This window comes from Orussus abietinus, unplaced genomic scaffold (assembly GCF_000612105.2).
Source record: "Orussus abietinus isolate OABI.00-Male unplaced genomic scaffold, Oabi_2.0 scaffold40, whole genome shotgun sequence".
NCBI lineage: Eukaryota > Metazoa > Arthropoda > Insecta > Hymenoptera > Orussidae > Orussus > Orussus abietinus.
Genome location: NW_019394244.1, coordinates 698,489 through 948,106, shown reverse-complemented (window position 1 = coordinate 948,106; position 249,618 = coordinate 698,489). Strand labels below are relative to the sequence as shown.

The following is a 249,618-nucleotide window of genomic DNA, read 5'->3' as shown; positions in this document are numbered from 1 at the left end:
TTTGTAATAAATGTTCTAATAAATGTACAGAATAATTTTGTAATAAATGTTCTAATAAATGTACAGAATAATTTTGCAATAAATGTTCTAATAAATGTACACCATGACCGGCACAGATTTATAACCATATTTCCTTGGTACTACTTAAAGAAATATTTCTACGATGAGAATTCTTTTCCTCGGTACGGGATCCAGAGACGATCGGACAGGTGAGATCGAGCATGGATCCCGAGTGGCCGTCAGGTGTTCATCCGGATTCAAATTTATTCCGGGTAGACAAAAGTGCGAGTTATAAATATGTAGAACGACCTGGGGCGTCTATTCGGCGGGTGTCATCGAGTACTTAACGATTGACTGCCAATCGACCGGTTAAGGTGAAGTGAAACACGTCGATTAACTTGATCGACGTCGATAAAGAAGATTTTCCTAAATGCCTACGTTGTCGACGTTGGTTTTTATATTGAGAGCTGGGTCGAATTATATTGGGTATTGTACCAAATGGCATACTCCACCTGTTATTTTCCTACAATAATTATAAAGACAATATTATAACACATATACATATGTGCCCATAATTATGAAAGTGGTCTAAGTCATATATTTTTTGTTTCGAAATTACATTGAATTAATTTCGTTAGAAATAATATGGCGTGAAATAACTGATATTCATTTTTTTTTTTTCATTTTGACTTAGACCACTTTCATAATTATGGGCACATATAAACAAAGTACTCGCATTCCCACAAGTGTGAATTTTTTAAAATAGACCTTAGCTCGCGTTCGCCACCGAAGAAAGAGAAATTATTCCTTTGAAATAATATGGCGTGAAATAACTGATAAACTCATTTTTTTTTTCATTTCGACTTAGACCACTTTCATAATTATGGGCACATATAAACAAAGCACTCGCATTCCGACAAATGGGAATTTTTTAAAATAGACCTTAGCTCGCGTTCGCCACCGAAGAAAGAGAAATTATTCCTTTGAAATAATATGGCGTGAAATAACTGATAAACTCATTTTTTTTTTCATTTCGACTTAGACCACTTTCATAATTATGGGCATATATAAACAAAGCACTCGCATTCCCACAAGTGGGAATTTTTTAAAATAGACCTTAACTCGTGTTCGCCACCGAAGAAAGAGAAATTATCCGTTGACTTTCGATTTTACGACTCGAAAAATATTTCTACCCGAGCCCGCCTCGTAAACCGCAAGCAAAGAGACGACCATTGTTGACAAGCAAACGATTCTAAACAAATCCCCGGTGAGGCAATTAATCGTCCTCGTAAATCTCGCAAGAACGTACTGTAAATTATTTCCCCGAGTTAAGAATCGAGCGAGGTCGATGAAACATCGATTATTTAAATGCCACGCATGCATCGCCCGACATTGTAACGCCCCGTGTTAATGTTTAAAAAGAAATGTTTCTTTCAGGGAATATGAAAATGTTCCTTCCATGTTTTCGTAAAAAAACACGCGTTAATGTACGAGACTCGGAAAGTGCGTAATAAGGGGTACTCGAACGTGTGTAATTATGACAAAGGCGAATTATTATGGCGAAAGATCAATGCTCCGAATTTTTGGAAGCATTCCGGGCATTGACTCGACGACCGTCCGGCATGTTTTGGAAATTCAATGTTTCGATCACTCGATATTTCTCCGAGTCAGCATTAACTTCGTTATCGGGATCGCATTGTTTGTTGATCGGCTTAGCAGAAACAAAAACATTTCGCAAACTGGGACGAGGAAACGACCTTAATAATATTCTACTTTACCGACGTTAGCAGAGATTTTAACATTTTTATAATATGCTCGAGGAACATTAACATTTAATCTCCATATAACTTTAACCCACTAGGGGAAATGCTCCGAAAGACAAAAATATTTATTTTACAATATAATATTTATTTTATTCTCATTAAATGTGTTAAAGTCCGAGTGAAATCTGTACCTTGGGAAGTTGGATTAATTCAAAGACGTAGATGGAGTGGGAAGTCGAACGGACCACCCTCGGGAGGTCCAGGGGAAACTGCTCCTCGGCACCAGGGGAAGGTCCGACCGCGTCGACGCACCCCCGTCGATGTCGCGCCGCCGTCTGCAGCCGGGGTAGCCGGAACGCGAGGCGCCGCGCGAACGAGAGAAGGCGGACGAAAGAACGACCGGCCTGGTCCGCTCGCACGCACCGACTGACGCGCGGATCCGCGGCGCGTATCGCGGGGACGCACGGCCCCCTCCCCACCCTCCCCAGCGCGGCTGTAGATCCTTCGTCCCTATTGGTCGAACGCCCTCTGCCGGTAGATCGACCCTAGGGAATTCTAGAATTACGATAATGAATTTTAACATGCGAGAATTTTAATATTTGAAATATTAACATGCTTTAAATACATGGTAGGTTTGAAAATACGAATGCGATATTTTTTCAAATACGGAAACAACGAACGCCCTCTGCCGGTAGATCGACCCTAGGGAATTCTGGAATAACGATAATGAATTTTAATATGCGAGAATTTTGATATTTGAAATATTAACATGCTTTAAATACATGGTAGGTTTGAAAATACGAATGCGATATTTTTTCAAATACGGAAACAACGAACGCCCTCTGCTGGGAGATTGACCCTAGGGAATTCTAGAATAACGATAATCAAGTTTAACATGCAAGTTCTTAATATTTGAAATATTATTTGAAAATACAAATGCGACATTTTCCTAAACACGAAAACAAAGATGAATCTAGTAACAACGAACGCCTTCTGCTGGTAGATCGACCCTAGGGAATTCTAGAATAACGATAATCAAGTTTAACATGCGAGTTCTTAATATTTGAAATATTACCATGCTCTGAAAATACGAATGCGACATTTTCTCAAACACGGAAACAAAGATAAATCTCGTAACAACATTGCAATATGTTCAATGTCGCGTTAAATAAATGATAAACAATTGGAAATAGCTTGCAGCCTCGACAGTTGGAATTTATAATTAGTGATTTTTGTTAGATCATTTCGTAATTCATATCAGAGTTACAGAGATCGATTGTAGATATTTCAGTTTCCATGGGAACGGCGTCATCTAGCGGCGGCGCTTAGAAACTCATCCTCACTTGAAAAGACCCAAACCAGGTTACTCGACAGGTATCTACGTTACCTTTCTGATAACCTAACTGTTACATAAATTAGGTGTTGTCGTCACAACCGATAAGAAAACAGGTGCTATGAATTTCCTCTTTATTATCTAAGCTTTCTGTGGTTCTTTACACGATCCCATCTTTACCCGGAAACAGGATTTTCCACGAAAAATATCTCCTGCACCTGTATTTGCATCCTGTGATAACACCCGCAGATGCACCTACATTTGATAACGAGTATAAAAAAACCTATCGGTGTCTTTGTTCCTCTCTGCGGGAAATGAAGAGTACTCGATTCTCTTGGTAACTCTAACCAAGAGGTAACAAAAATGATAATTGTGGTTCAGGTACAAGTTACCTCTAGGTGACATAGATAAATAGATGATATTCTTATCAGAGTAAAAAAAGACCCAGATAAAGAAATGGATGCTGATGAGGAGAACGTATTCTTTATTCGAGGAGATTGCTTCGTAACACTTTTAACAGAGACTCTATGGGGTAAGCGTTGCCACATGAAAAACAATGTACAATGTTGATAATCGATGGCTACCTATGTATTATCTTTATGTATTATCTAGGCACCGCTCGTCCTCTTCTTCGCCTTCTAGAGTCCTAAAACTGCGTTAAACTAAATCCCCTACGGGTTTATTTGAATCTTTCTCTCTCTACCCTATGTATATGTCCGTATATATTTACTCTATGTACGTGCCGACCTCGTTACAATTTTTGCTTTTGACATCGGACGATCCTACGCGTATGTACAAGTATGTACAATAAGCGTACGGAGTTTCTCGTGCTGGAAGACAACCCTGTCGAGTGTCCCGATTTGCAACCTTTAGCACGAGACATTTTTGCATCTCTGCAAAAAAAGGAGTATAACATTGGTACACTATGCAAAATAGGTTTCGAAAGTTCCGACTCGTTCTGGACAATCTCCATTGACACGATGAAACGGAGATATGAAAATTATCAATTAAAGTGCCATTGTGACAAAATTGTTAGATCGAGATCTGCGCAATTTTATTACAATAACAATTTTGTTAGACAACAAAGCATAAAAATTCCCTAACATCCTTCTAGATAACCCTTGCAAATCACACAATGAAACGGAGATATGAAAATTATTATTTGAAGCGCGATTGTGACCAAATCGTTAGATCGAGATCTGCGCAATTTTATTACAATAACAATTTTGTTAGACAACAAAGCATAAAAACTCCCCGACATCTTTCTAGATAACTCTTGCAAATCACACAATGAAACGGAGATATGAAAATTATCAATTAAAGCGCGATTGTGACCAAATCGTTAGATCGAGATCTGCGCAATTTTATTACAATAACAATTTTGTTAGACAACAAAGTATAAAAAGTCCCCGACACCTTCTAGATAACCCTTGCAAATCACACAATGAAACGGAGATATGAAATTTATCAATTAAAGCGCGATTGTGACCAAATCGTTAGATCGAGATCTGCGCTTCGACGTGGCCCATAAGAAAAAAAAAATTAACAATTTTGTTAGACAACAAAGCATAAAGACTCCCCAACATCCTTCTAGATAACCCGTCAGGAAAGACCCCTTCACCATTTAACCCTTGCAAATCACACAATGAAATTGAGATATGAAATTTATCAATTAAAGCGCGATTGTGACCAAATCAGATCGAGATCCGCGCTTCAAAATGGCCCGTAACGAAGAAAAATGAACAATTTTGTTAGACAACAAAGCATAAAGACTCCCTAACATCCTTCTAGGTAACCCGTCAGAAAGACTCCTTCAGCATCTAACCCTTGCAAATCCTGGGTGAAGTCCTTCCAAGATTAATCCTCGCTTGCAAGCAGAGTAAGAAAAGCGACCGGCTATGATTATCGGGGAAGGGTAGCTTCCTTTTTCTTTAGAAATATAAAAAATGCTCTCCCTGAACCACGAGCTTTGAGTTCGCCGAGCTTCTCGAGGCGTCCTTCCGGAGCTTAAATTAAAGCTCTAAAGCGATCCACGGGCAGGATAATATCGGCGGCCCTCGGATTTGAATATCTTTTGAAGAGAACCTAGCCGAATCCATTAATAGTCCGTGAAAGATGGGACCATGGACCACCCTAGCCTACCCTCCACCCTCTGGTCTCGTTCTACCTCGAGGACGTTGTTGTCCCTCGGTTTGCCTCTTGTCATCTCTCTCGTAGCTAGTATCGATTCATCGTGCTCAAGTGGAGTCAGATTAAGCGTAAAACTTATGCGCGGTGGATAGATGAAAGAGGCTGGGCCCTGCGCCTCCACCAACGGAGCTGATGGTGTCGGTTGGGCGCTCACCCTGGCCTTTTCCCTTGTCCAGACTTTGACCATACATCGACGCACATCTTTCACAGCTTCCGAGGCTTCATTCAACAGACACCCAACAGTCTAGAACACATACACACGACACAACTTGCCACGGTGATCAGACATCCACACCGCGACGTCTTCTGGCCAAGGATCCGATTCTAGAGTTCATAAGGATTTTTTTTCCCACACAAGTAGAGCCGCAAAAAGAATTTTCCATTGTTGCGAAGACGCGTCATTAGTTGATTGGAAACTGTCAATTTCGCAGTCGTCGAGTTTCCGATTCTAGAGTTCATAAGGATTTTTTTCCCACACAAGTGGAGCCGCAAAAAGAATTTTGCATTGTTGCGAAGACGCGTCATTGGTTTATTTGAAACTGTCAATTTCGCAGTCGTTGAGTTTCCAATTCTAGAATTCATATGAATTTTTTTCCCACACAAGTGGAGCCGCAAAAAGAATTTACCATTGTTGCGAAGACGCGTCATTGGTTGATTTGAAACTGTCAATTTCGCAGCCATCAAATTTCCACGTCTTTTGGTCAAGGATCCGATTCTAGAGTTCATACGAATTTTTTTCCCACACAAGTGGAGCCGCAAAAAGAATTTTGCATTGTTGCGAAGACGCGTCATTGGTTGATTTGAAACTGTCAATTTCGCAGTCGTCGAGTTTCCGATTCTAGAGTTCATACGAATTTTTTTCCCACACAAGTGGAGCCGCAAAAAAAATTTTGCATTGTTGCGAAGACGCGTCATTGGTTGATTTGAATGCCAAAATTAGGGCAATCATTGAGTTCGATCAGGAAACTCGGCAGAGTTTAGTATACTCCATACAGATACGTTTGTACTCCACGGAATTCTAAAATGATATCTGATTAGTAATTTTTTAATCACGTTCCCTAATCAACGGTGTGGATGCTATCATCCTAAATCATTATACCGATTCCATTCGTCCATTTCACTTTGTGCCTTTCGTGGTGAGCACCACGTTGGTAGCGGCTCTACTGATAACAATGTACACTTAAGGCTATTGCAAACATCGCTTATTGCTCTCTAGATCTACCCGCTAATTTTAAGGTGAAGTGAGACACGTCGCGATATTCGAAAATCTGTCACATCCGAATCGACTGATTTTTTTTATAGAAGCTTCACTTCACCTTAAGTTCTTTGGCGAAGCTTCCCTAAACCTTTACACTTAGTCGCCGAGATAACTCGGTCAGTAATTATTATCTCGATACTCTGTTGGTCTCCTACCGCTACGTGTGTGTTCTATTAGGTCGCGGAATAAGTAATGACGTTTTTAACACCTAACGTAACGTGTAAAATGACGGCATTACTTTTGCATCGACCTAATACTTTGCTCTGCGGTCGATGCATTCGATGCGCGCAAATATGTGTATATATAAATTAGCAAATATTCACACATATACACTATTTACACTCGGTTGGGTCCCACACAGTACCAGCATGCTGTTTTATGTACAAGGATAATGCAATCTACCAAGCGTTGGTATTGTATACCGCAGCGCTCCGATTAAGGGGGTATTCGTTTATTTCCGGGAACAAAGAATTGATTTTTCCCATTCTACATTTGATATTGACTCTTTTTCCTCTTTTCCGAAATTTCGGGAATCGTGATCAAGATACTTGACTAGGCGCGACAGAAACGACCATCAAAATTGTCTGATTAAATTACTTTTCAATGAAAATGTGAAACCGTCCGACGAATTTATCAACAAGTTATAATACTTTTGTTATCTACAGAAAAATCATTTGGGACACCTTTTTTAGGACTCTCGAAGACGAACACCCCCTCAACAGTGAAAAACATTTGGCCTGAACAGCACGATCGAATAAATTATTGTCCGGTCTCGCCATAGATTCATCGCGCAAGTCGAACAATGTGTTAATGGAGGCCCAAAAAGAGTACTCGAGTCGAAGTCTTCTTCGTCATCAGTGTATAGCCAGTGGAACATGACAGCGCCATCATCAGCTTACGTCATGTGCAGATCCCCTTTGAGAATCCTGGTGAAGGTCTTCTTGAACTGCTGATTAGCAAGCGCGTAGCAAAAAGGGTTCATAGGACTATTGGCGTAGCAAAGAAAGTACGAGAACATGTAAATATGTCCATTGATGCACGGTGGGTTAGCGCAAAACCCCTCAACGAGAGCAAGGATATGATAAGGAGTCCAGCAGGCAACAAAGGCACCCAGGATGAAGGAAATGGTGCGAAAAGCCTTGCGGGCCCTGTTCTCGGTCTTGGACTTCTGCCTGCCCATGGTTGGATCCTTCCTCTGGGTCTTGGCCTTCAGCCGTTTCCCGATAGACTTGACAAAGTCCCTCCTAGATCCGCCCTCCACATCGGCATCCTTCTTCTTGGACTGTCTCTTCGTGTCGCCACTGGTGGTTCCCGAGATGGTTGGCACAGCGCTGCTGGAAGATGAGTTCTGCGGCGGAACATTAGGCTTTGGTTGATCGGAGAAGCTGTTGGAGGACTCCACAGGAGTGGCAGCGACGACTGTGGTCACTGGCTGGACCTTAGGGTCTTCGACCTTCAGCAGAGTGACTTCGGTGTTCACTTTGCTGACAGTGGGTGAGGTCTGCGAGGCGGCGTGGGTCTGATGGGTGATGAACACACGGGGTGGATGAGTTTGGCTGGACGCGTTGATCATGGCTGGAAGCTGGCTTTGTGGCGGAAGGGTGGTCCCAGCTTGCTGGGCAGTCGCTCTGATGAGTGCGGCTTGGAGCAGGCTGGTGTTGGTCGCGGACGTCGCGACGTTCCCTAGGATAGGCGACGACGGAGCCGTGGAGAGAGGGTTGGCGAGGCTGCAGGAGAAGGAGGATGGAGGACTTTCGTAGGACGGGCTGGGGACGATCACGGAGCTCTCGTCCATGTACCGCAGATCGGCACCATCCAGGCCGGTTAGAATGTCGTAAGTGGCTTGGCCATGGGCAGACACCACCAGGGATTTGGGTCTATCGGTGGAGGAGGACGTGGAGGGGCTCTCGGATATCGGCGGACTGCTCTGGAACTGAGAGGGAGGCGGGATGATGTTCTGCTGGCCACTGGACTGGGAACTCGCGGTTGGGCACTTGCCTTGCCCAGAAGGAGTCGCCTCGGTGGTTTTGGAATCTGCGTCGTTAGACTTCAGGGATTGTTCCGGGGTCAAGGTACTGCTGGACCTGTCCGGCTCCACGGGATTGTCGGTGTCCAGGAGACTTTGCTCCTGAATCTTGGGCAGTGCTTGGGCCTTCGTGGACGCGACGACCTCGCTCGTTGGGGTGGTGGGTGAGATCTTCTTCACCGGGAGATTCATCGCCACCTTCACGGGGGTGATGCCGTTGATCCTTCCGTTGGTGGTGAAAACCTGCAGAGCTCCGGACTGGGCCACTAGCCCAGCAAGCGAGGACCTCTTCCTGATGCTGCTGGCTTGCTGAGTCGGAGCAACCGTGCTGTCCTCGTCGGAGTCGAACGCTGGACTGCTGGACCTCTCCGACTTCTCTGTCTCCGCTGTTGTCCCCGTGGTCTGCTTTCCTCCGGTGTCTCCGGTTTGGTTGGAGCCGGAACTTCCCTTCGACGACTTCTGCCCGGAAGCGGATTCGCCGCTGGTGCCTCCGTCATTCGCTGGCGGCTGTAGGTTGGCGCTCCCTGATGTGGTCGTTGTTACCTTGGGCTTGTCCTGGCTTAGCAAGGTACTCTGGGTTTTAGAGATGCCAATGCCAGCGGCGCGACCAGCCATGCCGGACATCGCGCCTGCGCTTAGCGCCACCATGGACTGCATCTTCCTCTGTTTGGCTTCGCTTTTCTTCTGCATATCGTACGCCGTTTTATAGATGCCGCCGTACAGGATGAACAGGACGATCAGCGTCGTCCAGTAGTATCCGATGATCAGGGCAGTGTTGAATACTGGCTCCTTCAGAAACTGAACAGCGCACTGACCAGGGGCCAGGTCTCTGTACCCCACGAAGTGCTCCCAGCCGAAGATGCTGATGAAGAACAGCAGAGCGGGGATGATCCACGTGATGGTCACCATGTAGATCACTCGGTTCTTCGTCCGCCAGCTCCGGTACTTTGCGGCAATCTTGACCGAGCAAAAACGGTCCACCGTGATCAGCAGCACCGTGTATTGAGACACCAAGCAGACCGTGTAGTCCACGGAGAGCCAGAGGTCGCAGAGCAGGGCTCCCAGATCCCAATACCCCATCAGCACGTAAACCGTGTAGAACGGCATCGATACCGTACCTGCAAACGACGAGCGTCATGATTAACAATAAATACCCTGTTTCCGGTCGATCCATCTACCGCATTTTCTCGAATAACCCAACATCGGTTACCTATGAGCATGTCGGTCGCAGCCAGAGAGGCGATGAAGTAATTACTCGGCTGTCGGATGGTCCTGTCAACAATGAAAGCCAGCAGCACCAGGATGTTCCCCCCGACCGTCAGGACTATACAGATCGCCAGCCCCAATGCGATCAGGACGGTCTGCCATAACTCGAACGGCGGCAAAACCGGCTGCAGCGCCTCCTCTAGATCCAGAAAAAGAAAATCAAGACTTCGGCAACTTGTCGAGACCAATTATTGGCGTTCGCGTAACGATGGACTTTTCCGATAAATCGATGCCGTGCTGATAATTCCCTGCTCAGCTCCACCTGGAACATCTCACTCCACCACCCCGGACTCATCGATAGCGATCGAATCCTTCCTCTTCGCAGGATCTGGCGCCTTTTTCTAGAGGCCGGAAGAAAAAGGGTGGCGGAAATTGTCCGACATTACGAACCCTGGATCGTAGGAGAGGTGACGTTAACGGAAGCGGAGGCGTTGGTGGCGTTCGTGGGGAACCAATCGGGGATGAGCTCGGCGTACTCTCCGCTGCTCCAGCGGGGGTCATTCGAGTCCGGCCAGGTGCCGTTCAGCTGGGTGCACTCCGCCGTCAGGACCTGGTTGTACACGAACCGACACAGCCTCTCCCTCTGCTTCTGCAATTTCCTGATAAACGGAAGAGGACCCTCGTTACTGGTCGTGCCGAAGCTTCCCGTTTGCCAGGGGCCCAATAAAACGCCGACGACTAAGTATCTCGCGCCCTTTTTTTTCCCCTCGGCTTCCTCCAAGACGGAAATAACTACGACCCAGTTGGAAATGTTTGCAGTTCGCTTCCGTCCTTCGCGAACTACCGGGATGGCGGGGAACTTCCCTTTCGTCCATCGCCACACACCACCACCCACTTCGCGCAGACCGACCGGAGAAGGGCCCACGAAGGTGGGTCGAGGAGCACCAGGAAATTAAATGGTTTAAGATTGAAATCCCATCCCAGATCCAAAGTTTGGAGGTCCAGCTATACTCGCTCCAACATCCAGAACCCTGTAAGAGTGAATAATCCGACAGGGTACTGGTTTTTGCAGATGCTTGGTGGGGTCGCAGGGAGAGTACTCTCCAGGAGTTAGAGAACAGCGTCAAAGGAGTTCTTTTGGGTGGAGTTGCCAAACCCCATGGCTGAATGGCACTGCTGCCAGGTCGGCGAGATAGTTAACGAAGCCGGCCGAGATTCGAGAGTCCCAGCAACAGACGTCATCGTCCGGTCGCCATTAGGGCGAGTCCGGTCTGGGGGCAAAATGGAAAGGAAAAAGAAACGACGACCACGTCCCGAGCGACACACGGCCTCGCCTGCTGTAGCTCGGCAAGAGTCAAAGGCTGAATGCCCCGGGTGCACAATGAGCTTGAAATAAGCATGAATGGAGCCGCATCCAAGGCCCCCCTCGGCATCCCCGCCGACGGCCAAGGAATGGCGGAATGCGCCTTAAAGAGGGCGAACTGCTTTTTAAATAATTCACCCTCTCGATCAGCCCAAGCTAGGGTCGTTGAATGTTCCTGGAGGAACTCCGCTGGATAAACACGCTCTGCATGCCCCGGGAGGGTGGACTGGATTGCACCTTGGGTTCCATCAAGACCCATGGGGAGGATATCCACGTGGAGCATCCCTATGGTGGATGCCTTGAACACTTCTCTGGGGGTGTTGGATCCTCGATCGAAATTTCCACCCAACTCTGATCCTTTAATTGGAGTCCTTCGGTAGGTTTCAAGGGAACAGAGACATAGATGGGAACTCCTAGAAGGATCGACCTGATGTCGCAGCGGTGATGTGGGGACTTGGTTGATGTCGCTGTCAGGGATGTCCCAATATCGACGTTCGTGTCTCCAGCTCCCTAGGCCACCTCATATCCACCCATGCATTGTGAACATTCGGAAGTGCAGCCAGCGTGCACCTTGGGTTCCATCAAGACCCATGGGGAGGATATCCACGTGGAGCATCCCTATGGTGGATCCCTTGAACACTTCTCTGGGGGTGTTGGATCCTCGATCGAAATTTCCACCCAACTCTGATCCTTTAATTGGAGTCCTTCGGTAGGTTTCAAGGGAACAGAGACATAGATAGGAACTCCTAGAAGGATCGACCTGATGTCGCAGCGGGGATGTGGGGACTTGGTTGATGTCGCTGTCAGGACTGTTCCAATATCGACGTTCGTGTCTCCAGCTCCCGAGGCCACTTCATATCCACCCATGCATTGTGAACATTCGGAAGTGCAACCAGCGTGCACCTTGGGTTCCATCAAGACCCATGGGGAGGATATCCACGTGGAGCATCCCTATGGTGGATGCCTTGAACACTTCTCTGGGGGTGTTGGATCCTCGATCGAAATTTCCACCCAACTCTGATCCTTTAATTGGAGTCCTTCGGTAGGTTTCAAGGGAACAGAGACATAGATAGGAACTCCTAGAAGGATCGACCTGATGTCGCAGCGGTGATGTGGGGACTTGGTTGATGTCGCTATCAGGACTGTTCCAATATCGACGTTCGTGTCTCCAGCTCCCGAGGCCACCTCATATCCACCCATGCATTGTGAACATTCGGAAGTGCAGCCAGGGACTTCTGCAACTTCCTGGGACTCTTTCGAAAGGAGTCGCGCCGATAGCAATGGCCGAGGAAGCGAAACGAATAAAGAATAGCGAGATGGGACCCATTGTCTCGGAGTTCTCGGGGGTAAATACTCGCCCTCGTTACGCGGCCTTAAAGCTGCTCTGGCGAAACTCTCGTTCGCGGGAGGAAAGTCTCTCTAGGAGCCTAATGGCCGGAAAATCGACGTGTTCTCCAATTCCGCCGAATTGGGGAGCACTTGGAGCGGTTTCCGCGAGGTGCATCAGCAAATAGCAGGTGCATCCCTTCGTTTGGGTACCAGATCTTAACCCCAGTTCGTGTATTACTAACAATGAGTCTAAGAGAGAAGAAATGAAGGTTCTTGGATTTAGAGAGCCTTCGAAGATAGAGACGTTTTTTGGACCATCTGCATCTATTGCGATGTCGATGGCCACCAGACATAGAACTTTATACTTGGACCTTGGAGGACCATCGTCGAAGAATGGCGTTATCACGTGGGGGAATAAAAAGCTATAACCGGAGGAATGGAGGGATGCAAATAGGGCTAGAGACTGCGAGAAGAATCCCAATGGAAGCTGCAACAAGTACCTCGGCACGGTTCCAACATTCGCCAATTTTTCTCGAGGGACTAAACTGTTGCACCCCGCGCCGCCATTTCAGGATAGTTGGCGAAAATAATTACCCTGGTGGGCATAAAAAAAAAAAGGGATACGCCATGAGAAACCCATCTAGAAAGAGACATGCAGAATGCAAAGTCTGATGCCGATGTCGCGGCCCGCTGAGTTTCGCCGGATTTTTTCGGCTCCTGCCTTTCCGGCTTCTTTGAAAGGTTTTTGTTTTCATTTCTGACCCCGTTGCGGTATAGAAATTTCAAAAGCCGGAAAACCAGGCGGTAGATCCGTCGTACAAAACGCGTAACCCACTGCTGGGGGCAGATATCGGGCCTCTTCTATTCCGAATCTGCCTAAAATCTGCGGATCTCCTCCAGTGGCGGTCCAGATACATGGAAGAGAGGATGTTCCCTCCGGGAGATGTTTGGAATATCACGACTGCTTCCCATCACAGAAATGTGTCGTGATAAGCCATTTCATGGAGTCTCACCCAATCGCAACGAGTCCATCCCCGAAGCTGAAGAAAAATCGACGTTACTAGGCGATGACCTCCTATCGTAAGAGTTCCTAGACCTGTACGTAGGATTATGGCGAGGGATGAAGAGCTTACGACTACGATGGGACGTCTCGTCGTCCCCAAAGACGAGGAAATTCCCCCCGCGGCCCCTCAGGGTGGCTTCTTCTCGACATCGGTCTTTGAGAGCCGAAGGAGAGAACTGCGGCTAAAAAGCGGAGCACCAGCAAAAAGAGCCACACGGTGCAGTGAGCATCCACCCGGATGACACCCAGACGGATCTTCGCGGTTGCACATCGTAGACCTTTCGCGTCGCACAATGGACTGCATCCTCTGTTGCACCCTTATCGACTTGCCACTCCTAGAGGAGCATCCCACCCTTTAAAGACACGCGAAAGCTCTCTGGACCTTCATCGGCCGTGACTTCTAGTAACGAGCAGTCCAAACACTCTCCGAAGTCTCGTTTCGCCATCACCTTTGGTCATCTTCTGGGGATATCACTGGAGATTATGTCGAATCGATCATCCAAGGATGTGTCCATCTGTCCTGGAACCCTCGCACGTGGGAGAAAGATGCACCCTGCATTTTATTCCGCATAATATTCCGCTCTTATCGGGAGTGCAATCGAGAGTTGGCATCGAGGGCATATTGATTTCCCGAGGAGGAGTCCTGGAAGGCATCTCCCGGTGGAAGCAATCAAGCGAAACATTGGAGACACCCAGCATCCCCTGGACCACCTCTGGGCGAGATTTCCAGATTTCGAGATTTCCACCGAATCGCGACAATCTCTGCGGACCTGGGTGGATCTGAATCTCGCGGAAGATCCGGAGGTCGGAAGCCGCAGGGCACGAGGCGACCCGAAGAATGAGTGGTCCAGATGAGGCTGAGGAAAAAGGAGATCATTCCCTGGGACCAGTCCGAGGGGTTTCCCTTTGCTCGATCTAACTCTCATCAGGACAGCCTCGGCCTACTCTGGAAAAACTTTGAGAAGAGCCGTTATCATCGCGAGATATGACCTGGAAGACTTGGAAGATCTGCCGGGAGTTCTCCCAAAACGGTGGCTGGAACGATAGCGAGAAATCCCAGGAATTTTTGCCCTATCAAAGTTGAAGCGATTAGATGATATCAGCTGTCGATGGGATCGGACCAGGATAGATTGACCAGCAACAATAAACAAGATATCGAAACAACCTAAAAGAACCTACAAAGATGTCCACCCTCGTTCGGCATGGACATTTCCTAATTGCAAAACGCACCCTTCAAACTCTGTTATCATGCTTCCCCATGTGAACAGAAAGAATCTCCTTTTCCTAGAGTCGTCTCATGATAAGGTTGGCTTGGAATGGGTTAACCCACAACAGGAGATCCCAGGAGGAGCCGAAGAAGTCACCCTCCGGAAGTCGCGTCCCCAACGAATCGAGTCTACACTCGGTGTGGGGTCGTTCCCGAAACATTCGCGATAGCAACACACCTCGACGTGGATGCTGCGACCAGGAGGGGGGAAATCTCCATCGCCCTCGGGAATTGAGCGAACCCATTTAATAACCGTGCTAGCCTCCAGCCTGGAGGGCGACATTGAATCCGCTCCACCGGATTCCACCCTAACCACCGACCGGTGTCGCCGCTTCCGACATCGGCGAACGACCTCGGCCAAGATTCCCCAGATGCTGAGAACCATGTTCGATCATTGGCAGGAATTAAGATAGAAATTCTGGGGTACCTATCGCTAGGTAGCCATCGGTCATAGATCTTGGTGGACGTTCTGGTGCCGATCAGCACTTATTTTAACCAGCAGCACCATGTTCGATCAGTAGCAGGAATTAAGATAGAAATTCTGGGGTACCTATCGCTAGGTAGCCATCGGTCATAGATCTTGGTGGACGTTCTGGTGCCGATCAGCACTTATTTTAACCAGCAGCACCATGTTCGATCAGTGGCAGGAATTAAGATAGAAATTCTGGGGCCATCAAGATCTTGGTGATCGTTCTGGTGCCGATCAGCACTTATTTTAACCAACAGCACCTTCCAGCAGAACCATGTTCGATCATTGGCAGGAATTAAGATAGAAATTCTGGGGTACCTATCGCTAGGTAACCATCGGTCATAGATCTTGGTGGACGTTCTGGTGCCAATCAGCACTTATTTTAACCAGCAGCACCATGTTCGATCAGTAGCAGGAATTAAGATAGAAATTCTGGGGTACCTATCGCTAGGTAGCCATCGGTCATAGATCTTGGTGATCGGTGCCAATCAGCACTTATTTTAACCAGCAGCACCATGTTCGATCAGTAGCAGGAATTAAGATAGAAATTCTGGGGTACCTATCGCTAGGTAGCCATCGGTCATAGATCTTGGTGATCGTTCTGGTGCTGATCAGCACTTATTTTAACCAGCAGCACCTTCCAGCAGAACCATGTTCGATCAGTGGCAGGAATTAAGATAGAAATTCTAGGGTACCAAACTCTAGTTAACCATCGGTCATAGATCCTGGTGATCCTTCTGGTGCCGATCAGCACTTATTTTAAGCAGCAGCACCTTCCAGCAGAACCATGTTCGATCATTGGCAGGAATTAAGATAGAAATTCTAGGGTACCAAACGCTAGTTAACCATCGGTCATAGATCTTGGTGATCCTTCTGGTGCCGATCAGCACTTATTTTAGCCAGCAGCACCATGTTCGATCAGTGACAGGAATTAAGATAGAAATTCTGGGGTACCAAACGCTAGTTAACCATCGGTCATAGATCCTGGTGACCGTTCTGGTGCCGATCAGCACTTATTTTAGCCAGCAGCGCCATGTTCGATCAGTGACAGGAATTAAGATAGAAATTCTGGGGTACCAAACGCTAGTTAACCATCGGTCATAGATCCTGGTGACCGTTCTGGTGCCGATCAGCACTTATTTTAACCAGCACCCACCTCGGCCAATTTTCAGGGATCGATCCCATCAACCTACTCGTGTACCCAGGGTGTTTGTAGGTTAGGTTCCAGTCGAACTCTCGACTGGATCGGAGATCGATGGCATCGCGTTCGCCACGCTAGTTCGAGTTGACTGAAATTGGTTCATGGTCACCTCTTGTACCCAAGCCACGTGGTTTCCACTTCGGCTTGGAACTCTTTCCTTCCTCGGTTCCCATAGCCGCCCCCTGGGCTGTTAGTTGGTAATGACTGGATATTAAAGTTCTTATCAGTACCCTATTATCCCGGTAATGAGGCCTCTTTGTTTATCGAGCTTGAACGGCGACAAGTCCCTCGGCAGGGGTCCGGGACTAGACTTAACAGTTTGGAGGTTAAGGGGGTGTGAAACCGGAGTCAAAGGTATCAATCGTTCATAAATGTAATTTTTCTCCAAACTGGGTGTACCGAATCGTTTCATAGTTCTCCCTTCTCGAGATGCAATCCGGGGCTCTCGGCGACGTCCCTGCGTCAGCTTCTACAAAGCTGGGGAATAAAAACAATTTTCCCTCTTTCTTCCCTCCCGTTTCTCTCTTCCCAGCCCAGTTGCACCGATCTGTTCATCCTGCTTCACGAGGGGACATTTAGATATCCAGGCTAATCCCCAGGAAGCCTGGTGACGTGAAGTGGCGTCGAAGAGGTCTCGTTCATGAAACAACTTGAATGTGGAGGCTATAAACCTGTGTAAGTGACATTTCATGGGCACAGAGACCTCCCTTATACCCCTTAAATTCAAGTTACAAAGTTTGAAACGATTCGGTTCGTCCAATTCGGAGTAAAGTTACATTTATGAACGATTGACACCTCGGATGCCACTTTCGCATCCCCTTAAAGATCTTGGCTCCTCTGCCACGTCTATTAGCAAGAAGTGGTCGACGCGATCTCTCGTCTGCGAGACAAGAACGAGTCCCTAGGATTCTCTCTCTGGTAACTTCTGGTGATATATTAAATTTCACACAATCGCCCGTTGCGGCCGGCAATTCTCTACGACGACCTGAAAGCCAACCAACCGTGTCTCCATGAGGGAGAAAACCAATAAGCAGGATACGGTGCACCTCGCTCGGTGATTAACTTCATGACGCCGAGTGCGAGGAGAGTTTCGCTGTTAACTTCCTGCCGGAAGTGTCAACTTCTCCTTCAAATTATCAGGATTTCTGGAAGGTCTTCGCATCGATGCTTCGACGTTAGTTCGATGGTACGAAGTTCTTCGTCTGATTACTCTAAATGTTTTATCGCACTCATGCGTAATGCATTTTTTAAGGACTCGAAAAGACGCGGTTGCGTTTCAAGCAAGATCATTAGCGTACTTTGTTATATTGTTTCTTTCGTATGTTGCATTTTCGAAATTCTTGAAGAGACCTCCAATTTTGTACGACACTCATGTAATGCATTTTCATGTAATGCATTCAACGTAATGCATTTCTGAAGGATTAGAAAAGACGCGGTTGCGTTTCAAGCAAGATCATGAGCATACTTTGTTATTTTGATTCTTTCGTATGTTGCATTTTCAAAATTCTTGAAGAGACCTCCAATTTTTTATGACACTCATGCGTAATGCATTTTTGAAGGACTCGAAAAGACGCGGTTGCGTTTCGAGCAAGATCATCAGCATACTTTGTTATATTGATTCTTTCGTATGTAGCATTTTTTAAGGACTCGAAAAGACGCGGTTGCGTTTCAAGCAAGATCATGAGCATACTTTGTTATATTGATTCTTTCGTATGTTGCATTCTCAAAATTCTTGAAGAGACCTCCAATTTTTACGACACTCATGCGTAATGCATTTTTCAAGGATTCGAAAAAAACGCGGTTGCGTTTCAAGCAAGATCATGAGCATACTTTGTTATATTGTTTCTCTCGTATGTTGCATTTTCGAAATTCTTGAAGAGACCTCCAATTTTTTGAAACCTTCGGATCGATTCGAAACAAAAGACAGTTCCTTTTCTAACCTCATTTTAATATCCATTCTATTCCTGAGTTTCGTAGAGGCGGATCGTTGACAGCTCAAAAAGTGTCCCGGGGGGTCAGGAGTATTTGTAACTGCTGATATCAGGAAATTAACATCGATTCTTACGTCCCTCATGATATAAGCCGACTAATGGGCTCAAGAATAGCCAATGGAAACGTTGATGATGGCCCGGAACTCGATCGGTGACAAGCAGGTCTAGCTATCATAATTTAAGGGGGTAAATACACCCTTAAGGTTTCATGAAAGGGTCATTCTGCATAAATCAAAATACATACATATACAAATAAAATGACAGGTGGTTGACAATGTTGCGATTCAAACATCTCGAAACGTCACACGGTATCAACGTTATCAAAAAATGACAGTTGGTTGGCAATGTTGCGATTCAAACATCTCGAAACGTCACACGGTATCAACGTTATCAAAAAATGACAGTTGGTTGACAATGTTGCGATTCAAACATCTCGAAACGTCACACGGTATCAACGTTATCAAAAAATTACTGGTGATTAACAATGTTGCGATTCAAACATCTCGAAACGTCACACGGTATCAACGTTATCAAAAAAATGACAGTTGGTTGACAATGTTGCGATTCAAACATCTCGAAACGTCACACGGTATCAACGTTATCAAAAAATGACAGGTGGTTGACAATGTTGCGATTCAAACATCTCGAAACGTCACACGGTATCAACGTTATCAAAAAATGACTGGTGATTAACAATGTTGCGATTCAAACATCTCGTTCGAAGATGCGCACAGAACCTACCAAACATCGAAACGTCACACGGTATCAACGTTATCAAAATATCAAAGGGAGATGCCGAGAAGACAAGATGGCGGACCAACGTCAGATAAGGGTTGGTTGTAATCAGAAGTCCATGGCGGGAGTTTCCCGACGCTCGTGTACTCCAGTTCTACATACGTACTTGTATACATTCCACGTACACTCGCACGATGCGTACAAAGATGTCGAGTAATTGACCTATGTGCAAGAGCGTCGCGTACAATGGCACCCGAGCGTACAGGTGCACACGTGACAAGGGTGCAGAATGCACCTGTACAGAATGCAGGAATTCGCGTGCGGCCTCGGATCGAAGGAGGGTCCTTGAAGAAGAAGGACGAGGATTCGAAAGGCAGCGAAACAGCCATTTCGATCGAAGGCCCGCCATTGTTGATCATTGTTGATAGACTTGGCCTTTGCGATCAAACCAGACACGTATGTCATGTACTTAGAGGGTTGTTAAAATTGCAACTGCAAGGAGTTACAAGGAGAAACCTGTCATATTCCCGGATTAAATTGTTGCACCTGAGGTTGAAGCCCACTTCCGGTCCCGGTTTTTTTTTTAAACAAACCCAGGGCGGAAATTCCAAATTAAATTTAAATATTCCTCCCTCGAAGGGGAATTGTTCCATTTGATAATGAGGCTTTCTGGAATTTCTCACGGATGAATTTCTGCCCTCCAATGCTTATCATTCTGGGAAATATTTTTCAGAAGTGGAGTTCCCCTCCAGGGGGCGAAAAAGATTTCTTAATTAACAGGTGAAGTAGGTAATCTAATTTAAAGTTAGGCAATCTAATTGCGAGTCGGGCACTAATATAATCGAAATAGATCTAAAATTCTTGCTAATTTTTGCGACGTGGGAAATTTCATCCATCAGGCCTCGTGGAAACTCGATAAAAATCGAGGGAAAAGTGTCTCACCTGAGCGATTTTAATTCCAGGATCGGAAACAGGGAAATTGAGGTAACTTCTCCGCGGTCCATCGTGAAAATTTCGAGAAAATGCCGAAAGGCCATGTTTAACCTCTCGCATTCAGGAGTTTCGACCTCGCAACTTCGAAATGAACTTTGAATCCTCCGCGAAGAGACTCTCCGGACTTTCGGTCCCTTTCTGCCCTGAAATTGCTATGCGGAACATCGCTCGACCAACATCGCTCCCTTCGGCTCCAATTCCGCAGACTAGACCTTAACTCTAGACACATGCGATTCGAGATACCCTACCGATGTTGCTTCCACATTGCAGCTGCATGTGCAACATCTTCGGCTGCATGTTAAGGTGAAGTGAAACCCCCTTCAAATCAGTCGATTAGAATACAACGCTTTTTTTAAGGGTATTAGACCTTTGACACATCACTCCTGATCATCTAAGAATTGTCCTGACACATTCAAAATTTGGATTTTTTTTTTATTTTTAACTCAGCCCAGACCAGAACCAAAATGGCGTCGAGCTCTGATATTTCGAACAATATACAATTATCGAAGGCTCTGATATGAGAATCGAAAGGGTCAGGACAATTTTACGACAATTTAGAACACTCTGGTAATCGATAAACTCGCATTTGAACAGGATAAGGGCAAAAAAAGTGTTAGGAAAATCTTCTTTATCGACGTCGATCAAGTTCCTCGACGTGTTTCACTTCACCTTAAGATCGAATGACACCCTTATAGCAGAATAGCGTATTTAAAGGCGACGTGAAAATGGCGTCAAAGAGATGTTCATGAAATCCCTTTTTCATACAGAAAACGAAATTTGAGCAGCGATCCGTCAATGAGAGTGTCTTCGGATTTAATGGAGAGGCTGGGGATGGGGATAAAACCATGGACACTAAATGGACATCGATGGGCCGGTCTTGAGGGTGATTGATCGGAGGAAGATGAACCCTATTGTTGTTAAGGTTTTAGGGGAAAGATTTGGGATTTCCCTTCAACTAGGCCGAAGACAAGGGAGATGAATTACTTTAATTAATATCAGACAGGCTTATGAAAATCGATTTACGAAAATGGCGACTGTTAACCCTTAAAGAAAATTCCCGAAAAAAAATTTCGATGCACGCAGAACGAACCTTTCGTATTACTTTGAGGGGACAGTATCTATTGTACGAAAAGAAGTCTGGAATAAAAGAGATGCAACCGTGGAGGCAGGTTTTCATCCTTCGACCACCCCACCTCTTGGTTCTCCGAGAGCCAGAGGTTTCCCATCTCCAGGCTCGTTGCTTCTGCTCGAAAAGTGAAATTCCCTGGTGGAGGGCTCGGCCACCCTCGAGAACCTTATGCCGACTTGCGGCCGAGTGGGGAATTCCCGCGAATGGCATTCATTTCGCCCAGGGAGTGCCTCGAAAATGCTGGAGTATGGTCCAGGGTGGAGGCGCGCGTACGGAGGTCCTCGAAATGTCCTGCTTTCGTTTGCATTTCAGAAGATCGAGCTTTTCTCAGTTTTCCAGCCTTTTGAAAATCCCACTGTGGGAGGTCTTGCTCCCTGTAGATGTCCCCAACATCCCCCAATCGGAAGGAACCCCTGCTGGAAATATCCTCCCTTAGGGTCCCTACATGTGACTCCTTGTTCCCGGGAGCGAATGCATCCTCGGCGAATGCACTTTCCTCGGATTCCGAGTTCACTGAGTGGCGTTCACCAGACGTTCTCGATGTCCCCGAAGCTGGGGAACTCGATAAACGAACCTCCACTCCTGGCGCACAATCGAGTTTCGTGCATCGCTTCTGCCTCGTGTCGTGACACTCGCACGGCTAAGAAGGTCGGCCATGACGGCCGTGAGACATCGCCTTCCTGAGATCTCGGTCGACGATACGAAACGTCGACTTCTGTCCGACCTTTAAACTCTTCGACTTCTGACGACGCGATGCGTGACTCGTTCTGGTCGACGGAAATTGTGCCCAGATTGTGATCGCTCCTGAAGGATCTTCGCATCTGATCGATCCTGGGACCAGATTTGGAAACTTTTTCCAACTCGGAAAAAGGTTTCACTCCTTCGGAAAATTGATATAGACCTTCTTTAGGACTTGATTTTTCACCTGACACGATTTATCCTGGTGAACGCTAAGGAAAGACATGGTAAGGATGCAATTTCTAATCCAACACAAAGACAGATCGTCGACTTCTGTCCGACCTTTAAGGTGAAGTGAAACACGTCGAGGAACTTGATCAACGTCGATATAGAAAATTTTTCTAAATGCCTACGTTGCCGACGTTCGTTTTTATATTGACAGCTGTATCTAATTATATTGGGTATTGTACCAAATGGCATCTGTGATTTTCAGGTCAATTCAATTTTCACTCCGAGACCTCGCATTACCATCGTTTTAGCAAAGAAGCGCATACAACACTTTTTTTACCTTTATCCCGTTCAAATGCGAGTTTATCGATTACCAGAGTGTTCTAAATTGTCTTAAAATTGTCCTGACCCTTTCGATTCTCATATCGGAGCCTAAAAAATAAAAAAAAAACAAATCCAAATGTTGAAGCAAAGACATGGTAAGGATGCAATTTCTAATCCAACACAAAGACAGATCGGCAGCCTACTTAGAAACCCTAACTAGAAGCTGGATTTAAATGTGCGTCATTTCAATGGATGAATTTTATTTCATCGAGGTCGATTCTATTTCTCAGCGCCTTTCATATCGTCCTAATCAGAGCCGCTCTCAAGGGTGAGGATAAGAGGGAAATAATGGGCGACGGTATTGTAAAAAACCTCGTAGCGCAGCAATTCTTCTTTCGTCGAATTTCAAGCACCGACCTTATCCTTCCATTGTGGAAGCCGCTTATTTTCATGAATGCTTATTATTGGGAAGTAATAATATCGCGGATCCACGCGCACCTCCGATATCGACTTCAGATTTCGGGTTACGAGGCCGGAGATATTTTCTAAAATCCCCCCATGCCATCTTCGATCATTAGCATAGTTTAGCATTATTTTTTTACCATTATGCATATTTCGATTTTTTTTTATCCCCTTTTATAAGTATTCAGAGAAAGTGGGGAGGTGGAAAGCCATTCTCCATGGCAGAGAATAATTGCAATTTCGAAAAAGTATCCATTGTCGACTTTCCGGCCATTACGAGTCGCCTCGATTTCTATTCTTTCCTCCACTTCCGCTTTCTGTTTTCCGCGATAGAGGCAATTTTCCGTGCGGCGGAACTTTACGCATCCCAGCGGCCGAAAAACCGGACGATAAAGCTCCTCTAAACCAATCCGGGCCAAATTGCATCCTTGACCCAGAAAAATCCCGTCCATTCACGGGTGGAGTAGCCTAGGTGACTCCTCAGCCTTTCCAGAATGGGAAGGAAATCGCTTCCGATTCGCAAGGCCTTCAAGAAGGTATCGTCTTTTTCCAAATATCGACATCCACACGGAATGGAGAAACGAGGATCACATCCAAAATGCCGATAAGTCGGAGGAACAAGATCAATGCGACACTCCCATCACGTCCCACTTTGGTCCAATCGAAAGATCAGTCTTCGAGGGATGTATGAATACCCTGATAGAGAGGTTCTGCAACCAGGTACTGGATGATAAAATCTTTCGATTGGATCTTTTAGCGACGAATTAATATCCTGATCGAGATGGAAGCGACCGAGCATGCAGGATATCCGGAACGGATCGGCGCAGCAATGACCAAAGACTCGATCGATGGACGGAAATGAGCGTCGAATTAAGCCCCAATTAATTACCGGGCCGGCAATCGGGCCGCAGGGAGGATGGACCAACTCACCATTGCGTGATGAAGTCGGTGCCGATCGTGAAGACCGGAGTGACGGTCCGGTTCACGTCCGTGCCGTTCAGGCCGCTGTCCGTGCCGTTCAGCTCCATGGCCCAATTCGAACCGGAACCCTCCCCGAGGAAACCAGCTCGTTCAACACCCAGTCATCTGCGAGGCATCCTGGGAACACGAGACAGACCCGTAGAAAAAAGGGTTGTTAGGATACTTCATAGGTTACGCCTAGACTTTGGATGGGTACCACCTACCCATGCTGAGTAGCCCCGGTCTACTTCAACCATTACCGTAATTTCATACGATTCTTCTTCTACTACCACATCGTAGAATGTCCTGGCCAGGTTTTGAATAAAATAAAAGAAAAACTGCGACCTTCCAATGCGGATGTTCGCACCACAACAAGACTTCATCCCGAAAAGTAGCTAAGGACTTTGGGCAACCCAATCCAATTCCACCGATGCTTGGGCATCAAGGATGAGCTCGTTTTACCTGCACTTGTTAGAGTCCTGCTATGATTTATCGTAACCTGGGAACACGAGACACAGACCCGTAGAAAAAAAGGGTTGTTAGGATACTTCATAGGTTACGCCTAGACTTTGGATGGGTACCACCTAGCCATGCCGAGTAGTCCCGGTCTACTCCAACCATTACCGTCATTCCATACGATTCTTCTTGTACTATCACATCGTAGAATGTCCTGGCCAGGCTTTGAATAAAAGTAAAGAAAAACTGCGACCGTCCAATGCGGATCCTTCATCGGGATGGTTGCACCACAACAAGACCATCCCGAGAAGTAACTAGGGACTTTGGGCAACCCAATCCAATTCCACCGATGCTTGGGCATCGAGGATGAGCTCTCGTTTTACCTGCACTTGTTACAGCTCGGTATGATTTATCGTAACCTGGGAACACGAGACAGACCCGTAGAAAAAAGGGTTCTTAGGATACTTCATAGGTTACGCCTAGACTTTGGATGGGTACCACCTACCCATGCTGAGTAGCCCCGGTCTACTTCAACCATTACCGTCATTCCATACGATTCTTCTTGTACTATCACATCGTAGAATGTCCTGGATAGGTTTTGAATAAAATAAAATAAAAACTGCGACCTTCCAATGCGGATGTTTGCACCACAACAATACTTCATCCCGAAAAGTAACTAAGGACTTTGGGCAACCCAATCCAATTCCACCGATGCTTGGGCATCGAGGATGAGCTCGTTTTACCTGCACTTGTTAGAGTCTTGCTATGATTTATTGTACCGCGAGTTGCCACCTTTAGATCGACCAGCACGACGCTAAAAGCTCGACAAAAGCTAATTTATTCCCCGTGTTCCCGAGGGGTTGGGGCCGCCTCTGTTACGCGTTGGAAATGGTAATTCGCGCGGTAACTAACGCCACCACCGGCGTTTCGTATTTATTCACAAACAACCTGCCGACTAATTGTTCTCGCGTGCTTTCTTACAGTTGGCCGGGCTTTCGAGCCGGTACTCGCGTCTTCGGAGCGTTCGACGTCCCCCGGAAGAGAAGGTGGAGGAGAGGTTGGACCTTCCGGGCTGTTCCACTCTGAAAAGCTCACCTGGGGGACGACCTCGAGCTTACTGGCTAATGGGGTCAGGTCAGGGAAACCGGGGAAAGTTTTGAGAGCCGGGATATCACCAGAAAATGGCCTTCCTTATGAGGCTTCTACATGTATCGATGACTCGTTAAGGTTACCGCTGATCATCGCGACATTGTGGACGCGGTTGAATTATTTCCACGGTCTGCCTTTTTGCATCAACCAAGACCAAGAGGATTCTGATGGTGTCTTGGTCTTGGTCTTGGTCTTGGATTTGGATTTTCTTCCAGCTCGTCCCTGGTCCTGCGTCGCCGCTCGGAGGTAGAAGGAACACGAGGAGATCCTTGATCCTTAAAATGCAATCCGAGAGCAAAGCGTTCTATTATCAGACCCGATGCTATCGTTAGACCCGGGTTAGGACGGCTTCTCGACTGCCCATCCTTTTCCTTGTCGTTAAGCGAGCTAAAGTGGCGCGTTTAACGTCTTCGGCTGCGTCTCGAGAGCCCCAAGTAACGACCCAGGCTTTGCTCATCTTTCGCCCTTTTATCTCCTCATTCTTATCTCCATAGGATACAATTATGCCGTCCGGCCAGAACATTTGTGAAAATAGAGAGATTTTCAAGCGCCTCCCATTGCTGGATCATCGCAATTGGGATCGACTAAAGTTTTGCCAAAATCTTGAAATTGACCAACTGCAAAGGACGACATAGAAGTATTGGTCGGAAAATCCTGCCAAGTGTCGGTGTCTGGATTAGGCTTATCTTTTGTCTCGGTATAGAGTCCGTGTCTCATTGCTGGATCATCGCAATTGCGATCGACTAAAGTTTTGTCAAAATCTTCAAATTGACCAACTGCAAAGGACGACATAGAAGTCTTGGTCGGAAAATCCTGCCAAGTGTCGATGTCTGTATTAGGCTTATCATTTGTCTCAGTACAGAAGTGTCGGGTATAGAGTCCGTGTCAGTCTCTCGTTTCGAGCAATCGTCCGATGCACGTATCGATCCCCGCCCTCGTCAGACTCGCGCCTATCGGCAGTGCGCGAGGACAGCTACTTTTTTTTCTTTCCCTCTCCTTTTATTTTTTTTTAACAGTGATTGTAGAGCTTTTGAGCTTGGGTCGCAAAGGGGGAGCCGAGCTCGACATACGTATCGAGCATGGAGATGCGGAACGGGGTACATACAGATAATAAAAAAAAAAAAGAAAAAATGATAAAGCTCCGGTTTGGAGGTCCCTACATCCGGTCTGCAGATGAGAGGAAATGATCCATAGATCTTCGGAAGGGGGTCATTTTCATCAACATTTCCATGGTGCACTTTTGTTACAAGTTAATGAGTGCTTTTTTAATGGGCACTCCGTACGTATGGACACTCGTTGATGGAAAAATCGTGTACAGCGTTATTGGCACCGAGACAATACTGCAATGTCTGTCTTATCGGTACAACGGTGACATGCATAGATGAATGTTCGGCCCCACAAGTGGATAAAGACCGATCAACCACGGCCGTTCATTTTTTATTCCTCCCTACAGTGATTGGTATTGGTTACCGATGCACCAAATGTTAAACATTTTTCCAAGCCGTTCAGAATTTCAAGAGGGATAATTGTAGAAGTTCTGATAGTGGACATGTTACAGTGAAACACCGAAATCTGGAGAATGTCGGTTTTCACCGGTGAATGTTAACATTCACCGGTAAATGTTGACACTCACCGGTGTGTGATTGTCGACACACACTGGAGAGGGTCCGAATGTACAACGATGTAATGAAATATTCGATCTTTCACCGACGTATTTGGTATCTGTTGACATTCACCGGTGAAAGTCGACATTCTCCAATTTCGGTCATTCACGGTAACACACACATATCTATCCAGTCTTATCAACGTCAATCCCTAGGACCTAAAAGTCCAGATCGAACCTTGCGGTTCATTGGGCTGACACCTCGGCTCTTTTTCCGCGTTTTATGTATTTCTTTTTTTTTTATTTTTTTTTTCCCTCCCACGGGGTATTTCTCTCTCGTTCCTTCCTGGTTCCGCCAGTCATTGCTTTGCATTCGCCTCTGGCGATTTTTTCTTCCTGGTAGGCCGATCGATCCCTGCTGGGAAAATGCTTCGACGCTATTGCGTGCGCCTCTTCGGGTTTAAACTCGAAACAAATGTAGCGGAATGGCAGAACCCGGTCAAAAGCTGCCTATTCGGGACAACAGGGACGTGGTGTCGATATCGACTTCCCAGTATATCGATTTGTGATAGACGATCGATTGCGAAACGACGAGCCGATCGGGCCAGTTCGAGTTTTCCAGGATTACTCGGCAGGGCTTGAAGAAAAAGCTCGGCTTACATTTTTTCCAGGACACTTTGCAATTTAAGGTGAAGTGAAACACGTCGAGGAACTTGATCGACGTCGATAAAGAAGATTTTCCTAAATGCCTACGTTGCCGACGTTGGTTTTTATATTTTATATCCATTTTTTCCAGGACACTTTGCAATTTAAGGTGAAGTGAAACACGTCGAGGAACTTGATCGACGTCGATAAAGAAGATTTTCCTAAATGCCTACGTTGTCGACGTTGGTTTTTATATTGACAGCTGGGTCGAATTATATTGGGTATTGTACCAGATGGCATATTCCACCTGTCGTTTTCATACAATTATTATAAAGAAATCCAAGTAAAGCTCCAGAAATCCTCTGGATTCGTGCTTTCTGAGGCCCTAATTGACTGCAGAGGGACCCCCTGCGCCATCTGTGATTTTCAGGTCAATTAAATTTTCGCTCCAAGACCTCGTATGCCTATCGTTTTAGCATAGAAGCGTATACAACACTTTTTTTGCCTTTATCCCGATCAAATGCGAGTTTATCGATTACCAGAGTGTTCTAAATTGTCGTAAAATTGTCCTGACCCTTTCGATTCTCATATCAGAGCCTAAAAAATTAAAAAAAAAACAAATCCAAATTTTGAATGTGTAAGGACAATTCTTAGATGATCAGGAGTGATGTGTCAAAGTTTCGAACATTTTGGTCTAATACCCTTAAAAAAAAGTGTTGTATTCGAATCGACTGATTTGAACGGGGGTTTCACTTCACCTTAAGGAAAAATTACTTACCGCTAACAGCTCGCGTTACAGCCGCGGCATTTCTTTTCGGAAAAGTGAGGCTAGGGAATGCTCGTTAAATCTTTACGGCGTAGTTTGGAAAAATGTTCTCCGCAGTGTTTGCGAGATTTACAGAGATCTAGGTGAAGCAATTTCCTCGTTTAACATTTCGCGCTCTCAGAAGGGGGAATTTCTTCGTTCCGTGATCGAATGGGCGTCTCTTGTAAATTGAGAATTCTCGCTAATTGTTTAATCAATGACTTAGTGTTTAAGTTCGCACAACAGGTGCGAATCCCTTATAAACTGGGGCAGGCGCCGAATAATTTCCAATTCCAAGAAGTTACCTGATTACAAGGTGTGCATGTAATTTAGATCGATTAATTCGCGGCAGGTTTCACTTCTCCTTAAGGTGATGTCAAAGTAGCGCCGAATCGATGCAAACTTTATAATATAAATATGGACCCGACGTTCCTGAAACTTCAATTCCTTAAATTTCTTCCAAGAAGATTTAAAAAATTCTTAATTAAAAATTAAATTTCAAGAGTGTCAGGACCTTCCTTATAGCCTCCACATCCACGTTCTAAAATTAGATACGATTAAAAAAACTCCCGATTTGGAGAAAAGTGTCATTAAGAGACTCGACACGCCACTTTCGTACCGCCTTAACATATTTCATAATCGACGTTCCAATGGAAATATGAAATGAAATTTCACGCGTGTCAGGACCTTCCTTATAGCCTCCACATCCACGTTTTAAAGTTTGAAACGATTAAAAAAACTCCCGATTTGCAGAAAAGTGTCATTAAGACTCGACACGCCACTTCCGTGCCGCCTTAACATATTTCATAATTAATAAATAAAATAAATAAATAATAATCGACGTCCCAATGGAAATACATATCTCGCGAAACTATAAAGAGGCGCATTGCACATCTCGACCGGCTCTGGAAAATCACATTTGCATATCGATTCGGAACGCGAATTGGATTGACATTATGGATCGCGTCCGAAGGCACCGGAAGTGGAGGCAGCACATCGGTTTATTAAAACTCCCGCGCTTCCGTTCGCGTCTCGTCGAAGGCGGAACTTCAATCCGGGGAGATCCGATCGGAAAACTCGTGACGGTTTTTCGGAAATAAAAAACGAATCTCCCAGGAGGAATGCAGCTTTTGCATTCCCAGGATGACGGGATCCGACTCGGATTAGAAGGGACAAATTAATCGGAATGCTCTGGATATGGTGGAGGTTACAAAAATGGAGGCGAGGTAATTCGGTACGCCTAGTTTGGAGAAAAGTTTCATAAATATTCTCACTATTACATACGTATACCCGACACTTTCTATCACCTTAAGGTGAAGTGAAACACGTCGAGGAACTTGATCGACGTCGGTAAAGAAGATCTTCCTAAATGCCTACGTTGTCAACGTTGGTTTTTATATCGACAGCTGGGTCGAATTATATTGTGTATTGTACCAAATGGCATACTCCCCCTGTCGTTTTCGTACAATAATGATAAAGAAACAATTAAATTTTCACTCCGAGACCTCGTATTACCATCGTTTTGGTATACAAGCGCATACAACACTTTTTTTGCCTTTATCCCGTTCAAATGCGAGTTTATCAATTACCAGAGTGTTCTAAATTCTCGTAAAATTGTCCTGACCCTTTCGATTCTCATATCAGAGTCTAAAAAATTAAAAAAAAAAATTCAAATATTGAATGTGTCAGGACAACTCTTAGATGGTCAGGAGTGACGTGTCAAAGTTTCGGACAGTTTGGTCTAATACCCTTAAAAAAAAGTGTTGTATTCGAATCGACTGATTTGAAGGGGGTTTCACTTCACCTTAACGTTCCGTGAGAAACACACGTACCTAAATGTTGCTTTACCGATATTCTTCACCGATAGGGTCTTATTTCGTCTATTTTCGCATCGGTGCGCAGGTAGTTCCAATATGGCGGCCGCAGGCGTCGATTATTAAGCTCGGCACCGCCAGTGGCGCCACCGTCGTTAACGAGGTTAAGTTTGCGGCTCACCGAGAGGGATTCTCGGCCTGTCGAGACGAGGACGACTCCTCCTCCCCCGACGACCGCCCCAATTACAAATAATTCGATGTACAGCGAACGCTTTTTTACTTACTTTGTAAGGGAAGTCGCTTCTTACGGGTTGATTTGATTCCCCGACTGCGGCCGCGAGGCTTAAGGTGAAGTGAAACCCCCTTCAAATCAGTCGATTCGAATACAACACTTTTTTTTAAGGGTATTAGACCGAACTGTCCGATACTTTGGCACATCACTCTTGATCATCTAAGAATTGTCCTGACACATTCAAAATTTGAATTTTTTGAAAAAATGTTTTAACTGTAATCAAATTAGTCGATTGAAATACAAACATTTTTTTTTAGGGTATTAGACCGAACTGTCCGATACTTTGGCACGTCACTACTGATCATCTAAGAATTGTCCTGACACATTCAAAATTTGAATTTTTTGAAAAAATGTTTTAACTGTAATCAAATTAGTCGATTCGAATACAACACTTTTTTTTGAGGGTATTAGACCGAACTGTCCGATACTTTGGCACATCACTCCTGATCATCTAATAATTGTCGTGACACATTCAAAATTTGGATTTTTTGAAAAAATTTTTTAACTCAGTCCAGGCCAGAACCAAAATGGCGTCGAGCTCTCATATTTCGATCGATATACAATTATCGAAGGCTCTGATATGAGAATCGAAAGGGTCAGGGCAATTTTACGACAATTTAGAACACTCTGGTAATCGATAAACTCGCATTTGAACGGGAAAAAGGCAAAAAAAGTGTTGTATGCGTTTCTTTGCTAAAACCATGGCGATGACCGACAAAGGGCGGGAATTTATGAAATTTTCCCACTCGGTATCGCCATCACGTAATTCATTTTCGCCGACGTAGACGTGACGCGCCGTCATCGATACTTTGCAAAGAACAAAAGCCGCCACGATATCGAAGCCACCCTTCCGCGTCTTTTTTAGGGAAATTAATGAGTTTCCTACACGGTGGGGAAAACTTCAGGAAGGACGAAGGATCTTTCCTTGCAAAGCTTCGGCACGAGTACCAAAATTGATAACGATGGACCCTTTGACGAGGTTCCTTAGGCAAACGAAGTCGAAGATCCGTATGACAAAATTATCCGCGGGATCAAATTGGCTCCCTTGTCATGATAAGGGGGAGGATCCTTCCGACCCACGTGGGGTGAAAAAGAGCGGCTCATTTCCTCCCAACACCCGGAAGAACCCTCCAGGACGACGCTCTAAGGATCATCACGGTGTCCTTAGAATCAGCTACTTGTGATCTTCCCACCCGGGGAAGGAAGTTATCAACCCCTGATTTGGATCGCGACTCGCGACCCTTTCAACCCCCGATAAAAGTCGATGTAACCCCATTCACTTTTATAGCCATTGGCCGAATCCTCGTTCCGGCGCGGATTTCAATCAATTACGGGAAATTCAGGAGCTCCAGCCTTGCAGGCCGAAAATTGCGTTTGACCCTTCGATCGGCGCCTCCACCCTAGTTTTCCCTAGTTTTCCGGCCCTCCCTCGTTTTACCCGGGAAATGGAAGCTCTCCTCCCCGAGACAGAGGGTCCGTAATGCGGAAAGTTTATCAGCCATCGGGAACACACCAGAGATCCTGCCCATGTTTATTAAACGAGACATTGTTGATTCTAGTGTGGGGGTGGAAGCTATTTGCGTTTTGTGCACTCTCGGTTTGATGGGGAATTATGCCATTAATGGAGTGCCTGCACTTTTGTGCGTTTCTTCTGGTGGAGGCGAGACGTGGTCTCTATACTTTGCCCTAGGGTTCAGAAAGACCCTCAATTCTTTTTCATCAATTATTTTTAAGCCCCTAAATATGAAGTCTAAAGCGTAAAGTTTATCAGCCATCGGGAACACACTAAAGATCCTGCCCATGTTTATTGAACGAGACATTGTTGATTCTAGTGTGGGGGTGGAAGCTATTTGCGTTTTGTGCACTTTTGTCATATCTTCTGGTGGAGGCGAGACGTGGTCTCTATACTTTGCCGTAGGGATTGGAAAGACCCTCAATTCTTTTTCATAAATTATTTTTAAGCCCCTAAATATGAAGTCTAAAGCGGAAAGTTTATCAGCCATGGGGAACACACTAAAGATCCTGCCCATGTTTATTAAACGAGACATTGTTGATTCTAGTGTGGGGGTGGAAGCTATTTGCGTTTTGTGCACTTTTGTCATATCTTCTGGTGGAGGCGAGACGTGGTGTCTATACTTTGCCCTAGGGATCAGAAAGACCCTCAATTCTTTTTCATAAATTATTTTTAACCGCGCCCCTAAATATGAAGTCCACGAAAAATCCCCATTACAGAGTGGAGGTCCGACTTCATTAACGACCACTTTCCACCTTTCACCTCCACCTGAATATTCGATTCCTAGACGGAGTGTCCTTGAATTCCCGATGTGAAATTCCGCGATTACCATATCTCTACAACCTTCTTCGGGGTTTCTTATCCGGTGGAGTCGCCGAGGTGGTCGGCTCGAGCACTGTACACGTACACACTGTACGTACAATGTACATGCCGGGAATCTAGGCTTAATTAGCATAACGAAGAGGCGCTTCGGCCAATAGGGAGAGGCATATCGGAGTGTTTCTAACCCTTTCGACGTTTCATAAATAGAGAATCATTTTCCTGAACTAAATGTATACACGAGGACATGCCGATCGATACTTATCGATCCGGGGTATGAAAGCACGAAGGACGTGCAAGTAATAATCCCTTATCCTTTCTTTTACAAGGACACCTCGTATTATCGCGACACAATGTGTTCCATGACTCCTGCTATCCCGAAGATACTTCCGACGTTTTGCAAAATTACGAGCGTTGAATCAATTTCCCGATCATGCTTTGATTTACACGAGTGGCCATTAAAATCCCATTAAAATAGAAATCCCCACGGTGATAAGGAATTTCACTTGCGGCGACGAACTTTAATGCTTAAAAATGGGTCAGCAACATTTTTTGTTATATTGATAACAAACAAGCGATTACTTCCCCCGGGCAACATAACCTATAATTCGGTGAGATTTTCCGGAAAATCCTGGAAATCATAACGAGACGTTTCATCGCCAGAATTCCCTAGCGAGGGTTTTCATCCCTCTCTATCGGTGCCCTTATCACCCCCGACGTCATCGAGGAGTCTTTAAATATTCGATCACGCGCATATGAATTTCGGGGTCAGGAAAATCATAAAGGGAAGCTCTTAGCGTGGAAAAAGTGGCGCAAGGAAATTTTTTAAGGAGGGTCCAGAGCCTTCGAGGCGAAATGTCAGGAGACATTTCCCTAAGTTATGAATAAATCTTTCGAGTATCGATTAGAGGCGAGAAAGATCGATAATTCCCACTTTTTTAATATAAATATTGCAAGGGATAAACAAGGGAAATTTTTTAGAGAAAAAGTGTCGAAAGACTTTACCTTACGATCGCAGGAGGAAGGTCGAGCTCGAAGACCAGCACTAGAGACTCCGGTCTGAACTTTCAGTGATCCATGGCTCGGTCCTTCCGTTTCTCCCGAAATAGTGGAATCGGGGGCGATCACTCGACCTGGGGTTTCCAAGAGTCCGCACCAGCGGAGAAAGGAAAGAAGAACCGAAGCCGATGACGGTCCGGGTCCGGTCGGGGACCAGGGCGAAGAATCGCGGACTGAGGAGCACCCTCTTCCCTGTCCGCGATTTCGCGGCGAAGTTCCCCTCGAGTCTCCCCCGGCGAGACATAAAATTAACTGAGGAAGAGAGGAGTTAAGAGATACGAAGAGGAGCCAAGAAGATGACACTCCATGGTCGACTCTAAGAGAGGCGCCAGGACTGCAAAGAAGGGGATGAAGAGGATGGCGAAGTGGTCGACTCTAAAAGAGGGACCAGGAACGCGAAGATAGGGACCACAAGCACAACGTGGCCAACTAAGGACAGGTGCAAGGAACACAACGAAGAGGATTGGGAAGTGGTAGATTCTAAAAGAGGGACCAGGAACGCGAAGATAGGGACCACAAACACAACGTGGCCAACTAAGGACAGGTACAAGGAACACAACGAAGAGGATTGGGAAGTGGTAGATTCTAAAAGAGGGACCAGGAACGCGAAGATAGGGACCACAAGCACAATGTGGCCAACTAAGGATAGGTGCAAGGAACACAACGAAGAGGATTGGGAAGTGGTAGATTCTAAAAGAGGGACCAGGAACGCGAAGATAGGGACCACAAACACAACGTGGCCAACTGAGGACAGGTGCAAGGAACACAACGAAAAGAACCAACGAAGAGGATGGCGAAGTGGTGGACTCTAAAAGAGGCACCAGGAACGCGAAGATAGGGACCACAAACACAACGTGGCCAACTGAGGACAGGTGCAAGGAACACACCGAAAAGAACCAACGAAGAGCTCTAAAAGAGGCACCAGGAACGCGAAGATAGGAACCACAAGCACAACGTGGCCAACTAAGGACAGGTGCAAGGAACACAACGAAAAGAACCAACGAAGAGGATGGCGAAGTGGTCGACTCTAAAAGAGGCACCAGGAACGCGAAGATAGGGACCACAAGCACAACATGGCCAACGACAGGAGCAAGGAACACAACAAAAAGAACCAACCTCAACACAAACTGGTGAGCGGGAATAAAGGAACTGATCCAGGAGACTAAGGATACCGAAGACAAGCACGAAGACGGAAACCAAGAGATACGAAGAGCTCTAAAAGAGGCACCAGGAACGCGAAGACAGGAACCACAAGCACAACGTGGCGAACTAAGGACAGGTGCAAGGAACACAACCAAGAGAAACGAAGAGCTCTCGGGGTGGTACCGACATGGCGTCGTGCTCTCGAGCTCACCGGTCGAATCCCTTGGACACGCGGCGAGGATTGAAGTGACCGCCGAGAGCGTCGCGACGCCTCGCGCCCCGGCGAGGTTCGCGCAGGCGCCGCTCGGCGTCGCGGGGGCGCGCAGTCGGCGTCCCTCTTTCCCAGGACGAGTCCTCCACCCTCGGCGATTAACCCTCGGCCAAGGCTCTCCTAATCTTCCGTGTCTTTGCCCCGCCTAATCATTTCGTTGGGGGGATTTAATTAGGTGTACCTGCGGTCGCCACTTTGGAGTTTTCAGAACGAGTAATTTCTTACCAACTTTACCTGGCGGGAAAACGCAATGACGGTAACGGGGGTGGAATCGACGTCATTGGAAACTCCAGCGGGTGGGTCCAAAATTATCTCGACGATTAAATCCTCTGACGTCGACGTCGACGTCGAGCTCGTCCGCTCGAACGCGACGACCTGCGACCGGAGGCTAGGGGTAGGTCAGGATGGTTTGCACGGAAAGGGTGTATTAATACGTGCACTTACGAGTACGCGGACTAAGTCGCCCCGGGTATAAACCAAGGCCTTCGGGGATCGATGGAACGAATTTCGAAAATACGTTTCCCTGATCCATGCCCATCAGGGCGCAAAGCTTAAGGGCTTCCATACCCCCGGTAATCCTAAAACGAATGAACTTTAGACATTTCTGCGCCTAACTTTAGAAATTTCTCTTTGGCGAAATCATCCCGGAATTAATATTTAATTACCTCCCAGAGAAATACCGGATGCAAGAGTCTCGCCATCTTGGAGACGCTCTTCCCGGACAATGCGGACCGTTTATCAGCAGGCAATTCAGGGGTGAAACGAGCCATTCTGCGGGACTAATCGAGCAGTAATCTCAAGAGGCACTGCCGAGACGGAGTTTCCCGCCGAGGTGGGTATCGTCGGTCAGTCCTCGGGGAGGATGGACCAGCCCTACGACATCGGACTGGAAAGAAAGCGGAGCCGGGAGAAAAGCGACCTCATCACCCTCCACCAATATTTACCCTAGGCGACACAAAGCCGTCGTCGGGTCTCCAAAGAGTCAAGCACGACGACCGTCGCCCTGTGCACCCTAAGGTCTCCTCTCTGACCGCCCTGAGCATCTTCTGGAACTAACGTCGTGAGGAAGCGTCCCGGACAGAGATGCACAAGGAGCATCCAGGTGTAGTGTGGTCCTCGCGCCACACAAAAGTGTCCTTCGGATCGATCGGATCCCTGGAGTCCCCGAAGTCCAGTAATTCGGGATGTGGCCAACCCTGACGACGCCCTGGGCAATGTCTTTTGGGCAATTACGGTACCCTGAGAGCAGTGTCCCGGAGATGGGCGACTGCGGGGCACCACCGAGCTGAGATTCCGGAAACCGCACCGGCTCTTGCGGTTAATTCCGATCGGCTGGTGGTGGGTTCCATTCCGGAACACCGCCTCGGGGACGTTCTTTCCCTCCGTCCCTGAATCGGGACCTCGATCCCACCGAGGACCTCTAATTTCAGGATGATTCCTCCCAAGTAGGACATCAGGGATGAAGTGGGACCACGAGAAGTGTTAGGTCTTCCTGGAGCTGAAATTTCGGATTCCTCCCGGAAGTCCCTTCATTTTCGGATGGGAATTTCGCAACCCCCGAGAGGGCTGACGAAGCGGCGGGCAAATAAAGTACTCGGAGCGTCGCGACGCGCTTACGTTCCAGGAGTGGCTTTCAAACAGGTCGGCTAATGGAATTAGGGAGCTCCGTTGTGGTTGCGCCACGGATGTAGTTCCTGGGCTCCGGCAAAACGTGCAATCGGTCCTATCAGGCGCCCTTCAAAAGAACCGATACCATAGATGATTCCATTGCTGCCTGGAACACCACACAAGTGGTCCAGGTTGAAGCTGACGGACTGCATCTCTAAGTGTGTCTTGTCGAAGTGCATCGTGCACGTGGACTGTAATGGGGTCCCCGTCTCCCTAGAGTCTGGATGTTATCAGCGTCTTTCTCTAAACACTAGGCCAACACTATGGAAGTCCGCCGTTAGAAATGTCCTGGCACCAGCATCTTACATTTCAATGGAAGTTCTTAGACGATTTACAAAGGTTCGGATTTTACTATCTGGCCGCGACATCCGCGTTGTCTTTATTTCAGGGTCTAAATCAATAGACTGCAGGAGGCTATCGGTGGCGAACTCGAGGACGCTGCAGCTCGCAGGGGTATATTGGGATGCAAACTGAATTACCGGAGAGCGGCGTACATGTAATTATTCCCTAACGAGGTTATTAGTAATATTGCAAATAGTGGAAAGGGAGAAAGTTCACGGATGGTCGCGTGGCCGTTCGATGACCAGCACTGCACAATCGATCGATGCAAGTCCACCAATCGCGGTACCATTGTTCATTTCCTGGAGAACCAGGTTCTTGTTGGTCCCAAGCCTGAAACATGGTTTTTGGTCCCTGTTCATCTGGCAGCAACTAGTCGCGAATGCATGTAACAATTGTTCTCGACTTTAGGGATCAAGATCACGGATGGTCGTGTGGCCATTCGATGACCAGCATCGCTACGAGTCCTCCAATCGCGGTACCATTGTTCATTTCCTGGAGAACGAGGTTCCTTTTGGTCCCAAGCCTGAAACATGGTTTTTGGTCCCTGTTCATCTGGCAGCAACCAATCGCGAATGCATGTAACAAGTGTTCTCGATTTTAGGCACCAAGATCACGGATGGTCGCGTGGCCTTTTGATGACCAGCATCGCACAATCGATCGCTGCAAGTCCGCCAATCGCGGTACCATTGTTCATTTCCTGGAGAACGAGGTTTCTTTTGGTCCCAAGCCTCAAACATGGTTTTTGGTCCCTGTTCATCTGGCAGCAACCAATCGCGAATGCATGTAACAAGTGTTCCCGATTTTAGGCACCAAGACGTGTTCCCACGTTTCATGAAAGCCTCCCGAAGGGATGCCTCCGGCCTCCTAAACGCATAACCGCGTTCTTCTCTTTCCTCTCGGAAATTCCCTCTTCCCCAGCATCTGCGAGGCCTCGAGAGGAGCAAAAACTTTTGCATCTCGCATTCTTGGTGGTGGCCGAGTTTCCGCATCCGTTTCAGCGCCATTGTTTGGTGAGTAGGAGGCCCGGACAATTTTCGAAATATCTTTGTATATTTTCCGCCCTGGGAGATCCTCCACGTCCAAGAGATGTCCTTTATGACGTCCTAACAAGGACACCCAACAATTCCCCAAAGGGATGGGCGTTTCGCCAACCCTCAAAAGAACCTGCACTTTTTGGAAGACCAAGGACCAACACCCGACCATCATCTCCAAGGAAGCTAATTACGAGGAACGTCACTTTTCAATAGTTACCGATGCATATTGTTTTTTTTTTCCCTTTCTTTCTTTCGGGGCAAACATCGCGTCTATGACTCGTTTCCTGGTGCCTAGACGAAGTTCGGCCTAGGGGTATAATGGCACAATGAGGTCTCTTCATTATGCAGACCAATCACGGCTAAAGTTCCATCGGGACGTTCGCATCATGGCGGCCCGTCAATTATGCAAGTACTTTGCTTGATAAACCTACGTGCTGTCGTCCGACCGAATTCTGCCTAGATCCGGACTTTGGGTCTGTTCCGGTTTCCAGAAAACCGATTCAGTTCCCACGATAGCGTCGCCAGGAACAATCAATCCTGCAAGGACCAACCGAAATGGGAAGAGTGATGTGCCAAAATGATAGGGCATGGATTTAGACACCCTCTGAAGGAGTACCACACACTAGGCTTTTGGTTCCTGATAACCGAGTCATCTGGTAACGCTTTTATAGGGCGAAAGGATGTTATCGCCATCTTGGAACCTCCTGGGCAAGTGCAGCCGAAAAGGCGACACTGGTGACGGATTCTGCACGAAGTGCAGCAAACACGGGGGCAACCTCATTAAGTCAACCAACTCATTAAATGGCTGTAGGCGCCGCTCGTTAAATCCGTGTAATTATTCATCCCGAGGCCCGGGCCTCATTGTCCCGAGCCACGAAGGACTCCATTGTTTCGGGAATAGGGAAAACGAAGCACAGTTTGCACCGAAGGATCCCTCACTGTCCCTTTGCATCACCGATCGCGGGGCGGCTTGAAAGAGCGTTAAACAGCCTGGACAAAAGGCCGAAAAGCCAACGAGAGGCAAGGGACGCTGACAAGTATCGGGAGAGTCGACGTTTCCCGTCGACGCTGGGTATAGGACCAGCGTGCGAGGACGCTGCTAGAGGTGGAGTGGTTCCCTTCCTTCCCATGTTCTTGCAATTGCGTGTCCTTGTTCCTAGATTACCCTTGATCTGCCTTCTAACCCTGTATCCTCTCTGGAAAAAATCCCACCCACCAGCTCGAGTGGTCAATTCCAAGACGCTAGGTATAGGACCAATGTGTGAGGACGCTGCTAGAGGTGGAGTGGTTCCCTTCCTTCCCATGTTCTCGCAATTGCGTGTCCTTGTTCCTAGATCAGCCTTGATCTGTCTTCTAACCCTGTATCCTCTCTGGAAAAAATCCCACCCACCAGCTCGAGGGGTCAATTCCAAGAGAACAACCGTGGTCGTGATCAATCTCCCCATTAAAACCCTGTCACTTGTCTTGTCTATTGTTTTCTCGGGATAATTTCAAGTCAGGATCTGGATTTCGGATTCTTCCGGTTCCACGACGTTTCTCGTCGACGCTGGATAGAGGAGCAGCGTGTGAGGACGCTGCTAGAGGTGGAGTGGTTCCCTTCCTTCCCATGTTCCTGCAATTGCGTGTCCTTGTTCCTAGATTAGCCTTGATCTGCCTTCTAACCCTGTATCCTCTCTGGAAAAAATCCCACCCACCAGCTCGAGGGATCAATTCCAAGAGAACAATCGTGGTCGTGATCAATCTCCCCATTAAAATCCTGTCACTTGTCTGATCTATTGTTTTCTCGGCATGAGACTTCCTGGATAATTTCAAGCCAGGATCTGGATCGGTCACGCGTGTAATGGGTCTCACCTAGGAGAGGAGAACCAAGGTACAAGTTGACGAAACTCAGGAGTCGATTAATCGATGAGCAGGTTGATTTAGGCCACGATTAGATAACTGCCGACGTCCCTTTCGCGGTAATCAGACTTATCCGAAAATCCCCACGAGGTCCTAGTATCTGGAGAACGTTTCTTCTCGGTACCCTGATAAGAAGAGTACCAAAGGAGGTTCCTGCAAGCCTCTAATATCAAGGTCTATGGAACGTGAGTAAACTGCTGTGCAAACCCTGAAGGCGAGTACACGGGTAGCTTGCCTCAATTACATGCAAATTTCAGCAAGTTACCGAAAACCTCAACACATCCCCGTCAAGGTAGAGATTCGGAGCGGGGCCTGAGAGAATCTACGGTAATTGATCCCTCCACCTGGAATTGCTGGATCCTACGACCTAGACTCTGTCTCCCGACATTTTCGATCAAAGAAGAAATTTAACAATTCCTCCATTAAGATCTTATCCAAATCGGAGCATTTCGGAGAATCTAATCAGGAATTCGTACATTGAGATATCGAAATAGTTTATCGATAAGGTATCGGAGTTAAGGAACGGAAATTATCGCACAGTTCGTGCTATCTTCGGTACTGGACTGCGCGTCGAACAGGTAGCAGGTACATTGTTTAAAAAAATCCAGAAGGTTCATACACTTTTAAACAATTCGGAAGACCTGGTTAGGAGGAAAGTACCCAAAACGAATGATCCCTTAGATGACACTTCAAGTCCATAATCAGTCGTTTCTTACGTTTAACTTTTCCTGGTGTCGTTTCCCATCAACCTGTAGAATGTTTTTTTATCGTCTCCCTGTAATCCAGTTCACTTAAATATTTGTATCTTGATATCAGGACTGATTATTGTCTCCCTCGATCGAAGCGAACCTGTCAGTTGGCTCCCTGTCATTTTACGACCATCATCGTTGGTGGGTTTTTGTAATGAGCATCCAAGAACCATCTCTTTAAGTCCCCAAGATGGATTCCGGGATGCTGCGACTGTTCCTGGTTCTGGTCGGAAGTTCCATCATCGCTGGTCAGGAGGGATCAGGTCCATCCCATTTGTACAGACTTCCGAAGAAGATCGTGCCAGGATCGTACGATCTTCAGATCAAGACTCATCTGGATGTAGGACGCTTCATCTATGACGGAGATGTCGCCATAAATTTGCACGTTATCGAGAAGACCAACGTCGTGATAGTGCACTCGGACGAGCTGATCATCCACGAGAACAAGACCCAAGTGTTCCCGACACCTGGTGGGCCAGGAAAATTGCTGGACATCTATTCTCAAGACTATGACGTGGACAGACACTTCTTCATCGTCACGCTGGACCGGAATCTCGAAATAGGGGAATACACCTTGAAGCTCTCCTTCGCTGGAGAGATCCGAAATGACACCCTTGGGTTCTACCGGAGCCTCTACGAGGTGGAGGGAAAGACCAGGTGAGGTTCAGTTCCGAGATCCTGATAAAGGATCCTATCAGGGTGGTCGAAAGTCCTATCGAACAACCTCCACCCGAGAAACTTGGATTTTCAGAAGAACACTTTGAACGACATACCACCTGTGCATGAATTCCCGTTTGTTTAACATTTTATGAAGTACCGGGTCACTTATTTGTTGCTATTTGTTATACAGATGGGTCTCCCTCACGCAGTTTTCATCAACATTTGCCCGACGAGCTTTCCCTTGCATGGACGAACCGGAGTTGAAGGCGGTATTTCGCATCAGCATCGTCCACCCAAAAAAGATGACAGTGACCAGCAACGGATCACCAGAACGGAAAACAGACATGTTCGTTTGTGCTGATTCTACATATCTTTAATTAGTATCTTTTCAAGAAGGAAAGGGAAGTTTAATATTTTCACTTTTTATTAATATGTATAACCCTTTCATATCACCATAACGTTGTCCAGAAAAAACACGGATTGCGCCTTGACCATCATGAAGGAGACCCCTCTGATGTCGACATACTTGGTGGGTTGGGTGATCCACGACTTCACGCCAAAAGAGATGTCCACCTCCGGAGTGAATCTGACAATCTGGACCAGGAAGTCCGTCAATCAATATGCAAAGTATGCCCTAGAGCAAGCTGCAGAGATCTACGAAATCCTCCAAAGCTGGGTGGAAGCGGAGAACCCCATGAAGAAGTTCGACATGTTCGCCATTCCCGACTTCTACTTCAGTGGGATGGAGAACTGGGGACTGATCAACTTCGCAGAGTCCATCATTCTGGTGGACAGAACCGTCACATCAGCTAAAGATGAACAACATGGACTGACAGTGCTTGCCCATGAACTAGCTCACACTTGGTTTGGAAATCTGGTGACTCCGAAATTCTGGGACGTGGCCTGGTTGAAGGAAGGCTTCTCCACCTACTTTGCATACCTGGTGCTGGACATGGCGAACACAGACTGGAAGATCATGGACATGTTCCCGGTCCTGGAGCTTCAACCGATGCTTCTTCAGGACTCTACCGATCATGCCAGGACTTTGAATGCCGAGGGAATTGGCAGCAGGGAGTCTATCAATCGTGCAATGGATGGCGTGCCATATCGGAAGGGTACCTTATCATCGCCTTGAATTACTCCAGAACAAAAGAAATTTGGGAAGGGGGTAAAGTGGAAATTTCCAAAATGTTCCTTTCTCTAATCACAGGTGCTTCGGTTCTACGAATGCTTTCCTATGCCATCGGGCCTAATGCGTTTACCAGCGGAGTGAGGTCCTACCTGAAGATCATGTAAGTCCTGGGTAATTGACTGATAACATCGATAATATACGTCCATACATCTATAGGAAATCTATATCCCTCATAGACACCAACCATACCGAAGATGGATGTTTGGTTTAGGTACATGCATGTCTATGGTTGATCTACATTCTCCTTCATCTCCCCAGGGCCTACCAAAGCGTTCGTCCTCGGAACCTCTACGTCCACCTGCAGAAAGCAGCGGATGAGGATCGGTACTCTGTCTTATCAAAAAATGTCCGTATCGAAAGCGTGATGGACACCTGGACGAACCAGAAGGGGTACCCCGTGGTGACTGTGTCCAGGAATTACTCAACCTGGGTCGCGAGGGTGTCCCAAGAGCCATTCCATCTGAATCCAGACACACCTTCCGCCAAACAAGACAAATCATCATGGTGGATCCCATTGAGCTACATGACAGAAGACCAGGCAGAGTTCCTCCCAACAAGACCCCGAGATTGGCTACGACCCCAAGACAAGGAGACACTTTTCGGCAACATCGACCCGAAGAAGTGGATCTTGTTCAACATCGACCAGTCAGGGTACTACAGAGTCAACTATGATCACACCAACTGGGGGATGCTGATCAACCAATTGTTGTCCACCAACTACACCCTGGTCCCCTTGACAAGCCGGGCTGCGTTGTTGGACGATGCCTTTAACCTGGCCAGAGCAGGACGATTAGAATACTCTGTACCCTTCAATTTGTCTAAGTACCTCATCCAGGAGGTGGAGTACGAACCTTGGCTGGCTGCGTCGAGGGTTATGAAATTTATTAACCTTATGCTTCATGGACAACCAAAGACTCAGCGGGAATTTCAGGTAGGAGCGGATTTTAGTGTTGGGCAAACGTTGCACCTTGATGATGATGGGTGCGCAAGTTATTCCAGTTTTTTGATACTGTCATCGAGCCAGAACAATTGTTTTAGAAAATGGTCATCGAGTTGCTTTCCCCCGTGTACAAGAACCTGACCTTTGACGTCGCCGAAGCTGAAGAGCGATCCAAAAGACTCCTTCGGGAAGTCATCCTGAGCACTGCTTGCGAGATGGGACATTCTGACTGCCTTAAGAAGTCTGAAGAGGCCTTCCAAAAGTGGATAAAGGACGGCGACAAAGGGTAAGGGCCTTAACGAAGGGGACTTCGACGGGGATCGAAATTTAAGGTCCTTTGAAATTCGATAGGAAATTGCACCCGGATTTGCGAAGTTTCGCCTACTGCGAAGGAGTCAGAGCCGGAAGTAAGAGCAACTGGGAAAATGTCTGGGCAAGATTTCTGAGAGCAGATTTGCAGACCGAACAAGATGTCCTCCTGCGAGCTCTAGGATGCACAAAGGATCCTAAATTGATTGAACGGTGAATTATGAGACTGAGGTATTTAAGGTGAAGTGAAACTCCCTTCGAATCAGTCGATTCGAATACAACACTTTTTTTTAAGGGCATTAGACCAAACTGTCCGAAACTTTGACACATCACTCCTGATCATCTAAGAGTTGTCCTGACACATTCAAAATTTGGATTTTTTTTTCTTTTAATTTTTTAGGCTCTGATATGAGAATCGAAAGGGTCAGGACAATTTTACGAGAATTTAGAACACTCTGGTAATCGATAAACTCGCATTTTAACGGGATAAAGGCAAAAAAAGTGTTGTATGCGCTTCTATGCCAAAACGATGGTAATACGAGGTCTCGGAGGGAAAATTTAATTCACCTGGAAATCACAGATGGCGCAGGGGGTCCCTCTGCAGTCAATTAGGGCCGCAGAAAGCATGAATCCAGAGGATTTCTGGAGTTTTACTTGGATTTCTTTATAATTATTGTAGGAAAACGACAGGTGGAGTACGCCATTTGGTACAATACCCAATATAATTCGATACAGCTGTCAATATAAAAACGAACGTTGGCAGCGTAGGCATTTAGAAAAATCTTCTTTATCGACGTCGATCAAGTTCCTCGACGTGTTTCACTTCACCTTAAGGGGATGTGAAAGTTCTTGTTAGTGACACTTTAATTATTCGCTTTTAAGAACGTACCACGACTTCGACTGATCATTTTCAGGTTTCTCAATTCAGCGGTTTGGGGATTCGAGTTCGCCATTAGGTTGAAACATCGATACAAAATGTTCGAACATGTTCTTGAGGGCCATCCGGAAAATGTCAACCATGTTCTGGACTATGTGGACAAAAATCTGCGGCTCATTCTTGATAAGTAAGTCTTAGATGTGTGATTAAGTATTTTTTAAGTCTTTAAGGTATCGTGGGATTTTTATTTATTATAATTACTATATTATTATAATTACAGCAGAGGAAAAGACTTCTTCGATAAAGTCTTCCTCGCCGTTGGAAAGAGAATCGTCACCCAGGAACAATTGAACAAGGTAATCCTTTACATTTTTTTTACGTTCTGGAAGTTAAACGTTTTACAATTTTTTTATTTAACAGCTGGTGAGATTTTTGGAGAAACACGGATCGGAATATGAAGGATCGGCTTTCGAGGAAGCTACGGAAAATCTCAAATGGATTAAAGAAAACTCGCCAACATTTTCGGCATTGTTCGCCGACACGTCGAACAATACTTCGATGCCATTCTTGGGGATTGGAACATTACTCTCCATGTTTCTTTTCCACGTCTTATCCTATTTCTTCCAATAAAATGACTCGACTCGTGTAATAAATAAATTAAGTGAACATCCCAAAGCCCCTCAGAAAATCCTTTGTTCAGCTATGCTAGGAGACCATTGTATGGGAATTTTCTTCGGGGATAATTAATACATAAAATGTCGCAGAAAAATAAATTGTTAAACCCTTAATCAATTGTTCTCGAGCTCGGTATTTATTCTTTATAAATTAGGCGTTGCGATTTAATGACCGACGGTGTATCTTTACATGCGCGAGGTGTACGTACAAAGAGTTATTATTTCTTTAACAACTTGTTGTTCGTCGGTGGAAAATGTGAGGCCGATAATGAAATCCCGAAGCAGTCGCGTATGATTCGGTCGGTGTCCGATAAGATAGCAATGCGTCCATCGTTAACATTTTGACAAGGCCTGTCTGCGAGTTCCACATATATATTCCGAAAGACACCGGAAATTCGCGGCAAAGTTGAAAAGTGCAGCACAACGTGAACAAAATCCAGTCTTTTGCGGGCAACAACGGTGGATAAACAAAAGGAGACGGAATAAAGATACATAGACGGTCGTAAAGAGACTGAGTTGCAGATTCGCACCAAGAACATTATTCGTAAAGATCCGAACCGGGGATATTAAAAATCCTCCCATCAGCGAAACTTCTCAACAATAAAAAAAATATTAAATTCTGAGCAACAATGGCGAACATCAAGGTGTCCGATAACACAGCAATGCGTCCATCATTAACATTTTGACAAGGCCTGTCTGCGAGTTCCACATATATATTCCGAAAGACACCGGAAATTCGCGGCAAAGTTCAGAAGTGCAGCACAACGTGAACAAAATCCAGTCTTTTGCGGGCAACAACGGTGGATAAACAAAGGGAGACGGAATAAAGATACATAGACGGTCGTAAAGAGACTGAGTTGCAGATTCGCACCAAGAACATCCGGGGATATTAAAAATCCTCCCATCAGCGAAACTTCTCAACAATAAAAAAAATATTAAATTCTGAGCAACAATGGCGGACATCAAGGGCTATAAATCCCTGTTCTTCAGCCTGTTATTAATTTCATTTTGCAGAAACAGTTGCCAAGATTCGAAAAGTGAAAACGACGCGAAGGAACTCGAAGCAAGTTGCGATAGCGTCGATATCGATTATCGACTTTCCAAGGACGTGATTCCCGTGGCTTATAACGTGAAGTTGGTCCCTTATCTTACCGATTTAAACTTCACTTTCGGGGGTGAAGTCACCATCGAAGTTTTCGTGCAAAATCCCGTCGCGACGATCGAACTTCATTCTCATTTATTAAATATTCATGACAATCCGATAGTAACGAATTCCGAGGAGGACTCTCTTCGCGTATCGAAAACGAGTTACAACAATTGCAAACAAACTTACAGTTTGCACTTCCCCACAGCATTGGAGCCGGAAACTTACAGGATTCGATTGAAGTTCGATGGGATCCTTCGAGAAGATCCTTGCGGTTTCTACAGGACATATTACATGAATTCTGGGAGAAAAAGGTGAGAATTTGCATTTTTTATGTCGGCCATTAAATTTGCAACATCTAAAAATATTGAACAAAAAAAAAAACCAACCCTTAAGGGGGGTGAAATGTTTTTTCCCAAATTTCTACTCGCAGAAATCGCTAGCGAAGCCGCGAAGTGCCACGTTAATTAAATATAAAATTAAGCTAGAACCCCAAAAAAAAATTATTAATCAACGTTATCATTTTAGATGGATTGTTGTCACTCAATTCGAGACCGTTTGTGCCCGTCGAGCGTTTCCATGTTTCGATGAGCCTTCTCTCAAAGCGAAATTCAGCATCTGGGTTGCCCATTTAAAAAACCAAACAGCATTGTCCAACATGCCCAGGAAATCGAGTCCATTGTTACCAGAGTAAAGAATGTTTATAAACAATTTTATGTGACAGACCATAGAGGATGTTCAAGAGCTATCACGATTTTTAGTACGTCGATTGGAGATCGAATTTGGAGCATCTTCAGGTCCACCCAAAAGATGTCGAGCTACCTCGTAGCCATTGTTGTCTTCGACTTCAACTACGTTGCAAATTACCGGAGCAACATTACTGTGTGGACATCGGGGGATTTGGAAAGTGCCGGTCATGTCCTCGCCAAATCCCGGAAATACCTTGACTTATTGTCCAACTTTACTGGTATCGATTATTCCGATATCATGCCGAAAATGGATCAAGTTATTGTCCCCAACACGCCGATAAACGGGATGGAGAACTGGGGACTGATTACGTACAGGTTTGATAAAAATTGGAAATAGGGTATGGAGGCTTCAAGTCCTGAATGAGTTCATGAAGTAGGGGTTTTTTAAATTAATCCGAGTGAAAAACGTCACAATGTCAAATAATAGGTTTGATAAAATGTGGAAATAGGGTAAGGAGGCTTCAAGTCTTGAATGAGATCATGAAGTAGGGGTTTTTTAAATTAATCCAAGTGAAAAACTTATTAGGAAACGTCAAAATGTCAAATAATAGGTTTGATAAAATATGGAAATAGGGTATGGAAGCTTCAAGTCCTGAATGAGTTCATGAAGTAGGGGTTTTTTAAATTAATCCGAGTGAAAAACGTCACAATGTCAAATAATAGGTCGAAACATGTCACAATGTCAAATAATAGGTCGAAACATGTCACAATGTCAAATAATAGGTCGAAACAATAATAGTCGAAACATGTCACAATGTCAAATAATAGGTTTGATAAAACGTGGAAATAGGGTATGAAGGCTTCAAGTCCTAAATGAGTTCATGAAGTAGTTTTTTAAATTAATCCGAGTGAAAAACTGATTAGGAAACATGTCACAATGTCAAATTAAGCCCAGCTGAGACCCAGTCAGGATTTAATTTGCCATGCAAAACAATTTTATTTATACTTCCCAAGTTAGCGTGAATACCGCGGTACAATAATTATGCCATTAAAAATTATGGAATATCTTTTAGGGAGCGAAATGTCGAGTTGAAAAGTAGAATGTCGACAAGTCGACAATTGCAGGATGTCAACATGGTGATTTGTCACGAATTGACCCATCAATGGTTTGGGAACTTGGTCGGTCCAGCATGGTGGAAGTACATTTGGTTAAACGAGGGAATCGCTACTTACTTTCAATATTTAATAACATCCTCAGCCGAGACCAGCTGGGGACTTATGGACCACTTTACAATAAACCTTTGCCACAAAGCATTCGAATTCGATCTCTCGACAAAGTCACATCCTTTGAACGTCGACATCGAGAAGCCTTCCAGGACATTCGACCTCTTCGACACAATCACGTATTACAAAGGTGGGTGTCAGGATTGTCAAATAAATATCACAAGTTCATAACATTATATAAACTCGGTCTTGCAATCAATTTTCCGAAGAAAACGCTCTTTCTGGACGGACTGTCCATCCAAGAGATAATGAGGCAATTACCATCGCAGGATAAGCTCGACTAATGTCATTTCAAACGATAAAGGAAGCGCGTAAACGAAAGCTCGAGATTGCAAGGCAAGGCTATCGAAATGCGCCTATTGTCCTGCGAGATACCGGTGGAGTTCTTATCAGCGACGTAATTACGATAATTATTAATTATTTATTGCAGGCGCCTGCACTGTTCGCATGTTGTCTCACATTCTAGGCGAGGAGGTCTTCCAAAATGGCGTAAGAATTTACCTTACGAAGCGGTAAGGCTTTTTAATAACAATTTAGGAAATATATTTCAACATTTGAGTGACTTTTTAGGAAATATGAATCGGCGACCACGGATGATCTGTGGGAAGCTTTTCAAGAAGCATCGGACAGTTCAAATCGAACATTGTTGCAGAAACATTTGAGTATAAAAACTATAATGGACACATGGACCGATCAGAAAGGGTACCCCTTAATCACGGTTATCAGAAACTATACCACGAATACTCAGGAAATTACTCAGGTTCGGTTTAAACTTCAATTGAAATGCTACAACAAATTTCTAAGTGATATAAAGTCCCGTGCAAGATATGAAATACGCGTTCTGATTCTAGGAGCCATTTTTGCTAAAAAGTCCTCACGGCACGGATGTAAAAAATAATTCTAGATGGTGGATTCCCATAAACTTTGTAGCTAAAACCTACTGGTACTTATCAGACACTGCTGCAAGTGACTGGATGAGAAAAGAAGACGACAGTATAATGCTCACAGGATTTAACGCGAAGGATTGGATAATATTTAATATGCAGCAAATGGGTGGGTGATTTTCCACCCCCTTAAGGTGATTTCTTATAACGGATTTTAAATCATGAAGTTTACTTGCAGGTTATTACCGCGTCAATTATGACGATACAAATTGGAAGCTGATAAGTAATCACCTTCGTACCTACATGTACAACACGATTCATGTGTTGAATCGAGCACAGTTAATTGATGATTCCCTCAATTTGGCGAAATATGGATACGTTAATTACTCGATCCCTTTGGAATTGTTGCTCTACTTGCCAAGGGAAAAGGAGAGCATCCCCTGGGAAGCAGCCCTTGCAGGACTCTCTTATTTGAATACCATGCTAAAGGATTCACATATCTATGGGAGGTTCAAGGTACGTTTTATCATCGACGTGCCTTAAAAACAAAGAAATTTTCCTTACAAAAGTGGCAATTTAAACGCTGTCATTTCATCCGAATGAGCATTGTTGAAAGGAGTCATTTTCACGGCATAGAAATTGCAATTTAACGATCACCGATTTAATAATTAAAAAATTAAAAAAAAATAGAAATAAATTGCATTTCATTCGTTGTTAAGAATTACGTGCTGGGAATTGTTACCACTCTAGAGAAGAGTCTGGGGTATGAAGTTTTAAAAACCGACGACCATCTCAGGAAATTGTTGAGAACGGAAGTTCTTTCTTGGGCGTGTATGATGGGCAATAATGTTTGCAAGAAAAAAGCCGAACAGACGTTATTAAAGTATTACGGGGCGAAAGATCCAAATGATTTCATGTAAGTTATCGCTCTTTATCGACCCGTTATCACCTCGCCTAATCCATATTTAAGATCCACGTGAAATACTCGAGGAGTGCCCTCATCGTTAAAGAAAGAGAAATATAACTTTATAACATCTTTTTTATTTAATTTCAGAATATCTCCGGATTTGAAGGTTTGGGCATATTGCGAAGGTATTCGCCATGCTAATAAGTCAGTTTGGTATTTTTTCCTAGACAGGTACTTTGTTACTAAACATCCAAACGAGCAAGATTTGCTCTTATCAGGCTTAGGGTGTATCGAAAATAAACAAATTTTGACGGAGTAAGTTTTCTTTTTTTTTTCCCAATTATCTGAAATTAATTGCAGGGATATTTTCACGCCAGAATACGGGAAATCCATGAAATTATAATATGAAATTAATATTGGGACGCTTTGTGCAAAAGTTGGATTTATATCTGTTAACAGGTTCTTATCACTCCTCGTAACTGGCGGATTAAAAAATCGCTACGAAACCGCGATCTCCGTCTTCGGTTATATTTACAAAAGAAGCAGTAAGAATATAATGATTGTCTTGGATTTTCTTGACGAGAATTACAAGATAGTTGCTCCTTTCTTGGCTGCAGATTCTTGGTCGAAGAATCCGCTTTGCACATTATTGACCAACATCGCCGAGACAATAACCAATGATAAGCAAATTACGAAGGTAACTTAATACTCGATGAGTAAATTCGATATGTATATTAAATAATACGATGTTTGTTAATTATTTTTCCAGTTAAAAAGTTTAATTTCGAGACACGAGAAGCAATTTGGAGCAGAAGCTACATGTGTCACCGAAGCGATAACAATGGCGGAGAAAAATATGAATTGGTTGAAAAAATACGAAAGAGACATCGTATCGTATTTCCAGAAGGAAGATTCTAACTCCGTAGACAAAGACAACGGATCTGCGATAACTCTCGCCAATATTATGCTTATCACATTGTCGATAACAATTGCGGCAGACATTTGATAATCGTTCGTATCATCACCCGAAGTCTAATTCCGAGGAAAGTCTCCTGGTTATTAATAAAAATTGCCTACAGAAAGTCGAATCGTCGTTGTAAATAGTAACAATTACAAGACATGCCACCGATAACCCGATAAATAAATAAACAAATTATCATTACAGACCTATCATTTCCAGTCCTGGTCGCCGCCTCTAAAATTGATAATGCGCAATGATAATAAATGTTCCCCAAGTTTCTGTATTTGAGAATCGATACCACGGCAATTACTCTAATGAAATACCGGAGTTTAAAAAGATTAGAGGCGATTGCGTTATCAGAAAGAAACTTATCGATTCCGAATCAAGAATCGGTGACAATCCGTGAACTACTTCACGAAGAAACTTCTGAAACGAGTTATCACTCAACAATGTTGTCTTTAAAAAATCATATAAATTCTCTTTAGCGAAACAATTCAACATATAGTTCATGTCCATTATCATAACCCTGAGCCCCATATGATAAGACGAGCAGAAATCAGCCTAGGCCTAAAATTCCCAGATATAAAGGAGTTATGGAGTTATCACCGAACAGGGTATCGATTCCCGCAGATAGTAGAACATATCCCTTATCAGAATCCACCTTTCGGGTCCGAAGTTATAAATTCGGCGCAAACCTTCACTGGCCGAGTCATCGCTGGTCACTTAAACAATTCCGCCGAACAAGTGACATAGTTATTTCGATAAGATTAATCGAAAAGAAGGACTTCCACAGATAGGCGTCGCCAGAGAATGGCTTATAAAGGTAGTGATTTATATCGATAACCTTTAATCGGCCATCCAGCGTTCGCCAGGGAGGGCCCAACAATTGGATTTCCACCTGTTAAATCCAGAAGAAGAGGTTGATATAGAACTTCCAAACGAGGAAGACTCCCCAGGTGACCAAGATGCCGATTCTGAAGATTAGCCTCATCCTCGGCATCATCTCCCTATCAGGAGCCATTCCCATCTTCAGAGAGTCGGCATCCAGGATCGAAAAGGAAGAGGATGAGTCCTTCTACCGTCTGCCGGAAGTGGTGGTTCCTATTTCCTACGAGATCAAGCTGACACCGTTCATAGAAGACAAGAACTTCACCTACGATGGGGAGTCCAGCATCCAAATAGAAGTCAAAAAGAAGACCGACATCATAACGCTGCATCAGCTTGATCTGGAGTTCGATGAGGACTCCACAAAAGTGTTGAGGGATGGGAAGGAAGACGCCAAAGTGAAGAAGCACTCCTATGATCCGAAGAGGCAGTTTCTTAATTTGGAGCTGGAGAAGAGTTTGGAACCTGGGGAATATACGCTGGAGCTGAAGTATACAGGGAAGCTAAATGACGAGTTGAATGGATTTTATCGGAGTTCGTATGTCAACGAGAATGGCATAGAGACGTAAGTAATGTCCACGGGGTTGTTGGGATTATTTCTGTAACAAGGAAGGTACCCGAGGTGTCCCCCTCCGATTTTGTTCATTTTTAAGTATGTTATAGAGGACTAAAATCTAAGGGACCCGTGTTTTTTTTTTATCGGCGGATAATCACTTTTAGGGGGTGAAATCAGGCTTCAAGGTTGGCCGTGCAAGGGGGTGAGTTGGCTGTTTCATGTAGAAGCACTCGACCGATTTTCATGAAACAACCGTCAAAATGTAGGGAATGATGAATTATGAAACGTGCATTTGGAATTTTTCGAAAAAATTCATTTTTAAAGGGTGAGCCACCCCTTTGAATACTTCTTTTACCCCTTACGCGAGCAGTAATTCCTCTATCCAAATGAAATTTGGTTAATTTGTAGACTAGAACAATACAAAAAAAAGTTTCATTTGGATAGAACAGTTACTGCTCGCGTAAGGGGTAAAAGAAGTATTCAAAGGGGTGGCTCACCCCTTAAAAAAGAATTTTTAAGGGGTGGCTCACCCCTTAAAAATGAATTTTTTCGAAAAATTCCAAATGCACGTTTCATAATTCTTCATTCCCTACATTTTGACGGTTGTCTCATGAAAATTGGTCGAGTGCTTTTATATGAAACAGCCCACTCACCCCCTTACACGGCCAACCTTGAAGCCTGATTTCACCCTCTAAAAGTGTTCATCCGCCGATAAAAAAAAAAACACGGGTCCCTTAGATTTTAGTCCTCTATAACATATTTAAAAATGAACAAAATCGGAGGGGGACACCTCAGGTACCTTCCTTGTAAGTAGGGAAACGTACTGGCAGGGGCCGAAGGACTAGCTCTAACTTTACCTAAAAGAGCTAATAAAAAGTAGAGAATTTTTTAATCCAATCCCGAAACTTCACAGCTACTTGGCGACCACACACTTCGAGCCAACATCCGCAAGACGAGCATTTCCATGTTGGGACGAACCCGCCCTGAAAGCAACCTTCAACATCTCCATAAGACATAGGAAAGACTACGAGGCCATATCGAACATGCCTAGTTCCGGCCAGGAGGAAATCGAAGGATCAAACGAAGTATGGACGAAGTTTGAGACTACGCCGAGAATGTCCACCTACTTGGTGGCGTTTGTCGTCTCGGACTTCAAGGTCCTTAAAGAAGATCGTTTCGCGGTCTGGACGAAGAAGCAGACATTAAACTCGGCGAAGTTCGCCCTGGATTTCGGGAAGAAATCCCTGGAGGCGTTGGAGAACTTCACGAACATCACATTTGCCATCTCGAAGATGGACCAGGTCGCCGTTCCGCACTTCAGAGCTGGTGCCATGGAAAATTGGGGTCTGGTGACGTACAGGTGAGCTGCGTTCATGAAGCATTCAGACGACGCAATTCATCGACATAGAGTCTTTATATAACAATGACTGCCCGACTTTCAATTGTGCCCATAATTATGAAAGTGGTCTAAGTCAAAATTAAGAAAAAAAATGAGTTTATCAGTTATTTCACGCCACATTATTTCAAAGGAAATTAATTCAATGTAATTTCGAAACAAAAAATATATGACTTAGACCACTTTCATAATTATGGGCACAATTGTCTCATGAGATTTTTCGTTCCAAGGGAAACTTCTCTTTTGTACCACCCGAATATAACGACAACAGCCAGGAAGCACAGCATTGGGTCCGTAATTTCTCACGAATTTGCTCACCAATGGTTTGGCAATCTTGTGAGTCCAAAATGGTGGAAATATCTTTGGCTGAACGAAGGCTTCGCCAACTACTTCCAGTACTTCACGACTGATCAGGTAAAAAAAAGCTGTAAATTGTTAATAATTTCCATCTTCATATCGGCTAGTACATCACGACTGATCAGGTACAAAAAAGCTGTAAATTGTTAATAATTTCCATCTTCATATCGGCTAGTTCATATCAACAATCACAAAACAGTGGAATAAACACAAAATATTGGGTTTTAAACACTTTCAGGTGGAGAAATCTTGGAGGATGATGGACCAACTAGTCGTGAAAAATTTGCAAAATGGCGCCTTTGTCGCCGATGCGGTTTCGACGTCACATCCAATAAATCAACCTGTTGGGAGTCCATCACAGATCTCGAAGATATTCGACGGCATCTCCTATGGGAAAGGTCAGTGGTACCCTAATTGCCAATTTACGCAAAGAAAAACACTTGCAAGTAATTTTAAAATATTTCTTTACAGCCGGATGCGTAATTCGCATGATGTCGCACTTCCTGACGCAAGAAGTCTTCCAGGACGGACTACAGAAGTACCTAAATGCGAAGTGAGTCTATATCGAAGCTTTCATGCTATATGTGCCCATAATCATGAAAGTGGTCTAAGTCAAAATAAACAAAAAAAATGAGTTTATCAGTTATTTCACGCCACATTATTTTAAACTAAATTAATTCAGTGTAATTTCGAAACAAACAATATATGACTTAGACCACTTTCATAATTATGGGCACATATTACCTCACTGATGAACTATTTCATCCATTTGAATGACAGGCAATACGACAGTGCGACTTCGGATGATCTCTTCCGCGCCCTAGACGAGGCGGCGAAGAACAAAGAAATTCTCCCTAAAAGTGTCACGGTAAAAGATATCATGGACACCTGGGTGGAACAAATGGGATATCCTCTGGTCACCGTGACGAGAGACTACAAAACAGGAAAAGTAACCTTCGAGCAGGAACGATTCTTGGTGGATGATCCTCCGAAGGACGATAACCACGATTACAAATGGCGGATCCCTATCAATTATGCTTCACCCGACTCCGAGGAAAGCTTCGATGAAACCTCACCCTCGTTGTGGCTCAACGATGCCAGTATCACGACAAACATTAAAAATTTAAAAGCCGATGATTGGTTTATCGTCAATAAACATCAAACCGGTGAGCGACTCTGCGAAATGCTTCGCGTTAACGCGAGGAAGAGGCTTTTTTTATGAAATATTTTTCCGAACTGGGAAACAAATCGTTTCACACTTTTCAATGTGAATATGGAGGCTATAAGGAAGGTATGGGGCACTCATGAAATGTCAATATTTTTTTTAATTTGTTTATAGGAATTTTTTTATCTTTTATAGTGACGTGGTAAAGGTCGAAACAATTCGTTTTACACTTTTCAATGTGAATATGGAGGCTATAAGGAAGGTATGGGGCACTCATGAAATGTCAATTTTTTTTTTAATTTGTTTATAGGAACTTTTTTATTTTTTATAGTGACGTGGTAAAGTTGGAAACAATTCGGTACACCCAGTTTGAAGAAAAGATTCATGAACGAGCCACTTTCACATCACCTTAATTATCATTTTGTAGAACTTTCGTCGAATTTCATGAAACTAATTCTGTAATTCGAGTTCATACAAGTCGAATTTTTTTTTTCGATAGGATTCTATCGCGTCAACTATGACGTCCAGAACTGGAACTTGATCGTTGACAAACTGAAGTCTAACAATTATGCAACAGTTCCTATCCTCAACAGAGCTCAACTGTTGAACGACGCCGTGAATTTAGCTTTTAATGATCAATTGGATTTCAAAATATTTCTCGATCTCACGGAATATCTCAATCATGAACTCGATTACGTGCCTTGGTACCCAACCTTCAATGGTTTTCAACAATTGAGGCGTTACCTCGTCAACACTGAATCATATGAAGCTTTTAAGGTAAGAAGATGAAGTTAGTTGAGGTGATACGAACCCAGTTTGCAGGAAATTTTTATAAACATTTCGACGTTTCATATACATAGAATTACCCTTTCATATCACCTTAATGCTATTCAACTTTCAACATTATTCGACAAAGACATTTTGCCCGTTTTGTAATGTGTTTGAACAAGGTGTAAATATGAAATTCCTGAAAATAATTAGTCCGTTTTTTTCAGACTCACTTTTTAACGATCTCCGACATGTTGATAGAGTATCTTGAGTACGAGGAACGGGATGATGAAAGCGATTTGATGAAATTCAACAGATTAAGTGTCTTGACATGGGCCTGTCTTTATGGACACGAAGGATGCAGACAACACGCGGAGGAAAAATTGTTAGCTTGGCTGGATTCTGAGGAGAATGTGTAAGTTTATTAAATACATTAAGGTGATATGAAAGCGGCGAAGCAAGAACCAAAAAATGAAATTTCAACCATTCAACAATTCAACGATTCAACAATTTCAGACCTTCTCCAGACATGAAGAGTTTCATTCTATGTGCCGGACTGCACGGAGCGAATGCAACAATCTGGACGAAAACAAAGGAATTTTTATATAAACAGGATACAGAAGATCGGCTGCAATCCTTGAGCGCATTAGGATGTTCGATGAACAAAGAAATATTGACAAACTTTTTGGAACAAGCGTTTGATGAAGAGTCAACCGAATCCGTGGAACACCTCATCGTCAATTCGGTTCTGATCTCGAGCGACATTGGCGTAAATGTTGCTCTGGATTTCTTTATTAAAAACGCGGCAGTCATTGTCGATAAGTACGATTCTTCGTTGATATTAATAGATAATCAGGACGCCAAGATTTAATTATAATATTTGCGATTTCTTTCTTTTTTTCAGGGTAAATGACACCGACAGATTGCGACGGTACTTGACGAACCTTGGAAGTAGGATCACGACCAAGGACCAGTACAATAAGGTTGGTGACATTTCCAGTCCGAACATTTGTTAATGCGATGTTAATCGCAAAATTAAATTTCATCTTACCGTGCAATTTGTTCCTTTTAGTTGGTGAAGTTTGACAAGGATCATGGAGATGGGCTGAACATCACCTCGGGTGCCATTTCGATGGCCAAGGATAATTTGGACTGGAATGAACAATACGAGCCAACAATCCGGGATTGGTTGTTCCAGCGATACCCTCCAAAAGAAGTTGAATTAACAACGGGAGCAACAACGACTTCGGACAATGATGTTTCTACTAGGGACACCGTGGATCCATCAACGTCAACTTCTGATGATGGACCCTCCACTACGGATGCGTCCACCGGATCAACAGCAACCTCTGATGGGCAATCCTCTAGTGATGCGACACTCCCAGGTTCGCAAACGACTTCGGACACTGTTCCATCAACATCCAGTTCTGATGATGGACCCTCGACTACGGATTCGCCCACCGGATCAACAGCAACCTCTGATGGGCAATCCTCTAGTGATGCGACACTCCCAGGTTCGCAAACGACTTCGGACACTGTTCCATCAACATCCAGTTCTGATGATGGACCCTCGACTACGGATTCGCCCACCGGATCAACAGCAACCTCTGATGGGCAATCCTCTAGTGATGCGACACTCCCAGGTTCGCAAACGACTTCGGACACTGTCCCATCAACATCCAGTTCTGATGATGGACCCTCGACTACGGATTCGTCCACCGAACCAACAGTAACCCATGATGGGCTATCTCCAAATACCTCATACCCAGAATCAACGACTTCAAACGACGGTTCCTCCAGCACCGACATTACTAATACAACTTCTGATGATGGGTCCTCGAGTACAGAGCCGACAAGCGAAAACACCACAACATCAGCCGAGATAGAGACAACAACTGAGAAGGGTTCTGGGATTTCTGCATCCTTGACCGCGTGTCTCGCGATAGTCCCATTGTTGTTGTTGGTGATACAGGTTCATTAAAATAAATCATGGATGCATGAGGAGAGGGATATCATATTGCTAATACAACTTCTGATGATGGGTCCTCGAGTTCAGAGCTGACAAGCGAAAACACCACAACATCAGCCGAGATAGAGACAACAACCGAGAAGGGTTCCGGGATTTCTGCATCCTTGCTGCATATTGCTAATACAACTTCTGATGATCTGTCCTCGAGTTCAGAGCTGACAAGCGAAAACACCACAACATGAGCCGAGATAGAGACAACAACTGAGAAGGGTTCCGGGGTTTCTGCATCCTTGGCCACGTGTCTGTGATACAGGTTCATTAAAATAAATCATGGATGTACGAGGAAAGGGATATCAGGTGTTGATAGGTGTATGAAGATCAAGACTTTAATGAAAGGATCTAAAGACAACCATCATCCATTGCTACCGTTGTCGCGGGTTTCAAGGGGATGTGAAAGCAGCATCCGAAGGGTCCATGAAACTTTTCCCCGAACAGGATGTACCGAGTCGTTTTAAAACTTCCATCATTAATATGGAGGCTGTAAAGAAGGTCCCGACACCCATGGAATATCGTTTTTCATTTTAATTTTACAACACCCTTGTTGGATGTCTCAGTCGGACCTGATTCACCAATTGTGTAACACATTTCCGAATGGAACATACAATACATTCTATAAATTCCCTACCATTAAAGTGAACTAACAATTACACAAACTGACGACGTGGTGTCATAGAATTTATTCTCAGATTTATAATAAATGCATACCGATTTATTTTTTAAACATGACATGTACAATTTCACCATTTTTATACGTTTGTCGTATTGACATTGATTTGACGTTTCACATACATAGAACGACCCTTTCATACATCCTTCTGTAAGTTCATCTACCGAAGTCACCTTCATATATCCAAAATTTTTTAAATGAAAGCAATTCGCAAAAGTCTGAACGCTAGTCTGCAGTTTTGGAGAACACAATCGTCTTATCAATAGTTAGAACGCGACAGCAATCGCTTCGAATCGTGGCGAGGCATTTTAGGAAAAGACACGTAGTCCTTATTGCAAATCAATGTTCAATGTTCATTGTTCATTGTTCATTCCACGCGTGTAGATTCCGAGGACAATTCGATGCACGTGTGTGCACGACCGCTGAAAGTCATTATTAATATTTCCGCGATCAGTGCAGCACGTGTGCATCTCATAACTAATAAAGAATTACTTGACATTTTTCCATAGAAACATGGAGGCTATAAAAAGTTTCTCGACACCTATGAAATTAAATTTTTCCAAGATCTAGGGAAAAAAAAAAAAGAAAATGAAGTTTCGTGCGTGTTAAAGACATTATAGCCTCCTTGTTCAAAGACCAGTTCTTTGCAATTTGTTGAATCAGCTTGGAGTTATGAAATCCCGCAATTGACATTATAAGTATGAGTGGACATGAAGAGACATACATTCACAGATTAACCTCCGGAGATAATGACGATTATCGATGAGTAATCGGAAAATCCATTGCGGAAAGTCGGAAATCTGCAGTTAACGAAGGCATGGGTTCTCGCCGGGTGAAATGTCAATGATTAATAAATTTTCTACATGTGATAAGGTTCGAAAGAAAATTTTCGTAGGCTTTCTCGCGTTTCGGGAGAAGCACGCCATTGGTCAACAAGGTGATAAGATAACGGACAGACTTTATAAACGGAGTGTCAAGAGGAAATAAACTTAGGAGCTCGGCTACACTTCTATCTGGCAGGTACGCTTTCTCGTTGGGAATTATTTCTTGATAAAAAACTGAAAATTAATTTAAATCAAGAAATTGAGGAGAGATAAAGTGAACAATCGACATGTGTTAATGTGTGAAATAATTGAAATGTTAAGCGTTAAGGGGAAAAATTGTGATATTTTTAGTGAAAGCGAAGCTTTAAGCTCATCCTGAAAGTTGCAATTCGTTATTAATGTGTGAAATAATTGAAATGTTAAGCGTTAAGGGCAAAAATTGTAATTTTTTTTAGTGAAAGCGAAGCTTTAAGCTCATCCTGAAAGTTGCAATTCGTTATTAATGTGTGAAATAATTGAAATGTTAAGCGTTAAGGGGAAAAATTGTGATATTTTGAGTGAAAGCGAAGCTTCAAGCTCATCCTGAAAGTTGCAATTCGTTATTAATCCCCGTCATGAAATTCAAAATTACATTAAATAAATTAATAAATGTAGCGAAATGAAACGTTCATACACCTACATAGTACAAACTGGATTTAATTTCTGCCCTAGAATGTGTCGACTCCGGGAAATCCTGAAGTTCATCATCCTGACATTGTTCATCTCGGCGGTGACTTCAAAAGCCAGCAACAATGATCCCAGAAATGTTGAAAATTTTTGGGAAAATCAGGCACCGGGATATCAATCATCGATCGAAGACGACGAATATCGTTTGCCGAAGTCAATCGAGCCTCGATCATATGACATTCTCATATCAACAAATCCAAGTGACAAGAACTTCACGGGAAGCGTCACCATCACAGCTGACGTCATCGAGAGCACAAAAAATTTGGTTTTCCACGTCGGTGGATCGCTAAATACCGACAAGTTTCTGGTAAAATCTGGAGAGGAGGTTCTGAAGATCGAATCCACGGCTTATCACGAGTTCACGGATAAGCAGACAATCAATCTGCAGAATTCAGTGTCGAAGGGAACTCGCATCGCAATCAGCACATCTTTTAAGGGGGTCCTTAACGATCAGATGGTGGGCTTCTACAGAAGTTCGTACTTTGAAGCCAGCGGAAAAAGGAAGTAGGTGTTTCTGCGACCATCGATAATCTAATCGGACTCCGATTAGCTTCGGCAATGTCAACGACTCGGGAATAAACTGCGTTAATTAAGCTAACATTTGATTAAAAGAAGGATCAGGCTTAAGGGGATGTGAAAGTGGGGTCTCGTTTATGAAACTTTTCTCTGAACTGGGGTTACAAAAATCGTTTCAAGCTTTAGAATGTGAATATAGAGGATATAAGGGAAGTCTCCACCCTTTCACATCCCCTTAAAGGGAACCACCCTTAGGGCCAAAAGCGAAACATGATCTAATTGCGCTGAAATTTTTAGATATTTAGGTGTTTCTGCGAGCATTGATAATCTAATCGGACTCCGATTAGCTTTGGCAATGTCAACGACTCGAGAATAAACTGCGTTAATTAAGCTAACATTTAATTAACCAAAAGATCTGGCTTAAGGGGATGTGAAAGTGGGGTCTCGTCTACGACTTTTCTCTGAACTGGGGTTACAAAAATCGTTTCAAGCTTTACAATGAGAATATAGAGGATATAAGAGAAGTCTCCACCCTTTCACACCCCCTTAAAGGACATGATCTAATCGGACTCCGATTAGCTTCGGCAATGTCAACGACTGGGGAATAAACTGCGTTAATTAAGCCAAAATAATTAAACAAAAGATCTGGCTTAAGGGGACGTGAAAGTGTGGTCTCGTCTACGAAACTTCTCTCTGAACTAGCGTTACAAAAATCGTTTCAAGCTTTACAGTGTGAATATGAAGGATATAAGGGAAGTCTCCACCCTTTCACACCCCCTTAAAGGGAACCACGATCTAATTGCGCTAAAATTTGTAGATATTTAGCCGCGACACAATTCCAAGGGACATACGCCAGGCATGTTTTTCCATGTTTCGATGAGCCAGCCTTCAAGGCGACTTTCAACATCATCGTCATCAGGCCGGAGAAGTACAAGACCATCGGCAACATGCGACTAGCCGAGACAAAGAAGCTCCCGTAAGTAAAGTTAATTGTGAATGAAATGATTAAATCCCGAATTAAATATGAACTAATGCGACAGGATGAACGGCGAGACTCCAGAAAATGTCCTGACTACCCCTTTCGCTTTCAGTAATGGTCTGTACCAAGACACTTTCCAAAAAACAGTTCCCATGTCGACGTACCTCGTCGCCTTTGTCATCTCGGAGCTGCGATCTATCAGCAACAATGCAGTCGAAGACGAAGTTCGAATCTGGGCCAGACCGGAAGCAATCGCCCAGGCCGAGTTTGCCTTAGAAGTAGCACCGAAAGTAATTCAACAATTATCCAGGACGTTCGGTAACGACGGGAAGCTTGGAAAAACGGATTTGGTGGCGGTGCCAGACTTTAGTGCTGGTGCCATGGAGAATTGGGGTCTCTTGACGTTTCGCGAGATCTATTTGCTGTACGACAGCAAAAGCACATCGGCAAAGGATCAGCAGAAGGTGGCTAGGATAATTTCTCACGAGTGCACGCACTTGTGGTTTGGGAATCTAGTCACTCCGGCATGGTGGGACTTCTTTTGGCTGAGCGAAGCTTTCGCCAGGTACTTCGAGTACGTCGTAACGAACCAGGTAAATCGCGCTTGGATAACTCCACCACACTGATGGCCATAAAAATGAGTGTGAAAAATAGATCGAGCCAAAATGGAAGCTGGATCAGCAATTCCTGGTAGATCTACATCACGTCGCTTTCGCTGATGATGCCCTGGAGACGTCGACCCCGATGTCGAAGAGGACTTCTACTCAACTGGACATAGCTTCTATGTCGAACACCATAAACTATGAGAAGGGGAGCAGCGTCCTCCGCATGGTGCAGCTATTCCTGGGGAATTCGTTCAACGATGCTCTTCGGGACTATCTGAGGTCCAAGTAAGTTGGAACAAGTGCTCTCCTAGTTTGTTGTAGTACACGTGGTCGAGGTAAGCACGGGTACATAGTGAACGAATCATGCTTCAAGCAAGTCCAAGACGAGGACTCTTCCGATTTGAGAAACGAAGACTATTATAATTGAAAGAGATGAATTGCAACGAAATTTCTGCCTTAATCGGGTCCGGTATTCTATTCTCTATTTTATAATATCTACTCTGAACAGGCGATACGACAACGCGAAACCGGAAGACCTCTGGAAGTCGATTCAACGACAGGTGGACTTGTCCGAAATAAAAATCCCAACGACAATTGAAAATATAATGAACACTTGGACTACCCAAGCCGGATACCCCGTGGTCTCTGTTTCCATAAAAAATGGCAAAGCGGAGTTTCGCCAAGAACGATTTTTGCTAAGAAATCTGCAAGAAACTCCGATTAACGACACTTGGTGGGTTCCGATAACTTGGACTACCCAAAAAGAGGTGAATTTTGAAAATACCGAACCAAAATTCTGGCTTGGCGAGAGAAGTGGAAACGTTAAAGTGAATCTTGCAGAGAAGGATTGGATAGTCTTCAATGTATTGGAATCAGGCATGCATACTTAAATTAATTTATAATGCAACTAAATTAATACGTAAGATGTTACTATTTAGATTAATAATCAACGTGTTAATTCGGAATTTCTGATTTTAGGATACTATCGCGTGAATTATGACAATGCTACTTGGCAGAAAATAATCGATACTTTGAACAGCGATCAGTTTGATCGAATTGATCCGATCAATCGAGCGGCTATCATCGACGATCTGTTTAATCTGGCCAGAGCAAATCTTGTCGATTATCGAACTGCTTTTAATGGCCTCCAATATATTCGTAACGAGATGAATTATATTCCATTTAAGGCGGCTCTTACGGCCCTCGAATTTCTCCGACAACGATTCGATGGCCAATCTGAGTACAATGAGTTCAGGGTAAGTGTTTACCGATTTTTAATAATAACCCTTAACCTGAACTTAGGCATTGTCGAAAAAAATCCTCACAATTCAAATCGGTATTTTGTGCCAGAAAATTGTCTTGGTGATGATTGAAAAAACCTACAACAAATTAGGCTTCGAGGATCGCAAGCAGGATGATTGGTTAACAATTTTCTTGAGAAGAGAATTGAACGAGTGGGCGTGTAAACTAGACCACGAAGAATGCATTTCGAGATCTCTGGAATATTTTGAGAAATTCAAAAAGGGCAAAACGAACCCGTAAGTTGCTTTTTCAAAAGTCCAACATAATAAATTAATTCCACAAAGCTGGGCGACGAGTTAAATACATAAATACTATCGTTATTGATATTCGATTAAAGCATATTTGTGCAAAAATTTTCATTATCGTTATTTCAGAATCTCTCCAAATCAGAGAGAGATTGTTTATAAAACGGCGATACGGCTCGGAAAATCGGAAGACTGGGAATTTTTATGGAAAAAATATTTACAAGCCGATTCGGCTGCGGAAAAAATTTCCATTTTGAATTCCCTTGGATGTAGTACGAATCAGACAATAATAAATAAGTACGTGAATTCCACATTAATTAATTCTTTTACACGATATTAAAATCGATGATAACGTTATCTTTGTTTATTAATTATTTCGGAAGGTTTCTCAAATACGTACTTTCCGATTTTGAAGAAAATCGCATTCGGAATCAAGACAAATTTTCATCGTTTATGTCTGTTGTTAAATGCGGAATACGAGGGGCGGAATTTGTTCTTCAGTTTGTAGATCAACATTATGAAAAAATGGTGGCCACGTAAGCATAAAATAATTCCAGACAATAATAAATATAATTTCTTCAAGAATTTTCTTTTCAGTTTCGGGGACACTAGAATGGCCGATCTTTTGTCGAAAACGTCGCAAAGTTTCTCGACGGAAGAGTTAATTAACAAATACGAAGAATTAATAGGATCTCGATTTGAAAATTTCGTCCCAGTGAACACAACGCTAAAACAATCTCTCGAAATCGCGAAATATGATTTTCAGTGGTACAAGAAGAATTCGGCAACAATTAATAAGTGGATCAAGGAGTTCTATAACAATGGTGCGTTTTTATAAATCATACAATTTTTCATATCCGCCGAATAATGGAGAGAGACCAAAATCCCACGTTTTATGGACATAAAGCTGTAGGAATGAATTTTTTTACAGACCCCACATTCACCACGGAATATCGTCTTCCCCTCGACATCATCCCCAAGAAATACCACATAGAAGTGACTCCATACTTCGTGGTCGGCAACTTCACTTTCGACGGATTCGTCAGAATAAACGCCGAAGTGCAGCGAGCAACAAAGACGATAACACTTCATGCAAACGCTATCAATTATTCCAAAGTCAGCGTGATCGTTGATAAGGCCCCTAGGCCGATTAAAAATATTAAGAAGCAACCGAAATACCACTTCTGGGTGATAGAATTAGAGAGCGAACTCCCAAGAGGTACAATTCCAATTTTTAAGGTGATACAAAAGTAGTTTCAAAAAGCTAGAGAAGCTTTCCATCGAACTGAACGTACCGAATCATTTTAAACCGTGAAGTATCATTTTTTATGAAAATTTTTTAAAATCTATAAGCAAATTTAGTCTCCACCTTCATCCCACAAAGTTTGAAGCGATTCAGTGCACCTAACCTCCTAAAACCCCCAGGAACCTCATTGCTGATCGAGATCACTTACAACGGTGTCCTGAACACGGAGATGAACGGCTTTTACAGAAGCTCCTACACGAACAAAAAAGGCAGAAAAGTGTGGCTGGCAAGTACTCACCTAGAGCCATGTTCAGGAAGAAAGTTGTTCCCAAGTTTCGACGAGCCAGCATTAAAGGCGATTTTCATAATCAGCGTGAACAGACCAGCAAACTACGTGGCGATCAGCAACATGCCTTTGGACATGTCCAAGAAATCCGGAGACAGGATCAAAGACACCTTCAAGGAGACTCCATTGATGTCGACCTACCTGGTCGCTATCCACGTTTCAGACTTCAAATCTCAGTCCGACAACACATCGGACACGCTTCTAAGGGTCTGGGCCAGACCCAACGCCATCGATCAGGCTGATTTCTCCCTGGACGCCATGAAAAGACTACTGACCAGGTTCGAAGAGGACTTCCAGCAGAAGTACCATCTGCCGAAGCTGGACATGGCTGCCCTGCCGGACTTTGCGTCCGGCGCCATGGAGAACTGGGGTCTTCTGACTTTCAAGGAGGTCTTCATGTTGGTGGACCAGAAAGACACTTCCATATCGACGAGACAAGCAGCCTTCAACGTCATCAGTCATGAGATTTCCCATCAGTGGTTCGGCAACCTCGTCAGTCCACTTTGGTGGAAGTTCCTGTGGTTGAATGAGGGATTCGCGAGGTACTTCCAGTACTTCGAATCCGCCAAGGTTGGTGAATGAAATCATGCTGGGGAAGGGCCTTTTTAGGTTGTTGGAAACGGCGAAAGAACCCAAAATGAATGTGGTTAACGTTTGGGTGTTGGGTGCTCTTCAGCTGGAGCCATCCTGGAATCTGGAGAATCAGTTCGTGGTGGACCATCTTCAGGTGTCCTTTGGGGTGGATGGAGTCACTTCTACTCATCCCATGAGCAACGATGTCTACAGCCCAACCCAAATCAGAGACATGTTCGATGGCATTTCCTACGCAAAGGCAGCTAGTATTATTCGAATGGTGCAGAAGGTGTTTGGTCCCACCATCTTCGACAGGGCGCTGCAGAATTACCTGAAGACCAAGTGAGTTGATCAGGCCTGAATTAAATATCCAGATCAGTCTGCCCAGAATAGGATGAAGATGTGTGTGTAGCCACATCAGGTCCGTTTACACTTAAACCATTGTTATCCTAGGAAATATGATGTGGCCAAGCCGGAGGACCTCTACAAGGCTTTCCAGGACCAAGTAAATGCCGCGAAATACCCTTTGCCGACCACGGTTAACAAATTTCTTGACTCTTGGACCACCCAGTCTGGGTTCCCTGTCCTGAATGTCACCATCAGCGACGGAGTGGCGTCCCTTTCTCAAGAACGATTTCTTCTGAGAGGAAAAGCCTCCAGCAAGAACACTTGGTGGGTTCCCGTCACTTGGGCGTCGAAGAACAATCCGTCTTTTAACAACACCACCCCACAATTTTGGCTGAACACATTGACAGGCTCTGTCAACATAAGTGCTGGTGGAGACGAGTGGGTGATCTTCAACGTCCAAGAATCCGGTGAGAGGAACAAGTTCATAGCGATTAGGGGAAAATGCTGCACCGTGATTGGAGTACATTTTACCCCTATTGGCTTTAGATTAGCGCAAACAAATCATAGAGTTGCAACAAATTAATTATTACCCAGGGTATTATCGAGTTAACTATGACCCTGAGTCATGGTACAAGATCATCGACGCCCTGGCGATGATGGACGACATCCACGAGGTGAATCGGGCATCTATCATCGATGATCTGCTGAATTTAGGCAGAACTGGATATGTAGATTTCGGAATAGTGTTTTCTGCAACTCGGTACTTGTCAAGGGAGAGCAATTATGTTCCCTGGAGAGCAGCTTTCAATGGGTTTAATCACTTGAACAAGAGATTAGCTGGGACCGAGACATACAAATCGTTCAAAGTAAGTTGGTGACACTTCATCAGCAATGTTGCTGGGTTTAGGTGGAGGCTCAACAAAGTTATCGATTTGTAGGAACATCTCCTGACTTTGATAGAGCCTGTCTACAAAAGTCTTGGGTTCTACGATGTTGATGGGGAAGATTATCAGGACACATTGTTGAGGAGACATGTGCTTCTTTGGGCATGTGATTATGGACATTCGGACTGTCGTTTAGAATCGCAGAAAGCGTTTTCGAAATGGAGACAGAATCCAAAAGAGAGGTAAACACTCAAATGGGACTTTCATATCCTCTAATTAGGTAATAATTATATTTGAAATTGCATTTTCAGAGTACCTGTAAACCAGAGATCTGCGGTTTACTGTTCCGCCATTAGACATGGATCTTCCAGTGATTGGGAATTTTTGTGGAAAAGATATTTGGAAGCTAATGTTGTTTCCGAAAAATTAGTAATATTGGAAGCTTTGGGTTGTACTAAAAATACGACAATACTGCAGAAGTACGTGTTTCATTTTTTCCACCGAAATTTCTACTGAAACCAGGGAATGAGATTTTTTATTAACGAAGAGATAATTACAATTACTTGTCAATTTCAGGTACTTGCGCAGTGCAATTACTTTCGATTCTGAGATTCGTTTGCAAGATAGTCAGAAAGTCTTTTCCTCGGTTTATGACTCGAGCTTGATAGGTGCAAGCTTCTCCCTTGACTTCCTTCAGAAGTACTACAAAGACATGTACAAGTAGTAAGTACTTAAGTAGCGTAAGTAAAATCTCTTTACAAAAGAATAATGTAAAATATTAATTTGCAATCTGCAGCTACGGAGGTTACAAAGAAATTAAAAGTATCCTAAAGGGTATTTCTTCGCGGTTATCTACTAAGGAACTATTAGCCAAGGTAAAAGCACTTTTTATTTATAAAAACACTATCGAAATCTGGCTTTAAGAAAAATCCTGCACCCATGAAACTTCAATTTTTTTTTTAATTTATTTACAGTCATTTAAAAAATTGTTTATAAAAATTGAAATTGCTTCCATATTCACGTTGTAAATTTTGAATTTTCACTTTCATACCCCTTTATTTCTGAAATACCCAACAAGCTCGCGTTAAATTTCAGTTCGAAGCTTTCTCGAAAGCTCATCAGAGCGGCACTCCACTTTCCGAGATCGCAAGTAACATAAACTCGTACTTGACTCGAGCACAATCAGAAATAACATGGTTCGAGACATACTCCCCAAGAATTTACGAATGGCTGGACAAGACATACCCAAGTACATCTTATCGATTGCCAACAGTAATCATACCGACTCATTACGACATATACCTAAACCCAAAATTGCAAGAAGCGAAATTCTCTGGCCTAGTGAAAATATCCGCGAAGGTCCTTCAAAAGACTGTAAGAATTGTCCTGCATGCAAGCAACATCGATATAAAGGACGTCCAGGTGCACAAAAGTGCCGAAACTAAGAACAATGTATTGTCATACAACGTCGACTCGGAGACGAACAAATTGTCTATTTACCTCTCTTCGATTGTGCCAGCTGGTACCAAATTAGAAATTAATATTAAGTACTCTGGGATCCTTGTGGACGATTTTCAAGGATTTTATCTCAGCTCCTACGTGGATGACGATGGGGAGACTCAGTAAGTATATTTTTTTCCTATAACAATTGTTTAAACAGTAATTTCATCGTTACGATATCAAATTGCGGTAATTTATTGAAATTCCAGCTGGATCGGTGCTACCCATTTCCAACCGATATACGCCAGGAAAGTTTTCCCTTGTTTCGACGAGCCCCAATTCAAAGCCAAGTTTACAATTCATATCAGAAGAGAGCCGAAGTACAAAGTGATAAGCAACATGCCGCTCAACAACTCCCAACCGTGAGTACCTAAAAATACTTTTAAACCACTTTAACCAAAGACCATAAAATAAATAATGAGACTCCATAAGTAACAATTTTCTCTAACATGTTTCAGGATTGGAGACCTGATAAGAGACAACTTCCAAGAGACTCCGCTGATGTCCACCTATCTGATAGCGTTTGTAGTCTCAGACTTTGGAGAAAACACCAACAAGTACAATAATTTAACCATCTGGGGACGAAGTGACCTAATTGAATACACGGATTACTCTCTGTCTGTCGGAGAGAAGTCCATAAAATTCCTGGAGGATTTCACTGGAGTGCCCTATGACCTCCCTAAAATGGATTTCGCGGCGATAGCAGATTTCGGTCGGGCCGCCATGGAAAATTGGGGCCTAGTAACATTTGGGTCTGTGTAGAAATCCCAACCATCATTTAAAAAGATAGAACGTCCCCGTGATAGAGAACGGTGATCCGTGCTTCCTCATCACTTCCTTTCCATTTCAGGGAGTTGGCATTGATCTTGAACGACAAGTACACATCAGCCTTCAGAAGAAGATCATCGGGTACTCTCATTTCCCATGAGCTGGTTCACACCTGGTTTGGGAACCTGGTCACCTGTCAATGGTGGGACTACATCTGGTTGAACGAGGGATTTGCGGAATACTTCCAGTGGGTTACATTGAATTCGGTAAGGCGCAATTTAGATCGTATGTCAGGGAATTACTGGAAGGTACTAAAAAGAAGCGTTGACTCTTCCCTAGGTGCAGCCCGACTGGCAGCTTCTTGATCAGTTTGTGGTCTACGATCTGCAAACCGCGTTGGAGTTCGACGTCCCTCCACAGACTGATCCGATGACCACCAGCGGCTCCACGCCTTCTCACGTTAAGGAGAAATTTAGTACAGTGGCTTATGAGAAATGTAAGTAGCAAGACGGGTTTGTCAATTGCTTCCATGGTCAATTGTCAACACAAAATACCCATCTCTACAGCCGCCAGCGTCCTCCGGATGATGCACCACAGTTTCGGGAGCACTGTCTTCGCAAACGCCTTGCACGATTACCTGATAACACATCGATACAACAACACTACACCTGATGATCTCTCATTGGCCCTGCAGATTCAGGTAGACAAGGCGAAAACCAGCTGGAATTTGAAGGTACCCGTAAAAACGATCATGGACAGCTGGACACAACAAGAAGGATACCCGGTAATCAACGCAACATTGAATGGGGGAAGATTATCGCTCACCCAGGTGCGTGGAAATGATCAGCAGCCTCCGAGAGTACCACAGATCATAAGAATCTAATTAGCATCTTGATCACCGGATTTAGGAACGGTTTCTGTACTTTGGGAACTCGTCCCTAGCCAACGCCACTTTCTGGGTCCCTATCACCATCGCCGACAGCAAATCTAGGGACTTCCACGAGACGTCCCCTAGTTTCTGGTTCGGGGAAAGGTTCACCAGCACCAAACTAGCGATCCCGGATGACTGGTTCATCTTAAACGTCCAGGAAGTTGGGTACTACCGAGTCAACTATGACAACAGGACCTGGTGGCGTTTGTTGTCTGTGCTGAAGAGCGACTTCGCGGTCATCCACGAAGTAAACCGAGCTCAGATCATCGACGATCTGCTCAATTTGGCTAGGGCAGACTATGTAAAGTATAATTTGGCTCTGGAGGGTACTAATTACCTGAAGAGCGAGTTTAGTCACTTCCCGTGGAAGGCGTTCTTCAACAACTTCAAGTTCCTCCATCAGCGGTTCCGAGGACGTGATCGGGAAGAGCTTCTCGCGAAGCACGTCTTGGCTTTGGTTGATGAGCCTTTCAGGAAACTTGGATTTGAGGATGAGGATGGAGATAGACATGTCGACATGTTGAATAGACTGTTGATAGCTACCTGGGCTTGCAAATATGGGCACGAGGAGTGCGTTCGCCGATCCCTGGATGTGTTCGCGGCTTTCCGCAAGGACACCTCGAAGATGTGGGTTTCTTCTTTGTCATATGAATTTATTAAGGTGATTCGAAAGAGTCAGCCTGTATATATCTGTGTGACCAAGTCATTTTTTTTACTCATCATGGACTAGAACGAACACGGTGTGGTTCGTGCAGGTTTTCGATGTTTTACTGGGTGATGGGCTTATTTGAGGGGGGTTTCACTTCACCTTAAGCAAGAAGTAATGCTTTAATGTGTCTCGACCCCAGGATTTCACCGAATGTGAGGGAAGTCGTGTATTGCACGGCCATAAAGCATGGAACAACCGAGGATTGGGACTTCCTTTGGGATCAGTACAAGAAATCGAAATTCGTCGCCCATCAATCCGACATTTTAGATGGTCTGGGATGTTCGCAGAATAGGAGCATTCTTTTCGAGTAAGTGTAACTATTGGGTTGATGCATAAGTAGCGTCTTCTTCCACGTTATGTTACGTGTTGAAAGCGCCATTACTTTCCGCAATTATTCGATCCTGCCTGGGTAAGGAATTTTTGGGTAATGGATTTGGGATTTGAATCGCAGGTACTTGAAGAAATCGGTGTCTTCAGACAAAGCCATCCGAAGATTGGATGTCTCGAAAGTATTCTCTGCTGTCTTCAGCTCTGGGGAAGTGGGTACCAACGCGGTTTTGGATTTCTTGATTCATCGGTACCAGGACTTGCGCCAGTAGTAAGTGTTTCGTTTCTTTCCCAAGCGATTCATCAGCTAAAAAAATGATAAAGGGACTCCCTATCAGCGAAACTTCGGCTTTATTTTGAGTCCATTGAAGGCATGCAACTCGTTACGAACTTTTGCACAACCTTCGAGTCTCCGTAATCATCAATCGACATTTCAGTTTCAACAATTGGGACGAGGTTGGGGAATTGTTCGTCTTACTTAGTGAATACCTATCGACTTCCGAACAGTATAATAAGGTACGTGTTTCTCTCGATGTGCCAGATTTACCCCAGATAACAATTACCCTTTCACAGTGCTTCAATGTTCCCGTTTCTAACATCCCTCCCTTTTAATTTACAGCTGCAGACCTTTGCAGAATTAACCGGCGACAACTTACCAGACATGGCACCCGTGTTGGATGTCGTCAGAGAAAAGGCCAAGGAGAACTTGAACTGGTTCAGAATTTATTCTGCGGACATCATCTCGTGGTTGGAAACAACATACAAAGAGGTGTCTCCCACGGACACCAGTGCTGATCTTCATGGTACAATCCCCATCCTCCTAGAGTTATTCCTCGCCGCACTGTTACTTTTAATCTGAGCACCACAACCCATCCAACACCAACAATATCCCAAGAACACGGTACTGTTCCCTCCTCCTTTTCATACAAATGAATACAACTTTATTATCGTACCGCATTGCAACAACTCGGAAAAATAAACTTATGTAAATTAATAAACCATGACCGGCAAGAGCAACGTCCTTCTAGACAGGACGTGGGATCGCATGATGATAGAACATCACGTCCCACGAAGTGTCTAGGAGGACCAACAGGAAATGTCGCGCAGAATCGCTGCAAATCAATCTTGGAAAGAGTTAGCAATCAGAATCCGAGCAACATCCTTCTAGACAGGACGTGGGATCGCATGATGATAGAACATCACGTCCCACGAAGTGTCTAGGAGGACCAACAGGAAATGTCGCGCAGAATCGCTGCAAATCAATCTTGGAAAGAGTTAGCAATCAGAATCCGAGCAACATCCTTCTAGACAGGACGTGGGATCGCATGATGATAGAACATCACGTCCCATGAAGTGTCTAGGAGGACCAACAGGAAATGTCGCGCAGAATCGCTGCAAATCAATCTTGGAAAGAGTTAGCAATCCCAATCCGAGTACAAATCTAAAGAGACATTTGTCTTCAGATGTGTACCCGGCTACAATGACGCAGGAGACCTCAGTTCATCAACACAAGCCACAAACCGGCACGATTCATCACCACCTTCCAACCTCCGGGATCATGCCCGAACACTATACCGCAACCTCCCCTGCCCACGCTTAAACCTCCGATATACATACTATCAACCTTGCGCGCGCGATATTGTATTTACAAGTACATACAAAAAGAGGGCCTTATCGTAACTTCGGAAACAGGTCACTCCACAGGGAAGGAAACGCGACGAGGCTGATAGGCGACGCAAAGTGGACCGACTCTACCCAAGACCCAACGATTTCTCAAGTGGACGATTTCTCCGCCCGAGGAAATTCTCGACCCGTGGCTGATAACGCTGATTACGCCGTGTTCCTCTGCAGCCAGTCCCGGATCGTCACATGGTTCCTCTCCAGCCACCGGATGTTGGCCTCCGCTTGTTCTATGGCTTGTTGTACGGTTCGCGACGCCGACGCCAGCTCGTCCTTGTGCTCGGTGGCGAATTCCAGCAACTGCGGAGCCAAAAGTGTATGTCAAAGCTGTTGTTGAGCCGTCTCTGAACTTTTATGTCTATGTAAGTGTCGTCTTCCATGTCAGTACCACTGCCCAATAAACATGAAATCCTGCAAAGCCCATTTCGTACACAACAGCGTCCAGGGTGGAGATGGAAGAGAAGCCTCAAAGTTGAAAGGACTATTAGACATTGTTGACCAGCTTTGGCCACTCTTTCAAAAACCATCCTTACGCGTTTTGTACCGGTAATGTTCACTTCCATTATTCAAGTGTCCCACAGTGAACAGTCCAAAAGTCGGGGTACTTACGTCTTTCAGTTCGTATTTGGTGTTTATTCTCTTGGTGGAGGACTTGACGATGTGGTTGATGCTCAGAAATGACGTGCCAAAGCTGCAACAGATAAATCGGTGTCAGTGTGACGTCCCCTGGAGCTAAAGCACAGCTTTTATAGTTAACGGAACGCCACGCACTATTCCTTAAGCCGTGACCACTTGTTCCTGAAGTAGTTGAAAGCCAGCGGTTGGCCGATGACGTTGTTGGCGACAGATCCGAAGACTCTGACCACGTCCTGTTTCCTGATCCCAGAGCTCTCGGTGATGGCCCAGTCCAGGTACCGGTGCAGGATCCAAACCTCCTTGGTGCATCCCAGAGCATGGAGCAACAGGTCCTTTTCAGAACCGACGTTGGTCTCCAGATATCGCTGCCAAGCGAACTCCCACTCGGCTTGGCCACCCACTCTGATAGCCGTGCAGTAGACGACGCTCTTCAGATTCGGCGAGATCCTGAAGTCACCCCACAATTGTGAATCTTGCTCCAATTATCCCGCCGTAACGTTGGTACTCACGGGTTGTTCTTGTCAGGATTTGGCGTGTTCCGCCAGTTTAGGAACTGCCTGATGGCATTGTGGACGCAGTCGTCGTGCCCGAAGCTGCAGGCCCAGCTGAGGACGTCGACGCGGGTGAAGACGGTCAGCTGGGAGTCATCGGGACTGTCTATGAAGCCGGTTTGATTGTACACGTTGTCCAGCAACTTCAGGGCGTAGACCTAGAAGGTGGAGATGCACGTATGCGGTACCGTTCCAGAGACCATCCCACCTGGACCATCCCATCTCTCCCAATTCGTACCCTAAACTTGTCGTAACCCTGGGCCTTGATTAGCATGTTGTCCAGGTAGCTCATGGCAGTAAAGGCAGCCTTCCAGGGCAGATATTCCGTCTCATGAGCGAGATAAGATGTCACATCCAAAGCCGTGGCGTAATCCAGTCGACCAGCTCTGGCCAGATTCAACGCATCATCTATCAGCTGGGCTCTGTTGATGGTGGAGATGCTCTTGAAGTTCTCGTTGTTGAGCTGCTTGATTATGAGTTGCCAGTTCATCTGGTCGTAGTTCACTCGGTAGTACCCTGGAAGTTTGTTCGCCGTGATCAGAAGGGGTTATCGGGGAACTTTAAACCCAAGGGAGGTGGAGTTACGGTCGTTACCGGTTTCTTGGACGTTGAAGATCACCCATTCTGTCGGACCAGCGGACAGATTTCTTAGGGTAAGACTCGGCTCCGCTTTCATCCAGTGCGATGGATGGGTGTTATCGAAACTTTTTCGGTTCTCCGAGGTGTAGGTAATTGGAATCCACCAACGAGGTTCCTCGCCCGTTGTAGACATCACCGTTCCATTTCGCAGCATGAACCTTTCCTGAGAAAGGGAATTGCGTAATGAAGTGGACTACCAATCCAAAGCTACTTGGACGCATTGTTTGGTTTAAACATGTCATCTCATTACTTGCGTAAGGGCGGCTTCGCCATTGTTGTAGTCCCTCTTAACGGTGACCACTGGAAACCCAGTCTGGAGGGTCCAAGTGTCCATGATCTGTTTTACGGTGACATCTTGTGATAGGACATTATCCTTGTGTGCCTGAAGCGTCAAAGCGTCCCACAGGTCGTTCTGTTCAGCACTTTGATAGGCTCTAAGAAAAGTACATTGGTGACTGGTACACGTCCTAAAACGTATCTAACAATTGTAAAAAATGCTCATCATCGCCCGACTCACTTGCCATTCAAGTAGTTCGTCAATCCCTGCTTGAAGACGTCGGTGGTTAAAAAATGGTCCATCATCCGAATTATCGAGGCCCCTGCAAACAATCGTACGGATAAGCTTCCTGGACACTTCCTTGAGAAGGAACCAAATTTTTAATCAAGGCAGAAGTACCTTTCCCGTAAGAAATCCTATCGAATATCTCGTTGATCTCATCCGGATGGCCAACTTCAATCGATATCGGATGCGAGGACTCCAAAGCATCCAAGCCGAAGACGTTTTGCACCTCATGGACCACGAACTGCTCGAGGACCCTCCACTGCGGTTCCACCTAAGATGGATACGTCAGCGTTAATGGCAAAAGTTCATTAGGACCGATTTGGTTAATGGGTAGTACCGAGGCGATTCAACTTACGGCATTCATTCCTAGGTACTCCACGTAACTGGCAAACCCTTCGTTCAACCATAAATCCGTCCACCAGCTAGGTGTCACGAGGTTGCCAAACCATTGGTGAGCTAGTTCATGAGCAACAACGGTAGCAACGCGATGCTGGTTGCTGCTGGTGGAGACGCCTTGTTGGTACAACATGGCCGTCTCCCTAGAAATGAATTCCCACTCGTCCCATTAGTTTGCAGAATAAGTTCCCGTCGTTTTAGTCATCCCAGGAACTACTATCTCAGTTTTAACCAGGAACAAACTCTGGCGGCCATTCTAATCGCAACTTCTGACACACTTGATAGGATATTCGTGCTTCACCTGTAGGTGATGAGTCCCCAGTTCTCCATGGCACCAGCAGAGAAGTCGGGAAGAGCGACCATGTCGATCTTGGGCAGAGGGAACTTGATCTTGAAGTACCCCTCGAAGTATTCCAGAATCCTTGGACCGATATCCAAGCTGTATAGTGATTGGTTGATGGCTTCGTTGCGGGCCCAGACACCGAAATTACCGGACTTGGACTTCAACACCTTGAAATCCGAGACGATGAAAGCAACCAAATAGGTGGACATGGGCACTGAGCGCTCGTAATGGTCCCACAAGTAAGTGGGAACTCCTGGTCTGGAAAATACAAGGAAGAGCAACATCAATCTCCGTCCAAACACCCTCTCGGGAGTTTCGTGTAAAAAAAATTAAAATAAAATAAATAAAAATAACCGATACAATTGTAAGAGTTACAAGAACTTGTAACCTCCCTTACACAGGCTTCGGGTCGCCCTTTCTAGGCATGTTGGATATGGAGCTCATGTTCTTGGGCCTGGCGATGCTGATCTGGAACTTAGCCTTCAGGGCAGGCTCGTCGAAGCAGGGGAAGGCCCTCCTTGCATCCGTGGGCTGGAACTGCGTGGTCGCGATCCATCTATGAAGCAAAATTGAAAAGTGTCCTAGAACGATTGATCGCTCGAATGCCACTTTCGCATCCCCTTAATCAGCAACAGAAGCAAGATCTCCCCAGCATGAAAGGAAATTCCCTGCCGGTATCTGACATCGCTCAGAGTGCTCCATCTTCCACCGACCTAGTTTGGTTGCCGACGGTGTAGGAACTTCGATAGAAGCCCTGGAGATAGTCGTTCAAGTAGCCGATGTACTTCATGTGCACCAGGTACTGTCTGCCAGCTTTCAGGGTTTCCGCAGTGCTGATCACGTGGAACTGTCGCAAGGTGTCGTTCCTTTGTTCTTCGACTCGAATCTGCCTGGTCTTGGTGGGAACGCCGCGAACGGTGACCAGCTCCTTGACGTTGGTGAACCCTTCGTCGATCTTCATGTCCAGGGCATGAAGAGTGACGTTCCTGGTGTCCATCGTGACGTTCACCAGGATTTTCACCTGCGGTCAGGGGAGACTATCGGTGAGACTTGACCGTTTTGATTACAAATCGTTACCATCATTCATCCCATTCAACACGTTAAGATGGTCAAGCCCACCTCGGGGAACCTTTCCCACCTCCCAAGGACCTCACCTCGCCATTGAACGTGAAGTTCCCTTCCCATATGAAGGGGACCAGCTTCAGCTCGTAGGAATCAGGGACCACCGACTTGGGCAGCCTGACGTCCAGGTTCTTTTTGTTGGCCTGCCTCGAGGAGAAGGTCCTCGCGGTTCTCATCATAGGGCCGTCATGGAGATCATCATAGGCGGTGATCTTCTTCCCATCGAGGCAGGGGGCAAAATGGTATACCAGGAGACCCGTCGCCACCAGACCCAGGAGAAAAGTGGCGCCCATCAGGAAAGCCCCACAGGGCGAGATCCTGCAGCCTCGCTTGCGACCGAAGGTCGTGGTGTGGTTGTCCATCACTGCCAACACCTCGCGAGATTGGGTCATATCATGTGACAACCTTAACAGAGAAGACCAATGCGACCACTCAATTTCTAGGTGTCGATACAAGTTCCATTCACTTCGTTACGTCGATTCTTCGCGTCGTCCTCGTTTTTAATGCCGGTGGTACATCGCGACATGTCGCAATGTTAACGACCACGGTAATAAAAACGAGGACGAAGGGAACTATTTCTGGAAAACCAGGTATTCCAGGTGGACTCCTTTTCCGCGGGATTTCCTCGCTTCTGGATAAGCGCTCAAAGCGGGTGAAGGTGGAAATAATTAAGAGTAATTTCCACTCCTCGACAAGGAGCGCTCTTCAAGAAAGGAAGACGAAGGGACCCTCGAGAGGCGCATAAGTGGCGCTACGGCGTCGTCGCGAGCTTACACGGCGGACCAATTAAACGGCGCACTTGCAAGCGTAAGCGCGAGAAGCAATTACATCGGTTTAGCGCGAGTACGCGAGGAATTTGCGTGAAAGGAGCTGCGTGCGGAATGCGCGGAAGACCTGGGAAGGTTAGGTTAGGTTAGGTTAGGTTAGGTTAGGTTAGGTTAGGTTAGGTTAGTGTAGGTTAGGTTAGGTTAGGTTAGGGAAGGTGCATTCATCTCCTGGGGAGATCATGAATCCAGAGACGGAGCTCCTTCCTTGGCTTCTTCCATCGCGAAGGAGAATTATCTTAATAAAATTATCGTTCAATATAAATAAAATGATCTCGATTAATCGATCGCTGGTTTCATGTCGCCTTAAAGAACCACCAGTATGAATAAATAAATTAGTAAACAAATGAATCACTAAACAAACATGTCAGAATGTCACACGATGAAGAGGCATTGTTCAAGCATTGTCCCAAGCATTAATCGATATTGTAATAACAGTACGTTGTATAAAAAATTTCTTCATCTTAATAAAATTATCGTTCAATCTAATTAAAATGATCTGGATTAATCGATCGCTGCTTTCATGTCGCCTTAAAGAACCACCAGTATGAATAAATAAATTAGTAAACGAATGAATCACTAAACAAACATGTCAGAATGTCACACGATGAAGAGGCATTTTTCAAGCATTGTCCCAAGCATTATTCGATATTGTAATGACTGTACGTAGTATGTATCAGGACGTACGAATTGTTGTGTAAACAGTGTAAGAGAGCCTTGAGGCGATTCCATGTACTCTATGTACTTGGGATTACTTTCACGTACGGATTTACGGACTTTCCTTCTATCGCCAATTTTAGCAGGCTTTAGCTCCCGGGTGTAATTGTCCGCTGATAAAAATAATTTAGAAAGTAAGGAAACGAGACCGCACGTGTCGAACTCTTCGAGTACTCCGACTCTCAGACTTGGATCCAGGACGCAATTAAAGTCTGAAAGACATCTCTCTTAACTTTCTATCGAGTTCTTCCGAGAGTTTGCGGACTTTTCAAGGCTCGAGGAATTTATTTTCCCCGACGAAGCCACCAGCAATTAATCAATTGATAATCTTTGAGCATTAATAATTTTTTAGCATTTAATGATCAGCAATAAAAATTTCCCGTTTCATATATTTATCTTTTTTCGCAGCCCCGTATTAACGAACAATATATTTCTCGACCCTGTCGATCTTTTTACTTGCACAGCAATGTCATACAAATATGCAATTATCTCCTAAGAAAATCCCCCGCATATTCATGGAGTGACTCACAAGATGAGTCTGATCCAACCAGGGATTAAGAAATCCTGATATTCTAAAGAAGGAGAATGAAACATCAATCTATCCCGAGAAATCTTTCACGAGACTCCTCCCTTTGTATTTCAAAGTTCCCTGGTTTTCCTTATTCGTCTTTTGTTTCTCCAATTTTATCCCGTTCCTTTCCTGCGGTTCACACAATCTTCACCCAACGGAATCACAGATTGGACTCACTTAGACGCACAAGATCAAGGTCGACCCATGAGATCCGGAGGTGGTTAGGTGTGGAGACGACGAGGTGCTCCAAGGAGCGGCGCGTCCACTCCAGGAGACGGCCAGAGCGCGACTGCGAGCGAGGCGCACCTCGCGCCACGCCGTAAGGATTCCCTCCTTCGGCCCGACGCCACTTCCGAGAGGATCTAGGAGGAAAGGACGCAGGTGAGGCCGAGGGCGTCGGCCATCTTCGTTTGCCGGGATTTTGCGGGTCTTGGAGGGATCTAAAGTCCTGGTGAATCTAGAAACGATGTTAATTGATGTGGGATCTAAAAGGATCTAAACTCTCATACGACTTGATGGCGTCGGCCATGTTGGATTGCCGTGTTTTTGCGGGTCTTGAAGGGATCTAAAGTCGTGATGAATATAAATTGATGTGGGATCTAAAAGGATCTAAACTCTCATACGACTTGATGGCGTCGGCCATCTTCGTTTGCCGGGATTTTGCGGGTCTTGGAGGGATCTAAAGTCCTGGTGAATCTAAAAACGATGTCAATTGATGTGGGATCTAAAAGGATCTAAACTCTTGTACGACTTGATGGCGTCGGCCATCTTCGTTTGTCGCATTTAATTGATGTGGGATCTAAATAGGATCTAAACTCTCATACGACTAGATGGCGTCGGCCATCTTCGTTTTCCGCGTTTTTGCGGGTCTTGAAGGGATCTAAAGTCCTGATGAATCTAAAAACGATGTCAATTGACGTGGGATCTAAAAGGATCTAAACTCTCGTACGACTTGATGGCGTCGGCCATCTTCGTTTGTCGCATTTAATTGATGTGGGATCTAAAAGGATCTAAACTCTCATAGGACTTGATGACGTCGGCCATCTTCGTTTTCTGCGTTTTTGTGGGTCTTGAAGGGATCTAAAGTCCTGATGAATCTAAAAACGATGTCAATTGACGTGGGATCTAAAAGGATCTAAACTCTCGTACGACTTAATGGCGTCGGCCATCTTTGTTTTCTGCGTTTTTGCGGGTCTTGAAGGGATCCTAAAGTCCTGATTAATCTAAAAACGATGTTAATTGATGTGGGATCTAAAAGGATCTAAACTCTCAATGCAAGACCAAGACCATGTCTTTGCAATGATTCGAAACTGAACTTCGATCAATTTCTGCCCATTCCTTCGTTACAAAATGCTACACTTTAGACTGCGCACTCAGAAAAGGAATCATTAGAATTGAAGAGTATCCAGATGAACGAGATATCAATCCGAGGCGGTTGATCAGAGAAGACTTGGGATGAATCACGACGCTTCGCGGGGGGTAAGGGTGATTTTAATCAAGCCGCCTCACCCAAATCAATTACCAACTGCGTCGGTGCGTTTATTGGACAGTGACGTATAGGAGTTGGGGATCGCTCGTTGAATTTTAGATAAGGAATTATCCAGGGCGCCAGTTTTACGGATTTGCCGGAATTCTTCGCGGCCTCTGTTACGTGATTGCGATTGCAATCGTCCATTGTCACCTAGGTTGACGCGAGCTCCATTGTCGCGGAATTGTGGGCCCGGTGTTTCATTTAAAACCTGTCCAAACTGAAAGCGAGCAAATACGAGTGGTCACGTTGACGCTAAGTTAAACCCTGTTTATAAATAATGGGAGCTGGTCCAGACGAACGGTTTTTACCACCCATTGTTGCTGCGGATTTTTCATGCCGGTCAACTGGGACCCTTTTTCCATTTTGTCATTTTAATTCCCTATTGCACGGTCGCGATCACTTTTCGATGACACCGTCGACTTGCAACTTGTTACCCTGACGTTATCAGAACTTAGCGGCTGCGATAATTGCCGAGTAATTATTAATATCTTGGCCCGGTCGATTAACCGCCCCAGATTAGGTGCTCGGTACTTGGCTAAGTAACTAAGTACTCGGAAATTACCCGACCAGGAGAAGTTCCCTCCTCGTGGCCGGCATTAAAATATCTAATCATTAATTTCAGCATCCTAAATCAGCTGGAAATTTTTGGAAATCACCAAACCACCAAATTTGAAGGCCGGGTGTCACTTATTACCGAATTACATTGTCGGTGATCAGCGAAATGGCGTAATGGATCCGTTTCACCAGGATTCGGAATATCTTGAGCAATCGACAGGTCGACGTGATTCCGGTTTCGGCGACAGGTGAAATTTTGCCGTATGCAAATTTCGTGTTCAAAACCCCTCTTGGGACTCTGCCAAGGCAGGGTGTCGAATCGAGGTGACCATGAAGAGAAGGCTATTGTCAACGGCTGTTGTCGAAGAATACAAATGCCCGGGACACTGGGCAATGAATTACAGCGTTACGGTTTTCGTAACTCCGGGACGCGGCCTGAATTTTAAAGAAAGTCTCCGAAACGATAAAAATGAGTTAAAGGACAGCGCCGGAGATTGATTGAGGAAGGTCAGCTCGGCGAGAAACTTTAACCAGCGACATAACGCGCGTTACATCGTTTTCAAGTCGTATGAGAGTTTAGATCCTTTTAGATCCCACATCAATTTCCATCGTTTTTAGATTCATCAGGACTTTAGATCCCTTCAAGACCCGCAAAAACACGGCAAACGAAGATGGCCGACGCCATCAAGTTGTTGCATGGTCTTGCAAGACATGGTCTTGCATTTGTTCTTCCCTTTTCTGAATGTGCAGTCTAAAGTGTAGCACTTCGTAACAAAGGAATGGGAAAAAATTGATAAAAGTTCAGTTTAGAATCATTGCAAGACCAAGACTCGACCGAGGAAGACCAAGACATGGTCTTGGTCTTGCAATTGTTCTCCCCTTTTCTGAGTGTGCAGTCTAAAGTGTAGCATTTCGTAACGAAGGAATGGGACAAAATTCATCGAAGTTCAGTTTCAAATCATTGCAAGACCAAGATATGGTCTTGCAGGACCAAGACCAAGACATGGTCTTGCAGGACCAAGACCAAGACATGGTCTTGAATTTGTTCTTTCCTCCCCAAAATGACAAGATGCGCATCCGCCGTCCCGATCGCGATCGCCAGATCCCCGATGGGGGCCGAATCGAAAATCCCGGAGAAGGTAACTCGACGCCGCAGGATGTGTACGGGACAGAAGGTCTTGGGTTACCCCATTGTGGTGTTCCCTTACCGGAACGGGATACCCGGAGCAGGGGGTGCTCCAGGCACTCCGGGGACCAGGAATCCCCGGGACATCCAGCGCACTTAAGCACCTTCGTCCGGGGTAGGGAGCCGAGTTTGGCCGGCGGGAAACTTCCTACGGTTTCTTGTCCGGAAATAGCCTCTCCGGAATTTCCGCGATACCCTAGAAAGGAGACGCCCGAGACGACTATCTCCGGTTCCTGCATATCTTTCGCGAAAGTACCAGAGGAACTTCCCCGCGTGAAGTCCGATCGTCTATGTTCTGAGACCCATCCTATGCCTAAAGAAGTTTGCCAACCGAGTCAATGCTTCTGGCGCATTGTCAATTTTCATCGATTTATTAAAATTAAATGAAAAAAAAATGCCAATATATAGAGACCACCACCATTGCCGATCGAGTCAATGCTTCTGGCGCATTGTCACTTTTCATCGATTTATTAAAATTAAATGAATAAAAAATTCCAATATATGGAGACCACCACCATTGCCGATCGAGTCAATGCTTCTGGCGCAATGTCACTTTTCATCGATTTATTAAAATTAAATGAATAAAAAATTCCAATATATAGAGACCACCACCATTGCCAACCAAGTCAATGCTTATGGCGCATTGTCAATTTTCATCGATTTATTAAAATTAAATGAAAAAAAAATGCCAATATATAGAGACCACCACCATTTTCGATCGAGTCAATGCTTATGGCGTAAGGTCAGTTTTCATCGATTTATTAAAATTAAAAAAAAAAATCCAATATATAGAGACCACCACCATTTTCGATCGAGTCAATGCTTATGGCGTAAGGTCAGTTTTCGCCGACGTAGAGTCGGTTCGGCTCGACAAACCAATCCGGATGTGGTTCTGCCATTATCCACTTGGTTCGGTGCCCTCTCTCGCCTACTTCTGGGCGTTGTGCAGGCTCGTAAACCAAATCGGATAATCGACTAACGAGCCCGCCACGAGGCGGTGCGCGCGACAACGCGACAACCCGCGATAACTCGATCATGCTCGTACGTTAGGGTTCGTCGGGATCCTTATTATTGAAACTCCGGCTTGTCGAAATGCTTTACAGCCCGTTACATGCGAGGCCTCCTGCAAATTAGCCCTCGTGCAAGTAATTTGTCCCGCTGGGCACGCACCGCGCATGCGCGCCGACTAGTTCCGACATGGGAATTGCTTCCTTTTTTATTTTTGTATAACATAAAACATTGAATTATTTTTATATAATATAAAACATTGAATTTTTAGCCATTATTATTTAGTAGTAATGATTTAAGGTGATGGGAAAGGTTTCGCGAGCGATTGAGCTTTCGCACCCCCTTAAACATGTGAATGGTCTCGCGTTATTCTCTGAAAAAGATTGCATTATTTTCTTTGAAGTCTTACGGTAAGATAAGCTCTTATGAGTAATCACGGAATTCCGTTCCGGTATCGATCAATTAATTAGGCAACGAAACAGGAATTTTCTTAACCCGAGCGTGCGGAGCTTTTCCGCCACCTTAACTAGGATCCTAGACAACCTTGATAACCGTGATAACGCGATAATTCCATCGTCGCGTGCAAATGCATGGCCCGATTCAAGCTGCGACTCGGTTGGCAGTAATTTTAGTTATTAAAACTTCGCTCTAAATGTGTCGAACTAATTGGGCCCCTTAATCGGCTCTCTTCAAGGTTAGGGGAACTTGGTCGTCGGATTGTTCATAAGTAAATTTTTTTTCCTGCACTTCAATAGGTCGCAAAGTTTCAAACGATTTCGTATCGACTTAAGGTGAAGTTGAAACACCCTTCAAATCGGTCGATTCGAATACAACACTTTTTTTTAAGGGTATCAGACCAAACTGTCCGAAACTTTGACACGTCACTCCTGATCGTCTAAGAATTGTCCCGACACATACAAAATTTGGATTTTGTAAACAAATTTTTTCATTCAACCCAGACCAAAACCAAAATGGCGTCGAGTTCTTATATTTCGATCGATATACAATTATTAAAGGCTCTGATATGAGAATTTAAAGGGTCAGGACAATTTTACGACAATTTAGAACACTCTGATAATCGATAAATTCACATTTGGACGGGATAAAGGCAAAAAAAGTGTTGTATGCGCTTCTATGCTAAAACGATGGGAATACGAGGTATCGGAGTGAAAATTTAATTGACCTGGAAATCACAGATGGCGCAGGGGGTCCCTCCGCAGTCAATTAGGGCCTCGGAAAGCACGAATCCAGAGGATTTCTGGAGCTTTACTTGGATTTCTTTATAATTATTGTAGGAAAACGACAGGTGGAGTACGCCATTTGGTACAATACCCAATATAATTCGACCCAGCTGTCGATATAAAAACCAACGTCGGCAGCGTAGGCATTTAGAAAGATCTTCTTTATCGACGTCGATCAAGTTCCTCGAGGTGTTTCACTTCGCCTTAAAGTTTGATTCGCTTATCTGGAGGATAGCCATGGTTATTTCCTGAGATGCTGAAAATTGTGCACCGGTACCCTTCCGATAAACCCTGGGAACGAGGTTAACGCGATACGATCGGCTGAAACGACGGCGGATTAATTTCCGCGTTGCCGATCCGCCTTTCCGATACGGCCCGACGCGTTTTAGGTTAAGGCCGGTTCGAATTGAGGGAACATTGGTGGCTAAGAGTTGGGCAACATGGGACATGGACCATGAGGATAATAAAAATGCCCCTGCACTCCTTGATAACGTTAACCGATGAGCGAGGATGAATTTATTGTCCCCGGTTAACTCGGATTTAATTCCCAATCCTTTCGATTCGTCCGTCATTTAAAAGACGCCGAGTTTATGCCTCGTCGTCGCAATAAACATCGCCAGCTTATTGAAACGGTGCTTTTCGCAATGAACCCAACGGGAAGAGCAATTTTAATCCTTTATGCAACATGTCTTCGAATTTTATAGGGCGCAAAGATGGCGGCCAGAATCGAAGATGCGCTCGATGTAAACTTAATCAATTAAACGGCCCTTCTTTTTTATCTATTTCACACTGTTCGAGCTAGGTCCTGAAACTCTTCGTCGTCGATGGCAAGCCTGATAAATAAATAAATTTTTGATAAAAAATCAAATCTGATCCCGTGGTGACGTTTCAAACGATGTAAACTTAATCGATTAAACGCCCCATCTTTTTCTAAAACTTTTCTACATTCCAAACTGTTCGAGCTAGGTCCTGAAACTCTTCGTTCTCGGTGGCAAGCCTGATAAATAAATAAATTTTTGATAAAAAATCAAATCTGATCCCGTGGTGACATTTCATACGATGTAAACCTAATTGATTAAACGCCCCATCTTTCTCTAAAACTTTTCTAAATTCTAAACTGTTCGAGCTAGGTCCTGAAACTCTTCGTCCTCGATGGCAAGCCTGATAAATAAATAAATTTTTGATAACAAAATAAAATCTCCCTCTTCCCGTGGTGACGTTTCAAACGAATCGCTACACCCCGGGTGAAGGTTAAGGTTAAGGTGAAGTGAAACACCCTTCAAATCAGTCGATTCGAATACAACACTTTTTTTTTATGGGAATTAAACCAAACTGTCCGAAACTTTGACACATCACTCCTGATCATCTAAGAATTGTCCTGACACATTAAAAATTTGGATTTCTGGATTTTTTTTTCACTTCACCTTAAGTGTCTTAAAAAAGTCACGCGCGGTCTTTTTCCGTACATCTACTCGTGAGCCATCGAACTTTTGCGTCGCCAACCTTTTTAGCGGGCATTTTTCCCTAACGGGCTCCTCAATGAAGTGTATTTGTTCACAGTGGCCGGATGGGATTCGAGTTTACGATCCATTCGGTCGACGTCGACGGGCTCGGCCTCTTCCGCGAGCGCTTCTTCAATTACGTTCCCCAGGCTCCTCTTCCGCGTTCTCCGCGAGGCCTTAGCATGAAATTAAAGAGAGACCCGTCCGACCGGTCAACTCCACCTTACAGGTTTCTCAAATTCACCGGAGGTTCAATCCCAGGGTGTAAACCCATTTCCCGGCCTTTCTCTACACGCTGAGAAATGAAAAGCAACCGGAGATTCTAATTAAACCGAATCAAGGTGTAAGTATGACACTACTGATTTTGTACTTGAAAATTAAAGACAATTTCAGTGGAATATTATCTGGTTGAATTGTATATATACAATTGTAACTTGTAAATATACAATTGTAACTTGTAAAGAGTACTTTCTACACGCTGAGAAATGAAAAGCAAGCGGAGATTCTAATTAAACCGAATCAAGGTGTAAGTATGACACTACTGATTTTGTACTTGAAAATTAAAGACAATTTCAGTGGAATATTATCTGATTGAATTGTGTATATGTTACGGTGAAACACCGAAATCTGGATAATGTCNCGCCATAAAATACCTCATCAACCTCGGTTGACGTTGAGTTAAAAGATTTTTCGGGCACAACTTTGCTGGATTTTCAAGACCTGGAACCCTGTACTTTTCTTCTTTACTATCAGAAGCTGAAATGTTCATCAAAGAACCGATCCAACCCATGGCAACGCCATAAAATACCTCATCAACCTCGGTTGACGTTGAGTTAAAAGATTTTTCGGGCACAACTTTGCTGGATTTTCAAGACCTGGAACACTGTACTTTTCTTCTTTACTATCAGAAGGTGAAATGTTCATCAAAGAACCGATCCAACCCATGGCAACGCCATAAAAGACCTCATCAACCTCGGTTGATGACTTAAAAGGACTTCGCAACGGATTTCAGAAGCTAAAATGTTCATCAAAAAACCGATCCAACCCATGGCAACGCCATAAAATACCTCATCAACCTCGGTTGATGACTTAAAAGGACTTCGCAACGGATTTCAGAAGCTGAAATGTTCATCAAAGATCCGATCCACCCCATAGCAACGCCATAAGACCTCATCAACCTCGATTGATGACTTAAAAGGACATCGCAACGGATTTCAGAAGGTGAAATGTTCATCAAAGATCCGATCCACCCCATAGCAACGCCTTAAAATACCTCATCAACCTCGGTTGATGACTTAAAAGGACTTCGCAACGGATTTCATACGATCAGTTAAACCAGTCGACGAAGGGGAATTCTGCTGACCCGGCGACTCCACCATCAGCGATTACAGGGACGAGTTTATCTGCGCACGATGCACCGCGACTTCGTAATAATAAATGGAAACGCGTACGGTGACGTCGCCGAGTTGCTGCACTCGGTTATGCACCGCTGGATATTTCGCCACCACTCCTGCAATTCGAGTTCATTGGCACAGGAGTGAGAAGAAGGAATAAAAAAAGAAAAGCTGCCTTACCGGCACGCCGGCGAGCAGCACCGCCTGCAAAAACCCAACGACGCGTTCCTGCAGACTTCCTGGTTCCAGGATCGTGAAATAACGTCCAAAGTGGTCCAGGAAGCCGAAGAGGGAAAGAAGGTCTAACCAATCCACCTAATCCGACTAATTACAACGGCGGAATTAAATTCAAAGAGGTAGGAAGAAAATACCGAATAGGGAACAGCTGATAGAGTCCAAGAGCAAATAATGGAGAATCGAGGAGGTAAGGACTTTTGGTTCCAGGATCGTGAAAAACGTCCAAAGTGGTCCAGGAAGCCGAAGAGGGAAAGAAGATGTAACTAATCCACCTAATCTGACTAATTACAACGGCGGAATTAAATTCAAAGAGGTAGGAAGAAAATACCGAATAGGGAACAGCTGATCGTGAAATAACGTCCAAAATGGTCCAGGAAGTCGAAGAGGGAAAGAAGATGTAACTAATCCACCTAATCCGACTAATTACAACGGCGGAATTAAATTCAAAGAGGTGGGAAGAAAATACCGAATAGGGAACAGCTGATAGAGTCCAAGAGCGAATAATGGAGAATCGGGGAGGTAAATGAACGCTGCGAGGCAGTCACTGATAACAAAAGCGAGATATCGCAACATTTGTCGTTGCCAGCTAGCAAAGTTACAACATTAACATTCACGATGCCGTGACGAGAGTCACGAGAGAGAGAACATGTCGCCATGTTCAGCAATCCGGACTATTTCAAAGTCCGGCGACTTCGTTCGGCTGGATTTTATGGGACTGAAATGATAAGCGGATATCAAATAAGAAGTCGTTAATAAAATCCTGAATCTCTGCGTCTGAGATAGGAGAACATCGATACTGTTTAACGGAACGACTAGTTCCTCGAGAGCTTCGCAAATAATTAATAACAATTCGGGAGAGGAGTGAAATTTATATCTTCGGCAGGAATCATCGCTGAGTGATACTGAAGGTTTGGATTCTAATCCATTTTGGGTCTACTTAATGGTAACGTGGATAGGTGATATGTGCCCATAACTATGAAAGTGGTCTAAGTGAAAATTAAAAAAAAAAAATGAGTTTATCAGTTATTTCACGTCATATTATTTCAAAGGAAATTAATTCAATGTAATTTCGAAAGAAAAAATATATGACTTAGACCACTTTCATAATTATGGGCACATATAAACTCGGGTCTTTGTGCGGAATGCGACAGAGATAATTAATCAATGTAGATTGTTGCTTCCTAGTTATGGTATCTAAGTGATAAGGTCGTGGAACCTTGAGATGGACTGAAGAATTCATTTCTAATTCGGAATGGCGAATTCCCACGTGTCGGAGACCTAAATTGGGTTTGCAAGGTACTTTTCAAGGTAGTGCTCTCAATTGTCGTTAAACATTTCCGCAACTGTTGATAGTAGATATCAGGTAGGAAAAATCCAGAACAGAAATTCGGGTCAGGTTCTTTCGTGATAAGCGATATTTGCAATTCTAGAGGTGCAAACTCTCAGGCCTCGTGTTCCGATTAACTCCATTCGAGAAAATAATTTCTCTAAACGGAGTAAAAGAAATATGTGCCCATAATTATGAAAGTGGTCTAAGTGAAAATTAAAAAAAAAATGAGTTTATCAGTTATTTCACGCCATATTATTTCAAAGGAAATTAATTCAATATAATTTCGAAAGAAAAAATATATGACTTAGACCACTTTCATAATTATGGGCACATATAGTCTTCGCTGCAAAGATTTTAAGATAAAATTTAACTCAATTGTCGTCTTTTTACCCAGACCACGTATTTTGTAATTCGTAATACAACTTCCGTCACGTTCCGCCACCTTTGACTTGCAAAACGGGAATTTTTATCTTTAGGAAACACTCTCATGGCCGAGAAACAAGTGAGTTCCCAGTTTAACAACATATCTTGTACACTACGTGGGAATTCTCGACAGCTCGAACAAACAATAAGGAAACAAATAAAAGTATCGGTGCGTGGCCGCCACGGGCATTAAAAGTGAAACACCTTTTTCCATTAATATTTCGAATTAAATGCCAGTAATTAACCGAGAGAACCATTAACCCTGCTGGAAATTGCCCCAGAGCTAAAACCCAAACATGGATAGTAATTAATTGCAAAAAAAAAAAATAAGCGGTTAATTTTTCCCCGCGCTCCCATTCCTTGGCATAGGAACTCACACACTATCATGTCGCAAGAGGTTTCACAAAAAAAAAAAATAAAAATAAAAAGCAGAAAGAACCCGCTGTGTAACTTCTGACATGACGTCTGATTGCAGAAGGAAACATCGCAAGACGCGGCGGAGTCATCGACGTGATTAGAAGGATAACAATCACCAGAGGCGGCCATCTTGGAATCTATTAAGATCTTAAACAAGAGTCTTAGGATCCAAGGATCCAAGGACCCGAGAAGACTCTCACCGAGGATCTCCTCCAGCGGCGACGTGGCAAGTGTCACGAGAAAGTCTCGACAACTCGGTGGCCTGATTTCCTCCCAGCTTGGAGAATTCCGCCACTTTCCGGTATCTCAGCATTCCGAAGGATATCCTAGGTCGAGGAGCCCTGAGACATCGGCAGGACACTTCGTAGGACCTAGGTGTTCCAAGGGATACCGAAGAAGACACCAACGGGACACTTGGTACCTCAGGATCCCAAGGGACATCAGCGGGAGACTTTCTGGTACCCCAGGATTTCAAGGGACACCCAGGCAGACATCAGGACCCTACTCGGTACCCCAGAATCCCGAAGGACATCCAGCCAAACCCCAGCAGGACGACACGTTGGCGATTCCTACAAGCATAAGTGATTACCCGAGGAGCACCATCATCCGGAGCCGGTATCTCGGCATCCCGAAGGATGTCCTAGGTCGAGGAACCCTGAGACATCGACAGGACACTTCGTAGGACCTAGGTGTTCCAAGGGATACCGAAGAAGACTTCAACGGGACACTATTTGGTACCTCAGGATCCCAAAGACATCAGCAGGAGACTTTCTGGTACCCCAGGATTTCAAGGGACACCCAGGTCATCATCGAGACACCAACGACATCAACGGGACACTATTTGGTACCTCAGGATCCCAAGGGACATCTAAAAGGACATCAGCAGGAGACTTTCTGGTACCCCAGGATTTCAAGGGACACCCAGGCAGACATCAGGACCCTATTCGGTACCCCAGAATCCCGAAGTACATCCAGCCAAACCCCAGCAGGACGACACGTTGGCAATTCCTACAAGCATAAGTGATTCCTCGAGGAGCGCCGTCATCCGGAGCCCGCGGCATCGCCGAACGGTTAATCACCGCGTCGTGCAGCTCGTAAAGTGGAGGTACATTGGCGTAGCCGAACAAGTGAACGGGAATAAAAGGATGTCTAAAAGCAAGGCTATACTGGGTCACCGAGGAAGAAGTTAGACCTGGCGCTTTTGGGACCGCAGAAGCGGCCAGGAGTCGGCTGGGACGACCAAAAGAGCTCTCTTTAGTTTGGACTGGCGCCTCCACTTGTCAAAACGGTTGGCGTTTGATTAAGCAATGACGTGACCAGCGAGAACACGGGGACGCCGATTATTTAGGACCAATCGAGTCCAGAGCCCTGACCGAAAAGCGTCGCGCCGATGTGGATCGCGTCGTTAGCAACGGTGCACGGAAGATGGACAGTCCATTGTGGTTTCGTAAAAAATAGTGTTGTATCGAGCTGTTGTCAACTCCATTCCCCGATGTCTGTTCCATGGGCACTATTTGATCAGTTGGTAAAATTGGAAGCCGAATGTTTAACCGCGTCGTTCTGGCAGAACTCGAAAGTACATACTGTCATCCATTACTAACAGAGGCCCTGAATCTTTGGGTGTCAGTGATAAGTGAATTAGATACCACGATCCCATTCGGCCAATTAAGAGGCTCGTGACTCGAACCCTAACAGCGGCTGTTAGATTTCGTCACTGGCATCACGAGCGCAATTAGACATTTAAAAGATACGGGGTATTTCCTTCTCAATCGAGTGGGGACACTTATCTCGATTAAAAGCGCCTAGGCAATTGCCTAGGACCTATATGGGCCAACATTCAATGTCCAGTGGATTAACCGCTACCGAGTAAAAATCGACTGTCTACTAAAGCTAAGGAAAAGTACCTCAGACACCGATTAAACTTGAAATCCATCATCAGCGACCTAACCGTGGGGTTCCACCAGCGTGAAACATTATTGCGAGGACCATTGGTGTTGGTCGACCAGTGGAAGACAGAATCGAACCAAACTGCGCGACCAGCGAAGGGGAAACGCGATCTAGTCGCGCAAAATTGCAAGGTTGATCCGCAAGATTTGCATATAAGATCAGCCTCAAGTTGGAGGCCAGCTATCTAAGGCATCATAGACTAATTAAGCGGTAAATTCCGCTTCCACCGAAGTACCGAGGCCGTCGATCGGTCCGAAGCATTCGCATCTGGATCGCAGTCAAGAGTAGCAGTGTCCAGTGCTCCATCAGCTTGAGAAGACTCTAAGAGAGGCTCCAGCCCACCTCCCGAGGGTATCAATTCCCAATTCTGGTCCCTATCTGGCTCCAATCGACCGGGACAATGGCAAGCGCGGATCAGGACTTGGAGGAGCTGATGTCCCACCTGGGAGAGTTTGGGAAATACCAGGCCTGGCAGTTCTCCTTGCACATCCTAGGTGCCCTAACGGCAGGACTGCACATGATGTCCCTGACGACGGTGGCAGCAGTGCCTCCCCATCGCTGCATCAGCGACCTGGCCAACGCAACCATCACCTGGAGGGACGGAGCCGCGAGTCTCTCGGACCTGGACGGGACATCCCGGGTGATAGAGCAAACCTGCAGCTACTTGGACCTGGACAACAGGAGCTTGGACTGCGACTCCTGGTCGTACGACAGGACGTATTTCCAGTCCTCCCGGGGTATGGAGTGGAACTTCGTGTGTTCCAGGAGATGGATGGGCGCAGTAGCCCAGGCGACGTACATGTTCGGGGTGTTCGTCGGTGCCGTGACCCTGGGCAGCATGGCAGACAAGTACGGTAGGAAGACCATCTTCTACGCGTCAGCTGTCGGTCAGCTGATCCTAGGAGTAGGAGTCGCCCTGCTGACGGAGTACTACTCCTTCCTGGTGATCCGTTTCCTGTACGGGGTCTTCGGCTCCGCCGGAGCCTACATCACAGGATTCGTCCTGACCATGGAGCTGGTGGGTGCCTCCAGAAGAAGCGCCTGCGGGGTGGCCTTCCAGGCGAGTTTCGCGATGGGCTTCATGCTCGTCGCGGCCTGGGGAGCCTTCGTCGAGGACAGGATGCTCCTCCAGATCATCTACGGTCTGCACAGTGCGCTGCTGATAGGCCACTGGTGGCTGATGGACGAATCCCCCCGTTGGCTCTGGATCCAGGGTCGCGTGAAGGAGGCTACGGAGATCGTCCAGAAGGGGGTGCGGATGAACGGCGACAGCTCCAAGATCGACATAGCCAGGTACGTATCCAGGAACGCGTCTCGCCAGGCCTCCAAGGTGGAGAGAACCTACACCGCAGCTGATCTCTTCAAGACTCCCAACTTGAGGAAGAAGTCCCTGAACGTCTGCTTGAACTGGTTCGCCAATTCCATCGTCTATTACGGCCTCTCCCTGAACACCGGGAACCTGGTGGGCAATCCCTTCCTGATGCTGTTCCTGATCGGCATGGTGGAGCTGCCCAGCTACGTCCTGACGAGTCTGCTGATGGACAGGACCGGGAGGAGGGCTCTGATCAGCTGTTACATGCTGCTGGGGGGATTCTGCTGCATCTGCGCAGCCTCCGTTCCTTCTAGCTTCCCTGGGGCACGTGTTATCACCATCACCGTCGTCATGGTCGGCAAGGCCTGCATCGCCAGTTCCTTCGGCATCATCTACAACTACACCGCGGAGCTCTTCCCTACTGTTTTAAGGAACACAGCTTTAGGAATCGGGTCCATGTGTGCTCGTCTCAGCGGTGCCCTGACCCCGTTGATCATGCTGCTCGATTCGTTTGACCCCAAAGTCCCGGCGACCACCTTCGGCTTCATTGCTCTCGTCTCCGGGTTCCTGTCGCTCTACTTGCCGGAAACCTTGAACCAACCCATGCCGGAAACCTTGGAGGACGGAGAGAGCTTCGGAAAGGGGGACACTTGCTTCAGCAGGAAGAGCAAGAGGGCATATTCCATCACTATGAGACAAGTCGATGACGAGGACTTGAAGAAGGCCGAGAGTCCATGAGGACCCAGATTAGGAAAGTCTTTTAGACCAGCTAGATCGCCCGATGACTTTATACCTAAAAGTGCAATTCCACTGTTCTCCGTTTATTGGGCATCGAGTTCTTCCCAACTCTTCGAGTTTTAACGTCGATAGGAGGAGTCCAGGTACTTAGCCGGAAGAGAATCTATTTTTCCACGTAATGTTTACACGTATTCTAGGACGAGAAGGTGCTCGTCAATTGCAAGTCTAACTCCGGACTTCACCTACAAAAGTTCCTTTTAAGGTTCAAGTTACCTAGCCGAAACTCCAGATCGTCGACAATGAGTTTTCCTAAACGTAAGGTAACAGAATTGTTTACAGATAAAGGTGCTACCTTTCTATTACATGTATGTAACAATGATATGTCTACGATAATGAACCTGTACTTTAAATGTTCGCGTCATCTGAGCTTCCAAAGTGGCGGCAAGTTGTTACATTAATAAAATATGGCGTTGATAAATTAAATACACGGCGTAGTTTCTTCCAAAGATTTCATCGAAAATCGAGACGCGCATTCATGCAAATTCTATTTTTTTTTCATCTTGTACCAATCGCGCGGTAATTTTCTAATTGAACTTAACATGGTACTTCATTCGATGCAACCTTTTTCCCCGGCAAGAAATCGCAATTTGACGCGAAATGTAGCGATCCATCTCGCAGGAGAATTCCGCAAGCTCGAAAGCTTCCGCGGTTCTAAAACAACGCGAACGGTTAATGTTGCAATGTTGACGGTGCAAATAGGGAGGACGGTAATTACTTGTACACGCGTTTGGAGCCGCGCAATTCCGCCATAGCGGGCTCAAATATTGGCCAACGAGCTGGCCTCTGTTTGAGCACAGGTTCAGGTCCGAAACTAACGAAAGCTCCGAGGGCGAAAATCCGAGTTAGAAGACGAAGCAAGAAATTTAAAAGAAAGTTTACGTAGGTCTAGGTACGAAAATGGCGAAAATCCGAGTTAGAAAATGAAGCAGGAAATTTAAAAAAAAGTTTACGTAGGTCTAGGTACGAAAATGGCGAAAATCCGAGTTAGAAAATGAAGCAGGAAATTTAAAAGAAAGTTTACGTAGGTCTAGGTACGAAAATGGCGAAAATCCGAGTTAGAAAACGAAACAGGAAATTTAAAAGAAAGTTTACGTGGGTCTAGGTACGAAAATGGCGAAAATCCGAGTTAGAAGACGAAGCAGGAATACGTAGGTCTAGGTACGAAAATGGCGAAAATCCGAGTTAGAAAATGAAGCAAGAAATTTAGAAGAAAGTTTACGTAGGTCTAGGTACGAAAATGACAAAAGCTTCGATGCCGAAAATGGGGATGAGAATTGACGATGCGAAAGTGCGCACATTAATTGAAATATCGCCGTGAAATATACAATGGTATTCACTTTTAATTAGCGAAGCACTGCGGACCACGTGGGATTTACTCGGGACCACTTAACCTCAAGAAATGGAGATGTTTCCCCTTCGAAGGCTAAACACCGACTGAATCCATTTCGAGTCCACTAGGCGTTCAAAACCCTCAAAATGAGGGGCGCGCGCAACAAGGAAATAATTTCACACCTCTCCCTCTTTCGTTCTATTTTTTTTCTTTTTTTTTCTTACTTTCCCTCCCTCTTTCTCTCTTTCCATGCGTGCAGATCCTAATCCAGGGGTCCACGTGTACGCAGGTGCGTGAAAGTGTGTGTGTAAGCGTGTGCAAACGTGTGCAGACATTTGCAAATTGACACGGGCATTTATATCAGTGCAATACATATATATTTTATATCAAATACCTTCGGGTCTTCCCCTCGATTTTTAATATCCTTCTCGCAAACCTCGAATTCGCCTTAAATCGGCTGAATACTATCAATAATTATCGATCTGCTCACACACCGTGAATATTTGTACTCTCGTAATACAGAATATAAATACGTACGCACGTAAGGACGTTCATTATTCGATGTCTCCCTCATAGAGTTTAGAAAAATGGAGAAAAACGGAACAACAATTAAAAAAAGCCTAAATCCCTAACACTGGTTATTAATTTACAACGCATGTTTATATAACGTATAAATGAAACGTCAAAAAATAAGCGCACGTGTCTGAATGAAATTTCCATAGAAGATGGTGCGAAATTAGAAAATCATTTTTTAACTGTCTTATCAGTGACTTCTTCATTTTTATCAGCTCTATGATATACTTACATCTCGAAGATCCAGAACGACGATCGCCGTATCGATTATTGGAATGAATACATGTTGTGCGTTTTCCTCCGCAATTCACTGCAGTTTTCGAAAAAACCATAACAGCTGAAAAATTGCCCTACAAGTGTATTTACAGTATCCGAATCGGCGGGCAATTCGCAAACCTCCAAAATGCTCGCATAAAAAATATATATTGACACTTAAGTGTCGGCTAAATTGTTGCGGAAGGTCAAGGCTCTTCAGAAGTGGTTCCTCAATCTTCAGCGTCTTCGGCATCGAAGATGGTTTTGAAGCAGAAGGGTTGAAAAGCATACCCCTGGCCCTCGTAGAACTTGCTCATAAACTCCACCCTGAAAAAAGGAAACCATATATTAAAATTATTAAAATCGAAAAAATATATTCTACAGTTGTAATTTCTAGAAGTACCGGTGAGGAGCATTTGTCTTAATGTCCGGCAGTATTTCTCGGTATAAACTGCTATTATTTATAATTAATTAAAGTACCAATGAAGACGAAGCGTGTGTAGGAAGGCGGAGAGTCCCTCCATCATGACAAGGATGGCCAGGGTGAACAAGGCCCATGCCCCGAAGACGAAAAACAGCGTAATGCTGTTTATATAGTTCCCTCCTTGAGCAGACAATCCTTTGTTGAGGACCATGGTCCACAGGACCTCCGATAGCTGGGCGTGGGCCAGTGATAAGGCCCACAGACGGAGATAGGAAGCGGTGTGGGACACCGTGGAAAGTACGTATTCTATGGTGTGGATCCCCTGGTGGATCATGATCTCGCCAAAGCTTTCATGGTCTTCATGGGCCCCATCGTTAATTTCACTCGTGCAAGGTTGGTTCAAGACCTCGAAAGTTTGCAGCTCGATGTCGTGAGTGGCCACCCCATTGGATTGCTGGAAAAAATCCAGCAAATTGGAAAAATCCCCCAAAGACTATCCAGAGCCTTATGGGACGATCCCTTCCAAGCTTCCCAAAGTCAACATCGGTCTAACATCTATTAAGAAAAACTTACCTGAACTTTTCCAGGTGATATCACTTTCGCTGATTGGCACAACTTGAAAATTGGCCTGCCGAACAGCATCACGGGAATGCACAACAAAGCAGCGAACACGAAGACTTGTTGCAACGTTTCCTGCTGGTCGAACATGTACTCGGAACAATGGGCTTGTACCGGTGTGTGTTTGAACAGCACCATGTTGATGAACGTGATCAGCACGGAAGGTGCACACGTGGGTCCATATCTTGGATCTGCAAGGATATATTAAGAATGAATATCATTAAATCAATCGAAATGTAACATTCTGATATAAACCAGAGTGGGATGTCAGCTAGCCTCCAGTCAGACCATCCACCCAACTCTTACCAGTCGACGTAGCATCGTAGATGCTCCACTTGATGAACATCAGCGAGACCATATACGCGAACAACAGGATCAGGAACATGACCTGAGGCAGGAACTCCAAGAGCAAGCTGGAGTACTTTCGGAAGTTCCTGAAAGAACGCAAAAATTGCCACCTGGAGGTCTACGGGGACGAAGGAGCTGATGGACCCGCTTTTCAAGATCTCCCAGGGTGTACTTACACGATATTGACCACGCTAACGCAGACGCCGAAGATCATGTGGACGACCCCGAAGATGATGGACAGCTTCATCTTGTAAGAGTTGAGGAAGATTATTTTATTTTCGGCCACCATCCAGGCGGGGTCCATGCCCAACGGATAGGGACTTTGTGTGTAGTCGTCCGTGCCCGGATCCAACTGGAGATCTGCGTTATTCCTGACCGTGGAGTAGTTGTACCTGATCTTCCAGCTAGATCCGAACACGTTAACCGACTTTGAGAACAGGTCGTTGTAGATGATACCGGTGTAGATGGAAAACAAACCCATGAGGAGGATGATGTACCGCCCGCCGAAGAATATGTTCCAGATCTCGTTATCAGTTTTCTTAGCGGAGAGCTGCTTCTCCCGAATTACCATGAAGGCACCAAAGATGGTCATGATAAGACCTGAAGAGATCAACGCTTAGTTACTAGACTATCCCTAGGTAAGGAGCCTCTAATCGGTGCAATCTGACATGACATGCAATGTCAATAGCTTTGATAGGTATCATTAAACGAACGTCATGGGTTTAAAGAACAATTGCATCGAGAGAGCTGCTCACCATGACCGGCATCGCCGAACATGATGCCGAAGAGAAATGGGAAGGTGATGATGGTGTAGAGTGCCGGATTGGCCTCTCGATAAGAAGCGACTCCGTAGGCGTCTATCAGGTTTTGGAACCCCCTGGTGAATTTGTTAGTCCGATTAAAGGTTGGAGGGTCCTCAGCCGTGTGGATGACGTTAAGGAAGCTCGGGATCGAACTACCGCAGAGACGCTGAAGAGAACAGAGGAGAAAGTTGTAGTTCGCTTGGATGATCGACTCTTGGGAGTCCGCACCGATGCCCCTCTTATAGGGTTAAAAACGCCTCTTATCAATGCTCGTTAAATGGTTAGATGCCTTTTTACGCTAAAAGTGTAAACTGGGTTTAGCGAAATGCCTATTGAAATTGCTGATGGGCACCAACCGATCCTTCCGTAAGGCAGTTCTGGACCACGGCGAGGTCCGCGATCGGGACCCAACATTCCCCGATCAGGCACTTCTTGGAGACGTCCATGTTGAAGAGGTTCATCGTGTAGTAGATCGCCTTCATCTTCCGGACCATGATGCTCCAGTTGGGCAATTCCTTCGCCACGTTGTGAAGGACCCGTTGGCGATGATCCTGCGTCTGGTTCAGAACCTGAAGATGGGGACAGAAAGCTATGATGTGCAATTAAGTCACTTCATCTAAAAGATTTCATGCACGATGCATGATGATGGTGTACGTAAATAAAGGATCGATTTGACTGAAAGATTACCAGGTTCAGATCCTCCAGTCGAGTCCGCACTTCCTTCCCCATTTCTTGTCTCTCGGCGTGGCTGTTTGGGCAGGGATAAAGAGATGCATGGAACCCTGTGCAGACCTTCTTGATCCGACTTTTAAGCTGCTCCCCTTGGAAGAAAGCCACGAAGACCGTCTTGTAGATCTTGTTGCCCTAAGAAAGGATTTTGGGAAACATTAAGGCGATCCAAAAGAGGTCCATTATTCCTGAATATCAATCCTACCGTTGCCGGATCATCGAGTGGCTTCTCAAGTTCCGCCTGTCTAAGGAAAACGTTCCCTCTGGAGATTCTCCACAGCATCCTCTCAAAAGCTGGCACGCGTTCTCTGTTGATGACTCCGGCGACGAATCTGCAAGTGGATGTCAAACATTCGTGCAAAGCTTCTCCAAACCAGGTGTACCGAATAATTAAAAACTTTAATATTATGAATGTTTGACGTTTGGTAACCCCATGAAGTGAGTTTAAGGCAAAGGGAGATGACATACTCTAGTCGTCCACGACCTATCGCACTCGGATTCTGCACTTCCTCGCTGATGAGAGCCCTGGTGATCGAGTCATTGGCCTCTTCCTGTTCAACGGGCATGACAAAAAACATGGCTTGATTAAATGGTGGAACACGCCGCTCGAGATCCCGAATACAAGAACGTCGTCTTCAGGAACGTCCTTTGAATTACTTACGCACCTCCGTGAAGAAGACCTGCGTCTTCTCCAAGACGTGGCGAAGTTCCGTCAATTCCAGATAATTGCTCTTCAAGTTCACGGCATTATGGCTCAGCTCCAGGATGTCGCTTTCGGTCTTCTCTAGATGAGCCTGAATATAAAAAAAAAAAAAAACAAGTGAGTACAAATTAGTATCATCTCATGAGTGTCTTCATGGGTGTCGAGACGGATCAAGAGACAGAGAGAAATGAAGTTCCACGACAATCTGGTAGTTTTCTAGTAACTTTAAGCTGACTTGTTTAACTTTGACTTTCCTAACAGGCTGAAGAAAATTCCAGTTTCATTTTGCCAACTGCATTTTACCTCGAGATTGATAATCTCCCTCGGATTGGGTGCTCGCGGAAGCTCGGTAAGGTTGTCGACGATAGGGACGCCATCTTTCTTCACTTCCGCCTCGATATATCGAAGTTTCCGCTCCAATTCGTCGCATCTTCGCACCTCGTTCACGAATTTCCTGTGGAAGGAGTTGACGTCGCTGTTGAGCTGCAGAAACGGATGAGACGAAGGTTATAAAGTACCTTTCTACATTTTACATCGTGCAGATGTATTTGTCGCGAAACTCTCCCAAGTGGTCTTAAGTGTACCGTACATGCTTAAGTCAATTGTACTCTGGATGATCTTACGAACATGGCCCTAAAGATCAAGTAGGTAGAGTTTCGCACCAAATCCTAGAGTCTGAGAGCTGGGGTGTCAGCTGGGATCGACAAGTACGATGTATTTGTCGCGAAACTCTCCCAAGTGGTTCGTTCACTTTCTTTAAGATGTCCAAGTGGTCTTAAGTGGACCGTACATGCCTAAGTCAATTGTACTCTGGATGATCTTACGAACATGGCCCTAAAGATCAAGTAGGTAGAGTTTCGCGCCAAATCCTAGAGTCTGAGAGCTGGGGTGTCAGCTGGGATCGACAAGTGCGATGTATTTGTCGCGAAACTCTCCCAAGTGTCTTCGCTCACTTTCTTTAAGATGTCCAAGTGGTCTTAAGTGTACCGTACATGCCTAAGTCAATTGTACTCTGGATGATCTTATGAACATGGCCCTAAAGATCAAGTAGGTAGAGTTTCGCACCAAATCCTAGAATCTGAGAGCTGGGATCAACAAGTACGATGACCACTTACGTCTCGGAATTGCACGGTCCCGGTCTCTCCCAGCTCGGAAACGGAAAGGTAGGCAGCTTCCGGTTGGATGAACAGCTGGCATAAAGCCATCTCCTCACTTTTGAACATCGCACCCATCTCGATATCTTACCCTGAAACAAGAGGCGAGTTGAGATAACAAGGTGGAGTTCCACCGGCATCATCAGGATCATCAGGATATCAACACTGCCATCAGCACTATCAGCAACATCTCAACTTTACCATTGTTCTCCTACCCTGACAAAAAGCTCTGACAACTATATTTTCACAGTAAAAATTTGACAGCAACCCGCAAATCAGTGCCATCAGCACCATGTCAACTTTGTCATTGTTCTACCCTGACAAAAAACTCTGACAACTGTATTTTCACAGTAGAAATTTGACAGCAACCCGCAAATCAGTGCCATCAGCACTATCAGCACTATCAGCACCATCTCAACTTTACCATTGTTCTCCTACCCCGACAAAAAACTCTGACAACTATGTTTTCACAGTAAACATTTGACAGCAACCCGCAAATCAGTGCCATCATCACTATCAGGACCATCAGCACCATCAGCACTATCAGGACCATCAGTGCCATCAGCACCATCTCAACTTTACCATTCTTCCCCTCCCCTGACAACTATATCTCCACAGTAAAAATTCCACAGCAACCTGAAGAAACGCCCCAAGAAATGTCCCGATTCTTGGGCCTGGGTTTCTGTCAAGAAGATAGGATTTAATAATCTCGTCGATGGTACTTTTCAGCCAACCTAATAGTTTGGGCAGCTCCGAATGTATTTTCAGCCCCCGCTGCCTTAGTTCTAGGAATGCAGCTCCTAGAATACAACAAAGGTGCACCAGCTCCGCAAACGGGCCGTATAAAAATACCGAAGCCAGCTCCCCTGTGTCGAGTTGGAAGAACTTATCGGCACCTCAAGGCGGCCGCTCAAAGGCTCGTCTGCCTTGAACAATTGCGATAACGAGCATGTACCAACCCGGTAGGATAATCATTAGATTAGTTCGCCTCGAGCCGTCAAAATCGAGATACGACCGTCTACGTATTATCGCCATCAGTCGCCTTGACAAAGCACCAGGTCGTACTGGAATAATTGTTGATGATAACAAGGCGATAAGTAAAAAACTACGAGTACGTACAGAGAGAGCCACGTAAACCGAAACATAAATTAGACCGAGAGAAAAACCAGCTGGACAATTTGGCACCGTTTAAGCAATGTTTCTTAAAGGGACGGGATTTACCGTTCTCCGTGTGACTAGACAATCGTTAAACGAAGGGATGTTGATATGGATTATCAGAGAGGAATTACCGCAGCGAGGAGTGGGACCGTTTCCTCAAAGATACCTTATCAGAGCTTAGGCGTAAACTAAAACTAATTTCGGAGCCTGGACTTCTTATATTGACTCAAGTGTTCCTTCACTGAGGAAAGGAGCAAATATGTAAATCATGGCGGCCTTGCTAGACGGGATAATAGACAGGCAGGCGCCTAAATTCGGAAAAAATACCGCTTCGTAAAACCGGCAATAATAATTCCGGATGCGTGAAATTTGAAAATCTTCACCGAAGGTCTCGCTGACAATGGTAAATAAATTAAATGATATATAGCCGTGATGTAAGACCTCATTTTCCGGTCATAAGCGTTCCCGTCTGCGTATAAAAAATGTTAAGGTGTTACGAAAGCGTCGTTCTATATCTATAGAATGACCCTTTCCTCCCACCTTAATCAGAGCAAAGACTCGTTATCAGTGCCTAAACATGTCTTCGGGTATATCTCTCCAAGAGACGCATATTTACGAGACGTTAGTTTAATCTCTCCACCTGAGGCTCGGCGTGAAAATAGACCGCGGGAGTAAAAATTCCGCAGGCGGAGAATACGCCGCGGAATCGCCAGGGAATTATTGCCCGCGACATTAAGGGGTCGCGTATTTCTAAACACGCCGACATAAACGTTGACGCAGGTCGGAATATGGCACAGGGTATTTATTTATATCGATGTGCGTGCGCCATGTCAGCTGATATACTAATCATCGCTCCGAAGTGCGCTCCTCGAGATTCGTTCATAAATATTTTCATATGCAATCCCAGGACGGCTCGTCACTCGATTAAGACCTTTTTTTAATAACGTTCCAAATAATTCGGTGCGAATATTTTCACGTTTCGACATATACGGAATGAGCCTTTCGTCCTCCCTTAAGGGTTACACCACTTTGACCCACCCAAACATTACCGTTTTTCAAGAATTTTTTTTTTAACAATTAAGACGTTTTTATCCAAATTCAAGTACGGTAAGGTGTTATACTACTATTAAACAATAAAGTGTTTTTTTGTATTTTTTTTATTTAGGAAAATGGCGGCTTGAAAGGCGATTTACCGGAGCGCTGCGAAAATCTATGACCGTGCGGTTCAATGAGCGAAAAAGAATTGCACATGCATTTTGCAATGCAATATGCATTATTCAGAAAATGGCATCGATTCGAAAGGAAAGATACGTACTTTGCCCTAAATTTCGTTAATTAATGTTGCATAAAAAACGGGAATATCAATGCATTGAAAATAAAAAAGGAATCAAGACGATTTATAGAAAATTGGCGGAGCTAGAGTGCCCGCCGATTATAAAAATGCAGTTTTAAGAGAAAAAGTACAAATAAGGCATAAACATTTTTCTTTTGTTTTTTTAAACATTTCAAAGTGGTACAACGCCTTAAGATCCCGAAGTTGGTTGTCCCTATTTTTACACAAAGTGTCCATGACGACCATGACGCACGAGTGGGTACATTCGCGAGTTTCCCCCATGGCCGCCATCTTAGATTTCCCGGTTGCGTAAATGCAATCCCTGATTAGTCGGGTCCTGGGGATGCGGAGGATCTTCCACGAGGGGAAGCACCATGATCAGGTGTTCCTGACACTCCGAGCAAGCTCTGTCGGCTTCTCGGCCGATTAGCCCCGAGCGACTTCGCTGGATAAGTGGACTTCGATAATGGCGCAAAAGAAGTTTAAGGTGATACGAAAGACGCTGAGGGATTTAATCTAGGTCGATGAATTAAAAAATTAAAATTCACCCACACCCTTTTCATTAATAACGTCATATGAATACACGAGTGGTAACATCAGCTGATCCCCCAGGATTAAGGTGAAGTGAAACACGTGGAGGAACTTGATCGACGTCGATAAAGAAGATTTTTCTAAATGCCTACGTTGTCGACGTTGGTTTTTATATTGACAGCTGGGTCGAATTATATTGGATATTGTACCAAATGGCATACTCCACCAGTCGTTTTCGTACGAAATATCGAACGAAATATGAGAGCTCAACATTATTCATCGATCTTAAGGTGAAGTGAAACATCGATGGACCCCTTGCGCCATCTGTGATTTCCAGGTGAATTAAATTTTCACTCCGAGACCTCGTATTACCATCGTTTTGGTATACAAGCGCATACAACACTTTTTTTGCCCTTATCCCGTTAAAATGCGAGTTTATCGATTACCAGAGTGTTCTAAATTGTCACAAAATTGTCCCGACCCTTTCGATTCTCATATCAGAGCCTTTAATAATTGTATATCGATTTATGAATGTGCCAGGACAATTCTTAGACGATCAGGAGTGATGTGTCAAAGGTGTAATACCCTTAAAAAAAAGTGTTGTATTCGAATCTACTGATTTGAAGGATGTTTCACTTCACCTTAAGTGCCGATGGCACGAAGAAATACATCCGTCCCTTCCCGAATATTAATTGCAAAATAATAAAAATATTAATTGCAAATAATAAAAAACATGACAAATGCAAACCTGCCAGTAGTTTAAAAAAACTCAGTCTCCTTCAAAGTCGTCCTTATTTCTTTTCCAAGTTTCGGACCCCACAACGACGGAATGCTAACTGATGGCGCCAAGGAGCTCAAAGAACAATCGGGCCTCCTCCGTCGACGGGAAACCTTCGGAGAGGAAACGAAGAGCTGATGATCTCCCAGCAGGTGGAGGCGCGGACCAATGGGAAGGCTCCTTTCCCGATAGCGATCTGGGACTTGGCTCGAAACTCGAAGAGAAGATCGAAGAGGGGCATATCTTCTGGCAATTAGACACGTAAGATCGGTGTTGAGCACGATAAGGTCTTGATAAGCCTCGCGATAAGGCGCTCCACTGTCATCTAGGCAGTTGGCTGATCGATTAGATCGACTGGACGATCCGGAGGCTTCTGGACATGGATTCCCAAGGTTTCCCGGTGGAATTGAGGTTTCGGAGTGGAATTTTAGTTGACACGGAAATCACAGATGGCGCGAGGAGTTCCTCTGCAGTCAATTAGGGCCTCGGAAATCATCAATCCAGAGGATTTCTGGAGTTTTACTTCGATTTTTTTTTATAATTATTGCGCCAAAAAGACAGGTGGAGTGTGCAGTCAATTAGGGCCTCGGAAATCATGAATTTCAGAGGATTTCTGGAGTTTTACTTCGATTTTTTTTTATAATTATTGCACCAAAAAGACAGGTGGAGTATGCCATTTGTGCCCATAATTATGAAAGTGGTCTAAGTCAAAATGAAAAAAAAAAATGAGTTTATCAGTTATTTCACGCCATATTATTTCAAACGAAATTAATTCAATGTAATTTCGAAACAACAAATATATGACTTAGACCACTTTCATAATTATGGGCACATTTAGCACAGTACTCAATATAAAAAACAACGTAGGTATTTAAGAAAATCTTTTTTACCGACGTCGATAAAGTTCCTCCACGTGTTTGACTTCACCTTAAGATTACATCTCGGGAAGGAAATACTTTCCGTTCGAAACGTAAAATCGCTATCAACGTCGGACTCGAGTTAACGTTATCGCCCCGTGTTTTGTCTCGGTAGATTATTTCTTCCTTTTCGTTACCTCGAAGTCTATATTGTTTGTAGCTCGTAGTATCAATATTGACAAATCGACATAACCCATCGTTACTTCGAACTCAACTACCGATAACTGCACATCATCCCATCGCTTATCAACATTGAGGAAATTTCGTACCGCTCATGTCACGTACCGATAACCGTAACATTACGTATTACCGCATAATGTATCGTAATGCCTCTCGAAATTACGATTTCTCTTGGAGGTCTAAATGCGACTGGAATAAAAAAAAAAACCGAATTAATCTTGCTCCGTGACTTTTGCATTACGCTTGAAATCACAAAGTATAATAAGACCTGGCATGGAGATGAGTAATCCAGGACACATGCGACGTTGTACTTGCCTTATATAGTTACTGGTTATGCAATGTAATCGCATGCATGCGAGGAGAAGGTAACCGCGTAACTATTAAAGTTTATTACAATTTTACTAGTTACACGGTTCTGGTGGTGGGTAAGAATTTAACAGAGATGCGACGAGATCGACCAATTTCGCTCGGAGGTTCCGCAAACTGCCGCTAGGTGGTCGCGCCTTCTCGCAAACGAGGTATCAGCGGCGTTCCTAGATAACCAAACACTCCAGCAATAAATTTCGTCCTTGTCTTTGGGGAGCAAAGTATTCAATGATCGTATAGTGAGGGTACTGTTGCTGAAAACCATTAAACATTAACCGCATCCGTGTATGACGTTTGTCTAACGCGCGATGCAATTTTTGGACGGCCTCTTTACTTGATAAGAGGCTTTGTACTATGAGGAATTAATTGTTCCTAGTGAATGTTAGCAATTAATTGTTCGGAGTGAATGTTAGCAATTAATTGTTCCTAGTAGATGTTAGCAATTAATTGTTCGTAGTGAATGTTAGCAATTAATTGTTCCTAGTGAATGTTAGCAATTAATTGTTCCTAGTGAATGTTAGCAATGAATTGTTCCAAGTGGATGTTAGTAATTAATTGTTCCAAGTGGATGTTTGAAATTAATTGTTCCTAGTGCATGTTAGCAATTAATTCTTCCTAGTGAATGTTAGCAATTAATTGTTCCTAGTGGATGTTAGCAATTAATTGTTCCAACTGAATGTTAGCAATTAATTGTTCAATGTTTATGTGTAAAGCGAAAGTACCACTTCCTCGTTAATTCCTTGCACAAAGTTTGTTCCCAAGGTAATCCGACACGTGTTCTATCCTCGCACGATGTGAGCAGCATTTTTACTCGTAATGACCGCAATTGAAGCATTTAAAAAGATTCCCATGTGCATGCCGATCTAAGTGGTCACTTGATGCATGAGAAACTTTTCCGATTACAAGCCCCACCGAGATTTCCAAAGGAAATAATTTAAATACCTTTTCTCATTAGCACTAATTTCGATACTATTTTTTTTTTTTTAATTTAGCGTTCAGTAATCGTTGTCAACAATTACACTTACACTAGTAAGCGCGGTAGACCCGGAATAATTAACTTTTCATTCATTATATGAGCCGCTCAGTGCACACATTGATTAACTCCATAAAACAAAAAGTTGAGATATTATAAATATAAAAAGTTAAGACTATACCAAGTGCTTTGACATCTAAATGTAAGATTTTTCAAAAAGTGGAGTTAGTCGATGTGTGCACTGAGCGGCTCATATGTGCCCATAATTATGAAAGTGGCCTAAGTCATATATTTTTCGTTTCGAAATTACATTGAATTAATTTCGTTTGAAATAATATGGCGTGAAATAACTGATAAACTAATTTTTTTTTTAATTTTGACTTGGACCACTTTCATAATTATGGGCACATATGTCATATATTTTTTATTTGTTGTTGAAATTACATTGCATTAATTTCGTTTGAAATAATATGGCGTGAAATAACTGATAAACTAATTTTTTTTTTAATTTTCACTTATACCACTTTCATAATTATGGGCACATATGTGCACATATGTGCCCATATGAAGGTGGTCTAAGTCATACATTTTTCGTTTCGAAATTACATTGAATTAATTTCGTTTGAAATAATATGGCGTGAAATAACTGATAAACTCATTTTTTTTTTTTAATTTTGACTCGGACCACTTTCATAATTATGGGCACATATATGCTAATTGGTAACTATTAACCGACTACATGAAGCGTCACCGCGACCGATAGCATCAACTATTAATCGAGGTTGTCCTTTCCATTTCTATAAGCTTTATGGGTCGAGTACCTTCCGACTCGCCATGGTGGTCAGCCTGAAAAACCGCAGACCAGAACCAGCCTCCGGTGGCCCACATCCACAGCAACAAATTGCGTTCTCTATTCCGATAGTTAAAGTTACGTTGCGCAATCCCGACGGCGTTGCACAACGAACGCAACTCCGTACAACGGGACGCTTCTCCTATGTGTTAAGGTGAAACGAAACCCTCCATTAAATCGATTCAACTAAACCAGATTTTCCAAAACCTCTACCCAAGACCCGTGAGCACCTAGGGATTATTTTAACCCTTATAAAAAATCTGGATTTTGGAGAAAAACATTTTTTAACATCCCGTAGTGCGGCCGACAGTCGAAGACTACGGTCCGAGGTCGTCGTTTAAAAGCTTCCACGTAAGTGCGTGAGAGAATTCGACGTTTTCAACTCTGGGAGTGCTTAGTGCCCTCGCTAATGGAATGGCAGATGATAAAAGTAACTTCCTGATAACTGGATCACGAGTCGCCTCGTTCGCGTAAAGTCGCTACGACGACGAAGCGAATTCGAGTCTTTTCGGCCTTCCAAGACGGGATAAAAATTATTGCAAATTTGAAAATTATGATAAAAGCTCGGTATTAAAATCGGCAATTTATTTAACTAGGGCAAGACTTGTCAGGAGGTCTCCACTAAAATCGCCGAATTCGGGACTTTCGGGCAAAAGTTACCGCGGAAATTTGCGATAAATCGGGGAATTTAATTTCGGCTTTTGCGTTAGGCCCAGTATTAAAATCGGCAATTTATTTAACTAGGGCACTTGTAAGGAGGTCTCTACTAAAATCGTCGAATTCGGGACTTTCGGGCAAAAGTTACCTCGAAAGCTACGCGAAAATTTGCGATAAATCGGGGAATTTAATTTCGGCTTTTGAGTTGGGCCTAATATTAAAATCGGCAATTTATTTAACTAGGGCAAAACTTGTCAGGAGGTCTCTACCAAAATCGCCGAATTCGGGACTTTCAGGCAAAAGTAATCGCGAAAACCGCGGAAATTTGCGATAAATCGTGGAACTTAATTTCGGCTTTTGAGTTAGGCCCAAGAAACCGATTCCCCATGGTGCTCCTCAGGTTTCAGACTCGGTCGCAGCAAATTGAGCAAGCTCATTGGCTCCCGGCCCACGCCGCTTGCTCGTTCGAAATGCCTAAACAGCGACAACCTTGGACGGCGATCAACGACTGAGTGACCGTAATAAACGGTAAGGACAGCTGCAACCATCTCTCCGAAAGAGAGACAAAGAGGAGAGAACTGCCATTAAGAGACTTTCGGCGGTTCAATTCTGCGGAATTGCCCGGCACATTGCAAACGTTTCCACAATTCGTTCGCCTAGGCGTCGTCCCCTAAAAGAGCCCGTTAACGACCCTTATCTACATTACCAAACCCTTTTAAAAACCATTAACAGCCTTTAAGCGCACAGAGATGCAATGAAATTAACGCGATTCATCCCTCGTTAACTCTTAAATCGAGCCCAGACGTGATAACAAAAACCAAGATAAACATTTGTCAGGGGAAAATTCGGTGATTCTGACACTTCATCGATACCCGGACATTTAATTAAACGGTACCATTACCGCTGTTACGTAACGAACCGAAGCAAAGGTACTTGGTTAGGTGGGGACAGAACGGAAATGAAGACTAACTTTTATCTAGGGTCCGATTCCATCATTTTCTATAGAATAGTAGGTGTTGAAAAAAAAAAAGTGCATCTAGGTGCAACTTACGGGTCGTCTCTTGTAGCTGGTCGCATGCGAGGGCCGCGGAGTAGTTGACGAGACCGACGAGACTGAGGAAGTTAAAGTCGAAGAAGGCGAATTAGTAAAAGATGTTGAAATCGGAAATATGAGGTTGATGAGGTTGGTGAGGTCGCTAGGGACGCTGAGGACAGTTAACGATTACGAAGTCGACCTGGTGGACGATAGTACTAAGGTGAAAGTGAGGACAGTTAATGATTACAGAGACGATGAGGTCGACGTTACCGAGAACAATGGATCCGGGAGAGTTAACGAGGTCGGGGATGAAATCACGACAAACGATTACAAAGACGATGAGGTCAATATTACCGAGGAAAATGCATCCGGGAGAGTTAACGAGGTCGGGGATGAAATCAGGACACTTAACGAGCTCGGGGATGAAATCACGACACTTAACAATTACAAAGACGATGAGGTCAAAATTACCGAGGACAATGGATCCGGGAGAGTTAACGAGGTCGGGGATGACACCAAGGAGAAGTGGTCGAGGCGGTCACCGAACACAGTCCGCCCAGGCGACCGCGACGGCTGACGGACCGCAGAAGACTGACCGGCTCTCGGGACCCCACCATGGGTCCTCGTGATGTCGCGTCAACGTAAATACTAATACAGCTGATCGCCTTACTACGGGGACCGTGACGCACGCGGAGCCGTTCACGAGCAGCGGGCACCCTAGGGTGCGTCAACGTGGGCCTAAAGGGTAAACATTTTACAAGAAATCACAATTTTTTTCCCCTCGAAATTACACAAATGCGCAGGGCCATCGCAATGATTTTCCGATATTTCATGAATGAAGTTTCATGAACGAGACACGCCACTTTCGCATCCCCTTAAGGTGATGTGAAACACGTCGAGGAACTTGATCGACGTCGATAGAGAAGATTTTTCTAAATGCCTACGTTGCCGACGTTGGTTTTTATATTGACAGCTATATCGAATTATATTGGGTATTGTACCAAATGGCGTACTCCACCTGTCGTTTTCGTACAATCATTATCAAGAAATCGATGTAAAACTCCAGAAATCCTCTGGATTCATGCTTTCTGGGGCCCTAATTGACTGCAGAGGGACCCTCTGCGCCATCTGTGAATTTCAGGTGAATTTAATTGTCTCTCCGAGACCTCGCATTACCATCGTTTTGGCATAGAAGCGCATACAACACTTTTTTTGCCTTTATCCCGTTCAAATGCGAGTTTATCGATTACCAGAGTGTTCTAAATTCTCGTAAAATTGTCCTGACCCTTTCGATTCTCATATCAGAGCCTAAAAAATAAAAAAAAAAATCCAAATGAATGTGTCAGGACAACTCTTAGATGATCAGGAGTGACGTGTCAAAGTTTCGGACAATTTGGTCTAATACCCTTAAAAAAAAAGTGTTGTATTCGAATCGACAGATTTTAAAGAGGGGTTTCACTCCACCTTAAAGCGTTACAATCCACGTAGGAGATCGACGTAGGTTGCTGGCTGTTATCACTGGCCTCTGATGCCCGCGCAATGATTACACCGAGTATTTCTGGAGCTCGTAAACGTTACTTTCGGTAAATCGAGCGAGAACGATGTCGGAGGCCGAAGCAAGTCTCCGATTAGAAGTCGGATCTCCAGACGTGGGCTTTATTGCACAGTAGTCTCAATTCTGCGTAATCAATGGTTTGTTTGTACATCCAGAGAACCACGACCAGGGTAGTACGACGAGGAAGGTTGTTTTCTTCAAATTGAGCTCTCCTTTGGGCTGAGATTTTTTTACAGAGAAGATATGAGTTTCTCTTCCTCATCTCTAATAACAATTACTCGGTACTCCTCTCTCGGTACATCGAAAGTGGAATACGTCGGTAAACGCAGAGTCCTACCACGCGTGGTAAACCTGGGTACAACCAGCGTATATCCAAGAAGCACTTACCCACCGACATGTACCGAGGAAATGTCCTCACACCCTATATACAATTACACTCTGAATTATCGCCTAGCCGCTATGCATTTGACATGTACAAAAAACATCCTGCAAATCCTCGAAATATCCGGATAGTCAAGACCTGACCTGGTTCGAATGACAACACCGACTGAAATCTCAAGATGCGTGATGTATTCTCCTTACGACAATATACAAATAAATATATGTATATATATATATTTAATATCCAGAGTCGGGCCTAAACGCAAGGGAGACGTCCCGCAAAATGGCGTCGCCTTTTCTCAGGGACGGGGAGGAGAAAGATCTCGGATTAAAAATCATAGAAGGCTGCCACGACTATCAGCGGGTATAAAATTCATCGAAAAACCTCTCGTCGCGGCTCCTGAATGGAATGGAAAGAGGAAAGGTTCCATGGGATGACGAATGATCCTCGTAGAGATGTCATCTCTCGGGAAAAATCTCCAACCCACCTCATCCGATGCATCCGCATGTTCTCCCACGTTAATAAACCCCACTATTCGATTTGCCGCAATGTTAAGAGAGACGTTTACGATACAGACTGATTATAGCGCCTTATTAGATAGTCATTACTCACTGATAGTAAGGTATCACTAGAAGTATATCTGTAGCAGTTTAATATCAATAGTCGCCGACGTTCCTCGTGATCACAATGATAATAGCCGCTAATCTAGTTAAAAAGAGATTATCAAGGTAAACGATAGATAGAAAAATCCAGGGAGCCCTCCCCGAAGCGCAAACTCGACATGCGATCCTCGAAATTACGTGAAATCGTTATCAAAACGCGACGTCTCCCCCTTATCAATTCTTCTCTCAGAGAACCTTCAAAATCGCTTCCATTCCTTTGAATAATCACCAAGGACTCTAATATAGAGATTTCAAGTAAAACTCGCTCTCTCGCTCGCTCACTTCATTTTATCATATTACCTCCTTAATATAAAAAATAAAAAATAAATAAAAAAAATGAAATTACACGACTCGCTTACGCCGCCTCACGTAAATTCGAGAAACGAGGTCGGAATTGTTCAACAAAGTTCATTAAAGTATTTTTTTTTAATTATTCAACGACGACCACGTGAGGCCGGGCTCGAGCGGCATTGCACTCGCTGCAGTTTGTTGCACTCGATGCAGTTTGTTGCACTCGGCTAAAAAATCCGGAGCTCGAGCCTCGGCATCAAGAGGTCGCTGCTCCCCGTTCCTTTAGTTTAATAAATCCTGAATTTACATCGGCAAAAGGCGGAGGTAATAAACTATTAAAAATCGCGCTCGAGAACGAGGCCAGAGTCGCATATCATACAACGGTATAACATAACGATAGATAACATACAATAACTGCGTAATATCGAATATCGAAAGTATACAGCGGGAGAAGGGTCTATACTTAGTCAGCCTCTTTAACAGACGCCACAATGTTCATTGATTTCCAATGAAGAAGAGACAAAAAAAAAAGAAGAATAAAGAGATATACGCGTACTGATAAGACGCGCAAAATGATATCCGATAACCGATTACTATCGACGGACATAACGCGGTAAACTTAATCAGCCTCTTGAATAAACGAAACTACTCGTACGAATAACAAGGAAAAAAAAGGAATAAAATAGAGTAAAGAAATTACGTAAACCTCGAACCGATAGGCATCGAAGTCAGGATGAAAGGCTTTGTCTCGCGTATATGATAACATGATAAGCATTCGCGCACATACATATACCGCCATAAAAGTCGCGCCAAACCCCATGGAAATCTCCAAGCCCCCCAAAAATCTAGTAAATCTTAAAATCAGAACCTTCATCCTCCATTAATCCCCTTCCCAGCTCCCGAGCAATCAATGAAATTGACGAATGACCTAATCGAAGCATAATCGTCGGTCCTACGATGAGGGACACCATGAAGAAGAGGACTTCCCAAGAAACAAGGTGGACTCCTTAAACGTGCCGTGGGTCGCTTAAGTGTTACACGACTTAATCTCTAATCCCTTAATCAAGGTCTAAATGTACTATCACAAACGTGTCTAACGCGAGCCGGTCATGAGAGTCCGCGTTCGCGAGCACGTTGGGTGCTGGTGCACGATTTGCATATTACTTCCAGGACTCGCATGCGCACTGTAGGACCTTATTCCTTTCCCCCAGGAGATTGATGCCCACGGATCAGCTCGAACGCACATTCGGGATGGAAACGTAAGGAGGCACATAGGCCTCTAAGGGGCGCGTTACAATTACTCTAACCTGTTACCTGTACGTATATATATCGGACATTAATTAATTAATTAATCGTTCGATGTAGGTCGCGCGCAGAGGCCTAGGTGATGACACTTCCACGTTTCAATTGTAAAACCGTTTACGCGCATACGTGTACCGTGCGATCCACCACCTCGTGTTAGGCGGAAATCACCCGGGGACGTTTCCGCCGCGGGATGGGATTTTTTTCCCAGGCAAGTAACGTCCCCAGGTGAGCTCGGATAAATTCGGGAGAGTTCTAGGGACCCACGTAGAGAAGTTCCCTTCAAAATCGTCGGCTCGATCCTGAGGGGAAGAGACGTCCCTCCACTTAACAAGATAAATTTGATTAGTAGTCAATTATCGCGCTAGAGCTTAAGGTATCACGCATTTGGCACACTCGCACTCGCCCTCTCTCAACCCCAGGGAGTGTTGGATTTTTCTCAGATCTCGCAATAATAAAAAGAAATTTTTTTTAAATGAAAGAAAAGGTGCCTCCACCTTCGCACCCCTTCTAACCCCTGTATTGAGCATCGCGCGAACCCTATCCCTCGCACAAGGTGGAAATTAAACCTTAAAGTCGACTCTTATAGTTCGTCAAATCGCGGCCGACGTCGACCTTTAATTCTACCCGCGTATATTAATTAATATACGGCGATTCGTCCAAATTCCCATGGCCTCGTGTATACACCTCCACGGGTTTAGCACTCCAAGCAGCGACGGGGGTGCTACACGGGATTGCCTCTTAATTACCGCTAAACGATTACAATATCTAGAATTATATTGTCCGACATTTCCTCGGGTGGCGAAGGAACCCGCTCGTGACACACATCTTGCGGTAGATAGTACATCAGATCGTTACATTATTTACAATTGTTGGAGAAAGTCTCGTCGCCTTAACCGGCATTAAACAAGGTTTACAAAGAGGCCTGGATTCGCTAGTAACCGTTGTTCGGACCGCATAAGAAGAGGCTCTTAAAAAAAAAGTCCAGCTCCTTGCCGGTCTTCGAGAAAACCGCAAGCGGGATCCACGAGCGGATTCTTCCCGCCACCGCGGAATCTCGTTTCCGCAACAGGGATCGCATCGAGTCGCCGTTAAGTTCTTAACAATCGCCCCAGTCCTAGCCCTTGCCACCCCTAGGTCCCACCTCCACCCTTCCTGCACCCTCGACGAACCTTCCGGATCCTCAGACTACCTACGTATTTACAAGACTAGAGACTTATCGTTTTAAAATCCCCCCGCGAGCCAATGTACGTCCCCATCCCCGTCGTGCGAGGCTTCGGATGCTCGTGAAGGGTAACAATGGCCAAATAAATCAGAAAAAAAATTCAACGACACATTGCAATAATGTATCCCCGACGACGAAGAGGAGCCCGTTCCCCGGCTTGCGGGGAATAGTGAGCATAACATGATTTTCGGGTTTCCTTAGTCTATCAGAACCTTTTATTCCTCGCCCTTCTCGTCCACGTATCGTGGCTTGGTTCCCAGCGTCCCAAGCTTCCGTCTTCGTGGTCGTTTCCGGTTCGCCAGACCTTCCCTTCCGTACAGATCCATTCTTCCGGATTCTCAGCACCATTGTAGAGCCTCCTCGGCGAAGGCCGTCGACGTCTTCCGAATGCGATCCAATTTGGAGGCGTCCTGGGGGTCTCCGACCTTTCGGCGACCCAATTGGATCATCCCTCGCCATTTTCGCAGGCTTGCGGATTCGTAATTCGGCATCGCGTCTCCGAGATCGACAGCTCGAGTTTTGGCCACGCACCGCCTCCTCGTGATTGTCGTCACCGAAGCACTGCTCGGGGTTGATTGGTGGAAGGTCGAGCTTGCGCCCTGAAGTCGCTCTTCGAAGGAACTGCTGCAGACGAGGACGTCGCCCCCAAGACTCCTGGTTGTCCTCCACGTCCCATCGTTCGACGGATTCCGATAACCGGACCCGAAAGCTGGATTACTCTACCCTCCAACTCGACGATCCCTTCGAGGACCTCCCCCAAAGGTCCTTATACTTAAACTACCGGTCCATCCCTCGATGGGAACACCTCCACCCCCAGACCTCCTCTTCCGGGTGCGATCGCTACATTGCACGCCCCGGGATTCCGGAAAATCCCGACGAAAAGAAAAAAAGGAACCCACTGATCTGATCCCAAAGGAAGTGCCCAGGAACTTCAACGAATACCATAACCATCCGTCAAGTTAACTCCACCCCTCGTCCTTCCCATAACGGGGTCGAATTCATCCCGGAGCATATCAAATAATTCCCCCCCTGATAACAATACAATTTCGACGAGTTCCCGAGAAGCGATTACTCCCGTTAGAGACAATAACCCCGGAGCTCGAGTTAAAAAGTCCCTCCTCAGGATAGACCGGAAGTCGACGGATGGTTACGGTCCGCCGAGCAGAATAAACCGCGTAGGGCGTTCGTTCTCTAAGAGGATATCTCGGTGGAGGGTCTTGGGGTAGGGAGATCTCCTCGGGGAAGATCCGCGTCCTTTCTTCAGGGCTATGGAAAGACGTCTCAGATGGCGAGCGGGTTCTCGTCGCAGCGGTGGACGAACCCAGGTTGGGGTCATCCGCTGGTACGTTCGGGAAGCAGGATGCTGACGGACTTGCGACTGGGAGCCGAGCCGGACCCATTGCTGGTGGTGGTCGGTCGATGCGCAGGCGCCACCACGCGCACTTCCGGCCTGGGAGACGCCTCCCTGAGGGGACTTCCGATTCCCCCAGGGTTCTCCGGGTTCGGCAGGGAGACGGGCCTGGAACAGAAATCGTAGGTCTTGACAACCTCCTCTAGGTAGCTCGACGAGGACGATCACCATAGACGGCGATTGACCCGTTTAAACTTAATGACGTCACGCATGGGACGTCACGCATACAAAAGAGGAGTTCCGGGCTTCTCCCATGGGGTCGACCCATGGAGATATACCATAGGAAAGGGTACGGTGACGCAGGTACGTCTTGACAACCTCCTCTAGGTACCTCGACGAGGAAGTCTTGGCTCGACGGTCACCATAGACGGCGATTGACCCGTTTAAACTTAATGGCGTCACGCATGGGACGTCACGCATACAAAAGAGGAGTTTCCGGTCTTCTCCCATGGGGTCGACCCATGGAGATATACCATAGGAGAGGGTACGGTGACGCACCTCGTGCCACGTGGGAATGGAAGCTCGATAACTGGAAAGACGTCCCGGAAATGAAATTTGAACGGCGATTCGGATGTCGATGACGAGTAATGGTCGGTCCCTCGAGTATAAAAAATTGGGAGCCGCTAATCGAGGAAGAACTTTTCCCTCCAGGACTGGATGGGGCTCCAGGGCCGTTTCCTTTGTCCTTTGCCTATCTCAACGGAGTCGGCGGTCGTGGTGGAGTGCTCCTCCTCGGACATTCGCGGTAGAAGAGCAGCTTTCAGGGAAATTGAGGCGGCCAGACGTTTCCGCTCTGAAAAGGGTATCCTCTCTCGGGTCCTTTCAGAGGGATTTGAAAAATCCCAGGAACATCGGATGACCGATATCTTTAATATTATATAATATTATGAATAAAATGGACGAGGTAGGCTCTCCTTGGAAGGCGCAAAGTCGCACTTAATGCAACAACGAGTACGCCTCGGGAGATGCACACCAGATATTCCCGGCTCTACTTGCACCGAGGAAATTTTTTCCGCCGATAAAACGTACCGCGCATCCCCGTGTACGTAATTGCGCAATTCCCGACAGGCTCGTCACTTTCCGACTAATTGGCCGAGAGTAATTAATCAGCCGAGCAATTGGGGATGCGCGCGGCGTCGTCCTCGTCGCCGGGCCGACAGCTGCATAATGCATGCATCCGATGCATCGAGGCGCATCTCGGCTTTGTGCCGAGGAAGATCCTTTCCCTCTCGCCGTGCCGGGTTTTCAGAGATTAATTAAGGGCCTCCGATAACTCGGGGGGACAATTAACCTCCCAATTGCCTCAGGGAAATATTATTCTAGGTGATCGATAATCGACTCTGATCACTCGGAGTACACTCACCTGTGCTGTGGTGGAGGCGTAGGTGTACGCGACAGCGGGAAGCTTGCGACTTCTCTCGTCACGGAAAGCGACCTGATGGATCCGAAAGTCTGATCGGGCGAAAGATTCGCTCCGACGGTCGGCACCATGCCGCTGCTGAAACAAATTAATGTGTCACCCCAGGGAAGATTCGGAAACCCTGAAGGCCCTTTAAGGCGAAGTGAAACACCTCGAGGAACTTGATCGACGTCGGTAAAAAAGATCTTTCTAAATACCTACTTTTTTATATCGACAGCTGGGTCGAATTATGTTGGGTATTGTACCAAATGGCATACTCCACCTGTGGTTTTCGTACAATAATTATAAAGAAATCGCAAGCAAAGAAGCGCATACAACACTTTTTTTGCCTTTATCCCGTTCAAATGCGAGTTTATCGATTACCAGAGTGTTCTAAATCCTCGTAAAATTGTCCTGACCCTTTCGATTCTCATATCAGGGCCTAAAAAATTATAAAAAAAAAAAATCCAAATGTTGAACGTGTCAGGACAACTCTTAGATGTGTCAAAGTTTCGGACAGTTTGGTCTAATACCCTTAAAAAAAAAGTGTATTCGAATCGACTGATTTGAAGGATGTTTCACATCACCTTAACATGGAAATTCTTTCGGAGCACCTCCACCCGACGAGGCGGCGGAAGGGATTAAAATGTCCCCCTCGGTCGGGACGAAATCCGATAAATCCACAAGTGCGTCCCCCCAGGGATATAAGTGCAATATGCAGCCCCGGTGCATCGCTCACGAGACGCGTCACGTCCGGTTGAGCGTTTAGAGCTTATCGTCCTACCGGGTCGCCATTATCGGCGGTCGTTCATGCATCGCCGTTCCCGGGGACATAACGATGCACCGGTGCACCGGTGCACCAATGCAGGAGGGCTTTAAAATCCGCAGGGGACCGCGAGTGAAAATCCACCGGACCGTTTTCACCGATTAAGCCAGTTTTATCATTTCTCTCTCGCCCCCCGAACCTCGACGTTAATCCGCGCTTGATTTTTATATATANCGTCCTCCGAGGGTCACCCTCCACGAAATGTGAAGATTATCGGGTTAAAGGTGCTTAATTAATTGCTCGATGAATCTGCACCGGGTTAGATCCTTGGGGTTATGCAAGTCGCAGGACGGGAAATAGTCGATCAAGTGGACATTGCGCGAAATTGAACCGAGCAAATTATGAATTATTTATAAGACCGGGCAGAACGCTCTAAACGATCGGACGACCGACGCTAAACGTTTGCGGGATGAAAGTCAGGATGAAATCACTTTGCGGAGGGCAACTTCAACGTGAACAAGAAAATGTCGAAAAACTCGGACAATAAGCCTTGCCTTTAATTAATCGCGAGTGTCGGTCGGTTTAAACGAAAAAAATGGTATATAAATCATCCACTCTTCGATCCTGCCCTTCCCTGCCTAGCATCGATTTCTCGATGAGCGACCAATGGCGTGCAGAAAATTAAATGTCTCCGCGATCGACAAAACGCAACGAGCAAGTAGGTAGCACTTAATCTCACGAGGGAAATTGCCCCCGTAAGGCGAGTTAATGGAGCGACTATTTAATCAACGACTCTTGCGTAGGAAAATTAAATTACCCCTCGCGGGAAAGAAGAGTACAATATCGACTCGGAAATAGAAGAAAAAAAAATTAGAAAAATATTATTTCCACGCGAAGAGGAGTGAAAATACCGACCACGTGGACATGACAGCTCGCGGGCGTAATGCATGTAACTTGGCATCGGTCTGTACTCTATGTAACGAATTTCCCATATCGGAAAACGGAAAAGAAGAATACAATATCGACTCAGAAATAGAAGAAGAAAAAATTACAAAAATATTATTTACACGCGAAGAGGAGTGAAAGTACCGACCACGTGGACATGACAGCTCGCGGGCGTAATGCATGTAACTTGGCATCGGTCTGTACTCTATGTAACGAATTTCCTATATCGGAAAACCCGACCGGATGTGGCCGCACCGAAGGGCGAGTACGGAGACGGCACGTCGGCGGTTATGGACTCTCGTGAAATATAAATACACCCAGGAGGTTTATTTTCATCGTTGCAGCGAGCCCTCCTGCATTTCTTGCACTCGCCCCCTGCTCCCTCATTTCCCTTTTTCTTTTTTTAAACCTCTTAGCGGCGGGAATCTTAAAAATCGCTCTACAGGGTCCGTCAACACAGGAGACGTTTCGTTAAATTTGCATACTCGGCCGAGTACCCGTCTCCTCCGTTCTACGCAATGGGACATCATACTCGTATCGTCGTTCATAATTATAGAAAAGAAATGTCTGTCGGTAGAAAACCGAAGAACAAGGTTACAGTTCAATCCCCGGGCCGGGATCAATACCAAGAGCGGGTATTTCCGCCCGCCACCAAGATAGGTCCATATCGCGTGTACGGAAATAGGGAAGAGCTCTTATCAACCCGCGAGTCATTTAAAAACGACACGAATGTCGCATCTTGACTAAAAGACACACCGATAAATTGCAAAAGTCTCTTCTAAATTGAGTACACTCGAGTCGGACCATTAATTGTTCCATAAATTGCGGGGTATCTTCTATGATCTCCATGCGGAGGTTTGTCCACGATCTAAGGATGTACGGTCCTATCGACGCTTCCTCGAGGTCCTCGCAGATTTCCCGGTACCCAGGTGAGCTCTCACCTGACGGAGCCGGACGTGACGAGGAACGGCATCGGGGTGGGACACGGACTAAGAGGCGAGCTGCTGACGGAGCTGCGAGTGCTGCTGATGACGGAGTGCGGACACTGAGGAGGGCCCACGTGTCCACCGGAGGACCCATTTCCACCAGCCTTTCCGTTGCTCCTGCCCTTAAGGCAGGGGATCCTGGACCAGCTGCCCTCGTCCTTGCCCGTGACTCCTGTAATCGGGAAGAGAAACAAGGTATAAGCACCCTGGAACCCTCCACCACGGAGACACCGACGCCATCGACCGCCCGGGATATCAATATTCAACCCTCGGACATTTCCTGCGGCCGAGTTCATCATGACGTCGCGGAAAGTGACGTCAAGAGAAACCTAGGAAGCGACCTCGACCCCGAGGAGTGACCCTCTCGCCCCTAAGGTGAAGGTAAACCTCCATCCGATCCAGAAATCCTCCTCCAGCCCGCTGCACCTGGGTGAAAAAAAAATCATCCCGACCTGGCTCTCCCCCAAACGGGCGTTTAGAATTTTTTCCCCGGTCATCTGGATATTAATCACCCCGTCTGACCTTACGAATTTTCCTCCTCTCCCTCGAGGCCTCCACTTGCAAGATGCATCGTGGATAAAGAGGGCCGAAAGACACCCTGGAAGTCGCGGTGGAGGTCGATCATTTTTTTATTCACCCAAGGGATGGAATAACCCGAACCGTCGAGGTTCCCCGACTGCAGGGCACCATCCCGGGTCGGGCCGCACGTCCGTACTTACGTCACGAGGACCGACGTCGGGAGGGATGATCCTGGAGGAGAGGAAGAGGGGATTCAGCCCCGAGGGCAACAGATGTCATGGACCCCGGGAGTGCACCGAGGGCGCGACCCAGTTACCCGGAAGCGACTCTTGTCGCTGACCTATTCCCCCCGCCGATCTCACCGAGACCCCTTATCGTTCAATCGGTCTCTAATTGCGGATTACCCGGAGTCTTCCTCAGCGGCAAAGGCGAGCTCGAATTGACCCGAATCCCGGCAAGGGGAAAAAAAGGAACCCAAAGTACACAGGAACCCCTGCAACGGGAGACATACCATTTTTGGGAAACCTCTAAGACTTTCCCTAATGCAAGAAATAAGAAAATGGGCGATCCTCCGGGATTTTTCTCTCCAGACATGATCCCTTTCCCGATCGATTGGAAATTTCAGGTGACTCAGGCTGGAAGATATAGATGGGATTGGTACTCGTATAGGCTCCTATCGAACACCGGCCGGCTGGAACAAAGCGGCTCGCAATTGCGGAGGCGCGATCAGCCTCCCCAAGGGAATAATTTGATAGACTCGCATTAGCCTAAATTCCGTCAATCCGGTTAGCCTCCGTCGTGCCCTAACCTCGCCCTAAATTCGGCCCAATTGAGCCGTCCATCGGTAGGAGTACAAATTAACGAAATCGTCATATCTAATAAAAAAAAAAAAAAAAAAAAATGTCAGGGTACGTATATTTAAGAAGAGAAGAAATCTAATAGACCCCGAGCCTGGGATCCAGGAACGCCTTTCGATGCCCAGGAGAGTGTAAAAAGTGCCCATCGGATGGAAACAACTTTCCATCGATCTTAATCGGTCTAGATTAATCGAGGGGACTTTCTCCTCGGCGTTCCCCCCGGGGAGAAATTCCCCTCTATCTGCCAGGTCCATGCCCACAACGGCGATCCACTCACCGAGCATCTTGACACCCTGGACCGGGCTCAACGGATAGAAGTCCCCGTGCAACGGACAGTGGAAACCGACTCTTCGTTCCCTCCTCCTTGCCCGTCTGGTCAGCATGCAGAGGAGGACTCCAAGAGCCAGCATGAGGGCCCCGACAACGATGCAGATCGGCCCCAGGATCCTGGAGTTCCCGGTGAAGGCTATCCTCGCCGCATAGGAGTCCTTGTCCTCGTCCTCCCCAGGACCCCGATAGGACGCAGCTGGAAAACAATCAACTGATAAATCGACCTCCCGTCTCCGAAATCCGAATTTCCATGCCGACGGAGAGGAGGCGTCGTGCACCTCGTCACCCCCAGGGTGACCCCACCTCTTAAAATGAACGAGGATAGTGACAACGAAAGGAAACTAGGCTCTTTCTCCCGGGTGTCCGGGATTCAGACGAAAGGAAAATCGACGTCGGCATCCGGTCGAGGAGAGGAGGCGCCCCAAGACCGGGACCGACCGGTTTCGATAAATCGGCTGGCAACAACGGTCCACCGTCTTCCTATAGGAAGGAGAAGAGGCCCGAGATGACGGTGCAGCGGCCAGCGGCCTTTCGCGAACCGTCAACGTCTACGCGAGGTACCTCATCCCCGTCGTCGGCCTCCCCCGGGGGGCGTTTAATCTCGGGAATCTCATGCACCGACGACTGGGAAATCTCCAGACAAATTCCCATCCATCCGGGGCTTAGACACGGCTTCTTCGGATTTTCAAGAGGCGACGGTCTCGCGTGGGATAGGGCGCTCTGTGAGAGCGAGCGAGAGGGCACTATGGGATATCCCGTGAGAGGGAGAGAGAGGCAGACACCGGACGAGACCTCCTCATCGGTTAGGCGGCGCTCTTCGAGGTCGGTGTCCGCGCAGAGAGGTTCTCAAGCTACTCGTTGACACGCACGCGGTATATACCCTGGGTCAACTAGTAGATCGACCTTCGATCTCTCGAATCGAAGCCCGATCGAGGGATCCCCTCCCACCGGGGGGAAATGTCGCCTCTCTCATGGGTCTCTTTTTCTACGACCGCCGACGCGGAGGATATGTTGACGACGAAGAAATGGGTCGTCGCTCGGCCTAGGAGGGGAGGAATTAAATCAACTCGTTTATCTCGACCGTGGACGCTGCGGCGAATGCAAAGTCAGCGACTCGGCGTAATCGAGTTGTGCGAGTTCGACCCCGGGGCTTCGCGATCGGGGTACGTAACGCCTCTCCCCGATGAATTACCGCCCTAATCCGAAGGTTTATCACCCCCGGGACTGCAGTCGGCCTTAATTTGAAATTCCAGTGCCCCCCCGAGCCTCGAGAAACAGGGGCCATCCCATTTACACGGCCTAAAACGGTGCACGGAAAGAAACGACCGACCGACTGCAGGATCCAAGATGGCGGACGAAGAAAAATACTCTTTGAGTTATTGTACCGTACCTTCCGGGCATAAAGACCAAGAATCGACTCGTAGTCTCTCATTTTCCTCGCGGCATGCACAATTAGTCATGCCACCTGGACTTGACAAGGGAATTTAATTCCTGGAGTGGCCACGTAACGCCATTCTCCACGAATTAATGCCTCTCTCGAAGCAGGTGCAGCGAAGACACCTACCACGCGCGGCGGAATTTTATTTACGCAATCCTCGGATAACGATCTTAGTTTAGAAACGAGGGGAAATTAAGGTTTCCATCTTTCCTGTCTGGGTGGGGAATTTTTCCCGTTTCCGGTACGGCCGCCCAGGGGGGTTTTCCAAGACCCCTTCCTGCGAAGGTGGAGGGAAAATCGAATTTTCCCCTTAGGGCACGATCAGCCCGGGCAGGAAAATTATCAGAGAAAATTTCCATTCCGCTAGGCGGTGCCGAATAATCTAATGAAGACCCCGAAGGGATGGCTCTTCTTCCCCGGAAATCCCTGACGGCAATTCCGACGAAGATAGGAATTCCCAAAACGGCGATCCATACTCCCCGATAAATATTCGATAATTCGAAAACGAATAAAAAAAAAATAAAAAAAATAAAAACACATCCAGGTTTTTCCTGCCGAGTTATCGATGAGATATGTATTTTCAGCGTGGCGATCGATCGACCTTTCGATAAACGATTCCGGAATCGTCGGCAGACCCTGGAGACCCGAGTCAACGTATTCCTCCTCTATTTCCGTTCCAATTGTATGGAATTATTCCCCATGAAACATTCAGAGCTTTCCCTCGTCGGGTCGAGTTAAAATGAATCCCTCGCGACGCAAAGAAAAAGGTAAATAAATTAATAAATAAATAAATATCCGCGCGATTCGTCAGCCGGCATTAATGGCGGGCAGACATACGGAGAAATATCCAAGGGAAGCGACACCTCGAGCCTCGTTATCGGTACGATATTTCTGTCAAGCCCACGCTACGGATAAATCACGCGAATGCGCGAGCCGGTCGTACTCGAAAGAAGTGAAAAAAAAAAAAAAGAAAGAAACAATGGCGAATTGCAAGTCAATAACGCGTGAGACGGCGCATAAATTCCGCGGCGAATAAATCTGGACGGCACGTCGTGACGCCCGTTGCTTCGTTAAAAAAAAAAAAAAGATAATGAAGAACGAGGGCTGAGCCAACTTGTTATCGTTAGGTCTGTTATCATTGAGTTAACATGTTAAGGGTTAAGTCGACTTATGTTCGAGTCGAGGGGAGAAATACGAACCGGTGAGGACGGCGCCGACGAGCATGAAGAGGAACCCGAAGGCAGGAAGAGCGATCTGGCAGTTGGCAGCGATGACAACCCCCGCCACCATGAGACCCCCCTCGATCTTCTCGACCCTTAATCGAGAGATCGGGGTGGGACATTTCAGCTTCGCCCCGAGGCCGCCGGTCAGCATCCCCTCCTCGGCCGAGACGGTGTTGGGCCTGTAACGACGATTAAATCGTATGAAAATAATCGTCACCGATCAAATTCCGTCGCTATCAAAGTTCCAAGCCACCCCAGAATCTCCAGATTACCCCCAAAAAATTGATATAAAAATTCATCGTTATCACCGACTGAAAAAAAATATATATATTCCAAGAATTCGAGCAAGTGCATCGCTGCAAGGACGCTGGAAGGACGATTAAATCGTATGAAAATAATCGTCACCGATCAAATTCCGTCGCTATCAAATTTCCAAGCCATCCCAGAATCTCTAAATGACCCCCCCAAAAAATTGATATAAAAATTCATCGTTATCACCGACTGAAAAAAAAAATATTCCAAAAATTCGAGCAAGTGCATCGCTGCAAGGACGCTGGAAGAACGATTAAATCGTATGAAAATAATCGTCACCGATCAAATTCCGTCGCTATCAAATTTCCAAGCCATCCCAGAATCTCCAGATTACCCCCCAAAAAATTGATATAAAAATTCATCGTTATCACCGACTGAAAAAAAAAAAAAATATTCCAAGAATTCGAACAAGTGCATCGTTGCAAGTGCATCGCTGCACTTCCAAGCTGGAGATGTACGTCGGTACCCGCCGTCCAGTTAAAAAGAAAAGATAATGTCGATCCACGATTAGTCACCGTTTGCTCCCGACGTCGAGACGCTGCGCTGCGTCTCAGAAAAACGCTGCACGCGTGCATCGGTGCATGCACGGATGCACGTCGTGATTCATCGCCAAGACCGGGTTTTTGCGCATTGGAAAAAAAGGGGGGAAAAAAAAAAGCGATCGGTCGTCGCTCCGATAAAGCGGGGTTACGAAAAATCCGCGATAGGGCATCGGAGCAACGGAGATGTATAGAGTGAGAAAAAATAAGAATGAGAAAAATCGCAAAGGATCGGAGAATTTCAATTATGACTTCGCGCCCTCGCCGCCCAATTACCGTCAAACCGCCCTCCGTTGCACCGAGTCCAGGGTTGCATAATGAAGGGTGCGCCTCGTTAACCCCCGTGACGGAAAACCGCGTCGATATGCCGGGGCGCCGGAAAAGCGAGGGGCAAAAAAGAGAAAAATGAAAGAAAAAGGGGAAAAAGGACGTCGAGGAGGGTAGGAAAACATGGCGGGCGTCGGGGAGAATTGAAAACAGGTCGCGGAAACCCCGGCAATTACGCAAACGAGAACCTCGGGGGTCCTTTAAGGTGCGCCCCTTTCCTCCCTTCCTTCCATCAGAACCGCGCGGACGAAACAGCAGAACAGTTCCCAGGGGCGATCAAAGATTCACCTGTCCGTGTGGAAGTTTCCAGGTAAGTCTTCCCCGGGAAACAGTCCCGGTCGAAAAGAACCGGAGGTGCCCCGAGGAGCTCCACCCCCCGGGGACGCGGTTCCCGACGCAGTCCGACGGAGTTGCAGTTCCTCGGGCGAATTTTAAAATCCACCAGAGGATCGGATAAGCGCCTCCGAGTCCTTGACCGCGAGGAAGGACCTCTTTTTATTCCTCCTCCCGTCGACCGGGAGAGATAGAGACGTCGACCTTGCGTCGTCCACGTTATGCCTCGCGGCAGAATCGATCCGACAAACTCGGCGGAAAATTAATTTGGCACCGGGCCATCCTCGCCGACCCTCTGGACCCCTCGTCGCATCCTCCCACGTGGCCGTTAAAAAAATTACCAGATCGATTACAATCGATCGGAGGCACCTCGAGTCCTCCCCGCGAGGTCCCGAGGCGGGTTTTCTCCAAGGAATAAAATAAAAAAAAAATAAACAAACGTCTAATCAAATTTATTCAGTGGAGGATCCCTTTCAAGATCAGCCCAGGAGGGAAGTAGTCCTCGAGACGACGACGTCCAGGTATCGTTTAATCGCTCGGACACAATGATCGAGGTGTTTTTCTATCCACTCCGATCCGGCCTTGCCGTGAGCGGTCGTCGACACGGAACGATAAAGACCGGCTGATTTACCGTACATTTCCGATGCCAGGGACCATTGTTCCCCCCGACAGCAGGGAAAACACACTAGTCGCGAGAACAATGCCGGGACTCGATTGAAAGCCCCCCCCAGAGCCTAGGGAGATCGATCGATCGCCGGAACCCCCCCGATCGATCGAATTCGATCTAGTACCCATGGGGAGAAAAATGATCCCTGACAGGATATCTGGATAAGGAGGACTCACCATAGGGACCCCATAGAGACCTCGATCAGCAGGAAAATCGGTAGGAAAATCGAAACGCAGAACGAAAGAGAGCTCCGAGATAAACGCGTCCTTGCCACTGAAAATCCCGCTCGCGATTAAAACCAACGGCACGAGCAAAAGATACACACACGGCGACAGGTTCCCCGCCGACAATTACGACATCTCGGTGCGCGTGATTGCGAGGAAAAGAAAAAAAAAAAGAATAAAGAAGAGGAGAATAAAGGACGCCCAGAAGTTTGCCATCTGAAATCGGCTGGTTGGACGTCATCGCGAGAAAATCCACACGTGGCGTTTGTTTAACGGAGACATCGGGTTACACATCCCTCAATTAATTCCATTCAATCAATCGTTCCTCCGACCGGAGGTAGAGAAACGCTTATGCATCCCGAAACGGCTCTAGTGCGACATTATGCACTTGGCGCGCAGGCTCGACGTCACATCCGCTGGGACCCCCCGCGACTCGTTAATTCCCCGATTACGATGCAAGGTTCGAAGGGAAAGAGAAGGAGAATTATTCCCGAGGTAGGGAGGAGGTTCCCCAATTTTTTTCCTTGATTTTTAGTCTACCTCGACGAAATGATATCGCGCTCCGAGGAGCATCCTCGTACCGCGCTACTTCCTCCACTCCCGAGGAGTTGCGCAAAGAGCGCGACTAATGCGCACCGCGGAAATAATTTACCGTGCGAATGCCGCGCGGCAGGTGCGTGCCGACGAAATCCCGGTGGCACGAAACGCAGCTCTTCCGCAGATCCGCTGGGCGTTGCGTCAAACAGAAGGAAAGGAAAAGAAACAAAGGATTTTGTCAGGACTGGCCCGCCAGCGTGCACCTGTGCACACTCCGCGATTCCGCGTCGACTTTCCGCCCCGGGGGTTCGAGATATGGAAAAACGCCTCCTACAAAAGTGACGCAAAACTTCGCGGGTAGTAACTTTTGTCTCGACCGTTTTTCGATATTCCTACGTTCTGAGGGATTAAACCGGGATTTTCCCGAGGAACGGAAGCGAGGAGTGTCTTGACGGGGAGGGAGCGCGCAATTGCTCGATAGGGGATTAATAACGCAAAATGGCGTTCCTCGAGTACCGAGGGATTATCCCTCGTCTTTCGACTGTTTTCTGGCATGCATTGGACGTAGTGGAGAACGCGGAGATGTAATTAAACCGAGTGGAAGAGCTCAGTCGGGAGTTCTATCCGGGAACTTTGGTCTCCCATCTCGACTGTTCCGAGTTTAGAATTTCCCTTCCCCTTGCTCGACACTTTTCATGGCATTATCGGGGTCTTATCGACCCGGGTCAGAGGTCCTCGGCGATGACTCCCCGAGTACGTAGTCCCGATATCTCGGCCTTCCAAGAGTTGCCGATCGCGATCCTTAAACGAGGCCGGCCGAACGAACGCGCAAATTGGAGCGACCTTGGGACCAAGAAGCGAGGTGAGTAACCTCCCCGTCGGTAAAACAGATCTTGCCTTTCCAACAGCCTTGACTGCAACCTCGGCGAGGGCTTTGTCGCGACCGATACGTGCCCGGAATATGCCGGAACGCTCTTTGTGCATTCTAGCTCTGCGGCCATTAGTATCGACTCGATAAGGCCTGGTGATTCTAACAAAATGTCGGAAATAAAATTCCCTCGACTGCAAGACATCCACCCCGATTCCTTCGACGTCCCGACGTAATTTCAGAGCTTGTAAAAAAAAAAAGAAAAAAAAATTGACTGCACCTAGGTCGTCGGAAAATCGAAACCGGCAAAGGGAATCGTGCACTTCTTCCCCTCGAGTGCATCGTCTCATTATTCGAACCGGAAACTCGTCTTGGCCTTATTACATCCCTGGCACAACCTCCACCACTCGACCCGTCCGTGCGAACTCCTACATCTCCCCTCGTTGGAACCGCGACGCGCCCTGAAATTAATTAATTTCCCCCCGTTAACCCCCGTCAAAGTTCCCGCAATTCGCCCCGACCGATAAACAGGAAACGGCACTTCCGTAGGAAAAGTTAAACGCTATGTGAAAAGGTTGCACGTCGCTTTATATATTTATTTAAGTCGCGGGACGAGATCTACGGTCGCGCGAGGGATCACTTGGCCAACTCTCGAGGAGAGTAGCCGTAAACGGGATTTTCATGGCGAGAAGGAAAAAAAGGAAGAGATAATGGTTCCTCTATACGTGTACCGAGTAGCTTTTTTTTTTCTTTGTTTTTCATTATCGTTCAAGCAGTACTTAACTCGAGATAAATGCGCACAACGGGGTCCCTCGGACTGATAGTAAAAACCGAAGGCTCTCAAGAAAATGGCCATGAAACCGACAAAGGTCGCCACCGGTGATACGCAGCAGAGAAAAAAAAAGAGAAAATATCCAACTTTCCTCCGAGCGTACCGAGGGTAATGGCGGAAAATAAAAAATCGGAATCGACAAATTTCACCGATATTCCCTATCGTTCCGGTATTCTGAATCCATATACGCGCGTGTATCAAATATAAACAAATTAAGCCAACAATTTCGCCAAGCCCGGAAATCGCGGCGGGGATCTCGAGGTTGAACGAAAAGAAAGAAACAAACAAACATGTCGCAACGTTTCCACGGAGTTTTCGGTGATTCTTCGAAACTTTCACGGTTAGAAAACGAAAGCGTGCTTCCTGTTGCCCCCTACCCTGGAAAGCATCCTCCTGACCTCGTGTATAATTTGCATACGGTGTTAAATAATTATTTCGACAGAAATTTCCCGGCATCCCATAAATTCGTAGCGATCGTTAATAATTAACTAAACGTGTGACAAGTGGATGAAAAAAGGGGCGTCGATTAAAAACCTCATTTGCTCTCAATTCTTTATCATCATACCAAGGAAAAAAAAAAACGCACCGACCCAGAGAAATATCTCCTTGATTGAAGTATTCCATTAACCAAAATATTAATTATTCCACTCAAATCAGTTGTTACCATCCCGTGAAATAATTAACTCCTGGAAATGACCGAAACATCTCGTTGCTACCGAGGGGATATTTCTCCGGTTCGATGAAAATCATTATTTCTCAGCGTGGATGTCCCGGTAACGGGTCATACCGAATCGGGGCGTCGTCGGCGAACCGTAGGTTCTTGTCGTTCTGCAGAGAGATGCCGAAAGTCATGGCCGAGAAGTCCTCCGGTCGTCGTTCCCGTCCAAGGTCCCTCAGTTTCTCGTGTCGACCGTCCTGGACGCCCATCCGGCCCCCGAGGAGGTCCGCTAGTCAGCTGATCGCCCGAGTCTTCATCACCTCGGTAAGCCGGTGCAGGATGGAGGGAATGATGGCCGCGTACCTTCCCCTGGACTCCCGTGGACCGCTTCCGCCGACTTCCGGCACGACTTCCGGTCTCTTCCTAGGTCCAGGAGCCGACCGCACCGGTTCCTCCGCTCTCCCTTACCCTTCTCTCCTGGAATAAAATCCAGCGACCAAGGGAGGAGCTCCTAACCTCTCCGATTCCCTTCTATCGATCGATTATCGATCCCAGGTATCCTTGGAAACATCCACTGCGGTCCATCGACGGCTTCTATCCTCCTCTCGGGGACTCCGGATGCCTCGAGATATCGACTCGGTGGTATCGATCCTCCCACTTATCTCCTCTTCGACCCCGTAGATGCTTCCGCGCGCGACCGTCTCCGACGACTGACGTCCCTCGCGCTGCCTCTCCTCTCCGCAGGTCCGAGAGATCGCGCATGCGCGGGACCGCGACCCGGCTCGACCAATCGGAGGGGTCGGCTCGTATGAGCGGCGCGCGTGAAAGGTGCGCCCACGGGATTAACGGGACCAGGGTACGCAGAGTTCCCGAGGGTTCGCCACCGAGAGACCGTGCCCAGGAGCAACGACCGCGCGTCCACCTCGAGATAACTCGGGATATCCCGCGATATCTCGCGATATATCGACCGCGCAAGGCACTCCTGAGAGAGAGAGAGGAAGAGATCGGCGTCCGTCCGAGGAACAAGGAGCGAAACGGAAAGAGAGAGAGAGGGATAGGCGACAAGAGACGGTCGAGGCGACGCGGGCGACGCGCACCGTCCGGTGTCTGGCAGCACACTGACTGCGACTACGGAGCGACGGTCCACCGAGGCATCCCCCACCCCTATCCCCAACCCCCTCCCACCCGCCGACGTCACCCCGCAGCATCCTCCTCTCCTCTCCTCTCAAAGTGCATCCCACTAATTACGGGGTATGCACCTCACACTTATTCGAGATATATATGTGTGTGTATATATATATTTCGAAAATTTCTCGAACGCACGGCGTTCTCGTTAGTGATATTCGCGAAAACCGCTTGACCCGGATTCGTTAAGCATCGCGAAGTTTATGCATCGGTGAGAATTTTTCTGAGGTCGCGTTGAATTATTAAAAATAATGTGGAAAAAATTGGGGACTCTCGGTGGTTTTATTTGATATTAAATCGTCCCGAGAGATCGTGACTCGCGGGTCCACGTGGACCTCCATAACCCTGACCTACCTCGCGGAGCCATACCCCAAGGGTTTCGCACCCTGACCTGTCCCACGTGCTCCTTCTCGACCCAGAATCGTCGCCAATTTTTGCAACGATAAGTAGTTACGGCGATTCGTTGGATCAGTGCAACCGGCGAGTTAAAAGCGAGCTGAGCGAACCGAAAATCAAGGAACGGGGGTTCTCTCGAAATACATTCGGTCGCCCATCCGAGTGGGTCGTTTTAAAAATAATCCCGCCGTTTCGTCCCAATTCGAATCGGGGGTACTTAGGCATTATCTAGGTTTACTCCATAATCGGATTCCCGAAGCCAGCCGCATCGTCGCCCGAACCCTAATCCCCACAAGAGCTAAACGATAATCAAAATACACCATGAAACCGGAATTAGGATTTTTAGGAAAAATAAATATAACCCTCCCTGCATCGGGGCACATTGCTCGGGAGCATATACAGATCCTATTAATATACCACTGCTTAGATCTCCTCCCGCCCTCCCCAAAAGTGGAGACAAAAAAAATGAGAAAAACATAATTTCGATCTGAAAAATGCATAGCGCGATACCGCGCATTCGTCCCCTGCATCTGCATGCCCATGAATATGCAAATGACGGGAAACACATGAAAACAGCCGTTTGTGTCCCGAGTTTTCAAGTGTGCTCCATACGGCTGAAATATCCATTAAGGTGGTATATGAATATGAAACGCCCGGCCTATATCCGCGGACATATTTTAATATTTTAATAAATACCGGAAGCCCCGGGGTGGGATAATTTCTTTTTAAGGCCTTTAATAAGTAACGATACAATTAATGGAGGGGTGATGTGACCAAGTGGAGAAGCCAGAAATCATCCAAGGGAACTCGGAGGGGTTCTCGTTGAACTCCCGGCTCGTAACATCTAGCCGTGGGTCATCTCGAAAATAAATCCTCCGTCTCGCGATGTCAACCCCCAGGGCTTCTGCGTAAGTATGTAACGCGTCCTAAGAGGCCCCGTTTTGAAAGGTTTCTCTTTTTCAGCGTGTCACTCCTCGTAAATAGAACGAGCCCGTCGAGTGGGTGCCAGGCGCCGAGGAAATTGCACGTTTCTCGGGGGGGAAAAAAAAATAGAAATAAAATAGAGAGATACCAAAAATGTCGGTTTAGAAAAGGGCCCTTTCGACGACACGCAACGGTCGAATTTACGACCCCATTTGCACATATATTTTATGGATCGTATATTAAACAAAAAAAAATAAATAAATAAAAGAGCTGAAAAATATAGATGGACCGAAAGCCAAAAATGGCGCACCTGACAGACGCATTTTCCCAGACAAGAATTATTTCCCCCCCGCCGGCAATGCCTGCCAATTTCCCCGATCTATTTCCACCCTCGCGACTAAAATTAATAACGATCGAGTTTCGCGAAGCGACGATTCGCCGTTTCCTCGGAAGTGTCCCCGGAATATGAGAAAAAAAAACATGGAAGTCCCGTGAAAGTCTGGCTTTAATTTTAATCAGAGGTTAAAATTAACCCTGAATCATTCTTGCCAAATGGAATAACTATTGAGTCATTCTTATCTCCGAATGAAACGCGATCAGATTCTCAGATTGCGGTTTCATCCTCCATAAATAGAGGAAACGATCTCCCGAAGATTTCAAACGCAATTACAACCTGGACACCTGATTAGGTATCATTACCGAAGGTCGCCGGACACGTCTACTTGTTTCCCAAGAAAGAAAATTGAATACTCATGCGTAATTAATTCCGCATCGATCCCACGTGCCGGAAGTATCCGGAAACGAAATATTAAAGATGGACCCACGTAACCAGGGTTACGAGATCAAGCCATGATGGAAACGCCAGCGGAAAACGCATCGCCCGTTAACGCGGTTATCGAAAAAAAAAAAATTTCTAGGGAAAAAATCTACCTCTGCCATCGGTTAACAAACATTGGGTGAAACGAAAATTTGGTTTTTCATACACGGTCCAGTGCAGGTTTGATTAAGAATCGGGTTATCGCATCTGCCTCCCCATTTCGTGCGTTTAAATCCTCGTTTAATTTCTAGCGCAATCACGAGGATGAATTACCGTTTATCTATTTTCTATTTATTACCACCGACCCTACAAAAAATTGTTAAAAGTCGGACCGCCCTTGAACCCGTTGTATCCTTTGACTTCTGACCCGGAGAAGTCTAGAGAAGTCACGCGAGGCACGGCGAGTCACCGGTAATCCGTCACGAAAATGAATCCAGGTATTAATGATTAATAAACAAGGGGTTACGGAACCTGGCCGAGATATACATTACCCATAAACACGCGTGGCTCGATTCGTAGATCGTTTCTTCAGGAATATCAGGTGTACCAGAGGTACCTACAATCCGTCCCTCAAAACCCCAGCGTCGTAATTTACCGTCGGAAAATTTCTTCAGAAATATCAGGTGTACCAGGGGTACCTAGAATCCGTCCCTCAAAATCCCAGCGTAATTTACCGTCGGAAAATTTAATTTCCCGCCACCCCGAGAGCGCTGTCTGGACCACTAGAGACGAGATGATGTAGGGACCGGAAAAGGTGGAGGCCACGAGGAGAGTCGACTTCTCAGGGACTGTGAAAGCAGCGACGACTCTCGCTAAAAGTACCATCGGGTGCTTCAGAAATAACGAGTCGCCCTCGTGCCTCCGGAAGATCAAGAAATTCCCCCAGCTTCGAGGAAGACGAGCTTCCGATCTCCGGGTAATCCGAAATCCCAGAATCCACATCCACTACATCAGGCTCCCCGAGATATGTCGTGGCGTTAATTTCGCGACCTATTTCCAGCATTCTCGGTAGTTGATTTCCGTCCCCCAGCTTGAAATCACGGGAAGACGAAACAAGATGAAAAAAAAAAAACATTCCACCACTTCGAGAAGCCCAGCATCCCATCAGCGATTCATGGCGAACGGGCCACCCCCGAATCTGGACCAGACCTCCACATTGATCCACTTGACTAGGACATAAAAAAAGACCAGCCGACTGATGGTGCACACCACGTGAAGCACCCCACGTTCACTGGGTACGCCCTGAAGTATTTCACGAAGTGCCGGCTCTTCGGATAGGAAAACTTCCTGAAAAACCTCGGCTGGCTTTCTTGAGTTAGTTTCTCCTTTGTGAGTCTTCTCTTCCTTCTCGATCTCGCTCCGCGTTTCATCGACGCCCTCCATTTCACGAAGTGCCGGCTCTTCGGATAGGAAAACTTCCTGAAAACCCTCGGCTGGCTTTTTTGAGTCAGTTTCTCCTTTGTGAGCCTTCCCTTCCTTCTCGAACCCTGCCTCGATCTCGCTCCGCGTTTCATCGACGCCCTCCACTTCGTCTTCGGCAACTTTTTCGCCACCACCTTCCTGAGCCTCGTCCATCGTATCGATTCTATAAAACGACCGTCGAAGAAACGCAACTGCCCGCTTAAATAACTAACCCCGATCTGAACACCGATCCGACTGCACCTCGAGAGCATTCGGTTACCTAATCCCTCGAAGTCGTCATCGTCCAAATTGCACGGCTCGTGATGACCCTGGCGTAGGATCTAGCATCCGCAGAAGATCCATCTAGGAAGCTAAGTTTCCCCCGGGACGATATCCGCAACTTCCAAAATCGGATAAACTTAATCTCGATTATCGTAGGTAATCGCGATTATCGCGTGCAACCATCCCAGTTGCGGAAATAGCCTAATCGTAGCACGCGACCGGAAGTGAGTTGCCCGGAGTAAATAAATTTTTTATCGAGCCGAGCTCCTCGAAAGCCCGTCCCGAGGGGACGAAAGCTGGAAAAATCGCCCCTCCACCCCGAAGCCTCCCCAGGACGCGGCCTTGACCCTGGCCCTGAAGAGTTCCTTTCTCGTCGCAGCTTCGCGGGGGGTCTAACCTCGGCAACGTGCAGGGTGTGCACGTAAACCTCACTCGAGAGTGAATAGCCGCCGATGAAAACGGCTCCCTGGATAAATTGCCCGGCAAAGACGTCGCTCCTCCACCCTCCACCCTCTTTGGTCTCGGAAATGACGCTCGTAATTGTCTCAATTTTTTTTTTTTACCGTGGCTCACCGAGTCCGAAATGTTTCTTCCCCCCAGGGTAAGGATCTTGAAAGGACGAAATATTCCACAAGGTGTTATCGAAGATTCCGATGCAAGGACAAAGGGGAGGGAAAAGGACCTCCTCGAGGTCGATGGAAATCAGGGGTTGAAGAACTCGAGTGTAAGGCGAGGTCGCGCCAGGATATGGTCCATTATCGAGATCAGGATAGAGAAGGTGAGAGCCGGAGAGAAATAGAGAAACAAGCCTGGAGGAGATAGAGCGAGGGACATACATCCGAGATACGTGGGGAAGAGAGAGACACGTATATATAGGACACGGGAGAGGGAGAGAGAGACCCTCTGCCCGACTCCGCGGATCGATAGAACGGAGCTGCGTCGTGGTCCAGCATCCTTGGAGGACCGAAAAAGGTCCTTTTTCAACCCCCCAAGAAAATAATATCCTCCATGAATTATCCAGGTGCATTTCCAATGAAACAATAAAGTCCCGAAAAAAAAAAACTATTCAAGAAAATGGCTGATCTTAACTAGGGGGTAATTTTTTATTTCTACAATTGCAGCTTGGTACGACCTGGTCCTTTTCAACAACTGCCGAGAATTCTAAACGAGTTGTAATTTTCATTGCCCACTAGGAGTTCGCCAACCATTTGTGCGGAAATAAGCAGCGGTTTATAGTTACGATCGGCGACGTCACCAGGAACATACCCGCGGTCACTCACCTTCGGATAGGTCGCTTTATCGCGTCGATAAACATTGACGTCGATACATCGCCGGTGTACATGCGCGATGCTCGCGTGAAAATCGAATTGTGTACGGAAAAATCCGACATTAAACGGCGCACGGAAGAGGGGCGTAAAAATAACTTAGCGTGCATTACACAGCCGGGGGTCGTATCCACGTGTGCATGAAACATTGCTGTCAACATGTTCCCATTTCCCCTTCCCCCGGACATACAAAGAAAAATATACAAAAATGTTTAATACGTACTATACACGAGTGGTTTCAATTTCCCTTAATATCACCTCGCCAAAAAAACATGGAAACATCAGAAAACCCGTTAACGATGCGTAAAATTAATTACCTAATGCTCGGCATTTTGAGGATTATTCATTTGCGATTAAATATAATATGAGTCCGTTAATTTCGGGACGTTAATCGATACCCGCACGTTAAATCGATTAGGGGAACCCAATTTAGAGTAATTAAGGAGAGGTTGAATCAATTATTCGGTCCTTTGAAGTCGGAGAGGCGTAGGTTAGCGGCCGAGTATCGAGCTCGGCGGATGCTCGAGGGAGTAAACCCCTAGCGCGTGGGAGAGAGAGGGAGCGCGTGGCCGGCGCGGGGGAGCGAGAGAGACGCGACGACGGCGCACGCAGGCCCGAGGGATTTCGGCGGGCGAGTCGGCGAGACGCAAGAGGCGTTCTAAATTCTTCTCCGGGCATAGATAACCATAACGACGCATCCTTCCCCACGTGGACGGGTCCAGGTGACGCGTTCCGCGTGGTACGAGGGCGCGCGTGAAAGCCACCGCGATACGAAAATGGCCGAAAATCCTCGCGAGTAGTATCGATTAAATCGCTCGTAAATATAGAAATACGAGATTTACTCACATGTTGTCGGCCCTCCCTATCTCGCACAACGATTTGTCGCTCTCGTTGTCCTCGGAGTCCATGGAGGAGGCGGCTGGCACGGCATCGCTCCGGACGGCTCCCGCGGGACGCCGCGACGCACTCACCGCGGCCGGTTCCGCGCGGACATTCCGGGTCCGCAGGGCCGCGCGCGGACTCGCGGTTAACGGCACCTCGGTGCGGGCGGTGCGGGCCGACGGTCAGCCGCCACCGGGAACGACTTTCCTCGCGCTAACCGCACGAACCCTCCACCCGGCAGGGCCAGACGCCATCTTTGTTGGCAGCCGCCAGGCGGCGCGAGCGACCGGCGCGCCGCCATCTTGGGTTGCGCCGCCATCTTGGGTCGCGCCGCCATCTTCGATATCGTTGCCGCGGCCCGAATCGATATCGTAGGAGCGAGATCAAAGCAAGATGTCGCCCCGATTATTGAAAAAACAAGAAGGATAAAGATGATTGCGGCTGATTGCAGGTGATTGGGACTACTGCTCTCAGCAGAGGAGGTAAGAAAGAGCGGTTCGTTGACACATGCCATAGGATCCGTGGAAATGGAAAATGGAAGTCGTATTGTTCGTCGTTACAGGAGCGGGAGTTTTGGACACTTAGACGACCCAGGATCGAAAAGTGAAACCACTTATGCAGAGCTTTCTATATAATAGAACGACGCGGAAAGTCGTGGGCTTATCTTCGATACCGAAGATGGCCGTGTCCCCCTCTTCCAGTTGGATCCTCGCCAACCTAAGTAGCTCCTTTCAAGTTTATCCCACCGATGGCGACCTTGACCTCTCCGTAGTGGCAGTACCACGCATTCTGCATGGTACAACTAAGTAACAATGATGCCTACAGGTAAACCCTACTTACCGGTCTTCCCCGAGTGCTGAAACGAGGCTCATTGTGCGAGCCAGAATATTCGGCGTCTCGTTTTATTTTTTTATTTTTTTTAGAAGTTGTTACGCCACACTTGGAATAACTTTAATGGTCATATTATTCGATGCTAACAGAGTACCGTGACACTTGTTCCCAGTAATTGCGTCCCAGGGGTTGCGGCATTATGCTCAGGGAAGACGCAGTCTCCCTTGTTTTGGAATATTTAAAAATTCCTTCTGTGCCGCTGCCCCAGTTTAACCGTGAAAAGTTTAATGGAACCATAATAAGTAGATAAATAATTCCTAAAGGACGGTACTTTAACGGTACCCCTTATTACATTAAACGTCTGAAAATTATTATTTCTTTTAAAGCAAACCTCAATGGAGGTACAAACGTTCCTAATTTATGCGCGTATCAAGAAGTATTTCTGAGTAAAATACATATCGACAAACGTCTGTCAACACCGATCCTACAAAAAACTCAACGAGGTGTAATCCTCTTTCAGGCTATTTTTCTTTCTTCATTCCCGAGTAGAGCCCCGAGGCCATACTATTATTTGTATTACTACTGCAACTAGTGGTCTCATTTTTCATCGCGTTCTCTGACGAATTATCGTCCCCCTCGTGGTCGGCATCCAAAAGATGGTCCCAATCATTGATATCACCGCCATCCCGAATTCTATTCAACTCCTTCTTCAACATCTCCAGGCATTCGCGTCGTTCCTTCCACTTGGTGGCTCGGTCTGCTCTTTCGGCATCCTCCTTGTCATCCACTCCTTCCAGGTCGCATTCTATCCCCAGTGCTCGATCTTTTTCTTCGCACTCCTGCACATACTTCTCGTATCCATCGATCTGAAAGACCACAGGTTGAAAAATAAAAAAATAAAATGTCATATGAATAAAACATACAGCCCAAAGTAATTTAATAATTAAGTGACCTCCACCTTTTCCTGCAACATTTGCTGAACGTCGTTTTGCTTTCTCAAATGGCGTGGCAACGAGAAGCAGGCCTGGAAAAGTCGCAGGAAAATCCAAACCGCACCAGCTAATGCCAAGTAGGTAATGGCACTGACAACCATCTTCGCCAAGTCCACCGATACCTGTTGGTACTTCATCGGTGAGGCCTTTTTATGATCTGAAAATGAAATAAGTAGTTTATACAATCCTATAAATAAATTCCCGTCATACGTGTAGTGTTGGGACACATAGTCGCACGTGGTAACGAGCTGCTAGTCCATGTCCAGGGTATCTATTGATTGTATTCTGACAGCTAGACGAATACACACCCATGAACATGTACACACATAAAAACGCGTCATGCGACAGTTACGTTAATCATGTACTTACATATTTGGCGTGGCTCGGCATTTAAGTATTACTGGCACATAGATCTGCCGCATCGGCTCGATAATTATGTAAATAAATAAAAAAAAAACCATCGATTAAAAGGTTTGCAAATTAACGCCTAAAGCGATCCGAGAAAGTCGCTCGATTATTTAAATGGAGGTCAGTAGAAAATGCGTACACGTATTTTTTATAAAAGGAAAAGATGAACAGCGACAAACCGTGCTTAAAAAAAGACATTCGGCGAAACGAAGCGATAATTTCCCACACAGCGGAAAAATTGAAACTGGCAAATTCACGCGTGTATAATTAATTTTAACTTTGCGGGGAATTGGGAATATTTATCTCATACCTTGTAATTAAATCTGAGCCATGTCCACGGTGAAATAATAAAAGGGACCGCAGGTTTGTGGAGGTGTGACACGGGTACAAGTGGAGGAGCACTAAGTGCCACGCTGCCAGACCAAGTGCGACTCCACTACTGACCCCCATCGAAAAAGAATCGATATATGGACGTGGTTACTTATGATTAACCGGACAGCGGAAGGAAACTTAAAGCTATAAGCGCGTATAGCCGTCGACGTCCGATTTATCGAAAAGCGCGCCTCAGAGGGAGAGAGAAGTACACGTCGAGTAACTGCGATCATACACTACTATGAAATAAAATAAATGTAAAATCGGTTACTTCGAGTAGGCCTAAAATACCGAGACCAAGAATGGCAGCGAGGATAGAATAACCCACACCAAAGTGGATGAAAATCTGCCTGCTTTTATTTACATTTCATTTCGGTATTACGGACCCTCCTCCGACAAGTACACGCGTACAGAATGAATACATCCACCGTAAATCTGGAGTACCGATAATTACCGTCCAAGCGTTTCCGTTCCATAAATGTACATTTTACACCTCGGCTAATTTACAGATGAGCGGATCCGGCCGAATAAATAATACTCTCGTACCTGGAGCTGATAATAGGCGTGACACTGACAACGCGGAAGAACGCTCTTGCGGGGCATTTGTGACTCCAATGCGATGCGGAGAGAAAAAAAAGGGTGGTTCCACTGGATTAGCATTTTTCCCCTGCGCTAGGAGGGACCATCTACGCGGTGGATCTCACGTAAAACAGGAGATAGGGCGTCGCCGAGTTCCTGGGGTTCGGGGCGAGCTTGTCCTGCAGCTCTCGCTGGGGAATCAGCCTGACTGCTTCGTCGTCGCATTCCAACCACACGCAGGAGTGCTTGCTGCGACGCACTCCGCAGCACTCCAAGCTCCTGCAGCCCACCCTGACCGGTTGCTCCTTACTTTCCGTCACGTTGGGCTTTGACTTGAAGTACCTGAAGAACCCCGAGGACTTGTCCGAGGTGTTGTTCGGTAGATTGCTGCTCTGGCTGCAGATATGTCTTTTGCCGTCCCGGTCGCAGCGCAAGTACTCCGAGGTCGCAGAGTCGTCCGGGAGTTTCGTGTAGGCGACGTAGTGACCGGCCGTCATGGTCGCTCCCTGGTGCATGATCACCGAGTACAGTTTGTAGACGTGTCGAGAGTCGACTGCTCTCTGGGTCGTGCCTCGTTGATGGTCGTTACCGCATTCCTCGCAGAAACACTGGAGAGTCAGGGGGGTCGGCATGTGGTTGTTGATTTTTTCCATCGAGCTGTACCAAAGAAATACTATAATAATGAGTATCGGTGATTGTATTGTTTCTAGATTTTTCTCCTGACTTACCCAGCTGCTGTGGAGAATCTCTTGAGCTGCAGGATCAACAGTCTTGGCAGGGATGGGAAGCAGACAGCTCTACGAGCTTCGTTGTACCGTAGGCAGCGAGCACACCAATATTTGTCCCTGCCCCAGAGGAGCTCGCTGGTCACCACTGCTCTCCTGTACACTTCGCTGCTGTCTACCAGCCTACCATCTTCATCTGTGAGAAGATAATATCACTGTGAGAACTGTTTTTAAGAATATGAAGGATTTTTGGTGTCACCGATAACCTCACTTACCCTTTTCGTTTGATCTGTCAGTATCGATTGGCACGCAGATGTCACAAAAGGTTTCCTTTCGCTCGGTTACGTGCTCGCACTCGAGACAGGTGGTGCGTAGTAAACTAATGCCCTCGAAGTCCTCGGAGATGAAACACTTTTTACTCTCCAATCTGTGAGAGGCACCGAGGACGTCACCGTTGCTTTCGACAGACTCTGCGTGACCATTTTCGAGGGGTCTGGGAGGTACCGTGACACCGTTTACGTTCGGTTGAGAGAGCAAGCTTGTACTTCCTCTGACCGAAACCTTTTTCTTCTTCCAAGACTTGCGAATGCCCCGTTTACTGGCACCACTGTCAGACTGCACGTCTGTCGAACGGGCTACGGTGTTAAAATCTGAGGCCCCTCCGTTACTCTGGCCAAATTGATATTCCCTGTGCCTAACCAGTAACTGAAATGTTTCTCGTATATTATCCAGCAGGCAGACCAATAACTCGTGTGCATCTTGTTGTTGATTTCCCTCGAATATGGGATTCACCTCTCTGAAGTAGAATGAAATGTAACTTGTTTGAGGATAAACTTTTATTACGCATAACCTAGTCAACGCACCTAAGGGCTTGTAAAAATGCATCGGGTTGATAAGGTTCGCTGCTTTCCCTCACTTCAGCCACTCTTAAAGCCATAAACAATTCGTGTAATTTTTCAGTGGCTACTTGTATCCGAGGTTTGTTGGATTCTCCTGCCGGCCCTGCCAAAGCCAATAAATCCTTGCTGCTCCAGCTGCGACTACCACTGGCCATTAGCGATACACCAGATCTACCCAGCGAAGACGACTTCATCTACCATGAAAATCCACTTATTTATGTATTTATATTCAGGTTTATTTAATTTCTATCCATTGAAGAAAAACTACCTTTATTTGGAGGTGTTTGTCAGTTAAATTAGATAAATCCGTTGCGAGGTGATGTAGGTTATGCAAAAAGGATGGTGCAAAGCGCAAGGTATATAGTACACTATTTAAGAAACAAGTATTTCCAAGATTGCATAAAGTCGCTATCCTTAGACCTTCGGAACCACTCCCTGCGATATCACAATTGGAATCCTGATGGACTCCTAACTGATTTCGATAGCCGTTTACCATTTTTTTGTCACCTTGAATTAATTAAGAGGTTATAACACACCCATCCCTTATTGATAATTTTTTTCGATTGTCTATACTTGTAGTCATATTTAGTTGTACTTAAGTTAACGGTAAATATGTACCACTGGATGTAGTTTGACCTCCCAAAGTGCCCCCTCCAGTAGACAATTGAGGGGGCTGAGAGACAATTTTGGAAGGAAGGTGTCCTCGTCCCGTCAAGGAGAGGCAGAACTTTTTCCTTGGTGGTACAGATCGTTCATCCGTATCTTCTGCTTCTAATACTGTCATTTTCTTTCAACCTAAAATTAACAGAACATGACCACGTAGATATATTTAAACGATCGCTCGATAAGCCGTTTATTACATGCAGGCGTTAAAACACTTAACAAAAGAATGTATAAATTGTAATATTAATTCCTCGGTGCTCTTCTGATTTCACGTGATGATTTACTGAATCTTTTAACATAATGACACTCTCTTGAAACTGTCCAACGATTTTGAACCGAGGATTATCACTGACGATACTAGAGATTCGCTTCACTGAAGGCATTGTAATTGAAATAATTAAGCGAGGAATACTAAATAATTATCACTTACGTATTAATTGGTGAAGAAGTCATGGAATAAAAGAACTCGTAATCAGGGTTGAACGGTCGTCCAAAATAAATGATGCAACGTCAATTCTCTTAAATCGACCTCCGGGCATAACCTGGCTACATGTCTACCGATGGCTTCGGCACTTCCTCACAAGTTTCCAGTGACTGTCTCCGGCTTCACCCATTGCAGTGTGATCTTGAACGAATCGAGTGTCCTCGAGAGCACTGAATTTAATGAAATTCTCTGTGCGCAGTCGCTTCCTCGCTTGCAAAGCCCTCTCCGCGGATGCGCTTTACGAAAAGACGACGCGCATGCAAACGAGAGGTTAGTTTGAAAGCCACGCACTTCACTGTCCACGTTATCGTAGAAATTCCAGCAGCACGCGTACAGAAAATTGTAAACAGACTCGTTAATCCTTCCTTCGAAGTAGTCCCACCTTTCGCTTTGTCTACGATTTAAAATAGGGGAAATAACATCACTCCCGCGAACAGATTTACGTCTACACAGAGGGCAAGGGCAGCCATGACACCTGGCGCAAAAGGTAAACTTTAACGTGGCGCTGTGTCGCTGTTTACCGCGGAAACCGAAGATACGCAATATACATTAAACTGATAATTCCGTTCAGAGCAAGGGCTGAAGTACACCCTTTCACTTCAACGGTCAGATAGCAAAAATTAGTTTTCTCGAGCGTTCACCGATTATATCCTCCCTGCAGTTGCTGTATCGTTACCTCTCTGAAAGTACCAAGTGGCGCCATCTCTGGAAAAACTGCCGGAACTAAAATAGTTTCCAAACGGTACAAGTGGCGCCATCTCTGGAAAAACTGCCGGAACTAAAGAAATTTTAGTTCCGGCAGTTTTTCCAGAGATGGCGCCACTTGTACCGTTTGGAAACTATTTTAGTCCCGGCAGTTTTTCCAGAGATGGCGCCACTTGTACCGTTTGAAACTTTATTTTCTAGGAGTATCCAAGGAATGGTTATCCGTACCCGACCTGTAAAACACTTACCATAGCATTCCTTCAGTCGGTAATCAAGCAAGTGTCGGTATCTCTACTTAAGATAACTTCGAGTAGATAGTTCCAAGCGCTGCCGTACCGTAGCTGTCGTTAAAGCAGATATCATCCAAAATGACAGCTGTGCCAGAGATCGATTGTCAAAAGCAGAAACGCTGTCGATCCAAATCCAAACTACCGATTCAAAGTTCTTAATTAACAATTCCAGGGAATTCGTGCCACTTTGGAAAGCGATATGAGGTCGATGGCCGTTCCTCGCGAATGAAAAGTGAAACCACCGATGCAAAACGAAAGCTGGAGTCGAAATAAAGGCACTTCAGGCTTTGTTTAATCCTTTATTATCCGTAGTACTTGGGATACATCGCAGCTATAACTTTTTCCAGGGGCAATCTCTTGCTCGGCGGCGTATTAATAATTGGCGGAATAAAAGGAGTAGCCGGATAAAACGAGTCGTCCGATGCGCTTCCTTGGCGGTCGTTACCGACGCGGCGGGGCCGGAAGTGAGGCGAGTAAAAATCCGTCCGGTTTCCTCCTGTCCCTTTTTCCTTTTTCAAAGTGGCGGCCATTTCTCAGGAGGAGTAGCTCAAGGCGGGAGATAAGGGGTTGCCGCGACTGCCACGCCGGTGCCGAGTGTATTTTTCTGATGTCACTGCCGGGGCATTTATCACCCCTCGGAAGGAAAGGGGATGAAGGCGTGATGGAATCGCATACGCAGGAAGTACGTCTTAGCGCTACGGACTGACTGTCTAGCGGGGGATAACTCACTTCGCAACCCTTCGCCTTTATAAAGAATGAAAAAATAAATAAATACATCTTAGCCCTACGGACTAGCAGGGGATAATTCATTTCGCAACCCTTCGTCCTTAAAAAGAAAGGAAAAATAAATAAATACATCTTAGCGCTAGGGACTAGCAGGGGATAATTAATTTCGCAACCCTTCGTCCTTAAAAAGAAAGAAAAAAAAATAAATACATCTTAGCGCTACGGACTAGCAGGGGATAATTCATTTCGCAACCCTTCGCCTTTAAAAAGAAAGAAAAAAAATAAATACATCTTAGAGCTACGGACTGACTGACTAGCAGGGGATAATTCATTTCGCACGCCTTCGTCTTCGAAAAGAAAAAAAAAAAAATATGACGAGTCTGCCCGGCGAAAAATACACTATCACCGGTTAATCTACAATTCCGCCAACCTAGGAATTTAATTCCCCGCAGAAATTGGCCATACGAATTACATCGGCCAAAGCGTACAATTCGCTCGACGTAGCCGCGAAGTCCCTTTAATAATCTTTTAACGGCCACGATGAAAGCGAAGGACCATAAGTCCGCGGATCCGCCGGGGAATAAAAAGTCCCCGGCATCAGGTGGTCAGTATATATAAGGAATTTCAGTATGGCCTAGTCGGCGCGAGAACTCGTAAAGCTTTATATAGGTACGCGTCCGAGCCAATTCGTTCCGTGGGAAGCGAGTCGAATATGTGTAAGCCTCGGCTTACGCGGTCGCATTTACGGCTCGGTCCATTTTTTCCTTTCCATCGGCCCGCGAGCAGGAGGGCGAGAAACGGGGTAAACTCGGTGAAGGAACGCCTGTTCACCCCCACGGGAGGTTTCCCTCCCTCCAGGACCCGTGGCCATGTCCGAGAGACGACGGACTCGTCCTCGAAGCGTCCAGGAGGACCGCCGATTATCCAGGATCATCGATTAATCGTCAACCTTAGCTCTACATCTCGCCCCTAAAAATCACCCTGATAAGAGATCTACCACCTGCCCGCACCCTGTAATTCTTTCCCCCCCGGTTTGCTCTCATTTTCCGCTTCCTCTTTCCGGACACTCTCGCCTCGCGGTGCATCGGTGCGCGGTAGGGCCCGCGTTTCGGGTATTATAATGGATTATAAAGGGAGTCCGGGGGTATAATACCTCCCCTCCGTCCTAGGGAAGATCCACGGCAAGGCGGAGATAAGCTACGTCCCATAAGCGGAGATCCTATCTCCATAAAAGCTCGCTCGACGCCGCAACTTTCGCGGGTCCTCGTCGCCGCGGCCACGCGGCGCCTTCCAACGGGTGACAGAGTTTGCTTGGTTATTCAGAAACCGGACGCGGAATCTCCGCCCTGAATGGGGGGACCCCCAGGGCGAGCCTTTAAGCTCCTCCTTGATTTTTTACAATTTTTTCCTCCGCCCGGAACGAGACCGGTGAATACAAAATAGTTGACAGAAATCCATTTTGCAGGAGTTCAAAGGCGCGCCCGATAAGGGCGATAAGGCAGATGGCGGTTTATCGGTCATTCGAGCGAGGGGAAAAGGATCTTCTTCGGCTTCTTCCTCGGGGCGTCTTCGACCTCTTCGACGTCGTCCGGCGATTTTCCCCCGGCGGAAGTATGTCCTCGATATCCGCGCCGCCACCTCGATAATCGATATTCCGCCGTTGTCCCTCTTCCGCACAAACGCCCTCGTTGCGGCCGCCACGGCTTCCGGTATGCGTTTCCAATATAACGCGAATTAGCTGCCGTCGCCGCGGAATGCTCCTTCCCTCGGCTGCTTGGCTCGCTATAATTCCTGGACCATAGGGCGACCGGCTCCTATGCACGCGGTAAACTTCACTTCCGCGTGATAAATGCATCCTGAACTATGGCACCGGGTCCGGGGGTGCACCTCGCGCCTCGCGTTAATTTACGGCGAGGCGGAAGCGAAGATAACCGAAAAACCCTGGAGAAAATTCACTTCGGACCCCTCCAGAGGACAGGAAAAGATATCCCCAGCCTCGCTTGTATCTTGTATTTCCTTGTACACGATAATACGTCGGCGCCGAAGATGACGTTCCCGGCGAGAGCGGAATTGTCCATCTGAAATAAAAAATAAAAAAATCAATTACCCGTCTCCGATATCCTTGTATCTTGTATTTCCTTCCTTTACCCTTGTCTATCCTTGTATCTTGTATTTCCTTGAACACGATAATGTACGTCGGCGCCGAAGATGACGTTCCCGGCGAGAGCGGAATTGTCCATCTGAAATAAAAAATGAAAAATCAATTACTCGTCCCACCTCGATTAAATAGAATTTAATCTAGGAAGCCGAAGAGTACATGGCGCTAGGATTTCCCGCGACAAGTGGAGCCGGAGACGTTTCCGGAAGCGGAATAACTTGAAGGGGGATCCATTATTAACGAAACCGTGATCAACGTCCTGAGAAGTAACCCGTGGAATAAAACCCGGTAAGGGCGGTTTATGCGCCGGTGTACCGAGTCTTGTATACCCGAGTAATTGCGCCGTACTTTCCGGCATTCGTTTCGATAACGAGCGATTCATAAACTCCGGATTCCCAGGGAATTCTTGCCGAAACCTGGCCCCGGTGGAACGGTGGCCGACTTAGGTCGGCACCCTCGTGCGATTCCGCATTCCGCCTCCCTATCTGCGGCTCCGTTTTTAGTTTTAATCGCGGCGAACACGCAATTAAAATTCGCGCCCGGCCCGGCTCTCGGTTATTATGCGGCGAACCCGCTGACACGTAAAATCATGCAAAATGTCGAGCGTAAAAGCACCGCCGTCAGCTCGTCTCCGAACAGTGCACGGTTAATGCACTGGAAGTGAAATAGCAGCTGCCGCATTTGAATCCGCAGGGTCCGCACCGCACCTAGGAAATAACCCGTTAAACCCCGGAAACGCATCGTTCCCGGCGATGGCGAAGGCCGAAGTCGCTCCCCGGAAACGATCGACCTTTTTTTATAACGAGTGCAATCGCGAATGCACATCGATGCACCCTACCGTGCACTCGCAGGTGTCCAATGCGCGGTAAATTATTAATAACCGTATAATAAATAAAAACGTCGACCCATCTAATAACGACACCGAGGAAAAGGATATTTCCCTTGGAAAAAAAGTACGCAGGTGTCCAATGCGCGGTAAATTATTAATAACCGTATAATAAATAAAAACGTCGACCCATCTAATAACGACACCGAGAAAAAGGATATTTCCCTTGGAGAAAAGTACTTCTTTGAATATTGTTGAATTAACTGTGTGATAAAATACAAGATTCCCCCTATCTTGCTCTGATTAGAGTAAGAAATCGAAACAGCCAAATTGAATAAAATATTCCCTTAAAAATAAAATACCCCAGATTATTTGTTCAACACTTTACCGTTGGGAAAAAAATCCGCAGAATAGAGAAATTCATATATCGAACAAGATACGGATATTAAATTGGAGTAATTACGCGTTCTTTTTATCGAACCACGAAATGAGGGTTACTGAATAAAATGATTTTTTTTTTCCCGAGGTTAAGTACGGGGCAAGGGTTGGACCATTTCTTCGAGGCTTTAAAAAATCGTGGAAAACGTGGGAAAGAGTCGATGTGCCCGTTTCTACCTTGGTCGATATTTTAGCCGAGGATTTTTACGTACTTGGCGTGTATATATTCCGGGCGGTGCTCGCGCTCGGAGGGGGTTGTTTTTCCCTGTTTTTTCAGTTAATCGATGTGCTCAGCCAAAGCGCCGAGCATTACCATCGACTAAATCGTAAAAGCATCGATCGCCATGATCGGACAGGGGGTGGGAAAAAATTTCACCTGCCGAATTCATATTGGCCGGCCGGCTTTGCCGAGCGCGAGTACCGCGTTAACGAATTGCAGCGTGCAGTGCGCGGGTGTGCGTTTACGTGGGAAGATTAGCATGTCGAATGGAAATTACCATCAATCATATTTCGCGGCGAAACTCCCCTCGTTTTACGCAATGGGGGAAAAGAAAGAAAGAGGGAAAAAAAAAATTTCTGGAATAAAATAAAAAGGGGAAAATGTAAAGCGCCGGGTGTTTTTAAAGCGCTTTGATATTCCATTCCCACGAGCGAGTAGCAAAGGACGAATTTGTAATATCTTCCTGGGAATTAAATTAAGAAATAAAAGAAAATCTGCAATTGAACCGAGGAAATGTTTCTTTGGGTACCAGGGAAATATGCGAGATATGAAATCATTATTCGTTCGTTAAATTCATTATTCATAATGGACTGGAATTAATTCGACGTTTCTACGGAGTATTGAAAGACGATTTGAGTTTTCGAGGGAAAGAATTATTTCTTCAATTACCGGAATATTTTTTCCTCGATCCGGGGAATCTCGCAGGTCGTAATTGTGTGCGTAACGTTGACCTGTAAACCGGCGGTATAATTGATCGGTATCCATTACGCGCAATTGACTCATCAGCGGATAATCGCGCCAGAATCTGGACGCTATCGCGAGCTCGTTACCTGTCCTCGGTCGTTCGCACGTTGCGTCGAATTAGCATATCCAACGGATGGAAACGATCTAGCGAAATGTCGACGCGGGTGGGAATATCGAGAAAAAAAAAGCGTTGGAAATGTAGAAAATCTAGAAAATACAGAAAATACAGGAAATGTAGGAAATACAGAAATTATAGAAAATCGAGGCTGCCAAAAAAAGAAAAAAAAAATGAATTCCATCTCGCCTGCGGTCGGCAGCGGATTCCGCTCCTCCGCGGGACCGGTAGTATTTTAACATTTATTTATTCAAAATTTATTCCCAACCCGGCAGTCGGCGAAACCGCCTCTCGCGATTTAGCGCCGACCTCGGCGGATGGCCGGATAAAAATTGATTCGCTTAGTCGCGGGGAATAAATTTCCCGAAGATGATCAAAGTGTCCTTCCGCTGCCTCGCGGTGGAAGCGCCGTATCAGCGGATCTCCGAGATGGAATATCCGAAGGGAATCCCTCCCTTTCTTTACGAGACACCGAGAAGGTCCCTCAAAGCGTCACTTCGGACTGACCGAATCGGATTTCCGTAATTCGGGAGTCCTTATCGCTCGAATTCTCCACGATAAGATCCACCAGTCCGTTTAAAGGAGAAAATAGTCGCGGATGTTGCGAGATTTTTTTAAATATAATTCAATGGAAATTAATAACGAGTTCGCCATGCCATCCTTGGGAGACGGACGAGCGCCTTTCTTTCGCGATAAATTAAAAACGCGGAAAAATGGCACCAATCCAAGAAAATAGTCGCGGATATTGCGAGCTTTTTTTAAATATAATTCAGTAAAAATTAATAACGAGTTCGCCATGCCATCCTTGGGAGACGGACGAGTGCCTTTCTTTCGCGATAAATTAAAAACGCGGAAAAATGGCACCAATCCAAGAAAATAGTCGCGGATGTTGCGAGCTTTTTTTAAATATAATTCAATGGAAATTAATAATGGAAATAAAAATTAATAATAAGAGTTCGCCATGTCATCCGTGGGAGACGGACGAGCGCCTTTCTTTCGCGATAAATTAAAAACGCGTAACAATGGCATCAATCCAAGAAAATAGTCGCGGATGTCGCGAGCTTTTTTTAAATATAATTCAGTAAAAATTAATAACGAGTTCGCCATGTCATCCTTGGGAGACGGACGAGCGCCTTTCTTTCGCAATAAATTAAGAACGCGTAACAATGGCACCAATCCAGATAAGTCTCGCCGAGTTTTCCGGCCCACTCCCTCCGTGGCTCGACAAATTAAGATAATAAATTCAGATAACGAATTGCTTGTTAACCTCGCTTCTCTCCCCCTCTCTCTCAGTTCGGAACTTTCTAACGAGCGGCTAAGAGAGCGAGAGAACGGAATGGATCCTCTCGCGCTGTTTGCGTTCCCGCAACTTTTTCCACCATACAAAGTACCCGATGCATTATTTAAGGGCGGTTCTCCTTGTTACGGGAACCATCTCCGAGGGAACCATTAAACAAACAGCCAAGCTAAAAGAAAATGCATCGCGTCCTTTCGATCCATCCACCCCTAAGAGAGCCCCTTCCTCCATGAAATACGTGCCCCATGATTTTTATACAAAAATTCTCACGCGGCGATAATTAATTTCCCTTGAAGGAAATTCTCCCATGACTCGCTCGATGCGACATTTAATTTCAACGAGGATGCAATTATTTTTTTTCGGGACCCGAAATAAAGATTTTGGGGTGCGTTCCGCCCTCGGGTATTTTATAATCCAGGCGAGCTTGATATTCCGTCGCCCGTTTGTCGGGAAAATTGTAATAAACCGGGGCTGAAAGGGGGTGCGGAAATTTTGGAGTCTTTTAAACTGACTTCCTCCAATTTCCAGATTTCCATCGGTGAACCCAATTTTTTCCCCGCGTTAATATGGAATAATTAAATAATTCTCGTCTCAAAGGGCGATCATCCATATACGGGGGTGGCGAATTAGCCATAAAGGAAGCAAGGAGCAACGGGGGGTGGTTTCTTTTAACGCGGAAGTCGAGGATGCTCTCTAAACGGCCGTTAACTCGACTGTTAAATGCCAGGGACAAGAAGTTAAAGGGTGTAATCGGAGTTTAGTCAGCCCGGGATAATCCGGCCCGTCATGGCGTCATCCAAGGGACGCGGGGATACCGTCACGTTTCCACCGTTCCGTCTCACCCGCGGATGAGTCGAAGTAAAAACCAGACGAGAAGCGGAAACGCCGGAGCCGGGTAATGATCTCCGAGGTCGTTACGACCGTCCAATTTCGGGGGTCCCTCCGATGGGTTCCCATAGGATTTCCATGGGTTCGCCGTACCAGCGAGACACATTTGTTACGGCGTGACCAGAAAATCCTTCACCCGGAAGTCCATTGGAACCTCCGTAATTCTTATCATTCCATTTTCGGCAAATTTATCATCGCGATTTCTTCCTCCCGCAGATAAAAAAAAAATTTGTTAAAAACCGTACATATTTTTCCGCATCCTTCGGTCGATTATACCAGATGCTAAATAATAAACTCTCCGGAGTTAAATAGTAAATATTGAATTGATAATAATATATAAATATTATTGAATTGATAAGAATTGAATTGATAATAATAAACAGCAAATTAATGGCATATTGAGCGAGGGAGAAATTCGGTCCACTAAACCGAATCGTCTTCTGAAATGAACCAAATAAAATCGATCAAACGATTCGGTTCAACGAGGCAGACTCTTCTTGCGTGGAGAAAATCCCACCCAGGGTGGGAACAAATTAATCCCATATCACCAAGACCCGCGCAAAGTCGAATTCGATTAAGACTTCGAGGATGCCCGAAAGATGTTCCATGACTATCCCACCTGATAGCATCGCGTTATCGAAAGACCATCAATCCAGTTAATCATGCATTACCCTATCACGGGGGAAGCACGGCTGGCTAGATTTCATAGTCATCGACGAACCGGAGCAGGGGATCTGGGCCACCCAATTACACGCTCATCTGCGATCCTGCACGAGATGTACAAATTGAACGGTCCAGGAAGTATGAAGAACTCTCCTATGGCAGCCCCATAGGCACAGGAAAGCATAAATAAAATCGATAAACTAAGGGTAAACATCCATCCAATTCCTCGAGTCCGTCCATCGAATGCGCTTTTGCAACCTTATCACCTGATTAGACCTAACGAATCGCACTCGTCCTCCCCGGGTAACCTATGGTAATTCGTTTAACGTGCATCCGATGATGCGGCGAATCGCTTTTCCTCGCTTTTCCTCGCTTTACACGTTTTTCCTCGGTCCTGCTCATTCGATCCGTCCCGACGAAAACGCCGGCTTCGAACTCGCCGCCTCCTGGTTATTTATGTCGGCCGTTGGTTGGCGCAAAGCTCGGCAATGCAAATTACTGTTTATCAGTGGCCGGCCACTCGAGTCCGAGCAAATTGTGCCTACGACGAGGAGGCTAGTTGCAGGGTGTACACAGGGACCCTCTGCTCACCTTCCTGGACGAGGCTGGTTAATTTATATCGTCTGATGCTCCGTTTGTAATCCCGCACCCTCGTCAGAGTCTCCCTTTCCAAGAGGTTGGTCGGTTATTCGGTTGTTGATTCAGAAACGGTTCATTCGCCGGGCTGGAATAATTCCCAGGATTTAGCATAAATAATTGGACAAAGAGGATGGAGGCCATAGGAAATAAAAAGGCGGGGAATGCTTTAAAAAAAAATAGGACATAGCAGTATTCCCCCATGAAAATTGACCAAAATGATTTCTTCATCTAAATACCGTCTTAAGGAGATTAATCAAGAATTTAGATTATTTTAATAAGATTTCGTTGGCTCTATTGATTTATTGAATTATAGAAAGCATGTTGAAAATTGGACAATGCCCGAGAGTGATCGGGCAAGATCGGGAAAGATCGGCCAACGCCCAGGAAACATGGCCGATTTACATATCAGACGAGTCCCGATAAGGGGATTATTTTTAAGTGCTTAATGGAAGTTGGAAATGCGACATTATCGGCGCGAGATGGGGCGCTAATGCTTTGCATATCAAAGGATCGCCCCCGCGGTGAAAAGCACGGATACTCGTCGGCCCCCATCAATCTAATGCTGTGTGGGATCTCGTTACCGATATTTTTTCAGCCCCCGCTTTACCACGGCCCTACGCCTTTATTTCACGAGATACGCAAGCAGTCTCCTTGGAAGAGAATAGAACCTGGAGTCGAAAGTTTCGGACCTTCTGCAAGCGGATCTCGATCTTTCACAAGATGCGAGCACGCTCACCTCGTCCACCGCATTAATGGCGTCCGTACCGGCGAGTTAGGTGATGGCGGTATCGGAGGGCCCGGAAAGTCCGGGAAGCAACAATGGCCACGGTTACGTGGTCCTCGCTGAGGTCTCGAAGTTTCCATTATATGGTCTTCCTCGAGTGCGCACCGTCGCCGGTACACACAACGAAGGGTAACCTCGAACAATTCTGGCGTCGCAGACGCTACTAGAAGTCCTACTGCTGCGGGCCCAGAGCCTAACCCTCGAGCGCGGACCATGGAGAGAGACCTCGCAGGAGTCAATCACATGGCTCTATTGCTATCGGAGTTTCCGACCTGTCAAAGGATAATACATCCTAACAGCTCGTAATATTAAAATTGAAAGAAACGAGGCGTACCTACCTATTAATGGCGCCCGCCGCTGGTTGTGACTCCGAGTGGCGCGGGCCCGGAGCTTAACCCCCGAGCGCGGACCATGGAGAGAGACCGCGCAGCAGCCAGTCACGTGACCCGGGCCCGGAGCCTACCCCCCGAGCGTGGACCATGGAGAGAGGCCGCGCGATATGATTAATCAAATATTATCAAGTTTTTAATATTATCTTCACATTTTATCCATTATTACACGTAATCAAGTTTTAGGGAAATTAATTCAGAGTCCTTGTTAGCTTTATTATTTACTTTCAAGTCCTTTAGGGGTCCAGGAAGGATGCCGAAGATCTTAATACCAGAGACTCTGCGACAGGAATACGAGTAAACAACGCTCCCCGAAATTCCCGACGAAGTTAGCGTCGGCGTTAACGAGGCTAGAGGGGAATACAGGAATTGGAGGTGTTCTAGACATCTCGACGCGTCCTCGTCCTGGAATTGTCTCAGGGCGAGTTTGGACGAAGAGCGAATTTCGTTAATCGCGACGTTCGATGCGCCGCCGGGAACAATTTGGGAAATTAATAGCGCTTCTTGGGAGGCTCGCGAGTTCACAGCGGATCCCGGAATTCCGGACGAAGTTGGTGCTCGCGTTAATGGGGGAAACCGTCGGCGGAATTAACGGTGCCCCATGGCTCTAATGCGGTCAAGATCGAATTAGGGGGAAAAAAAAATAATACGGAGGATTCAATTTTTCCCCATGGTCCCCGTGACGTAGTTCGATCCTCGATAAGTGGATTAGTCGGGTCAATTGGAAATCATCCACCCTGGGGACGAGCATGAAATTCTGGAGACGATTCCACCCCCTGTCGGGCGTGGCTCTCATTTCGCGATTGCCGATGTCTCGAATTCTCCGATCGGACATGATCGATTGGTCTTATTTAGGGTATGATCTAATTGCACTTATAATCTGGCAAATAAAATCTGGAAAGGGGATGTTAAGTATGATTGATTTCTAAATTCATGTGACAGGAAATTAATTAGGCAAGGTCATGAACGGCGAATCGCATGTCCCATGAGTTAGTGCGAAAGGAATGGTTATTTTCACTGGTGGAGGGAAACCTCTACGCAAAATTCCCTTGACTTTAAAAGCAAGGAGAAACGCACCGCAGGGGACGATCGGCGGAATGCTTACCTTTCACATCCGCATGGGACAAATGGGACCCCATCGATCCATGGGGTGGAAACCCACCAGGACAAATGGGGACGCACGAGTTCCTGAGGGGATGCCGAACATCCACACGGAGGTGTAATTGATGTTTTAAGGGCAGTGAAAGTGGTCTCGGTTGATAAACCAAAGCAGAATCCTTCGACGCCATTCCCCGAAGAAAAAAATGTTTTTTTTTAATTAAACCCGCCGCCATTTTTTAGATCCATGCCCTGAAGAATGAGAAGAGACTTTCATAAGATCCAGCACCCCCCAGGGTGCACTTGTCTCGGGTTCACCTTTTAATTAAAAACCTTATCCGACGCGATCGCAACGCAATGCAAAGATGGCCGAGCGATATTTCCAGGCCGACGTCGTTTGTCAAAAGCCGACTCTATGGGGAACTAAGTAAATGAAACTAATTACGGAGATAAAGTCGCGATACGGGACTTCTCTCTCCCTCGAGCTGACGGGATCCAAACGACTTCGCATTTGTCATTCCCTTGACTCTTTTATCAGGGGGGGCAATTCGTCTTCGGGAGAGGAACCGAAAATGCCGGAGGAAGGGGAGAATCTCGCTAAAACAATTATTTTAGATTATCCCCCGTAGGAATTTTTTACCGCGATCGCTGGGGATCGAAATCTGGTCGACCTCTCGAAACATGGAACTCCAATTTTTTTGTAGACACAGGGACTCTATCTTATTTGCCCGTGTACATTTGGAATCTCGTAGGGAGGTGAATTTGTTTGCCATTCGCCAGCAAGGATCTCGAATAGGCCCGGAAAGCTTCTCCTCCCTTCGAGCTCGCCGCAACTACCCTCAAATATACATGGATAGACTTCGCATCGAATTTCCCTAGCGGGCAGCGTCTGCGACGGCTCTTTCCACCCCCTTCGAGGGTGCGACCTGGACCCACAGGGAATGGGATGTCGCAAAGAGGGGGACGTGATCTGGATCTTCCTCGAAGTGCTCGAAAAGGACTAGATCTCGTCGACCCCAGAAATGGCAGGACCTTTCCGTACCCCAGAAAACCATTATACAACAATTTATCCAACGATATAATTTTCACTGCACTTGGTTCATTTAAGAAAATCCTGTAGTTAAATAAACCGAATTTTGGTTCACTTCACCAAATTCGTTTGCTTCTATCAAATCGTTTCGTTTCGAGCAGCTAATCTTTTTTCCGAAGTTCTGTAGGAAAGCAGGAAAATAGGGAAATATCAGGGAAATGGGAGGGAAATGCCGACAAACTACACCTCGCTCCATACATGGATCGGTCCTTGGGGGGTCTCCTCCCCCAGGACCTTATCTTGTCCATTTTTCTTCGTGATTTCCTCGACAGAGGAGCACTTTCCTCTCGATCCTGTCCCCGGTTTTGTCATCGAGCGGGTATCCAGTGGTAAGCCGGAGATTCCCTTCCTCGTCCTTGCTGTAACTCGACGGGATCGAATCCACTCCCGATGCGTACTGGCGATAAATCCTGTTTTTCTCGGGATGGGGTCTTGCAGGAAGGAGGAAGAGGGGAGGCAGGATATCCCATTCCAAGGTTTGCGGTCGTAGAATCTTTAAGGGCACATAGGAAGTGTCCGAAGATAGGCCCTTTCCACCTCGTCGAGAAGAGGCTGGGAGGAAGATAATGGTTGCACGTGGTTTCCACAGGGAGGGACTCTTTAGCGGCACCCAAGGGATAGATATATTATTACCAAAGGGTAGGAGACGTCCGGGAACCCTCGATGAACTGCAAGGGACTGGGAACCAGACCCTAGACATCAGAGACGTGTCCTAAATTTTCCTCCTTCGAGAATTTGGCAGCTCGATACTTCAAAATCTGCACTTCGCCAAGATTTAAAGTTGTTAAATTTGCTGTAAAAAAATCCAGGGAGAACGTAAAATGTTTCCTCGCGACCGTGGATAATATTCCCGATTCGGCATCCGGCGATTTCCCCGGGAAAATAAAAGGAAGTCGGAAAAAAAGGGGGAAAAGCTTTGCGCGAACGTCCTCCAATTCGGAGGGTCGCATATATTGGAAACGAGGATCCCCTCACCTGTCCCCAGGGTGGCGTTTCGAAATGCGTTTCATCAAGCCGGCTATTCCATGATTTAGCGATCCGCGAGGTAGAAAGGGGTGAAAGAGGAAACGGAGAAGCAAGAGTCGAGGTTAAGGTGGGCGGCCCGAGGGGGGTTGGAAGAATTCGAGGGGTAGAACTCTTCATCCAGGGAAAACTCCCCCGGAAGCCGGAGAGATCCCTGGGAATTGATAAAATTTGAAAAGTTGCCTCGCGCCTGTATCCGACTAAATAATGCGAGAATATAGCACGGATGCCCCCCTCGAAACTGACTACCCCCTTTCTTCGCCTCTTCCCGGAGCGACGGGAATATCTCCCCCCTGGAGGGGTGCATCGGGGTGCAACCTTCGATTTCCCCGGCGATTTGTCCAGGGTTCGTCGCAGTTTCGCCCCTGGAGCGATTCGGCTCCAGTGGGCCGATTGGAAAACTCCAACGACTCTTCGATAGGGGGAAACCTGGAGGCCATATCGAGACACTTCAGAACTGTGTATCATATTTTCACTGGCTAGAAGTCTAATCCAGGAGAATTTCGACACGAGTTGAGGGTGCAGAAGAAGAAGTAAAATTGTGGCGGTTAATCAGAGGGCGGGAAATGCGAAACACTTCGAGGGGCACCGCGGGTGATAAAAAAAAAGAAATGGCGAAACCGCATTAAAAAGGGCAGGTTCGGGAAAAGGGAAGGAATCGGCGTACGGGCAATAAAGGTTCGCGAAGTTCCCGGCTTATTAACGGGTGGTATATCCCGAGGGTGCGCCGGAAAACGGGAGTAAGTTTCCCCGACGTCCCCCCAGGATTCAAGACCGAGACCCACATAAACTTCCGGGTAGTTTACGGTCGCCCCCCGGGCAATCCTAATTTTTACAACGTCAGATTTTTACGAGTCTGCAGGGGCGGCACCCGAGGGTGGGATTCGCACGCGTCGCCGTACTTTCGCACCTGCAGAGTCAGGAGGTCTCGAATGGACAAGCTGCGACAACGTATCTTTTCTATAAAAAAAAAAAAAAAAAGAGGTCCTCACCTTTTTATACCCATACAGTTACCCCGGATTTTTATTCCCGGTCTGAATTTCGATGTTTCCCTCGAACCTTATCGTATCAGATTTTCCTCGATACCGTTCCCATCCCTGGGATAACATTTTATCGAAGCAAAGAAATATTCCCCAGGTTCGATGAAGCTTTTTTCCTCAGGGTGGAGATATAATATCATATTATAACGAGCCCCCGACTCGCCTTTCGCTGTACCCGGCACTCGGGGTTGGCCCCGAAGAAAACCCCTTTCACGAAGGGTTGCGCCTTTCTGCTCCCCGAAGAAGAGCCTCCGGAAGGTCTCATGACCCGGTGAACCAATGATCCGCCCGGGTCCGTTTGCCGGAGCCTCTTTCACGTCCCTGTCCAGCCTTAGGCGAGTCCCAGCCGTGAATGCCGCATGCGGAGTGAATAGGCGGCCATTCCGTAGGAAGGCGGAAGAGCCGCCCCGGTATTTCCGCGGCCGCACCCGGCGTGTTTGCCCAAAGGGATCTAAACAGTCGTTAGGAATACACGTGTGGCCGCATACGGTGTCCCGGAGACCGAGTTACCTCATGGCCACCCCATATCGAGCTCCCATCTCGGACCCCGTTTCCTCCACCCCCCGCAGGATGACCATTACCCCTTAGATTTATGCCCTGCGAAGGAGGACACCGGAATATCGGCGCAAACGTGCCTCCGCGAGTGCACCCCTGTGCATGACTCGGGTTCACCCGGGGTACGTTGAAAAATAACGACCCTCGACTGCGTATTATATTTAACTATACGTAAAAGATCCACCCTTAATTTTATTCCGCAACTATGTCAGGATATCGCGGATGAAAGGCCTGGAAGAGAGAGCCTACCGGGAAGTTTCCCTCCAGGAGAGAGCAAGGACTCCATAAATCAGACTCTAGGGATTTTCCGGGAAGTTTCTGTATCTCGAAGAAGACGTGCTCCCCTGTGTCCCCCTGATGTCCCTTTCCCCATTTAATTGATTTTCCAAGCGACGAGTTCTCGAGAGTGTTGCGAGTAAAATTCCGATTTAAACCTGGAGGAAAATTGCGAGTCGTTGCAAAATGCACCTTGAAAAAAAAAACATGTCCTTCCACCAGAGAAATATTCCTTGGGAGGGTATCAAAGATTTCATTAATTCAAGGGATTTCGCTCAACAAACTCAAATCAACTGTCATAATTCCGAAGTAACGTTGCATCCGATTTATTCCAGTTAATTCGAATGAAATAATTTTTATTTATTTTTTCAATGAAGAAAATATATTTCATTGGTACGATCGATTTTTTTTCCTATGGGGGTATCGGCCCTAGTTAGGACCTACAAGGGCGTCATGTGACAAGGGTGGAACACGGCTTGATTGCTGCAACGGGAGGAAATGAATTACGGTTGGCGTCGAGGGGAATACGTGATTCGCTTCGAATCGTACGCGTTTCTACGAGCGGGGATAATTTCCGCACCCCTGAAACCCGCGAGGAAGATATTTCCCGCGCGGGCGGAAAAACACGTCCATCCTTTACGGCAGTCCTCGTTTTGTTTCCACCTCCTTCGGACGGCGTGAACGTAGCCGAGAGGGTAGAGCGACGGCGCGCTATCTCCCGAGAAATAAGTGGCGCGGATAAGCTTAAAAATGGTAAATTCCCGGGAAATATTTCCGGTCGTCCCTTGAATTAGGGAGGAAGAGCTTATGGGACCCCCTAAAGGGGTGGGTAGACCCCCCTAACTCTCTAGGAATATAAAACAAGGAATTATCGACAATCGACTGACGGTCCGCCGCGGAAGAAATGTCGAAAATCCAGGAAAATTCGAGACCCCCTTTTGAAAACTCGGGATTAATCCCCTAAAACTCACCCCCGTGGAAAAGTGAAAGAATAACAGGGTAGATAAATATTTAATCGTATTAATCGCGCCATGAATAATTTATGGGGCTCGTGTGCCGGGGCGAAAGGGCGGGATGGGGTGGATGGCGTTCAAGGGGGGTCAGGGGGTGGACCTAGAAGAAGGGGACAGGGGTGCCACCATAAAAGCTTGATTAATTAGCTATGCCGTGCCACCGGGCATTCGTGACGAGGAATTACCCTATCCACCCCTGCGAGCGTTCCGACACGTTTCGGCCGCCCTGCGTCTCCGTTGACGTCCCTCGTCCTATCGAAAGAAATATTCGAAACGAATTGTCAAGATCTAACGAAATCCAGTCATGTCTATGGTCTCTATAAATTTTATTGTCATTAAAATCCAACGTCATTGTACCTGAAAAATTGAATTTAATTTTATGCTTGCAACAATACTGGGATTTATTGTAAAGGACTTCCGATTTTGTTGCGGTGGGAAAATCGGAGACTCGATTTAATTTCCCTCGGCTGAAAATTCTCATTAAAAGGACCTATTTGAATATTCTCATTAAATGCGAGGAGCAATTGATTCCGCATCATATCTCTGGGAAATGAAAAGTGATAAATGCGGAATCGAATTAAATCGATGGGATCGGAAATGGAATTGGGTCGTAGAAGCTAACGAGGCCGAGGAAGAGGTAAAGTGCCCGAGAAACGCGACTTTTGCCCTCGCAAGCTCTCTCCCCGAGATTTGGAAAGTCGATTAGGAACGAGGTGGCGAGCACGCGAGCGAAACGCTGCGGCACGGCCGCACGAGGAATCGGAGCACACGAGTGCGGGAGAAAATCGAGGGGAGGTCTTCTGCATCCCGTAATCGCGAGATCTGGGAACCGGAGGAGATTGGAAAAGCAATGCGCCAGTTTTGCTCTATTTTTAAAAACCGATCGAGAGGTAACGCCTCGAATTGCACGAAGTCTAAAGGCGATGCGAAAGATCAACGATCCTTGGATTTTTCACTTAATCGAGTCAACCCCATATCGCTGAATATCTGAAAAAAAAAAGTCACCCAAAAAGGGCGAAACGAGGGAAAATCGCGAATGCAAAAAGTGGAGGGAGAAATAACGAACTAGGAAATTGCGTTTGCGTTTCTACCCTTGTCGGGAGAAATTCCGTATCAAAAATACCTTCCCGCGCAGACCTGCTGGATTGTTTATGCAACTAGCGGAATAAAACAATTCGTAATTAACCCCCGAGCGATTATATCATACGCTCTGGGTTTCTCAACCTCGTGCGAGATGCAGCTAATCGAGTTTAGTCGCGGCGTGTTCGAGGATTCAGACATGGTCTCGTCTCCGCGTTATTCTAACTAACGGCGTTACTGTAATGACAAACGAAAGCAACGATTTAATTATGCGCAGCTGTACACGAGATAATCCGCACCGACGATTGCGAGCGTGCATATTTTTCCGAAAGTGTGCAAGTGACGTATGCAAATTATCCAAGGGATCCCGTACGAATCACCGACGCACAGTTTCAGAGGGTTTTCCGACTTCCCAGCCCCTGCTGAATATTTTCCGCACTATTGTCCATACCTTCCTTAAAGATCTAATTATTACCTTGAAAATAAGTGGTCGAGCGAATCGCTACGATTTTTTCCCCGCGAGATACGGAGGAATCACCGCGTCCGTTTCAACCCGGTTAACGAAGGTCATTAAATCCGGTAATTAGACCCCCCCTGGAGTGTCACGTGCTTCATCGCGTCATTATGTCGAAGATGCACACATGCAAGATCCGATGCATTCGAATGCCAGTCGGATGCAAATTTTCCCAGAGGTCACGAGTCACCTCGCAGTGTTCTCTCCGCGCAAATCAACCTGCAGAAATTGGATAATTAAGAGCAATGAGTGAGTACCTCGCATGTGCCTCGTCGAATACCGAAATCTCGAGGCGAGAAGACGTCTTCGTGCGAGCTTCGCCTCTCTGCAGACGCTTCCCAGGAATTAATTAAATATGCATCAGACAATTCGAGCCGGCCGACGTGGCAAAGTCGAGCGGAGAGGAGAAAAACTGGAGCAAAACGGCGGAAAAGCAGAAAAACCGCCAGCGGTTTGTCACGCCCGATTTTACGCCCTGTAACAACGCGCCGAGGATGGATCGACTTCGAGCCCTCGATAGAATCGATATGCAATATCGATGTCACATGGCAGAGCATATATCCGAGATCAAAGAAACGCCGCCACTTATTTCGACTTGATGGCGAAAGAAATACCGTCCTCCACCTTAAAGGTCTGCTATCAATCTAGATACGTAAATCGTATCAAAGTATGACGAGAAATACTTCTTTTCGCCATTACCATGTAAAGAAAGTACTGCAAATTTGATTAAATCTTGAAATAAAATTTACAACACGTATAGATTCAGCGTATGAGGGTATTCATTTTTTCTACGCGGCGATATAGAATGAGGAATTTATTATAAATGTTTATTAATTCATGGTTAAGATTGTTTTAAATCCGCTGGAATTTTTAATGACGTATCTTCGATCTTCCTCGAGCTTTTGTTGTTCTCTCGGAGAGAGGAAGTGAATTCCGGCATTATAAAATTACTCGAGGAGGATCAACTTCCGAGCTGAAGAAATTCCTTCCGATTGGGTGGAGTTTGCGGAAAGAGGAGGAAGGTGTGTGGGTTCGGTCGGGAAATGGAAAATGAGATCGAACTCGGCGAGCTCGTTCTTTCGAATGGCTCCTTCACCGCACGCTCGATAAATAATTAAGTGTATCGAGTGGACGACCAGGCACTCTCGTGGTTGGAAATCCTGCGGTTCTTGACCGACCGCGGATCCTCTAAAGCTTCTCCCTCCCCCTCCCCTGTTACGTCCTCTCGAGTCGGAAAATCAGTTTTCCGAGAGGAGCAAGTTCGAGGTCGGGCAATAACGCCGGTCGGTCGCGATTTGCAAGAAATTCTGAAGAAGTGCATCTTGTTCGTCTACCTCGAACTTGTACCTCAGAAATCAACCCTTCGGCCCCTAAATGAAATTTCTAGACCAGCCACGACTGTAATAATAATTAATAATGACACGGTGCGTCCGGTAATTAACTCCACTCCCTGAATCGAGCTTTCAAGAAGAGTTAAAAAAAAGCCAGGCGTCCGAAAGTCCTCCCGACGTTCAGGAAATAAATTCCCAAGAGCTAGGCTCGTCCAAGGGAATCGCATCTCTGCGCCTCTTCCTTTTCCCGAAGACGAAGGGATGGGGTTGGAGGGTTGAAGTAATTGAGCCAGTCAATTTGTTGATTGAAATTGCCGATAGTACCGGACGCGTCCTCCCATCCAGAGAAATTGAATAAAGGTGTAGCGTCGAGGGATGTTCCCCAGAAGAAAAAAAAAATGATATCCTTGTTCCCGTAATCGACGTAGTCCCGAAAAGGGATATAAATCTGGACATGTCCGTCAAAAGAATCGGGAGAGTGCTCGATTGGATTTAAAAGGACTAAAAAAAGAGCTTCGGACAACCCTCTGGATTCTATGTAGGAATTTTCCCTGAAAGCGAAGGGCTGGCACTCGGGCATATCGGAGGGAATAAAAAATCTCAGTTTCGAAGGAGCATCCCCAGAAAAATTCAGGATCGCTCTAGTATTTTTCTCGGGGAAGTTCCCTTGTAATTCCCCCCCGTTACGTGCTTCTCGCCGTTAACGTTAATAATATGGACGGCCATGTTGGAGTATCTTGTACCACCGTCAAAATTTACGGGGGATCGTAACACCTCCACTCCACCCTGGATGTGAGCGTAAGCAGTTATTTAGTAGGTAGGACATAATGAAACACTCCCAGAAGTTTATAAGTTTATCGCAGATATTCCAGAGGCCCGGAAAGAATTTCCTGATGCAAAAGTTTGAACGGCCATTGGCTGCTCCATAACCTCCGCCTCCACTTCTGCTCGTCGATGTCCTCGTCTTCTCGACTTCGCCATTTAAACTCGGGGAAACTCTGTTCTTGCCTCCCCTGAAAATTGTAAAACTCGAGAATTTCCCAGTTATAAGTTATTCGCACGTATTATGTCGCCTCGATCGTCCCCCATCGAGATATTTCGTTGGAGTATTCCTCGTCGATTTTCGTCCCATTCCTTTTCCTTGCATTTTTTTCCGGGGGGAAATTTCTTTAAACTACCCCCTTTTCATTTCGCCTCTTCCATGGGATGTTGCCCTCTGGAAATATATCCGACGGGGTTAACTCGAAGAACGAGGGCATTCATTTATTCTGCCACGTTCTTCGTCGCGTTTTTACAATTTTCCGAGTCGTTAAACATTGGGTACGTCGTTTTCATGGAATTATACACATTCGTTGAAAGAATCCTCGTTTTAACGGCGATGGCGATATCGGATGGTTTTAATCAGGATTTAAATAAAGTCACCCCTTGGGTCTTTGCCGTATTAAAATTCATAACTCTATGGGAATTCCGGAGAGGCCGTGAGAGGAAATTCGCCGGCAAAATGGCGACCGTTTTTTTCCGGGAGATTGTTTAGCGGCAAGAAGGAATGTCCTCTCTCAGCGGCTGAATGAACACTGTCACCATTAAGTAAACTCCCGGCGCGACATCAAAGAAGCGGATGAACAACGCAGGGAAAAAGCAGCCTCTTAGTTAAAAGCGAAATTAGAAGAATCCCGGAAATAAGGCAGGTCGACGTCGACGTCAAACCTCGTCGACGCGGACCGGAAATGTTGTCCTCCCGAGAAAGATATTACGGAATTATTGAGAATAATAAATCCCCGCAGGGGATGAGCCGGAATTAATTGCAGAGGCGATTGCAAGCAATTTGCGACACTGATTGCAGCCGAGATGAGAACCATCCTGGGAAAACCTTCCCCGGAAGAAAAGGAGCAGCTCTTCTTTGAGGCACGGATTTGAATCTACGTTTTACGACGCAATTAATTCCCCAAGGAGAGTTGCATTTCTTGGAGCCTGGGAAAGAGATTTTCGAAGGGCGAAAGGATGGGCACAGGGTCTCATGGGGGTTGGAGGAGAATGCGGAAATGGGGAAAGAAACTGGGCGAGAGGGAGACTCGATTTTACAAGCTAAGGGATTTCCGAAGATTCCGCGGAGTATTATTGGAGAACGCTAAGCGGAAATCGCCTTCCTCGATGTATTTCCGCCAGCCGATATCAAGAAGTTCCCGCCCCCCGAAGGACTTTATTAATTTCGGGAACGGAGGGCAGGATTTCCTCAACGTCCTGGAATTAACTCCCGACTCGTCTTCTCCCCCGATTGTCCAAAATTGATACGAAGATCTTTTTTTTTATCTGAACATGTTTTCGAGGAGGCGAAGAGGAATAAATAAAAACCATGGAAGAGTTTGCGCAGATCCGTCGCCTGACTCTCTCGGTGAATCGGGACTTTTAACATAAATAAACTCTTTCTACAAAAGGGACGAAGAGAAAGTCGCGAGTCGTTCAACGAGCCATGGCGCCGGCGAAATCCAGGACAATTTCACGCAGACCGCGCACCCGAATCCCCATTCGAAAGGACCCCATAAGTCCCGGCGTTAAGCTGGGCGGTACTTTCGGCGACCACTTGCCACCCATCATCGGACTGGACTGAACTTTCCTGGGAAGAGTCGCCGAAAGTCGGCGAATCGGAAAAACTCGACATCTCGAGGTCGGATTCATGGTCAGCTCGGATTTTTCGCCATCCAAGTTCATCTAGGGATTTCCCCCTAAATTCAGGGATGTCCTCCGGTGAGGTCCTTCCACGGGATGCAAAAGTTGGTCGTCGAAGTCGATTTGGAAATAGAGTTCGAAAATTAACATTAAATTGGAGAAGGTAACTGTGAAACATACCGCAAGTTACCGGGAACTGAGAATTTAAGAGAACGTTAATTTTGTTATTTATACTTTAGGTTTCTTCGTTTAAATAACTTTTCTTTTTTCTCAATCAACTTCAAAGTTCAAGCTAAAGAGTAATAATTACTATTAAAAAATATTGATTATAGGGTGGTATTTACCTCCAGCTAAAAATATTCACGTATGTACAACTTCACGGAAAGTTCCATGGGATTTGTTTCAAACGAACTGATATTTCATTCTGCGACGAAGCGAACGGGAGGTTTTCATTGGCTATGGAGAACGTACAACGGAAATTCCCCTCTACGATGTTTCTCTATAGCTAATCGAAACCTCTCGTTCGCTCTGTTGAAAAATTCAAATTCTCATAATTCCTCGATAAAAAAGGCTTTGGCGAAATGACCGATAGGTTACCGGGAATTTCTCTTCGTTTCTGACGTAACTTACTGGATTTAGAACTCTATTTGGAAACCCGGAACGCCGAGCTAAGCGAGACGCGTTTGTACAAGGGGAACCCTCGGAGTAAGAGAACAGGAGGGTCGCTAACTCCGTAAAGATAGAATGGCAGCTCCAATCTGGCGTTCGGTCTAGAACTTTGGCGGCTTCCCTCCACCCCTCTCCGGGGTGGAGGCGAAAGCGAGCGTCGATCGGCCAGAACCCATGGAACCCATGGAACCCAGGAAAATGGAAACGGAAAGTTGCCGGTGTACCTACGTGCGCTAGACGAACTCGTTTCACAGGCACATTGTTCCCTTGCCAGCTCTTTCCGTAATTAAACTTAAGTTTCCCCGATTCGCCGTCGAACTTTGCGGCATTCTGCTCGTGCGTACGCCGAGAAACAATTTCCACCGAGGAGTGCAACCCGAGATGGTTGACCTTCCAGAAATGGGATTTCGCTTGATCCAGGGGGAGAAGAACGTATGGTATGGGGTTCTATGGGCCCCTCTATGGAGAACGACACCCTGAAAATGTCATGAATTAATACCGAAAAAAAAATAGAAAACCGAGTTCGAGAACGGCGAAACCGAATCGCATCGAGGAGCAGGAATTCCCGTACAAGAGGCGCCATTAAGAAATGAAATTACCCCATGGAATGGGTGCGTACGTAGATAAACGTCCCTTGAGATTTATTTCCGGCGTATTCCGAGTTCGGCCTTGGGCGATATTTCAGCCGGTCTCCTGGGCGAATTCGGAATTAAAATACTTGCGCCTTTTCCGCTCCCCGAGGAAGGGCTTTCATCCCCTTTCTTCCGGTAAATTTTGCTGCGTTTAAAGGGCAATTAAATTACCCCGGGCTCTCCATCCGGTTCAGAAAACCGCCCCCGTTTTTCCACGGACCTCCCTGATTACTTCGCCTCCAATTTTTATGTTAATTAATAACTTTCCCACGGATGAGCCGAAAATCCCGAGAGAGGAGAGTCGCTTCGCCATGGCTTCGGAGATCTCCAAGAGGGGCCACTCGACAAACACCATTACGCCGATTGTCGAGCAATTGCACTTCCTTCCTCGACCTCTCGACAAACAACCTGATCGATCGGTCTCGATTTTTCAGGGGAAACCCGAAACGCCCAACCGGAGCGACGCATTATATTAATTCCGATATTCGAGACATAATAAATATCCCCCGCGCAAAGTGGGAAATTAGCCGAGTACCTCGTTCGCCTCGACATGTCTCGTTTCTCAAAAAACACCGACGCTAATTAAAAGCGGGCCCAATTACTAAGAGACCGATTCGTAATTCGAGCAAGTTTACCTCGGAATTAATCGAAATGACTTATCATTGAATTTCGGAGTTGCTAATCGAAATAACATCATTGAATTTCCGAGTTGCTAATCGAAATGACTTATCATTGAATTTCGGAGTTGCTAATCGAAATAACATCATTGAATTTCGGAGTTGCTAATTAAAATGACTTATCTTTAAATTTCGGAGACGCTAATTAAAAGCGGGTCCAATTACTAAGAGACCGATTCGTAATTCGAGCAGCTCTACCTCGGAATTAATCGAAATTACTTATCATTGAATTTCGGAGTTGCGAATCGGTATGACTTATCATTGAATTTCGGAGTTGCTAATTAAAATGACTTATCTTTAAATTTCGGAGACGCTAATTAAAAGCGGGCCCAATTACTAAGAGACCGAATCGTGATTCGAGCAGCTCTACCTCGGAATTAATCTAAATGACTTATCATTGAATTTCGGAGTTGAATCATATTTGTGGGAGACCCAGGTCGTTTCTACGGTGTTTCTAGACTTTTTCTGGTAAATCTAGAGGAAGAACCGGCGGATAGAGATGGCGAAGTTTCGCGATGGCAACAGGGCGGAAATATCCAGCGTCGTGTATCTACGTTCTTTTGCGAATTCATGCTTCGGTTGTTACTTATGGTGCATAGAGAACGAAACGGGTGTTCGGTACCGTGTGAGTACAACGTATATGTACTAGTTTGAGACAGGCATGCGGACATTGCGATCGAAACTGGAATAACATACCAACCTCGAGTGCTGCGAAACGTATCGACCATTTCGCGATTTCCAATTCCTCGTCGATCATGAAAGCGAGGTTCGATCGCGATTAACTCGTCGACTGATGTAAAAGTAATAAATATATTCGGGTTGCTTGATAATAAATATTTTGGGCCTGATAAGAAATATTTCTTGTCAAACGAGGTAAGTCATTCCTACGCCCATTATTTCGGAATTTCACAATTCCTTTGAGATTCCCGATTAATCGATGTATCGATAGACATCTCTCGAAACGACATTTCGGTCAGTAGGCGTAAATTAAGATAACTGCGATTTAATCTCATCAATAAATTACTCCAAATTGGAAAGTATGCAAATTACGAAGTCGAAAGGTCTTTCAAGATAGAAGGCCTTATCTTTTCTTTCCCCCCTGAAATTCCGAATAAGGAAAGATTTTCGTATTGCGCGACTTTGATGAGTTTATCAGGTGTCTCAAAGGTAAAAAGAATGATCTTGGATTCGCGAGAATGTCAATTTTTAGAGGTGGAAAATTCGGCGGGGGAATTATCTCTCCGGGGTTCCCGTGGGAACGGATTACATTTTTACCTCGCCGTGGAAGGAACGACAATCAGAAATCCCGGAGGAATAAAAATACGCGAAATTGTCGGGAAAATACAGGAGATGGCGGAGAAGAGGAATTCTTAGGAATACCAACTCGATTCCTGGCAGTTCGAGGAGGAAAATTGAGTGTCTCAGCCGTATCTAACGCACCGAGAAGCACCGCTATCGGTTGAATTCTCATCGACTGCAAGAATAGCAAGTTGGAACCGCCTCGAGAAATGGAAAAGACGCCGTTTATTACAAATACAAATTTTCTGCCCGGAAGACGGAAAGATTTTTTCAAGACCTGACATTTATTTCGACTTATTCCCTGGCAATATTTCGATGTCGCAATGCACGTTTCTTTTTCTTTTTTTAATGTACTAAAAGTAGAGGGTTGAGTAAAGTGACATCGACCCGGCGACCTGTTTCTTAAAAATTTGCAATTTGGGAGATTGAAATCTCTCACCTTTCGCTTATTAATATTCAGGTCCTTGACGCGACGTGTCATGTCATAAAGAAGAGTAGAACCCGATCCATTCGAGAATCCTACATTTTTATAAGGAAGCCTGGTCATAGATTGCACAATGCATTCTCGCGAACGCGTGATTCATAATTTTGTGGAATTAAATGTGGAATTACCGTCGTGCGTAATTACAGAAATATAATTATTAATGTGAATAAATCGGTTATATTCCTTGCAATCCTGCAGGGTAAGAGGGGACTTTTTATGTTTTGTAAAAAGACTTTCCCTCCAAGGGGAAAAAGGGAAAAAGGAAACTGTAAACGCGGATATTTCATGTTCAAAGAAGAAATTTCGAGAAAACGTTCCTCCCTTGCACTCCAAGAGGGAGGTACTCGAGAGGAGAGTTTTTTTCGGAACGGCGCCCAGTTCGCGGTGCTTCTGCACCCCGACGAATTAAAAGGAGAAAAAGGAAGCCAGGCAAGCTCGGAAGAAAAACTCGGAAACACGACTCATCGCATAATTAAGCTATAATTAAATCCGAAATTCTCCGCGGACGCGGTACACGTCGAGAGCGCGAAAATTCCCTCTCAAGACCGTAACATCTAATATACAGGAAAAAATTCCACTAAATTCAAAGTTGCTGAAATTCACCGCCTGGTTAACATTAAAAAATCGTGGAATTTCCAATGAAAGAGACATCATTTAGAAAATGACCTGGGAAGTATTTTAATGACCAGGGGAGGTTTTAATCCGAGCGCCGGTTGAACGGCGTTCCTTTGCCCGAGGAAAAAGAAGAGAGAAAGAATAAAGAAGGGGACAGGGAAAAAGAAGGAAAAAGGGAGGTGAGCGGGTCGCAAAGGGTGGATTTGGAGACCCGACCCTTTTCCAGGCCCCGGAGGACGAGTGCTCGGTCGGAAGGGGGAGTTTTCGGGGCGACGCCTGGCGTCGCCGGCGTCGTCGGAAGGAAAAAGCGGCCGAGCCAGGAAAGAGGGAAAAACGTCTCATCGCATAATTAAATCCAAAGCCTACCGCGAGGCGAGGCGGTCTGCACCCTGCCGAAAACGCGGCAATTTCGAGTCGAGGGTGTGACCGACGAGTTGTATTAATTAAATGCCCGTAATTGCGTTTCCCGCTAATTACCGCGTGCAGGCGCGCGAGCCCGGAACAAAGGCGTTGGCAAAACGGAAAAAGAAAATGGAAAAGCCAGCCGAACTTTCGGCAAATGCTTTCGCCGTTCCCTTTTTTCGTTTCCTCTCTTCCGGCCCTTGCGAGGTGGAGGCGCTCGTCGGCGACGATATTTCTGATTTTTCAGATTTTTCAGATTTTCCAAGTTTTCCATTTCCACGATAAAATACCCGTAGTTAGCGTTATTACGAGATCATTATAAAATTGCGATGTCGAGCTCTATTCGAAATTTCGTGAAAGAGGCGACAGAGTTCATCCGGCCTCTTCCGGAGAAGAGACTCCCTCGACTTCCGGTACAGTGGGTCAAGTGTCTTTCGGGTTAAGCACCTCTAACCGAGGTTAGTACCCGGGTGGGTGTCCGGAGTATTCCGAGCCCCGACGAGGTCCCTCCTGCACTTCGTCCAAGAGTGGAGTCAAAGATTTACCCAATTTCGTCGCAATTGATGAACCCCCGATCCACTCTACGGTTCCGCGGGACTTTCCTAATCCAGGGTGGAACCCGTTTAAAAAGTAAGAAAGGTGCCCAGTCCTACTTTGCACTTTGCGAAAGGAACGATCGACTCGAAAGGTTTTCCCGGTCGCTCGTTTTCCGCTCGAACGACATTGCACTTATTCGAACGAGGGCATTGTTCGGGTAAGACTCGACCTGCCATTTACCTTTGATATTTAGAGACGTAATAAAATGTCACCGGGTGGAGGAGGGAGAATATTGAGGGACGTTAATTTCATACCGTGGGATAATATATCATTTCATGGCTTTTCGGGCCCTCCCAGCCTCCGATCGATCTAAATCGATTTACCGATGTCTGATAATTCCCAGTCCTTCGCGGCAGGATATGTAATCGATAAGAGAGGATGCCAAGGGAACGGGAAAGATTAATTCATCGAGAGAGCTCCCGAGAGGACTTTCGGCACGAGTCGTGCCGACACCGAGAAGGGGGATGGACCGAGAGGAGGATGCTGGAAGGAAGTGAGAGAGAGAGAGAAGCGAGGGAGACGAGTATGTAACACTCCAATTAAGCTGAGGCATCAGTCTACAGTACCTAGAGTCTAGACAATGAAACCGTCGCCCTACGTGCCATAACGAGTGGCATTCGCCATTGTGCTCGAGAACCGGAGCTCTCGTCATCGCCTTTCCGTGATTTTCGATCGCTTTTACTCCTTTAAACCCAGCTGGGATTCGATTAAGCTCGCAAACGACTTTACCGTCACCGGAGAATAATTCCCTCCGACTTTGCGGATCTCTCTAAATTTCCGAAAAATTCTCTCGTGCCCTCTGAAGTGCTGAGAAAAAAATTGAAAAAAAATAGAAACTTGGGAAAACGCGATAATGGTGTTTTCCAGATACGGGAATTTCTAAAGAATTCCGCTCTGTCGAGTCTCAAAACCGCCTGGAAGTTCCGAAATTACGAAAGCGAGACGCGGAATCCGCCCCGCGGCCTTTTAACGCGATTACCAGCCGATGCGAGTTTGTCGCACTTTACAGACCCTCCCTCTAGCTCGTAGGAATTCATTTCGGTTATGGAGCAGTTCTCGAATCGTCGGCAATTTGGCGAAACTTGGCCGCCATGGGTTTCGATAAAAACGGAAGGAAAACAGGAGCACCCTCCGTTTGGATCGCGAGCGGCGCCTCCGCCTCGGCCATTTTGGAAAGCAAGTTTTACGCAGGAAGAAAAATACGAAGAAAAATCCCCAAGATGAAACGGGGTGGCGGGAATGGGCGAAAAATGTGTACTCCTCTTAAAAATAGCCAGGTCGACCTGCATTAAGAGGAGCGGCTCGGGGAGGATCCCGAAGAGGAAGGAAACCTTTTATCCTAACTCGGGGAATTGACTTTGTCGACTCTGCGATTCCCTCCCCAAGTGTACAGTCCCTCTTTATTTACGTTCCTCCCTGTAAATCGCGACCGACGACGAGGACGAGAGCGGATTTGCGGAGGGAAATCGGGATGCTTCCAAGGACCCACCCCGAAGACGTCCTCGCCGTGTATCCTTGAGTAGGATTATGGCCCGAGAGAGAAAGAGAGGCGGCTGGAAGGGTCGTAAAGGAACAAGGGTTTGCCGAATGTGCCAAGAAAGAGGAAAGGACACCTCTAATTATTACCAATGCGAGGGATTTCCCCAGAAGGTCGGGGACCGTCCTTAGGATATTTTCAGGCTCTCTCGGAGTGCCAGAAATGTGCCCATAATTATGAAAGTGGTCTGTCGAAATTAAAAAAAAAATGAGTTTATCAGTTATTTCACGCCATATTATTTCAAACGAAATTAATTCAATGTAATTTCGAAAGAAAAAATATATGACTTAGACCACTTTCATATGGGCACATATGTGCCCATAATTATGAAAGTGGTCTAAGTCGAAATTAAAAAAAAAATGAGTTTATCAGTTATTTCACGCCATATTATTTCAAACGAAATTAATTCAATGTTATTTCGAAACAAAAAATATATGACTTAGACCACTTTCATAATTATGGGCACAAATCCCCTTTTCGGAAAACTCGAATTACGCGATTTGCGCGGTTTCCGTTTCACTTTTTGGACCCGCAAGTGCATCCTGGAGTCCCGGAGGCCAGCGTCTACGATTCCGGAAGTCGATGAATGGAGAACAGACCTCCACCCAGCAGCACGTGTTTCCAACAACGCGGAGTTACGGGAAACACAAAAGCATCGCCATTTTGTACCCACCTCTGCGATCCTGCAATTTGAGTTTGGCATTTGCATCGCGAGCCGCGGATTCGAATATGCGTTTCGAGCTCAGGTACATCGAATGTGCATATCGCGGACTGCATACTGCACCGAGTCGAACGTGAAACACCGGAGCTTGCAATTTGCCCCGAACGCCGAAAAGAACTCGGTCGGAATATTTTATCGGTTTAACTAGAAAAGAAATTAACAATCCGCCATTAAAGCACGCCAATCGGCTCAAATCTTCATTTTTAACGGCCGGTCGCCTTTATTGTCCGATTCCCTGATATTCCAAGGGGAATAATTATAGACTGGAATTTTAATTAACGATCGATTAAGCCTTTCGCCGATTTATCCCACTTTTGCTCGCTCGCTCGTGAATGCTGATAATTTTCCGTCGCGGGTTTTCCATTCGGAAAGTGATTTAAAATTTTTCTCCCGTCTTGAGTGAATTATCCTCCGGGTGATAAATCCGACTGTAAATTGTGATAAAGAGGGGGGAACATCGAAAACATGTTTTCCGGGGAGGGCGTAAAAAATGTTCGCAACGTAACATGCGGTTTTCGCTGGCGAAAGTGTAACATCGACCTCGTGGGATGTCGGCAAAACCAGAATTTGACCGCGGTACATCGATAAATTTGTCCGGTGACGTCAACCGACGGGACAAAAGAATCGATTTCCGATCAATACGAGGAGATTGCGGCGCAAACGTGTCAATTATCGGCCGCGTTATTCGAAAAGCGCTTCCGGTGTTCCAGCTGAAGATAATACACGTTTTGTCCCCTTCGGATGATATTTAGCTGCGCTTCAGATCTCGTTCCTCCTGAAAACGTCAAACTTCTAATTGCACGGGTTTTGTATTATATCTATATACACGCAATTGCTGTTAATTTAACGAGACGATGACACCGGGCGATTTTTTTTTTTTCTCGCGATACCGTGTCGAAATTACAGCCACTCCCTCCCTGGTCTGCAGTCGGCATTCTCACCTGTCTCCAAAAAGTAATGGCGGGTCCTCCTCGGCGAAAGTAAAGCGATTCATGCCCGACGCTTGCGGTTCCTTGGGTCTCACCTTTCACTCGGTCGGCTTTCACGAAACCCCACTTTTGCCGTCGAGCACGCAAGCTCTTGCGCTCGTAAAAATTAAATAAACCACCCGACGTGATTCACCCAAGAACCTTGGAAACGAGAGTCTGAAACCTTGCGTTTCCGCCGGAAAAAAAAATTCCTCTCATCATTTTTCACCCCATTACCGCTAAGGGCGAGATTCCTCCGCCCGTGCAGGCAATACTGGACCAAACGTCGCACGTGTACCTACACCTTTCGCAACCAAAGGGTTACAGGATGACACTTAGACTAAATATCAACCTTATCAGGGTCTAAATATCGAGAGATAAATGTTGCGTAGGAAAAAAGTGGAAAAGTTAGGCCGACGTTATTAGCCGTCTCGGGGTGAGAAAAACCGGGGTGGATTTCTCGGCGGGGTTTCAAGGGCCGTGGGGTTGGCCGGAGACAAAGGGAGCTTTTTTCGAGCAGCCTGCCACGCCGTGGGCGAGACTATCGACGATTCGAGAGATCGAAACCACCTCGTGCTCCAATGCACGCGAAACTGGTATTATTAACGAGCCACGCGACGCGGATTTCGATGATCCAGAGGAGGGCAAGACCCCCCTCGAGTATTGATTTAAATCCCTGGTACAGGGTATCGACCCTCTCGAAACGCGACGTCCTCCACCTGACCTAACCCCCGAAATTAACACCTCATTCGATATTTCGCCTTATAATTAAAACCACCCTCTTCACGGTTTAATAAAATGAATTCCGCGAAGCTGACTTGGAGCTAAATTAAATGGAGAGGGCTTTTTGCTCTCTTGTAAAACAATCGCTTGTACAAAGTGCTCTACACGGTATAATCATCGGATTCGTATCTCGATCTCCTTTCACTCCGACTCAAACTCCCACGATTAGAGTATGGGGTTTTATTAATATCATTTTCGCGCTTCGGCGGGTTAAATTATGGAAACGGGGAAATTTAAATGGCTACTCGTTCGGTCGCACGGCATAGAGCGTCGTTTATAAATTAGTCAGAATTCTGGGATGTTCCGTACGACGGAGTTAATAAAAATTTGCTAGATAAAAAAATTCAACCCGCGGTGAATAATTCAGAGTAACGAGAGCAATCGTTATTCCTTCATAGTTTGGAGAGCGAGCTGCCCCCTACTCGTTCACGGCCATATATAAAATGTAAAAGCAGGGAAAAAAAAGCGGCAAGAAGACCCGCAATCGCTCGAAATCCCTGGCGGGCACCCGCACGCGAGGGGACCCACCGCCGCGCGCGGAACCGCTGCGGAGAAACGGGTCCGCACAATTTACGAACAGGACTTTCCGCCTGCGATAAATCCCGCGATTCTTCCCGACCGCGGCGGCCGAAAGCGGAGGCTCGCGACGTGGCTTCCGATTTTCCGCAGGGGACGCAGCGATTCCGCAATGCGGGGCCAATAACCCGTTTAATACTCGATTACAAGGCGAGAAATATATTACCAGGGAGTATATTAACGTCCGACCCGGGATTTCGAGTTAGGTAACGCCTCTCACCGCGAGCGAAAAACCGCACGCGGACGAAAAACGCACGTCCTGCGGTTCGCCCTTCACCGGGTGTTCAAGAGCAGATCTCTCGCGTTTCGCTTTCGCGGTCCGACCTTCCGGGTCCCTATCTCATATATGAATCATTTCACGTAATCTTTACATACATTATACATTCAAAAAATGTGATTCAACCAAAGACATACTTTGATAGTTGAAGGAATAATTATTTCGTTTCAGGTACGTTACCGGGAGGCTTCTTGTTCGCTCTTCAGGTGTAACGAACCGGTCGCCTTTCGAACGTCGCTGTTCCGGTTACATCACTCACGAGGATCGGCTGGACCAGAATGGAACCCAGCCCCAAATCGCAGGGCGTGCTGTATCAGCCTTGCAGTGAAAGTGGTCATCTTCCGAGATGGGGCCGACATATAAAAAGCCAAGGATCGCCGAGACCGGACACACTCAGGACTGACATCTCGTACAGCATACCTCACCATGAGGACCTTCCTAGTAAGTACCGCCAACCTCTTCGCCATCGAAAAGCACTCCTCCAAACTCTGAAATAACAATAGGATAATCGATACAAACCTAGGTGCTCTAGAAACAATGCATAAAAAAAGTATAATCTCTATAAGAAATCCTTACGTGCAATTTCAGATATGCGTATTGGCCGCTTCCGCATTCGCCGGTGACGCGAAGACGTCGAAGGTCCATGAAAAACGTGGGATCATCTCCGGGGGAATCGGAGGAGGATACGGCGGAGGATACGCGGGACATAGTCTCGGTCTTTCCAGCTTTGCCAGCGGAATCGGCTCCGGAATTTCCTCCGGCTACGATTCCGGAATCGGCTATGGCTCGGCTCTCGGTCTTGGACACGGTTTGGGGCATTCCGTCAGCACGCACAACGTCCCCAGCACCGTCGTCAGCAAGTTCGTCAAGGTGCCGGTTTCCGTGCCGCAGCCGTACCCGGTTGTGAAGAATGTCCCCGTTGCGGTTCCGCACCCGGTCCCAGTGGAGGTGAGGCGACCCGTTCCGGTTCCAGTTCCGCACCCGGTCCCCGTGGAAGTGACGAAGACGTACCCCGTCCCCGTGGATCGTCCCGTGCCAGTTCCCGTTCCGCATCCAGTGGAGGTACGCGTTCCGCACCCCGTCCCCGTGGCGGTTCCTGTCCAGAGTTTCGTCCAACCCATCGGTCACGTTGCTGCTGGACCCATTGAGACCGGGTTTGGACCATCCAGTGGTTCCTTTGGTGGAAACGGAATTTCTTTCGGGAACGGCGGTTTCGATGGGTATGGCGGTTCCCTTGCGGCCGGATCTCTTGGTGGACATGGTTTGGGTGGACATGGTTTGAGTGGACACGACTTCGGTGGACATGGTTTGGGTGGACACGACTTCGGTGGACATGGGGCGTTTGTTGGATCTGGGAATCTGGATTCTTTTGCCGGTTCCTTTGACGGTTCCTCCCTTGGAGGCGGCCATGACGACGGATATTCTTATCCCGTACCTTCGAAGAAATGGAACGATTAAGCCAATAACCAAAAGTCAACTTGCATTCTATAGGTCTATTTTGTACATGGTCAGTTTTAATTAAATTTATTAGTTTCTTAATTATCCCTCGCTAGTTCTCCTCCTACCTATCGTTAAGAAATTCGGAATACAGGGTCAACGTTGAATTTTAACGAGAACCTCGTTAATGGGAAATTTGCATTCAACGATTAACACATCATGGTTATCTCCAAATTGCTAAATTCGCAGCAATGTACAAATTATCCCGCATTTAACCACGTAGCCGACGTTTTTATCCGAGTAGATATTTTAATCCTGTTCCTGGCACGCAAAAAGGAAAAGAACGTCCACGCGCCACTTTCTTAAAGTCGAGCAGGAAAAGAAAGCGAAGGTAGAGGTTCTCCGGGGTCATCGGATGCCGGTTTTAGTGAATGCCGGGAATTCTAGAAATCGGCCAAATTTCGGGCAATCCAATCCGATCAAAAACCGGCCTCTCGTCGAATTATTCTCACTCGACGGTACCCGAACGTTCTAAAAATGCCTCCTGAATTTATTACAATTTTTTAACCGTGCAGAAAAGAAAAAGGACATTTTTCCACGGCGAACAAAGTATAAAATGGCGTCACTCGAAGGATCAGTCTTTCCGGTTCGACTTTGGCGCACAAAGGGTCTACGACAAAGTGGTCGAAACAATCCATGGACCAATCGGCGCGAGGCGTCGCGACGCGTACGTTATTCCCCGTTCGTCGCGGCCGTTCCGGCGCGGCTTTTATCGCCGCCCCAGGCGGCGTGCACGTACGCTCGTAAGATTTTGGAAAAGTTAAATAGCCACGGTGAAATATTGTTTCGCTCTACCCTACTTTCTGCTTTATTGGTGAGCCGGAAGCCGGGAAGGCAGCGCGAGTTAAAAGTTTTAATTCAGTTTCGCTTAAGTGGTGGCTCCAGGAGAGAGAGTCAGAGTGAGAGGGAGAGATGCGAACGCCACGCGAGGAAGAAGGACAGAGAGAGAGAGAATCGGCCGTTTCCGATTTTCTTGTACTTTTTCGGTTGCCATCTCCGAAACGCACTACAAAAAAGGATTTCATTCAACCGAAGAGATATTTCTTCAGTTCGGTGAGATTTTTTCTGCGTACAAAGGGGTACGTCGTCGACCCTGTCGTCGTTGGCGAAGGGTTCCCTCCGAGAGGGAGACGAACCACCCACCACCCACCACCCACTCGCTCTCCCTCTCCCCTGCAAGCTCGACGGTCACGCACTCTTTTACGAGTTTCTCCAACCCTCGGAATTAACTCGAGCTTTTCCTGGCGCACGCGATTTGTTCTTCCTTTACACCCTGACCAGAAATGAGGGGCCGCATTCCTGCACCCCCACGGGGGTTACGGTGTCGTTAACCTAAGGTCGAGTGATCGAGCTCCAGAGTGAGAGACGTGCCCTCCGGCCGGCGTCGCGACGCTACCCTGGAACGGTTGACAAGGATTCATCCCGAGATCCCCGAGAAATACCCTCCTACCCCGAGGGAAAAATTCCCTCGAGCCAAAGAAATATTTCCTTGACCTAAGGAACAATTATTCCCTTCACCTCGATGAACTCTTTGGTTCGATAGGAAAGTGCAGGAATTTATTTCATCTTTTCATGGTACTTTCAACTCGTCGAAACAAACCCTGGACTTTCCGTTCCTAATCACAGGGGTCCAACTTTGAGAAGTTTATATGACTACCGTTGGGACCCTCGTAAAAAGTTTCGGGTTTAGGGAATGGTCGTATAACTAAAATATGTATCACGGTACGTTTCATGGCCGGAGTTATTCCTAAATCATGCCTCGTAAGGTTAATGAGTTTTGTCAGAAAGAGTTCTTCACCCGGAAGCTCTGCCGAGTGATCTCGCAATGTCGGACACGCCGCTTCGAGGGTGGGTTTCATTTTCGGGAAAACGGACCGGCTAATTGCGAGGCATTAATCCCCGCCGAAGGATTTACAAGTCGTGTAAATTTATTCCTAAGGCGGCCGCTTAATTACGCGGATTCCGGGGAGCATGGTCGACTTTCAAGCGGCGCAATAAGTGGGAACAACCAGCGGATTAATGGGATCGAGTACCTGAAGAGGGTGAGAATTCCCCGGCATCTTCCTCCCCGAATCTCGGACCCCCTTGAGATCCTCCCATTCGCTCCGACATCTAAAAATCATAAAAATTTCGACATTAGTCCAATATCTAATTTTCAGTTCCCTCCAACCCTTAATCCCGGCGTTAATCCGAGGTTAAGAGAGTTCCGCGGTCTCTTCGTCTCACGTGCAGTTCCCGAGAGCTTGGAAACGGTATGATCGGTGCAATTACCGTAATTCAATCCGTAATTCAATATGAAATAAACCCTGCGAAAGAATTTACTACGTGCCGCGCTGAGATTAAAATGAAGGGCCTCAAGCTAGTGATTGAATTTTTTCCCGAAGCCGTTTGAAGTTTCATCTTAGGCATCGATTAGAAGGGCCTTATAAAATTGATCGAAGCGCCTTGAGGGCTTATTTTGAACATGTGTACCGCCAAGTGGCCGTAGTGGATTCCGCGCCGTGCAGGCTGTTGAACAATTGCGAGCTGCAACAGTTAGTACTGCAAGTACACCGAGCCATTCCACTCCGACGCGGTATCCACCGTACACGTGAGACTACTAAAGTTTACTCGACACTCTTGGCATCGTTACTGATGCAACGCGCTCAAACAGAGACTCTCGTAACGACGCATAATGGACTTACACTACGGAGGATGCTAGGGAATTTCTAGCGCAGGTAATGTAGAAAATACGAGGAGCGCTGAAAAAAAATAGAAAGAAAAATTATTATCATTTACTACGTGAAATGAAGAAGGGCATTATTTGAGATACAGCTATAGAGCAAGGAATGGAATTAAGGTGTATCGATCTAGCCGTCTGGTAGGAGGGTAAAAAATTGCTGCGATTTAAATAAAAGGCGTTTCTTCGAGAGAGTCAATTTGTGGAGCGATACCGAGAGCTCGGGAACAAGCACTCGCAGCAGCCTCGTCTCAGGCTCGATTTTTACACCCCTGCATCGGGAAATAATGCCCTCCGCGGTGAAATAACGTTAAATTTATTCCCCCGGCCAGGGGAGAAATTCCCGAGCGCGCCAGGAGTATCGATTGCCGGTAAGAGGGCGAAACTTGGCCTTTCGGGAAATCGACCTCGGTTGTCGAATCACGGTTTGTCAAAAGTCTCGAATCTACGCCTAGAGAAATTTTTCTGATGCATAATAAAATTGCCAAAGTAGGGGTTAAATAAATAGCCATTGAAAGTTTTGACAGATAATTTTTTAGATGGACTCGTCCCTTTAATTCTCACCGTCCCGTCATCCGCCATCCGGTTAGTTCGCGAATCCGGCCTAACGTAGCAAAAAGCGGCGATTCCGGGGAAAAGCGCGGAAAAAGCGGCTTTCCGAGGGAAATGTCGCCTGCGTCCCGTTAATGACGCGAAATGAAAACGACGCGCCGTGAATCATCCGGGAACAGCGCGGAGCCTGGCATATTAATTGCGGCGAGCGCGGCGACCGGCGTATATTTCTTTCCATTTTATATCGGCAGTTAACGCGCCGATATATGCGCTAGCGATGTTTATTATTCGCGCGAGCGTGTCTTTTTACCGCATAGGCGCGTCGCCCCCTCGTTTAAGCGAGGAGCTCCTCGAGTTTTATGTCAGGGCACGACCCGTCCTTTACGATCGGTCTAGTCGCCGAGCGATCTCTCCAGAGGACGTGCAAGTGCACCAGGATGCCTCCAAATTAAGAATCCACCTTAAAAGAAACAAGACACCTGGTGAAAAAATATAAAAACCGGCGACTAGGTCGGTCAATCGAGCGATATCGTTGGTCTTCTTCAAGGGCTGGAGTAGAGGTGCACCTCGAGGTTGCATTCGACATCTTGGGAGGAATTAAGACCGTTCCTGCGGTCGTATTCTCGATTCGTTCCCCATCAACCGAGAGACCTGGACCCGGAGAGGATCTCCTGCTCCCAGGAGAAGAGGCTGCACTCCCGGCGACGATTGGCCGAGGTCGCTCGTGCAATTTCGGTTGCCCTGCTCCAGGCTTCGCATAAACGCTTACGCCCGCTCCTCGCATTTTATCGGTTGTTTTGAAACGCTAAAGCGGCCCGTAAACGACGACGTCTGCACCCTCGTCGACTCGGAAATACGACTCGCGCGGTGACAAGATTAAACCCCGCCACGAGGAGGCTTCACGTTTACGTCCTTCCGCGAGATTCGCGGGTTTCGAGGGATCCACGATCACGAGAGCGAGATGCACTTTAGTATCCTTACCCTGACGTGTAAATGGCCATTACGAGTCTGCACTACACACTCCAGAATCCCAGGTATTAAATATGTAAATAACCCTGCAGCACCTGAAATTAAAGAATAAAAAGTCATTAGTTATTTTCTACCGAGCCCGTTTTCCGGCGGCTTGAATTTATTGCAAAGAGGTTTTAAATTGAGAAAGAGGAGAATAGAGCTAGAAAGCCAATTAGTAAGACCTGAACGTCGTTACGCCTCTAATGCCGCGAATCTTGGCGATTTCCGCAGGGCGAGCTTGCAAGCTCCTCTCTAATCCCGGAATTTTAATGCCCCCGCTAATCCTGGGTTTAAAGCGATGGAAACAACGCAGGTTTCGCGCGCAGTAAACCAGATGCACTGATGGGTGCATCGGGTCGACCGAAAAAAATGCTGAAAAATTCGCCGTCGATTTTCTAGGCGCCTTCGCGCTGCTACGAGTCATTCCAGGCAGAACGACATTTTCCGCGATTATTTCTAGTCCGTCTTCGGTATTCCGTGGTGCGGTAATTATCGTAGTTCGTTAGCGGTTCGATTTCTGGAATGGCTGAATCGGGGACGACTCTGGACGCGGTGGCAATTTTTCGCCCTGGCCACTTCGTTGTCGCGCATAGCTACTTGAGGCAGACAGAGAGCAAAACGCACGAGAGAGGATACGAGACACGGAAAGCCAGCCTTTTAAAAGAGGCTCTGAAAGCATTTTCGAGGCGCACGAATTACCTCCGTTACACACGGCCAAGGGTAACGGGGCAAAAAAGAGGCGCGTCCTCGTGCATCTCCTTTTAGAGCAGCCATAAGCGAACGCTCCGCCCTGGGGCTTCGTCTGCTGCACGACCCCCGCGACCACCTGCACTCCCTGCACTCTGAAAGCAATGCAAGGATAGGTTAATTAAGCAATTCCAAGAGACTCTCGCGAGCTTACAATCGGCGAATATGCACTTCCGGGGTGACGCGACGCCGACTTCCAAAAGAAGAGGAATAAAAGACGCGACACCGAACTCTGATATACCGTGTCGCACCTGCAGGTCGTGCTTGATATTCGCTAATTGTACGTCGAAATGCAAGGAGGTAATACCTGCATTCTCTCCAGGGTGATGACTTTGCCGTGGAATTTCACGTATCGGAATGCAGGTGAATCCATGGATCAGCTGATTCAAGGATGTCGAAACTCGTCAGGGTCGCCGTCATCACGGTGGCAGCTTATAGTTGGGGAAGAGGAGATGTGTCATTTGGTTCCTGCACCTGAGTGCAAGTTGACGAATGCACTTTGACGGCGATGCACTGGCCGTGGGCTCGTTTTGTTCCTTTTAAACGTACGTGGCACGGTACGTGCGTGCTTCGAGGGAACTGTCGGCAACTGTTATCGAAATTCTGCGGACGATTCGACGTTTCTGTGACAGCCTCGAGTAGTTTTAAATTTCTCCGAGGCAATAAGGATGCTGGTCTGTCCACCGAAGACGTGGAAATATAAATGGAAATGGAATTTGAGAGGCTTTGATCGAGTTTCCCGACTTCGGCCATCTTCGAGATATATTTTTTCTATAGCTTCCTGACATTCTCTTAAAATGTCTCGAAAGTCTCCTTGCCATATTAAATTTCTTCTGCGCATAATTATAGTCTGTCCTCGGTAATACCCTATCCTAACGAGTGACGTTTTTGATATTAAAGAAAAATATACTTCCTCTTGTGTTATCATTAACTTTCGGTTATCTACACGTGGTGATACGCCGATGACATTCCTGACGAGTATCAGCCATTAAACAGTCGCGTCATGCGATATGCTTTCAAATTTCGACTCCCTCAAAGTGACGCTGACATATTCTCGATAACGTGAAATTTTTTAATGGACACGCTTATTAGCGAATAAATATACCACCGAGGAAAAAAGTAAGAATTTTCGCCAGCAGAAATGATTATCTTATCGGAGTAAATCCAGCCGTAATTCGGCTTAATCATCAGAACTTAAAATAGCGCACATAGATAAAAATTATCCTTATATTCGCAGACGGTAAATAATTGCCGTTGTCACGGCTCGCCGATTCCTGTGCGTTTTCCAGGCGATTTCCGCGGCTCGGAATTTACGGAAATCCCGCGACAGTCGGCAATTGCGTGCGGAAAACCTATCAGGAATACGTCGGGTGATACCGCGGACGTTATCAGCGATCGCAACCCGCGGGGACGCGTAAAACGCGGCTTTGAAACCGCTTTCGCGAGTCGCGAATTAATCGAACGGCGAATCGCGAGAGGTGGGTGGAGTGACGAGTAGCTCTTGATAACGCGATATGACGCGGCGTGTCCTGGACACCGAGGACCCTTTTGGTCCTCCAGCTGCATCCTGCTCGTTCCTCGTCGCTTTCGAGTGAATCAGTGCCTGGATCCATAGACCCTACACATACCGATCGTTGATCAGCGTCGATGAGTTATCGATCCTTTTTCCGCGATCCATGAATTCGACAATGTGGCGAGTGGTGTCCTTGCAGCATCCGGAGAAGATTAATCCTCCAGCTCTGTGCGGCTTGCCTGGGGGAAAGAAAAAATATTAAAATGATACCCTGAGAGACGATTTATTGGAGTACAACACTTGCATAAATCCTCGACCTAGATGGAATTAATTGAGGTGAATTTTTTCCTCGGGTTCTTTTTAGCCCCTGTAATTAATGGGAGATATATCGACGGGAATTCGGGCACTTGCGAATCGATATCAGGCGACGAGTGGAAAACGCGGGGAATCGAGTCGGTCTAAAATTATATATCTGTGGTCGCACTTGTCTGATTTATCTGACCGCGGTTGTCCGACCGGCGTTACGCAAACGGCATTTCGCGACTCGAAAAGGGCGTAGGTAAACGAAAACCATTTATGTGCGCCACCCGGCGAATTCTGGAGCGATAAAATCGCCACTAATGCGCCATGCCGGTAATTCTCATTCGACGAGTCGCGGCTCGAATAACTCGTTTCTTCCCGAAGTGCTCGATGATCGTAACGAGAATAACGCGGCATATTAGACTCCGCCGGAGTCGTTGGGGCAAATCTTCATTACCGGGGAGTTTAAAAGAGCCGGTCACGACGAGCCTGATAGAAAATAACCGCGGAAGCCGCGGCTCGTCGTTACGTTTACGACGCCGTTGTTTAAGTCGACCGTTGACCCGCGGCTTTCACCGCCGTCGCATTTCCGCGCGAACCTTCGCTCGGAACCCGGCGAGTCGGTATAATTCATCGCCAGGGATGGATTTCATCATCTCGGGGATTTATCTATTGCTCTCGAGCCGATTTTCCGTAAAAAACTCACCGAAATAAGTGATGCCAGATTCTAAACGGCAAGATGGCGGCTCCCGGATCCAACATGGCGGCGCTCCGCTACTCCGCTAGTCAATTAAACACCGCCACTTACATGTCTACTTAAAACCGCTCTGTAAATACCCCGAGCACTGAAATCGATCGGATTAATATCCCAGGGATTTTTAACGTCATTCCCGCCGGTAATTCTCTCATCTGGTAAAAATATCGACGTTCAAATCGACGCCACTTTGAACCGCGACATCTTCCCAAACTTCGAAAAACTGCCACCCGGCCGCCATTGTGAAAGTCTCGATCCGCGTAACCGCCGCGTCGGCCGACCACCTCGACTAAAAAATTCCTATTCACTTAACGTCTTGACCTAAAAACTCCGCGGAAGTGTCCTAAAGTATCCCCCAGTGTTCCTAAATAATCTTAAATAATCCCAGGCGCGAGTATCCCCCGGCATCGTAAAATAATCCGAAGTGAATTTAAACTCTCAAGTAGCGGTATCGAGAGTGGTCGGCGCGCGCCGGTAGGGGCAGCGCCTCTCGCGGCGGCGGTCGGAAGCAGCGGAGTGGAGGGGGTCGCGCGGCGGTGGCTCCCTCTCCGCGCCGCAGCGCGTCAGTCTCGCCGTCGACCGCGTCGCGGTAGCGTCGTTTCGCAGAGCTCGTCCCGGGATGCGGTGCCGGTCGCCTCCGCTCGCCACGCGCGCCCCCGCGACCCGCTAGTCTCTCCCGAGACTCGCCGGGAGTACCTCGTCCCGGAGTCCGCTCGCGAGGAATGCCGGGTAACGGTCGCCGGGTCCGCGCCGACGCCGACCCGTGAAGTCGAGCGCCGTCAGTGCCGCGTCCGCGCTCCATCCGACGCCAAACAGGTCCCCGCCGTTCCCCCCGCGAGTGCAAGTGCAAGGTCGGGGGTGATGCCCCCGGCTGTTCCGTGAGCCAAGTGCACCCGGAGCCATGACCATGGCCAGCAACATCGTCGTCGAGTGGCTCCGCTCCCTCCACCTGGGCCAGTACTCGGAGTCCTTCATCGACAACGGGTACGACGACCTGGAGATCTGCAAGCAGATCGGCGACCCCGACCTCGACGCCATCGGCGTCTTCAACCAGACCCACCGGGCCAGGCTGCTGCAGTCGGTGAAGACCCTCCGCGAGGAGGGCGCGGCCAGCGTCTATTTCACCCTGGAGGAGACCAACGAGTGCCTCTGCGACAACGTCAGCTCCAAGTCCTCCAGGACCTCCTCCGAGAGGCCGCCGAGCGACAAGGAGGCCCAGCGGGCCTCCCCCACCGCCAGCTCCTCCAGCGGGGGCCAGGAACTCACAAAGTTCGCCGACGAGTACGAGGAGGGCAAGGCCGAGCTCGTCCGCATACCCAGGATGCAGCTCAGGATGCTCATCCAGGAGAAGCTGCGCCACGACGGCATCCGACTCGCCTGCCAACCGTACACGACTCCGGTGAGCGATTTTACGTCGTTATCGAAAATCTCGAACGATTAATCGGCCCGATTTTTTATATCGAGTTAACTCCGAATATTAAACATATTAATGGGTATATGGAAATATATATAAATATATATATTCCGAATTAAGATGGCCTTTAAAGCGGGGTGAAATATTTTATTTAACTTTATTCATCGGGTGGAATGGCCTCGGGAGTGGTCTAGGGTCTTCGAAAGGGCAACTTTTGTTTTGGTCGGGGGATTAGGCGAGCCCGGCCGCGCGATTCCTGGAAACCCTCGAACGAGCCCGGCAAAAAAGAGCGACCCGTGATTTATGGCCCATCGAAAACCGGGCAAGGTGCTCGAAACGGGTTTTATTTCGCGGACTTTTTCTTTAAGTGGGAGCTATTTCGGAGTTATCCTTAAAGTCGGATGATTACGTTTCGGGATGGGGATTTTGCGTGCCGATTAATTTTCGGACGGCGATTTTCGTTGCGATTAAATTTAGGAGAGCGATTCTCATGGCGAATAATTTTAGGAATGCGATTCTCATGGCGAATAATTTTAGGAATGCGATTTTCATAGCGATTAATTTTAAGAAGGCGATTTTCGTGGCGATTAATTTTAAGAAGGCGAATAAAGATTTAAATCCTGGGACTGCAAGTTCTGCGGCGGTCAGGCGAGACGTTAGAATCGAGGGGTCGCGATTTTTTAAGACCCGCGTTTCACGTAAATTCCTCGATACGTCCGCGTGCGGAATTATTCCGGCATTGCGGGGAGGTTACGCGGCGCCGAAAGTGACGTTGATACTCCATCCGCCGACGGGGGCTCTCCGCCAATTACGGGGGATGAAACCGAAATTCACTCGTTGCCCGGGTACGGTGATAACGAGGGCGCAGTGATTATCACCCGGGGGTTACTTTAAAGGGAAACGGGGCACTAGCAAATCTTGAAAAAATATATAGGCGCGAGAATTTTTTTTTTTATATATATATTGTCGCGGGAGGTGCTACGACTTCGCGATTTTTAGATTGTTGCGGTTTTCGTGATTTTCGAATTTTCACATTTTCGCATTTTCACATTTTCGCATTTTCGCATTTTCACATTTTCGCATTTTCACATTTTCGCATTTTCACATTTTCGCATTTTCGCATTTTCACATTTTTCACATTTTCGCATTTTCACATTTTTCGAATTTTCACATTTTCGCATTTTCGCCGATATCGCGACCGGCTGGATAAGAAAAATCCGCCGACGTCCATTGACTTCCCTTTCGTCGGTTCCCACCGCGCTAACCGCGGATTCCGGGCGCAATTCCGCACGGCGGAATAAATAAATTCCCGCATAACCGTAAATAAGGTAACGCCCACGCGGGGACGTCCGCGCCGCGCACGAGAACTCTCCTCGGGGTTACTCGCGAGCACGCACGCGGGTCACGCACGCACGCTAGCGTTCCGCGTGCGGAGGAAAAATAGGAGGGGGGGGGGGGGTACCCTCGATCGCGAAAGGCCTCGTTTCTCCCAGAGACCGGTGGTCCGGTCGATCATTCCCCTTTTCTTCCCCCCTCGTTCCGGGATATATCTCCCGCCGACCTGCGGTTTCCGCAACGGAGGCGTTCCGCCCCTCGACGACGGGACGCTCTCGCCGACGCCGAATACGGGGGAAGGGGTGTCCCGCGTTTTGCCGGATTTACAAAATTTCCTTCTCTCGCTTTTTCTCCATTTTTTTCTCCCCGGCATTCCCTCGCTCCGTCTCTCTCGCGCGCATGGGCTTACCCATCGGTCGGTCTCGCTCGCTCTCACTCTTGGGCCCGCGCCCTCGGTATTTATTGGTTTTAATCCGGGCCGCGCGGAAGGTCCGATTTGTTCGGCGCCGCCGACGACGACGCCGACGCCGCCGCCGTCGACTATCTCGCCAATCAACATTCCGCGCGTAGGACTACGCAGCCAATTACGGGATCCCGCGATACAATCGCGCCGGTTTATTCGTTCGCGAGCCGAGAGACGGAAAATCGGCCGACGCCGATTAACAGATGGGGGGGGATCGTCATTTTATTAATTCCGAACGAGGGAATTTAATAATTTTTTTTCCCTCTTTTCAATGGTCAATTTTTTTTTTCTCAATGAAACTTATCTTTTCCGTCGCAGGTCTCTTGCAAAGTCGCTAGTTATGAACACGTGGTTTGTCGTTAGAATGCGTATTAGTCCCTTTTGTTATATTTTTTTTTTTTTCCACTTTCTTACCTTTTACCTCGCTCGAGGGACGCGGAAGACAAGGGGGCGAACGCGCGGACCAGACAACGCGGAACCCCCGCGCGAGCCGGGTCGGGACGGTAATAGCGTTTAAATATTTGAATGGATGTTCAATCGATATGGGCCCCGGTCGAGCCGCGCGCCGCTCCTTGCCACCGGGCGTTCCGCCGCGGAGGGGCCGCTAGCGCGGTGCCATGAAATATCAAGGGCGCCGAATGAGATATCCGGCCGGCCATTCCGTCGCGTCGTTTCTTTTTTTTTTCCTTTCTTTCTTTCGACCTGAAGGATTTTTCCTCGGGAAGAAAAATTCAAGGCGGAGAAATTCACCGGGTCGCGGATCATGGGCGGGGGCGGGGGCGCCGTGCTGATATGTGCCCATAATTATGAATGTGGTCTAAGTCAAAATTAAAAAAAAATATCAGTTTATCAGTTATTTCACGCCATGTTATTTCAAACGAAATTAATTCAATGTAATTTCGAAACAAAAAATATATGACTTAGACCACTTTCATAATTAAAAAAAAATCAGTTTATCAGTTATTTCACGCCATGTTATTTCAAACGAAATTAATTGAATGTAATTTCGAAACAAAAAATACATGACTTAGACCACTTTCATAATTATGGGCTCATATGTGCCCATAATCATGAAAGTGGTCTAAGTCAAAATTAAAAAAAAAAAATGAGTTTATCAGTTATTTCACGCCATGTTATTTCAAACGAAATTAATTCAATGTAATTTCGAAAGAAAAAATATATGACTTAGACCACTTTCATGATTATGGGCACATATAACCCCGCGATTGTCGCGATCCTCGGTGATAAGTTAGCCCGGGACGGGTCTCTAGACAGGGGGGCCCCTGAAATCACGGGAAATCGCGTAAGGACCTGTACCTGCCCCTTATGTAGCCCCGGCCGGGCTTTGCGAAACACGGCGCATACATTTGAATCTCGTTTGCATAGGTTAAGGGACCGCCTTGGACCTCTCTTGCCCAGAGAAATTGTTTCCACGGTGGAGGGTGGAACTCCCCCCTTTTTTTTTGTAACACTATTTCTACCACGATTTTGTGTATATGTTACGGTGGATGACCGAAATTGGAGAATGTCGACTTTCACCGGTGAAAGTCGACATTCTCCAGATTTCGGTGTTTCACCGTAACATATACCTATTTCGACCAAAAGCTCAACTTGGACTTCGTCGGTGCACTCTGCCTTTTGCCCTCCTCTTCCTTCCTGCTTCCCTCATTTTTCTTTCTCTCTCTTCATCTTCCGCTATTCGGCTCTTATCCTCTCCCGGACGCGCCGCGGACAATCCGAGATCGATCGAGAGGGCCGGGGGGAATTTCCCTTTTCCTTCCCCCCGTTTCGGAAAATATACGTCGCGTCCGATTCCTCGATTTCGATACCCGGGGAATCACGTCGCGGGACCCTCTCCCACGAGGAGATGCCCCGGGATGCGGCTGGATGCGCCGGAGTCATCGCGCCCGGTTCGGAAACTTCGTTCCCGTTCTCTCTGGCGACACCGCGCTCTCGGCTGCTGCCGGCCCGGCGCATACGAGGCAGAACGAATGCCCGCGTGGATCATGGGGGTATCTCTGTCTCCCTCGCTCCCCCGTGTCTGCCGGTCCACCTCTCTCTCTCGCTCTCGCGAGGGGCACCGGCCGGCCGACTGGAGGATGGTCGCTGCCTCGCCGGTCGCCGCGCCGCGCCGCCGCCGCCTTCGCCCCTATCCCCGGCGCTCTCCCTCTGTCCTTCTCTCTCCCGCTACCCGCGTATCGGGGCCTCTCTCTCCCTCGCTCGTTTCCCTCCTCGCGGCACGGCGGCCTCGCTCGCTCGCCCGCGTCCCGCGTTCCGATTGACTCCCTCGCCCGGCCGCGCTCGCTCACATTCCTGCGCCGCGTGAGACCCTCCCAGGTCTCTCTCCTTATTACCGCTAGGCTACTTTCCCTCCCCCTCCAGTATTTACATACGATAATGGCCCGTGTCCTAGGTACCAATTTCGATATATCGAGGGGACTACCGAGGTGGACGTGGACTTCGCTTCCCGTTCTCTCGCCTGGTCTCTTTTAATTCCGACTGTCTGCTCCGAGGTGCTTCTTTTTTTTTTTTCTTCCACCGTCGAGGGTGGCGACGATCTCGATGTCGGTGGGACGAATGCCCTGATAAGAGGAGGCGACGATACCTTATCACCCTGAGAGGTGATAAAAAAATCCCGGATTTTCTCGCGCAAGGGTGTGGGGGTTTTTCGGAAATGCCGACTCCTCGGCTTGGCTTCCCCCGGGACCTCCGCAATTATCCCGTTTTTTCGCATCTTTGGGAGCGTTCCAACGCTTCTCTCTCTCGCCGTAAGAATCCGAAATCGGCGAGAAAAGCGCTTTTCTTAACCCCCTTTATCGCGACGCCCGCTGCATGGTCGCGGGCTTCATTAACCCCCCGAGCCAAGGGGATGGAAACATAATGCCGCGGAAATCGGGGCCGGGGGGTCCTTTAACGAGCTTAATAAGCTCGACAAACCCGCCTCTCGTAGGCCCGGAAGGTGCGCGGCGATTCCGCCCCGCAGGTCCGACTGCGCATTCGCGAAAACCGCGAGGGGATTTTTTTTCTTACTTTATCACTTCATCCGCTATCCTGGGGTGTTTTTCGTGTATTTTTTTTTATTTAATAGATTAACGTTATCATCGCGAGAGGATTTACTTTTCTTACTTTATCACTTCATCCGCTATCCTGGGATGTTTTCCATTTCATTCGATTATTTAATTTTCTCACGTGTCGCAGTTTCTACTGCTTCGTGTATTTTTTTTTTTTTAAGGAATTAACGTAATCATCGCGAGAGGATTTTTTTTTCTTACTTTATCACTTCATCCGCTATCCTGGGATGTTTTACATTTCCTTCGATTATTTAAATTTCTCACGTATCGCAGTTTCTTCTGCTTTGTGTATTTTTTTTATTTAATGGATTAACGTCATTCATTGCGCGGTTTAGGTGTCATGTCCGACCGCGATTCTTTCGTCGCCGTTGTGCCGACCACGTGGTCGTGAAAATGAGAAGTCGAGAAATCCTTCCGAGAAGATACGGCTCTCCGATGGCGCATTGTCGAGGAGAGCCGACCCGTAACGTGAATCACACCTTTGGAGAAAACGGTGTCGCGGGATATATCGCCTCTTTGTCGCCGAGGGAGAGGGTCACTCGGGCTAGTTTCGAGGAACTCGATAACGAGGTCGGATGGCGGGATACGGCTAATCGCGCCGTCGGCACTTTTCTCTCGAATTAATCGCCGGGGTGGGAGGAAGAGAAAACGGAGAAGAATATATGTAGGAGGGTGGAAAATTAATCCCCGAAATTCGGGGCAAGAGGAGCGGCGTGATTAATCGGCCCAGCTGATTAATGGCGACGCGATACATATTTTCGAGCCCCGGGAAAAATGATAACTTTTCCGGGACCATCCCGCGGACGGGGTCTGGGATTAATCGAAGTACTAGGTGTGGGACGATTAATGATAAGGAAGAAAAAAAAATTACATTTCTTGCGAATCGGGAGAAAATTATATATGTTACGGTGAAACACCGAAATCTGGAGAATGTCGACTTTCACCGGTGAATGTCAACATTCACACAGTCGTTTAGTGTATGTCCGAAACATTTGCTAAATACCTTTATTTCTGACTTACACCGGTAAATGTTGACATTCACCGGTGTGTGAAAACATATATATATATATATATGTATATATATTTTTATTTTTCCCTCTCGACCTCGAGTCCCCCGGGAGTGCAATCCTTTTCTTCCTCTTTTCTATCCAGGAACCGCAATAAATAGGACCCCCCCTCCCTCTTCCTGGTCTATCCCAGGATCGACCTGGTTTATTTTCGAAGTCGCTCTCGTCGCCGAATTAAGAGGCGTCCCGCGTCCCTCGGGATAATTGGACGGCCAGTCGGGAAGCTTCCTCCCGAAAGCTCTCCTCCTGGCGAGGGGCCGAAGGGGGGCTCATCCCATGGACAGTCCCTTAAATCCCATAAAAAATGCAGATGGCGTCTCGGACGTCGTCCCCGCCGGCGGAAGCGCGCCGCTTAACGACTACCGAAACGAACGGAATGGGGGGGGGCACTTCCTGAGCGCAAATTATTGTAATTTGCATCGGTTAACTCCGTAATTACTCGAGCCCCCTGCCCCCCTGGTGGGGGTTACAGGTTAAAGGGCCATTACCGTCTCTCTCTATCTCTCCCGCTCTCAATAGCCACACAATGTGGTGGCTTATCTTTGACTCGATGTTATCACTCTCTCTCCCTTCCCTGATGAAAAAAAAAATTATTATTCTGACGATTAGAAAAAAAATCGCGAATTTTCAGATCGAGCGATTTAAATCACCTCACATGACCACACAATGCGATGGCTTATCTTTGACTTGGTGTTATCACTCTCTCTCCCTTCCCTGATGAAAAAAAAAATTATTATTCTGACGATTAGAAAAAAAATCGCGAATTTTCAGATCGAGCGATTTAAATCACCTCAAAGACCACACAATGCGGTGGCTTATCTTTGACTCGATGTTATCACTCTCTCTTTCCCTTCCCCGGTGAAAAAAGAAATTATAATTCTGACGATTAGAAAAAAAATCGCGAATTTTCAGATCGAGCGATTTAAATCACCTCACAAGACCACACAATGCGGTGGCTTATCTTTGACTTGATGTTATCACTCTCTCTCCCTTCTCCGATGAAAAAAAAAATTATTATTCTGACTATTAGAAAAAATGGCGGTTTTTCAGATCGAGCGATTTAAATCACCTCGATGCATCCGCGCGAACAGGTGCATCGACTTAAGGGGGGCTCTCTCATCCTTTTCGCGTTAACCGGGATGCCGGTAACCTAATGACAGGGTGCGACAGGTCCTACGAGGGGTGGATCCACCCCCCGGGGGGAGGAAACTTTCTTCCCGCCATCTGTCGCGGGTGGATCCTCGGTTATGCGAGGTTTCCGCGACGGACGTCCCGCTGCGCGCGCGGTCGCGTTTGACAAATGACAAACGACACGCGATACCCACCCCCTCACCACCCCCTGGGAAGGGTGCAGCCCGTCGAACTCGTTTAAAGTTCCCCCAGCCGGGGGGAGGGAGGGGGTGGAGAACTTGCCGGTCGCGGAATTTGCCGAAACTCGCGGAAATTCACGCCCGGGCGTTAATCGAGGGATCTTAGGAGGCGTTTATTAATTCGTAATTATATCTTATATATATATGTTACCGTGAATGACCGAAATTGGAGAATGTCGACATTCACCGGTGAAAGTCGACATTCTCCAGATTTCGGTGTTTCACTGTATGTATCTTTCGTTCGTAATTACATGGTATATTATATTTTTCGTTGATTGCGGGTCTTGGTGGTGAAAAGGCGGATTTGGAACGATCGGGAATCGGGGAGGAAAATTCGAGGGAGAGACGTCTCGCGTCCGGAGAAACCGCGGTAGAGAGAGAGAGAGAAAGAGAGGGAGATGGAGAGGCTTTAATCAATTTCACGGGGCAACCTTTCGCGCCCGTACATCGCTGCCTCGGTTCCCGGTAATGAAACACGATATCGCCCGATAACCCGACGCCTTGGCCGGTCCCCGAGGGATCTCGAAACGAGTCGGCCTTAAACGCCGCCATCTCCGGCGGGACGCGGAAAGGGAGGTGGGGAACGCGTAGGGAGAAAGAGGAACGCGTAGAAGGGGAGAGAGAGAGGAGCGAAACTTTCCCGCGGGTATTACCGGAGCCGGCGATATCTCTCGAAGGAGACGCGACTCCTTGCTTCATGTGTTCTCTCGACCTCGGCTTCGAATATATACATATTTTTTTAATTTCATATTTTCAACCCCACCGGGAGAATATGACGGATTTTTATTCCTGAAATCCAGGATTTTTTTATTTATTTTTTTTATTTTTTTATTTCCTTTTTAATGAGTTTCTCGGTTTACGTTTTCGTATAGGAAACTACCGTGAGGGGGGAAATTATTTTTATTATGATTAATTGATAATGTACACGGATTTTTATTCCTGAAATCTGGGATTTTTTTATTTATTTTTTATTTCCTTTTTAACGAATTTCTCGGTTTACGTTGTATAGGAAAGTACCGTGAGGGGGGAGATTATTTTTATTATGATTAATTGATAATTAATGTACACGGGAAGAATGAAATTCTGGGTTGCGCGGGAGAAAAACGCGTCCGGAACGTCGGCGAATCCGGTTACGCCCGCGGCGCGGCGATTATGTCATTTATCTCTGGGCGAGTTTCGGTATTCCGCGGCGGGACGGCCGCAAGAACCGCGACCCGGGGGATGCGCGCGAACCGGCACCAATCCCTCGGGAGCGGATCGCCGGCGGATTCGGGAGTCCTGTCTCTCTCCCTCTCTACGGCCCCTTTGTAAGACCCTGTATTCCCTCCTCTTTTTCGGCCTTCCGCGAAACCGCACCGCAAAGGACGGCGCGACGAGCCCAAATTAGCGGCGAGCCTCGATATATCGCCGTCTCTCTTTCTCCCTTGGTTCCTCCACCTTGACGACGAGATGCGGAGGTTTCAGGAAATTTCAGGACATTTTTCCGGAGCGTTCGAGGCAGTTTGGAACGTTGCGCGGAATTTTCGGCGTTTAAGGGAATTTCAGGGCATTTTTCGGCAATTTGGAACGTTGCGCGGAATTTTCGGCGTTTAAGGGAATTTCGGAGCATTCGAGGCAGTTTAGAACGTTGCGCGGAATTTTCGGCGTTTAAGGGAATTTCAGGGCATTTTTCGGCAATTTGGAACGTTGCGCGGAATTTTCGGCGTTTAAGGGAATTTCAGGGGATTTTTCTGAGCATTTTTGGCAGTTTGGAACGTTGCGCGGAATTTGCAGCGTTTAAGGGAATTTCAGGGCATTTTCGGCAGTTTGGAACGTTGCGCGGAATTTTCGGCGTTTAAGGGAATTTCGGAGCATTTTCGGCAGCTTGGAACGTTGCGCGGAATTTTCGGCATTTAACGGAATTTCAGGGATTTCGGAGCATTGCGAGGAAATTTCCCGAATTTCAGACATCTCTTTGAATTTCATGAGAAAAATAGAAATTTCATCTAATTACCCTCCATGACCCGACTTTCTCGACAAACGCGCCGCGTTTCACCCATAAACCGCACCTGCGCGCAGGTGCGTCCGCCGAAACGAGTCATCCTCTTGCGCGTTTCCGCGCTTCTTGCGGAATCGCAAGGGGGGGAGAGGAGGGTGCTCGCGCTTCCGCGTTCGCCGTGCGAATGCCGGCCGCAACCTGCCGCGTGCACCTGTGCGCCTGTGCGCCGGCCGGCGGTCCTTGCGGCCTGCACCTGCGCGGCCGGGCCGCGTGCGGCACCTGCGCGGGTCGCACGTGCGTCCAGGACTCGCGGAAACGTACGACCTACGTAATTCCGCTTGCGGAGGGCTCTAGGTGCGCGCTTAATAAATTCAGGGGGAAAAGAAATGAAATTGGAAACCTTGCGAGTTTAGGACGCAACGCGTTTCCGCAACTTGATGTTCTCGATTGCTTGACCTCTCCGACCTGCGGCCGCTCTTCCGCGGTCCTGGCCGCATCCAGAGCGAATCCGGCCGTGAAACAAGGTTGCGCTCGCGTGGCGCGGAAAATCCGCAGGCGCGTCCCTGCGGCCGAAAGACGCGGTCGTTTCCTCCGGGTCGACGAGCCGGGGGACTCGCGGCCGTTCCGCTGCGGCCGGACTCGATTTCAAGGTAATCGCCTCTCGGTGAGAGCCGACCTCGCTCTCCGGATCGAGATGCGGAAAAATCGGGAGGGGGGTTGGATATTTATTCCGCGCGTTTACTCGAATCCTCCACCTTTTCTTTTTTTTTTTTTCTCTCGAGGTCGATCGCGGAATCGCCGGATTTCTTTTGACAATATCGAATGGCCGCGGCCAACGAGTCCGCTGCGGACTCGATTAATACGTACATAACGCGCTCTTATTTTCTCAACCTATATAACCGAGTCGGCGAGATTAATTGGTTTTAATAATTCATGAATCGCGCACAAATCGCGCGCTAGCGCGAGGCCGTCATTCGATTAAAACGCGCGCGGCCGCCGCCTCATCGCTCTCCCTCGAGATCTTCCTTTTCTCCCGCCGCCCTTGATTGGCCATTCATCCCGCGAGGTGTCGCCGATGCGCGCCGACGAGGCCGCGTGCGGAAATAAAAAAAGAAAAAAAAATTCCACCGTCGAGACGCGCACCCGAACGCCGACTTAATATATCCCCAACACCCCGCGGAGACGTTTTCCCGGGAGTATTGCGGTCTTTTTTCCGCGCCTCCGCGTTTTCCTCGAATCTTACGGAGTGAACTCTAGGAGTAGCCGTTCGATTCCTGGAGTTGAATTCTCGTCCTTGCGGCTGCATCGGCCGCAAGGGACGTTTCGCGTTATTTTTTCCGCGCCTCTGCGTTTTCCTCGAATCTTACGGAGTGAACTCCAGGAGTAGCCGATCGATTCCTGGAGTTGAATTCTCGTCCTTGCGGCTGGATCGGCCGATTCCTGGAGTTAAATGCTCGTCCTTGCGACTGGATCGGCCGCAAAGGACGTTTCGCGGTATTTTTTCCGCACCTCCTCATTCTCCTCGAATCTTACGGAATGAAAGTCCAAGAGTAGCCGTTCGATTCCTGGAGTTGAATTCTCGTCCTTGCGGCTGGACCGGCCGCAAAGGACGTCGATGACCATTCCGGTCGGTCATCTTTATCGGGTCCTCGACTCGGGCAGTCCGCGCGTCTCCTGCGGCGCGTTTCTCACGGTCGAGCCGCTCATTGGCCCGTCCCGTCCCCGAGACCGAGCCAGTCCGGCCTTGTGTTCCGACCTACCTTGCCGGAGCCAGACTTAAGCCCATTAAATGGAATTAATAAGCTTTACTATGCATGCACCGGTCCGTGAAATACGATACCGGCTGGTGGGCTCGTTAGGGCTGCAGGGGGAGCGCTTTGTGCGACGCATGCCTCAAGGCTCGCCCTTATGCCCGTTTTATTCCACCCCTGGGCAGGACCTCGAACGAAACCCTTGCGACCCCTCGGAGGATTAACCTCGTGACTCGCGAATTTTCTATTCGATTTTTTTATCGATTTGATCCTTGGTTTTCTTTTTTAATCTTTGAATTTAGATCCTTGGAGGTGTCGCGAGCTTCAAGGACCTCGAATGAAACTTTTGCGACTCGCGAATTTTCTCTTCGATTTTTTCATCGATTTGATCTTTGGTTTTTTTTTAATCTTTGAATTTTGATCCTTGGAGGCGTCGCAAGCCTCAAGGACCTCGAACGAAACCCTTGCGACCCCTCGAAGGATTAACCTCGTGACTCGCGAATTTTCTATTCGATTTTTTTATCGATTTGATCCTTGGTTTTCTTTTTTAATCTTTGAATTTAAATCCTTGGAGGCGTCGCAAGCCTCAAGGACCTCGAATGAAACCCTTGCGACTCGCGAATTTTCTCTTCGATTTTTTCATCGACTTGATCTTTGGTTTTCTTTTTTAATCTTTGAATTTAGATCCTTGGAGGCGTCGCGAGCCTCAAGGACCTCGAATGAAACTTTTGCGACTCGCGAATTTTCTCTTCGATTTTTTCATCGATTTGATGATTGGTTTTTTTTTTTAATCTTTCATTTTGGATCCTTGAAGGCGTCGCAAGTCTCAAGGATCGAACGAATCCTTCCAACCCTCCGAAGGACTAATTTCTAGTCGGGGGGAATTGTCTTACGATTTTCTCTTTGATTTTCGACGAGAACGAAGGGGAAGATCGACGTTAAAAAAGCGTCGCAGGAAGTCGGGAGCTTCCACTTCGCTAATCGTCGCCACCGATGCTTTGGCCGGAAAGCTCCCCGGGAGATTCCATCGACGATTGTCCCGGGCGTTTTGCTCGAAGTCCCTCGTCCTTCCGTAAATTCCCCCGAATCTCGAATCTCGAATCTCGAATCTCGCCACTTCCTCTCCGCCTCTTTTTCCCCGTAGTTTCCGGCAGCCTACCCTGCAGGATTCCGCGATCCTTGCACCGACCTCGATCCCTCCCCCTATGACGCACTACCCGCGGAAAAAACCCCGGATAGGGATTTACGGCGCGGATTCCGCCGCGGCCTAGACGCGCGGTACCTTCGATCTCTTGGAACTCGCTTGATTAATTTATTCTCATCGGGTTTGTCTCTCTCGGTGGAGGAGGATCTTTCAGAATCCGGTAAAGGACCCTCTCCTGGAGACGTCCCGTTTGCTCGAGTTCCGCCACGGGAGGAACGTCCTTCCGGTCGGGTCCGTCCTTGCTCTTCCGGTCCCCCTTTTGTTTCCGAGCTTCTGCCTCCCTCTGCTGTTTCATTATTTATTTCCCCTCCCCCCACGTCCCACCGGAAACGTCTCCGAGCCGATCCGAGGGTACCCGGGACAGGTGCTCGGAATTTACGGGCATGTTGGACCGAATCGGGAATTCTCCCCTTCTCCGGGGGGGTTTTATTATTTATCTCGAACCCTCCCTCGACCTCTCCCCCGGGGAGGGGTTCCTTATCCTCTTTACTTTTGGACTTTACTTACATCGAGTGATAAGAGGAAACTTCTTTTGAGTACGGGGAATAAAATCGATCGGAATTGGGATTACAGGGATGAGAAATGTCATTATCAATTGTCGGGTGGATCTTCCTTCGGCTCGTTCAGGTTTTCCTCGGGAAGAGGGAAGAAGTGAAATTGAGAGACACTTGGAGGGAGGGATCCTCGAGGCGCGCGCCCGCCGCGGCTTTAACAATAACTCTCTCGACTTCCACATCTGGTTATTTTGCATACTCGAATAATCGAGTACCGGTTTCCCCTGGCGGCCTTTTCGGATCCCGGTTTTATCTCGGCTCGATCTCTCGACCGGAGCCCGCCCGTTTGGCAGCTCTCCCCGGGAACCCTCGGGAGACCTCGCGCGCTGCGCCCAGTTCTCGCGGAGGCCTTTCATCCGCATCCCGAACACTTTGTACGCGGACTCCTACCTATAAAGACGGCCTTAATCCTCATGGATATCCCCTGCGGAAAGGCGAAGAGTCGAGGTCGGGTCGGATGGGGAGGTTTGATGGGAGAATTGACCCTTTGGACACGGAGCCGTTTCGACATGTGGGCGAGATTCCTCTGACCGGGCAAGGGATATTCGACCAAACGTCGGGCGCCTTTAGGCGCTCTTAGTAGCCATAGGGTTAAATAATGTATTTCTTCGGTTAAATGCAATTTTATTTTATAAGTGTAGAAGGAGAACCTCAGGTAAATCTCGATTTCGAGGGGTTTCTTCTTTTTCATATCGCGTACAAGTCATCGATTAACCCTTTGGACACGGAGCCGTTTCGACATATGGGCGAGATTCCTCTGACCGTGCAGGGGATACTCGACCAAACGTCGGGCGCCTTTAGGCGCTCTTAGTAGCCAAATTCTTTAGATATGCGATATCAATAGTTTGTGATAAATCCTGATTGAAATTCGGTCCGGCAATTTTTATATTAATATTTGAGGATTTTTTAACGGGCTGGTTAACCCCTTTTCTTTCTTTTTCTTTATTTTTTCCTTTCCGCCGCGGAAAGTTCGCGAGCCCCGCCGCGCCCTCGGCGTGACCCCCTTAATCTCCTAGGTCGTTTTTCTAATTTTCTTTTTTTTATTTCTCTTTTTTCACCGAAATTCAATCTACGCGCCGCGCCTTAACTCTCTCTCTCTCCGAGAGGGCGCGGAGGTATAGCTCAACTCTGCCGGGCGAAGTTTGCTCTCGGGCCCTTTCAATGGCCATTGAATTTCCAGGGTGTTCCCTTTTTGCTTTCTCGCGACTCCACCCTAGATTGGCCGACCTCCGACGGGGGGGTGGCCGAAACCCCGGTGGATCCAGATATCCTTATTCCTTTATTTCTTTATCGTCGATCTCGCGAAATCCGCCGATTCTTTTTCGTTTTTCCCTCCCTTTCCTCCGGGGGTCGTCTTTACGACCGAAGGGGTTGCGACGACGCGGTATGGGGCGCGGTTGACTAAAGTTGGGCCAGGGGAGGGAAACAATTTTCTTCTCCGGAGGAGCGGAATCCCCGCGGAGGGAAACCGCCCCCCGGAAGTTTTAATCGATGTCCAGGGGCGCCTCCACTTCCAACCCCCGTCGACGTTCCTCGGTTATTTCCGATCGATCTCGCGATATTTCTCGATTCTTTTTTTTTTCGGGGGGAGGTTCTAACCCTTCGACTCGCAACCCATTTCACCCCCGGTTTCTGGTAAGCGGGAAATCTCTGGATCAGCGATCATCGAACCTACCCCGATCCCCCCTATCGTTTAACCTGCACCTCCACCGTTAATTACCCCGCGGGGTGCGTACTCGCCGGTCTCGCACTAATTAAAATTTCACCCCCGCCGGTGTAAAGCGTAATAATAACCGCGGATCCGTCCCCGGCCAGCTGTCGTCGAAAACCTAATTAAACCTATTCCGTGAAAATTCCCCAAAAGAAAAAAAAAAAAAATACATATGCAAATTTAAATTGTAGAGGGGTGCCAGGTAATCAATTCCTCAGGGGTAAGTAACCCGTGGCGTAATTCGCCCTCTTATTTTCGAGCCAACCCTTCGATTTCACTTTTCGGCTCGCTTTTCTTCCAAAAACTGTTTTCCTCGGGGAGGGTGGAGGGAGTCGTTTCGCGAGACTGCGCGATTAAGGGCGGAATCTCCGCGGGTGAAAATCGGGGGGAGATAATGGAGATCAACCCGGCCCTTTGTGCGGGATTTCTTTCCGCCTATCGAGGCCCGTCAATTCTTTCTTTTTTTTCACCCTCTCTGTTCCACCCACCCTAGGGGGGTCGCTCCGTCTCCCTTTTTAATCTCTCGCCCCGCTGGAACGCGGCCGCGTCGAATCCGCGCCATTGACGCGGGACGCGTGTCGCGATTGTCCCGCCGTGCGGGAGGGGTCGCGGAAATCGCTCCTTCGGCTGGCGGGATTAGCTTTTCCGCGCCTGCGGGGCGACAGGGATTTTCGGGGGTCCCTGCTTTTTGACGAGGATGGATAATCGGATCGATCCGATCGAGGGGGACACCTCGTGAGTCATTCCGCTCTCGGGACCGCCTTTGTCCGCTGGATTTTTCCGCACCCTGTCGACTTCTCTCCTTTCCTATCTTCGTATTTTCCCATGTTCTAGGCCGCTAGATCTCGCCGCACACTTCGAAGGGATATTAACGCAATACCTCGCATCCGTCCAATCCGGGTCTTCCGCTTGCGGAAACCGTCGCGCGGATCCTCCCGGCCGGATATCTATTTTCCGCAAGAAGGGTCGCCGCGGCGATTCCGCGGTTTCGGCCGAGCGGTCGCCGCGGTTATTTCCGTCGCCGCAAGGGCGGGAACGGGGGAGACGCGGAATCCCCCGGGTCTCGTAGGGCTGCGGGGGGTCCGCGTCGGTTCGGCTGGGGGGAGTCGTCGAATCGTCGCGTCGGTGCGTGTTTTAATTTGACGTCACTCTCGGCAAGTCAGCTCCATCTGGTGTCGTCGGGGCTGTTTCTCTCTTTCTCCCCCTCGTCTTTGGTCGCGTCGTTCCGTCCTTTCCTCTTCCCGCCACCCTTGTACTTCTCTCTCCCTCGGCCTCCCTCGTCCCGTCCGGGACGCGCCAGTCACCCGGATTTAATATCAACCACCCAACCCTCTCCTTTTTCCGTCTCCTTTCTCCCCTCCCTAAAAGGACGAGGGAGAATCCCGACACCCTGCGCTGCATCGCTGGGTGCACTTATACACCGAGGAAAAAAAAAAATATATCTCCTGTTCATTGGACATCTTTTTTTTTTCCCCTAAAGAGGAATAGAAATCTTAAGGACTAACCCTTCCTCCACGAGACCTTGCTACCCTGCGTTGCATCGCCGGTGCATCGCTGAGTGCATCGCTGAGTGCATCGCTGGGTGCACGTATACACCGAGGGGAAAAAAAAAAAATGTCTTCGGTTCATTGGACATCTTTTTTTTTCCCCTAAAGAGGAATAGAAATCTTAAGGACTTACCCTTCCTCCACGAGACCCTGCTACCCCTGCGGCTGCCGGATCGCGACTGCGCCTCCCGCGCGGGGGCGCTCGCATATATAACCGTGGGCGGCGCGGCCGTAACGAATGAAGTGCGCCGCTGTAAAAATGCGGTTTTATAGAAGCAACTTCACATAATGTCGGGGGGGGGGGGAGGGGTGGCGTGGGTGCGCCCGTAAAAGAAGCATCATACGCGCGGCCTCCACCTTCGTCACCTCCCCCCTCGCCTCCCCAAATAGGGGTGGGAGGAAAGGGGATGCCGGAATTCCGCGAGTCTCGATTTCCTCCGCGTCGCTTGACCGGCCGTCTTGCTGCCTCGTAATTTCCGTCCCTCTCTCCGCTTCTTCTCCGGCGTTTTCCCCCGCGGAGGTCTTCACGGTCCAGCGGTAGGTGGTCCCGGGAAAAAAGGGGAAAAAAAAGAAGAAGGAGGAAAGGAAAGCAGAACTCGGTCTCCGCTGAAATTCGACGTTACCCGTAAACCGGTAGATGTGCAAGTTTTGTCAAATTTTGGATTTTTTAATTTTTTTTTTCGCAACGGGTATCGTCGAATTTATTATTCGAAGATTATCGGACGGGGTCGACGGTAATGATCGATTGTCCTGCACTTGGGGGGCAGCGAGGTTTTAGCGCTTAATTAGATTACCGTGCAATCGAAACTTTATAACCCGGGACAATCGGATATGCATAATCGGATTTGTTGCCCGTCGTGCCGGGGACGGTTTAACGTGATTGCAGTTTTAGTTAACGTTACGACGTTAAGACGGCCTCGCCGCGGAATTCCCGGTTAATATAAATCCCGGATCGATCGGACCTTGCCCTCGAAAATAATGAAGAAATCATACTTTTTAATCCCGCGATAAGGACGGAGGAATTTTTTATTTCACCGGAAATTTCGATTAGTTAACGTTACGACGTTAAAATTCGATTTAGTTAACGTTACGACGTTAAAATTCAATTTAGTTAACGTTACGACGTTAAGACGGCCTCGCCGCGGAATTCCCGGTTAATATAAATCCCGGATCGATCGGACCTTGCCCTCGAAAATAATGAAGAAATCATTTTTTAACCCCCTGATAAGGACGGAGAGGAATTCTTTATTTCACCGGAAATTTCGATCTCGTCGATTTGGTTCCGCACGCAATTCCGCGGCCGATTATTCGCGGGAGATCCGGCGATCCGGGGAGGAGGGATCCCCGGAATGCAGCCGGATAATGACATTTGCCCGATAGGGCGAAATAAAGGAGCCGAGGAGGGCCGGGAAAATTTTTATTACGATAAGTCCCCCCTGATAAGGGGGACAGGCAGGTATTTTAATTTAGCCGGCTCTCCGGTCATTCGACGAATCAATTAACGGCTCTCTTCTCTCTCTCTCCCTCTTCCTCTTTCCACCTCTGTTCCTCCTCCTTCCTCTCGCCGCGTCGAGTGGAGTACTTACGACCTGGTAATGAAACGTTCAAGTGCGATACTCCTCGTAATACTCCCTGTCCACTCGAGAGGCGATTCTCTCCGCGCGGAATCGCGGACGGAATGGGTACGGCAAGACGGAAATCCATGAGATTCGATCGGATGTGAAGTTAGGTGAAGGATAATGAGATAAGACTGGTTGTTGGTCGGTTTTTTTATTTAAAAAAATTTTTTTTTATTTATCTCGGTGTCGGGAACGCGTCGAGTGGAGTACTTATGACCTGGTAATGAAACGTTCGAGTGCGATACTCCTCGTAATACTCCCTGTCCACTCGAGAGGCGAATTGTTAGGTGAAGGATAATGAGATAAGACTGGTTGTTGGTCGGTTTTTTTATTTGAAAAAAATTTTTTTTATTTATCTCGATGTCGGGCCAAGTGGCAGGCGTATCCTTGCCGGTGCCAGCGCCTCCAGGATATCGAATTGCCAGGATCGGTGCTTTGGCACGTCCCACTCGCGAATCGTGGGGAAATGTCGCCGGTGGCACTTGGCTATCTCGGGCAATCTCTTTCCTGGTGCAAAACGGAGTCGTCGACGTATTAACCCCTTCCTCGTGGTTAAATGTACAAGGGTGCGAATCGAAACGACGGCAGGAAATTTCAGTATATGTTTATTAATTATTTTTGGTTAAATTTCGGAGTGGCCGGGATTTTTTATGGCACCTCGATCTCATCCAGTCCATTGTCGAGAAAAGGCCAAAAGATGAATTCCTGGATATCGCGTGCCCCTTTTCGATTTTTAATTCGACATCGACCTAACCTCTCGAAGCGGTAAAGGCCAAGCGAGATATCGGATTCTGCGATCCGAGATATCGGATTCTGCGATCCGCCTCTCGAGAGATCGAAGTCTCGAAGCGAGTCGCGAGATTCGACCCGGTGCACACCTAGAGACACCTGCGAGTCTGGGAGAAAAGGGGGCCGAGAGAGCGGGACATTAATGAAGCTGCATATTATACGGATCACCTTGTAGACAAGTTTAAGTACACGGCCCGTGTGGGTCGTCGTACACGACCGGCTCTCTCTCCCCAATTAATATTCATGACTTACTTATAAAGGACATCCCGGTAAATGTACGTTTGATTGGGCCCTCTCCCTCCTCCGGATTATAGTAATTTTACGGCGACCCGATCGCCCCCCTCGGTTGCAACTTTATTTATTTATTTTCTCCCCTCCCCGATCATTATTGACTTTATTGAATCGATCTACCCGGGGAAATTGATTTTTGAGATGTTCCCCCACGTGACGCCCTCCTCCTGCACTCTGGAGTCGATAATTCGGAATTTAGAATTCAGAATTCCGGATCGGTATATCGATATGTCGAAATTTCACCTTAAAACGCGTCGTTTTGATAATAACTCGAGAGATTTCAAGTGAACCGCTGACCGTAGATTTTGGTTGGAGGTGACTTATGGTGACTTATGGTGATTTATGGTGCGTGATACTTTTCTCTCTTTTTTCTTTTGATAACCCAGAGGTTATCATGGGCTTGGTCGCGTTCTAAATTCCGAGGTGTGGTTTTAATTTGCGCGGGCTCAACCTCGGTTGGTTTGGTCCTCTCCCTGGGAATCTCTCTTTCTCTCCGCGTCCTCGGTTCTCGGCTGGCATGGAGTATGGTGTCTGGAGTATGGAATATACCCGCTATGGGGGGCTTAACCATCCGACCGAGCGGCATGCCATCCTTAATAACGGGATCGCGCCAGACTAACGATGCGCTCGGGGACCGACCCGTAATGGCGACTTCGGAGACAGAATTCAGGGAACCGAAAACCAAAGGAGGAAACATCGATCCAGAAATCAGGAGAGATTAAATCCACGCGATGCGCGACATCCAATATTTTTCTCATGAAAATTGCCAACAGGGGATTTTTTTTCCAATTTTTCGAGATTTTTCATTCCGCGAGAGAGACGGGAATTAATTTTTTAGGATTGGATTTTGGGCTTTATCATTTTTCGAATCATCCTTCTGGGACATTGGACCTCGAGGATCGCTTTGACCTTTTTTCCTCCGCGGCTTCGTTTTTTTTTTCCGCCTCCTCTTCGCCTTTTTCCCCGCCATGGCGGAGAAAGTAACGGGACCGCACTGGGTTAATGCGATTCACGAGCGTTCGAGAAATCTCGACTTGTTCTGGCAGAAATCGAGGATTTATTATCTCCTCTAGGGAGAGGTTAATTCCCTCCAATCGAAATTTCTCCCGGTCAGGAGAAGAGGGACTACGGTCAGGAGAAGGGCGCGTCACCTGAGGATCTCTCGCGTTCCGCGGTTTTATCCGTCCTGCCCGTGAAAAGAATCCCTAATTTCGATACGTCCTCCATTCTCCCAGTATCCTTCCCTCCTTGGAGGCTGAAAAAGTCGATCCCGAACTCATGGGGAATTTTCTCATCCCGGGGTAGATCTTCGCTCCTGACCCTCCACTGGACGGGAACTCTTGCTTTCCGCGGTGAAAGTCGAGGTCGTCTCGACGGCGGGTTTTCTCCGGGAACCTTCGACCCCGTCGAATCGATCCTTTTTCCTCGGGAGGACGCGTATGCAAAGTGTCTAGCGGGAGGGCCCTCCTTTTCTCGAGCCGGCGCAGCTCCGCCGAGAGAGAGAGAGGACACCCCCGTTGTCTCGGTGCGTAGTCGGACCCGGGGGAGTCGGAACGACGGCAGGTCGATATTTGTTTTCCGCACACGGAACCTCGAACGCCGACACACTCGGCGGAGCGTGTCGGGGGGGGTGCCGAGTTAGGGGAAGAGCAAGACGTTACGAGTCGTCCGGTCGATAGCTCCGAGTGGGCGTATCACGTCTTTTTTACTCCCCGGCGAAATCCCGATTAATCAGCTGATCGATAAGGTGACGAGTAAGCCTGGATTAAATTTCCGGGCGATATTACTATCGATTGAATTTTTCCTCGCCCTTCCTCAAAAGTGAAAATTTCGAGGGGGTCTAGGGGGCGGGGGAAAAAATTGAAAATGGAAAAAAATCACCGTGAAATGTGGGGAAGTGGAGGGCGATCGAGGCAGGTCGCTTCCGGCCCGACCGGTCGGGCCGAGAAACTCATCAGGTGAATCTTGCTCTTCTACGGATGCTGGGAATAATGGCGGCGCGCCGGTTGGCCGGTTTTTGTTAACTCGCTTGGCACTTAAATAATGGGAAAAATAAAAGGACGCGGCCCGGGAACCCATAAAACGCGCCGGGAGGGTCGCTCCGTCTTTCTCCTTCGCGGATTCCTCGGACGGGGGAGAGAGAGAGAGAGGGACGGAAGGGAGACGAGGACGAAGTCGAAGACGACGATGCTCGGCTTCGCCGAGGGCCCTGTTTGCCCACCGTCCACGCGGGTGGCACTGCGGTTTCCGCGATAATCCCCCGCGGAATACCCGCGCCGGATTACCGGTCTCCGCCTTTTACCGAGCGTCGCGGCGCCTTTGATTTCATTCCCTCTGGATTTATTCCGGAGCGAGGCGATCGACGGATCCGCCTTGTTGCCCGGCCCGCGGCCGTTTCGCCGCGGAAACCCCGGCCGCGGGCAATATCCCGCGGATTGCCGCCCCAAAGTGTCCCGATTGACGTCGGGATTGAATCGTAACTCGGTTAAACGTCGCGGCGACCGATTGGAAATCGCGCCCTTTCCGCTCCGCGGACGCTCCTGAAGTTAATATATATATATTCTCGCTGCGGAGTAATGAGTGCGCATTCCTCGCCGCTCGTTGCGCTTAATCAGCGGATAATTGCTCGTAAACTATGCATAATGGTTAGGGCACGGAGGATGCAATTACGCCCGTAACTCATTGCCGATCAAAATGCCGGACGGGGGGCACACTCAAGGTGCGCCGACTGCGGAATTATTAATTCGGCCGCGTTTACGGCCATTTCTTCATCCTCTTCCTCGGGGAGACTCTGCGCGGAATCCGGGCGGAATCCGCGGAATTAAATAAAATCCACATCGACTGAAGCCGATTCCGGTGGACTCGTTCCGCTGGAAAATCGTCTTAACAAAGGACCTTGCGTTTTTTTTTCCGCAGGCAGGTAATAGTCTAGCGGAATGACTGCGGACGTTTCGGGACAGTTTTGGGACGGTTTTACGAGGTGGCGGATTTTAAACCGCCGAGCCTCTCGGGGTCGCGGGTATAGGGTGTTCGAGAGTAGTCTCGTCCTTGTCGCACTCCCGCAAGTAGGCCGCGCTCCCTCTCTCTCCCACTCATTGCCGGCCGATCACCTGCCGCGCCGGAACACGAGGGGTGCAAGGAAATATAAAGAAACGGACCGGAACAACCCCCTCTCTTTCCAGCCATTGTGCATAATGGGATACTCGGGGGATCGCGGCAGACGCTGTTTGCCGTCTACCTGTCGGCCGTTCCGCTCGGGGTTGCCCGCGACGCCGTTACGTTTTACAGTTTGCGCGGCTCCTCAAGGTAACGACCTCCCCCTCCTCGTTCCTCCTCTTTCCGCTTCTTCTTCCCCGCACCTTTATCGCGGAATTGGACGCGCCTCTCTTTCCGCCGTGGGAGTCGCTGCGTTTTCTCCGCCGTCTTAGGCAGGCTCGCCATTACCGGTGATAACGCTTCCTTACCTGTTGCGCGCCTACGATTTGGATGTCATTTTTTTTTTGGTTGTTCCTATTTTCTTTTTCTTTTTTTCTTTCAAGGATTTGGGATTCTTCCATGTACTCTTCGTAATGAAATATATTCTGGTCGAAGGGGAGGACGGATCGATTCCTCGAGTCTCGATCTCTCGTTTCTCGTCCTCCTCGACGCAGTCTCCCTCGAGGTCTGTCCGCGTTTAATTATCCGGGGACGTGACTCGGCAACGGTCCGCTTTTCTCCCCGATGCTCAGCGAAGGGTGGACCCTTGACAAACCCCGTTGAAACGACCCTAGACCGACCTCGACCTCCCCCGAATCGATAAAACCCGCGACACCTCCTTTAGGACCGATAACGCCCATCGTGACCGAATCGACTCGCGACGTTTCCTCGTTTCCAATTTATTTTCCTTCGAGCCGGGTAATTGTACCCCCAATTAATAGATACATTTCCCTCGGCTGGATATCTTCATCCCCTATGTAGTAATGGTGTATGCGAATGTCGGAAAACTTCGAGGGTAGACTTTTCACCCGGAGCGCTGGTTTTCACTCCGAGGCGAGACTCCGCGGGTGCGTTTCCCTCCACCCTCTGCTTCTACCCTCCCTTCGTAGGGGAGGACCCCCCACGGGGCGCGTACAGTGTCCTCGAAAATCGATGAAGCCCAACGGAGGGGTCGGCGCTCCGAGGGTGCGAACTTTCCACGGTCAAGGTTCTACCGTCGCGCCTCAAGGGCGAGAGATTCTCAGGTGTCGAGGGGCGGCGAAGGGAAACCGTCGAGTTTCCGTCGAGAGGGCGGAACTCTCGAGTCTTTTCCCTGCAGTCTGGTCGGGGTTGCAGCGACTTCCTTCGCCTGCACCCACCCCGATATAACGATCCACCCTCGATAACGAGCCGTAATTAAAATAATCGCATTAACCCCTCGAAAGGGGGGATTTTTATTTAATTTTTTAACCATCCATTTTCGGGAGATTCGGGGTGTCCGATGCACCCTGGGTGCGTCTCCAAAACGTCGAAAACCCACTCGAGGATTTTTTTATACCCCGGAATCGGGTCGAGCTATACTTTGTTGTAGGGGCTGAAAAAGGGCGAGAGGGAAGAAGGGTGGTTTAATTAAAGTTTCCCCCGGGAGCGGCGGGATATAACTCGAATTAAAATGTGATAGCGCATAAAAACGGACGCTCCTCGGTCGGGTAATTAAACGCGCGGACGTGTTTACACCGGACGGCGGGGGAAACGCGCGGAACGTCGGATTCGGCCGCGCCGTCGCGGATCATCGAGGATAATCGACGCCCACGGGGGTCGGGGGGGCAAGTAGAATTAATTAAACCCCACGGAACGCCGCGGAAATGTCATTACCCGTTGCGGATTAACCGCCGTCTTTACGACCGCGTGCGTTTTTTTTTTTTTCCCGCTGTCCATCTCGGAATTTATCTCGTCCTGTTCTCTAGAGCTTCTTCAGCTCGACGCGTCATGTCGCACTTGGATCGGTACGCGTACCTAGGGTGTACTCGCGAGTGCGGAAGGTACATACCTCCGCGGGGACGGCAGGTGCGACTCGGCTTTAATTTATTCCCTTTCCGGGGAATAATTAATGCTAATTCGCCGCCCCTCCGCAAAGGGCCCTCGCGATTCTTCCGCGACTCCTCGGGTCCGGCTTTTCCGTCCGAACTTTCCGCCCGTTTAATTACAGGCCCGTTCCGCTCGTCGGCGACCTCGCGACCCCTCCGGGGGAGACCGCGGAATTGCGGATTCGCCCTGGTCCTCCCCCCAGGAGGCGGCGACCGGAACTTTCTTCCACTTTCCGCGTGCAGTTTCACTACCCCCTGGAGGGCCGCCGAAGACGAGCAGCGGAAATGGTGCCCCGGAAAAATTCCTGGTCTCGAAGTTCCCGTCTCCCTTCATTTTCTTCCTGGGGAGACGAAAAGCAGGCAGTCGATTCCCGGACAATTGTATAGTCTTCCTCGGGGTGTAGGGCCAAGTCATAGGTCAGGACGTGAACGTATCTATCCAGGATCGCGTCCTCCCCGAGAGGCGGAAAAATTCCTGGTCTCGAAGTTCCCGTTTCCCTTCATTTTCCTCCTGGGGAGACGAAAAGCAGGCAGTCGATTCCCGGACAATTGTATAGTCTTCCTCGGGGTGTAAGGCCAAGTCATAGGTCAGGACGTGAACGTATCTATCCAGGATCGCGTCCTCCCCGAGAGGCAGGAGGTCCTCTCGCAATCCCTAGGAATTCCCTCGACGTCTGTCCCGTAGAATCTGGAATTGAAATTCCCTCTGCGCGCAAGGGGGAGTCCCGGCTCGATTCCTGGATGGCATATGAAAATTCTATCCACGGTAACGAACGCTTTCCCCATAGACTGCTCGTCCTCGTGGGGCGTTCCCCCCCCGAGGAGAGCGGAGATCTCGAGCAGGAATTTCAATGAGGGGGGCCGTAAATAGGGTAAATTCAGTAAATTCTGTAAATACCGAAAATGGTTATAAACGGTGAACCCCGTAAATAGCTCGGGGAATTTCGGGGGCGTACGCGGCTACTTTCTTTGGGGGCTGGCAACGCCATGGGGTTGGCAACGCGCCCATGCAAATGAAAACAAATACTTTCCCTATACGCGGCGGTTATTGCCTCCTTGATGCATGCCTTTATAAGCGGAACGAATGGTTATTACCCGGCCAGGGTAAATGCGTCGCCCTTCCGCCCCATATTTCCCGAAGGGAGCTACGACTTCATCTTCGGGGGGTGACCTATGGTGGCCATGGGGGTGGAGGGGAAAACAGGGGGCTCCCTATTCAATTTATCACGCATAGAAACGCACGCACCCCCTGGCCACCCCATAGTCATCCATGTCACCCCCTAACCGCCATCCTTGAGCAAAAGGAGGCGAAACGATTGATAAGAAACGCTAACGAGCTCTTATCACGTTATCATGTACCATTCGTTATTACGGTACCTTGGAATTATTTTTTAATTCTATTTATAAGAAATAAATGTCGTGTATGGGGTCCATGGCACTCCTTTATGGGGTCCTGGGTGGAGGGGAAATTTTCTTCTTCGGTTTTTATTATTAATTTTATTATTAATTCGGGATGTCTCGTGTTCCCTCTCGTACGCGGTTACGTTTGTATGCACCTGTATGCACCTGTGTGCATTTGCATGCCCTTGCCTGCGTTTCCAAGTGCCTGGATCGATCGCCGAGTAAACGCGAGCATTACGCGAACCGAGCACCCTCGGATGGGGTGTTGCACCCCCCCACGTGCATGCGAGGCCTCGCTTTACATACGAGAGTACAATTTCTCGTCTCCAAGGATCGATTAATTAATCACAAGTCTAACCCTCGAATTTGTATATAAAAAAAAATTCCGCATGAGTTTCCTCCTCGTTACTCGTAATGAAGAAAATTCCGCAGATTCTTAACGTGGAGGTCGATGCATTTTGACGTATGAATCTCGTTAATTAGTTAATAAAAAAAGGGCGGTTTGATAATTCGGAGTCGATGCACCGAGAGAGGTGAAGAAATTAGTTTATTAATAGGTGCGTATATGCATAGGTGCATAGGTGCATAGGTGCATAGGTGCATAGGTGCAGAAGAAGAAATTAGTTTATTAATAGGTGCATAGGTGCATAGGTGCATAGGTGCATAGGTGCATAGGTGCATATATGCATAGGTGCATAGGTGCATAGGTGCAGGAAAATCAAATCCTATGGTGGAGTATGTCCGAAATCGGAGCTGGAAGGAAAACCGTAGAGTCGGGCCGCAATCTTCATCGGCTTGTTCCGCTTGCCGGGGTGCGGAATCGATTCCGCACTCGTTACGGGGCCGCGGGTGTAAATACGGTGTCGGGATTCCCGCGATAAGGCCCTCCTCGGTCCCGTAGTATTTATAGATCGATAAAACCGGGGCGGAAAGTTATGATATGCCGCAACGGGTCCGATTAGGCCACGCAGGGAATGCGAGAGCTCGACCACTCCTTCGGCGCAATCATCGCGGCCGTTCCGCGCCGGGCGTGACGCGGCCCCGACGGAATCGATTTCACCCTCGTTCCGCGCGGTTTCAGCAACCGCTCGGTTATTGACAAATCCGGAGAAAGGCGCTCTTTTAAGACCTTCTCCCGGAAACTCTTCGGGAAGGAGGGAGGGGGCGGAAAATGGAATTGGCGCGAGACTCCACCCGACGCCGACTCTTTTTTTTTTATTTTTACGCGTTTACGCGCGTCCTTTCCGGCGCTCTTTACCCAGGGAAAGGGGGCAGGAATGGAGAAGTGCGACGGGAGGAATTTGCAAGCAGTTAATTTTAAGAGCTCGCATAAATAGACCGACGTTCGAGGCACGCGGCATAACGCGAGGATTCTAAAGGGGGAAGAGACAAAGGGACGAGAGGGAGAAGGGAAACGAGGAGGGACGTTTATTGCGAATTTCCTCGCGACGAATAAACACGGACTTTTCATTTAATCCGCTTCGCAGGACCGTTTGGCGCCGGATTATTAGAGGAACGCGATCCGCATGGAATCCGTGCCAGAGCTGGATTATAGCGAGACAGAATTTTTCTCCCCTTCGTCTCTGTCAAATCGAGGACCTTCGAGCTACGAAGGAAATTTTCCTTCGAAGTAGTGCGAAAATTTTCCTGCGAAGTAGTGCGAAAATTTTCCTTCGAAGTAGTGCGAAAATTTCCTTTGAAGTACGAAGTAATGCGAAAATTTCCTTCGAAGTAACGCGAAAATTTTCCTTCTAAGTAACGCGAAAATTTTCTTTTGAAGTCATGCGAAAATTTCCTTCGAAGTAACGCGATAGTTTTCCTTCGAAGTAACGCTAAAATTTTCCTGCGAAGTATCGCGAAAATTTTCCTTTGAAGTAACGCGAAAATTTCCTTCGAAATCATGCGAAAATATCCTCCGAAGTAACGCGAAAATTTCCTTCGAAGTACGAAGTCATGCGAAAATTTTCCTGCGAAGTAACGCGAAAACTTTCCTTCAAAGTAACGCAAAAATTTTCCTTCGAAGTAACGTGAAAATTTCAACGTATCGATTTTTTATTAACAGTGGAGGGGCTTTGTTAGAAGCGCGAAGGGGAAAGGACCTATCCTGGATCTCCGGGAAAGGGATTTAGGAGACGCAGAAGCGGCTAATTGGGAAGGACGATAAAGACGTAAATATCCCGCAACATCTGCCGCGTTTAGCGGCCGTTGATACCACGGTGGTTATTTTTAAGAACGCCGGCCGTTTAGCCGAGAGAAATTCAGTCCCGGGAGACAGACCTCGGATCCTATGGGATTGTATATAAAGCTGGAATTGCCACTTTAGCGCAATTGAATAAAATTTCTTGCAAGATTTATTGCTATTTTATTGCAATTAATTCTTGTATACAATTCATCGATGAACGTTGACTTAATAATTGTTTTTTTTTTATCGTGGCAATGCATTTTTCGGAAAAAGTATAAGAGCAAAAAATGTCTTGTGCAATAAAATAGCAATAAATTTCGCAACAAATTTTATTGAATTGTACTATCTTGACTTGTAAAAAGCGAGGAAGGGCGGAACGAGTTCACTAAACCGCGATTTGGGAATTTTCTTCCGGTCGGTACCCCGGATTAAAAATCATATCCTCGACCCCCCGCGACTTCTAAATATTTCCAGGCCTCCACCCCCAAAAGCGAGAACAGAAGAGGGATAAAAGTAATTCCCGAATCGCGACGGAAAGTGCTCCGAGGGTGCGCGGTAAAAAGCGAGTGTCGCAAAAGCCGCGACAAGACTCGGTTAATTATGGATCGCTTTTCAGAGGGTTGTAAAAGGCGCCGGGACGCCGAGGGCGCATCTCGATGGCGTCGAAGAAAGGGTCAAACCGGAGCCCGATGAAACGGGGAAGGGCGCGGAAATCGGAGGGCGGTTGAAACGCCCGGTAGGGCCGCAGACGGATCGCGGGGGCGGCGACGGCGTCGAGGGGCGTCGAGTGGCGTCGAGGACCGCGCGGAGAAGTCTGAGCAGGCCCAGACTGGGTAATGCATCATATTAATGACGATACAGCCCCGTTAATTCGAGGGTGTTGAGTGCTGCACCAATTAAGTCCTATATCATTAGGAGGGCGCCGCGGCGATACTCGCCGCTCCGGCCGAGGCGTCGCGACGCCCACCTGAGGGTAGCTTCGTTGGCTCCCCCAAACTCAGAGAGATCCTAGGGACGAAGCCGATGGTGCGAAGATGACGGAGAGGAATAATTTCCTCTCTTGAAATGATAAAAAAAAAAATTCAAGACCTCAGGCTGGACCTAGGAGCGAAACTTCAATGATAAGGCAATCAACGTTATCAGGAATTACTCCGATCCTAGATTTAGATGCATTGCTGACCTTGTTGAAGGATGACGGAGAGGAATAATTTCCTCTCTTGAAGTGATAAAAAAAAGGAAAAAAAATTCAAGACCCTCAGGCTGGACTTAGGAGCGAAACTTCAATGATAAGGCAATCAACGTTATCAGGAATTACTCCGACCCTAGACTTAGATGCGTTGCTGACCTCGTTGAAAGATGACGGAGAGGAATAATTTCCTCTCTTGAAGTGATAAAAAAAAATTCAAGACCCCAGGCTGGACCTAGGAGCGAAACTTCAATGATAAGGCAATCAACATTATCAGGAATTACTCCGACCCTAGACTTAGATGCGTGCGTGGATGCGTTGCTGACCTCGTTACACGGGTCATGCAGAATGACCGAGCGGGCATCGGGGAAAAACAGGAAAAATTGAAAAAGAGCATGGGAATAAAAATGAGAAAGAAGGGAAAAAGCGAGCAAATTGGAGCATCGAGAGCGAGAGGCGCGAAGGGGCACATGAAAGGCCTCGAAATTCGCCCTCTTTGCTTTCCGACTCGAAACGAGTTCACGAGTCGCCGAATAATCCTCCGAGGCGGAAATGACTACTGACTGGATGCTCTCTGAAACGTCAATTTTAATGAAAAAATTTAATTGGTCGTTTTTACAATTTTTTTCGTATAAGAAATGCATTCACGTTTTGAGACATAAATCGGTCCCGGTTCCGGTTTTAGATCGCCTTAATTATAAGTACAAGTTGACGTACTTTCAGTGTCCCGGAAATGGAAGGATAACGAGGGTTCGTTTTTTCCGCCGCGTCTCCCCCGCCGTCGCAGGGAGATCCGGATGGAAATTGGCTGATCGATACTCGAAGGAAGGTCCGATAAAAACGTTATTCGAGATGGAAGGGAACTATTTCGCGGGACAAACGCCGAGGGGGGTCCTGGGACGAGGACTCTCGCTTTCCCTTATCAGCCGTTTTCTTTTTCCTTTCTCTCCGGGATGAAGACGGGGAAGGGTCCCCCGGGATTAACGAATCTCGATGATCGGGAAACGAGGTGGATTCCGGAGGGAATTATTTCCCGGGGAGATCAATCATTCCCATCGAACCAAAACACTTCCGGGCCAAGACGTTCGGATTAATTAAGAATTATCGCCCGTCAGGTGCAGAGACTTTTCTCGCCGGGAAACTGCATTATGGCGGACACTGATGAATTATTAAGCCCGCAACTCCCCGATAATGGCTCGATAACGAGTTAACCCGAGTCTGGTCGATCCTAGGAGGAATCGAAATGAAAGAAAAAAAAAAAAAAAAAACACCCGAAAGTTACAGAAAAAGTATACAGAATTTTCCAAGGCGAGTGACCTGATCTTTCGTTTTAAGCACATATCCTCGGAGGAATCGAAATGAGAGGAAGAAAAAAACGCGAAAGTTACAGAAAAAGTATACAGAATTTTCCAAGGCGAGTGACCTGATCTTTCGTTTCCATTCTCGGACCGTAGAATCTCGAAGGGGGGAAATAAGCTTCATCTCCCACCTTTTAAAGACCCGACCAGAGACCGAAATCCCGAGTAAAGTTCCTTTCGCGTCACCGACATCGCCGAGCCCCTCGATCGCGATCGAGATTTCCTTCGTTTGTCCGGGAAAACTCGATGTCCCACGATGACGCGCCAGTCGCGGTTTTCCGCGATTCAATGGAACTCCACTTTACAGAGAGAAGGCGCGAGTCGTTTCCCTCGCCTTTCGACTTGTCGCGGAATAATGGAAGGCGGGTAAAAATCGAGATCGGCTCGAAATGGCGTTTAAACGGCCCCGAGGAATTGTTGGGAATTTCCCTCGGGCGTGAAAATTCCCAGCCGAAAAGCCCGCGTACCAATAATTTCCTCGCGTTATTTTCCGACGAGGAATCGCGCCGAGATTCAATTAAAAAAAAAAAAAAACCACGTAAATTCGTCCCGATAATTATTAATTCATTCCGCTTCAAGCGGCACTCGGGAGTTAAAAATGTCACACATTGAGAAAATGCCGAGAAAGAATTATTCAACAAAGAGGAAAAATTCAGGTCGATTTAAATGAATTTTTCGATCGTAGGACTTTATTGTCGCAACGCGAGTTCCAGTAAGCCGAATTGTTTTTTAAAATTATACTGGACACTTTTAAATGAATTTTTGGATCACTTCTTTTCGATCGTAGGACTTCATTGTTCCAGTAAACCCAATTGTTTTTTTAAAGTCATACTAGGGATTTTTGAAATTTTTTTCCGGGGGATAAGTAATATTTTTTACCGGTCTTTTTGAACGAGATTGATCGCTCTTTACGGTTTCATTTCGGAGGTACTTTGTGTATTTACGTGGTAAACACCGTTCTAACGTGTAAACGGGGGCAGGAGTTGATAGTTTGAGAAGTTTCGGTGTCACGTTGACCTAAAGTGTCCGGCAGGGTACACAAATTCAATTCGGATTTTCGAACCGTCATAGTTTACCTAGTAAACACGGTTACCGAGGTACAACGAGACGGAGAAAATTGACAATGTACCTCTAATCACGGATATGAATTAATACCACCTTACCATTAATCGGATACCTTTATATGTCTTCCCTTTCTGTTGCAGGTGAGTTGAGAATCTCTCGACTTAACTCCCTACGTCCTTATCAGCGGTCTGGGTAACGTAATACAGCATGTCTTATAATTCGAAAATTGTCTATTAACCCCTGACGGGACATACAGTATCCCTGATAGTCCGCGTTATCACTCAGAACTGCAATAAAATAAGAAACCCCGATGGAAAACAGAGGTGCGAACTACGGTAGCGAAGGATCGGGAAACTCGTTAAAAAATTCCCGCTGCCGGGGAAATTTTCCCGAAACGAGCCCGGGGTACGGAGAGGGGAATGGAAATGCTCAAATGGCGGTGTTTACCCTGTAAACATTGTTCTTCGCGCAAAAGGGGTGGGTCGAGTCGAGGAGGGTGCGTGGACATGGCGCTCTCGTGGAGGTCTTTTTCAAGATGCACCTCCACCCGAGGTGGAGTAATTGCGAGTGCCAGGGTCGTCGAGAAGTGCAACCGCGAAACGGGGGAGGGAGTGATTCCAAAAATCGGGATTTTGTATTTTAAACAAATGGGGGAAAATCCCCCCGACCTCGGGCCGGGGTTTCCTGCCGTAATTCTCGCTCGTCGAAGCTTTCGGAACGTCTGGGGAGGAGAAACGGGGAACGAAATGGCGAAAGTCGGTCCTGGGATAACTCGGAGGAGAATTGCCGGGAACGAGCCGGGAGTGGAATTGAAATATTCGGCCGGCGCTATTTGCACTGTAAACATTGTTTTACGGGGGAACGGGCGGCGTTCGCCGGCGGGCCAAGTTGATAATTGCAAGAGTCCTCGGAGTAATTGCACGGGACGAGGCTCTGTCGGAGGCTGAGTAATAAAGATACACAGGATCTTCCGAGGGAGAGAGAGGGCGAAGGAGCTAGGGAGTTGCCGAGGGTTGCAGAGGGTAATTGGGGGCGAATTCGGGGAGAATTCCAGGAGAATTCTCCCCCGTTTATTGGACGGTGGTCTTTGGCCTCGCGAGATCGAAGCCGGTACCCTTGATACATACAAATCGCGTTTACAATGCAAATCCAGGCAAATACGAACGCGTGACCGAGAGGCACGATGCGAAGAGACATTTTTTTAAGGGGATGACAAAGTGGCGTCGAAGAGGGCACTTTTCTTCGAACTACTTGTACCGAGTCATATCTAACTTTACAATTTAATTACAGGGGCCCTGACCCTCATGAAATTTTAATTAAAAAAAATCTCTGCATATATGCTTTTGAAATCTTTGATAAAAAAATAAAATTCTATAACCTTACATTGCATTACCTTTCGCACTGTAAAGTGTGAAACAATTTGGTAAATCCCTTCGTAGGAAAATTTCATATATGCTTTTGATATCTTTGATAAAAAATTAAATTTCATTAGTTTCGGGGCCTATGTTAGCCTTTACATTACATTAATTTTCGCATTGTAAATTGTGAAACAATTTGGTAAATCCCTTCGTAGGAAAATTTCATACATGCTTTTGATATCTTTGATAAAAAATGAAATTTCATAAGTTTCGGTCCTTTACGTCGCATTAACTTTCTCGTTGTAAATTGTGAAACGATTTGATAAATTCGTAGGAAAATTTCATACATGCTTTTGATATCTTTGATAAAAAATGAAATTTCATAAGTTTCGGGCCTTTACATCGCATTAACTTTCTCGTTGTAAATTGTGAAACAATTTGATAAATCCGTTCGTAGGAAAATTTCATGAACGATTGACTCTTTCGGATGTCAGTTTCGCGTCCCCTTAACTTTGAGAATATCGATTTCCTTCGATTAGACTCGCATTTCGAGGCGTACCGACGTATGTAAACACTTTTTTTTGTCATCCCGAATTTCTGGGCGAGAGTTTGCCAGTCTCGCTCCAGCTCGCGATTCGGTCGGTTCGAGAGTAAACAGAAAATATCAAAGGCTGGACGTAGTTCCACCGGGGTGTCTCCCTCTTCCTCTCGCCTACGTGTCGACGGGATCCCGTTGTACGGCCGAGAGGGTGTCAGGAAATTTCCTGAAATACATAACTCGCCCTGTGGTGAGAAACGACGTTATAAATCACCCAAGTCAGCGCGGGATGTTCGTTCGTGCGTCCTACGAATCGGCGGACGTGGCTTGGCCTCCGACTGAGAAGATTGACTGGGAGCTCCCTCTCTCTCTTTCTCTTTCCCTTCCTTGGTTTCGCGGATTCCGGCGAATTAGCTCCGAGATCCTCGACGGACAACATCGAGGGCGTAGGAAATAAATCCCACCTCGACCCGAGCCACCTCTTGGGAAGATTTTTCAACTCTCCTCTTCTCGCCTCGAAATCCCTCAAGGTTAGTCAAAATTTGGTAACAAAGCGAAATGTGTGATTTAAATAAAGGAAATCCTATTTTCTTTCCCATTGTCCCCTTTGTACTCGAGTTTCGTGAGAATGAAGTCACTTTTCTTGGGAAGATTTTTCAACCCTCCTCTCGCCTTGAAATCCCTCGACGTTTTTCAGGGCTAGTCAAAATTTGGTAACAAAGGGAAATTTATAATTTAAATTAAAAAATTCTATTTTCTTCTCCATTGTCCCCTTTGTACTCGAGTTTCGTGAGAATGAAGTCACTTTTCTTGGGAAATTTTACGAAGCAAACCCTTGGGAAGATTTTTCAACTCTTCTCTTCTCGTCTCGAAATCCTTCGACGTTTTTCAGGGCTAGTCAAAATTTGGTAATAAAGGGAAATTTATAATTTAAATAAAAAAATTCTATTTTCTTCTTCATTGTCCCCTTTGTACTTGAGTTTCGTGGGAATGAAGTCACTTTTCTTGGGAATATTTTTCAACTCTCCTTTTCTCGCCTCGAAATCCGTCGACGTTTTTCAAGGCTAGTCAAAATTCGATAACAGCGAAATTTATAATTTAAATAAAAAAAATCCTATTTTCTTCTCCATTGTCCCCTTTGTACTCGAGTTTCGTGAGAATGAAGTCACTTTTCTTGGGAAGTTTTGCCGAAAAGATGAGGTCGGAGGGCGGAAGTGGCCAGGCTCGCGGATCGGCGTGATTTATCGCGGAAAACGCAGGAGAGGTCCTGGACGGAAGGAACGGGGTCCGGTTTATCTTTGCCGATAAAATTGATTAACGTCAGCTCGCGCTAAATTCACCGGGTCCGGGTATATACGCTGGCCGTTATTAATGATAAATTGCCAGGCGAGCATATCCGGCCGCCTAAGTGGCGAAGAAACGCTCCCCTTAGATCCCTGGATCCTTGGATCCTTGGATCTAGATCGCATCTCGCGCCTCTTTGTACCGAGTTTAACCCTCCACCTCGGGCTCATCGATCGCGAGATTTCTCGGATCAACGTTAAACTCGGATTAACCTCCTCGAGATACAACGTAGACAAGATGGCGTCCGCCGATTTTCCTCGGAAAATCGGTCCTCCGAGATGGCGGATCTCTGCTGAGTGCGACGTTTCGCGGCAACGACTTTCCGGAAACGTGACGAACCTGGTAATCGCACTTACGTCCACGTTAACGACTACGTGACTGACATAGATTGACACGGAGCTCCGGGGGTAAACTTTCATTAAACCGGGTTAGAGAGAACGTTCGAGCGGTCCCCGGGTAAACCCGGACATCTTGGACGGGGAGGTTTCTCGTTTTCGCCGTGAAATTATTTTATTTTTTATTTTTTTTTTATTTTGCGCATCTTGAGTCGATGTCATTTCCTCGAGTATGTTTATCGCTTATTAGTTGGAATATAATCAAGGCACCGGGCAGGCGTCATCGACTCGTCTATTTTGTTCACCCCCGGTGCATCGGAAAATGCAGTTGCATTCGTTTTTTTTTTTTTTTGCGCATCTTGTCGATTCATTTTGTCGATGTTATTTCCTAGAGTATGTTTATCGCTCATTAGTTGGAATATAATCAAGGCGCCAGGCAGGAGTCATCGACTCGTTGTCCATTTCGTTCACGCCCGGTGCATCGGAAAATGCAGTTGCATCCGAATTTCAGGAGAGACGAGGCTGTCTCGCGTACGTGTCCCTCGGCGAGGCCAGGTCGAGGCGCGGATTAATTTCCCGGATTCCCTCTGTAGGAGTGCACGCGTTTCCGCGGGCGGGGGAATTCAAGTCGCCGCGGAATCTCGCCACTTTCGATTCCAGCCTTCTCGATTTTCCGCCCCGGGGACGGATTCAACGCGGCCGCGACGTTTTCGCCGCAACTGGGATTTCCGACCTCCAGGACGCTAGCGGGACGGTCGCGGTTTCTTTGCGTTTCCTCCCGGCGGGTGGATTTACGTCTTAGGATGTTGGGAGGTGTCGGGAACCGAGAGATTCTCAAGTGTCCTCGACCGCGTTTCCCTAACTACGGTCACTCGCGGAAGCTGCTCGTACTTGGCCGAACTGCGAACCTAATTGCGCTTCCGGGGTTAGAATTCATTTGTCTACAACAAACAGCGAGAGCTTCGAACATATTACCCTATAAATAATTATAATCTTGAACTCCGCCCTGTGAAAAAAAAAAAAAAATTAAATGGGCTAATATAGTATTTCTTCGAAAGGTTTGAGGGAAATGCTTCTTCGGTATAATGAACTTTTCTTTCCCTCGGTACACGATATCCATCTCCGCTGGTGGAAAACGATCGGTCACGGCTCGGGATTTGTGAAAGCGGCGTTAAACACGCGGAATGGTAAAGGCATTGTGCAACGAGCGGTCTAAAGCGAGCGGACAATGGGCGGATAGCTCGTGCTTTGCTTCCGGCACTTTGTAGACGTCCGGCCGACCTTTATTGCGCTGGATTGCGCGTAAATGTTCGGGAAAATTATGCGTCACCTCTTTCGGAAAATTCGGGGGCTCCTCCGAGGGGCCCAAACCGCGTCCGGAACGGAGGCGCGAAGCTCTCGGTAAGCTCGAAAAACGATCTTGCTACGACCGGTCGGGTAATAAGCCGCTTGGTTATGCGCATAAATTAGCGACCGCTTTTACGGAACGAGGTCGGTTATCAGTCGGCCGACACGCGGTGTAATCCGGCATCAGAAACGCATTAACAAATGTCCGACCGACTAGCAGCCGTAATCCAGGGGAACGCGTTATTTCCTGACCTAGGACACGCCGATCGGGAGTCCTCCGCGTCCTACTTCGCTGTGTTATTTCCACACCTTGCGGAAACTCACCCCGGATGGTTAATATTAATTAACTGTACGTTTAAATCCATCCATTTAATCGGACTTGATTCTTTCCCCCGAGGGGTTAAATCGGGGATCCTTAAGAAGTCCAGGAGATTCCCAAGATTTTCCCGACATTTCCTTAATTACGCGGTTTTAACGAGAGCAGCGGATGTTTGTTTCATTTGACGTTTTTTTTCTTTTTTTTTTTTTTTAATCTAAACCTCGGCATTTTCCTTTCCGGAGATTCCTTACGGTCGTTGCGACGTTTACTCGTGGGATTTCTCGCGCTAGGGAAATATTTCCCTTCCTTCCCGTCTGTTTTCTATCCCGATCGGAAATCCGCGGACCACTCGCAGATTCATCCGGTTTAATTCCCCCCCCAAAACTCGAGGTAAATCCTAACGATGAGGTCGTGGTTTAGGAATATTCATGAGACGTGCCGGCTGGAAAAACGTGCCGCGGCCAAGACGCGATTCCGCAAGGTCGACCTCTCTCTCTCTCCCTCTTTAAACCCGCCGATTTAATTGAAACTTCTCCATACCTCCGTCGACTCGTGCCAAAGAAATGTTTTTTTTTTTTTTTTTTTTACGTACCCTTGCCTAGTATTCCAAGTCTTCTCTTTAGAGGTACAGCGAGTACAAATGCAGCGAGTGCCCTCCGACGTACCGAGATATATCCTCCGTGCACATACGGCCCCTACGTGATACCTACAGGTCGCCCTGGTATATCGAGAGTACGCTCCTATAATCCACGTTCACCGAACGGAATCACGGAGTATCTTCGCCGAGAGATTACCATAATAACCAAATTGGTAATTACCGCGGAACCCCGACTCCTTCTGCCCCTCCGTTTTGCTCCCGGGCCTCCTCTTCTCGCTCCTGCACCGCCCTCGATTCCCTCCCCAGGCCTCGGAGATTACGCCAAGTTACAAGGCAAAAGCCATGCTCCCGAGGCGAGAGGCCTACCCCATGGACTCGATACCCCCATAGAAGTGCATCTTCGAGCCCCATACCGCGATCGTTCGACGTAATTCCTCCTTTTTACCCCTTTGCGCGGAAAGTCGGCGAGAGATTCTCAAGTAAAAATTACGGTCGCCGCGGTGCCCGTACCTGAAGGATAGGTCAGGGCTCCAGGGGAATTTTTTAATCGATTGCTTAATTCTTTTGGTAGGTAGGGTTAAGTTATCTCCAGGGTGGAGAGACAATGGCTTCGGTATTTCTCGGTCCGAGGATGAATTACATCCACCCGTCGAACCTAACATCCCCAGGGCAAGCTTTGGTCGGCAATCGCGTGGATTTCCCGAGCCTTTGAGGGCGCGAGCCTTTGGTCTAGGTCACTTGAAATTCGAAGCTTGCCTCCCAGCGTTGTCTCTGCCTTTAATGGATTCCGGAACTGGCAGAGCTCAGAATTCATTCCGGAAGGCGATCGGTGTCCCGGGATGCGGTGATCAAACGGTGGGCCAACCAATTGGTACCGGACGATCTCCGTTGTCTTAGCCGACGTCCACCTTGAGAATGTACTTTCCTCCACCTTGAACATCCCTAGAGGAGTCTACGAATTTCACCCTGACGTTCGTCATCCCCTTCTTGATCTCATCTCAAGGAAGTATCTCCTTCGACTTCGAGGTTTCGTCTCTAAAAGGGAAGCTCCTTGTCGTAGTCAACGTCCACCTTGAATGTACTTCCTCCACCTTGAACATCCCTAGAGGAGTCAACGAATTTCACCCTGACGTTCGTCATCCCCTTCTTGATCTCATCTGAAGGAAGTATCTCTTTCGACTTCGAGGTTTTGTCTCTAAAAGGGAAGCTCGGGGTACCAGCACCGAGCACGACAAACGAAGGAGAATCGCCTTGTTGGGGTAGGTCGGGAAGACTTCGATGCCTCCACCGGGGGGGGAATCTCCAGTTTCACCCTCGAAAGTACCGCAGGAACCTCCGGGAAACCCGGGTTAGGACCTGCTCGTAGACATTGTTCCTTCGCGAGGTACGACCGGGGTACCAGCCAGACCGCGGCGAAGTCAAACACCGGGGTGCAGCTCGTCGTCTAAAAACTTTCCGCGGCTGCCGGCGGCTGCGTTATGGCATTAACCCGGCCTTTGTCGTGGACGAGGCCGACGACGTCAAGGGAAACGAATGCCGTTGTCGGGAGGAGGTGTTGGGCCCTCTGCGACAAAACCCTGGAGCCCTGCGGATGACAGACCCGGCTCTTCTTTGTAGGGGTCCTTGTCTTCGTCCCTACCTTAGGAAAAAGATTAGGCCGGGGAAATATTTCTATGAAGCGATGTGACTTTTTTAAGAACTCATGGGATATCGATGTAGACTAGGATCAATTGGGTGGCACGGTTTTTCCCGAATTAGTCAGAAGTTCTCAGGTGTTAAGATCGGGCGGAAGTACTACGGATTACTCGTGACGCTTCTTTGTTCACTTGCCGGCTCCTTTTATCGGGGAATGCGGGAGTTTCTTTTTAGGTTAGGATCCTCCCTCGGGAATCGGCTTGCGTTTCCAAACACGAAGGGGAGGGTCGCCGCGACAGGAAGCGGATCATCCGGAATATTGAACCTTCCTGCTCCAGAAGAGGGTCAAATTGGCGTCGTTCCTCGCTGTTTTCTTCGCGCGTCCCTTCCAGGATCCCGAGGGATTTCTTTATCTGGGTGGGCGCTTGTCGAGGGAAATATTCCTTCCTCGCTCTTAGTAATGATTTAATCTCTTGTGAAAATCCTGCAAATTATTTTACGCGGCAGGTATAAAAATCGTAATTATTATTTTCGCGATCGGTGCGACCTCACTGAAAAATCCTGCGAATTATTTTATGCGGCAGGTCTAAAAATCGTAATATTTAATCTCTTGTGAAAATCGTACGAATTATTTTACGCGGCAGGTCTAAAAATCGTAATAATTATTTGCGCGGTCGGTATGACCTCACTGAAAAATCCTGCGAATTATTTCATACGGCAGGTCTAAAAATCGTAATAATTATTTATGACCGTCTAAATATCATGAGGATTATTTACCGAGAAGATGAGCGATTTTCGAGTTATCGTCACGTTTAGACGATAAAAAGGTCTCCGGATGATCAAAGATGGACTCGAAAATTTGGCTCTCCCAGGAAGAGCCAATCGACGAATGCTCACACACGGCAGGAGCGACGAAGAGAAACGAGCGGCTGCCGGACCATAAATCTACATACACCGCGGATTAATCCTCGGTAGGCGAAACTTGTTTCCGAACTAAACTAAACTAATCTAAACTCGTCGGCGACCGCCAGCGGGAAACGCAAGATCGAGAGCTGGGTGCACCGGAAATGCAAGAAACCGAAGATTTTAATCCCACCGGGATCCGGGATCTCCCCGGGACGTGGGAACCATCCTCGGGAGAGAGCCATGGGTTTATATCCTCCGTGGGGTGTCATTTTCCGCCCGGAATTTCCTTCGGAAAATCGAGAGCTCGCGCGAGCCCTGACCTAGGAGATTTATCGAAGTATAGGAACAAATCCAGTAGAAGCACCCTCGAGGGGTGATTTCGGGGCTGAGAGTGCTCTTCTCGGAAGCACTCGACGAGGATCTGAAATCCCCGTTTAATTCCATGGGATCCGCCACCTTTGCCCCGGGGGTTGCCCGACCACCATATGGAAGATCAAGGGGTGAATCTCGGGACAGGACATGGTATAGGATAAAACAAACAGTCTTTTATTTAATTATTTATTTATCGAGGATCTCAAATCCAGTCGTCCTTCCCAGTAACGATTTTTGCAAAATTTCGATACGGGGTTAATCGCGAAAAAATCGACCTTGTCAATTATGAATTTTTATATTAATTTTATTTCCCCGCGAGATGGGTCGCGTATTTCTCGATTCGACCTTGCAGCCCTCGCATCTATTCCCGATTAATCTCGAAGGATAGTTTCTAGAGATCTGGTATTTAAATAAAATCAATCTGCCCGAGCGTGGGCAAACGTTGACTTTCGACTGCACGAAAGAGAGAAGAGGGGGCGAGTGCTCTCCCGCCGCAAAATGGAGGGAAATTGTAGGTAGGAAGGGCTCTGCCCACCGTTTCGAGCCATTTGCAAACCAAATGGCCATTATTGATGGTAATAACCATACAGCCAAGTCGCCGTCCCCCTCTCTCCCACCCCCCGTAACCCCATGCTCGGGCTTCTTCTCTCTTCTCGCACTTGGAGAGGGCCTCTTGCTTCTTCCCTCTTTTCCTCCCTGTATTCCCGTTCAAAGACCACTGGCCAACGCCGAGCGACGTCCTTTGTGCCTCCTCTTTTGTCGGTTTATCGACGCTTTTACGCCGACACGAGTTAACTCGGATTTTAGGAGGGGGTTTTAACCCTTTCGGTCGCTGGCGCGAGTAGACGAGTTCCTGCGTCTATGCCCTCCCATGAAAATGAACTTCTACGAGATTGACATTCTATTACAACCAGTCATAATAAATGATAATGTACCTGGTAAATGTTATAAAAAATGAGGGGAATGGATTTTCACCCCTCGAGCGAGGGGATGAGGATTTCTGGCGCATTTGTTGCTCCAGGGGGTGGGTCCGGTCAAGAGGGGAGTTCATGTCCTGACAATGGGGAAAACTTGCCCTCCATGGGGTCTGGTCGTTCTAGAGAGGAGTCCCTAGAACCCGCGTTGGGGACAATCGGGGATCTCGGGGGAAGGAAAGAAGCCACCAGGAGTCTCCCTTCCCCGGTGGCGAGGAATGAAAGGTCGGCTTTATCCTTCATAAATCCCGGCGTATCGGCAGAATGCCGGCTCTCTTTCCCGAGGAGGAGCCACTTTGTATTGACGGACGCGCTCGAATATATCAGGATCGACCTTAGAACGATGGCGCGACTCTTCCCGGGATGGCCCTCGATTTTTCTCATTTTTTGTCCTGCCGCTGGGAGGGGAGTCATCCCTCGAGCAAATTGCCCGATTTGTGGTATCATTCCTAAGCCCGGGTGCTTCGATTTGTGAAATAGGATTTCTCTTTCTTTTTTTCTTCTTTCGAACGAAAAATGATTTACGGAGGCAAAGAGATATTTCCGTGGTTTAACTGTGGGGATTCTGTGGCGATGCGATTTGTCGGGGTGACACTAGGGCGCTATCGTGATAAATAATGATAATGAAAATCGGATTTTTCTTTTTTCTTTTTTCTTCGACAATCGCACCGAAAAACGATTTACCGAGGCAGAGAAATATTTTGGTGATTGTGTGTCGATGCGATTTGTCGGGGTGGCTCGAGGGTCCTTCCGAGGGCGACACATGGGTGTCACTAGGGCGCTATCGTGATAAGGGAATAATGATAAAAAAAATCGGATTTTTCTTTTTTATTTTTTCTCTCTTCGACAATTGCACTGAAAAAAGATTTACCGAGGCAGAGAAATATTTTGGGGATTGTGTGTCGATGCGATTTGTCGGGGTGGCTCGAGGGTCCTTCCGAGGGCGACACATGGGTGACACTAGGGCGCTATCGCGATAAGGGAATAATGAGCATTCGGTCTTGCGGATATCCCATTCCCCGGTCTCCTGGGGAATCGATAAAGTCCCTAATGGGGACAATTTGCTGAGATGGGATATTAAAGCGTATCTCATTGGACGCCGGCGAACTCATTACAAACTGGATCGCGTTAGTCGACGCGTCCTCGGGGATAAGCCGGCCAAATCGGCGGGATCTGATTCTCACCTTGCTCCTTCGTCATCCCCGAGATCGAGGGAAAAGGAGAATTGGGGAAACTCGGGGGAAGGTTAAAAATCAATACCTTCGCCTAGGGAATTTCCAGGGTTAATTCCAGGTGGAGGAAGATAATCAAGGTAGTGATACCTTCTTTGGAGGTACCTCGTGTCATGGGGTTAGAGAAAGCTTTTCCCTCCGTCTAGGTGTGCCTCCAGGTCGTGCCCAGTCGACGTAGGAACGTGGAAAGGCGGAATCTCGAAGTGGAACGATGGCTGGCAGTCCTCGATTCGGCCGGAACGAATCGCGCGATTTCCCGTCCGCCTGACGGAAGATTTTTCTCCGCCGGAGGAGAAAGAGAGAGGAGGCTCGGGAAATCGAGAGATTGCCTGGAAGTCGTGTCCTTTGTCTTTGAAGCGGTTTACTCCGGCAGGATGCCTCGGAGCGGTCCGATTTTAAGGATTCGATTGGCCCCACCTTCCATCCTCGATTTCCTTCTCCAAGCCTCGTCCATCTTCCAAGTCCCAGAAAAGAACAAGTTCGTTCAACCAGTGAAATAGTTTATTAATTCGCGGGTAGTTAATTAATTATCTCCCTTGAGTAAACTGGAGTAAATTCATTGCAACCCGCTCCCTCCGAAATCCCGACGATTTGAGGATCGAGCCAAATAATTGTTGAGATGAATCTTCTTTTTTTTTTTTTCTTCCTTTTTATCCCTTTCTCAGTTTCGAGAGAAGTTCCGCGAGGCGATATTAACCAAGAGGGAGGAATCCGGGTATGAATATTCACTCGGCTGATGAATATTAAGACGTTTCATCTGACACGGTAACGGGGAGCCTCTGATTAACATTTTCCCTTATACTCGGGAAATTGAAGACGATCCTTTTCGACGATTCCACGATATGGAAAGAATTTTCCATGATGGAGGGATTCTTTCTAACCCCGACGCACTTCCCTTTGAATCCTGAATTCGGCCATTTCCAGCCACGGTGCTCCAATTTTCCGGACGATTATGGCATCGGCACGGTATTTACCTGCACCACGGTCCGTGGGATCGGAATTCGGGTGCAAGTAATCAAACGTGGCCAATCGGATGGGGGAATCCGCAAATCGGTGCTTTGGTCGCAGTACATGGTGTAGGGTCGTGGAATCGTGGTGCGCAAAACTGGCACCCCCACCTTTACAAAATTCAAATCTCTTTGTCTTAATATTTTGTCCTCTTTATGTGCTAATTATCTGCTACATTCGGAAATTTTCTGCTAGCTCGGTTTTTGGATAAAAAATTCAATTTTTCTGTGGGGGTGCTGGGTACTGGAATCGACTTTACTTTCGTTCATCGTCTCCAGGATTTTACGACACGTTTAATTCCACTTAAAAATTAATCCCTGGGTGTTGTTTAATTTTACGTATTTTTTTTTTTGAACATGCGTTATGGGGTGCGCAAAAATCGCGTCGATTTTTGTCGGTGCATCTTGTCGAGCCGATATATCCATTGCACCGTCGAATTGGCCGGTTCTCATCTGACAGCTCCGTTGATGCATCGCCATCTAGGATTTTACGACACGTTTAAAAAAATTAATCCCGATATTCCTGGGTATATTTTAATTTTACGTATTTTTTTTTCTTTTTTTTTTACGCGTGAGTTATGGGGTGTGCAAAAATCGCGTCGATTTTTGTCGGCCCGATATATCCATTGCACCGGCTCGATGCACCGAATTGGCCGGTTCGCATCAGACAGCTCCATTAATGCATCGCCATCTAGGATTTTACGACACGTTTAATTCCACTTAAAAATTAATCCCTGGGTATTGTTTAATTTTACGTATTTTTCTTTTTTTGCACATGAGTTATGGGGTGTGCAGAAGTCGCGTCGATTTTTGTCGGTGCATCTTGTCGGGCCGATATATCCATTGCACCGGCTCGATGCGCCGAATTGGCCGGTTCGCATCTGACAGCTCCGTTGATGCATCGCCGTTCAATCTGGAGTAATCAAACGCGGTTACTCGGGAAGGGGTGACACGCGAATCGGCGATTCTTTTGATGCCCCGAACGTTTCTCGTTTTCGGCAGTCAAAATGGCCGCCGAGCAACGGGCGCACATTTTCGGGGCTCATCCTGGGGGGAGCCGATTGCCCGTCCATTTTCTATGCGCCGGTTTACCCTGATCTAAATCTGCCCCGTTAATTCTGACGAGTCGCCATTCAATTCCGAGTAATGAAACGCGACCAATCGGCGAGGTTACCCACAAATCAGCGACTTGGTTACCCCACGCGGTTTCGGAGCAGATTCCGATACAGCTCCCCCTGGCGTCCAATTAAACAGCTGATCGCTGATCATTTGGACCCGCCATTTTGATATCTCGGTGAACGAAGCGCGGGACTCGCAATTTGTCCAGAATCTCTCGTCAGTGCGAAAATTTGCAAAATGTACTTCTTTGAGAGGTACCAAAGATACCAGTCAAACAGCTGATCGCTGATCATTTGGACCATCCATTTTGATATCGCGAAAATTTGCAAAATATATTTCTTTGAGTGGCACCAAAGATACCAGTTAAACAGCTGATCGCTGATCATTTGGACCAGCCATTTTGATAGTGCGAAAATTTGCAAAATATATTTCTTTGAGTGGTACCAAAGATACCAATCAAACAGCTGATCGCTGATCGTTTGGACCATCCATTTTGATAGTGCAAAAATTTGCAAAATGTATTTCTTTGAATGGTAGCAAAGATTTTCCCAATTCATGGAGTGACTTTTTAATTAGATGTTCGAAACGCGATATTATCCGAGTACGCATTTCTTGGTACATTTTATCGGGGGTGAAGTTCTATAGTAAATAACCCCCGGATGGAACTCCGGAAAGTTCCTTCCTGGAGGCGGCAGTGCGTGGCAGGGCACGCGTTGTGCGGAATTTAGACGCGGAAAGCGGAACCGGGCTCGTTCCTCCCGTGATCGAATCCCGGATTCCGGAAGGAGGCGTCTCCTTTGCGGAGTTCGGAGGATCCAACTCGATTTCAGGAAAGGAGGATCCTCTCTTCCCTTCCCGGTTGTTGTTACGGATCCGCAGGGGGGCCACAAAGGGAATTCGGGGCACTCGGTGCATTTGGTGCACTCGGTGCATTCGGATGCGTGGCGCGCGAAACGGGCCGCAATTTCGGCGGGTCGCTTTTGTCGAGGACTTCTCAATTTTCTATTTATCTCTCGGCTCCTCCTTCTCATCCGCATGCTTAAGAAACGCCGCAGAAAAATCATTCTCACCTCGTGGAAAAAGTCAAGTACTTGGGGTACTTGACTTTTATTACAATGAATATATAATTGCAATGAGAGCGATCGGTGAATTTTCGCAATATGGGGGAAAAGTCTGGCTTTTCCTCGCAAGGTGCAGAAAGCCGCAGAAAAATGATTCTCACTTCATGAAAAAATTCAAGTACCCCAAATTTTTATTACAATGAATATATAATTGCAATGAGAGCGATCGGTGAATTTTCGCAATATGGGGGAAAAGTCTGGCTTTTCCTCGCAAGGTGCAGAAAGCCGCAGAAAAATGATTCTCACCTCGTGGAAAAATTCAAATGCCCCAAATTCTCGCATTTTATTACAATGAATATATAATTGCAATGAGAGCGATCGGTGAATTTTCGCAATATGGGGGAAAAGTCTGGTTTTTCCTCGCAAGGTGCCGAAAGCCGCAGAAAAATGATTCTCACTTCATGAAAAAATTCAAGTACCCCAAATTTTCGCATTTTATTACAATGAATATATAATTGCAATGAGAGCGATCGGTGAATTTTCGCAATATGGGGGAAAAGTCTGGTTTTTCCTCGCAAGGTGCCGAAAGCCGCAGAAAAATGATTCTCACTTCATGAAAAAATTCAAGTACCCCAAATTTTCGCATTTTATTACAATGAATATATAATTGCAATGAGAGCGATCGGTGAATTTTCGCAATATGGGGGAAAAGTCTGGTTTTTCCTCGCAAGGTGCAGGATTTCCGCGGATTTCGGTGGGACTCTTCCCGGGATCGTTTTTTCTTTTTTTCTTCTTTTTGACTAAGATCCTCAAAGAGTTTGGTCTTCCGGGCTTCATCGACCTCGGTCCTCCATTCCGGAAGGACTCTGAAAGCTCGTCGGAACTCCATTACTGGGGGGGGAGAGGGGCTTATTTTTTTCTCGCCCGCCAAAAAGTCTCTCCGGCTCGGTTGGCCCCGCTCGGCCGCGGAAATCCCTTCCGCAACTTTCCACTTAACTCGCCGCGCGGGCGGTCCACCTCGGGAAAATCTCGATCCGTCCTGCGGAACGGCTGCGGGGGCGACCTTGGAACTTGCTCGGCGGAGAATTACCGCAACTTCGGTCTCGGTGGCCGCGGCGTTTCCGCCGCGTAATGCGTTTACGGGGGAGCCTTTTCAACCGAACTTCGTTGCCGGGCTTTTCCTTCCACGCCCAAAAGGAAAAATCCATCCCCCGACTGGGAAATTCTTCCCGGCTGTTTATTTTATTTCCGGAAGTAAACGAGGCACTTCAGACGCCGCGGAAAGTAAGACGCGACGCTAAATGCCCTGGAAGTCTCCCGGAAAATCTGAGAAATCGAAAATCCATGCCGAGTATTTTCCATTTCCCCGATTGGAAAATTCGTCGAGGCTTCACTTGTTGATCTCCTCTCGTCGAAGATCCGCGGTCGGATGGAAAGTCCGCCGCGTTAAATATCCCCGGGATTTTCTGGAAAACCCTCCCCCCGGAAAATCCATCGAGTTCGTTAATTCCGTGTAACGTACCGTAGAGGGGCGAAGAGGCCGGAATTCGGAACGACTGACCGAATTCCACGGAGTTTCCCTTTTCCCGGCTTCCTCGTTTTTCCTCGGTCCAGATTTTCCAGCCCGAGATTTCCCGAAAATTCATCCGTCGGGCGTTTCCGCACCCCAGAGGTCGAATAAGAATTTTCTTCTTTTTTACATGCATTTCTCGAGGAAAAACGTCAAAAGGGGAACAGTCCGTCGATTCCGCAGCCAATTCCGGATCGCGATCGGACGCGGAAACGCATTCGCAGCGTGCACGCCGCGGTTCCGCGTTATCATTGCGGCACAGCTTGCCCCATTCCGTTCCTAGTGATATCCGGTATGCAAATTTATCGCCGGGCCGCATAAGTTTAGCATACATTTCTTGTTTTCGGGGTAAGACCAGGGGGATGCACCGGGGGTTCTTAAATTTCGTCCCCCTTCCCTTCTTTATTATTAATAAATTTTTTTCCTCCCCCCAGAGAGACCCTCTTTCATTCCTCTCGATCGGTCAACTCTAATAAATATTAATAATTTTTTTTCTCGGTCTTCCTGTTAATTTCAATCATTTGTTTTACACGATTCCTCGATCGCGCGGCCTGACTTCAAAGCCCGACGCCGATGCACTCGCCGAATGAGAAGTGCATTCACACCTGGTGGAAAATGTTTCCAGGTGACTCGAGACTTCGTTACCTCCTTTATTTCCGTCCCTTCTCCCTTTTCTCGTCCTCCTAACGGATGCACGCGTCTCGTTTGTGCACCGGAGAGAGCGGGGGCGGAAAACGCAGGTGCATCGGTGCATCGGTGCATCGGACGTCTCCTTTTTCGAGCCCGTCGAGCCGTTCGAGGCGGAGGAGACGCACGTAATTGCTAAATTAAACATTCCTCTGTTCGCCGGTGTATAAGGAATTTGTCACTTTGTCGAGAATCGACGCTCGCCTTCCTTGAGAGCTCCAGGAGGCGAGAATTCGATTTATTAATTGAAAGGACGATTCTTACGGGGCTAGAAAATTCGATTTATTAATTCGGGGCTAGAAAATTCGATTTATTAATTGAAAGGACGATTCTTACGGGGCTAGAAAAATCGATTTATTAATTGAAAGGACGATTCTTACGGGGCTGGAAAATTCGATTTATTAATTGAAAGGACGATTCTTACGGGGCTAGAAAAATCGATTTATTAATTGAAAGGACGATTCTTACGGGGCTGGAAAATTCGATTTATTAATTGAAAGGACGATTCTTAAGGGGCTCAAAAATTCGATTTATTAATTAAAAGGACGATTCTTACGGGGCTAGAAAATTCGATTTATTAATTGAAAGGACGATTCTTACAGGGTGACCGGCGATGAAATAATTAGCGTTACGCAATTCAGCGCAATTGCGGATATTAGTTGCCGAGCAGTAAACCGCGAACTTAGCTGCTAATATGGAAACATTAAAACCTTGCAGTTACCTTAGCATGATAATTGCTTCGTTAGCTGGGAACCGGCCGGAAAGGCGAACAACATTTGCCTCTCATTAACATTTATTGTCCTCGCAATTAGAGTTTCGGAGCTGGGTAAGTATTTCACCGACTAGTCAGGTAGATATTTGCTTTCTTACCCGCCGCTCCGAATTAACACTCCTCCCTTAATCTAACCACCAAATCTGAAACACTTCCGCCCTAAATATTTAATTACGCGTATAAAATTACCGCAATGCCATACAATACCCCATCGATAAATTCCTCACTTCCACCCCTTAAAAAAAATTTTTTTTTTCGCGAATTCATGGGGTTATCAGTGGAAACAAAATCGGAAGGGATTTAAATTCCCTTTTTCAGGGCTTCTTTCAGGGAGCCGCGGGATGGGAATTTCTCGGCGAATTAAGGGGAAAGATTTGATCTTGCAGGTCTCGTTGGGGGTATATTTCATCGGATAAACGAAAGTAGAAGTGAGGCCGGTCGTGGAGGAACGCGAGAGGGTTGCAACCCCGATCGGATTCGCTCCGTTATTGCTCCTTTGAATCGAAATACCTCGGGGATCGGTCTTCTCTCTCCCTCCGCCCTGCCCCGGCCTCGGGCCCTCTCCCTCGCACCTCTGTAAATCCGGAGGCGAATGCGTCTCTGTCGGGATTACAAATCTAGAGCGGTTTAGCTACTTGCCTTTCATAAAGAGAGACCGACATCGTCTGCCCCCGAGTTCCGTGTACCTCCCCTCTTTATCCCTCCCCCCAAAGGGGCTCGGCTAATTAAATCATAAAATATTTGTTATCTCTTAACTCGGGGGTAATAAACGCCCCGTAACCTGGCCAACTGCGAGGATAACAGGGAGAGACTCGGGGGAGCGCCGGGATGAAAGGGCTCGATTAAGGGGGAGGATATTTTTTATTTCATACCCCGGGATTCGTGATAGTCTTGCCTTTTGCTTTTCCTGGTTCCTTTGGGAACCCTGAGGAGGCTGGATTTTTTTTACGCCTTGGGGGAGGCCTTAGGAAATTCCGCCACCGGGGTGGGGAGGAGACTGCTTTGGGAGATGTCGGGATAAAGCGTTTCTAGGCGTCCTGGAAGAGCCAATTCAGGGGAGGGAGACGGATTGGACGATAAATCGGGGTACAATCCGGTCGGCTGGAAGAACAAAGAGGACGTGGAATACGTGGGAATGCGGAAGACGGACGAGAGAATCAGGAGAAGGGATGCTGGGATAACGTGACTCTCGGGTGGTTCGATGGAAGCATAATATTATCTTCACCCTCTTCGTTTCCCCGACGAGGGTGAATCTGGACGACCGGAAACCTCGCCGACTGTTATATCAAACCCGGAATGTACACGGCGTAACCTTGTACACGTTGTAAATTTAATAAATAGGGACGGGAAGAAAGGAAATTAAGCGCGCCGCCACTTGCTGCGAAACAGAAAAAAAAAAAAAAAAAAAAAACGGGGATGCATTATGCATTTTGGCGCCCGTTGAAAAAAATTCGGGAACGCGTAAATGCATAAATACCCTTTGGAGATAATGGCAAAAAGGTAATCGGGTGTTTGTCGCGATTATTATAAATACCCGGAATATGAAATGTGAGGTCGGAAAAATGTCGGCGAAATGTCTAATATGCGTGTCGTTTATTTTGATCTATTTTTTTTTTTTTTTTTTCATGAAAGTGTCCTATCTCTAGGCTTGCTTTTTTATGGCGGCATCGAGCTGCGTTTCCTGGATTGCTTGAAAAGTTTTTCGAGGGGGGAAAATGCACTTCGACGGACAAGGGGAAGTCGCGATATACCTAGGGTAGTTACGGGGACCAATAAGCCCAACTCTGAGTTTTTCCTTCTCGCGGTTTCTCCGCGACTTTCCCTCCCGGAGGCAGCTTGGCAATTTTCGTTGGGCGCGTTGTAAAACTTTTTACAAAGCTTCATCCCGGCCTGCCGGCCGACCGGACATCGGACTCGTACTTTCCCATACTTCCCCATAAGGGACCTTAAGGGGGCATTTCTTCGGACCGCCTCGAAATCGACTTTTCGAATAATATCCCCAAGAAATTCTTCCCCAGTCGACTCGCACCCTCTTCCACTTTTTTGCCTGGAGGAAAAATTTCTTCTTGATTTTTAACTGCGAATAAAAAATTGTAAAATCCTCTCCGCACCCTTCGTCGTCTTGTATGAGTCTCCTCGAAATTGCTGGCAGAGAATTTCGTAGGATCGAAGGCAATAAATCGGGGAATCTCCATACATCCAGCTAACCTTGATCTCGAGACAATTCCGCCGCGATTTCCGCCAGTCATCCGCACAGGGAAAGGCGGATCGTTTTGGCCTAGGGCCAAAACGCCATCCAGCAAAACTCCACCTCGTCCCTTCCGACGAGTAGGAATATATTCCATTGTGCCCCACGATCGTTTTCGAAAGAAAATACTCAGAGTGAGAGAGAAAGCGATCTGTCGGAAAAAGAGAATAAAGGATTGCAAGCGCGATCGCCTGAGCAAAAATCGCAGCGGAACCGTGCACCTGCATTAATGCACCTCGCTGTAGCGCCCTATCATTTTTAGTATTAATTTTTTTTTTCCCCCCGGAAACAAGCTCTTTGAAATTAGCCCCCTCGAATTAGCGGATCAATGAATAAATTAGCGGGTGGAGCTGGCTCGGGGAATCATTTCTTTTTTTTTTTTTTTGCGACCTGGAAACCCGTGCATGCGCGCAATTAATATCGATCGCGATCGGCTCTAAATGCACTCGCAATATGCGCCTCACGGGTGCATCCCCGGCATTTTGCAAGGGAACGAGGGAAATTGCAGGTGGAACCCTGAATGTCATGCGAGCACGTTAACTGCAAACCGGAGCACAGAGGAAATGAAGAGGGAGGGGTGAAGGAAGAGGAACGGAGAATGCGCAGCTCCGTAAGGAGATAATTGGGATCTCGAATGCACCCACTGTTCGGTGTATTGCATTTATAGAGATGCACTCCGCCGGTGCATCTGCAATATAACCGCGTGCGGAGGTGCTCGGGAAAGAAATCGATACCGGAGGTAGGTTTGCAAGTTACGCCGGAAGTATTAATCGTTTGGGGGTGGGGGGAATCATATCGACCCCGATGGCTCAATTTTTCTGATTCTCGAGGAATTCCCGATAGAAATTCCACGTGAAAGAAAATTCCATCGAGTGTTATTAAAAATCCGGGTGGGTTATTTTTCTTATTTTTCTTTTTCTTTCGAGATCTCTCGCGAAAAGCCTCCTCGCCGCAGTCAGGGGCTTTAAGGAAAATCCGCCATTACGCCGGTTTATAATTAATTGCGCCGTCTTCGGGCATCGAGCCAGGCAACAAAGCCGACTTAAAAGAATAATTAATGGAGCGTCCTTACCTCAATTATAACGCGATTGAATGCGCCCGACGTCCCTCGAGATAATGTGATTTAATATAATGCGACGCGATATAATACGGGGGGGGGGGAGGGGAGGTTTTTTTACCGCCTATCTGCATTTCGATCGGCAGGGCTAAAGTCTTCATTTTATTCCCCGCCGTGGCGAGAGCACTTACCGCGAAAGTCACGGCGTGGTCGTGCCACTATTTACAATTACTGCCCCCCCCCATATTCGGCCTGGACCACCCTGGGAACGACTATCGCCATGGTGCTCCGGGGAGATATCTTCTCTCCTCTCGGTCTCCGGATCGAGATATCGCGCACGGCCATCGGGTAATCGCACCTTGATTTTATCCCCGGCTTGAGGAAAGGGAGGTGCGAGTCCTGCCTCGAAAGGATCTCCTAACACCCTCGATATGGTCGAACTTTCGACTGCCCTCCACGTGGGGGTGAATATCACCCTCTGGATGATAGGAAACTCCGGAGATATTTCTTAACCGCGATATATCGAATTTAATATATTTTATGGGTACGACTGCCCTCCACGTGGGGGTGAATATCACCCTCTCTGGATGATAGGAAACTCCGGAGATATTTTTTAACCGCGATATATCGAATTTAATATATTTAATTGGAGGGTCCAGGTCGGGGAGATGTACATAAAGCTGGCATTGCCACTTTGGCACAATTTAATAAAATTTATTGCTCTTATAGTTTTGTCGAAAATATATTATAAAAACAATCGTACAGCAAGTGTTGATAATCGACGTATACGCCTGAATTTATTCATGATTAATTGCTCTTATGGACATGTCGGGGTCGAGTAACTCGATTTAATGTCCTATAATTCAATGATACTCCGCGGGATATATTTCGGCGTATACTCTAGTAGGGTATAACCCAGGATATATATCGCGATATATCGGGTACCGAATGAGAAGTTTTATTTACCGCGCGCACATAACGATAACCGCGCATTATCCGATACTATCGGCGTACCCGGCAATTTCGCGTATATCCAACGATATCGAGTAACACGATAATATCGGGTTGTAAACTTATCGGATTATCCGACATTATCGAGTAACTCGATCTTATCGGATACTGGAATCCGACCCGAGCGATCGAGTAAACCCGAAACTGATCGAGCAAATCCAAATCCGATCGGGTAAACCTGACCCGAACCGACAATAACGGGTACTTTCGATTATACGTCGAAGCGTGCCCGAATAAAATGAAAAAATCGATTCCGGGTCGATTAATCCTTCCAGGACTTAATTCGATATCTCGGCCATACTTCGATTATACGCGGCCGAATGAAAAGTAATGCATTTTTTTCTTCTATTTTAATTTTCATAAGGTTCCTTAATTATATAAATTCCCGACTCGGAGGAACCAGGAGTTCCAGTTCCTCGTTCCGGAGGAGCACCGACCACGTGCGTGTCACGACCACGTGGGTGTCACTATGCTCGGCCATACTTCGATTATACGCGGCTGATTGATTTTTGTTTTTTTTCTTCTTCAATTTTAATTTTCATAAGGTTCCTTAATTATATAAATTTCCGACTCGGAGGAACCAGGAGTTCCAGTTCCTCGTTCCGGAGGAGCACCGACCACGTGCGTGTCGCGAGGCCGTTAGCGAGCTCTGTTGCTTCTCCCCGTATATCAATACACGCTTGCCTCGGATCGGCCGGCCAGGACGGTAATTCTAGGATAATTCCAATTTCGAGTGGTGATTTTGCTGCGCAATTCGTGTCGAGGAAGGAATACGATACCGCGGAACTCCGACGCGGCCTCGTGCACGCTCCGCAGCCCAATGGTCAGCTGGCATGCGAGAATCGAACCTGCCGCAGTTACGACCTGGTTTAACCGTAAGGAGGGACCCCCGAAAGGGATGCACCCTCGTAGCCTGTAAAAAAGGAAAAGGCTAACCCATGGAAACCCCAATCTTGGGACCTCTCCATGAAATTAAACCGATTATGGCGCGATGATACCGCGACGGTCGTGGATTTATTCATTTCGACTGATAGGGTCAGGGTGCATCGATGCACCGCGTCATCGGGGGCGGATCGCCCCTGCGGCGAATATTCCGGCTTCCCCTGGAAATTGGGTCCAGATCTGATCGAAGTTACCCCCTGCGCGACTTGAGCCACCGTTCGAGTGCTCGCCATTTCCCAGGAGTCAATTTAATCGGGCACCGTCGACGTCGTAACGACGTAAACGCGAGTCCCACCCTCCGTCAACCCTCCCGCAAGTTTCCGCCGGGAAATCCGTCGCGATACGTTTAAACTCTCCGGCTTATACGGACCTCGATCTTGTAGCCTGAAATTCCCCCCGTCCGATGATTTGTTAATCCCACCTAGGGGGTCTCGAAGGTGGACGCGCCGCCAGCTTGGAGGACGCTCTTGCGCCGCGTTGCGGGAATATGTTTTTTTTTTTTCTCCCCATAATAATTCACAGGAGACTTTGTAAACCATTGTTTGAGGTTTCGTTGAGTTTGGAAGGGTGGGAGGGAGAAAAAAAGGGGAAGGGAGAGGAACCAAGGGAGGGTTTCCCAGTCGTTGGCGGTCCTCAGGGTGACGGCCGGCTTCGCAAGGGGCGGTTCGGGTTTTCGGCCCATGGTGGGTGGGTTATGGGACACCGTCGTAACCGAATCCCGTGTAACCGGCTCGGAGAACAAAGGATTAACGAGGTCCAGCTAGATAAGCCCTTCCTTCGACCCTTTCGCCCGCGATTTGCATGGGGTGGCGGTGCCCGCCATATGTCCCTATGGGGGAATCGGGAGCAGATCGCGGGGAATAAAAAAGCTAACGAGAAACCCGTTTGCGGGTTCGGGAATTGCGCGGGTGGTCCGCTGCAGAGAGGAGGCTCATCGCGACCGGAAGAGCGAGAGGATGCGGAGGAGGAGGGGAAACCTGCGTCGCCAATTAGCCGACTAGGAGGGTTATTGCTTAATGAGCTAATACCGTCCGTTTAATGAGCCAGGATTGGCCGCAATACCGAGAACAGAGGGTGCGGAAGAGACGCTGCGCTGGACCAGCCGGATCAGCTGATCGGTACGAATCTTTGAATCCTGGGTGCCATTTTTATTTTTTAATGAGAACTCGGAAATATATCCGGGACTCTTATGCGTGAGGAAACGTCTAAAAACGCATGTCTCCTTAAAAAAAAAAAAAAAAACGCAGCCCCTCGTCCTAGAGCTCAATTTTGAAGGGAAGGACCTTCCCCATAGAGCTGCAGCGATAGCAGGTGCAGCGCTGGATTTTTTATTTTTGTCATGGTTTAATTTATTTTTTCATCGATTCGTTACGCACGAAGGGCGCGCATTTGCATATTCGCTGGACCCTTCCTTTCGCTTGAATAAATGTGTCCCTTTTTCCACATCTTCTGTGTGGCTCCTGCGAAGGGGTAGATAACTCGCCATGGTGTTTGCTCGTCCCCTTTTTGATGATGCCCAAGGAAGATATTAATTCCAATTAATTCTCCACGCTGGGTTGAATCCGTCCCTCGGGCTCTAATTGTAAGAATGATCGCCTTTCAGCGGAAAGGCCGCTGCGGTTTTCTCCCAATGTGCGGCACTAACGAGCGTAATTACCGCGCACTCTCTTTCTCTCTCTCTCTCGTCTCTTCATTAGGCGACGTCGATTCGTCGTCGAGATCAATGACTGCGGTTTTAAAAACCGGGCACGCAACCCGCCGCGTGTGCGCGCATTCACGACGCGGAATCTCCGCGGATGATCCGCGGGAATTACGAGCCCGAGCCCTTCCGAGCCGCAGCTGCGGCCCGGCCCATAAACGTGCGGTTTTGCCGGACTCGATCTGCGCTTTTGATCCCCCCTGTCGCCATTTCAGGAAAATCCGTCATTTTGATCATTCCGCATCGCAATGTTTCTCCTACAATTATTCCGTATTCATATTTCCCATTCATTCGAATTTCTCGCAAAAGGCGTCGTCTCGATTTCCGCATTTTTGCACCTCCATTTTCAGGTAATCTCTATTTATTCATCCAGATTTATTTTTCCATTCTTTTTTTTTCAAGCGAGCTCCATCGAAATGGGTCGAACAAATTCCCGATTTCAATAATTTCTTTTTTTTTTTCCCCCGCACATCCGATTAAACCCGAATTCGAGGACACTCGCGTGACGCGTCGCGTTCGAAAATTCCCAAAACGCGCGGTTCAAGTGCGATTAATTTGCGGCCGGCCGCGTAGAGCGACATAGGACGTGGGAATAAATTTAACGCAGGGGTGGAAAAAAATTTGAACAATTTGAGAATGATATCCAAACCGGCCAATTTAGGCTCTGAAGGAGTCATAGAATAATTACGCAGGTCGCCCCTCGGTAAAGCGCACCCGAGAAGTGCAGGTGCATCCTGCACTGCAGCTGTCTCCGGGTAGTATTATTTATACCACCTGCACTGTGCCGCAGCCCGTCATTTTTTACAACCCTCGGACAGCCTGGATATATATTGCGGCGTGTAAACGCACGTCCTATGTCTTGGCGGAAATTCGGGGGCGAAGAATTCCGCACCGCGGCTACTAATGGGGATTTTATTCAGGTGCGTCGGAAACGGGGGGAGGGAAAATCCTCGGGGGGAATATCGTTCGAGGGAATTAGATTACGTATGATAAAGCGACGGCATACGCCTTTCATGAATATATTACCCCCGTTTCCGCGGTTTAAGCCTCGTAAACTTTTCATCCGGCCACTCGTCGCGCGTTTATTCCCGAATATCTCGTCCGGAAATGCACTTGCGTTAAACGCCGCCGTTGATTAACCGCGTAGCGTGTCGCCGTCACATTCGTGCGGAATCGATCGGAGCGCTTATCGTTATGGTGAGTTTTAGAGAGAGGGGAGGTGAGGGGGGGAATCATCGATATCCCGGTTTTATCCGCGGGGCGGTTTTATCGGCCGGTTTTCGGTGGACGCGTACATATCCTAGTCGTGAATCTCCCACCGGTGATTAATCCAATTAGGGGGGGATAAATCGAGGGGCGATGAAATTAACGGTTAACGAGGGACGCCGTGACCCTAATGCGTCTCTGATAATGGGAGGAAGGGCGATTTTAATGTTTCCTCACCACCTAGTCGCGGTAATTCGCTTTTCTTCGCCGTCTGTGCCCGCCATTATCGGGGCGAGAAGGATTTCCCTCCCGCCGCCATCTTGGATGGGCTAGCGCTGGTCCGCGCCGGGCCTATATAAGCGCGGGGCTCCGCGGCTCCCCCGTCACTCCGCTCTGGGACGTCGAGCGGGCGGGTCGGGCTGGGAGCCCTGTCTTCGGAGGGACGCGCGGTTGCCGTGCGATGGTAATAGCACGGCGTGTAAGTATCTGGCAGTCCGCTTGTAATCACACTTTCCCGCGGCTCCGGGCGCTACCCGGTAATTAATTCAGCCGCGCGGAAAGGGTAACTCGACTCGGGGGCAGAGACATTTTCCTCCTGGCCTCGCCTCCCCGAGGATCGGCTGCGAGAAGAATTCGGACATTCCGTATCGACCGGCGGGGACCGCTAACTGCTAAAGTTTCGGGCTTGCGGTGCGCGTTAGATAGTCCGCATACACGGCGCAATGGTACATTACTAAAAGTTGTCCGGGAGCCGTTTTAGGGAAGTTCGTCCAACTGCGAGGGGGGAGTACATTAGCGGAGTGGAAATTAATTACTGCGAGGCGCCGATTATCCGAAACTACCCCGGGACAAATTCTTCCGGACAAGCGAGTCCCCTGATTAACGGGAGGAGTTTAAAATACTGAAGCCAGGTATTCCATTCCCTATTCGTCTATGGTCGAGGCTGCTCTTCTCCGGATTTTATTTTTTTTTAATTCCCTTTTTTCCTCCCTCTCTCTCTATCTCTCAACTTTCTACGTTTTAACATTTTTTCTGAGGAGAGTTGCGTTGCTTTTAGATAGTTTACGAGCGGAACTGCGGAGGTAGCTGGGAAAAAAAGGCAACTCGAGCTCGTGTCGGACCAAGTTCCCGAGGCCGAACCATGGGAGCGAATCAAGGTAGAAACTGGCCGGGGAATATAGGTACACCGCGCCACACATATTTATTCTCCCTGGAGTCACGGCCGTTCCTGATTAAACGCGGTGCGCGCTACAAACGGGCTTCACCCGGGACAATCTACATCGGAGACAGAGGGATTCGTTAAATCGATTAAAACCCTCATCTCGAATGTTCCTGCCGACTCTCGCCACTTGCGACGCCAATTTCCGTTCGGCTCGGGCTGCAATCCTGACCGATGCACCGCCCTCGTAATTATCCCTTAACGAGAACGATCACTGTACTCGCGGTCACTTTTACGCCGCGGAACAATTGATCCGCCAGTACGGGGGAATATCCTAGTGATTCTGGAATTCCCGGGCATCGGACTTTTTTTTTGTTTTCCGCGGCACCTACACCGCACCGGGAAACTCCCTACCCTGTCGGGGTGTTCATTGAATGCAAATCCACCCCCCGGCGGCGCGTGACCGGCCGACATCCCTCGGATTCTCCCCCGTAGTCGTAATTCCGCGGCGGGGAATCGCGCGACGATCTCGCGGAGTCTCCGCAGCCCCTCGCCCTTGGAAAATCTCGAGTGCGGAGCCCCTGGCGGGAATACAAATTGCACTTTTACCAGAGTTAATCCCGGGGGTACGCTCGGTGACGAAATCAAAAGTTTCCCCCGCCTATCTCCGGAGGCGTCGAGACGCCTCGCGTCGTCTTCCTCTTTCGCGCCTCCACTTCTCGCCGATTGTACGGGACTTTTCGATTTCTCTCACCTCGGCGACGTCGAACTCGACGGGGGTCTCCGGGGATGCGCGTCGTGACTCCTAGGACCTCTTCCTGTTCCGTTTTCCCATTTTTGGCGACTTTGCGACCCTCGGAGCGAGCGGAGGGTACGGACCATTGACGGCGTCGAGACAATGCGTGCAAATGGACTTTTCGCCTTTTAATTAAGAGTTTCACGCGACGATCCGTGATAACCGGGAATCGCGCCTCCACGTGCGTGTCTCACGGCTTTGAAAGGTTCTAGCCGCCTCCCTTTACTTTCTCCGGCTCTTTCTCCGCGTCCGCGTGTTTCCTCCTCACCTCGTCAATGGGCCTTTAATGATCACCTCGGTGCATGGTAATTAGCCCGGCGTCTCCTAGGTGTCCCATTAGGACACGGTATACGAAACGTCGGGCTCGATTGCCCGTAATGAGTAAAAAAATTATGTAAAAATTAAATCATCGCGATTATCGAGGTGACATTCACCGATGCTAAGTGAGTTTTCTCCACGTGAGATTAGAACATTCCCGGTTGGAAGGTGCGGCCCTATATACATGGCTTGCATCTACATCGAATGCTTAGATTACGTATATCGTACATCTCGGATACGTAGATGGCGAGGCACGGCACGCAATCACGCGAGTATCACGCCTATCGCCGAGGATCGGCTCGAATGGGAGAATTCCCCTTCGGCCGAATTTCATATAAATAATTAATTCCACCTTCCCCTTCGTGCGCGTCTAGTTACTCGCCGAGCAATTACCTTTTGCACTTAAAAAAAAAAAAAATTCGAGCCAGGGAAACATTGCATTGAATATTATAATTGGGAAAAAAAATAAAATAAAAATAATTAGAATTTTTATCCGGAGACGTTGCTCGGTTTGAATTTCGGGATCATGCGCCGGTGAGGAGGAACCATTTCTAGGGACGTCTAGTTACTCGCCGAGCAATTACCTTTTGCACTTAAAAAAAAAAAGAAAATTCGAGCCAGGGAAACATTTTATTGAATATTATAATTGGGAAAAAAAATAAAATAGAAAATAATTAGAATTTCATGCGCCGGTGAGGAGGAACCATTTCTAGGGACTTTAAATCCCATATCTGGGGGACTACCAGGACGGGCCTCGAGGTGTGTCTGATAGGGACATGGCCTCGTGTAAGGGGCCTTGCATGCACCTCGCGGTATCGCGTGAGGCTCATTTGCATTGTACAGCGTATCTATCATCTGAAATTAACACTGTCAGCCGGGCTTTCCCGGATCGGTCTAGTTTCGTGCTGCTCCGACGGCGTTACTCGATTAAGTCACCGCTCGGTTGACGTGCTCGAACAACGGGGAGATTGCCGTGGCTTTAGATGCCTTTGAGGACGACCCGGGATGGATAAATATTTTCCTGGATTTTCTCTCGACCCCTCTTTGCCCTGTAAATCGATGACAAATTACCGGTATTAAGATATCTACCTTTGTGCGTTGTCGAAATCCCGTCTTGTAAAATGTGTATATTTTTTATTTCTTTTTTTTTCACAATTTCCAATTGACGCGTCTTTGTTTACAGATCGATAATTCAATACCCGATCGCTCGCAATTTGCAGGAAAATTAAGATATATCTCCCTTGGTGTTTTGTCGAAATCCTGTCTTGTAAAATGCATTTTTTTTATTTCTTTTTTTTTTTCCACAATTTCCAATCGACGCGTCTTCGTTTACAGATCGATAATTCAATACCCGATCGCTCTCCGGGGTTTTAATTCCCGCGTAACTTGTAGGAAAATTAAGATATATCTCCCTTGGTACGTTGTCTTGTAAAATGTGTATATTTTTTATTTCTTTTTTTTCCCATAATTTCCAATTGACGCGGCTTCGTTTACAGATCGATAATTCAATACCCGATCGATCTCCGGGGTTTTAATTCCCGCGCAACTTGCAGGGAAATTAAGATATATCTCCCTTGGTACGTTGTCTTGTAAAATGTGTGTATTTTTTATTTCTTTTTTTTTTTTTCACAATTTCCAATTGACGCGTCTTCGTTTACAGATCGATAATTCAATACCCGATCGCTCTCCGGGGTTTTAATTCCCGCGCAACTTGCAGGGAAAGGTTAACGACGGTTCGATGGCTCTCTCGTTACTCGTTACTCTTTCTCTCTCTCGGATCGTAAACGATTGCGTATCGGAAAAGTGGCCCGGAATTATTTACGGCGACGGTGTGGCTGATCGATGATGCCCGTGAGCATTTTCCCGGTTTTCACTTGATCTGATTCCCTCTGGCATCCGATCGCCGATGTAGACTCGCGAAATCCCCCACTCGGGAGGATAAATGAGGGATGCAATTCGGCAGGGTATGAATTATTACGCAGGGCATTCCGTTATTCCAGTTTGCGATTAAAATGCCCACTTTCCGTGGGAAACTGCAGGTTGCATTTGTTTCGCCATTCGCGAGATATTTCCCCGGTCGATCTTGACCGGCGGAAATTCCGCATGCAATTTTCTTTTCTTTTTTTTTTATTCATCTCAGAGTTGAGATAATGAAACTGCATCGGTTTAAAAAGGATAGGATTTCTTGGGATTATTTTAATTTACGAGTAATGCACCTTCCGGTCGAAATTTAATATCTCCTCTTATCAAGTCTAATCAATGCGAAGTACTCGCAGTACCGACTCGATCTAATTATTGAATAATTAAAATCCAAGATGCACTTTCGTCTCGTCGCTCCCGCTCCTTTGCAGCTCCCGTGCTGCCGTAATTTCCGAGTGCACTTGCGCGGTGCATCGGTGCATCGGTGCAGCAATCGGTGTTAAACGGCCAGCGGTGCGAGTGGGCGCCGCACGCGTTTAATCCGCGGCGGGATGCGATACGTATCCGTCCATTGTGCGTTCCGCAGTTACGGCTCGAAATCGCGAAATCCCGCGGCCGGCTCGCGATTAATGCGTTTCCGCATGATTAACGCACGTCGAATCGTCGCCTACGGTGAAGCGGTTCAATCGGGTAGCTGGGAATTTAGCGAAAGCGAGATATATCTCATGGGTTTCCGACTTCCGGGTTGATAAGGAAACGCATCTCGTAATATCAGGAAATTCCGGAATGCCCCGCCACTCCCGATCGGCGTAATTGTACTTAATAAATTAATCGATAGATTAATGATATGAAAGATAATTATGAAAGTGGTCTAAGTCATATATTTTTTGCTTCGAAATTACATTGAATTAATTTCGTTTGAAATAATATGGCGTGAAATAAATGATAAACTCATTTTTTTTTTTAATTTTGACTTAGACCACTTTCATAATTATGGG

The 249,618-nt window shown here is 47.0% G+C and overlaps 13 protein-coding genes and 1 non-coding gene across 28 annotated transcripts in view; 8 read left to right on the top strand and 6 right to left on the bottom strand.

The window, feature by feature from the left end:
• Nucleotides 1-7,439: 7,439 nt before the first annotated feature.
• Nucleotides 7,440-24,036, bottom strand: LOC105704320 (muscarinic acetylcholine receptor gar-2). The gene is made up of 4 exons (XM_012433411.1): nucleotides 23,939-24,036; nucleotides 10,227-10,435; nucleotides 9,781-9,975; nucleotides 7,440-9,688 (listed from the first exon to the last, which is right to left on the bottom strand). Exons 1-4 carry the CDS (start codon nucleotides 24,034-24,036, stop codon nucleotides 7,440-7,442), a joined length of 2,751 nt encoding a protein of 916 aa, XP_012288834.1.
• A 17,383-nt stretch (nucleotides 24,037-41,419) lies between these two features.
• Nucleotides 41,420-45,837, top strand: LOC105704298 (aminopeptidase N). The gene is made up of 10 exons (XM_012433384.2): nucleotides 41,420-41,886; nucleotides 42,080-42,235; nucleotides 42,358-43,004; nucleotides 43,100-43,181; nucleotides 43,340-44,012; nucleotides 44,120-44,307; nucleotides 44,373-44,543; nucleotides 45,245-45,394; nucleotides 45,488-45,563; nucleotides 45,628-45,837. The coding sequence occupies exons 1-10, from the start codon at nucleotides 41,420-41,422 to the stop codon at nucleotides 45,835-45,837; spliced, it is 2,820 nt and encodes a 939-aa protein (XP_012288807.2).
• A 423-nt stretch (nucleotides 45,838-46,260) lies between these two features.
• Nucleotides 46,261-51,948, top strand: LOC105704407 (aminopeptidase N). The gene is made up of 13 exons (XM_012433610.1): nucleotides 46,261-46,453; nucleotides 46,777-47,339; nucleotides 47,554-47,715; nucleotides 47,787-48,089; nucleotides 48,788-49,128; nucleotides 49,429-49,510; nucleotides 49,569-49,758; nucleotides 49,850-50,051; nucleotides 50,121-50,398; nucleotides 50,602-50,798; nucleotides 50,937-51,104; nucleotides 51,249-51,486; nucleotides 51,559-51,948. The coding sequence occupies exons 2-13, from the start codon at nucleotides 46,834-46,836 to the stop codon at nucleotides 51,793-51,795; spliced, it is 2,904 nt and encodes a 967-aa protein (XP_012289033.1). The 5' UTR covers nucleotides 46,261-46,453; nucleotides 46,777-46,833; the 3' UTR covers nucleotides 51,796-51,948.
• Nucleotides 51,949-52,704: 756 nt separating this feature from the next.
• LOC105704352 (aminopeptidase N) lies at nucleotides 52,705-59,133 on the top strand. The gene is made up of 11 exons (XM_012433493.1): nucleotides 52,705-53,200; nucleotides 54,105-54,551; nucleotides 54,818-55,001; nucleotides 55,183-55,342; nucleotides 55,416-55,497; nucleotides 55,725-56,110; nucleotides 56,609-56,886; nucleotides 57,105-57,292; nucleotides 57,394-57,699; nucleotides 57,782-57,860; nucleotides 57,950-59,133. Exons 1-11 carry the CDS (start codon nucleotides 52,716-52,718, stop codon nucleotides 58,856-58,858), a joined length of 3,504 nt encoding a protein of 1,167 aa, XP_012288916.1. The 5' UTR covers nucleotides 52,705-52,715; the 3' UTR covers nucleotides 58,859-59,133.
• A 1,252-nt stretch (nucleotides 59,134-60,385) lies between these two features.
• LOC105704351 (putative aminopeptidase-2) lies at nucleotides 60,386-74,500 on the top strand. 3 transcript variants are annotated; one of them, XM_012433491.1, is made up of 32 exons: nucleotides 60,387-60,593; nucleotides 61,109-61,627; nucleotides 62,457-62,615; nucleotides 62,731-63,211; nucleotides 63,273-63,508; nucleotides 63,732-64,099; nucleotides 64,202-64,479; nucleotides 64,574-64,761; nucleotides 64,900-65,067; nucleotides 65,154-65,306; nucleotides 65,368-65,594; nucleotides 65,702-65,989; nucleotides 66,196-66,932; nucleotides 67,039-67,277; nucleotides 67,389-67,750; nucleotides 67,878-68,149; nucleotides 68,222-68,409; nucleotides 68,479-68,646; nucleotides 68,744-68,890; nucleotides 68,964-69,042; nucleotides 69,263-69,789; nucleotides 69,877-70,029; nucleotides 70,126-70,419; nucleotides 70,518-70,701; nucleotides 70,775-70,931; nucleotides 71,002-71,264; nucleotides 71,344-71,993; nucleotides 72,215-72,382; nucleotides 72,527-72,673; nucleotides 72,840-72,918; nucleotides 73,022-73,205; nucleotides 74,095-74,500. In XM_012433491.1, exons 2-32 carry the CDS (start codon nucleotides 61,110-61,112, stop codon nucleotides 74,127-74,129), a joined length of 8,097 nt encoding a protein of 2,698 aa, XP_012288914.1. In that variant the 5' UTR covers nucleotides 60,387-60,593; nucleotide 61,109; the 3' UTR covers nucleotides 74,130-74,500. The 3 variants fall into 3 exon arrangements, with proteins under 3 accessions (XP_012288913.1, XP_012288915.1, XP_012288914.1); XM_012433490.2 differs by lacking the exon at nucleotides 74,095-74,500 and having other exon boundaries at nucleotides 60,386-60,593; nucleotides 73,022-73,396; XM_012433492.1 differs by lacking the exons at nucleotides 64,900-65,067; nucleotides 65,154-65,306; nucleotides 74,095-74,500 and having other exon boundaries at nucleotides 60,386-60,593; nucleotides 73,022-73,396.
• LOC105704353 (aminopeptidase N) lies at nucleotides 74,212-80,719 on the bottom strand. Of its 2 annotated transcripts, XM_023432971.1 has the most exons (15): nucleotides 80,621-80,719; nucleotides 78,364-78,736; nucleotides 77,923-78,230; nucleotides 77,607-77,765; nucleotides 77,168-77,467; nucleotides 76,826-77,009; nucleotides 76,585-76,741; nucleotides 76,426-76,507; nucleotides 76,159-76,342; nucleotides 75,864-76,071; nucleotides 75,508-75,785; nucleotides 75,228-75,427; nucleotides 74,854-75,165; nucleotides 74,692-74,773; nucleotides 74,233-74,382 (listed from the first exon to the last, which is right to left on the bottom strand). In XM_023432971.1, exons 2-15 carry the CDS (start codon nucleotides 78,721-78,723, stop codon nucleotides 74,233-74,235), a joined length of 2,964 nt encoding a protein of 987 aa, XP_023288739.1. In that variant the 5' UTR covers nucleotides 78,724-78,736; nucleotides 80,621-80,719. The 2 variants fall into 2 exon arrangements, with proteins under 2 accessions (XP_023288740.1, XP_023288739.1); XM_023432972.1 differs by lacking the exon at nucleotides 80,621-80,719 and having other exon boundaries at nucleotides 74,212-74,382; nucleotides 78,364-78,723.
• Nucleotides 80,720-88,714: 7,995 nt separating this feature from the next.
• Nucleotides 88,715-95,747, top strand: LOC105704374 (organic cation transporter protein). Of its 2 annotated transcripts, none has more exons than XM_023432664.1 (3): nucleotides 88,715-89,216; nucleotides 89,305-90,005; nucleotides 91,326-95,747. In XM_023432664.1, the coding sequence occupies exon 3, from the start codon at nucleotides 93,615-93,617 to the stop codon at nucleotides 95,262-95,264; it is 1,650 nt and encodes a 549-aa protein (XP_023288432.1). In that variant the 5' UTR covers nucleotides 88,715-89,216; nucleotides 89,305-90,005; nucleotides 91,326-93,614; the 3' UTR covers nucleotides 95,265-95,747. The 2 variants fall into 2 exon arrangements, with proteins under 2 accessions (XP_023288432.1, XP_023288430.1); XM_023432662.1 differs by having other exon boundaries at nucleotides 89,285-90,005.
• A 1,261-nt stretch (nucleotides 95,748-97,008) lies between these two features.
• On the bottom strand, nucleotides 97,009-111,622 carry LOC105704373 (V-type proton ATPase 116 kDa subunit a). 4 transcript variants are annotated; one of them, XM_012433528.1, is made up of 15 exons: nucleotides 111,512-111,622; nucleotides 111,056-111,117; nucleotides 102,223-102,353; nucleotides 101,411-101,590; nucleotides 101,066-101,198; nucleotides 100,873-100,984; nucleotides 100,610-100,736; nucleotides 100,363-100,539; nucleotides 100,032-100,244; nucleotides 99,628-99,841; nucleotides 99,049-99,472; nucleotides 98,831-98,958; nucleotides 98,480-98,715; nucleotides 97,963-98,360; nucleotides 97,009-97,809 (listed from the first exon to the last, which is right to left on the bottom strand). In XM_012433528.1, exons 3-15 carry the CDS (start codon nucleotides 102,337-102,339, stop codon nucleotides 97,713-97,715), a joined length of 2,556 nt encoding a protein of 851 aa, XP_012288951.1. In that variant the 5' UTR covers nucleotides 102,340-102,353; nucleotides 111,056-111,117; nucleotides 111,512-111,622; the 3' UTR covers nucleotides 97,009-97,712. The 4 variants fall into 4 exon arrangements, with proteins under 4 accessions (XP_012288951.1, XP_012288952.1, XP_012288950.1 ...); XM_012433529.1 differs by having other exon boundaries at nucleotides 97,668-97,809; nucleotides 100,873-100,955; nucleotides 101,070-101,198; XM_012433527.1 differs by lacking the exon at nucleotides 111,056-111,117 and having other exon boundaries at nucleotides 97,668-97,809; nucleotides 111,512-111,618.
• Nucleotides 107,721-107,849, top strand: LOC111674063. Its single transcript, XR_002762247.1, has one exon. It is a non-coding gene; the product is annotated as a U4atac minor spliceosomal RNA (small nuclear RNA).
• Nucleotides 111,623-113,143: 1,521 nt separating the features above from the next.
• Nucleotides 113,144-139,067, bottom strand: LOC105704375. 4 transcript variants are annotated; one of them, XM_012433531.1, is made up of 6 exons: nucleotides 131,758-132,731; nucleotides 126,308-126,510; nucleotides 123,618-123,866; nucleotides 121,920-122,136; nucleotides 119,232-119,366; nucleotides 113,144-117,976 (listed from the first exon to the last, which is right to left on the bottom strand). In XM_012433531.1, the coding sequence occupies exons 1-6, from the start codon at nucleotides 131,895-131,897 to the stop codon at nucleotides 117,790-117,792; spliced, it is 1,131 nt and encodes a 376-aa protein (XP_012288954.1). In that variant the 5' UTR covers nucleotides 131,898-132,731; the 3' UTR covers nucleotides 113,144-117,789. The 4 variants fall into 4 exon arrangements, with proteins under 4 accessions (XP_012288954.1, XP_023288446.1, XP_012288955.1 ...); XM_023432678.1 differs by having other exon boundaries at nucleotides 119,232-119,363; XM_012433532.2 differs by lacking the exon at nucleotides 131,758-132,731 and adding an exon at nucleotides 138,805-139,067 and having other exon boundaries at nucleotides 117,790-117,976.
• Nucleotides 139,068-140,019: 952 nt separating this feature from the next.
• LOC105704403 lies at nucleotides 140,020-141,682 on the bottom strand. 3 transcript variants are annotated; one of them, XM_023432715.1, is made up of 3 exons: nucleotides 141,382-141,682; nucleotides 140,630-140,820; nucleotides 140,020-140,537 (listed from the first exon to the last, which is right to left on the bottom strand). In XM_023432715.1, exons 2-3 carry the CDS (start codon nucleotides 140,798-140,800, stop codon nucleotides 140,193-140,195), a joined length of 516 nt encoding a protein of 171 aa, XP_023288483.1. In that variant the 5' UTR covers nucleotides 140,801-140,820; nucleotides 141,382-141,682; the 3' UTR covers nucleotides 140,020-140,192. The 3 variants fall into 3 exon arrangements, with proteins under 3 accessions (XP_023288483.1, XP_012289024.1, XP_012289023.1); XM_012433601.2 differs by having other exon boundaries at nucleotides 140,630-140,785; XM_012433600.1 differs by having other exon boundaries at nucleotides 141,033-141,643.
• A 96-nt stretch (nucleotides 141,683-141,778) lies between these two features.
• LOC105704402 (ubiquitin carboxyl-terminal hydrolase 1) lies at nucleotides 141,779-145,459 on the bottom strand. Its single transcript, XM_012433598.1, has 7 exons — nucleotides 144,740-145,459; nucleotides 144,265-144,441; nucleotides 143,915-144,153; nucleotides 143,611-143,840; nucleotides 143,023-143,543; nucleotides 142,751-142,943; nucleotides 141,779-142,679 (listed from the first exon to the last, which is right to left on the bottom strand). The coding sequence occupies exons 2-7, from the start codon at nucleotides 144,428-144,430 to the stop codon at nucleotides 142,130-142,132; spliced, it is 1,899 nt and encodes a 632-aa protein (XP_012289021.1). The 5' UTR covers nucleotides 144,431-144,441; nucleotides 144,740-145,459; the 3' UTR covers nucleotides 141,779-142,129.
• Nucleotides 145,460-178,004: 32,545 nt separating this feature from the next.
• On the top strand, nucleotides 178,005-179,057 carry LOC105704297 (chorion protein S38). Its single transcript, XM_012433383.1, has 2 exons — nucleotides 178,005-178,040; nucleotides 178,188-179,057. Exons 1-2 carry the CDS (start codon nucleotides 178,026-178,028, stop codon nucleotides 179,055-179,057), a joined length of 885 nt encoding a protein of 294 aa, XP_012288806.1. The 5' UTR covers nucleotides 178,005-178,025.
• Nucleotides 179,058-187,284: 8,227 nt separating this feature from the next.
• The window catches only part of LOC105704408, a 140,848-nt gene continuing 78,514 nt past the window's right edge, over nucleotides 187,285-249,618 (top strand). For all 3 annotated transcript variants that reach the window (XM_012433613.2, XM_012433612.2, XM_012433611.2), the window contains exon 1: nucleotides 187,285-188,091. In XM_012433613.2, coding sequence (XP_012289036.1) covers nucleotides 187,594-188,091 — 498 coding nt within the window. In that variant the 5' untranslated portion in view covers nucleotides 187,285-187,593. The remainder of the gene's footprint in view (nucleotides 188,092-249,618) is intronic.

Excerpts from the sequence above, each read along its gene's own strand:
- LOC105704320 (XM_012433411.1), bottom strand. The coding sequence starts at position 24,036 with ATGGAGCTGAACGGCACGGACAGCGGCCTGAACGGCACGGACGTGAAC. Across the intron at positions 10,436-23,938 it reads ACCGACTTCATCACGCAATG|GAAATTGCAGAAGCAGAGGG; the intron begins GTGAGTTGGTCC and ends TCCGTTTATCAG. Across the intron at positions 9,976-10,226 it reads CACCTCTCCTACGATCCAGG|AGGAGGCGCTGCAGCCGGTT; the intron begins GTTCGTAATGTC and ends TTCTGGATCTAG.
- LOC105704298 (XM_012433384.2), top strand. The coding sequence starts at position 41,420 with ATGGATTCCGGGATGCTGCGACTGTTCCTGGTTCTGGTCGGAAGTTCC. Across the intron at positions 42,236-42,357 it reads CCAGAACGGAAAACAGACAT|AAAAAACACGGATTGCGCCT; the intron begins GTTCGTTTGTGC and ends AACGTTGTCCAG. Across the intron at positions 43,005-43,099 it reads TGGCGTGCCATATCGGAAGG|GTGCTTCGGTTCTACGAATG; the intron begins GTACCTTATCAT and ends CTCTAATCACAG.
- LOC105704407 (XM_012433610.1), top strand. The coding sequence starts at position 46,834 with ATGGCGGACATCAAGGGCTATAAATCCCTGTTCTTCAGCCTGTTATTA. Across the intron at positions 47,340-47,553 it reads ATGAATTCTGGGAGAAAAAG|ATGGATTGTTGTCACTCAAT; the intron begins GTGAGAATTTGC and ends TTATCATTTTAG. Across the intron at positions 48,090-48,787 it reads TGGGGACTGATTACGTACAG|GGAGCGAAATGTCGAGTTGA; the intron begins GTTTGATAAAAA and ends AATATCTTTTAG.
- LOC105704352 (XM_012433493.1), top strand. The coding sequence starts at position 52,716 with ATGCCGATTCTGAAGATTAGCCTCATCCTCGGCATCATCTCCCTATCA. Across the intron at positions 55,002-55,182 it reads AGTACTTCACGACTGATCAG|GTGGAGAAATCTTGGAGGAT; the intron begins GTAAAAAAAAGC and ends AAACACTTTCAG. Across the intron at positions 55,343-55,415 it reads CGGCATCTCCTATGGGAAAG|CCGGATGCGTAATTCGCATG; the intron begins GTCAGTGGTACC and ends ATTTCTTTACAG.
- LOC105704351 (XM_012433490.2), top strand. The coding sequence starts at position 61,110 with ATGTGTCGACTCCGGGAAATCCTGAAGTTCATCATCCTGACATTGTTC. Across the intron at positions 64,762-64,899 it reads AAAAAGGGCAAAACGAACCC|AATCTCTCCAAATCAGAGAG; the intron begins GTAAGTTGCTTT and ends TCGTTATTTCAG. Across the intron at positions 70,932-71,001 it reads TACAGTGGCTTATGAGAAAT|CCGCCAGCGTCCTCCGGATG; the intron begins GTAAGTAGCAAG and ends CCATCTCTACAG.
- LOC105704353 (XM_023432971.1), bottom strand. The coding sequence starts at position 78,723 with ATGACCCAATCTCGCGAGGTGTTGGCAGTGATGGACAACCACACCACG. Across the intron at positions 74,774-74,853 it reads TGGTCACGGCTTAAGGAATA|CTTTGGCACGTCATTTCTGA; the intron begins GTGCGTGGCGTT and ends TATCTGTTGCAG. Across the intron at positions 74,383-74,691 it reads CCAAATACGAACTGAAAGAC|TTGCTGGAATTCGCCACCGA; the intron begins GTAAGTACCCCG and ends TTGGCTCCGCAG.
- LOC105704374 (XM_023432664.1), top strand. The coding sequence starts at position 93,615 with ATGGCAAGCGCGGATCAGGACTTGGAGGAGCTGATGTCCCACCTGGGA.
- LOC105704373 (XM_012433528.1), bottom strand. The coding sequence starts at position 102,339 with ATGGGTGCGATGTTCAAAAGTGAGGAGATGGCTTTATGCCAGCTGTTC. Across the intron at positions 100,737-100,872 it reads ATAGGTCGTGGACGACTAGA|ATTCGTCGCCGGAGTCATCA; the intron begins GTATGTCATCTC and ends ATCCACTTGCAG. Across the intron at positions 100,245-100,362 it reads GACTGGAGGATCTGAACCTG|GTTCTGAACCAGACGCAGGA; the intron begins GTAATCTTTCAG and ends CCCCATCTTCAG.
- LOC105704375 (XM_012433531.1), bottom strand. The coding sequence starts at position 131,897 with ATGGGCGTCCAGGACGGTCGACACGAGAAACTGAGGGACCTTGGACGG. Across the intron at positions 123,867-126,307 it reads CGTCGGCGCCGTCCTCACCG|CTGCGTCCTATCGGGGTCCT; the intron begins GTTCGTATTTCT and ends ATTGTTTTCCAG. Across the intron at positions 122,137-123,617 it reads CCAGGGTGTCAAGATGCTCG|GAGTCACGGGCAAGGACGAG; the intron begins GTGAGTGGATCG and ends TCCCGATTACAG.
- LOC105704403 (XM_023432715.1), bottom strand. The coding sequence starts at position 140,800 with ATGAAGTACCAACAGGTATCGGTGGACTTGGCGAAGATGGTTGTCAGT. Across the intron at positions 140,538-140,629 it reads AGCAAATGTTGCAGGAAAAG|ATCGATGGATACGAGAAGTA; the intron begins GTGGAGGTCACT and ends GTGGTCTTTCAG.
- LOC105704402 (XM_012433598.1), bottom strand. The coding sequence starts at position 144,430 with ATGACAGTATTAGAAGCAGAAGATACGGATGAACGATCTGTACCACCA. Across the intron at positions 143,841-143,914 it reads ACAAACACCTCCAAATAAAG|ATGAAGTCGTCTTCGCTGGG; the intron begins GTAGTTTTTCTT and ends TTTTCATGGTAG. Across the intron at positions 143,544-143,610 it reads GCATTTTTACAAGCCCTTAG|AGAGGTGAATCCCATATTCG; the intron begins GTGCGTTGACTA and ends ATTCTACTTCAG.